Source organism: Antechinus flavipes, chromosome 2 (assembly GCF_016432865.1).
Source record: "Antechinus flavipes isolate AdamAnt ecotype Samford, QLD, Australia chromosome 2, AdamAnt_v2, whole genome shotgun sequence".
Lineage (NCBI taxonomy): Eukaryota > Metazoa > Chordata > Mammalia > Dasyuromorphia > Dasyuridae > Antechinus > Antechinus flavipes.
Window position 1 is genome coordinate 104,535,276 of NC_067399.1, and position 288,358 is coordinate 104,823,633.

Below are 288,358 nucleotides of genomic sequence, written 5' to 3' on the forward strand. Positions count from 1 at the left end.
AAGATTCTATTTCCTGCCTATATGTCCTCTCCAAGTCTCTTTTCTATGCCCAGAATGCTTCCCCCAACCTCTTAGAATATTTCAATTCAACTCAGGGACCATGCAGCATATAATCTTTCTTAATCTTCATAGTTGTTAGTATTATTTCTTTCTTCAATTCATATAGGTTTCCTCTCTTCTGTTTACTTGTGAGAAAGTACATTTCTTTAGGGAAGAGAAAATAAAAATTTTTTATCTTTTGTATACTTGGAATTGTAGAACAATAGTAGGTGCTTAATAAATGCTTGTTGAATAATTAAACTGAATGCTGAAATGTTAAAGAAAAATGATGTTTTCAGTTTTCACTCAAATTCTACAGGGAAGACTAACTTCAGTTTTCCAGGAAGTAGAAGATGCTGCTATCTAGGGGGATAATACATTCAACCCAATCATCTATCAGGGTGATTTTTCGTGGGGGGGGTAACAGGGGAAAGGATAATTTTTCAGATCTGACAATCTAATTTAAACTAGAGGAGACCTATCTGAGATCAGAAACCTATGCATTCTCATAACTTTAAAAAACAGGTCAGGTTGACTCTAAGGGAACAGAGCCCAGAACAAAGAGCAAGGACTTAGTGTTCCCTAGGAGGAAATTAATATTAGACAACTCCCTTCATTACATTTTTTGGCCTGCCTTGAGCCCATAGGGGAAAAAAAAGACCTCATTCCCGCATCTAAGGATGCTTTGGCAGAAACTCTGCTCTCCTGGAGGGGGGTGTGCTGTCCCTAATTAAAGACCTAGGTATTGAAAAGGAAGGAAAAAAATTTCTTTTCCCTCCTTCCATAAGAGCTGGACTTTTTTTCTCCTTCCATCTTTTCCTGTTACCATCTTCTCCTGCAGCAACCTCACTCATATAGGTAGCAAATTTCTTTAGAAAGACAAAAGCCTAAGGGTCTCCCTCAGAGATTTATGCTCCAAAGTCCATCCCTCTGTTCTCAATTTTAGGTTTTATCTAAACATTCTCCCTTCCTTTTTCGCCTTCTTTTCTCCCCCCCTCAAATGCAGGGTAAAGCTACCTCTCAGCTACTGCACCCCTGAATCCCATCAAATAGAACTCTCCCCTGATTTTCTACCCTTGACTTGGCTTCCTTGAAACAAGCTGGCTGAATCAGGGCGTGGAGCGGGCACTCTAGCCACAGGGTGGCGCGCGAGAATTTCCTAGGTCCAGACTGGCCATAGCTGCTTCTGATCTCCTTTGCTCCTCTTCCCTTCCTCCAACGACCCCCCGCAGGGAAGTCCCCCTTCCCCATTCCCTTCCCCCCTTGTCTCCCCATCAAGCCAAGGAGGGATGGTGGACCTAATGACTATCTTACTTTAGAGGCTGCACAGGACAGCAGCCACGCCTGGTCCATGTGTCAAGGGGCTGCTGCTTGCAGTGGGCGGTTCCCTAAACTCTGCTCCACCTCCTCTGGTCTAGCCTCCATCTCCTCCCCCTTCCACCTCCATCACCTCCTCCTCCGCGCTCCAAGTCTAAAGCATCCCCACTGCAGCAGCGGAGCTGAGCAGCAGCGCCGGGGCGGCTGGATGCGGAGCGCGCCGGCGGCGGCAGCGGGGAGGGACGCTAGCAGCCCCAGCAGGGTCTTCAGCAGCCGTCGCCGCCTCCGGTCCCAGTTGGGCTTGACCGGCCCTTTGCAAGCTTAAAAACAGAGAAAAGAAGGGGAAGGGAGGAAGGGGCAGGGGAGCAGTCCGTAAAAAAGGGGGAGGGGGGGCGAAGGAAAGTGCGTAGCGTGTTTGTCTTTAGGAGGCGGAGGGGCATACTTGGATTCAGGGCGTGGAAGAAGAGAAAGGAAAAGGCAGTTGCCTTCGAACCTCCCTGGACGCACTCCTGGACTCCTCCAAACATGTACTTGCGCAGAGTTGGGACTGGTCCCCGCGGGAACACGCGGGCTGTCACCCCGGCTGGGGTGTGTGAAAGCGCGTGTCCAGGGATGGAGATGGAGACATAGAATGGGCGCACAGCTAGACCCCCGCAGCCCAAGCCCAGCAACGCCCACGCGGCCCCGGTGACTTGCAGAAGCCCTGTGGCTGAAGCCGCGGAGCGGGGTGGGCTGGTGGGGGTGGTGGGCACGTTTGCCCAGCAGCCCTCCTGTTTTTCTGCACCTTCTCCTTGTGTCGCTCTTTTTGCACTTTCCATCCGGCCCCACTTCCCACGAGAGGAACGTCATGTCCAAGGCTACCGGGGGCGCGGCGGCGGCGGCGGCGCCAGCAGGGGCGGAAAGTTGCTCTAGTCCGGCCGCCTCTGCCGTGGTGGAGGACCTGTCCAAAGTGTCAGACGAGGAGCTGCTCCAGTGGAGCAAGGAAGAACTGATCCGCAGCCTCCGCCGCGCCGAGGCGGAGAAGGTGAGCGCGATGCTGGACCACAGCAATCTTATCCGAGAGGTGAACCGCCGCCTCCAGCTACACCTCGGCGAGATACGCGGCCTCAAGGTAACCTCTTAGAGCGCACGCAGAGGGTCCGGGGTTGGGAGGCCATTAAAACCTCTCTCTCTCTCTCTCTCTCTCTCTCTCTCTCTCTCTCTCTCTCTCTCTCTCTCTCTCTCTCTCTCTCTCTCTTCCTCCCTTCCTCTCCCTCTCTCTTTATCTCTCTTCCTCCTTCCCTCCCTCCCTTTCTCTCCATCTCTGTCCATGCCTTCAGCTCTCTCCATCTCTTCCTTCTCCTTTTTCCTAGCTCTCTTTGCTCTCTCCCATTCTCTTCCCTCTCCTTTATCCCTCTTCTCTCTCTCTCTCTTTCTCTATTCCCCATCCTCACTTTACTTCTTTTGTTCTCTGTCTCCTCCCTCTTTTTCTTTTTTATTCAATCTCTCCTATTTTGTTTTCTTTCTTAGATAAAATAACGAGAAATTGAGAACAAAACAGGGAGGTACTACCGAAAGTTTTTCGTAATAAAAACAAATGACCTCTTTCCTCACCCCTAACCACTCTGTTTTGGTAACTTTTCCCAAACTTTGCTGGCATTTGATTTTTCCCTCAATTTTTAAACTAGCAGGCTCTTGGAGCCCTGGCCCAGTCTGGCTTTCCTGCTATTAAGGGGGGAAGTGCGGAAACGGAATGAGTTGACTATTCCTGAAGCTGTGGAGAGGCTCTTCCTCCCTCCAAACTTTTAAAACTTGGACAGAGAAGCCAGATGTCAGGGCTCTCTCTTGGAGTAATGAAGATGTGTTACTGCAGAAGAATATTTTCACTTGAGAAAGTAAAACTAGCATCAAGGAAAGAATATGTATGTACTTGTTTGAATAGTGAGGCTGAACTATATGAGAAAAGAAAAACCAGAGTTGTAAAAGGAAGGAAATCAGATTTAATAGCAATCAACTGGAAAAAAAATAGCCTTAAATTACAGGATGAGACTGGGAAGAACTTAATCTAGCTCATCTGAATGCAAACCCCTCTTGCTACCTCCTTATCTTTTCCTCCAGAGATAGTTGAGCAGATTATAAATGGACTTTATAGGAATCATGGCCACTTTCCTTTTCTATTCAAATGTTTTGTCTCTTGGTGAATCTGGAATTAAGTACTTTCAGGAGTAAACATTTCATTTCCCCAATCTTCCTGGTAGTCTGATCTAAGAATCCCCAGGTCCATAGGATAGTAACAATTTGCCCAAGTGTCAATTGTGATGCTATCATTTTGGGTCAAGACTTTTTGCTTTGGAAGAGGAATGCCATTAGGAGTAACTTTTTTTTGTCCTTTTAAAAAAAATGCCAAATGAATATTAAAACCTCCTTATGTGCTTAACTGAATAAGATGGCTGGGAAGGCTCTTGATTTAGTTATCAAACTTTACTTTCTGAGTTTGTGAATGGTAACTCTTTTCCTTTCTCTAATTGTTCTGGCTTTGTTTATAGAAAGTCAAATAACAGATGAAATGACTGCAGGAATAATTTGGAGTAAAATCATACACACATAGTGTTCTCTTGTCCTTCCCAAGCCTTTCACTTTTAATAATACCTTCTGACTCCAAATTGCTCAGTTGAAGAAAAAAATTTAGGTGAAAAAGAGTAGGAAGGACAGAGAAGGCACATCAAACAATCTCTTGACTTGAATGGTGTGTCATGTTAGAATGCTGCAGTAATGTGGCAGTCCTAATGGGGAAGGAGACTTGAGGTATGTCAGGACTGTCATGTGATCTCAAAGAGATCTCAAAGAGATCTGAGAAAATTCTGTTGCATGGTTGTTTGGTTCTTTCATTGAAATAGACATTTATTTATTTGAGTACCTTCTGTATGTAACTGTGTATATATATGTGTGTATGTATATTATATATACATACACACATATATATATATGTATACACACACACACATATTAAACAAAAAGACAAGACAAAGAAGTCTAATTTGTTAGGGAGATTTAGCCAGGAAGAAACTGCATGATGACTATCTCCCCCCACTTCATTATCTTTTATATTTTTAGCTATAATGTAACTGAGAATTTGTCCCTTTAATGATGCTTGCCCCTCTTTCCTTTAAATTACACATTGACCTTGAAGTTCAATAACTTTCAAAAGACCTTTTCATATTCGTTTCAAATTATCAGTATACATTCATTTCGAACATTCTTACTTAGGGAACCAATGATTAAAGTCAGCACTGTTTCTAATTAATTTACATAGGAAGCAGTGGTTAAATTAAACAGCTTGACTGAAAGCGAGATAATACTAGCCCAGTGAAGCCCAAATTCATAGTCTATGAAACTCACTGGAATAGAAATTCCACCTCTCAATGCTGGACCTTCATAGATCAGGTGCAGATAATTGGAGGCAGAATAGTACAATGGAAAGTGCATGATGATGTCTTGAGGTCCTTGGTTTTAATGCCAGTTCTATTATGGAATCATTGAACCTCTCTGCTTTTTAGATCCTTTTCTAAAAATAAGGGGGTTAAACTAGATAGCTTCTTAGTGTTCTATCTCTAAATCTATGTTCTTGTCATATTGGGACAGATTTCTGCCTTTCCCCATCCTCCCTAAGGTAACATTTACTGGAGAATGACTTAGACAGGTGTAAGAGATCTATTATGGAATGGGACTTGGCTCCATGCCCTTGTTTCTCAACAATTTAGTAAAGTCCTTTCTTGAATTCAGAACTAGATTTTCTCCTAAATTTGGTTCCTTTTGTTATTAACATGAACAGGTGTGTACTTTCTTGTTAGAAGTGATACTCTCTAACCTAAACCAAACCCAGAACGGATAATGATTTTTGGAAAATAGTCTGTTTATTATGCGCATTTTAAAAATGGGATGGAATAGTAACATTACAACTACAGTATTTATTAATGCATCTTACTAATGTAAGAAATTGAATAATTTGAGTAATGTCTTTTGTTGTTTGTGGTGATTGTTCTTTTCTAATTCTGAGACTAAAATCATCAGTAATTTCAATGTGAGGGGTAAAGACACAGAGAGAATACATTCTCCCAAATCTGTTCCTTTTCATTTCTATTCCCATCACTTAGATTAATTAAGGGTCTCATTATCTCTCCCAATTGGCCTTTCCATCTCCTTTCTTTGCTTTGCATCACATTATTGGCCTTTCCTACACACTATTGCCAGATTAATCTTTCTAAATCATATTTTCTTGTTTAAGAATTTTTTGTTGGTTAATTAGAGTTCAGACTTCATTCCTGTCGCTTAAGGCTATGTAAAACAATTTTATTTCATCTTTCTGACTTCATCTCACAATACTGACATTAACAACATACTTTATCTTTAAAATTATTATTGTATATACGTAGTTCTTCTCCTGGTTCTGCTCACTTCTCTTTGCATCACTTCATAGAGATTTTCTTAATTTTCTCTGGAATCATCCTCTTCAGTTCCGTGTTCCTTCTTTATTCTTTCTGGAATATATCTTACTTTTCCACATCTTCCTCTTTGCTGATTCTAGTCCCTGCTCCCAGGAAAAAAAATCTCTTCTTCCTCACTTTCTTCTTTTAGGAAACTGTCCAAATCTTACCTTCTTGTTTAGACTTGCCTCAAATGGGGCCTCCTGTAGCAGTCCTTCCTGGTCTCTCTCAAAACAAAACCAGAACAATTTCTCATTCATCACTAAAATCTCTCCAATTCTTGGCAGACACACACAGTAGGTGAAATGCTCATTATTGTGAATGAATGCATGTCTTCTGTTGCTGTAAAATAACCAAAAAAACCCAAAACCTCAGAAAAGGAACCAAATAACTTGGGAATCAAAATTGATCTTTCAAAACATAAATATGTTAAATGGGCTTCTTCTGAAGTAAGTGATGATCTTTGAAGGTAGTTAGTGAATAGAGAACGGAATTGTCAGGAGGAGCTGGGTATGGACACAGTTAATGTCATACTGAGCAAGTCATTCAACCTCTGTTTCCTCACTTGTAAAATGGGGATAATAATGGTATTATACTTATTGCATGCACAGGGTTTTGATGAGCCTAAAGAGAGATAATGTGAAGTGCTTTAAGATCATACAGTTTATAACAAGAGATTTACTTAAATCATTATAAGGAAAAGGATATTCAAGGGGGAAAGGCATTGAGGACCACTTGTGTTGACATTCAGAAGAATTCTTTTGCCTGTGTTCATTGTGATCTAAGAACCAAGCATGCTTAGTTGAGCTTGGCTCAGTAATCTTGTAGTTACTTTGTACTCAGGTGATGAGAAAGTGATGTCAGCAGCCAGAGCCTTTTAGTCTCCTGTATCAATCAAGTTTTGAGTATGATCTTAATACTTTCAAGGAAGAACTAGCCTGTTACATTTGGATGAAAGAGTATGATTGAAATTTATACTAAAATGCTGAGATTAATGAAAAATCTTGAGAGTTTTTTTTTTGCTAACTAAGAATACTTAGTTTTAATCAATTATTTTCCTCAGTATCTCCAGTTTTTCATAAATTGTCTATAACATTAAAGATTCTGATCTCTACATATTGAAAACCAATATAGAAGAGATGACTTTAAATGACTTTAAAAAACTATCTGCTCTGAGGAACTACTTTTTTTAGCTTGTCCATTTCAGTGTTCAGTGTTCACCTATCAATGGCTCAAATTTGCATCAGTTCACAGCTTTGAAAAAAATTAGACTAGTCTTTCTATATCAGTTAAATATTTAGTGAGTGCCTGCTGTACGTTAAGATACTTTGGGGGAATATGTTCTTCATCCTTCCTTCTCAACGAAGACCATGGCATCAGGGAGGAGTACATCTGTCTTCAAAGAAAGGACCTATTTGGATGAATAAGTGATTAAAATTTAAGTAAATGAAAAATGTCAAGAGTAGAGGGGGAGAGTAAATTGGGACAATGGTCAGGAAACAATAGAATGGTCAGTCTGTATGAGGCTAGAAATGGCCAAGACTAGCTGATCAGAAGCCCATCAATTATATCTATGGATCACTGAGATTTACAAAGTACTTTCTTCACAACAACCCTTCAAAGCAGGTGTAAATATTATAATTACCATTTTAATTACCATTATAAAGACCATTTTACAGAAAATTGGTCTTAAAGAAATTAACAATTTGTCTAAGGTCACATACTTAGGAAGTGTCAGAACCAGCATTTAAACTTGGATCTTAACTGATTCCAAGCTTGGCATTCCTTCTAGTAAATAATATTTCTGCTGTTAATTAGAATGAAAATTAAGTCTGATGATTTAGGTCTGAAACTCTGATTTCCTCGGAATAGAAAATCCTTAGAACAGAAATTTTTTCTACCATCTATAACTTACAATTTCAGAAAATTTCACGGTCACTAAAAGATAAAGACACTTGGTTTGCCATTTCCCTCTTCACCTATTTTACTGATGAGGAAACTGAGGCAAACAGGATTAAGTGACTTGCCCAGGGTTACATAATTAAAATCTATTTCAGGTTGGATTTGAACGCAGATTTTCTTTACTTCCTGGATATTACTATGCCATCTAGCTGCCCAGTCATAGATCGAATACGGGTTAAAGGCAGGACTAAGTTCCACATCTTTCTGATTCTAAGACCGTTTTATTCACTATAACGTGTTGTTTCTTATTATTTTTCTTTAGACCTTGAAAATATACCGCTACTAGTGTGCATATCTACACATATTATACATATCCCATGATGAAGTGAAAGTTGTAGTTTCATGGATAGTTTTGAACTAAATTTCTAGGTTATATGAGGGTCTGTATCTAGATCATCCTGGGTTTAGATAAATTACAGTTCATTTCTTTTGGTCTCCAACTGGATTATTAGATGGTATTAGGTCATACACTGAGTCTGTTTCATTTCTGACTCACTTACCCATTGTTTAAGAGGGAAATAAAATTATTGGAGAGTAAGGAGGACCTCAGAGTGATTATGTAAAGAATCAAATTCCTTCTAGAGGAAATGGCATTGGGCCATTTCCTTAGTGAATAGTATGTGAGAAGAGTTGGGGATTCTTGCAACTCTCATTTTTTATGTGTACAAGGAATGAAGGGATTTTGTGGTGGGCTAGCCACTTTCTCTAGGTCAGTCTCACCCAAAGTAACCATATTGCTGTCCTCTGATTGTCTTTACAACTCACTTTTCCCCTTTCTATCTTTTCCTTTGGTATTCCCGGAAAGGATGTCAATTTTTGATCCATGACTTTATTCCTGTGTCTTCTCTTCTGAAAAATGAGGGAGCTGGACTTTATATCCTGTGATCACTCACTCAGTCAGCAAACATTTATTAAAAGCTTACTGCATATAATAGGATGATTCCAGCTAGTTCCAATAGACCTATGATGGAGAGAGCCATCTACACCCACAGAAAGGACTCTGGGAACTGAGAGTGGATCACAACCTAGAATTTTCACTTTTTGTTATGGTTTGCTTGAATTTCATTTTCTTTCTCATTTGTTTAGTTTTGATTTGACTTTTCTTATGCAGCAAGATAATTGTATAAATATGTAAGCCTCTATTGGATTTTTTTTTTTACATGTTTTACATATATTGGATTACATGCCATCTAGGGGAGGGAGTGGGAGGAAGAGGACAAAATGGGAATTTAAAGTTTTTCAAGGGTCAGTGTTGAGAAATTATCCTTGCATATGTTTTGAAAATTAAAAAAAACCTTCAATAAAAATAAAAAAGATTATTTTTTAAAAAAGCCTACTGCATACTAGGGATGTGTGGGAGATAGAAAAACAAAAATTAAATAGTGCCTGCTCACAAAGTGCTAATCTGATTAATTGTTCTAAAGTGTATTCACCTAGTAACACCCATTATCCTGATTAACCTGCCTGTGGGCTCGTACTTCTTGCTTCGCTTTTTAGTTATACACCTTGACTTGGGTGTGTGTGTGTGTGTGTGTGTGTGTGTGTATTCTTTTTAAATTTTTATTTACAAATTTTTTATTTTTTATTTACAAAAATATGTGTGGATAATTTTTCAACATTGACCCTTGCAAAACCTTGTATTCCAAATTTATACTTCCTCCCCTCCCCTAGATGGCAGGTAATCCAGTACATGTTCCATAGGTTAAAATATTACGTTAAATCCAATATGTGTATACACATTTATTCAATTATCTTGCTCAACAAGAAAAATTGGATCAAGAAGAAAAAAAAAACCCGAGAAGGAAAACAAAATACAAGCAAACAACAACAAAGAGAGTGAAAATGCTATGTTGTATTCTTGTTTGTGTGTGTATTTTCACTACTTTTTTTTAATATATATTTTTCAAGTTTCAATTTCCTTTATCCCTAATTGAAGTCTGAGCATCAAAGTCCTTATCCTGGAATAGGATAAGCAACCCCGCCTCCGCCAATTCTTATAACTCCCAATGGCCTGACACCCAATAGATTTGCCGGGAGGGGATAGCCTGACGTTATTAGTGGGAGAATGAGAAAACCTTTGAAACCCGATTTCATGAATGGCTCTCCCTGTCTCTTTGCAGGACATTAACCAGAAGCTTCAAGAGGACAACCAAGAGTTGAGAGATCTTTGTTGTTTCCTGGACGATGACAGGCAGAAGGGGAAAAAGGTGTCCCGTGAGTGGCAGAGACTGGGCAGATACACGGCCGGAGTGATGCACAAGGAAGTGGCCTTATATCTGCAGAAACTGAAGGAGCTCGAAGTGAAGCAGGAGGAGGTGGTCAAAGAGAACATGGAGCTCAAAGAGCTCTGCGTGATGCTGGACGAGGAGAAAGGCGGTTGTGCCGGCAGCCGCAGCTCCATCGACAGCCAGATCAGCTTGTGCCAGCTCGCGGCCTCTACCGCCCCCTACGTGCGGGATGTGGGCGACGGCAGCAGCACCTCCAGCACGGGGAGCACCGACAGCCCCGACCACCACAAGCACCACGCCAGCGGGAGCCCCGAGCATCTCCAGAAGCCCAGGGCGGAGGGCAGCCCGGAGCACTCCAAGCACAGGAGCGGCAGCCCGGAACATCTGCCCAAACCCAGGGTTTCTGGGAGCCCAGACCACCAGAAACAGCTCAAAGGACCCAGTCCGGAGCATCACAAAACCCTCGTCAAGGGCAGCCCCGAGCAGCAGAAGCACCCCGGCGGGAGCCCGGAGACCCTGCCAAAGCACGTGATCAGCGCGAGCCCGGAACATTTCCAGAAGCACAGGCCCGGCGGGAGCCCGGAGCACCAAAAGCACAGCAGCGGGAGCCCCGAGCACCTGCAGAAGCACATCCTGAGCGGGAGCCTGGAGCACCTGCCCAGGGTGAGGGGGACCAGCCCCGAGCACCTCAAACAGCACTACGGAGGCAGCCCGGAGCATCACAAGCACGTGGGCGGAGGAGGCAGCAGGGAAGGCACCCTCCGGAGGCAGACGCCCGACGACCTGTCCCCTCATCACAGGAGTGTGTACAGTGGAATGAATGGTGGGTCAGTACGCGCTATGGGCACCTCTTTGGCTGGAACTACCAACTAGGACCAATAAATAGCATGCCAGCTATCGGAATGAGTAATCGTTCTGGGAGGGGGAAGGTTGAAGGATTTATCTAGGGATGACCCAATGAGGTATTTTTTTCCCCATTCGTACCCCTCTGAGTAGTTAATTAGGCCCAGAGAGGCGAGGTGAGAAATCTCACTGTGGTGTGGGGTCTTCCGCGTGGAATGTGTAGGGATTCCTGGTAGTCTGGAAATTTCAGGTAAAAGCTGTCTTAGAGCTTCCGTGGCTGTGCTCTGATTTACCTGTCTTCTCTTATTGCCGAATGGTTGCCAAAGTTTATTATTTAACTATTAAGCATATTTGTATATTGGAGTTATATAACTACATGAGCATGGAAAAAAAAGGTATAATTTTGTCAAGTTTGGGACTTATTTGCCTAAAAAGTCAGTGTGTTCTCCATTACACCGGAGGTTGTACCATAAATCTGGGCTTTTCAATGGGTTAAATTGCTTCTTGAATATAATTTTAAATCCTTTCCATCTCCCATAACATTCAAGCAATCCATCTTTCTCTATTTAAAGATTTTAATGGAGTGCACTGTACATTTAATAATTAGATGCAAAAGGACTTCCTCAAAGGGGAGGAGTTTAATTTTATCCCCGGAAATGTAGCATGGTGCAGTGAAAAATCAATGGGTTTGGAATTAGAGCACCTGGACTCAAATTTTATCTATTCCACTTCCCATCTCTATGACCTTGCAAAAAAAGTCACTATATTTTATTGGGATTCAGTTTTCTCATCTGTAAAAGGAGATTTGATCAGATACCTTTTAGGTTCTATATCACTGATTCATGATTCTTTAAAGTGAACAGGCACAAATTCTGGTTTCTAAGTCATGATATATCTTGAATTTTCAGACAACAAACCAGAGTTAACTGCCATTTCCCTCAATAAAGGTAGCTTCATTTTCTGCATCTTGGCTTTGGAACTACCTTGAATTTTAGAAACTATACACACACGAATTGTTTTTAAGTCCCTTTATGCTATCTGTGGTCGAGTTACCATGTGATGGAAGTGATCAGTAAGGAGGCTACAAGTTGGCTGAAAGTTCAACCTTTCTACTCCCAATAACCCTCCAAAATATCAATGGTTATTCACTTCATTTAAATGTTGCTTCAGAGATTGCATGAGGGAGGCTCTGATCAGTGTGTAAATATACTGCCAATTTTAGCGGTGACTTCGAAGGAGTAAATTTTCAATATTGTATTTGGGGATTTAGCCGTTGGATTTCATTTTATCTTAATCCTTCTCTCATGGTGCTGAAAATTGACTCCTCAAGCTCATAGCTTCTAATGCATCCAGTGTTCTTTTAAAAGCATTAAAAGGAAAGAGAAATGGTAGCAGAGTCACAGGATTACATTTATTGGGCAGTTTATGTTTGAAGATGGAGGCTGAGACTGAAGCCAAATCTGTCCCAACAACAGATTGATCAAAATGTCAAAGATTTCTTGTTTCTCCTGGTCTTTGTGGGGGAACTTGGGTTCCTTTTTTTCTACAACAGGCCAAATAATTTTAATGTTACCTATGATGAGAAAAGTTGTCTAAGAAGTTTGATTTAAGAAGGAATGGAAGCACTGGTTGAAAAATTAGTATTACTGTATTTTTCCTTGTCTTACTCTGCTGTCTTATATGTGAAATATAAATATGAGTGAGCCTTGCTTGAAGAGCATGCAAAAAAGACATGCTCAAATGGATACATTTACAGCTGTTGGTTCATTTCACAACAGGGTTCTTCTAACTATTGAGCTCTCTTAGTCCAATTAAATGATAATTTTATGATATTCATAAAACCTGTTTTATGGCCATTCCTTCAGGAATACATCTAGTGCATAAAGTGAGGTACATTTGTTTAGGAGAAAATCATCAGAACAAGATTTAAGACTTATGTTTACATTGATTCAGATTTTGCAGTTCACATGAAGCCCCAATATAGCAAGGATCTATTTAGAGCCATTGGTTCATTTTACAACAGAATCACATTTAATACAGCAAAAGTCTGACATAACATAATTAGTCTATGGTGCATGTGAGTTGTACCCTGCAATGCAGCATTTCCATGTCTTGCCCTGTTTGCAAATATTTTAGGTATATTTCAAATTTGTACTTAAGTATTGCTCATCACTGAGTTGCCCTTCCCAGAGAACATTATTTAATTTTGAGACTCTCATCATATTCAGAATATAATAAGTATTGGGGAGAGATGGGGTGGCGTTTAACTTGGTAATCTATGCCTTTTGTGGCAATTCCACAATGTCTTGATTGCACTACACTATGGAGAATGGAAGAAAATTCATTCAGAGATTGGCTCTGGAACCCACTTTCTTAGAACTGTGGTTTGTGACTCTGTATGGGGTCTCATAACTGAATGTGAAGGTCATGAATTTATGGCTGATTAAATCAGTAAATGTTTGATTTGTAGAAATATTTTATATACTTATATTTCCAGGATAATGTAAAAATTTCTTGAGAGAAAAAGGGTTGTGAGTAGAAAAAGTTTAAGAAGCCCTGATATAGGATAGTAATATCCAACTCAAATAGAAACAGGGCCACTAAATCATACATGATAATATCCCTCTGGTCCACATGTTGACTTAGAAAATTACATTAATATTGTCTGTGTTTTATTTTGTTAAATGTTTTCCTAGTATCATTTAATCTGTTTGAGTCAGCCTCAATATTGTGGCCTCTGTTTGACTTCTCTGGGATATCAACATGGCTATTCAAAACATGATGATTTGGGACAGATAGATCTTTCTTATGATACACCTATTAATTGTTAACTCGGAAAAGTGATCTTGTTTTGTGGTAGATAGAGAGAAATGAGACTGAGATGAGAAACTTGTACTATCTAGACAATTCATCAAGTGGGGAATGGACAAGATGTCATTCTTTCTGGAATCTTATACAAGAAAAAAGTGAACATCAATGGGGAGGTGGTGTTGGGATTTTATAAAATTATGTTTAAGTTTGAGCATCTTCAAACCAAGTTAAGCCTTTAGGTGGGAAGTAAGGGGCAAGACAGGTTAAGCATATGCCCTTAAGATTTTCCTTAAGATTGCAAGTAAAAAGCAATGTAGATGCTAGGATTCTTTTCTTCCCTCCTCATCCAAGTCTATCTGGCTGTTGTTCATTTAGTCTTGGTAAAAAACAAACATTCAAAACATATCATGAAAGCATTTTATCTTTTAAATATTTTACTCTGCTATCTTTAGGCAAAACTACAATTTGGGAAAGGGCCATTTTGCAAATAGGAAGTTGATGCATCACTCTTGGTGTTTGTACGTGAAAGCATTTTGGCTTTGGCTTCCTGCATTTTACATTTGAAAACAAAGCTATTAGTCCCACATGGGCTGTGCATTGTTAGCATGAGCTAAGCAGATGTAGCCCCTCAGAATGGAATTTTCATTCACCTGTCTCCATGGGGAGTTGGGATTATGTTTAGCCTTCTTAAGGTTAAAGTACTCACTCTTCCAAAGCCAATGAAGTCAGGAAACCAGCTGGCACATTGAAAGGCCTTTAGCAAGAAACTTTCCTGAACAGGGGTAAAACTCTGAAGTTCTTTTTGCTAGAGGCTGGTCATCTTGCTTAAAGTGTGGATGACTCAGATTTTCTGGCAGCTGATTGGTCTGGGAGATACCAGTCTTGTAGATAGGGATCATTCTGCTGATCAAAATTTTAACTCCCAAAAAGGAGTTATCACTCTGGAGATTTTGAATAACCAGGAACATTTGCCAGGTGGAAAGATGGCAAACTGGCTGATTTTAGGCAAATAAACTGGGATGAATGCAGAAGCCCAGGGCTCTTCCATCATCTGAAAATGATTGTTTAAATTCACTTAGCAATGGAATTAAATATAGTACAAACTCCTTAGGTTAGATTTAAAGCCTTCCACATTCTGCTTCTAGCCTCCCTTCTTAGTCAAAATACCCTCTATGTTTTAGCCAAATTGAATTGCTAGAAATTACCTAAATTCAGTCTGCTATCCTCTGTACCCCACATTCAGATAGGCTGTCCCCTATGCTTGGAACATATTCCTTTCTTAGCTCTTCCTGTTAAAATTCCTCTTCCCCAACCAAGGCTTAGGTTTTTAAGCCTTCCCTAATCCCCACAATAGATGGAAGTATTCTTTACCTCCCTCAGAGTTTCTCAGAATACTCTGGATCTCTCCTTTGTCCCATCACTCCTTAACTTGTATTGTGCTTACCTGTGTACGTGTTATATTCCCTGTAGTAGATTGTAAGCTCTTTGAGGGCAGGGACTATGGAATTTTTGTTTTTCTACTTGTGTATCACCAGCACCTAACACATCACCTTGCACAAAGCAAGTGCTTAATAAACGTTTATTGAATCGAATTCTGTTGGTTTTAATTTACTTCCTTATAATGTATATGATGAAAAATTGCTTCCATTTTTGATTTCATTTGCTAGTCTTTCCTGTTGAATTCAGAATCCATCAGGGGTTTTGCCTTCTTGCAAATGCACTATCAGAGTAATAAGCTCTCTTTTCCTTTATCATTCAGACTGATACTTTGCCACTTAACACATTGTTTGGAAAGGGTAGGAAGAGATGTTTGAGAAATGAGATGGGAAGGCACAAATCTCTCACCTATCATTCTGTCCCCTCCTATTCTTTAATGATCCATCCATTTCACAAAACAGGACATGTGGATGAACAGGTGCTGTACCCATTACTCTAGCAACAGTTCCACTTGTCCTGCTCCTGTTTAAAACTCTTCAGTGCTTCACTATTTTATACCAAGTAAATTTCATATTTGCCAGTCAGAATAAGTTCTTATACAACCTGGTACCATTTTATTGCTCAAGATTTACTGCATATAATTTTTACTGCATGATGCTCCCCAATTAAATCAGACTTTGCTCTGCTGACATGTATTTTTCTGCCTCCATATCTTTGCCTACCATACACTTTGTCTCCCTGTACTTGAAATGTTCTACTCATCCTTTAGAGCCCAATTAAAATGCAGGCTCTTTAATGGAGACTTCCCTAATCACCTTGGTTGGCAATGACCTTTCACCTCTAATTTCACATGGCAGTTTATTTTATACCTTTCTAATCTGCTAAGCTATTATGGTTTATTTTTAGTTGGCTATATACCTGCATTAATTCTGTCTTAGACAGCTAGCTCCATAGGGATGGCAGCCCTATCTCATTTAAGCTTTGTATCTTCCCCTCAGTGCCTATCATAATTCTCTGCATGCAATAAGTTTCAACAAATGTTTGTTGAATGTTTTAATGAACTACACAGTATGCTTCCTTCTAGGAAGGCAACTGTAGGATGAACTTCTTCCTCAACTGCATCATTCAGAGGGGAATCACCTTTAGTTAGGATGGCTGCTTCTGAGATAAGACACACTATTAGAAATTTGGTTAAGGATTTAGACTGTTGAAATTGTTTTAAGTTAAAATTGGAAAACCTTCATGCAGAGTTAAGACTTCTTTACTCTGTGGAAGGAAAACTGCGCTTCTATTTCTGAGTCACAAAGATGTGGCAGGAGGTATGTTAGAGCCAGTACTTGTGGCTAAATAATTGTTAAAATTCCAGTATGAGCATTATATCTGGGAACTCATCAAATGCTGCAAACTGGGACTTGATTTATTGTTTTATTGTTGTCTAGACTTAGAAAAGTGTGGAGGAAAATGTTAAATGTTTTTCTCTGAGAGCTGGTTGTTAAAGATCTCCCAGAGTACCCAGGGAACCTGTTGTGATGGAGAAAACACTAGAGCAAAAGGGTTGAGTCTGAATCTCAGCTCTCAGCCACCTGTGTGACTAGCTGCCAGAGCTAATCACATTGCTTCTCTGGGATTTCATCTCCCTCATCTGAAAACTGAGATGGTTCAAATAGGTCACAGGATTATGGGTGGTCTCTTATTTTATGATGAAGAAACCAATTCCCAGAGAAAGTAAATGACTTGTCCAGTGTTTTATAAGCAATAAACCACATAGATTTTGAACAAAGTTTCTCTAACTTCAAAGTTAGTCCTCTTTCTACTCCATCATGTTGCATACCAAGTATAGTATCTAACCAAATTTCCTTTCAGCTCTAAAACACATAAAATAATTCATATCCATTTATAAATTTTGCATTGGAAACAACAATATACATGTTATGTAGATGAAAGCAGAATGTACAGATTTTCCTGTGAAGATGAATGCCTTCTCATTTCTCCCTTCAAGGGTTTTCTTAAGTGTTATGCTGCATAATACACTGCATTAGTATCCAAATGGTATTAGGAGACCCAGAGGAATGCCCCTATCACATGAGGGTAGATCCCTTATGGAACATTTATAGAAGGATAGACAAGAGACATAGAAGATGAGAAAGTGTTGTGTTATATTTTGTACAACTGGAGGGAAGGGTGCAGATGGAATCACAGATCCGTGTGTATTTAAGAGGCTAGATGGTAAATTCCTCATTTTATGTATATCTTTTTTGGATTACCCTGAGCTATCTGGTCTTTTGTTCCTTCTCTAAGTCTGAGTTATTAATGAGCAAAAAGTAGAATTTCTGACAAAAATGGAAAGACCCAGTTGGCTGGACGTTTGACAACTCATATGCAGAAAAGTGCTCAGTGACGATTTTTTTTTTTTTTTGCTGCAAAGATGCCTGGGAAAAAAACAAAGTGGCAGTGCCTAATGAACAATTACTCTTATAAATCCGTCACTTTTCTAGAAAAATGTGGTGTCAGTATCTCACTGGTGTGTGAATATGAACAGTAGAAATCACTTTTCTCTTGGGGAAATATGCCAACAGTTACATTATAGAATCCCATAGTTGATTTTAAGTGAGGTCTCCTGAGTATGTTTTTTATTTGGTGCACCAGCTTATTTGATGGTTGAAAAACCAGGTAATGGTTTATATTCTCCAAGCTTAGCTGAAGTACATTTATTTATGAACAGCTTGTTCAGTTTTATATAACCTCAGTTTAAGACCTTTGGAAAAATGAAGTCAATTATTGATTTTGTTGGTTGTGGTAATCTCTGATAAATAGTTCATTAGAATATAACTTGATGAATATTAGATAAACAATGGGGATGTAGATCATTGTAAGAACATTGCATGATATCTGTGATGTTAGTTCTAGAAAAACAATTCTAGCGAAACCAGAAGGGTTATTAAACAGTATTAATAAAAATGCCACTGGCTTTAAGCATTTTTATGTCTGGAAGACCACTTCTCTCCATAAGAGTCTTTTTATTTGCTAGAAATATTTTCATGTTTATTTAAAAATGGATGTGTCTACACTGTTAAAATAAGCAATTGGTTGGTGTAGTATAATGAAACAGTTGTTTAATTCAGTTAATCAGGCAAAATGTTTTACATTAAATGAAAGTTTTTGTAAGTTATAAACTCAACCTGGTTGATGACCTCTTTTCTCTTCAATGGATTGTGTTGTTATCATGTTAACTCAGTTTAAATCAGTTTACATGGTTATGTTTTTTGACTCATCTCCACTTTAATTACATTGCATTTTCATAAAATAAAATAGAGAAAATAAGATAATTGAATTACAAAGGCCTTAATCTTTCAAATAGATAGAACAAAGCATATAGAAGTGAAAGTCATTTCATTTAGTCCTTTTATCGGTGTAGTTATAGTAATAATAGCTGGCATTTAGATAACATTTTAAAATTTACAAAACATTTTACAGGTAATTGGTTCAGTGGATAGAGCACAGGGCTTGGAATCTGGGAGACCTGAGTTTAAATCCAACCTCAGATGTTCAATAGCTCTGTGACCCTGGACAAGTCACTTAATCCTTGTTTTTCTGTTGCCTAATCTGCAAAACTGGAATAATAATAGCAATACCTTCCAGGATTATAGTGAGAATCAAATGAAAAAATAATTGTAAAGTACTTAGCACAATGTCTGGCACATAGTAAATACCATATAAATGTTATTATCTGAGTTCTTTATAATGACTGTTACAGGTTGATGCTATTATTAGCACCTTTTACAGGTAAGCTAACTGAGGCCAGAACAGGTTAGATTTACACAGGACCATAGAACTAAGTGTCCTGATACAGGACCAGAATTCAGGTCCCTTAGACTGCAGATCCAGTACTTTATCCATTCTGACACCTAGCTCCTTCAGCATAACCAAATATACATCCAGTTAGGTACTTGCATCTAGCAATATAATAATTTAAAATTGTACATTTTCACATGACAAAAGCATTTTATTCTAAAGTAAAACAGTTGCTACACCAATAGGTATGTATGTAAAAGATAGTTTTGTCCTATTATGATAAAAAACAATGACATCAGGTCTGCATTTATCTGAAATCTTTAGATAATAAGATTTTTATGTGAGTCAATTTCCTACAACAAAACTTAAAAAAAAAATTAAACAATTTTGATGAAATCTTTTTTGGATTATTTTCTTTCTAAACTATATTGGAGCCTTCTATGCTTTCTTAAAGTTAAAAAAGGTGGGAGTAAACTGTTCAGGGAGTCATGTAACTTCAGCTGTTCCTCATCTGTGAAATGGGCTAGAGAAGGAAATGTCAAACCCCTCTAGTATCTTTACTCCAAAATGGGGTCATGGAGAGTCAAGTAACTGGGTAGAGGGACCTAGGAGCTTCAGACTCCCATGCTGACTTTCATTAAGGAAGGCATTTTAACCTTTTCTTGATGATAGGCTCATTATTAGGAAAATCTACATAACAAGATTCTTACAGGAACTATTGAGATGTGTAAGATTATTTTTTTCTTGCTTGAAAATTTCCTGTCCTTTTTGTGTTCTTGTGTTTACTTTTTAATAATTTTTTTTAAGTCTTCTCTCACTCTCAAGCTGTCACCATCATTGTTCCTTGGTCCAAAAGTACTCCCTATTGCACTTGAAATTTGCTGTTTCTATTGTGTTATGGGAAAGGAAGCCAAATAAGCCATTTTGTTAGGAATGTATCTTAAGAATGAATAGGCATTGAGTTGAAAGCATTATTGGCTTTCACATGAATAAGTATATTCCTGATGCTTTTACTAATTAAGTCAATAAGCTATTTAAACAAGCACCCACTGAAGATACAAAGAAAGGCAAAAAAATAGTACTTGCTCTAAAGAAGCTCATAATCTAATATAGGGATTGATATGAAAAAAAGCAAACTATGTACAAATAAAATATGAACAGGGTAAATTGGGAAAAAATGCTAGAGAGAAGGTACTGAAATGAAAGAAGTTAGGGAAAGGCTTCTTGCTGAAGGTGGATCTTTATCTGGGACTTGAAGAGAACCAGGGAAGCCATGGAGCTGAGGTGAGAGTGAGGGAATTCCAAGGACTCAGGACAGTCAGTAAAAATAGCCAGAGTTGGGAAATAGTGTGTCTCGTGTGAGGAAGATCATTCTCTTTTCCTTCTCCTACCCAGCTTTTGCATTCTGGCATTCAGCTCCATCTCTATTAAGACATAATTACTATAAGTAATTTTCCTGGGTCTCATTATTTCTTTAGTATTTGAAACCAGTTTTCTGCATCCAGTTTTCTTACTTTTCTGACCACTGACTACCTCATTTCTTCTTCCTTTTGACATTATTGTCCTTTATAATTTGATTTCTGACTGCTTTTGTTGTGGTTCAGTCATTTTTCAGTTGGGCCCAACTCTTTGTGACCCCACTTGGGGTTTTCTTGGCAAAGGTACTAGAAATGGCTTGCCATTTCCTTCTCCAGTTCATTTTACAGTTGAAACAGGCAAACAAGTTAGGCGACTTGTCCAACGTTGCACAGCTAGTTAGTTTTTGAGGCCAGATTTGAATTCAAGAGAATAAATCTTCCTGCCTTCAGGCCCAGTTCTCTCTCCGTTGTACCACCTAACTGCCCCAATTTCTTTCCTTAATTTAAAATTGTTCTCCATAGTTAACGTGATTTCTTAGTCATCCATTCCCATGGCCTTTTCATAGTCTTCAGCCATCTTGACCTCTCTGCAATATTTATTACTGTTGATTGCTCTCTCCTCATACCTACCTTTTTAGGTCTTGGTTTTTATAGCAAGGTTATCTCCCATTTCTCTTCCCACTTGTCCAGTTGTTCTTTTGCAACCTGTTTTGATGGATCACCATATTTTCCATAGCCCTGTGTGTGTACCTTAAGATTTTGTCTGACTCTGGGCAAGCCACATAACCTTTATGCATTGCCCTAAGACATATTAAAAAAAATCACTGAGGGTTTGCATATTGTTTGGTGGAAGGAGTGTCCATAAATGAAATTCCCTATGATGGCAACACAGAATCATAAATTTAGAACTACAAGGAATTTGAGAGGTCATAAGATCCAATCTCTTATTTATAAATAAGTGAGGAAAATATAACTCAGGAAATTTAAGTGACTTCATGAAAAACACAGTGGTAATAATCATCAAAGAAAGGATTTCTCCATCATCCTTCCCCTCCAAATCCAATTATTTATAGCCTTCCATTGATTCTATCTCCACATTATTCACATCTTTCCTCTTCTCTCAATTTATAACTGCCATCCTAGTTCAGGCGTTCATCTCCTGGACTATTGCAATAGCCTTATAATTGATCTCTTTACTTCAAGTATCTTTTCCTATCTGTTGCCCCAAATAATATTTCTAAAGCATAGGTCTGATCACGTCACTATCTAACTCTATAATCTTCAGTGTTCACTATTGTCTGTAGGCTAAAATATAAATCACCAACCTACTTCCCTTTTCAGTCTTATTTTATATCACGTACTTCATGTACTCTACATTTCTGCCAAATTGTGTTATTAGCTGCTCCCTAAATTCCCAGCTATCACCCCTTGTGCATTTACAAAAGTGAGTCTTGTTTTTGTCTTTGTATTCCCAGTGTTATCATCAGAAATTACACTTGGGAATTTAATAAACATTTGTTCAATCAAATTTAATTCAGATATGTGTGTTTCCAAATATCTGCTAGACATTGGTACTTGCATATATTGGTGCACCTTTTGCTGGTTTTCTAGGACCAAATATTATCTTTCCATGACACTGTCATTCACCCATGTTCAAAAATTGCATACTATTTTTGTTCCTTCTCTTTTCTCCATCCTTTACAAATCTAATCAGTTGACATATTCTGGAAAGCTGACTTTGTAATATCTTTCATATGTACCCCTGCCTTTTTAGAGGCCACTAAGATAATAAAAGTGGAATTGCATTAGATTTATATTGAGAGATTCTGGGTTTGAATTTGTTATTTTTAAAAAATTATTTCATTTTAATACACATTGCTTTATGAATCACATTAAGAGAAAAAAAATCAAAACAGAAGGAAAAAACCATGGGAGAGAAAACCCCCAGAAAAATAGGATGTAATGATTTACATTCAATCTCAATGGTTTTTTTCCTAGATGTAGATGGCATTTTCTATACAAAACTTATTGGGATTGCCTTGGATCACTGAACCAGTGAGAAGAACCAAACCTTTCATAGCTGATCATCACATTCTTGCTGTTACTGTGTACAATGTATTCTTGGTTCTGCTTGTTTTTCTCAGTATCAGTTTAGGTAAATCTTCCCAGGCCTTTCTAAAATCAGCTTGTTCATAATTTTTATAGAAAAAGAATATTGCATTTTCTTCATATACCATAACTTGTTCAGCCATTCCCCAATTGATAGGCATCTACTCATTTTCCAATTCTTTGCCTACCACAAAAAGAGTTGCTACAAAAATTTTTTCACTTGTGGGTCCTTTCTCTCCTTTAAGATACAGACCCAGTAATTGGCACTGCTAGGTCAAAAAGTATGCAGTTTATAGCCCTTTGGACATAGTTCCAGATAACTTTCCAGAATGATTGGATCATTTCACAACTCCACCATCAAAGCGTTAGTGGCCCAGTTTTCCCACATTTCTCCTAACATTTATAATTATCTTTTCTTAGCTAATCTTAGAGGCATGAGGGGGTACCTCAAGAGTTTTTTAATTTGCATTTTTTCTAATCAATAGTGATTTAGAGCATTTTTCGTATGACTATAGATGACTTTAATTTCATCATTTGAAAATTGTTCATAACCTTTGACCATTTATCAATTGGGGATTGACTCATATTCTTATAAATTTGACATAATTCTTTATATATTTTAGAAATGAGATTTTTATCAGAAACACTGACTATAAAAAAAATTTCCCACCTTTGTTCTTCCCTTTTAATCTTGTTTCTGTTGGTTTTGTTTGTGTAAAATCTTTTTAACTTAGTGTAATCAAAGTTGTCCATTTTGCCTTTCATAATGTTCTCTAGTAATTCTTTGGTCATAAATTCCTCCCTTCTTCAAAGATCTGATAGGTAAATTATCTGTTGTTCTCCTAGTTTGTTTGTGTTATCATCCTTTATGCCCAATTATATGTCCATTTTCACTTTATTTTGGTATGGACTATAAGATGTAGGTCTGTGCCGAGACTCTGACATATTATCTTTCCAGTTTTCCCAGCAATTTTTGTCAAATAGTGAGTTCTTATTCTAGAAGCTGGAGTTTGGGGGTTTATCAAATGCTAGATTATTATAGACCTTGATTATTTTGTTGATCTATTCCACTGATCCAGCACTATTTCTTAGCCAGTCCTGAATGGTTTTGATGAGTGCTGCTTTATAATATGGTTTTCATACAGGTTTGAATTTAAGTAGGGCTGCTATTTACTAGCAATGCTAGTCCAGGAAAGTTCACTCTCTCTGAGTCTCAATTCCTTTATTTGTAAAATGAGTTCAACCACATAATCTCTATGGATCCTTTCAACTCTAAATCCTATAGTTTTCTTTCCATTGTCACCACTTTAATACAAATTATCATTGTCTACATCTCTTCAAGAGGCTCCTAGCTGATCTCATTCTCCAATCTTTCCGCCCTTCAAACTGTTTTCTTTCTATTATCAGACTTGTCTTTATTTAGAGATCTAAGTATGTCAGGCTCCCCCATTATGACTCTCCACCATCCTTATGAGGTTTTAAACCAAAATTTAATGGGTTGGCTACTATTCCCTTCTTTGTGGTATTTCTCCCTGCTAGAATGAAAGCTCCTTGAGGGCAATTACTTTCCTACTTTTTGAATTTGTATACTGAGCCCCTGGCATGGTATTTTTGTTGTTTGTTCTTCATTCTTGAAGAGGACCCTCACATCAGGGAGCTGATGCCATGCCATGACAGGGACCTGAATTTAATTGAATTGGAGCCTGTGCAAAGTCACTTGTTTCAGACATTTCCCTCCAGAACCATCTTCATCAAGTAGCCAGATAGAGATCAGGATTACTGGCGATGATGGCCCTGGATAAGTATTTTAAAATACCTGGTGAATACATAACAAATGCTTCCCCTTCCTTTTTTCTTCCTTTCTTTCTTCTTTCCTTCCTTCCTTCTTCCTTCCTTCCTTCCTTCCTTCCTTCCTTCCTTCCTTCCTTCCTTCCTTCCTTCCTCCTTCCCTCCCTCCCTCCCTTTTTTCCTTCATTCTTCCTTCTTCCTTCCTTCCTTCCTTCCTTCTTTGCTTCCTTCTTCCCTTCCTTCTTCCCTCCTTCCCTTCTCTCCCTCCCTCCCTCCTTCCTTCCTTCCTTATATACTTTCAAGCACCTTGATTCAATGCACTATGCCCTTTCAGTGTTCTGTACAAAATTATTGATCTACCAGTTGATCTTTATATATCTGCCCTCTTAAATGTCAATAATTACAGGGGGTTTCAGAATGTGAACTGCCACAGTGGTTTGTGTACACAATACTCAAATGCTTGCTCTTTCCTGTACAGAAATCATACAGCATGTATCATTTCCCTGATTCTCTCCACAGTAGTCCTTCACAGTACCATATTAATCTGAACATCCATATGTAATTAAAAAAAACATATTTTAGAGAAAAAGAAACTGAATCATAAAGTAGTCAGGTGGGTACTGCCTTCCTCAAAAACTAGGATAAAGCTGGGCTCAAGAATTTTCAGGAAACATGCATGATAGAACATGAAAATATTGACTTTTTAATCGTACTTTATTCTTTATAGACAGATTGATTTGAGTATTATTTTCATGGGCAATATTACAAGAAAAGAACCTAGGACATTTATTAAAAATGATTCTGCCTAGCTTAGAGCTTTTCACATAGTAGACTGTAATGATGATGATCATGATGGTGGTGGTGATGATGATGATAGCTAGGATTTATATTGTGCTTTAAGGGCTGCTTGTTTCATATTATCTGTTTTTTTTAAATTATCCAGTTACTCAACAAATATTTGCTAATGTATCAGACATTGTGCTAGACTAATGCAAAGACTACAATGAAAATGCTGTCTTAAATTGATTTGGATGTTACATGGGGAAAAGGGAAGATTTTGTATTAAATGTTGAAGTACCTTTTCCAAATATAAGTTGTTTCTAACTTCATTTCAGATATCTTGTGTAGCTCATATGTATTCACTATCCCAATTTCATCCTAGCTGGATGCCTAAATGATAGCATTCCTCTCTACTCTCAGAAGTCATCCTGAGATGATGGAGGTGGCTAATTCTATTACTTACAAGCATCCATATAATGTTTCCTAATATCCTTTAGTCAATTAATGTCTATTCAATATCAATTAACTAGTGAACAGCAATTAATTTTTACAAAGAAATATTAGGTAGTGAAGGCTGACATACATCAATATTCTTCCAGAAGTTGGGAACATGCTCTCTGATGATAGAGGTGAGCTTAAACTTAGAAAACACATATGGTCAAGGGATAATTTATAGATCCTGGTTGCAAGGAGATATTCTTCTCCTTTCCAGTAGACAGCATGAATTTTTCTTGAAGTGAAGCTCTTTTTAGGGCTTTGAAGGTTGACGTGAGAAAGTTTTAAAACTATCTTTCCTTAGTTGGTCCTTGGCTTTTATTAGTTGCCAATATTCTGTATACACTTTATTTTTTTAAATAATAGCTTTTTATTTTCAAAATATATACAATATAGTTCCCACATTCACCCTTACAAAACCTTGTGTTCCAAATTTTTTCTCCCTCCCTCTCAGCCCCTTACCTAAACAGCAAGTAATCCAATGTATGTTAAACATGTGCAATTCTTCTATACATATTTCCATTTTTATACACTTTTACTATTAACTGTTGTAGATGGGAAATCCAAATATTCACCCTCTCAAAGTTAGCAAGTTTAGTCAAAGAGATAGGGGGAGGAGAGAGAGACTTCTCTCCTCACCACCCTTTTCCTGCTTCCCCAAATGATTTCTTCTCAAGGGGGCTTGGATGAGGTCTCTAAGCTGACCTAATATGGGAATGCTAGATCTATACTGGTTTGTTATTTTAACTAAACCCTGTAGGGCACAACTGATTCTTTTCAACCTCAATCAGTATTTATTTAGGTGCCTACTATGTGCCACCGATTATAGAGAGAAAGAAAAAAATGAAGTCCCTGTTTTCAGGCGGCTTCCTATATAATATTATTTCATTCCATCTAGTGCCTGTTAAGTATTTAACTTCTTCCAAACTGATTAATAACCTTTACTTAACAATTTTATATTTTTGATTAATCGATTCACAGAGGTGTCTGAAAACACACTTATTTTACATTTTTGATGGATTCTGGAATTCAAAGAAGTAATTTCAGCTGATAAAAATATCGACAGAAAATATAATTAATTATATTAATTGTAGGTGGGAGTGAATGACTCCATTAAGAAGCCTTGACCGTCTGTATATATTGGGTGGAACCTCACTCTCATATCTGTAGATTTTAAAATAGGCTGATTTAAAGCATTTTATAGACCTGATTTTTAGTGTTATGAATAGACCATATGACACTTGAAGATGAGGAGAGGACATGAAAACTCTAATATTAAAAAGGGCTTTGGTCAAGTTATTACCTTTTTTTTAAAGACATAAATTGTCTTCTCTTTAGAGTGCCATTCAAGTGCTTCTGGCAGAAATAACAGCCTGCTCTTTCCGGTACATTTGATACTTACCCAGCAAAGAATAATGGAAGAGGAAGAGAAGGGATAATAGCAGAGAAAGAATGTACAGCTTATAATACAGTACTTGCAGAGGCAATGGTTTGTCCTCACTAGGAATGATTGAATATAGACACAGAGAAAATGATCATTTTTAATCATAACTCAACAAATATTTATTGACATTTCTTGGTACCATGGGGGAGACACAATAAATATAAGGTACTTATATTTAAATATTATATAAATATGTTAAAAATAATTATAGTATAACAAACATATATTATAAATAAATTATATACTTAAATATAAAGTATTTCTGTCATTGGTTGAAACAAACTCTAAATTTTAGGATTATAGATTTAAATCTGAAAAGAATGTTAGGGAAGGTCTAACCGAGTCTTGGACAAGTATCTTGTTCACTATCACACAGTGAATAAATAATAGAGCCAGTATTTGAACCTCAGTTCTCTGACTCCAACTCCAGCACTTGCTTTTATATTACAACTTGTTGCCTCTCGAATGAAACATTTAAAAATAAAATATACATCCTGGGCATTGTGTTTTCTCTTAAAACTCTAGTGCTTTTGATTCTTTAGTTTTTTGAGGTAGGAATTTGGTAAGGAGAGCTAAGGTATTTTAGGAATAAAATTAAGTTCAGTTTTTACATCAAAATTAATTTCCCTTTGTTGAATCTGTGTGCATTTTTGATTTTGTTTTTAATTTTAAATAACTTCTACTATGCAATAGAAAAAATTCGGGATGTTTGCTTGGAAGAGAAGGCAGGATAAATTATATTCTCTTCAGATTTATCTGTGCAGTCCAGCAGCAGCTTCTTACTGGCAGTAATATTTCCACATTGATTACTAAAAGGACTTTTTGTCTCAAATTTCAGTCTCTCCCTAGGGGTTGCTCCTCCTTTGACTCCATGTGGACTTTATTAATGATTATTTTCATTTCCTCATCAGAACACTTAGCAGCATCTCACTTTTCTTAGGAGGAGGCAGCTAGGTGACAAACAAAGGTCTGGAGACAGGAAGACCACAGCAAGGCAATTAGCCTTTGTCTACCTCAATTTCCTTAAGTGTAAAATGGCCATCTTAATAGCACCTATTTCCCAGAGATTTTTTGAGGATCCGATCCATTGAGATAGTTATAAAGTCATAATGCTTTATAAATGCTATATAAAGCATAGCTCAGTGGCACATAGTAGGTGCTTAATACATCCTTGGTTGTTTTCCTTCCTTTCACAGCACTTAGTAACAGTATTGAAATTAGGTCAATTAATAACCCTGAAATAGCTTTTTAATATTCAAATGAAAGGAAATTTCATTGTTTTCTTATTTTAAAAAATTGACACAGCCATCCCAATCTTCAGCTGCTCAGTCAGCAGCCATCAACATTGAGACAACACCCTCCACCAGCAAAGGTGATGGTTAGTATTTTTTAAGTGATAAAATTATTTTAAATTAATATATACATGTCTTTTTTGGAAATAGTATCTTTAAAATTTTTTTGTTTTATTTTCTTTGTTTAATATTTTCCCCAGTTACATTCAAAACAAAATAAAATTTACATTTATTTATAAATTTTTTGAGTTCTAGGTTCTCTCCCTTATTCCTACTCACAATTGAGAAACCACTTATGAAGTTATACAAAACATTTCTATAAGTCAAGTTTGCCCATATTATTTTTTAAAGACATAATACTATTGTACACTTAATAGACTATAATATAGTGTAAACATAACTTTTATATGTACTAGGAAACCAAAAAAATCATGTGACTTGTCATGATATTTTCTTTATTGAAATGGTCTGGAACCAAATTTGGACTATTTCTGAAGGACTATGTCTGTAAATTCAACAATTTGGCTTACATTTATCAGAGGCTTATTATTTTCAGAACACTATGCTAGATGCTGGGAGAGCTAAAAAGCATAGATAATACGATTTTGAAGTAAAAGTTGCCTTAAAGATGTCTGAGTTCAATCCTTATATTTTGCAGATTAAAAAAAAAATCATGGATTGTTAAACCTGGTGGGGAATTGTTATATGGCTGGGCTATTCTAATAGGGGACAATACATAAGTAGAGAAGCATAAAGCCTCACTAAATATATGTAGAAGATTTTGTTTTAGTTATAGTGAAATGAATTGAAAATCTCTCCTTAGAAAAAAAGTTGAAATAACATATATAAACTCAGCCTGCAGATGATAAAATTGTTGAATTTTGTAGAGGTGAAGGGAATTTTAGAGAGAGATGAACTAGTCTAAATTACAATGAGGAAGAAACTAGAGACATTTTTAGCTTACATGAACTGCTCCAAGTCATGCAGCTAGTTAGAAGCAATCAAGACAAGAATCCAGGACTCCTGGTTCCTGGAATCTCCAAACTCTCTGTAAGGAGGAACCAGTTTTCATTTCCATGAAATTGTGAGAAGGGGTGTTGACAACAAACAATCCTATTGAAAATTAAGGTCAACTGAGAGATAATGGTCTGATCAATTTATTAGTTAGGCTAGCAGTAACCAATAAATTGGGTCGATGGCCTCTCAATAACCAAATTTCCTGAGGTAGCACTCACCAGCTTTCATATAGTTTTAGAAAGTACAGTGAGGAAGACAATGTGATTAATTATAGGGGAAAATGTGATTGTTCATAGAGTAGATAGCATCACAGGAGTGGGAAGGGGACAGTATGATTGGTTACATCAAGGAAAGAGGGCTAGATCCACATGGGACTGATAATCACCCCCTTAGACAATTAAGGAATTTCATGGGATTTATCTGCATCTTGTAATCTTTATTAAAATATTAAAACTTTCAGACTTCCTTTCTCCTTGAATAAGATAAAATTCACCCAATTGTACAAGGACAGGCAAGGTCAAACAATATGTATTTTGAGGGGTGCTACCAAGTTAACTTATAGGACTTAAAGATAATGAACATGTCTTGGAAGTATCTCAGGGACTACCTGTATGAGATATAACATCTTTTCTTTTAATTACAGCTTTAACTTAGAGGGAAAGTTGAATTCTTGAGCTCAACTCATAAACTTAGAAAGGTGGCTTTAGGAAGACAATTATAAAATTAATAAAACACAAAGTCAGTTACATTGCAGAGTCAAAACAATATTAATTGTATTTTTTTCAGTATACAGGAGAATGGCAATAGCAGTAAATTTGAAGAGTTTTCAGATGAATATTCTATTATAAACCTACCATGGAAGAATGTCATTGTAGCAATGGGGGATTTCAGCTATCTGGGTATGTGCTAGTTCTTGTTTGCCAAAAAAATAAATTCATGACTTGGTTTAATGATAATTTCATCATTCAAAATGTGAAGAAGGCAAAAACAAAGTGAACCATTCAGATTATGAGCAACAAGGAAGAACTAGTTGATGAAAGTAAAAATGACCAGTGCCTTAGTGACAAATGACCACTCCATCGAGGAATTTATGATGGCAAAGGAGAGGTAAAACTATACATGGCCTGATTTACAGTTTAGAATTAAGAATATGTAATTTAAAAGTAGAAAAAGAATATGTAAGATCCAGTGGGCAACTATAGATAGAACACCAGGCTTTAAGTTAGGATGATTAAAGATCTGGAAATACTTCCATATTATTGGTTTAAGAAATAGAGGTTGATTAGCCAGGAAAAGAAAAGGGAAGGAAAGACAAGATAGTTATCTTTCAGTATTTGAAGAACTGCCATTTGGGAACCTTATTCTGTTTGACTCCAGGAATAACACTTCCTGCACCAAAATTCCCATAATTCCATTTAAGTGTTCTTATGCTATGTCCAAGCTTCATATTCCCCACAACCATATAATCCTCTACTGAAATGAAGTGGAGTTTGAGCAGTCTGTGCACTCCATGAAGCAGAAGGGGTAGAGACTAGTAATCAGGGGACCAGGCAGATGGCTCTACCAACTGCTACCAAGGAGTTGTATTTTTTAATAACTCAGCTTATTGGAAGCTTTACTAATTAAGCCTGTTACAGTGATTTATGCCACAATAGGCAGAAGTAGAGAGTGCCTTCATTACAATCATCATGGTGTTTAAAAGGTTGGAATGTCTGATTTAAGAATTTCTCAGCATTAACTGCTATTTGCTTATATTTATAGACTTTCCCCACAAGCATTTTGTTTAGCTTTGTTTTATGTAAGCATTCTGGGCTGTTTGGCTTTCCAGCGCTCATTTCTTCAGGGTCTCTTTGATTTCCTTAGATAGTACTTGCTGATGGATACATCTTACAAAGCAAAAGAATGGCCATATGTCATTAATCCTATCTGCAGGTGCTAAAATATTTGGGCCTAACTGACAAGTAAATGAAGAGAGTCATTTTCTCCTTTTCTTTCAGTTAGAAACTGAAAAAATTAAAAAAAAAAACCCAGAACATTGACTCTTTCTTTTCAAACAAAGGCAATATGCAGATACTTATTTCTGTGGTGTGGTGGTTTAGAGAATTCCAAAGAACACATACATATGGTGGGGGTGTGTTGTACACCTGTGTACGTTTGATTGGTACAGTGAGGTTGTTCATTGCTTCAAGAACCAATGGGCACTGCTTTGGTTACAGAGCCAGTGGGAACCTTGGATCGATTTAATTCCTTATTTTCCATAGGAGGACACTTTGGAAGATAGAGCATTTACCATTATGATCAATTAGTGAGCTAGGAAAAAACATTATCCAGGTGGTACTTTATAAATAGCATTGCAGCATGATGACGACCGTGAGAAACCACTCAGAATTCAGACTTCGAATAGCTGAAGTATGCAGTTTGATTTGTATTGGAATAGCAGATATTTTGGAAAGGGCATATTTTCATAATCTCTATTTTACAACACATTAGATGTAGATTCCTTTTCCATCTCTATGACCTTAAATTTGCTTAAAAAACTTGAAACTCCAATGTTTAGCAGACAGTCTGGCACACTGTAGTTGGTGCTTTATAAATATGTATTAGTTATTGACTATTGACTAAAATTAATTTTTTTGCCTTGAATTTTTTTTTTTTTTGGCTTGTCCTTCTGGAGAGTCTGAGATTTTAAAAAATTTTGAGTTATACACTTACCACATAGTAGAACTGTTCATCCTACTTCTCCCTGTTGACATTACAGAATACCTTTCATCTGATTATATATATTCTGATTATTTTATGTTTTCTCCTCCATTAAAAAATAAGATTTTTGATGGCAGGAATTTATTTTACTTTGTTCTTTGTATTCCCAGTACTTAGTTCAGTGCTTGACACCCTTAATAAATATCTGTTGATTGATTGACATCTGAAGTGTTCTAATTAGCTAGTTTTCACAGTGTCTACAGTCATAAGTGCCAGTCTTTCTCTTTCATTTGCTACTCACTATGTCCTTTTCTGTTTCTCTTTTTTTTTCCTTATCTGTCTCTTTCTTTCTCCAAAAAATGTTCTCAGTAATTTATGGCATTCCTATAAGTCTGTCTCTCTCTCTCCATACGTGTGTGTGTGTGTGTGTATGTATGTATGTATATATATATACACATACATACACACACACACATACATATATATATATATATAAATCTTTTTGCAAGTGAGTGAATCCTACTGATTTGGCTTTTGGGACCTGGGAAAATTCAGAGGAAAGTTTGATTATAGTTTAAAAACAATAATTTAATTTTTTAACAATTTTCTTAGCTAAAATTTTATTAATGTAAAAAAATTCAGAAATGTGTTATGTTGTTATTTAAAAGAACAAACTTCTTAACATTGGGTGGAATTAAAATTGATGAGACTGCTGTAATAAACTCATCTTAAAAAATCTCCTTTAAAATGGCACATGGAGGTCTAGTAGCAGCTCTATTATTAACTAGCTATATGACTTTAAGTAAGTGATTTTACCTCCTGTATTTCACTTTCCTTACTAAATAAATGAGGGGGATTAGGCAAAATTACTTGTAAAATGAAGGGGTTGGTTAAGATGATTTCCAAAATTACTTTCAACTTCAAAAGTCTATGAATCTATTCTATCTGTGAATGTTGCGCATTCTTAAATGCTACTTGGAAGTTGGGATGGTTTATTTGTTTCCACATGTGGCCTTTAATATGAATTTATTAATTAGATTATAAGCTTCATTTTTCCTCCTAAATCTGATTTATATACTATATGATTTTTTCTTATAAATGTGTTTTTAGCATATGTGGAACAAAAACAAAAATGGAAAGATGGAAGAAAGTAGAATTGATAAAAATTGAATAAAGTGCCTTTATTTAAATGGAAATAAATATTAAAAAAATTTTATATTAAAATATTTTAACTTGCAATTTTTAATTTTAGTGTATATCTATTTTTTAATGAAAAAATAATATAATTTCAAAGGTACAGCTTACATTTTAGCATTGTCTATGTTTGGATTAATACAGTATATTTCTATTCTCTTAGCAAATGTTCAATATAGTAAAGTAGTACTTGGAAAAATAGCTGCATTAATCATTTACGTTTCACTCCTGTATTTTTGAATGTATTTATTGCTTTGCTCACTCTAAAGGTTGCCAGAGTACTAATGATTGATTCCTTTTTGATTACTCTCTTTTGCTTTATGACCATTTGGATTTCTGTCATACACTTTCTTGATGTCTTTTACTCATATTCTTTGGAATTCTTTCTTGGTTATATGTTGCATGTTGCTCATGTCCACTGTGTACCTTTGCATTGTCTTCTATGTGATATTCATCTTTGGTTCTTTAAAGATAGTAGTGTTCCATGGCTCACTACTTTATATATATATATAAGAGAATATATAGTCTTCTTGCCCTTTTGGAGAAAATGAACAAGTTACACAAAGGAAGCAAGCATAGACCAGTTACTTTTTGCATTGTTGTAGTCAATTCCTGTATGAATGAGATCACAGATCTATTTGAATGTTTGTTGGCTGTGTATTTAGGGGATTATTAGATTCTTTGGTCTTAGTCATTTTAGTTTCTTTTGGTCTTACCTATGTGGAAAAGCATGGTGGGTGTTCCTCCCCAAAGGGGAGAGTAGAGAATATTTTTAATGGTTATTAATATATATATTTATTTATACTTATAAATATATTTAATAATGGTTATTATTGGTTTTTAAAATATATATTTATATATGTATATATGTATACAATCTTTGTTTTCCCTGTTGACCTAATATTTCAAATTGATAGTTGTATAGATAGGTAGAACTTACAGAATACTGGATTGTGACTCATAAATGAAAATGAAAGAGTATTTACTGTATCAAAGCAGTTTCTTTGGGCATCATTGTTTGGGATAATCAAGCAGACACACTCTCAAAGTAATGTCAAGGATAATAGAGATTTATTACAGTAAATTAAAGGCTAATCAGAGTGAAGCCTGAGATAAAGAACACAGCAAAACAAACACAAATGAGTATAACAAAGATACAGGATCTGGTGATAAATTTCAATGGGTTGGTGATTTTGGGAACTAGAGAGCTACATTTGTTGGATATACTTTATATTTATTAATTGGTCAATCAATAGACATTTATTAAGCATCTTTTGGTTGCCAAGCACTGGGCTATGCTTTGGGAATAAAACAAGTTTAAAATAATCAGAATAACACCACCAAAATATGTCCTATGTTGTTTCCTTCTATATGTTGCTTCTTTGGCAACTGTCTGTCATATGATGCCTTTGTCCTGCTTCTGTTTAGAATGACCTACTTTATGGCTTTCCTTCCCCTTTGTTGCAATTTCAATTTCTCAGCCTTCTGATTTTTATTGGACATTTTCTATTCTTTCCTCTCAAGGGTCCCTGGACTGGGAGGTTTTTCTGCAATCAGTATGTTCAATTTTTGTGAATATAGATTTACATCCCATTTAATCCTCTTCTTTAGTTTTTTTTTTAGCAAAGGTTATGCTGATTTAATAGTTTCCTTTACTGGGAAGTTTTACAGTGAAGGTATCATCATTTGGAAAAATTCATCTTCTGACAAGCACACTTCTCTATCAGTAATGAAGATGTTACAAGGTTTTCAGAGCAGGACCATGTATTGCCTGGGAGGCAGAAAAATATCACTAAGTGAAAATCAATAAAACTAATTCTGTTCAAACAATAATGGCAGAAAAAAATGATCTTGGAACAGGCTGACCCTTCTCTTGGTCCAGTGTAGTTGAGTTAACCTAATTTAGCTGTTAGTTTGATTCATTGAAGTGTTTTTCTTTTAGCACTTTTAAACTTTACTTTTTTTCTGTAATAGAAGTATAGAAGATATATCTCACTGTATTTATGGTTTGTTTTTTTTAAGTGGCAATATTGAATCATGCTTTTAACAATCTCAAGCTGTGCCCTGACATAAAACCTCTCTTTTTGATTCAGTATTTTAGTGATTTTAGATTTTAAAAAGAAATGTGCAGGTCATATAGCAATCAGAGTACTATACTGCTATCTACTGAATTAAGAAATCTAGGAAAAACCAGCATGTTCTATAGATATTCTATGACTAGTCTTTGAGGATGGGCCATGATAAAAAAGCTAACATTTTATATCACTTTAAGATTTGCAAAACATTTTAAATGTCTTAACTTCATAGGCAAGTATCCCCTTGGATGAGAAAGTGTTACTAGTCCAAGATCAGCATCATTTAAGAGAATATCTTCTAATAATATTAAAGATGTAACCAATATAATGAAACATTAAAAAAAAGATTTTACTACTGTTCAATTCCAGGCAAATGGAAATGGTTATTTGTGTTTTGGAAAGGCTGACTAAGTCTCTGTTCACCAAACCCATTATCTGCTGCCCCAGATAAATACTAGAAGATCCTTGAATTATATACTCCCCAATTGTTCTAAGTTAGTTATGACTTGAGCCAATCCCCTTATAATTTAGGTTCAGTTTTGGAGTAAAATGAGACACTCATAGGTCATTCAACAGTTAAAAGGAGGTTTCCTTAGCTAAAATAGGAGAAGGTTAAGTAAATATTGACATTGAGAATCTTTAAGGTAATTCAGTAGGGCAAAACTCCTTTGTTATTGACCAGCTAAACATCTATGAGTTTTTCATCAAAGCTTCACAGCTTTCAATTCAGGTAGTGCTAAATTGGTATCAACAGTCTTGATCCCTTTTTCCTCAATTCTCAAGTAATGCCTTATTACCTTTTAAATAAAAAATAACCCACCTTATTTGGGGGAAGAGAGAAGGTTATTGCATTGTATTTCTCTTTTGAAACTTTAGAGGTGTGAAGAAAAAAAATGGAATTCAAGGATCACTAGAATGTGGTTCCTTCTTTCATCAAGGATATTTTCCTTGATGAACATATCCCAAGCAAAATTTTGGAAATATTACCCTGTAGTCTATTCTCTTTTATGCTCACATTTTGAGACCCCATTTCATGATTGGGTTTGGGGATAAAAGGATTCCAAAGATTAATGATTTAACTAAAATAACTCTGCTTTGCAATATGGTATACAGGAAGGATGCTGGATTTGGAGTCAGGGGCCTGGCTTTGAATTTCAACTCTCACTTGCCACCTCTGCATTCTTAGAGAAGTTGTGTCTGATGTTTTGTAGAAATTCATAACTGAGGTAAATGATGTAGAGAGGCAGTGGAGAGAGCACAGGCTTGGAATGAGAAAGATTTATCTTCATGAATTCAAATCCTACCTCAGACACATATTATATGACTCTGGGCAAGTCACTTAATCCTTTTTGCCTCAGTTCCTCATCTGCAAAATGAGTTGGAGAAGGAAATGGCAAACTACCCCAGTATCTTTTCCAAGAAAACCCCAAAATGGCATCATGAAGCAGGGGAAAATAGGACTGACTTAAAAAAATGTATTCACATTAACACATAGATTGCCTAATTTGGGCTTTTCATATTAGCCATTTTGCAGTTTTTTCCCTTCCTTAATTGGTTTGTCATTACTCTAATTTTTTCCTACTTTATAGTGTTTTATTTTTTCCAATTATATGTAAAGATAGTCTTCAACATTTGCTTTTGTAAGAGTTTGAGTTTCAAATTTTTTTTCTCTCTCTTCCTGTCCTCCCCTCTCCCCAAAACAGCAACCAATATGATATAGATTATACATTTACAATGATTTTAAACATATTTCCATATTCTTACTCTCATTCTTTGGTACTTTTTGATCAGTTTTTAGACACAAAAGAAATGTTTGTAAAGCTAGATAAATCACCAAAGTAGTTGATTTCAGTTTCTCAGACATCTTTCTTTTCACTTTTAGCTTCTCTATTGAATTACTGTTAGTAATTAAGATCGTTTCCTCTCTTTAGATCTTGCTGTGAATTCTTAGGATGGGGAGATGGTGTTATGAAGAAAGTGGATTTGTTAGGAGCTATGAAGACAATAAGCAAAAATCGCCTTTTCATCAAAAATTCAGAATTTTAATACATTGAAGTATTTATGCTCATTGGCAAAGTGGCTGACACAGTGTATCTGATGGAGTTGGCCCAGGATGAAGATGTTTGCATTTCTATATAAAGCAGTTTATATATAGAAGTGCCGTACTTAAATGACCACAATAAATTCCATAAGACTAAACAATTTCATTGCCAAATGTAGACAATAGTTAGGAGAGTTTTCATTAGGTTTATTCAGGCTAAGACACTGGGGATTTGGTAGCAAAAGTTTCCTAAACTTTCTTTCTTATCATTTTTTATTTGGGTCTCCACAGATTAAATTCCTTTTAGTTGGTGATACTTCTGAGAATTTACCGGGATGTAAGTAGAGAGCCAACCCATCAAAATACAATTTTTTTTCTCTTTCAGATATCTACTGGTTCCCCCATCTTTTTATTCACACCTCCAACCCCAAGTTCTTTAATTTCTATCACAGGAAGTGAAATTTTGTATTATAGAAAAAACATTTGACTAGGAATTAAGAAATCTGAGTTCTTGTCCTTATTGCTGAGTGAACGTGGGCAAGTTAATGGACCCTCCTAGATCTTAATTTTCTTTTATCTATAAAGTAGCCTCAGAATAGATAATCATACATTATAATAATAGTAGCCATTCTCACTATCTTTACCCCTGTCAAAAATGGTCCAAGGATAAGAGTTTTGCAAAGCATTTTGCATGCATTATCTCATGTGTTCTATATTGTAACCCTGTTTGAGGGTCTACCAGTATTGTTATCCCCATTTTACAAATAGGGAAACTGAGTCTCACAGAGGTTAAGTGACTTGCCCATTGACACGCAGTAAGTGTGACTGGGTTTTCCTTTTTCTCAGTCCAGTATTCTTTCTGCAAAGGAGAATAACAAAATCTAGAATATAATAATCCATTAAGAATAAAAGTACACAGATATACTTCCTCTCTCACAGAGTTGCTGTCAGGGAGGCACAGTGTAAATTCTAAAGTGCTATTTCTAAAATTATTGCTTTTCAGAGCCACAAAAGTGCCTCAGTGCACTGGCTTCCAATATGGTCCAATGTCAGTGGATGGCATATGGCTGATAGGTCCCACTGGAAGTTGTGGTTGAAATAGTTTAGGAAAGAGGATACAGATACAGTCCAAGTTGTAAGTTTACTGATTCTCCTCTTAGAAGCAGAGTTAATTTGCAGGATATAATTTGCTGTCTGTAAACTATTTATACCATGATTGTATTGCTTCAGTCTCAAGCGACTTATATCCCCTTCTTCCCAAAAAGAAAGTGAAAAAAAATCAGTTGCAGGATATTGATTTAAGACTGAATGGTGTTTGGAAAATCCATAGAGATACACATAAGGAAGTCTGGTTGTTTTTTTCCCTCAAGATCTAAATGTTGGATTGTACAGGGTATTCCCTGCTGAGCAATTCATAGGAGAGAAACCTCTGCCTCATTGGTTTCTTGTTTAGTAGTATAGCTTTGGGGGAAAGGAAAAGTTTAGACTGGGTGAATCACAGGGAAATGGAAGTATTACTCCAGGTTTCATTTGATGGTGAGATTTGGGGATAGATTTGTTATTTTGGGGTTAGAACTTTTAGATGAACATTAAATCCAAAGGGAACTAATTAGTTCATACACTTTGGATTTGTGAAGGAGCAAAAATTCATATCAAAAAAAGGACATACTACAATGGACTATGCTTTGTTGCAAGTGGAATGCAATGATTTGTTGAAACATACTGGCAGGAATATGATCCCAAACAAATATGGCATATGGTTTAAGAGCAGAGATATTGAGAAGCTTTTTGCCATTTATAGGATTTTTCAACTTGGGTTCTTTTTCATGTGGAAAAATTGACAAACGATTAAGGATTGACAGAGATCAGGGACTTGGATTTTGGGGGCTGAGGATTGCCAGAAAAAATGGATTTGGTCCTAGATATAGATAGGCTGGAGGGGGAAAGAACCCTGAAAAGGTTTTTTTTGGTTATATTTGTTTCTGGAAAAGAGAGAGCTTGGTACTTGGAAAAGAAATGTAACTGATACTTAAAAGTCAGGGGCATCAAACTAAAATATAAAGGATTGGGAAGAACATAAACATACAAAAGCATCACTACAGGTTGCATATTGACTTAATTTAAAAATTTAATATGATCTATATTTTATTGTATTTTAATTATATTGTCAAATATTTCTTTTGGTTCCTGCCAGTTTGGAGGGTCGAGGGCCTTGTGACTACTTGTTTGACACCTTTGTTCTTAGGAAGTGGAAATGGGGAGGTTTCCCATTGGTTGTAGGATAAGGTTCTGGTTTTCCTAGAAAGAATCTGATATTTCCCATAGCCAGAGACTAAGCAAAGTGAGGTGTTTGAATCAAGGGGAATTAAGGCCAAACATCAGAGCCAAGATAGATGCAATATAGGGACTATGGCCAAACATTGGAGCCAAGTGGAGGCAATGGTTACCAGTCAAGCTGTGTAGCTACAAGACCAGCTCAGCAGTGATCCCAAGGGGCCTTGGTGGGATATGGAGAGAGAGAGAGAGTTACACATATGTGCTCGGGGGGGAACATTAGACATCAGAAGACATAAAAGGTCCTACTCTGATGGAAGTCTAAATTGTTTCTCTATGTGTATATTTCTATGTATATCTGGGAAGGGGGAGTTCTCATGAAACTCTGTTTTTACTCACTCTCTTCATCGATGATTTAAAATTGCTGGAGAATGTGTTCTAGGTTATGGAGGAGGAGTGCTTTAATATCAATGCTTTTCATCCATTGCCAGTAAATACCTTTGTTCTAAGTGAACTCTGATCTCTGACTACTGAAAAGTAAACACGTCAGTGGAGGCTCATGAAGAATACTTTAAGGAGTTTGTGGATACAAAGAATACCTCAAATTTCAAGTAGGTTGTAATAGAATGGGGGAAGTTACCAGCTAAAAGGAAGCTGAATAGTTATGTGTGTGTGTGGATATAGTAGAGAATTAATATGTTCAAGAGCACAACTTGGTGAGTCGTGGAATGCATGTGACTGACTTAGACACTTTCCCACTTCTAGTTCCTGAGGCAAAATATCGATGGAAAGCTTATCTCTTTTTTTTTCATACACCAAGTTAGAATCTTATACCCATTGTTATCCAGTTGTCCTCCCTAGGGCCAAGCAGAATAAATCTAATCTTTCTCTCATGTGATAGTCTTTCAAACAGTTAAAGAGAGCTATTATATTCTCTTTGATTTTTTTTCTTCTATAAGCTAAAATCCTCAATTCCTTCAACTAAGCTTCCTGTGGCATGGCCTCTTTAGTGGTTATTAGAGAGCAGAAATTTAAGAAAGCACTGGATGTTTTATAGGAAAATTTGTCCCCCATTCTCTCACTGATAATCTATTGGTCTTTCACAAACAGTACATTCCCCCGGCTCTTTGTTATTCTTGATCCTACCATCAATGTCCACATAATGGGGTTGATCAGCTCGTTTTATTTGCAGATCTGACAAAGGAAGTAGGATGACAATCACAAAGTGTATTGATGAATGGAACAGAAGGAAGAGAAAATGGCCAAATTATCCTATTCCTTGGTATCAGTTGTCATGTCAGTTTTCCTGTCATACCCATTTACTCAGGATTGTTTTTTGGATCCGTGTAGGACCATTTCTGACTTGTTTGCTAAAAACTACATTAGTAATAGAGAAAGGAGAAGACAAAAATACATGTACACATAGATAGATAAGGCCTTTATTAAGGCAATAGCATGTGCCAAGTACTGTTGTAAGTACTAAGGATAAAAAAAAAAAATCTCCAGCAAAGAATAAGATGGTGTGTACTCCCAGGGAGTTTACATTCAAATTGGGGCAGATAAAATATAAAGGAGGATTGCTGTAAAGCCAGGGAGAAAGGCCAGGCAGTTCGTAGGGAAGTAGAGCAGCTCAGAGAGAGAGAGTTGTGGGAGGGAAGTAAGAAAAGAGTCAACTTCCCTGTACTGTTTTTATGCTTGAAACTGATGCTTGAATCTTCTCCTTTGTTCTCACCTTGATCCTTAGGAAAGCATTTGTGGGCAATGAGCATATTTCCCCTTCTGTTTGTGTAGCAAAGGGGAAATAAATGTATTTACCCCAAGATAATAGTATTGTTGATAGATGGGGCTAGTAACTGGAAGGAAGTGAAGATAGGGAAGAAGAAGAATCCATAGGGTAAAGTGACAGCAACAAGACTTAAAGAGAACTTTGGCTTTGTTTTTTTATCTTGTCTGGTAGAGATGGGGCAGAAAAATGAAATTTGCTTTGTGTCAGAAAGTGATGGACTGGTTGGCAGGGCTCTGAAACTGGAATTGCCATTGGGAGTGGAGAGGAGCAGGAAGCAGTCTGTCCAAGACAGGATTTGTCATGGAGGGAGCTTTTGCCAGAGAAGCCATCAGACTCCAGGCTGTGACTCGAGGAATTTACATATGCCTTTAGGTGTAATGGTTCAAGGATTTCTGATTTGTTTTCCTCCTTTTAATAAAACTTCCTTCTGTAATAATGTGGGCTACCTGCTTGCAAGTAAAGGATTAGTCTCAGTATACTGAGAGACTCAGGCATGCATTTCCCCAGGTTTTTTGGTTGGCAGTGATGAGCCAAAAAAAAAAAAAAATCCCCTAAAGTGTATTCTGGCCATTGGATCATGAGAATGTTACACAAGGATTACTCTGTAATATCATAGGATTTAGAGTTTAATAAATTTCATTTCAGAATTTATCAGTTGAATAACAGAGGGGTAGATTATTCCTTAATTGGAATTAAACTACGTTATTTCCTCTTCGAAGCATTTTTTAAGTACCTGTGATGTGCCTAACATTGTGCTAGTTACTAGAGGGAATGGTAAAAACCAAACAACTCAAGAAATGGACATAACTTGTATCTGATGACTATAACATAAATACAAAGTAATTGTTATGGAGAGGAAAGAATCACTAATAACTGGGGGAATTGGGAATATACACATTACTTGTAGCTTAGCACTTTCAAATGTGGATTTTTATGAACTGAGTCCCATGTTGGGAACGGCTCCTCAAAACATATTTGTTTGACTCATCCTTTCTCTCTCTCTGCACCTCAGTTTTTTTCTTCTGAGATCCTCAGAATATGTTTTACTTATGTCTCCAGGGGTTGGGAAAAACCTCAAAGTGTTTTTCTAGAACTTTAAATAATTGCTTATGTTTAGGTCTATTTGTTATTCAGTTGTTTCAGTCTTGTCTTACTCCTTGTGATCCCTTTTGGGGTTTTCTTGGCAAAGATACCAAAGGGACTTGTTACTTCCTTCTCCAACTCATTTTACAGATGAAGTAACTGAGGCAAATAGATTTAAGTGACTTGTCCAGGGTCACCCAGTGAATAAGTGTCAGAGGATAGATTTGGAGTCAGGAAGAATTTTCCTAACTCCAGGCATAAGCACTCTATCCACTGTGCTATCTAGATGTTCCTAAAGAAAGTAAAATGTAGAATGTTAAAAGAGAAATAATTATATTGATCCTACAATATAATTTTTCACCATTCAATTTCTTGTACTTTCTTAAATCTATTTACAAACTCTAGGTTAAGAATCCTCTGAGATTATTCAAGCCTTTTATTGTATAGATTAGGATTAGGAAAATGAGTTCCATAAAAGTTAAATGACTTGCTAAAATTCATATATATATATATATATATATGTCACATAAAAGTTAAATGACTTGATAAAACATATATAGTGAGGGGCAGAACCAAGACTAGAATTTAAGCCTCATGATTCCTAATTTAATGCTCTTCCACAAGCACTTGAGGAATTAAAGAAGCTAAACCTACTTTAGGCTAGGCATATTTGGTTTATGTGTTTTGTTTCAAAGGATTTTGGATCTATTATTTCCTAGCTTTATGATTCTGGGCAAGTCACTTGACATTTGTTTTCCTCAGTTTCCTTATTTGTAAAAAGCAGATGATAATAGTAGCTCCTGGGATGGTTATAAAGATCAAATGAGATAATAACTGAAAAGTAATTAGCACAATGACTAACACTTAATAAGTGCTATATAAATGATAGAAGTTGTTGTTTTTAGGTTTTTCCTTATATTGTAGGAGGAAGATAAGGGTAGATGATGTAGTCCGAAGGTTGGGGTTAAAGAATCCAGGTCAAACAGGTCCTAGTACCATCTTTTAAAATATCTACAATTTAACACATTATGGAACTTTCTTAAGAGAAATCTACATACTTTTAATGAAGTAATATTAAAGAATAATTATTTCAAACAGAAAGATGTGCTTTGAAGTGATTCCTTCCTCTCTCACCCTTTTCAAGTTGGTTGTAAAAGGAATTCTCTGAATAAATGGGGAGAAAAAAAAAGTACAGCAACAACAAAAAGGCCAGTTGCCATTAAGGAAATCAAATAGTTGTTCACTATAGCATAAGGACTAAAAGAAATCATTAGCAGTTCAGATGAAATGGTATTCTGGATGAGAAATTCCTTTGGGTAGGAATTAGTGGTCAAGCAAACTGTAGTTCACTCCGCAATTATTCAGTGACTCATTATCCAAATCCCCAGCCTTCATTTCCTTCTTTCTTACTTCTGTTTTCTTAATTCAGTTGTTGTTGCTTTTCTTTTATTCTTGAAAAGGTCCATGACTTCAAGGAGGTGATACCATGACATGCAAGGGAATTGGATTTGAGGGAGGGCTGGGCAAAGTCATAAACTTCACGTTCTCCTCCAGAGCCCTCTGTGTCCAGTGGCCAGACATAGGTCAGGATGATTGCAGATGACCCTGGATGAGTATTTTAAAGTACCAGGTGAATATATAATAAATGCTCCTTACTCCCTCCCTTCCTAACGTCCTTCCTCTTAATTCTATACTTACAAGGGCAAGCAGAAAGATCCAATTGGCTTTATGGCCTTGGTTTATTTTGCAGTTTGTTGGGTGATTTGCCTTGGTTCTTGCCCTCCGTGATGTCAGCATTAGTGATGTTGTTCTTTCACTTTTGAAGGGACCAGTGACAGTACAAGGTGATGTCTCACATGGATTGGAGGTGAGATTGAGTTGCACAAAGTTGTTGGTTGAACTCTTCTCTTCTAGAGTCCTTTAAGTCCAGTAGCAGGACTAAAGTGGTGACGCCCAGTGATGGTCCTGGGGTTTTGTGATAGCCTTGGGGTCTCTGATGTCCTTCCAAGCTCCTAGTGCTCCACAACAGCTGCTGCAGCTGTTTCCTGGCCCTTGGAGCAAATTGTTCTCATCTGCCTATTCCAGTGAGGGAAGTCTTCCCATTTTTCACATAGACATCCCCCTAACTCACCCACAGGGATGAGGACTATCAGGTACCCTCAAACTGGGTACCCAAAATTGCTGTGCATGCTAGGCAGGCCCTCAAACCAGAGATGCCAGTCTGCCCCTTGAACATTTCATATGCTCCTGTTCGGTCACTGTGAAGAAAAAAGGTCACCATAGTTAGATTTCTTTCAGAAAAAATTAAGATCTTGACCTCTATTGTAAGTAAAATTTCAGTTTAATTTATACGAACACCTCCTCCCCCTACTCTTACACTAAAGTCCAAAATGAAAATGGAACCCTGCCAATGAGAGAGAAGACTTGTACTGGTGAGATCTATTTCCTCATCTGTAAAATGGGGATAATATGCAGTTTGCTGAGTGATATGGTGGATCAAAGGCTGGATAGAAAGGCCTGAGTTAAAATCTGGCTTCATATTCACTATGTGACCTTGGACAAGTCACTTAGTCTCTGACTGTCTCAATTTCCTTATCTGCAAAATGGGGATAATGATAGTACCTACCTTTCAGGGTTGTTGTAAGGATCAAAAGGGATAATTTCAGTAAAGCATTTTGGAAATATTAATATAAATATTTAATTAATTTATTTTTAATTTTCATATTAATTTATATTAATTTTAAATTTATTTATAATTTTTATTTATAAATTTATATTAATACTTATAAATTAAATTAATTTAATTAATAATATAAATAAAATAAATATTTATATAAATATAAATGCTAGCTACTAATATTCTTTCCCTCATAGGATTGTTGTATGAATAAAATAATATAATGCAAGTAAATCACTTTTTAAATTTTAAAACATTATTAAAATGTCAAGTATTATTACTGTTCTGAGTTGTGATAGGACCCATCTTTGTAGAGTTATATTCTGTTCTAGATGACATATTGTAGGAAGGACTTTGATAAGAGGGAAAGGCAACAGAGGAAGGGGCAGCCAGTGCAACAAAGGGCCCAGAATATATGCTACATGAAGACAATTGTATGGAAATTAAATTGCTTAGCACCTTTAACATATTTGAAAGACAACTCAAATGCAAGAAGGAGGAGACTTATTCCCAAGAAGGGAAACTAGGAATGAGTGGAAATTATAAAGAGATAAATCACAGGGTTGGCAAGAGCTTTCCAATATGCACTGGGTTGTTTCAGGACATAATGGTTCTCCTCTGGTTATCTCTAATAGTGGAGACTGAGCATGTGTTGTAGAAGGAGTTTTTTTCAGGTATGAATTGGCTTCTGAAGTAGCCTTCAACTTTGAAATTCTATGATCCTCATTTTTATGATGATACTATTTTAGATCTAGAGCTGGTGGGGGTCATAGAGACCATATCATCCAACCTTCCATTTTTAATTATGTGGAAACTTAGGCCTAGGAAGGTTAAGTGATTTGACCAAGTAATAGTAGACAGTGTCAGGGATGTAAATGGAATGTAGGTCTTTTATGTCAGGTAGACACAATCTTTGAAAGATTCTGTGATATGAGGGAAAAATTGGTTGTCAAAATAAATGTTTTAACAGTACTCAAAAATGGACATGTCTCATTTAAAATGAAAATGTACTCAAGTTCAGTTTAATATCACATGTCAAAATTATCTGAGGATTAAAGCTGATATGGTGCTGTTATATTAATCATACGTGAAAATTATAGAGAGCATCAGACTGTGCCTCTTAGAGTGAAATTTGGCAACTCTTTTATTAGTTATAATTATCTTTTTCTTAATTAGGTTTGTCTGATTATTGGTTTTTTAAAATATGTGCATATTTTAAGGATCACAGAAAAGTCAATTTTCAGAAAAGCTTCATTAAATTTGGTTTTATAGACCCTGTGTTGTGCATGCCAAAATGTGGAGACATATGGTATCACTTCTGATATAACATTTGTTTTTATAAAAAACAAACAAAAAAACTTAGAACTGTTCCCCCTAGCAATGATATGAAATTTTCATTGGTAAAAATTAGTTTTTAAAATTTAAGAATGTGATTGCAGATCAACTGCCAAATTTTTGCTACTTTCACTATGAAAAAAGAGAGGTTTAAAAATAATAGCTTGAAAATGAAAATGACAGACAACCCAGTAAAATTAGCATTATTACTGAGCATAAACATACTTGTAAAAGAAGTAACTTAAAATACTTTTGATTAGTAATTCCTCATAGATGTTTTGAATTAATTTTTTTTCTAGGACAGCATGTGCATAATTTGAAAATCACTTACTATGTATTTGGGGCTAGTAAGAACAGAGACTGACAAAAAAGAAATAACTATGCTGATATACCTCAAACTAAGTGTAGAGATTAGGGGAGCTTGGCTGGCTACTGATGGCCATTCTAGATAGCTCAGAAAGGCCTTCACGAAGTGCTAGAAGCTGAGGAATTGAATTGAATTAAATTAAAAATATTTATTAAATGCAAATTGTTTACCGAGTACTGCTAGCACCGGAGAAAAATGAAAGAATTCTTGCTCACAAGAAGCTTATATTTTACTGGGGGGAAAACAACAGTGCATAGATAAGTAAGTATAGTAGTTACAGAATAATGTCATATGACTTAAAGCTGGGGAAGCAGTGGAAAAACAAACAAAACAAACTAGGGACCATCCTGGAAGCCTTGTTTGGAGGAGGCATCTGATCTGAATCTTGAATAACATATAACAATCACAACAAAAGTAATAGATTTAATTTATACAGTGCTTTACAATTTGCAAAGTGCTTTATAGACATTATCTCATTTGATTTCTTTTGAAGGGAGCCAGGAATTCTGAGAAGAGGCAATAGAGAAGGCAAGCATTCCAGTTATGGATATGCAATGGCATAGAGACAGCACGTGTTATGGGGAGCTGCAAGTAAGCAGTCTGGTTGGAGTATAGAGTATATGAGTGGAGTCATGAATAATGACAGATTTTGTAGTTGTACATAAGTTGTAGACAGATTTTGAAGGACTTTATGTGTCAAACAAAAAAGTTTGTATTTTATTCCAGAGGAAAGCTTAGTTGTCAGAATGATCTACACTCATCCCCTCATGTCCAGATCCTAACTCAAAATTGTGTTAACACACAGATAAGTCAAGGCTTGCTGTCATCACTGGACTCCCTGTTGTTGCCATAGGGATAGAGTCCAGACTCGAGACTCTGAAGCATTAGGCTTTGAACTGCCCAGGTGCTCACTGTCAATATCAATAATCAGTCATGGCGACCACCAACTTATGATGAATCCAATACCCATGAACATTATTAGCCCTAAAGAGTCCAGAAACATGGTGTTAATTGAGAATTTTGAGGGAGTAGGGCTTGTATTCTTTTTTTTTTCCCATTTTTTTGCTTGTGCACACAGATTTCTTAAAAACATAGCAGAGAAATAAAATAAAAACCAGGGTACATGGGTGTTAGTGTCACTTTGATGGAATGTACAGTTGAATTGGAAATACTATTATAAATAGGAAAGAATTACTAACTATGCAACTTTTTCTATGTCAGGTAGTCAGTAAATATTTATTAAGCACCTACTGTGTGCCAGACACTATGCTAAGCCTTGGCCATACAAAGCAAAATATATCCATTATTCTTGAGAAACTCACAATCTAATGGGGGAGATAGCATACAAATAACTAAGAATAGAATGTACAAGGTAAATTGGAAATAATCAATAGAAAAAAAGCACCAGAATGAAGAAGGATTGTGAAAGGCTTCTGTAAAAGGAGAAAAAGTGTTGTGTCTTTAAATATTCACTTTTGTGACTTGTTGAATTGTATCTTTAATGATTCGCTTGTGTGACCTAAGTTGTTTTTCAGTTGACTGACTTTTCATGATTTTATTTAGGGTTTTCTTTGTAAGTATACTAGTAGTTTGCCATTTACTTTTGCAGTTCATTTTACAAAGAGAAAAAAAGAGTTAAGTGGGATCACACAAGAAGTAATTGTCTGAAGTCAGTTTGAATTCTGGTCTATCCTGACTTCTAACTGGGCACTTTCTCCACTGTACCATTTGGCTGCCTTATTCTCTCCCTCACTGCCTCACCTGTGTTAAAATTCCTTCCCACCTTGTAAATTCCTTTTTTTTAATTTCTTTATATTTATTCTCTTAATCCTTCTTCCACTGTGCTACTAATTCTACTTGGAGATGGCACAATGCCAGGTGATAATGAACTTTAAGATATAGTCATGTCTTGTGTGCAAATGGTCGAGATGGAGCAGAGCTGGAGGTAATTAGAGTTGAGGAGTTTGAGGAAGTATGAAGTTGGGGGGTTGAGTGAGAGAAGCTGCTGTTGGATAGTGAAATAAATTTTGGACTTGGACTTATTAGAGACTAGGACTTGAAACCTGCTCCTCATACTTAGTAGAAATATGAACTCAGGCAAATCGTTTAAAAAGGAAGAACAGAAATAAGTGTTTCCATGGTAATTTCCAAGGGGGAACCTCAAAAGCTCGGAGTTCATATTTGGGGAATAATGACTACAGAAGGATGTATTCCAGTGATTTGGTAGGTAATGATCAAAATTTCTTTCCTAGGGAAAAATGTTTTTTTTTTGTTTGTTTGTTTCTTTGATTTGTATGAATAAGCATGATGTCTTAGAAGGAGTTACCTGTTTTGGAGTCAGAGAATCTGGGATTGACTTTTGCATTTATACTGACTACCTTTGTGATCTTGGACAAGTCACTATTTTTTATCTGCAAAATATAGGAGGCCTGCCTTTGACATTTGAAGTCCTATCCAGCTCAAAATTTATGAATCTGTTGTAATCTATGACCTAGCACTCTGTGCTTACACACACATTTTGGGGATATACCTTCTAAACCATATCTCTTTCTCTTGGTAAATATGAATGAATACTAACTGTGATAGGATCTAGTTATTTATTTTAAATGCTAGTACTGAGGGAAGTTATTAAATTTAATGCCTATGTGCTAATGTCATCCCATTTTATGAATAGATAAGGTAAGTGATCAAGTTGTAGAATATGGGGAACTTTTTAGAAAAGAGATTTATAACTACAAATTTATGAGATTACTTCTGTGGCTCATTCACTAGTTTTGAGGCCATTTGCAAAAGAGGAGTTACAAAAGATTCTTTTAATCATTGCAATAACGTTGAACATCAATTCCCAGCCTTCCACAGTGAACACTTTGGAGAGCAGCGCTTTTATGGTAGATAAGTGAGATTTGTTGTATTTGTCAAATCTATCTTTTTAACCTGTAATTTTGTATCAGGGAACTGTTTATGTTAAATATGTATTACAAGTAAGCAAAAGTCCTCATATCAACACCATTGAAGATTACATTTTGGGAAATGAGACCTGAAAGTATGGTTAATGTCAAAATATTCAGTTATTAGTTATATGGCCTTAATAGCTGAGTTATCTATTTCCTCATTTAAATATGCTTGGAACTATCTTTTCCAATAGAGATGTATCCTAGACTTAAAGATGCTTGCCGGAGGTCCTTTCCTTGAATGACCAAGTTGAGAAAAGAGCCTTTATGTAGATTGGATTTTTAAAATATATTTTATTTTATTTTATAATAACTTTATATCGACAGAATCCATGCCAGGGTAATTTTTTTTACAACATTATCCCTTGCACTCGCTTCTGTTCCGATTTTTCCCCTCCCTCCCTCCACCCCCTCCCCTAGATGGCAAGCAGTCCTATACATGTTAAATATGTTGCAGTATATCCTAGATAAAATATATGTTTGCAGAACCGAACAGTTTTCTTGTTGCACAGGAGAATTGAATTCAGAAGGTAAAAATAACCTGGGAAGAAAAACAAAAATGCAAATAGTTCACATTCATTTCCCAGTGTTCTTTCTTTGGGTGTAGCTGCTTCTGTCCATCATTTATCATTTGAAACTGAGTTAGGTCTCTTTGTCAAAGAAATCCACTTCCATCAGAATACATCCTCATACAATATCATTGTTGAAGTGTATAATGATCTCCTGGTTCTGCTCATTTCACTTAGCATCAGTTCATGTAAGTCTCGCCAGTCCTCTCTGTATTCATCCTGCTGGTCATTTCTTACAGAACAGTAATATTCCATAACATTCATATAACACAATTTACCCGCCATTCTCCAATTGATGGGCATCCATTCAATTTCCAGTTTCTAGCCACTACAAACAGGGCTGCCCAAACATTTTGGCACATACAGGTCCCTTTTCCTTCTTTAGTATTTCTTTGGGATATAAACCCAGAAGTAACACTGCTGGATCAAAGGGTATGCACAATTTGATAACTTTCTGGGCATAATTCCAGATTGCTCTCCAGAATGGTTGGATTCGTTCACAACTCCACCAACAATGCATCAGTGTCCCCGTTTTCCCACATCCCCTCCAACATTCATCATTTTTTTTTCCTGTCATCTTAGCCAATCTGACAGGTGTGTAGTGGTATCTCAGAGTTGTCTTAATTTGCATTTCTCTGATCAATAGTGATTTGGAACACTTTCATATGAGTGGTAATAGTTTCAATTTCATCATCTGAAAATTGTCTGTTCATATCCTTTGACCATTTATCAATTGGAGAATGGCTTGATTTCTTATAAATTAGAGTTAGTTCTCTATATATTTTAGAAATGAAGTCTTTATCAGAACCTTTAACTGTGAAGATGTTTTCCCAGTTTGTTGCTTCCCTTCTAATCTTGTTTGCATTAGTTTTGTTTGTACAAAGGCTTTTTAATTTGATATAATCAAAATTTTCTATTTTGTGATCAGTAATGGTCTCTAGTTCATCTTTGGTCACAAATTTCTTTCTCCTCCACAAATCTGAGAGATAAACTATCCTATGTTCCTCTAATTTATTTATAATCTCGTTCTTTATGCCTAGGTCATGGACCCATTTTGATCTTATCTTGGTATATGGTGTTAAGTGTGGGTCCATGCCTAATTTCTGCCATTCTGTAGATTGGATTAACAAAAATATTGTCTAATAAGAATGTTTCTGTGTGTGTATGCATGTGTATATATCAGCTTCATGACCAACCAAGGTATTTAGACTCAAGGCCATGGTATTTAGAATCCTACTCTCATTGAATCAGATTTAAAGCCCTCTAATTTTATAGATGAAAAATCTTCAGTCCCAAAGAGATGGAGTGTTTTGCCCAAAGTTACATAGTAATTGGTAGAACCAAGATTTGTGCTTGTCTAGTTATTACAAATGCAGGGACTTTTCCCACTGTAGTATATGGCTTTGATTTAAAAATTTCAAGATGTAGAGACAAATCCTCTAAGAACCATTTCCTCCCTGGGGGATTCTTAAGACTATAGGATCTATAAATCTTAATCTAGAAGGGACTTGAAGGGCTTCTTAATCCAACCCTCTAATTTTACAAGTGAAACAAACAGCATGGTACAATGACCTTGGAATTTGTGGACTTAATGTTCAAAAATTGACTGCTACTTATTCCTGGTGTGACCTTGATTCACTTAATCTTCAAGGCCTTAACTTCTTTCAATATCACTATCCTGTATCCAATATTCTTCTTCTAATATTAATATTCAAGAGATTTGCATTATTAGATATCCATATAGTTCTTTCCATCTCTAGATCTGGAAATGGCTTCTTCAAGAACATACAAACTATAAGTGGCAGAGTCAGGATGAGAAGCCAAACCTTCCAATTTGAAATCCAATGTTGTTTTATTTATACTACATGGCTCACAATGTAAGCATTCAGGATTGCAGTCATAATTTAGCTAAAAGCTGTTGCCTCCCTGGAGGGAAACCTCATTAATAGATGAATTCTGTTTTTTTAGTGGCCAGCAATGAGGGATATCTCATTTAAGATACTGCTGTAAAGTGATCTAAGCCTTAGTTTCTTTTCAGAAACCATTACCTATTATTGCTAAGCAAAGAACCACATAAAATGCTGATCTTATTGATGTTTACTGTAGGAGAATCAGAGCTGCAAATAGAAGTTCATTAGTTGAGGAGGATGGGTGCATGGATTAGCCTTCAGCATACAGATCCTGACAAAAGAGAGTATAAAAGGTACATGGAAGCAAAATTAGGATATTTCTTTCTCTCATTCATAGGCTTATAAGATTTAGAGCTGGAAGAGTCCCTGAAGATTATCTAGTCCAAGAATTCTTAACCATTTTTCTGTCACGGACCTGTCACAGGCTGGTGATGTCTATGGGCCTCTTCCCAGAATGCTTTAAAATTCCTTAAAAAAACAGGTAAAATTACAAAGGAAACTGATTATATTGAAATAGCTCTAAAACTAATTTTAATTTTTAATTTTAAAAACTAATTTTTTTTGGGGGGGGAGGATTTAATTGGGGTTAAGTGACTTGCCCAGAGTCACATAGCTAGTAAGTGTTAAGTGTCTGAGGCCTGATTTCAACTCAGGTTTTCCTGCCTCCAGGCTGGTTCTCTATCCACTTTATCATCCAGCTGCTCCATCTTTTTTTTTTTTTTTTTAAAGTTAATGGATACCAAATGAAGAATACTAGTCCAACTGCTTCCTTTTACAGATGAAGGAACAGGTCCCATGAAAACATGATCACTCAAGTCACAGGTAACAAGGTTAGGATTCAGCCCCTCACCCTCTGACTGCAAATGTAGATTCATAGCATGCTCGGCAGTGTGCTGTTCTCAGGAGCCGTGAGACAGGGGAGAAAAGGCTAATATCAGCGTTGAACAGCACTCCTTCTGAAGAAGGATTAACCTCAGTGGCTATTTTGCGTAGCGAGTTTGGCCTTCCTCGGCTTTTCGCACAATCCATTTGTGGCTCTGGAGCAACATTAGACACACTGACACTTCTGCAGCCTTGTCTTCCGGAATGATGCTTTCTACTAAGAAATGATGGAGTACCACCTGCCTTCCTTGAACTGCCTGACCTGTGAAACTGCCTGCGATGAAAGGAATAATAAGAGGCAAAGTTTCTTGAAAACAGAGTGAGCTGCATATGGTCTATGCTGCTCTAGGCTGGTTTTGTTCTTTGAGAGGGATTTTGCCTTTCTTCATATTCAGCTTCACGATAGTGAATTGTAATTTCAAACATTTGTTGGTGGTTTATTGAATTTCTGTAAATAATTGACAGGCAGCCTTTCTCTGAAGAAGGCTCCAATTGCCTGTTGTTCTTTTTTTTTTTTTTTTTTTTTTGTGGGGAATGAGCCTCATGCATTTTTCTTTATGTACCAAAAATGTTGATTTACTATCGGTATTTTCCACTCTTCTAAATGTTCTTTGACATTTCACTCAATTTGCTTTTTTTTTTTTTTGGCAAGACATTTGGGATTAAGCAACTTGCTTAGGGTCACAGCTAGTAAATATTAAGTGTCTGAGGCTTGATTTGAATTCACATCCTCTTGACGTTAGGATCAGTTTTCTCTTTACTTTGTCATGTAGCTGCCCCAACTGATTGACTTTTTTAAAAAAACACATCAAAAACAGTTCATTTACATAAATAATCTGTTGATGGGAAAAACATGAAAAACAGATAAAAGTCATGAACTACCCCTCATGCAGTATGGAAATATAAGCAATGAAAAGCAATCATCAATACAAGTTGGACAAAAGAGCCTGGGAACAAAATCTGCCTCACTTATTTAATTGCCTTGCGAAAGAATTAGCAACACTAATTGATTTTTAAAAAATCTATTTGTCAGTGACCAATGAGGAACTTAAGAAAAATAAGAATAAATGGTTTGTTCGGGAAAATGTCTGATCTGAAAAGGTGGGATGATCATGCTGTATAAAAAGAGCTAACTTCATAATGATATAAGATAAATATATGGTTAGACATAGATTGATATTAGATAAGCATTTGTTAAGCACGTGCCACGTGGAGGAAGCTAGGTGGCTTAGTGAATAGAATTCTGGAACTGGAATCAAGAAGAAATGAATTCAAATCTGATTTCAGACACTAGTGATGTGACTGGGTAAATCTCATAATCTTGGTTTGCTTTAATCCATTAGAGAAGGAAATGGTTTGCCAAGAAAATCCCATGTAAAGTATCAGCACCCTTTGGTCCATGGGGTCAAGAAGAGTTGGACGTTGACAATGTGTTGAACAACAATTATGAAAAAAGTCCTTGCTTGTATTGTCAGGGGGAAGAGAAGGGAAGGTATTACAGAAAGTAGGGGAAGAGTCTGGAGCTGTGAGTTAGAAGAACACTTGGAGTCATATAGTTTTATCTCTGCCTGTGGTGTATCATCTTCTTCAGATTAATGATAAAATCTTCCTCCATTTGAAGAAATACCTGGACACTGTTATATACTGGAGAGATATATACAATCAAACAATACAAGCCTGCCCCCCAAGCATACATTCTAATGAAGGAAAGATGAAAAGAAGCATTTATCAAATGCTTACATATGCTTGTTATTGTAATAAGAAAAAGAAGGGCTAGAAATTGGGAAGTACACAACCAGAAAAATAGTGAGGAGACCATAGTAAGTAGCAGGATGTCTTGATTGCAAAGAGATAAGGCAAAAAGATCTCATCAAACAGAATCGGGGTGATCAGAGAATGGAAACCTGGTTTTCACTGAGAGTGAGTCTGAGAGTGGGGAATAAGGACATGATTGGGAGACAGAAAGTAATTAAGAGTTCAAGGAAGACCTCTTGTACCTTGGATGGAGAGAATCCCATATTAAATAGACTTGGCCAAGAATTATATAGAATGGACAAGCATGAATGGATTGTGATTTGTGTCATTGACGGGAACATACGAGATGAAGATATCACAAATCCATTTGAATTAAAAGTTCTCAATGGTGACCTGCTATTGTGTTTTTTTTTTTTAATTTTTCAGTATAGCTAAAACATCAGCAAACAAATATATATAGAAATACATTTTGGTGGGGTATGGGGAAAGGGAACATAACTTGCTATCTATTTAAAGGGACAAAAATTTTTATTATAGTGGAATCATGGATAATATATGTGAGATTAATTAGATAATGTTATTTCCTTGGACATAAATATTTAAAAACTTTGTATGAATTCATTTCAATTTCCATTCAGTCGTCCTTTAATAACTGCTATTGCTGTTGCCATCTGACATCCTTGTTAAATGAAAGATTAGCAAGGGTTAGAAAGCTGTTAAAAACAGATTAGCCTCAAATTGAAGCAGGGCTATAAAGAATACTTCTGGCACCTGGGCTGAGTCCCAATGAAATATGCTCAGGGATGAACATCATGAAAGCCAACCTCCATTTCAGTTGTACAGGCTTGGGGGTACAGAGAGTAGATGCAGAAAGCCAGGAAGCTGGGGATTCACATTGAAGATTCAGTCACCACAGCAATCTGAATGTTGGACTCAACGCTGTGAGCAGTTTAATTTTTTCACTCTTTTTGCTGTAACCTGTGGACTGTAAGCTTGATCCTTCCATCATAGTGCCCCTTCCCACTCTGCACACCTGTCCTGGCAGTGAGACCAGGACAGTTTTTAGCACATTGTTCCAATCTATTTTGATAGTTTAAAATCTTAATTTTGTCCTACTATCTATTAGCTATCTATCCTATGTTTGTAGCATGTATAGATTTGAGATACTTTCTCTGCCTTCTTTTTTTTGGGGGTGGGCAGGTGGGGAATTTCTAGAACCTATTGTTCATAAATTGGGATAGAATCTTGTATCTGACTTTCTTACATAGGCTTTAATGGGAAGACTAGCTAGGTACCATGGCATCTTTTAAGTATTATATAGTAATGCATTTATTCTGATATTTTTGCTGAGAAATCACAGATCACAGAGAATCACAGATATAGAGCAGGAAGGGACGTAAGAGGCAATCTAGTCCAATTCTCATTCCATGGCTAAGTAAATTGAGGCATAAGGAGGTGAAATGATTTGTGTAGGATAATACAGGTATCAAGCATTCCAGATGAGATAGGGACCTGTGTCCTTTAATTTAGAATAAATGCTCTATCGTTATTTGTTTTAGCTTTTACTTGAATTTTGAATTTGGAAATACTTAGATCCATGGTCAACTTCAGTAGGAAAATTTTGGGGAGTGCAGATTACTAGAAAACCCACATTTTAGAATCATAAGACCCAAATTTGAAAGTGTTTTTTAATTTCCTCATTAGTAAGACACAGATATTAAATTAGATGATTTTTAAGGTCCTTTAAGCTCCAAATCCTATAATTTATATGGCCTAAAGGAGGGATAGACTAAAAAAGACATTTTAGTCATTTAAAATATGTGGAGTGGATACTATGAGAATCCACATAACATAATATAAATATCTAATGGCATTTTTAGTAGTTCCATAGAAGCCTTCTCTATCATGTACGGTGAATTCTAAGAAATTCTGCATGCACTGCTTGCCATTTTCTGTCTGGGATTCTCAAATGATTGGTTTTAGGTCCTATTTCTAATTTTCTTTCCTTTCCCTTTCCTCCCTTCCCCCTACTTCAACAATTAGGATACCTTGTCTCTATATACTCTCTAGGCTATTCAGGACTGGTAAGCCCACCCAAAGACTGTAGCACAAGCTGAGTGTGTGTTGCCTGGCAACCCAAGGAAAAGCTTTAAGGTTTTTAGATTTTTAATAATTCAGGGTTTTACTATTCATTTGCTTTATTAAAGTGAATTTGGTATTTGTAAAAGAATAGCCCTGGAGGGAGAGAAAACTGGGCAGTGGAATTATAATCCATTCTTTATTTATAACTCAAGGTATGCCAAAGAAAAAAAGTGAAGAGATCCTTGTCTTTAGCTAAGTTTTGATTAGTTCCAATGATGAATCCTTTGATATGGTTGCATATGTTTGAACTAGCACTATTTGAAATTATAATTATGGATAACATGGTATTGCTTCCAGCCTAATGGAAATAGGCAGTGTGAATTCAAATAATGCCATTACTTTAGTGGATTTGTTATTAACGTTAACCTCCACATTGATTGTATTTGAATTATATAGACACTTGTGCTTCCCTCTTATACCCCTCAGATCTTGTTCTAACCATCCAATAAAGTATCCACAGGTGGGACAAGATTAAATGAAATCAAGTATTTTGTAAACTTTGAAAAGTTATTCTTGACTCAGTGATCACTCTTATATGGACCACATCTCATTAATTCTTATCTTCATTTCACAGAGAGGAGACTGAGAGGAGTTAAGTAAATTACCTGTGGTTACACCCTAGTGAGAGTCAGAGGCAGGATTTGAACCTATTTCTTGACTTCAAGTCCTCTTCTCACTTAACATCTGCATTATTAGGAAGTAATGCTCACATAAATGAAATTACATATTGATGAAAAGTACTGAAGATGTGTTTATGCACTGGCTTCCATATTGGGGAGTTAGTTTCTTGAGGTTGGGGATGTGCTAGTTTTGTGTTGTGTGTGTCTATTTAGTATTCTGTAGAAAATTGTTGATCAGGTGGCCCTTATAAGCATATCTTCTTAAATGTCAGTAATTACAGGGAGTTCCACAATGTGGATAGCCACAGTGATTCCTCTATTGTGGGCCTTCACAATAACTTAAAAAACTGACATTCATATTTAATTGAAAATATATTTGGAAAAAAGACTGAGTTATAAAACAAGTAGATATTGTTTCCCCCCAAAACTAAGGGAGAGCCGGACTGAAAACATAGTACTTCTAGGAATCATCATGTTAAATTTGGTAGATTGTTAAATCTCCTTTTCTTCCTTTTCTCCCTTTTCTTATCTCCTCCCTGCCTTTCCTTCCTTCCTTTTTTCCCTTCCCTTCCCTTCTTCATCCTACATGTTAATGGAATTGAAGGAAAGGCAAATATTCTTTTCAGTAAATCTCAGCAGTAGGCCTGATATTTAAGGCTCAATTAGACCACATTGAATCTCAAGAATTTAGCTCAGGTGAAGCATTTCCCCTGCCTTTATAAAAATGTTTGTGTCAGAAAAATTTCAGTCTAAAAGTGATTGTACCTTTTTTGTGGGAGTAAGGTTTCCATCAGTGACTGGTTTAAGAGAGTGTCTGGTGAGGAAAATACTCTACAGATTGGCAACTTTTCTATAACTTCGAATAGGTGCTTAATTGGTACTTGTTTGTTAAATTCTTTTTTGTGATATCCTCTTCACAATATTGAAGTGATACCTGAAACTGCCTTTTTCATCCTCCAATTTTCTTAAAGGACTTCATAAGGGTCTTTTCTTGATGTGGACCTACTCATCCATACTCACACTTCACTTGCCACTAATTGTGTTCACTCCTGAACTTTGCTCCATTGGCTTCCCCTGAGGACTCTCTTTTTTTGTGCAGAAAATATTAGGGACTCAGATTCTCAGATTGAGATGCTCAAAAATTTTCAATCTGCCAAGATTTTGTTCCAAGAGCCCCCCAATACTCATATTTTTCCATGGGAATTCATCCTAATAATTTTGAAACTATTACCCAAGATTATTGTGGGACTTACCATCTGCATTCTGGAATTTTTGTCCTCCTATAGTTTTTTTTCTATAGCTTAATATATTTCCTCATGACAATGTGTTCCCTACCAACTGCCTCACTTTCCCTTTTCTATTTCTAACCGGCATCCCTGGAATAAGGGCTCATTAAGTAGTTTGGGAAAAGACCGTGTATACAGCAGACGAAATTGCATATGCATACCATTTCTCACTTTATTTCCTTTTCCTTTTTGTCTGAGTTCAGTAGGTATGTGAGATATTTTTCACAAGAACTTTTTAGAGAACTTAAAAAAAATTAAAAATATTTTTCAATAAAAATGAGAAAAGAAATGCGAGGTATGCATGAGAAAGTTAACAGCTTGGAAAAGGAAAGAAAAAAATTGTCTGAAGAAAAAATATTTTTCCATAAACAAAAATTCAGGGTCTTTTCCTTCAACTCTATTCTTAAAAGAAAACAAAACAAAACAATATATGCATAGTCAAGCAAAACTAATTCCTGCAATGTCCATATCTAAAAAAAAATCTGTCTTGTTTTGTACCCTGAGATTATTATCTCTGTTTAGAGATGGGAAGCATGTTTCATCATGAGTTCTTTGGAATCATTATTGTCCATTTTGTTAATCAGAGTTTTTAAGTCTTACTGAACTTTAAAGAAGAGAGAATTCCAATAAAATTCACTGAAAACATTGTAGGTCAGGGTCAGCAACCATTTTATGCAAAATAATTCTAGGATGTTCTGAAAGTCACAGGAAAGATTATGTCATGATATCAATATCAGTGACAACAACTGAAATTTATATTGCAATTCAAAGTTTTCAAGCATTGTTCAAATTGTATCTTATTTGATCCTAACAGTAAATGCTTACTTAAGTACTGTAGTAATTGTATATTTTTCCCATTCCCCCTTTTTTGATGAAAAAGAGGAGGGTCAGAGGCTAAGTTGCCATGATTATTCAGGCAACAAATGTCAGATGCAGGTTTTGAGTGTAAAGAAAAAGAAGGGGCTTTTTGAGCTGGTCTAACCATTCCTAAATCAGAATCCTCTCTACAACATAGCTGACAAGCCCTGATTTGAAAACTTCCAACAGCTCTTTGAGATCAGGGATGTCTTCTGCCTTTCTTTGTATCTCTCACACTTAGCACAATTCTGGGCACATAGTAAGTGCTTAATAAATGCTTTTTTAAACTTGACTACAAGCTTTGCCTCCAGAGGCAAATTATTTCAACTTGGGACAGTTTTGATTCTTTGGACTATTTTCTTTTACTTCCAGACTAAATTTTTAAAATCTACCAAATCTTTCCATATTCCATATTTAGTACTTTTCCCAGTATAACACCCTAGAGAGAGTAGAGTATAGGCTAAAATCACCAAATTGGAATGGATATATGGGGATGGAGTAGAATGATTAGAAGAAAGTGTTGGAAGAACAGTAGAAATGTTTGTCAAAGGTATCAAGGGAATCTAAGGCCACCACATTAGCATATATCAAGAAATTAATTTAGGGAACATGCGAGGCCAGAGATATCAGGGACAAATGAACTACTGTGCCAACAGAATTTCAGTCTTAGGTCAGTCAGCTTGTTCCCTGCCAAGTCCATATGAAAGTCCAATGGATAACTTATCCCTCTCAAAGACTAAGAGAGCATATACTCAGTATCACACTATGAAGAAAAGGGAAATTGGATATATAAAATATTCATAGTGACCCCTGACTTTCTTCTCCCTTTCATTAATATTTCTTTTTATTATTTCTTTTGAAATTTTAACCTTTGACTCCCTTATTTTTAATATTTTTGTCATAGCTCAACAATGAGCCCCAATTATCTTCCTTTATGTAAATAACATTTCATAGTTGTATTTATCTTGAGTATGTAGTGATATGCTAACTCCTAGATATTTTATGCATTTTCAGTTATTTTAAATAGTTTCTTTATTGTTTTCTCTTATTTTTCTTGTTTTATTTATATCTATCTATACATATATATACATATATAAACTTATATATGTGTATATATATCTTCATATAGATAAGAATTCACAAAATAAATACTTATACATACATGTATTCACATTTAAATATTGATAATTTTTGTGATTTTTTTAGTGTATTATAGCTCCTTTACTAAGCTATTAATTATTTTGATTAGTTTCTTGGTTAATGTTCTGGGGCTATGTAAATGATCAAGGCATCTGTAAATAGGGATGATTGGACCCCTATTTGAAGATATTTATGTTATTAACTTCTTTTTCTTGTCTGATTGCAATTGTGAGTATTTCTGGAACTATTTAAAAAGCATTTATTGAGCACTATTACATGCTAAGCATTGAGTTAGATGGGTAATACAAAAAAAAGAAGGAAGGAAGGAAGGAAGGAAGAGAAAGAATAATAAAAAGCCTGGTCCCTAAGGAGCTTACATTCTTTCAAGAGAGACAGTATGAATTAATAAATACAAATATATTTAGAATGGTTTTATACACACACACACACACACACACACACACACACACACACATTTGTGCCTAATTGTAGCCATCTCTAGAACAGAGGAGAGAAGGAAGAAAAAAAGAAAAAAAGTTATGATGACTTTATTATATATTTAAAAGGAATAGCTAGTTGTATGTAATAAATTTGGATTTAATGTATAAATATCTTCCCCGCCTCCACCTTACCATTCTGTTACATTACAGAAATGTTTGCTTTATTTTTTAAGTTCATAATAAAATAAATTTTTAAAAAGATTCAACATGTCACATAAAATAAATGTAAAGCAATAGAGACAGGTGGTATACTGAGGAAGTATAGAAGGCTACATGGATCTGTTATTTGAGCTGGGTTTTGAAGCAATTCCAAGAGAAATGGGATTCTAAGCAAATTGGCTAGTTTAGCCAGACTAAAAAGTACATAAAGAGGAGTAATGTTTAACAAATATGGAAACCTCGATTGAAACCAGGTGGTTAATGACATTAAATGCCAATAAAGGAGTCTGTATTTGATCTAAGAAAAAATAAGGGGCCACTGGAATTTACAGAGCAGAATAGTGACAAGGTCAAAGCTACACTTTAGGAATATTGCTTTGTCAGCTATGTAGAGGATGGATTAGAGAGGGAAGAGTTCAGTTGGGAAGCTGTTTCAATATCAGTCAGTAACAGGTGATAAAGAAATAATAGCAAAAAAAAGGGTACTTTTAGTTTCCTTCCTCTGCTTATTAGGAAGTTTTCTAGTGTTTCACCATTACAAATAATACTGCTTTTTGTTTTACATATTAGTGTGTTAAAATACCCCTTTACCCAGCAATAATTTTACTAGGCCTAAACCTTAAAGAGATCAAACAAGGAGAAAAAGAATGCATATGTCCAAAAAATACCAATAATACCTATTTTAAGTGGAGCAAATAGGGTCCCAATAAATTGAAGAATGACCAAACATATTATGGTATATTACCACAAGAAAAGATAAGATAGTTTCAGAGAAAATTGGTAAAACATAGCTGGCCTGATGCAGAGTGAAGTGAGATCCAGGAGAAGAATTTATACAGTACATTTAGACAGTAGCAACAGCATTGTAAAGAAAGACAAGTTGGAAAGATTTAAAGATTCACATCAATGCAATAATCAACCAATCATGACTCCAGAGGCCTGAGAAAAGAGTGATTGGCAAATTACAGAATAACTCATATAGTTTTGGATGTGATAAATATGTGGATCTATTTTGTGTGATTATACTTATTTACTATAAGAATTATGCTTTTTTTTTTTGCACTGGGGGAGGAATATTTGAAGCAATTAGGATCTAATAATAGTTTTCCCAACAAAGCAAAAAAAAATAAAAAAGGAGGGAAAAAAGAATTGTAGAAGGATTTCAAAATGCAGAGAAGAGAATGAAGCTAATAAGGGAAATAAGACAAGCAGGATAGCTTTGAAAGTAACATGTTGGATTTACTATGTAAATCATATATACTATATATAGAATTGTATATGTACTATATACAATTCTATATTTTAAAAGGAAATTGAATATGAGAAGAGATTTGTAGTTTTAAATATTCTGTTTTGCTTTGTATATGGAAATATTTCCTTTTTAAGGAAAACTTTAGTCAATGTTTATTTTCTTAAAAAAATTTAAGCATAAATATATGTTGTAATTTTTTTCAAAAGGCCATTTCTCTGTTCATTTATATAATGATGTGACAATTATTGTTAATTTTTAAAATATGATGAATTATGATATTTTTATAACTGAACCATCCTGGAACAAATTCGACTTGTTCATATTGATGAATTTTTGTTGTATCTTTCTATGGCCTTTTTGTAAGAATTTTATTTAAAATTACATCTTCATTAGTAATAATACTTATCTATAGTTTTCTTTTTTTTCCTTTGATCTTCCCTGGGAGTCTTATAATTCACATTTGTCTCTTAAGAGAAATATTCTCAATTATTAATAATAAGGATAACACGTATCACTTTAAATTGACAGGATTCAGCTATATTAATTACAACAAAAGTAGGAAGGAACAATTTGTGGAAAGAGTGTAAATTCTTAAAAATATTGCAAAACCTTGAAAAAATAAGTTAAACAGCATTTTTCTTTCCATTTAATTCTGGGCTTAAATTATGGGTTATCCTCTGTGAGTGTTTACAGATATATTTATGTCATGTTTCTCTTGTATCCATTGCATGTGTGGTCACATATGCATATAGGTATAATATACATAACACATACACAAGATATATAATATAACATTGTACAAATGTAATAAGTGACATATTATAAAATGTAAATAGATACCATATATTATACAGTATAATAAGTGTCATCACACACTGCATAATAAGTGATATATTATACAGACGTGATATGTAATCTATATGTGTAATGTATTGCATACAATATATTATATACATTTATACAGCATGTATACTATATTCTGATGATTTATAGGGCTTTATGCAATCAGCTGAGTGTCATCTTCTGGTGCCATTGTGAGTAACCCAATGGGCAGATCTGTTTTAAGCAGCGATTATAATTTGCATGTAGTAAGTAGCCTAGAGGAATATTTGAAGGATATGAAATTTTGTTGATGATGTAGTACCTCTTCCAATGCAGCTAATAGCTTTTTCCTAACAATCAGTGGGACCAACAAAACTGAATTCATGCAGCCATGAAACCCTATGAATATTCATTATTCCTTTGGGAGCTTATGCCCTTTGCAGAATTTTTCGATAATGGCCTGCCAGATTTTATTCTACTGACTTCATCAACTTACATATATTTAGTTATAATTTTTATGATGATGACTCCAAGATTCATATGTCTACTTGTGGTCTCTTTCCTGAATTCTAGTCCTGTATTACTATCTACCTCTCATTTCAAAATGTATGCCTGAAAAAGCATTTCAAATTCAAAATGCCGAAAACAGAACTTATCTTTTACCCAAACTTACCCTTTTAAAAAACTTTCTTATTTCTGTTTATTCCAATTTCTAACATTATACAATTACCCAGGTTCTCAATGTTTGTTTCATTCTAATTTCCTTAACCTTACCTACCCTAGATATCATATACCAAATCTTATATATTTTTGACAATATCCCTTTTATTTACTATCTTTGCTCAGGTCTCATTATTTCTTACCTCTTCTATCATAATTAGGGCTTCCTGTTTCAAGTCTCTCTCCTCCAGTTCATTTTCTGTAGCTGTCAAAGGGATTGCGAAAACATGTATCTGTTTTGCCTAAAACATGTATCAATAATCAATTAATCCTAGTGAATCCCTATTAGCACCAGGATAGAATATGATTTCTCAGTTTGATCACCTCATTATTAATTGAAGGCTTATTGGAGAAAGCTTTCAATTTAAAAAGATCACAGGCAGACCAAAGCATGCATAAGGTCTGCCTAACTACCACATACATTGTACTGTCCAATCTGACTGCATTTCAGGTCTTCCTCCCTGGGTTTCTTCTTTCTGCTCTGGATGATTGCTATATTTGTTCTCTTGCTGACAGAGTGAAAAACCCACAAGAAATCTGGATATAAATCCAGAGGAAATCTGGATACAAAATATTTACTTCCTGTGTCCCCCAAACCAAATATATAGTAGAAACAAAGTCTAAGAACTTACCATCATTTTCTTTTTGAAGTGAACACATAGCAGACCTATTAAACTTGGTTTTTCACCAAAGAATCAATCTGATCTTCATTCTGTACTAATTTTACTTGATCAATGGGGAAAAGTTGTGTATGTAAATAGTAGTAGATCTATATTTTTCTTGTGACTCTTCACTATGAAAATTCATAGTCCTTGATCCTTATCTAGTGAGACCTGTATATTTACATAGTTTTTAAAGTTTGTAAAGCATCACCCACACTTTATCTTATTTTATTCTTCCAACAGCCAGATGATTCTTATTAGGTATGTTCTTTTTGAGTACATATTATTTATTTCATTGTTCATATATCTACAGGTACTTGGCACAGTGCCTGGAACATAGGAAGAAATAAATAAATATTTGATTAATAATAAAAAAAAATCATGAAGTAGGAAATAGTGGGTGGTCAAGTCATAAGAATCAGCCAATGAAGTTGAGTGACTTTTGACATTATTAGTCTACTAATTATTTGAGTATTATTAACCTAATTTTTCAGTATTTGGTTTTATGAAACCTCTCTTTACTAGTACTTACATACTTTCAGCTGGATGGATGGTATTTTCCTTAAGAAACAGATGGGATTCATTCTTTTCTGCAAGAAAATGCTTATAAACAATTGTTGATAATTAGGAAATGGGTCCCAGTTCTGAAACAGTGTCATAGTTCACTATTCTATTTATAATACATTTATTAATCTCTGGAAGAAAGGGAATAAGTAGTTATTTCTCCTATAGTCTAATTCTCCTCGTAATTAGATCTTGGAAACAGCATAAAAACAACAAATGATATTCCTTTTTTATAGATGGTCTCAGAAGTTTATATTCATTTTCCTATATTTATTCTATAAGAAATAATACTGTTGGACCCTAGATTGTGTAGTTCCTATGGATTTTTGTGAAATGAGAATTTAATATGGGAAAGGACTTTGTAACATTATAGATTAAATAAGGATACAAAAGATAATGAAGATTTGGTGGAGCTATATGATGCATCCATAGTTTTTTTTTTTTCCCTAATGGGCCACTTATGGTACCTGAAATGTACAGGAAAACATCATCCAACTGTTACATCAAGCTAGTGGCAGTGTGCATCTTTCAAGTCAAAAATAGCTTATAAGATCCATTATTCTCATTTTTAATATATTATGATCACTTAAAAATGCATTAAGCCTACCATGCATGATGTCTGCTATCTTTGCCTTGCATTGAAGAATAAATGCCAACTGAATATTGGATTTAATAGCAAGCTGAAAATATAATTATATCTTACATTTACATAGTTCTTTAAGGTTTGCAAAATGCTCTTCTTACAACACCCCTGAAATTAGGTAGTTCAAGTGTTACTGACCCCATTTTATGGTTGAAGAAACTGAGACTCCGAGTGACTTCTCATGATGGGTCATCAGAGGAAGCATTAGAGCAGAGATGCAAATTCATCTCTCTTATGACCCACCACTCTTTCCAGTCTGCTTCCTTGCTTTTTCTTTTTTTAAAATTCTGGCTCTTTTAACTTTCCTTGTATTGCTTTGTCTGCTGATCTAAACAGTTGGATCATATTGTGTATAGGGGAGTGTATGGTTTTTATAGAAAGACTCAAAAAGTAGGAAGAGGCCAGATTATTTTTATAAAAATAAATGGCTTTATATTTGGTCTTATATGCGAAGGGTACCACTGGAGTTTGTTGAATAGAGAGTGACATGATCACCTTCAGTTTAGGAAGGTCACTTTGACAGCTCAGTGGATCATTGACTGGAAGGGAAGAGAGTTAAGGGAGGAAGATCAACCAGCAGGTTGTGCAATCCATAGGACTGCAATCTATAGGAAAATGACCACACAATCTAGGGTCTAACAATATTATTTCTTATAGCATAAATAAAAGAAAATGAATATAAAATTCTGAGACCATCTATAAAAAAGAAACAAGTCATTTGCTGTTTTAATGCTATTTCTAAGATCTAATTACTAGTGGAATAAGACTATAGGAAAAATAACTCTTTATTTCCTTAATAGTCAGGAGACTATTGCAATATTTCAGCCATCAGATAATGAGGGCCTGGACTAGAATGTTGTCAGTGCCCAGGACAGACAGAGCCATATATGAAAAATATTACAAAGAGAGGAACAATACAGCTTGATGAGGGATTGGATATAGAGGCTGAGAAAGAATGAGGACTGCAGGATAGAACCTTGAGACTGGGATAACTGGGTGGTACTCTTGACAGTAATAATAGGAGATTAATTATATGGGATGGGAATAATGAGTTTAGTTTTGGACATGTTGAACTCAAGATAACTATGAGCCATCCAGTTGAGATGTCTAATAGGAAATTAATAAACTGGTTATTATTGAGGGAACAGGAACTAGAATTTTTGCCTAAAATTTGACTATACGGAGGTATGAGAGTATGGTTAACATGGTATAGAGAAGACTTAAGATAGACCTGATAACTGTACTCAAGTATTTGAGGTACTAGGTTTTGGGATGAAGGATTGAACTTGTTCTTTTGGGCCCCATAGGAAATAACTAAAACAATGGGTAGAGATTACAAAAAGCAAATTTAGTTTTGATAAATGAAAAAATGCCTACTAACAGAGCTATCACAAAGTAGTATAGGTTACTTTATCAACTATTACTCTTGTCTTAACAGTAGTTTTGTGAAATATCTTAAATAATCACAGTCTCAACATTTAAATGAGGTATGATGGTATTAATAACAGAGTAAGTTCCTTGAGGTCTCTCTCTCTGTGTATATTATATATGTGCGCACACATATAATTTATAAATATGTTATATATACATGTGTACAGATACACACATATTCACATATATATGTATATATATTTCAAGCAATTTTAGTTATCCTACATAGACTGTAATATACTACCCCCCCCCTTTTTTTTTTTTTACAGAAATCACCACAACATTTGGACTTTATTTATCCTTACTTGCCATAATAAATTTTCACACTTTGACAGTAACATCAGTTTGGCTTCATTGTATGGGGCTAGCCACATGAAGGAAAGCTTTTCACTTGCAAGGATAGAAGCCTATTACTAAGTGGGATTTCTCTGTTTCCCTTAGACATCAAAAGAAAAAATAAACCAATTAGATGAAAAAAGTTAGCCATGTGGAGAAAAAAATTCGTTATGCTATGTAGAAAAAAGTCTTAGAAAAGTATCTCAGAAAATTTTTATGACAAGTTAAAAAATATCTTTTTCAGTTTCACCATCCATCTATCTCTGAGCAATTTGGGTTTATTTTTGTAGCACATCTACTTCTATGTTCAAACACAGCTTCTTTGTTTTGTCTCTTGAAAAGTAGAGAAATTAGTATATATGGAAGTTTTTTCTTATTTATAGCTCACATTTATATGCTACTTTATGGTTAAAATATATTTCATATGCGTTAGTTTCACTTAATCTTTACTATCATCTGATATCAAAAAATAAGCATTAAGCAACTGTGCTCTGAGGATAGATATACTAAGATGAAACGATTTTCACTTGTAATCAGCTTATACTAGAAGAGACAACATCCTGCAGATAGAAGTCTAAGTACCAGGTAGTTAGGTAAGTTGGGCCCTCAACTTGCCTCCTGAAGGAAGAGAGGAACTCTTTAATGTATGGCTAAAAGGGAGGACATTAGTCATGGGAGTTGTCCCTTTTGCTCCTCTTTAGTTGCTTTGGGTCTCTTGCTGTGAAGGATCAAGAAGGTCATTCTGAAACTACCTTTTTCCTAGAATCAGCTTTCCTCCAAACTTGGCATGGAAGCCAGTGCCCAGACTTCTACCAGCAGCTCTCTGCCATTCAAGGCTCACAAGCCTTCTGTGATACTTCTTCACCTAAGAATGACAAAGAGTAGACACAACAGAGAAAGGAGCTACAGTAGGGGTGCACTCGCAGTTCACAAAACAGCATCCCCAGTGGGAAGATAAAGACTAGAGACTGCTCTCCTTTCTTGGAGGCTCAGAGCATTTCTTGCTTCTAGATGTGAATGCAGCAGCCACATTGTCTGATTAGGCTTGGCATCTGATAAAATGGCCAATAAAATCCAATAAAAAAGACTCCTTGTTTTTACATGCTAAACAGACCATAAGCAAAACCTGGGAATACTGTGAAGTCCCTTAGGCACTGTGTCATGAGAATTGGGCTTTTATTAGCCACATCCAGTTTTCTGTTATAAAAACAAAAGCATGGCACAGTTCTATAACAAGTATCTGGATTCCTAAGGCTCAGGATGAGCTGAGGCTGTCAGAAAAAATCATAGATAATGAAAAATTGGAATTTTTTTTTAAAAGATGAATTTTGAGTCAGAAGAAAGACAAAGAAGGGATAAGATACTGTAAGCAGATAAAACAATAATAATGGAAGACAGAGAAGGTAGAACTGCTCAACTTTTTTTTTTTTTTTTTTTGCTTGTTTTCTTTGCTAAGCAGAAGAGTCTTTGAACAACAAAGGAGAGAACAGAAATGATTATCATTTATGTGTTCTTATCTTGAATTCATTTATTTATTCACTCATTCTATCCACACCCATCTGAGGAATAATAAATTCTTAAATTCTTCACTTTATTCCAAAATGTCCTGAACAACTCATATATTATTTTCATTCATGAGAATTGTATCTGGTTTCTGTATCTCCTATTTTCAGTATTGCTGGATCTGTCCAAGGCCCCTCACTAACCCTGTCATTGGCCCTCGGCTTCCAGCTTCAAGAACCAATCACTTCAGAATGGCACAGCTAGAATAATTGTCCTAGTTTTTCACTCCTTCTGTCAGTTTTCACCAATCCCTCATTACCTGTTTCATTAAATCTAAATTTGTAATTATTTTCAGAGTTATTCTCTTCTCAGACTCACTATTAATTTCCCCAAATTTACTTTCCATTTTCACTTTCCCTTTGATTCTTATATTCCAGGAATGCTCTCTTTTGCCATTCTTCAGATTTCGTCTTGACATAATGTCTTCATTTCCATATTCATTTTTTCTGAGGATTACCAAGTGTAACCTAACCTTCCTAATACTCAAATGATTGTGTATGTACTCTTTATAACAATAGATACAATGATCAGACATGATATTTTGGGGTGGATTGAGTGATATTTTAGGAGAACAAATTAGAGTCAGCAATGGAATCTGGAGGCTATTGACATAATAAGTGCTTAATATAATATAATATAATATAATATAATATAATATAATATAATAAGGGCTTAAGTTAGGGTGGAGTCAGTGGGAATATGAAAACAACAGAAAACTAGACATGAAGGAATAGATTCTGGAGACATTTCTATGGCAGGATAGAAATGATTTGGAAACTAAGTGCATGTAGCAAATGAGGGAAAAGAAGTAATAAAAGATGTTTGGCATTTTAATCTTATGTGACTAAAGGAATAATGTTATATTTTGATGTTGGGAAAAATAAGGAAGTCACGATGAAGAATAGTTTGGGGGAAAAAAAGATGAATTTGTTTTAAAACTGGTGATCTGGAGATTTTGGCTCCTACGTGGTGATTTTCAATAGAAATTTGGAAACATGGGACTAGAACTTGGGAGAAGTCATGGCCAGTGGTATAGATTTGGGAAGAAAGGAGAAAGTGTTAAATATATAATAAAGAAAGAATGATCCACCCTTAATACTTATCATCTAGCACAATACTTGGTAAATAGGAAGCATTTAATAAAAGCCTTTTCATTTGTTCATTTGATTGCTGTTTCAATTTTATCAGTTTCTTCTTCTCTTTACCCCTGTCCTTAGTCCTGTAGTTTTTTTTTGTGCCCACCCTGCCCCTCTACTTTATCTTCTATCATCCCTCCTCTCTTCTCTTAGTAGTTTTTTAAACCCACTGCACCCACTAATCTTATCTTCTATCAATCCTTCCCCCTTTCTCTTACCTTTTTTCCCTTATGTTTCTGCCCTTTCTTCTATCCTGCCCCTCCCTTTTCTCTTCCTCTTTCTCCTTTTATTTCTTTCTAGAATTAGATAAATTTCTATAACCAAATGAATGATTAACTTATTCCCTCTTAGAACCAACAACAATAAGATCAAGCTTCAGACAATGCTCATCCCCCTCCCTTTTTCCCTTGATTGTAATAGGTCTTTTGAGCCTCTTGGTGTGAACTAACTTTACTCTTTGCTCTTTCTCCAATACAGACCATTTTCCACCCTTTAATGTCTTTTCCTTTAATATCACTACAGCAGAGACCATTCACAATCACACTCTTTGTCTGCTCCAGTGACAGGTACAGTTCCCAAGAGTCAATTTTCTTCTCAGACTCACTATTAATTTCCCCAAATTTACCTTCCATTTTCACTTTCCCTTTGATTCTTATATTCCAGGAATGCCATTCTTCAGATTTTGTCTTGACATAATGTCTTCATTTCCATATTCATTTTTCCTGAGGATTTCCCATCGAGGGATAAAAACAGTTTAACTTTTAAATATACATATTTTCCATGTTTACTTTTCTATTCTTCTCCTGAGTCCTGTATTTGTTTATTAAATTTTCCATTCAATAATAGAAATTATTGAAAGTCTCTTCATTGAAGTTCCATCTCCTTTCCTAAAAGATGATGCTGTATCTTGCTAGATAATTAATTCTTGTTGTAACCATAGGTCCTTTGCCTTCTGGAATATGGTATTCCAGGCGCTCCAATTGTTTATTAAAGAAGCTTCCAGATCCTGGGTAATCCTAACTGTTGCTCTTTAATATTTGAATTATTTTTGTCTGGCAGCTTGCAGTACTTTTTCTTTGAGATTATGGTTCTGGAGTTTTGTGACAGTGTTCTTTGCGGGATCTTTTTACAGAGATGACTGATGGATTCTTTCAATGAGCATTTCCCTCTCTGTTTCCAGAATATTGGGGCAGTTTTTCTTAATGACCTGTTGTAGAATGCTATACGGGCTCATTTTTTGATCATGGCCTTCTGGTAGGCCAATCATTTTTAAATTGTCTCTTCTGGATCTATTTTCCAGGTTGGCTATTTTTCTAATGAGGTATTTTACATTTTCTTCCATTTTTTATTCTTTTTAGTTTGTTTGACTAATTGTTGCTGTCTCACATAGTCATTTGTTTCCATTTGCCCTGTTTTAGTTTTTAATATGTTATTTTCTTCAGTTATCTTTTGTATTTCTTTTTCCTTTTGATTAATTCAACTGTTTAAGGAATTTTCTTCAGATATTTTTTCTTCCTTTTCCAAACTGTTGACTCTCTCTTGCATATTTCTCATTTCCTTTCTCATTTTTTCTTCTCTCTCTCTTATTTGCTTTTTGAAGTCTTTTATGAGCATTTCCAAAAAGCTTCTTTGGGCTTGAGATCAATTTTTCTCACTCTGAGATTTCTTCTGTAGATATTGTGTCTTAGTGTTTTAGTCTTCCCTATCACCATATTGGCTTTGTATGGTCAAGATTCTTTTCTGTTTCTTGCTCATTTTCTTTCCTTTTCTGTTGATATTTCCTTTTTATACTTTTTATGGTTGAGCTCCGTTTCTAGGGTAAAGGTGATGCTTTCCCAAGCTTCCTGTGCAACTCTGAGCCTTGGCTTTGAGCATAGGGGTCCCTTGTGTTTTCAGGATATATCTTTGCCTGCTATTTTCAGGAAATAATCTGGTTTTCCAGAGTTTACCTTCTGAGCTGGGACTGGAGGTTGCCCTCTGTTGTGCTCCACTGCTGAGCCAGAACTGAGGGTCTCAGCTCCTGATCTGCTATGATTAAGACCAGAGCTTGTCTGACCTAGGCTAAATAACCTTTTCTCCTCAGTGATGCTGACCTTTCTTGAAGTTTTTCTAGTGTATCTTAAGCTGGAGAGGGGGTTTCATTCTGTCAGACTCTGTTTTCTTGGTTTCATGTGGTTTTCAATGGAAACTGGGAGAACTGGAGTGGCTTCTTGACTTTACTCCACTCTCTTGGTTCCATCCCCCCAAGTCCTTTTGGCTCTACTTCTGAAAGTCCCTTTCAATTTCTTCTTGATCCCATTTAGGGTTTTCTTGGCAAAGAAGTTTGAATGGTTTGCCATTTTATGTTTGAGGAAACTGAGACAAATAGGGATAAGGGTCACAAAACTAGTAAGCTGATCCTCTGAAAATGAAGGACAAAAACCCCCATTCATTTGGTGAGAACTGTGGGAATACATTAGATCACAGAAGAAAACTAAGTTGAAAGAAAAAAAAAGAGTTTTAAGGGTATACTGGTTTTTTGGGAGGCTATTTTAGTCTCTATTTAGGAGGCCTTAAAATAAAAAGAAGATATTGAAGTTTGGAGATATTGTTCACTTTGGATGCTTGGACTTTGATCTTATTGACCCTTTTTGTGAGAAACATTCACATTTTTTTGTAATGTTAATATAATAATTTTAAACTTTCCAATCCTTGTTCTTTATATGCAAGTTATAGGGACAGGCATAATGTTTACTGATTTACTGATAAAAGGTGACCTATACCTCTTTTACTCACTTTTTTATAATGAAAAGATAAAGAAAAAAGATTCAAACCTCTTTCTGAGAAACATTTTATAATGGCAATGCACTTACCCTAGAATTTCAGCTTCATAATGGTACTGAGTATGCTAATTAATACCATCAGAGACCTCCCTCTTTTCCTCACTATAGTGCACATCTTTTTCCTAGCAACATGTTCCATCTATGTGTGCATCCTGAATACCCATAGAGTACAAGTGGCTCTAGAGAGCAGATGAGCTCAACCCTCCCGGAGCTCAATTCTGTGCATTTCTGGGCACTTTTACAAATCTTACTTACATGTCTCATCAAAATGTATTTTAATTTACTCCTCAGCTGTTTAAAATGCTGATTTGAAGCAATGAGGCATTTCCATATGATGCTGACACCCACATTTGTAATATGCTTATATCATCACTAGGGACACAGAAACAGGTTGACTTTAGTAGATCTGCCAAACAGACCACCTAGGTTGGAAAAACCACAATATCTCACCTCTTTTTAGACTCTAAGAAAGTAAGATTTCCTTGCTATTTCCTGCCACTGTTTGGAAAATATATAATTTGTACCTCTATTTTCCTTAAATTTGTTATCTCAATGATGATCAAAAGCCCCAGAAAACTGATAAAGGCAGTCAAATTCATCTAGCTGAAACCAGAGTGACAAACTAATTTAATCTGATGAGGTTCAAGGAGACTGATGTCAGCTGAAGGGAAAAGGAGATGTTTTAGGCACTATTTAGAAACCATTTTAGTATCAGTGAGAGGGGGATTCAAGTAATTTTTCTAGCAAAAAGATTTTTGGATTGGAAGAACTCATTAAAAAAAATTTAGCTGACCAGTTGAATAAAAACTAAAACAGAATACTATTTCAAACTTGCAGGTGATATAATGTGACACCAAATGTTAGAGCTGGAGGAGTTAGAGCTTATCTAGTTTAAATTCCCTAATTTAACAGATTGATCAGCTCAAAGTCAAATGCTAAATATAAACTTCTTGAATATAAGGGCTGCTTTGCTTTTGTCTTTTTTAGCCATAGCTTTTATTTTTTTCCTGGGAATCACATTTTACTTTATTTTTCCCTATTTACATGTAAAAACAATTTTTCCATTATTTAAAAAAAACACCTTTGAATTCCAAATTCTCTTCCTTCTTACCCCTCCCTGAGATGGTCATCAATTTGATATAGGTTATACATATGTAACCTTATAAAACATTTCCATATTAGTCATGTTGTGAAAGAAACACAGACCAAAAAAAAAACATGAAAAATAGTATTCTTTGATCTGTAATTCAGACTCCATCAGTTCTTTCTCTGGAGATGGATAGCATTTTTCATCATGACTCCTTTGAAATTGTCTTGGATCATTATATTGCTGAGAAGACAGTTGATTATTATGCAATATTGCTATTACTAGTACAATGTACTTCTTAACAGTAGCTTTTAATACAGTGTCTTCTATACCATGCATGCTAAATAGTGTTTGTTGAAGGAAGGAAATAAGAATTTAATAAGTACCTACTTTGTAATGGGCAAGTGCTTTACAGATAATATTTCATTAATTCTCAGTGACACTGGGAAGTGAGTCCCATTATAACTCCCATTTCACAGTTGAGAAATATGAAGCAAAAATACAAAGTGACTTGTCCAGGGCCACACAGTTAATAAGCACTGAAGGTTAGTTTTGAACTCAGATCTTCCTAAATCTGGATTTAATATTCTACTTTCCTCCTTCTAGTTACACCCTATGTAAAATTTTGAACTGATAATTTCCCTCGGTGATATTTCTTTTAAGGGAGAACTTTTTCCATAAGTCATATCATAACATTTCCCACAATCTTAAAAACCTGAATTTAAGTCCTGCTTTTAAACACCCAATATCTGTATGCTTCATGGGCAAATTCCTTAAATGTCTCAATATCCCAGGCAAGATTGTTCAGATCCCTGCAAATTGCTAGTCTACATCGAGGAAGAGATTTTTCATATCAGGAAAACTCTATGGTAACAAAATCAGAGAGATAGAACAAAAGACATTTCTCATTATTATCATTGCAGTTAAAATCATTAAACCTCAACTTTGATTATATTGTGTCCTCTACTTGGATTTTCTTTTCTATTCATCTCTCTTTATAAAAATCAGTTCCATTATTTAGAGTGCAGTTCAAATACTACCTCCTACATAAAGTTTTCTAATATTCCCTAATTTCTCTAACTAGATGAAATTTGTCTTTTAAATCTCTATAGCACTGTTAATTCTCTTTCAAGATACTCATTATATTTTGTCCCAAATCAGAATAATTAGTATATTAGTCTTATCTCTCCTGCCCCCAATTTCCCAATCCCAATAGCCTGAATTCCCTGATGTCAGGACCCACATAATTTTTGTCATTAATCATTCGCTTGCATATACGGTATTAAATGTTCATTAAAATTTGTTGAATGAATGTAGAGTTTCACACAACAAAGACCAGTTTCAGTTTGACTCATTCATTATGTTAGATTTATTAGGTGATTAGACATTATATATGGATTAAGCTTTAGTTCCATTGATCTGTAATTGGAGGCTTACTAAAGGTTATTTTAACATGTACCTTAATTTCTTTTCTATTTTTGCATTTTCCCCTTAGAAGGCAACCACATGCTGTTTTGCCTGGTACTTAAAAATATCATCAATCACTCCCTGTAATTAAGGCTTTCCTAGGTAGCTGAAAATAAGTGCAAGGAAAACATTGAAAGAGATTTCCTTTGCACAAGTGCAGTGAAATGAAAATTGTTGAGTTAAGGAGACTGACTCTTTTGGGTTAATGTAGGGTAAATTACAATATGGTCTCAAAATAGCCACATGTGATCTCTATTTATAAAATAAATTTCCTCAAAATTTTTTTTGGATTTAGATTAATGGTTTGTTTGTGGGTGAAATTCACCTAGGAAGGAAAGTTCACATCTATTGGTTATTAAAGAGTTTGGTTTCTGTGACTAGGATAATGAATATGTTTGTATTCAGATTATTAGGAAATCATGATCAGTCACTATTAAGTTAGCCTAGTTTTATAACTTTCAATGACAAATATGGGAAATCTTATGGACTGATAAGTAGGAGGACCACTATCAGAATGATTGTGGAATTATACTTATATCTAACACCCAACAGAGCAATCCTTCTACTTTAAGTTGACTGTATCTATTTCAGTTGGTTTTTGATAATTCTCCATAAAGTGATAGTTTTTTCACTAAATTACATCTGCTATTGATATGTAATTATTAAAAGATAGCCTTTAAGAAAGTATAATTTGTCATTCTGTTGGTCATCTTAAAACTAAATTGTCATGTAGTAGCAATTTTCAAATAGACATACATTTCGAGATTTTGCACAGTGAAACAATCTGTGAATGGAGATTATGGAATTTTGTGATTTTGCTGGTCTATCATTAAAAGAAGTATTAGTCAAATATATCACCAGACATGATTTTATTTCTTTCACAGACTTTTCCAATGCCTTGCTTTCAAGGCCAGTTCTTTTTGTTTATTTTTTGTTTTATTAAGAAGGAAGCAGCTGTAATCCCCATGGTTCCAAGAGCCTACTAAAAGTCCATTTGGTTTTAATTTTTTGTTTATCCATGTGCATCTCTCTTCTTTCCCGGTCCCCCAGTTGACAACCTATAATTCAAGGAACTCAATGGTGACATTTAGCTTGGCTTGGAGATGAAAACGTTAATACTGGCATCCTAAGAGCCTGAAAAAATGGTGCAGTAATATAGAAAGTGGAAATGAAGACTCATAAAAGGAAAAGAACTGAAGGTTAAAAAAATCTCACAACAAAGTAGCCCAGTTTGGGACATATGCAGCTTTGTATCATGTGAAATATTACCAACATTGAAGCAGGTTATTAAGGGACCTGATAAAATCACCTTCCTTAAAAGTTTAAAAAACAGTACCCCTCAAAACAACCAATATCTGTAGTGGCAATCTTATTACTTCAGATGGCTTAAGAGTTCCCCTCTTACTTCTCTCCCAAGAAATGGAAAATATGCTGGTTTGATGAAATAAAGTCCTTTTCTATTACATAATAATATTTCTCATTCATAAAGTGCATATATCTGAGGTTTACTAAGCAATTTCCTCACAATAGACCTGTGAAATAGATAGTAATAATGGTTTATCACTTACTTACTGCTTTAAAATTTATAAATAACTTATAATTATTATCCCCACTTAAAGAGGAGGAAACTGAAGCTAGGAGAAGTGGAGTGAACTGTTCAAGGTGATATCATGAAATAAAAATCAAAGCCTGGATTTGAACTATATTTCCTAGATCAAATTGAGGAAGCATACCATTATACTGCATCTCACCATATATGGGTATTGAAAAGCAATATAGTAAGTATAAAGTAATTGTCTTAAAGTACAATAAATTTGCTTTTAAAAGAAATAATTGAAGATCATTTTTTCAAATTAAAAAAAGTCTAAAAGTACTCACTAACTTTATGAGGTCTGTTTTAAGAAAAGTCATTTATAAAGATTCTTTTCAGCCAAATTCATGAGAACTTCCCTTACTTACAGCACTATTCATTTTTATATGGATTTGTATATGATAGAGGTTAAATTACATACTTCAAAATATAAGAGCTACATATTACTAAAGATAGTTATACCATGGCTGCCTTAGATTCCAGATTCTGCCCAGCAGTCTGGAGAAAGGGAAGGAATCATCTTATAAATAAGTAAAATAGATGATTGCTGATGTGAGGAATTTTGAAATTTGAGTTTTAAAATGCCCATCTGTGTCTTTACTTTTTCATCATCTTTACCATGTTAATTGGCATATCTCCCATCACTCCTTTGGACTCCTATTAACGCAGTGATGTTACCTAAAAGTGGATTAATTTATCAGATTTTACTTGGATATAAGAGATTGTTGGAAATCAGTGGGAAGGGTGAAAGTCCTGAGTATCAGAATGTTGTTTGGAGGAAAAGATTCTAAGGAGGGCTGCGGTGGAGGAGACCACAAAGATGAATTTCACATTCTCAATCTTATTCAGGAATGTCTTTCTCTTGCAAATAAGTGTTACAAACTTACTGTATGCCTTAAAATGCGGGATCACTAGCCTGTTTTTTCCCTTTTATCTCCTACAGAGTAAAATGAGACAAAAGTATTAGAAGCTGGCCAACCACTTTGGCCAGTTATTCCCAGAGAAAGGGAAAGGAAATGATTGACTATTTTCTGACTGGATGATAGCCATGGTTTCTTCAGTGTCTGGATAAAAATAAGAACTATGACAAGATTAGATGAAGAAATTCTTGTAGCAGTCCTTTATTATTTGGCTTTGGGAGAACAGTTCTTTTCTTTTTAATGACAGCAACTTTTTTTGAGAGGAGAATATAGAATAGACAGAAAGACAGGAAGTGTATTCATCCTTCTCTTTCTGCTATCTTAAAAACTATCCTGCTCTATTGGTCCTTTTAAATACCCCTTGGGATAGAGAGAAGAACACTCTATAAACAAGTGGAAAATTAGAAAGTATTGCACACAGGATTGGTATTAAAGCTATTAAGTGTTGTTTTAATTCTAGAATCCACCTATGTCCAGATGAAATTTTTAGGGAGAGCAACTGGAATGTCTCAGTAGAATTTAGGTTATGCATTGGGGAGCAAGGAGGTATCATTGGAATAATAATGCTTTACCTGAAATGCAGAAAGTTACAACAACTATATCTTTTCCTCTCCCTGGATCATTTCAGAAAGTGACAGGGGATATAAGTGATATTACTCAGATGACTGTTTCTAGATGTCTCAATTTCTGGAAGCCAGTATATGTCATTTTGATGAATGTTTCTCTTTTCTAACATACACAAAAATAATAAGTTCTGGAAGGAAAAAAAGAAAGAGAGAGAGTTGTGTTAGATGGTAGAAGAATTGATAGGCTTGGGATTTAGCATTGCATGTGTTCTGGGTCCACAAGGGGCTCTTCTCTCACTTGGGGTGCCAACCATAATGTAAGTCTTATTTTAGGTGGCCATGTTAAGGCAGATCTCCACAATAACAGAAAGAGTGACAAAGATAGATATCAGATACTCAAAACTATTTTTGGGTAGTTTGTTGGGTAAAGCCCAGTGAAATAATATAAGTGAAAGTACTTTAAAAGGATAAAGATATTCTACAAAATGGTGATAGAGCTGATTTCAGAATGTAGTTCTCAGATGCATACTTGTTCTGTTACCACAGTTTAATAATGCAATGAACCTTGCAGTGCCCCATCCCATCTCTTAAAAGACTAACCTGCTTTTACAGGGAAGGAGTTTTCACACTAGAAGTGGCAAGCAGAGATGTATCACTAAGTTTTGACTAAAACAAAACAATCCAGGGATCATTAACATTTTGGAAAGTGTAATACCTTATTTAATTTATAGTACTTTCCCCCTATTTTACATGTTCATATGGATTAAGAATAATTTTAATCTGAGATTTTGAAACTCTCCCTTTATTATAATCTGGTGGCAAAATCAGGCTGGGCATTAAACAAAAAAGCCTTTTTTTGTCTTATCACTTTAAGAAATATATTTTTTTGATAAATTTTTTTCCTCTGGAGGTCAATACATTTTCAGAGAAGCTACTTAAAAAATTCCACAAATATGCCATTAACAGGTAACCAAAGAAGAAAATTCTTATCTCTGTCTTAACTAGTTTCTATGACTTTACATATATAAATCTTAGAGCTTCTTTAGTATCTGTTCTAAGCTCCACTCTTTATTTTCTATTAAGTCTTACCTTATTATCTCAGCTGAAATTAACCTTGCCTTTCTCTCTAGCACTTATAATCTGTAACAGAGATATTGAACAGGTGGCCTAAAACAGGTTCCAAACAGGCCTAAATCAGATTAAAGGATGATTGGGAAATTATACTTTACTGGGATATTATTTATGCTTGAGTGTATTTTTATTTATCTTGTTAAATATTTTAACAAGATAAATAAAAATACACTCAAGCATAAATAATATCAATATGTCATTTTCTAAGTCAATTTGTGACCCACTGAGATCTTTATTTATGGTTTAGTGACTTATTTTTATCTGAGTTTGATACCATTGTTCTATACTATATGTATTATTTTACATTGTTCACAATGATATTCTTGAAGTACAGATCTGTCCATATGAGCTCTTCGAGAAGTTTCAGTGGCTCCATGTGACTCTAGGATAAAATTCGAGTTCCTTTGTAAAGCTCTTTATAATCTGATTTCAGATTATTGTCAAAGCTTATTACATATTACTTCCCCTCACCAACCTAACTCTCTAGTCAAACTGGATGATTTGTTTTGCCTCTTGCCTCTGGGTTTTGGTGAAGAAGCTGTATCTCCTGCTTTTCGGTAGGTTCTGCCAATTCCTTTCTAGTACTGAACTAGATGTTCCTTCCAGTTTATGGGTCCTTCAGATTTCAGCTCAATATTCTGTTCACTTTCAGCTTTTCTGTTCTGATTCTTGTGGCCATGAAACTTTCAGTATAAACGCTTTCCTTTCTGCTCTTAGAAATACTTGTAGCTATCAAGGAGGCAGTCATGACTTTCCTACAATAATGGTCTATTAACTTATAGAATCATAGGACTATAGAGTTAGTGTAGAAGGAATCTTGGGGGCCATTGGATCCAATTCCCTAATTTTATAGATGAAGCAATTGAGGCACAAAGAATTCAAATGACTTGCCGATAGAGTCTAAGGCAGGATTTTTTTTTTTAATTTTATTTTTTTTTAATTTTTTATTTAATAATTACATTATATTGACACTCGTTTCTGTTCCGATTTTTTTTCCCCTCCCTCCCTCCACCCCCTCCCCTAGATGGCAAGCAGTCCTTTATATGTTGGATATGTTGCAGTATATCCTAGATACAATATATGTTTGCAGAACCGAACAGTTCTCTTGTTGCGTAGGGAGAATTGGATTCAGAAGGTATAAATAATCCGGGAAGAAAAACAAAAATGCAGATAGTTTACATTCGTTTCCCAGTGTTCTTTCTTTGGGTGTAGCTGCTTTTGTCCGTCATTTATCAATTGAAACTCAGGTCTCTTTGTCAAAGAAATCCACTTCCATCAAAATATGTCCTCATACAATATCGTTGTCGAAGTGTATAATGATCTCCTGGTTCTGCTCATTTCACTTAGCATCAGTTCATGTAAGTCTTGCCAGTCCTCTCTGTATTCATCCTGCTGGTCATTTCTTACAGAACAATAATATTCCATAACATTCATATACCACAATTTATCCAGCCATTCTCCAATTGATGGGCATCCATTCATTTTCCAGTTTCTAGCCACTACAAACAGGGCTGCTACAAACATTTTGGCACATACAGGTCCCTTTCCCTTCTTTAGTATTTCTTTGGGATATAAGCCCAATAGAAACACTGCTGGATCAAAGGGTATGCACAATTTGATAATTTCTTGGGCATAATTCCAGATTGCTCTCCAGAATGGTTGGATTCGTTCACAACTCCACCAACAATGCATTAGTGTCCCAGTTTTCCCGCATCCCCTCCAACATTCATCATTATTTTTTCCTGTCATCTTAGCCAATCTGACAGGTGTGTAGTGGTATCTCAGAGTTGTCTTAATTTGCATTTCTCTGATCAATAATGATTTGGAACACTCTTTCATATGAGTGGTAATAGTTTCAATCTCATCCTCTGAAAATTGTCTGTTCATATCCTTTGACCATTTATCAATTGGAGAATGGCTTGATTTCTTATAAATTTGAGTCAGTTCTCTATATATTTTGGAAATGAGGCCTTTATTAGAACCTTTAACTGTGAAAATGTTTTCCCAGTTTGTTGCTTCCCTTCTAATCTTGTTTGCATTAGTTTTATTTGTACAAAGGCTTTTTAATTTGATGTAATCGAAATTTTCTATTCTGTGATCAGTAATGGTCTCTAGTTCATCTTTGGTCACAAATTTCTTTCTCCTCCACAAGTCTGAGAGATAAACTATTCTATGTTCCTCTAATTTATTTATAATCTCGTTCTTTATGTAAGGCAGGATTTTTAACCCAGATCTTGGGTTAACCTGGCTCCCGATGTACATACCTATCCACTCTGCCATGTTGACTTGTGACAACTTCCACCCAGGCTAACCTATACATGCCTTCTGTGTGTCAAAAGTCAAAGTTCCCACTACAATTTTTTTTTTAAATTTTCAGCAGAAAGTCTTCCTTCATGTTGTTTTTAGAATCCTAGTCATTTACAGGGATAGGAATAAGCTCACCATAGACATTGCACATGTGATTGATTGCTTCCACTGTCTAAACAAAAGGAAAGAAAGAAAATTGTATTTGAGTATGCTTCATTTGATCAGATACATGTGAGAGTGCTGAATGCAGTACTTTGTGCTATTTAGAAGTATATAGAAAGCTGGGCTTGGAATCATGATGTGGTTTTTCTTCTGATTTTTTTTGCTAGGTCCAGGGAATGCACGCCAAAAAAAAATCTATATCCAGATAAATCCTTTTTTTTGAAAGAAAGCTATAAGGATGAAGAGTCTGGACTTATTCTTCAGCATTGGGAATAATAGGTGGTGAGGGAACACCTTATACCATAGTAGACTGGATATTGTCCTGCAGGTTTTAGTCCAGAGACCTTCTTGGGACCCTAAACATTTGAGGGACTTGCCTGTAGTCACAGGGCCCAGGATTTATCAAAGACTGGATCTGAAATAAAAACTTTTAAATGCAAGATTTCTTATCCATTATCCACATAGTTTCCCTAAATACAAAAGACATGCAACAAGAATACAAAATATATTCAAGGGGGCATGGAGAGAATGCTAACAGCCAGATATTCATAGCCAAGTAATGAAGAAGACCAATTTTTTAGGAGGTAATAGTTGAACTGAGTTTTGATGGGCAGTAGATAGTCTAAGAGTCATATGGCCTTGAACTTTAAAGATAGAATTTTTTGTTTTGAGATTATACAGGGGACTTTGCTTGACCTCTAAGAGAATGCCAGTATCTTTGTAGAGGGCTTGTCTTGCTAACATCTGGCTCTACTCTGCACTTTGTACATTCTTGAGCTGTAATAGTCCTGCCTGACCTGTTGCTGTCCCTTTGGGGTCACACCTGAGTTTGCTTGTTCATTGGCCTTAAGCCAATGGCTCAGCATTTCCAAGTGCTGAGCATTTCTGTGTGTCTCATTACAGTTTAATTTACCATAATATTGTCAGGTGCGGGCTTAACTATGTTTTTACAGTTTAGTTGCCTCATCCTTTATAGCTTCCCTGTTCTTTAGGTTCCTGAAACATTAAAAAGCTTCTATTTGCCAACAGTTATGACATGCATGCTAGGAGGGGGTTTGAATTTCCTATTTTTTCTGCTTCCAAATATGAGTGCAGTTAATTATTGGTTAAATAAAATATATTGATATACATTCATTGCTGGAATTAAAGGAACACTGAAAATCAGGTTATCTTTTCTGTTTTTTATCAGGGTAACATGACATGCAAAGTTTCAAGAGCTGAAAGGGACCTCAAAAACCATTCTGTCTCTCCTTTCAATTTAAAGATGGCTAAATGAAGGGCGAAGAAGATTATGATTGAGCCACTCTCAGTGATTAAAGAGACTTGAACCCATTTCCCTTGATTCTATAACTAATTCTTTTCCCATTTTACTAAGCAGCTTCCTTTTTGACCAAAAGTATATGAGGGCCATTCACTTAATTCCATGAATTCCTAAAAGACATCACTGGTCTAGACTTTAAAAATTGATTTTCAAATTCAACTTTAATCAGTCACAATAATCATTTATTTTCCCATCTTTCCTATTCCCTTCATGATCATCCCTCTAATGGGATTGAAATTTACACAAATCCAACTAGAGATTTAATAGTCATTGTTACACAATCAGAGCTGTTTGCCAGTCTCTCTATACAGAATGCTTCAGTTACTCTCCAAAAACTCTTTAGGTTTGAAATCAGAAATAAACAGCAGCAACAACAAAAATGCTGGCGCTCTAAATGTTTCAGGACTTCAGAGATCCATGATTTTCATAGGAATGGGATGCTGCTTTCTCTCCCTTCTTCCCCACACAAAGAGACTGCAAATGTTCCACCCCTAAGTAGAGGGTTTCATGTACTGCTGTGCTTTTCTGTATGTTGCTAAGAAATCTGAAAGACAACTGATAGATGCAGTAATATCAGGGAAAATTGGAAAAGGTAGTGAGGCACTATGGAAACATTCAGGCTTAGAGACTGGGACCTTATGGTTACTAGTACAAGTGAAAAAACAGCATTGAAGTCAGAAAAGGGAGTAAAGGAAAATGAAAATAAACAGAGGTTTGGGTTAGGAATGGAGAGAACAATCGATGTGCAGAAGTAGTTATCAGTGGAGAGGAGAAACAACCACCACATTTCTTAAATATAAACTTATAGTTATAATCTCCTGCTGATTTTGGATTCTGCAGTGGGATGATGCTGAAGAGATGCGCATAAAAAGTAATGTATGATGCAATTGGTGTTGTCCTTATTTGCTTCCTGCAAAGAAATAAATTGGAAACACTCTGAAGAATTGAGTTGTCCAGTAGACAGACTGTGTTCTTTGGGGTAACCAGCTGTGCCAGAGAAAGAGATGATCTGTTAAATCGAGAATGACAAGGACTTTGGAAACATATTGAAATAATGTGACTGTTAGTATAATCCATAGGTTAGCTAACAGGCTGATGTAGCAAATTGGTGACTAGATGAATCCTGAAAGTGGACACCTGGTAAGAAGAGAACCTTGGAAGAAAATAGTCCTACAAACTCCAAAGCTAGAAACTGTGTGTGGAGCTCAACCATTGTAGTTTAATAATAATCTTGTATTGCCATCCTTTTTTTTTCTGTCAGGTAACTGGCAGATATTAGTGGCCTCTGGATTTAAATATGGTATTTTGGGGATTGTATTCTGAATTTACTACTTTTAGCCTCTCTCATTCTTTCCTGCCTTTCCTTTTCCCCTCAATTTCTCTGGTCTGGGTTTGAGGTTTCCTTTCAGAATTACTGTGTGTGTGTGTGTGTGTGTGTGTGTGTGTGTGTGTGTGTGTCCACCTTTTGGTAAGACCTCTGTCTCTGATTTCTTCTGCTATTTTCCTCCTCATATCCTTTAAAATTTTTGCAACCAAATAGGAAGGTGGGTGGTAGAAGGTTGTTGGGGAGGATGAAAGGTCTCAGTGATGTCAGGTATGACCATTAGCAAGTTTCTCTTCATAAGTGGATGGTTCTACTTACATTGGACTTTTGGTATTCCCTTGTTCTTTTTTTTTCTTCTGGGCAACCTGAAGACTGTTACTGGCCAATTTTGTTTTTTTATTTGAACTCATCCGTTATTTATTATGATAGGTTTTTCTATTTTAACTGTTTTTTTCTTTTCCATCCCTTTTGTGTTTGTCAGTCAATAAGCATTTATTAAGCTCTTAGGAAGGGACAGGCACTGAAAAGTACTGAGCAAAAAGAGTCCTTGCCCTCAAGGAACTCACAACTTAATGAGAGAAACAATGTCCAAACTAATTATGTGCATAAAGGATATATAACAAAGTAAGTTGAGTAAATTAGAGGAAAGGCACTGGACTTATTGGGGACCAAGAAATGATCTATCTTTCTTTCTCTTTTTAACTTCCAATTGTTTCTTTTATTTTTGTTAATATAATTTAATACTTTCCCTTTCATTTCAGCAATTCTTCATTTCTCCTATTTCTTTTGTGGATTCATTCTTTACTCTCTTCAATGTTTTTTCTTTTTCCTTAGAGGCCATGTATTTTAATGTCCTTTTCCTTCTCTTTCTGATTGTAAATCTTCTTCTTAAGGAATTTCTTTTCTATTCCTAGTTTTTTGAAAGTTTCTTTCTTAAGACTGTATTTCATTTTTACCTGCCTGAGAAATTTTTTGTCTTTATTTCTCTTAGAACTTTTCCATCTTATCACCTTAGACCTGTGAGTTAGAGTCAGGAACAATACTTTATGAGGTGACTGAGAAAGGAAATAGGTAAGGAAGGAGTGGTTTTTCTCTTTTGCAAGCAATAGGAGTGATAGTGTTATAGCAGTAACATGAAATATAACATCTTCTCAAGAGTCTGTTCTCTTCTTCTGGGATACTTTCCTAGAAGGGTCTGCCACATCAAGTAGTATTTATCTGAGGAATGTGGATTTTATCTAGGAATGACTTAAGAAGGGCTTTGTATAATTGGTTATGGGCTTATTTGAATGGTATAGGTTATGTTTTTACCCTTATTTAAGTTTTTCATGAAAAGATAGGATGGTCATTTATTTGGAATGTCACAGATAGATTTCTTGATCACATATGGATTGAACTAGATAGCTCTGAGATCTCTTCTAATGCTTAGATTTTGTGAAATGTTAGTCCATTATTGTTTTGTCTTAATTTTGGTCACAGTTACATTTTAGGTAAATAAACTATATTCACACAGGCATCTTCCCTTAGGTATTTTCAATGCCCCAGTTTTAAAGAAGTTCAAGATGAACCATTTCCTCCTTTCTCTTGTCCTGCTCAGTATAATTTCCCTTCTATGTAGATGAATGTAGAGTTTTTTTTAGAGCTATGCTAAAAATTATGCAGATTTACCTTAGCGATTTTAGGACCTAAAGGCATTTGGATAATTTACATAGGGCCCTGGACCATAAGAAAAAGTTCATGACTGGAGATATAGGATTATTAGGCAGTAATTGAAGCTGTGGGAATAGATTTTCTTTATGAGGAAGAGAGCATAGACAGAAAAGGAATGTGGAAAGAAAAAAACCTGAGAAGAATACCCTTCACTTAGGGAACAGAAAGGAAAAAAATGGTTTCAGTAGAGAATAAAATCAGATTAATTCAGTATAATTAATTTTTTTCAAAGAAGGAGAGTGTTTCAAGAACAAACAGGTGGTTTATAGTATCACAGAGTATCAAAGTTGAAGATTAGCAGTGAGAGACAAAAATAATTACGATATTTCGAAGTTAAGAGTTTATTGGTGATCTTCTGAGAGCACAGGAAGAAGTGAAAACCCAGTTGCCTGGGGAGAGAGAGCTTTAGTTATATTAAAAAGAACCTAGGTAAGGGGCACATGGATATAAATTCTGGATTTGGTATTTATTAACTACCTTTGCAGTAATTTCTTCTAAGATCATGGATAGAACCTCAGAAATCATGTATTCAAACTCACCATTTTACAGCCCAGAAATGCTACTTAACTTGTCTAAGGTCACATGGTTAGTAATGATGACTGCTTCAGGTAACTTATATTTTACATACAAAGAAGTTGGAATAGATAAGATCTCATTTAGTTCTGAATTATTTTGTTTAAAAGCAGAGTTAGAATTAGGATTTTTACTTATAGCATGTGGGATGTTCTCTGGGGTTTAGCCAGAGGAGATGCAAATTCACCCCAGGTTTCTATCTAACCTAAATGCTGGAGCACATCTGGACTGGGGAGGATATATCCTGCCCAAAATGCTTTTTGGCATCTTCTAGCAGTCCTGCTATGAAGCAGTGGTCTGATTCTTCTGCCCTAGTGCCAGATGTTAAGAAATTAATGAGAGGTCAATAAGTGTATACTGCTTTTTTTTTCAAATAATTTAGTAAAGAACAAAAGGAGAGTGAGTAATGATAGATAAATTTAGTGGAATGGAAGAAAGGGTTTTTTTTTTGTTTCATTTTTTTTGAATAGGAGAGAGTGAATTGTGTTGAAAATCAGAAAAAGCCAATGAGACAGTGGCAAGCGAGGACTTTAAGATAGGAGAGAAGAATTAATTGGTAGAGTGAATCCCTGAAGGGCTTAGGAGAGAAGGAAATCAAAATTCAGACCAGCCTTTCAAAGGAGACAGCCACTTCCTTGGAGAGAAGAAGAAAGAATTAGAAGATTGATGAAGATACTAAGAAAGATATAGAAATAGGGACAAGCAAATTGTTTTGTAAAGATCAAGACTAAGGAAAGGTTAGTTATTTATTCATTATTTTCAAATCTATCATCTATAGGCATATATTTATATATAAATCTATATACAAATAGATACTCAAGAAGGTGAGTATTTCAATGTAATTTGATTATATATGCTCTTACTTAGAATCCTCCAGATAAGGGCTCTTATTGAAAAACTAAAGAAAGGAGCAAATAGAAAGCTTACTAAATTTTGCATTATTATTAGTTTACTGTCTCCATAGGAATCTTTCTTTAAAGAAGCAACTTGCTGTGCAGAACCAACTACAAACCTTCCCAAAAAGTGATTGAAATTAAAGACTGATAATTGGTCTTTAAGACTATGAAAACTGATAGAGAACTGGCCACAGACTCAGGAAGAACAATGTTCAAGTCCAGTATCAGACAAATAGTGTCTGAGTAACTCTGGTAAAGTCACTTAGATTGCAAGCTCTTCCATTGGAGCTCTTGGAGATCAGGGACTGTCTTTTGCTTCTTTTTATAACTTTAGACTTTAGCACAATGCCTGGTACATAGTGATGCTTAATATATGTTGATTGGTTAATTGATTGACAACTTCTCAGTATCCCAAGACATTATTTAGAAATGAAATTTGAAGAACAGTCCTAATCAGAAGAGGGAATTTCCTAATGTGGAGTTCACTATAAAGATAAAATAAAAAGATTTGGGCCCCAAAATAGTGGTCATAATTCTGTATAGGTTACACTTTATATCATTTGCCTGAGGAAAAACGATTATTAAATAGTTGACTTAAAATTGTGTGGGCAGTGGGGATGAATAACCAATCAGAATTCATTCAGCAATCATCAGTGACAATGTAAATCATGGTTTGGGGGGCATTTTGCAGTCTAACTTTGTTAGTTCATTTTAAAGATCAAAAATCTTTAGGGCAGACTCTCAAAATCCTATTTTAGGGACCTCAAAGATACCAGGTAGCCATATTTAGTTCTTTATTTTAGCTTGACTTAAATATCTTGTCTAGTGAGCATTTTGATAAATACAGGGCTTCAGGCCTTATGCTGAAGCTTTATAAGTGACTGCCACTTACATTTGGTAAGCTTCTTGTAACTTTGGAAGTTGTGAAAGGAGTGAATTGCATTGTAACTTCATCCAAAAGGATTAAAATAAATATCAGGAGCCAATTTTCAAGTACTTCTGCTTGAATACCATTTATTTTGACTTGTGTGCTGGAGTTATAAAAATTGCTGGTAGTAATCTATGAAGAAGGGCCAGCTCATCAAAAATAAATAGAAGAGCATGACATATTGGGTGAATGCATTTGTTCGATAAAGTCCATGAAAAACTATCCTCCAGATAGTCCTATTATAGATTAATTCAAAGTGCTCTTCTCCATGGCTTAGTAAGTAAACATATATTCCAAATAATACTCGAAGAGTAAGTCACCTGACTTAACTTTCAAGGAATGTGGTCGGGTACATCAGGACCCATCAACTATTTGCTTTTCTTTCCTGACCCTTATCTTTGCCAATATTTCTTGAGACAAAAGTATTGGCAACTGGTTCTGTGCAAGCAGAAATGGGAAAGCACTGAGAAAGGACAGGAAGCAAAAAGCAAGGAAGGCAGAAATATATTGGAAACATAGCCCAGTAAGCTCACAGAGAGATACTGCTTCCTAATTGAGACCCCCCCAAATCAGGTATTTATAGAAATATAGGCTCCTATATCTACTAATTCCTAATATATGAACTAATGAGAGGCCCAAATTACATACCACATAATCAGAAATCATTCAGTAGACACATGCGAAGGAATTCAAAAGCAGTTTTAACTATTCTTACAATAAAATGAACACTACAAAGCCCAGGGATGTTTTACAATGAATATACTCTTGGCATCTCAAAGCCAAAAAAGAAAGTCCCTTAGAGGGATCATTGAGGGAGATGAGTTTGGCATTAATCTCATTTAGAAAATAACTGGAGGTGGGAAGTGGGTGGAAAGTATCAGGACCCCTCAGCCTTTCAATTTTTCTGGGAAAAAATAAGTATTTAGAAAAAGATTCTATTCTCTTTTCCAGCTATTGTACCCTTTCCACTCCTATCCCTTATCTCTAATTCTGGGACTGAGAGAAGGCATTCTTCTTTTGGATGTACAAAGAATCTTTGGGGGCACAGTTATGTTCCTAATTCTAGACTATCAGTTTGGAGAATAAATGAGCAATGCACTCTTCCTTCTTCCTACACTTAGGAAAAGAACGAGCCTCCAAAATTGCCCAGGTTTTTGATTAGCCTGTGGATTGGCAGCAAAGCAGAAATAAGGCAGATGAATATGTCAAATTAAATAGAAATATTAGAAATCAGGACATGTCGTGGATACTAAGTTGGCAAGTGGGAAATAGGAGGATTAAGGGTTGATTGGATGGTTTAAAACTCAGAGAAATTTGCAGGATATGAAGAGAATAGCTTAAATATGTATAAAAGAAAAGAACATCAGGATCCAGGAGACTGATTTTGTAATAAATTCTGTTCCTGAGAAAAGGTACACAGAGTGACAGAATCTTAGCGTTGGAATGGATCTTAACCCTGAAAAAGATTCTTCTCTCACACATATCCAATAAGCAATCAATTAACCTTTTCTTGAACTTTTACAATAAGAACTCAGAATTATCAATAACAAGTCATTCTTCTTTGGAACAACACTAATTGTAGAAAGTTTTTTTTTAAATTATGTCACACATAAATCTCATGATATATGCATATATGTGTGATATATATGTATATCCATATATATAGGGATATACATAAATAGCTAGATATACTCATGTTTTCGGCTACCATCTATTACTCCTAATTCTGATCTTTGGCAACAAGCAAACAGATTAAATCCCCTTTCCATTTCAACAATCCTTCAAATATTTGAAAATATCTATCCCGGACTCAACATTCTTAATCTTAATTTTTAAACTGAACATTTTCTCTTCAGACTGAATATTCTTAATCATTCCACTAGGCCTTGTGGAATACAAATCTAAGGCTCTTTTTAGCATCCTTTCTCTGGTTTGATGGACATTCTTCATTTTTTCCTAAAATTATACAACTATATCTGAAATGGTTTGACCAGGGCAAGGGACTGCAAGACTATTCTCCTACTTCTTCATACTTGGAAGATGCACCTCTCTTAACATAGTCCAAGATGACATTAATGTTCTTGGCTGTTATATCTTATTAATGATTTGAATTGAGTTTGCATTTCACCAACAACCTACATTTTTATACTGTTTAATCTGCTTTCTCCTTGTGTTTGTGAAATTCATTTCTTAAGGTTTAGAAAATCATCTTATGTGTTTTCTGGTAAGGTGATTGCCATTTCAAGAGTTTGGTCTTAATAAGATTTCATTAATAATCTTATCCTTGAGCTTTGCTATGTTGTTGCCTTCCTACTTATTCTAATTTTATTGGTATTGATCTAGGGAAGCCTTCCCCCCTTGAATCCAGGGCTTTTTCCTCTTTTAATTTATTTTGTAATCTGGTAAATACTGATCTCTGAATCATGTAGAATTAAAGAATTCTAGAGTTTAAAAACCTTCAAAAAGCATATAATTCAAGTTATTTCCCGACAAGAAATCATGGGGACACTTGGAGATTCTTTAGCGAAGGGGAATCTAAAATTTCCCAAAACAATCTCTCTTTTTTTACCAGTTGAAATTGTTAGGAAATATGAGGATAAAATGTAAGCTTCTTTAGGGCAAGGACTATTTTGTTTTGTTTTGTTTTTTCCCCCAGAGCTTGACATGATGCATAGACACATAGTAGGTACATAATAAATACTTGATCATTAAGGACCGACTGATGTAAATCTAATCCCTTTTCCACATGATAACCCTTCACATATTTGGAAGTCATATCTCCCCTGAATTCCAAGGCTAGAGAAGATACTATCTTAAAATAGAATTCCTATCTGATTTTAATGTGTTGAAGTACTAAAAAAAAGAAAAATATAATTATGTGGTTTTCTAAGTCAATATATAACCTGCACGAATTCTTATGAGAGCTACAGTTAGCAGTTCTCATTTCTGTTTGAGTTTGACATCATAATGGTGAACCTTGAATACATTTTCTGGAGTTTATTTGATTATTGAGTGTTGCAAAGTGAATAAAAAGCTATCAGAAGACTTAGAAAGCTGTGGGTTCAAATTCTGCCAGTGTCATATACTGTCTCTGTGATTCTCAGCAAGTCTTTGGGCATCTCGAAATCCCAGGTTGGAGAATTCTTGACACTCTCCCCTGGTGCATCAGAATTCTTTATACCTGTCCTATTAAAGGTCTGCCAAACTTCCTCCTTTAAAAAAGGGCGAAGGGAAAGCATTTACATGAATTTGGAAATAATAACCAATGTAAGGCAATTAAAAGTATTTATAAAACAAAATGAACCCCAGTGGATAGGACCTGAATTCCCAAACTACATTTTTTCCCCTACTGTTCCCCAGTCCTAGCTTAAGCCATGGTATTCTAGAGAGTTGGAACATATTGCTCCCTGGTGGTCACAATAGAGCATAGCTTCTTATGCCTCCAAATACTACTACATCAATTCTGTTTACTATGGATTGTGGTCTTTGGTCCTTTCTACTCTCTGAAGTCAGTCAGAAAACCTGGGGATGATTGACAGGTTTTTGATATTCTATCCAAATTACCTTGTAATCATTTGGCCGTCTTACATTATTTTTTCTAAAAGAGTGTGTGTGTGTGTGTGTGTGTGTGTGTGTGTGTGTATGTGGACGGAATGGGGATGAAGGATAGAGTGTGTGGAGGACATGTACTGAATTAGCTTATTCAACTTAAGTTTATTCTATTACCTCAAATTTAGTTTAAGTTTATTCTGTCACCTCTATCACCCTTGTATATAGGTTTTTACTAAATGTTTAATTGGATTAAAAGCACATTAAAAACAAATCCATCTGTTACTAGTTTTCAAATGGAAATAGAGACTGATAGAAGAAGACATAAAGAACCTTATGGAAATAGTTGCAAACATTTATGGTTTACAAATTTTAGTGTTTCTTTTTAAAATAACACTTTGATATGGAGAGTACAATAATCATCACTCCCATTTTATGGAGAGGATAAATATTCTGCCCAACTCACTCACTTAGTGAGTAGCAGATCTGAAATTTCATCCCAGATGGTTTTGGCCAAATTTAGTGTTTTTCCCCCTCAGCTACAGTGCCTTGTCATGAACTACAATTTATACAGCCACCATCCCACTAATGGGCACCCACTTCATTTCTAGTATTTTGTTTTATTTAGCTGCTGCTAGAAATATTTTGGTTCATATGGGGCCTTTCTTTGAAATGGTTCATACAACAAATGTATTTATACTCTACTTACATGAAAATGATAAATTTGCCCAAATTAGCTTGAACTTCACCAGCATCAAGGTGGCTTACCTGTCAGCGATAATGATAATTTGATTTGCCTTCATATATCATCCTAATGATCAGGAGCAGGGACTCTGGAGTAATCTCATTATTTGGACGACTGGTTCATTTGTTGCTGATATTAATAAGCATCTTTTTTTTTCCAGGTGGGGGTAGTGGTAATAGTGTAGGGTATTCACTTTCACTTTGCGACTAAGAAGGGGAAAATAATTGCACCTCCCTGATCTACTTTGTTTCAGTAACTGAAAGTTATATTTCAATCAATAAATATTTATTGAGTATCCATTCATGCTTACTTAGGACCAGCATTGTTTTTGTTGGGGAGAATACAAAGAGATTGGTTTCTGCTATAGAAGGACTTGTACTGAAAAAAACAAATAACTAAGGAGTGCTGAAATCTACCTGTTCCCACCGAGTCAAAATATTAATTTGATGCTTAATCTGTGAGCGTTTAGTTTGTTTCATGAACTGGGCTTGGCCAAGTGCCTTTTGATCATTAAATTTCTATTTCTCAGCATTTACCTTTGAATAACTCTCCTTCTGGAGTTTTGAAAATTTCTATTGGTGTTAAAAATCAACTCTTTGGAAGTCTAACTCTAGTAGGTTCCACATGGGCTTCTTTTGAAAATACCCTTTTCTCCCTCAATAGTATTTTATTTTTCCAATTTCATATGAAGATAGTTTTCAACATTAATTTTTGTAAGTTCCAATTTTTTTGAGTTCCAATTTTTCTCCCTCTTTCCTTTATTTCCTTCCTCCCCAAAACAGCAGGCAATCTGATATAGGTTGTACATGTACACTCATTGTAAACATTTCTATATTCATTATAATGTGAAAGAAAAATCAGGACAAAAAGGAAAAACTATGAGAATGAGAAAGCAAGCAAACAAAAAAGGTGAAAATAGTATGTTGCTGTCTGCATTCAGTCTCCATAGTTTTCTCTCTGAATGTGGATGACATTTTTCATCTTGGATCCATGTATTGCTGAGAAGAGCTAAATCCATCATGGTTGATCATCACACAATCTTGCAAGTATTGTGTACAGTATTATCTTGTTCTGCTTATTTCACCCGTCTTTGGTTCATGACTTTCCAGGCTTGAAAAACTCTTTTTAAAAAAATTACAAATTTAAGAAAAATTTTTGTGGACTAGGATTAGAAATCAAAAAAGCTAGATTCTTTGTCTACTTCTGTTTATTCTCTCTGTGATCTTGGGTAAGTCCCTTCTTTTAAAAATATATTAAATTGAAATATCTGTTACATGAGATTGTTTTAAGGCTTTAATTAAGTAACTGATGCTTCAAAAGCACCAGGAACTGCTGTCTTCCTCAGCTTTTTGCTTTCTATTTAATCTATTATAAATCTTGTCTTTTTTTATCTTCATAACATCTCTCGTACATCCCCTTTTCTCCACTCTTACAGCCCCTACCTGACTTTAGACCACTGGCATCTCTTTTTCATATTATGGCAGTGTTTTTCCTGACTGATCTGCCTTTATGATGAGCCTTTATTTCAATCCATTTTTTATCTAGTTGCTAAGATGATTTTTCTTAAGTCTGTTCATATCATTGCTCTACTTCACAAGCTTCAGTGGCTTCTCTATTACCCCCAGGATCAAAAATAGAGTTATCCCATTACTTAAACACTTCATACCCTGGTCTCCCTTGACATTTCTAGTGTTCTTACATTTACTCCCTCTGGCTAGCCCAGCCACATTGGCTTAATGCCCCAGATCTCATCTCTGTCCCTTTGTACTGGCTCTTCGTCATGCTTGGAATGTCCTTCTTCACCTCTGCTTTTTCCTAACTTTTTTCAGTTCTGGTTCCAATTTCACCTTCTGTAAATGGTCTTTTTGAGTTTCTCTCAGATATCTTTTCTCTCTCAGATATCTTTTCATAGTCTCCTTTGTGTGTGTATATAAAAAATATATGTGATCACATATATGTCCACACAGATATCTATATATCATCTTTATATATGTAATTATACTATATATGTTATATATTTATATGTATTTATATTTAAATATTCTTTCATATATAATGTATATATGTGTATTCACCTGTATATATACCATCCCATATGGTCACAGACAGGTATATACATATGTGTATACATATACATATATACAAGTGTATGCATAAACATATATTCATATAAATGTCTCAACCGTTAAAATGTGAACTCCTTGAAAGAAGGTACTGTTTTTGCCTTTGTTTGTATCCTCAGAATTTAACACAGTGCCTGGCAAAAAGCATGTTTCATATATGCTTTTTGACTGATCAACTCAGTCTCTGCCTGTGTTCTGAACTTATTTTTTCTTTCTTTATGAAAACCTACTCGTAGCTAGTTATCATCTGGCTAAGATCTAATAAACAAGTTCAATCAGTTTCTTTTACTGGCCTATTACTAATTGCGATGTTTATTTGAATTTTGTGGAAATAATGTTGTGTTCCAGAGGAATGACTCTCTAATGGAATTTCAAGCACCAGTGATTAAGCAGAGGAGGAAAAAATATGGGGATCTGGAGGCTCTTCCTGTTTTCCCCTCAATTCATGCACCCCTTCCTTCTTGCAGTTCATCAGACCAACAGACCTTTTTCACTGAAAGAAAGGATTGTGGTTGTATTCAAGCAAATAGATAATTAAAAAAACAAAAAACAAAAACAACTTGCTTTTGGCTTTGGAATGTGTTTTTGTGCTTGACCTTTGGATAAGGGTGGATCTGATGATCTGGGAATTCATCTCAAACAAAATAATCAAGGCATAATTTAAACCTAGCAAGATGGCAAAACTTGAGTTTCTCTGTTAACTTGAGGATTAAATATAAAGTCCTTCATTTGGCATTTAAAGTTATCATAATTTGGTCCTTTCATATCTTTGCAGTCTTTATACATTTCATTCCCTTCCACACAATCTATGATCCAGCTGTACTGGTTTTCTGCCATTTAAGGCATTCTACTTCCCACCTTAGATGTTCTTAGTTGTTCCCTCATGCTAAATGTAATTTCCTGATATTCACCTTGAGGAAGATGCTCATCCATAAAATTGTTCAGCTTGGGAAGCTGTTCTGTCTATTGAGGGACCAGAATATCCCAGGGGGAGATTCTATATTAGTAGTGTCCTTGCTGCGTAATTTCTTACAGCTGCTTTTCTCCAATAACCTTTCTGGCCACCATGAATGGAGGTGAGAAAGTGAGATCACTAGTTGCTGGTGGGAACTGTTTCCAAATAGGTGGTGACTAATAAATAGGATCAGCTGGGTCATGAGTAAGATTGTTTCTTGACTGCCTGCTCCTTGTCTTCTTACATGTGTCTCAGTACTTGACATTTGCTAATGGATGATTAGCCAAGGGGATTTCATAGTTTATACTGTGCTCTGGGCTATGTTCTTGAGCCCAAGGCTGACATGTATTTTTAGTTCTTCAGAATTTCTTTCCTTTGTTATTTGCTTTGGTTTCCACTTGCCAACTTGCTTAATTTCCTTCTACTCCACCTCCACCCTCTCAAAACTTATTTTTCTTTATGACTACCTTTATTTAGTCTATATGTACTAGAAATTCTTATGTTGAGAACAGAAGTCTAGAGAATCATTTTCATGAGAAGTTTCCATTTACTTGAATCAGAAAAGGATCTTGAAGCCCAATTGCAACTCTTCATTCAAACAATAGGAATCCCTATCCATCATATACTTTACAGCCTTTTCCTGGAAAAAAAAGATATATAGCAGCTTTTCTCTCCTGGTGTGGATTACCCAGGTGGACGTAATCCTTGCCCAGTATCCCTTTGAGTATGCTGTCTCATAGCTTGTGCAGCTGGATGTTCTGGGTCTGCAAAACATGGGTGGAGTTGTAAGCCTGAGAGGTAGGCAAGGGGGAGCTGATGTGTGTGATATCTTTATTTGGCTTTTAGCTCTGATGTTAGAAGCCACATCTGGATGATTAGCAATCGATTGGAGCCAATTTAATGGTAGACCCTGTAGTTCCTTAATTCATAAGGTCACAGTGTGACAACAGCTTCATTCATTCAGAAAACTGGTGGGAGAAAGAGAAAACAAATTATTCTTGTTAAGAGAATTGTAGCTTTTATTTCAAATGACTCCTGAGAGTGATCATCAGACACTCTAGAGATGCCGATGAGTATGTTTTCTTTGAATGTCTGCTCTTGTGCTGACGGCATGAGCTAGGAGCTATAAATAGGTAAGGAGTGTGACATAATCAGAAAAGAACTGCACTCGTTCCTTGGCAATTTCTGGTGTACTGGTTCTTTTAGCCAGGTGATGATCCAGATTTCAGATAAATAGAAGAATTCCAGAGGCCCAATAAATGAGACTTCTTTGTTTTCTGTACTCATGCCAAGTGAGAATAAAGATTATTGTTTTCATGTTAATATTCCTTAGCAAATTTAGAGAAGGAAGCATGGATCCCTTTGGCAGTCTGCTGAAGTTTATAAATCCCTCCTCACAATAATATTTTTAAATAATTAAAACTTAATACCTTGGATTACAAAGAATACTGATTTTATTGAAATAAAGTTGAAATATACTTAAAAAAATTAACAAACCTCAATTTAAGAACCACTCTTCAAATAACTGGTTTAAGTAACCTAAATGTCACCAATGGGACTAAACAATAACCATGAGTGACAATGAATACAAATAGCAGGCTTAAAAACCTTGATTAGGTATTCACTGCAGGGGAAAAAAAGAGGAAGGGATTGAAAAGGGAATAAGAGAGGGGGAAAAAAGAATGTATAGGTGAATAAAGATTGTAGAGTGCCATCAATAATGAATTTTGGTGCTATTTGTCACCATCAGTGTTATACATTGCTTATTCTGACATTATTATAATATCTTCCATAGAGATTTCAATAGTCCTTTTAAAGGTAACGGGGATTTGTGACAAGTACAGAATACACTTTAGATATGTGGATTTAAGAATTTGGTATAGCTTGAACTTGATGACTTTTCAAATTTTCAACTCTTGTATCTCCATTAATTCCTTCCTCCACTCATCACCTCCCTTCTGATCTAATATTGCCACTGGGTGTCCAGTAGCGAGCCTGGCACATAGGAAGCACTTAAATACTTGATTGATTGATTAGAAAGTTGCTCCTCTTTGTCAAAGAAGTATTAACAAAGATTTAAGTGAGCTGTTAAAGTTGTTAGAACTATAGAAGTTTTTTTCTCAGTCTATCCAAAGAATGGCAAAAGTGTAAAAAGAACTAAAGAGAAAATAGTTAACAACCTGTATTTTCTGTTAGGAACAATTATGCTCATATTTTTCTCTGAGGAAATATGTAGACCTTGTGGGTAAGGGATTCTGTGTATCCTGTACTATAAATTATTGTTAATTCATGTAAATATACTTTATGTTCCATATCTATAGTAATATAATAAATTATAATTATTACAAGATAGCATGATGATATAGAATTATATATTTATGTATATATGTATATACATATATATTCTCATACAAGCACAGGATAAGAAAATTGTGAGTATGTAATGATGGACCCAGTGAATTGAGACACGTCTTCTGTCCTGACTTGTGATTTTTCCAATTTGTATTCAGAGGTCATGCTTTTAAAATTGAGCAATTCTTCCCTTCTGCTAAAAATAACAACAATAACAAAAAATTCTCAAAACTTGCCAATTCTCTTGTTCTAACTGTTCCCGGCCTAGGATAGGAATGGGTTGCAAGCCAGCTCACTGGGCAGAACTCTTAACAACCTGCTCTGCTATTTCTGACTCTTTAAAAAGCAAGAACCCAAATTTGAGACTGCTTTGATTAACTCTGTCAAACTTTGCTGGGTGCCTTTTGCACCTGTCCTATCCCTCCCTGTCATACCTAAACCATGCTTTAGTTACATTGAAATATATGTAATATAGCCTCATATGGCACACACATCTATGTATATTTTTTGTCTCCTTTCCTCAATGAGTAATTGGCTTGTTAAACTTGATCCAAATACCTGCTGCTAGCATCCTGACTGGTACCAGATGGAAGGAGTTTGAGACTCCACTGTGGCTGAAGCATGCTGGTTGCCAGTTTGCACACAGGAAGGCTTTAAAAGCAGAAGATTCTCTTAGCGTTTCATAGCCCTGTGAAATTGCCTATGATTTAGCATATTAACCTCAGAGGGAGAATGAAATATGCCATAACTTCATTCCAGTTTGGAATTTAGTGAGTTGTACCCCATCCAAGAAATTTGCTGAAGTACCATATGAGGTACCTCCTACAGCATGGCCTGGAAAACATGATAGTGAGATCCCAGTGTGGGACAAATAGCAAGGAAATGTATGAAGTTGCCAGACACATTCTAGAGCACCTCATGTTTGACTACAGTGATTCTCAAGGGGTGCGCTGAATTTTACTCCTCTCCCTGTACTCTATGATCCAATGACATTGGCGTTCTTGCTGTTATTTGCACCTGTCTCCCAACTCTGGTCATGTTCTCTGACCGGAATTCTCTCGCTCCTCATCTCTGCCTTTTGACTTTCCTGACTTCCTTCAATTCCCCTCAAAAGTCCTTCCTTCTTTGAGAAGCCTTTCCTAATTCCTTTAATGTTAAGATCTTGCCTCCGAGATAATCTTTTTATGTTGTATATATCTTCTTTGAACTTAATTATTTGCATATTGTCTCCTTATTAGACTGAGCTCCTTGAAAGCAGGAATAGTCTTTTGCCTTTTCTTGTAACCCAGTTCCTGTCACAGAGCACTGCTTGTTGATTTAACCATTAGATGTGTAAAAAATAAATTGGGAAATCTTTCAGAGTAAATAAACAAACCTGTATTAAGAGAAACAAAGATGGTGGTCTGCAGTCCACCCAATTTGGTCCAAGGCCACAAGTTAACAGAATTCAGTTATTTATAGGTCTCTTGATTTTATGTATGTCTTACGTGGTCAACCCATGGTGCAAATGGTCAGCCATTTTCTCAAGAAGATTAGCTTATGAAGAGACTCAATTATAATCCTATGACTTAAGCAGGTCATAACATTTCAATGTCAGGTTTTACATTTGCAGATCTAGCTTTTGCATCATAGGTCAGGGCCACCTTTTATCTAATATATTTTAACATAAAAATGATTAAAGTCACACTCCTTAGATTAATTAATACAGCTATTTACCTGGGACTATATCATAGTTTTAGTTGCACAGATTTTTATCCAGGACAATACTGTTACTATAAATCACTTAGTCATTTTTTATCCTGTCAAAATATTTACAGGCGAAAGATGGTTTTGCAAAGAAATGCAAAGCAAGGTTCTCAAGATGTGAGTTATTGATTTTTTCCATTATGGATATTTGCAAAATTGTAAATAATAGTATTTAATATAAAGTTTACTTATGTAGCTTATGTATGATAAACATAAAACAAGCCAGTCAACAACCATTTATCAAGTGCTTGTTATAGACAAGACCCTTTGCTATGCCCCAGGGATTAAAAAAAAGCAAAAAATATACCTGCTCTTAAAAAACTTACCTCTGCTGGAGTAAAAATATAAACAGTTAATTAATATCAACATAAATAAAACTTGCCAATTACACATTTGTACTAATCTTAATTCATGTCAGATCATGAACTTGAAAAGAATAAGATAGTTCTTATTGAAGGAAAAATTATGTATATATTAAGTTTTAGAGCCATGATTAAAACCTAGTTCTCATGACTCCACATATTAAATGATAGAAAATCCATTTAAACAAACATTGTTACACTCTAGTAAAAGGGAATACATGAACATGGCAATATGGAAGACACCTCCTAATTTCATTCTTTAATTTTTCTACTATTAGTGAAGAGCTGAAAAACTGACTATTCTTTCTCCTGATTTTCAATGTTTTCTGATCTTACTTAGGTCTATGGAAGGAAGGTGACATTTTCCTTCTTCAAACATTTCCTTGGTTCTTGGATAAGAAAGATTTACTTTTTGCAAAACCACAAGAGTAGAGTGCCCTCTCATTTCATCCTGGGCCTAGAAAGTCTAGAAATACATGGAGTACTTGATCTTTTTGCTGTCTGAGACATTGCACCTTGGTGTGGTAATGGATGAAAGCATCTTTTTGTTGGCCATGGACTTAGAATTAAGAGAATTGGGACTGCTCTCTTGTCTCAGATAAAAACTTACTATGTAATCTCACTTAATCCTTCAGAGTTTTACTTTTCTCAACTGTAAAATAGGGTTAATAATCCATGTACTCCCTAGTACATGGAGTTGCTTATGAGAAGGGTATTGTATGAAGCTATAACTCACATTTAATAATAATAGCTAATATTTACATAGTGTTTATTACATACCAGGCATCTTGCTAAGCACTTTGCAATTATTACCTCATTTGGTCCTCAGAACCACTCTGGGAGCTAGCCAATATTTTTATCCCCATTTTACAGAGGAGGAAACTGAAGCAAAAAGACTTGCTCAGTGTCACTCAAATAGTAAGTATCTGAGGCAAGAATTGAATTCAGGCTTTCTTAACTCTGGGTCCAGGTGGAATTTAAACTCTAATCTTCATAACTTTGGGCCTAGAACTCGTCTCTGCCACTTAGCTGCCCCATTTATGTACCTCTCTAAGATCGAGTACACTTTGTAAGAGAAGTTTCACAGAATCTCAGGTATGGAAGGAATGAATGAATGATAGTGATGGCTTATATTTATTTAGCAATTTGAGGTTTACAGAGCCCTTTCTTTACATTATTATCTACTTTTTACAACAACCCAATGAAGTAGGCACTATTATTATTCACAGATGAGAAAACCGAGGCACAGAGAAATTTAAGTGATTTGTCCCGAGTCACACTGCTCTTACTATTTACAGATGAGGAGACTGAGGTACAGTGAGATTAAATGACTTTTCCAGGATCACACAAGAATGTTATATTGCCTTCTCAGAGATCATCTAGTCAAACTAACAACCTGGAAAGAATTCTCTCTGCAACATATATTCCCGCTACACCACACATTCCCTCTATAACATATACTCCCTCCAGTGAGGGAGTACTGATTTGATTTTATCAGCTCATTCTACTGTGGGATAATTCTAGTTGTTAAGAAGATTTTTTTCTTATATCAAAGCTTGCATCTCCTACCCATTGCTCTTAGTTCTGTCCTTTGGGTTCGGATTTTTAAGTAACAGCCCTTTAGGTAGTTGACAATACTACTTTCCCTAAGTCTACTCTTCTCAAGATTAACATCACTAGCTAGTGCTTTCTGTGAATCCTTGCATGGCCAGGACCAGGTATTTGGACTGATTTGGGAAGGAGAGATGGGGAGGGCTGAGAAAAGGTCAGAAACCAAACTATGGATTCTGAGAGTTGTAGTGTTCTCTAGCCTTAGACCATGTGTCCTAAAAACAGCAGGAGTTTCTCTTTCTCTTTCTGCGGCTGCCATTGCCTTTTACCTCCCTGTTGCTGCCCCCAGTCACTTTGCCTTTGGCTTCCATCTGTTCCCTTCTTCTGTCTTGATTTCATTCAAAAATTCCTGACCCAGTGGGAAATCTATCCTTTACTCCTGTAGTGGTCATTCCTGGAGCAACAATAGAGCACTGTCTGTTTTAAGGTTACAATTCCCCGAATTCACAGGTAGGTTTTAGCTTTTTCCCCTGTCTGCAGGGAAAACCAACATAAAAACCTGGTTACGTTCACATGAGTTCCAGGTCTTGCACACTTATTTCTAGCAGTGTGGCTTTCCCAGAACGATCCTTTCCAGAATGATAGCTGGCTGGCTTGTGGCTGAGTTAGAAATAAATTAAATGAACTATTGATGACTTTTCATGTAAGAGTGGATTACAAGAAGAAGTAGTCTAAGAGGGGGAGTCCAATTCATTGTTTCTCCCACTGAGTATCCTGGGCATAGGTGTAAGTAAATTGTGTAGCCCTTTCTATTTGAGCATATTCCTTTTAACCCTTTGTTCATTGAATGAGAGAAAACCTGGAGATCACCCTGAAAGCATTTTTCAAGAAACATGTAAGAAAGTGTGAATATTTAGCTTGCTTGGGTCACTCAATTGACTTAACATGAATGCACTTTTCTATAAAGTTCGCATGGATTGTCTATTAGCAGCAAAAGCATAATTCTCTTTCTACATTAGTATTGTTTGTGCTTTTTACCCACCCAGCATGGGGCACACATGTCTGTCAATTTGGCTGCTTCAAAAAGTCATTTCTGCTAAATACTCCCTCACAGTAGTGACTTTGTCAGTCTAAGTGAATGTTAGATTCATATTGTGCAAAGGCAGCCTGTCAAGTCCACCACCTGTCTTCATTCCACAGAAGGCCTCCACTAAGACTGTGGGTGAATATGTACACATGTTTATGTCAATATGTAATAGACAATTGCCACCTTTCTTTTAGAGTAATTAGCGGGCTACTTACTTGGTTGTGATTTATTTTGGTGACTGGAGAAGGCCCAAAGTTTCAGGAGTTCTGACAGATATAAGCTTGCACTTAGAAAGATATCATTTCCAAGTATTATTTATTTGATTTTTCACTGCCTTAGGAAAAAATAAAGAATACTTAAGAGAGCATATTAAAGTAGCTAGATAGTTCTCTGTTGGTCCCATGAATGATTATAAAAGTTGATTAAAAAATGCCTCATGTAATTGGATATACGATTACCACAATATAACCCATGAGGGAAATGAAGAAATCTCACATTTCTGAAGAATGTGGTGCTGAACAAAGAAATTATTCAATTGTGAAAAGCAAACATAAGTTCCAGATAGAATTACTGTTCTAATACTTTTCCTTTAAAGAATTAGCAATGAAAAATGATGGCAATAGGAGATGATGTCTGATATCTAGTGATAACTTTCCAATTGCTATATATTTTACATGGTAGTTGGCTTGCCCATTTAAGTCAACACCCATTAAAAATAAGAAAAGACTATTAGCTATAGTTATTTATGAAAGTGGAAATTGATTTTGATAGCCTACTTATTTTTTGTCTTTCTAACATTTTATATATTGAAATGTAATGAGCACAAAGAAGTTTGTTTTTTTCATTTAAGTGGTAGGTTATTGTAAGAAACTTCTTCTACCAACGTCCTGGTTGTCAAGGAAGGGAGATTACAGTGGATTCTTGATAAATAAACTAGTTATCAACAGTTGGATTAGAAAAAAATCTTCTAGATCACTAATAATTAGAGACATGCTAATTAAAGTAACTGAGCTTCTACCTTATGTCTATGAGACTGCCTATCAGGACCGTCTCCACTTAGTCTGATCTATATCTGGCTATTGGATCTAGATGCTCTGAAGGAGGAGGCTGGTAACTTTGCACTGCCCCTCATCACTTAAATTCAAGTCACTTGCATATCATGGTGTCACCTCTCTGATGTCCTCCTTGAGAACAAAGGACAAAAAACAACAGACTAGCAAGGATGACAAAAGAGGTGACAGTTGTTCCACAGACTGAGTATTGGTGAAGCTGTGAATTGGTTTAGCCATTATGGAAAGTCATTTGGATCTATGCCCAGAAAATCAAAAAAATTGTGCATATCCTATAGTGTAACTATACCATTACTAGGTCTATACCTTGAAGAAATTAAAGAACGAGGAAGAGGATCTATATGTGCAAAAATTTTTTTGTACCAATTCTTTTCGTGGTAGATAAAAATTGAAAACTAAGGAATTGTACTAGAGAATAGCTAAACAATTTGTGATAAATGAATGTAATAGAATATTATTGCCATAAGAAATGAACAAATGGACAGTTTTAAAAGAAACTGGGAAGTTCTTTACAAAGTGTTGAAGATTTAAGTGAATAAAACTGGAAGAATAACAATTAGGATGGTGAAAGCTATCAAATTCATGGCACAAGAAAACCAATTGTAAGAGAAGAAGATGTGTACCCTAGAGAAAGGAAAGAGTTCTGATAGTTGTCTTCAAGTATTTAAAAGGCTGTTAGAAGAAGGATCAGACTTAATCATCTCAGCTCAAGAGGGCAATACTAGGAACAAAGGATAAAAGCTGCAGAGAGATGGGGTGTGTGTGTGTGTGTGTGTGTGTGTATGTGTGTGTGTGCATTTATGTTTTGTCCCTGTATGTTATGTGTATACCCACATGGATTTGTCTAAGTTTACTCAAAGAGAAGAATAAATACTTTCTATGGAATCTTGCTTATCTCTGTCAAAGGGAGTTTTATTTTTTTTTTTCTTTCCAGAAAGGGAACAGGAGATTAGGGCTTCCTTTGTTCTCCTCAAAAGGGGATATCAGTCTAGAATCATATCATTCTGCTCTAACTTACTTCTAAATATTAGCAATCTAGAGGAAACAATTTTTAGGTTCATGCTGATTTTCCTGACTGCTATCCCTTAATCAGGAAAGAATGCCCCAAGCTTTATCTGTAGGTTTGACTCCCTTTCCACCAAATGCTATTTACACAAAGACCATCCAGGGTAGTGAATAATGAATAAAGCCATTTTCCCAAGCCAAATTACAAACAGAAATAAGAAAATTTACATAGATTAGATTATACCAGACAGTACACCAAGTGAATGAACTTATTCCACTGGGAGTACTTCAAAGAGAGACTATCTATTTATTTTCTCAAGGGGAAGTTTCCCAAAATCATTGTTGCTGTGCTTTATGATATCTAAGTTGATAGATATATACAAACATTTTCTCCTTTTCCTTTCCTATTTAGTTTAAAATCCACTTAATTAAATTTCTAGGAATACAGGCAAATCTATTTTACCAGTCTGTAAAGGACACTGTAACTGACAAGGGCCCATGTTTCTTCTATTTCTCGCTGAGATTCAGCTAATCAAATAACCATCTTCCTGATCAACTATTCAGTTCCCACTCCTGCTTTTCTCTTCTTAAGCTTTTGCCTTTGATGAGCAGTTATAATGAAGACATGACTTATATGCCAACAGTCTTCAGTGTCTGAGTATTCTTTCCAGGTATTTCTCCAGGATTCAGAGTTCTGCTGTATTAACCCTTTGCCTTAGCCATTGTAGCTACATTGTAGACATGCTGGACTTTACTCTTGACTTTTAAGTTTATAGGAAAGTTAATATAATTATGTGAAGTATTCTGAAAACCTTAAAGTGCTATATAACTGTGAGATATTACTATTATTATTATTTTCTCCTTATTCTGATTCCTGGTTTCCCAGTGATCAAACTTTCCCATTTGACCAAACATCAACTTTACATCAGTGTATTTAATCCCTTCTGACTCATACCATTGACCTGCCCCTATTGATAGATGGAATGACACTTAATTTGTGATATATACTGAGTGTGATATGAACAGTCAGTGGTTTTGAGTCCCTGTGGATTCCTCCATGTGGATTCTAAAGTATCCCTTTTGACAGGTATCAATTCATCAATAAGCTTTTATTAACCACCTGTATTCAATATGCCAGGCACTGTAGGCAATGAGGATACAAATAAAGTTAAACAGTTCTTTTCCTCAAATATGTTACATTCTATGAGGGAAACACCACATATGCATATAAGTAAACAGATAAATAAATAAATAAATAAAAAGTTGTGGTGAGCTTTTTCTTCTCAAAACGCAGCCAGGTGATAAAAGTTCAGATCTTTTATTATCTCCAATATAGCCCGGTTAGCTTAGAGGCCTATCTCTCTGCTTGGTTCCAAGAGCTCTCTCCGAATGTTGCCAAATCCAAAGGTCTGGTCCTTCGGCCTCTGCCTCTGCTTTCTTCAGCCTCCAGCCAGCTCCACTCTTCATGTCATTCCGGTGAAATCTCGACTTGTAGCTTCTTCACTCTGAAGAACTTCCTTGACTGGCCCATTGAAGCTCTATTTATGCTCCTTCAAGAGAGGGATTGTAGGTTTTCTCCCATAGTGCTCTCTGGCCCAAAGAGCTTCAAGGGAGGTGTGAACTCATTGAACTCCAATGAGTAAAGGTGTGAACACAAGCTTTGTATTAATTAGTTCTACTTAGTACCTTGTTTCAGGTTCTGCCCAAAACATCTTCTTGTAAGATAGATCAACTCTAATTAGTTAGCAGTTAGTAAGGATTCTAACATCTTCCCCTTTCTTTTGTTAGATGAAAACACCAAAGGAAATAGGAAATCTAATCAGATTAGTGGGTTTCTGAAGGGGTACACATAAATCCATCAATATGGGCCAGAACTTTGTAACCGATACATGGTATACATAAATCCATCAATATGGGAGGCATTATACATAATTTACATAAGCACATAGCAATATAACACAGGCTAGTAGTAATGTAACAACATGAATCAATTGATGACCGAGATCTAGCTGTATCAAAAACTCTGCCATGTAAATGTGTACATACAGCATCTGTATGTATGTGTCTTATTTTTGTTATTCAGTCATTTCAATCAGATCTGACTCTTTGTAACCTCACTTGGGGTTTGGTACGGTTTGCCATTTCCTTCCCTACCTCATTTTCTAGTTTAGGAAATTGAGGCAAACAGGCTTAAGTCACTTTCCCAGAGTCCCATAACTAGTAAGTGTCTGGGATCAGATTTGAACTTGGGAAGATAAGACTTCTATGCACTGCTCCTCCTAGCTGCCTGATGTATCATGTCTGTGGGTATATGTATATAGCCATAGAAACATATTAATACCTATTCATTTGTACATATATGTATGCACACATACACAGTACATTTTAGGAAAGGCTTAATGAATGAAATGTCACATAAATTAAAACTTAAAGGTGTCTAAGACATGGAAGCGAAGAACAAGTGGAATAAATTGTACAAAGTCATGGAGACATGAGATTGAATGGAATATCATAAATAAGCAACAGCACTAGGACATTTTAGCTAAAATTGAAAAAGTAAAAGTCAGGTGGAATCATACTGTGGAAGGTTTCAATAGAAAAGTTTATATTTTATTGTAGAAATAATACAGAATCTTGAGGAAATGACAAGGCAAGGACTTTAATAGCACTTTGCTAGTGGTATGGATGATGGATCGAAGAAAGGAGAAATCTGTGATAGGAAGAACAATTAAAAGACAATTGCAATATTTTAGTAGAGGGTTAATTATACTTGAAATAGGGTAGTAGCTTTGTGAATGAAGCAAAGGGAATGAATGTGGGAAGTAGAATTGATAAGATTTGGCAATTGATTGGATATTGAGGTCGCAAGTTAGAAGAAAGTTAAAGCTCTCTCTGAATTTGGTAATTTGGGTAATGAGTCAATAAACACTTATTAAATGCCTAGCATGTGTCAAGAACTGTGCTCAAAGCTGGAAATAGGAAAAGAAAAAGAAAAAGATGTCTCTGTCCTCAAGGAATTTAAAAGGGCAGACAGACAGACAGACAGACACACACACACACACAAGGGAGAGAGATAACCAGTGATGGGGGTGTGTGTGTGTGTGTGTGTGTGTGTGTGTGTGTGTGTGTGTGTGGTGGAGGGGTGATGGGGAAAGTTTGATGCAAAATCTAGAAAAGGGCAGTCATGTGAGAAATGAGTCTGGTCTGAGTACTCTCCTTAAATGGAGGTTTTGGGAAGAGCTCTTCAACTTTGCTTTTTCCATCACAGGGAGGGTTCAAGGAATAGGGGGGTACAGATGAGGTACGACTTTCAGGGTTGAAATGATCCTGAAGTTTATTGAGTTTCCTGAGCATGATGGTGAAGTCCAGAGGAGTATAGGTGGATGGGAAAAGGATGACTGATTCTCAATCTTCATAAATGGAAATGCTGGGATGATATGTCTGTTTCTTCACCTTTTGGTCAGAGGTGATGGTTACCCTTGACAGAAATAAGAAAGTTAGGAAGAAAAGAGATATTTTTTAGGGGGGGGGAAGAGCAAATATATATTGAGGTTTTAGCAGTATTGAATTTGAGATGTTTATGAGAAATGTAATGAGAAATAGCTAATATATTGTCATTCAAAGAGCATGTAATCTTTTTTTTAATAGCTTTTTTATTTACAAGTTATATGCATGGCTAATTTTACAGCACTGATAATTGCCAAACCTGGTGTTCCAATTTTTCCCCTCTTTTCCTCCACCCCCCCCCCAGATGGCAGGATGAGCAGTACATGTTTAATATGTTAAAGTATAAATTGAATACAAAATAAGTATACATGTCCAAACCGTTATTTTGCTGTACAAAAAGAATAGGACTCTGAAATAGTGTACAATTAGCCTGTGAAGGAAATCGAAAATACAAGTGGGCAAAAATATAGGGATTGGGAATTCTATGTATTGGTTTTTAGTCATCTCCCAGAGTTCTTTCGCTGAGTGTAGCTGGTTCAGTTCATTACTGTTCCATTGGAATTGATTTGTTTCATCTCATTGCTGAAGATGGCCAGGTCCATCAGAATTGATCATCATATAGTATTATTGTTGAAGTATATAATGATCTCCTGGTCCTGCTCATTTCACTCAGCATCAGTTCATGTAAGTCTCTCCAGGCCTTTCTGAAATCATCCTGTTGGTCGTTTTTTATTGAACAATAATATTCCATAATTTCCATATACCATAATTTGTTCAGCCATTCTCCAATTGATGGGCATCTACTCAGTTTCCAGTTTCTGGCCATTACAAAGAGACCTGCCACAAACATTCTTGCACAAACAAGTCCCTTTCCCTTTTTTAGTATCTCTTTGGGATATAAGCCTAGTAGTAACACTGCTGGATCAAAGGGTATGTACCATTTGATAACTTTTTGAGCATAGTTCCAAATGAGCATGTAGATCTTCTGAAAATTCATTAGAATAAGGAAATAATTCAGACTAGTTATTTGTTTTCATGTAGACTAAATGCCTTGCCTGCACAAGAACTCAGGAACCAGCTGTGTGATGTGCTTCATTCTTCCTCCAACCCATCAGTGGTGTTAAATTACCAAGTGTCTCTTTAAATCAAGCCCCTGGGCTGGATATGATTTTAAAAAAAGCTGTGAAAATATTCACTTAATAAATTTAATCAATTTGATAGTAATGAGTGGGATTTACCATATATGAAACAAATTTAGGGCATTTCTCTCCCCTGACTGTTATACTCCTATTTGATAAATTTAGAAACTCATTATTTTTTTCCCTACTGGAACTACTCTGGCTAAGATAACTGTAGTCTTCTTCACAATGTGTCAGAATTTTTTGACAAGGTTATGGACATGGAATTTTTTTTAATACTTTTTAATTTGCTTACTGATGATTTAATGGCTTCTTACTATGGTAGTTTCTAAATGGAGGTGTCACAGTGAGTTATTAAACAAAGAATGTAGGGAATGGGGTGGGATAGTTTCAAACCCCAATGAATATTTTTTTAATTTAGAAGACAAAGTATATTTAGATTATAAATGTCTGTTATCACTCTGAGCCATCAGATGAGTGAATGAATCAATAAAACACTTTTTAGGTGTTAAGTGCCAAACACTGAAGATTAAAAAGACAAAACCAAAGACAATCTTTGTTCTCAAGAGGCTTGTAGTTTAATAGGGGAGACAGCATATATAAAAGAATCATTCTGGCTTTCATAGATTCATAACATCATAGCCATTTCTATTCTTCCTCTAAGAAGTATCAGAGAACAGAAATCCATATTTATAGGCCACATGTTGACTTCAGATGGAACTCGATTGCAGCTCTACAGTCAGTCAATAATTTATCTCTGAACTATATGGTTAGCCAACCAGCTTAACAGAACCAATTATAGAGAATCTACTCATATCCTTCACTTACCTGTCATTCTACCTTTTTGGGGTTCCCATCCTCTTCCACAAGGGTAGACATTGGGTTGAGCAGAGTGAATGTGTTCTAGGAAAAGAGTTCTATCACCTGGATACAACTACATTACCTATCTTCCTCCTTTGTCCACTGAACTTTCTCTTACTTTAATTGATTATCATTTCCTTCACTCTCTTTCAGAGGAAGAAATGTATTCAATGCATCACAGATTTTTATAAGCTAATAGAATTTATCCAACCCACAAGCCTGGCTTTAAATTTGAGGCAGCACAGACCCTGAAAATTTTCAATGATTTGTCTAAGACCATACGGTTCATTTCTGAAATAGGCAGGCCTAGATTCTATACTTCTGGCTCCCAGTGAAGTGACCTCTCTACTGTACCATAATGCCCTCTTCTTGCCAAAGCTCATCTTTCCCCTACTCCTTCAGTGGAGCAGTAAACTCAAAATATTGAATTCAGAGTTAGAGTTTGAATTTTGCACCAGAGTCTTAATAGCTTTGTGATCCTGGACAAGCCAATTAACATTTTTTTTTATCAATTGTAAAAGAACATTATGTCATGGAATTGTTTTGAACATCAAATGAAATAATACAGAAAGAATGTAGCTTTGTTTTGTAAACCTTAAAGCACTATATAAATGTTAGCTATTATTATTCATCCAACTTTCTTAGGGACCTTATTCTATTAGGTTTCTTGCTAAATCCTTTTGCCTCTCTGTGTTTCTATCTCTCTCTCTCCTTTATTCCCTAAGTTCCTCTCTCTCCCTCTCATCACTTTAATTCAATGATCATCTATTAAGTATTTATTATATTCTTAACACTGTGCTAGGTGTTGGACAAAATGAAAAATAGGCTCTGCCTTCAAGGAGCTTATATTTTCCTGAGGAGATAAGGCATTTCCACAGATAAATAAGTGCAAAATAATTTACAGCATGCAAGCATGTAGAAGTAAGAGGGGAAAGTAAGAATTTTAAGAGGAAGAGGTGAGGAAGGAATATGTTCTGGATGTGAGATACAGTGTATAGGAAAAGGCAAGAAGGCAAGAGATAGTGTGCTAAATTTAGGAAAGAGTGAGTAGGACAACTTGTCTAGAAAATAGTTTGTGTGTGAAGGTGTGTGATATGAATGAAATCTAATAGAGTGGAGTGAAGCTTGTAATGGGCTTTAAATGCCAAATTAAGGATTTCGTTTTATCTTAACAATGACAATGGTTAAGGAGGTGAATAAGATGATCAGACCTGTTCTTTAGTACAATTATTTGACAGCTCAGTAGAAATTGGATTTGAAAAGGGAGAATCAGGAAAGGTGTTACACTTTGCTAGGTCTCTTTCACAAGTACATTGGTATTATATAAACTTATTTTTTTCACACTGAACCATCATTAGAATTTCTTACTTATGACCATTTCACTCTGAATTGCATCCTTTCCTTTTGTTATATTTGATTGAAAATAAGGAATAGAGAAGTTATAGAACATTTAAGGCAATAGATGCCTTTATTGTTGATCTTGTCACTTTAGATAAGTTACTCTTCTTTAGTAAAAGAGAGCAAAACTTTCCATTTTTAATGAAGGTTGCCAAGACTGGTAGTGCCTAGGGTACAGGGTTACTCAATTTCTCTGACTTTTGGCCCTAATTTAGAGCGATAACCCTAGAGGGTTAATTATCAGGACTAATTATCAATTCCTGTTCTCTCTCCCTTTTTCCTTCTCTCTCCTTCTGTTTCTCTTTCTCCTTCTCTCCTTGCCTTTTTCCCTTCCTCCTTTCCCCTCTCTCTCCTTCCCTCTCTCTCTCTTTCTTTTTCTCTTTCCCCCATATCTATTTGTCTGTCTATATCATAATGGCTCTACAATTAATGACTTACTCACCCTCTGAGGATCCTTAAAAGGCAACTAAGATAGAGGGCAGGGTCTGAAATCACAAAGACATGAGTTCAAATATGGCCTTAGTCACTTACTATCTATGTAATTTTTAGTAAATCATTTAATCTCTGCTTGTCTCTGAGATTTTCTTTTCCAGTATTATAAAATGCTAATAATAATAGCAGCTATCTCCCAGGGCAAGAATCAAATGAGATAATATTTGTGTGGTACTTAGCACAGTATCTGGAACACAGAAGGTGCTTAATAAATGCTTATTCCCTTGCTATTCCTCATATTTTTTCCTTTGTCTGTTTTCACATATAGTATTTATAGTATATTTCACTGGTAATCCCAAACATACACTTTGCAAATGTGTTCCTTCCTATTAGATTTTTGCTGCTTCCCTTTTTTATCTGGCTAGATATTCCTAAAGGGCAAATCTTATGTCATTTTATTTGGTCCAACCATCCTCGGAAAGTGCATAATGCTTCTGGCTGTGGAATTCCCTTCTTCTTTTGGAACAAGCCCAAAGGCCTTTTAATCTCCTGTACTCCCTCATTTCTTGTTAGGGTGTTTCATTATCACTCTCAACCTGGTGAGCTACTAAAAGGTTGTTTTAGGTCATGGCAGAAACTAGCACTAAGACACTGACTCCCCGTCTCTTTTTTTCGGAAATATTCTGTCCTAATGATAATTTGAAGACATCTGAACACAATGCTTTTAGGAATGATTGACAAGCTACTACCCATCTTTTAGTGAGAACTCTAATGTCATGGAAATTATTCATTACAGGAGGGATAGGATGAACAGCAGGAGACAAGACTTTATACACCTATGATTAGTAGTTTATATATGTGGTCTCCATCCCAGCATTTCATTTTGCAGCAAGCTCATGACTCACTCATTTTTATCTTCACCTGCCACCTAACCTGCCTTCATTTCTTTCTTTTCTTTGAATCCTTTTAGCAGAGATTTAATCAGATGCTTAAATATTTCCAAGGTTTGAATATAGTCATGACTAATCATAATACCATAATCAGGTATTTTTAAAAGCTGTCTTCTATATTTTTGATTTAATTAATTGGTAGGAAATAAATCATTTAATGCAAATTACATTAAACTTAGACATTTTAAGTTTTTTTTTGATTTATATAGCCTTAGTTTGTTGTTAAATATTTGCTAGAACATCATTATATTGCTGTATAAATATTACTTGACCTCTGTATGAATACTATAGAAGTCTTAGGGAATGAAATCCTCATCAGATTGGAATCGTGACTGTATGAAGAAGAAGAAGATGATGATAATCAGTATTTGTATAGCTTTTTAAAGTGTGCAAAGAATTTTACATCCATTTGACACGGATTTGAACCTTATAATACCATTATTATAGGCATCTCAAACTTTATAATTCCTAAACAACTTGTTATTTTTCCTTCCAAACCCATTGCCATGTAAGATAAGACCATCTCACTCTTCAGCCAAGTTTTCAACCTTGGAATCATCCTCAATTCATTCTCCTTCATTCTCCATTCCAAATTTGTTAAATACCACCAATTCAATCTTTTTTTTTGCATATATCCTATTTGACCACTCTTTGTTATTCAGTTATTACCTTAATCCAGGTAGTAACTTTTCACTGCTTGCCTATTACTTTGTTGTTTAGTTTTTTTTTTTTCTATTGGTTCCTGATCCCATATGAGGTGCTATGTTCAGTGCTGAACAAAATGAATAACAGATCCTGCCCCCTAGTAGTTTATATTCTCCCACAGAGTTAAGACATTTCCACAGATAAATAAATGTAAGATAATTTGTAGTGTGAGAACATCAAAATAAGGGGAGAAAGCTAAGAATTTTAAGAGGAAGAAGTGAGAAAGGAGTGTACTCTAGATATGAGAGACTATGTAGGAATAGTCTAGGAAACAAGAGATAGAGTGTTAAATTTGGGGAAGAAACAGGCCAGCTTGGCTAAGATATAGTTTGTGGGTAAACGAGAGTAATATTTTTTTCTCTTTTCTTTTTTAGGTTATATATGTATATTCATTATATATATAATTTCCATATGAGTCATGTTAGGAGAGAAAAATCAGAACAAAAAGGAAAAATCAAGAGAGAAAAAAAACAGAAGGGAAAAAAAAGGTGAAAATAGTATGCTTTGATTTGTATTCAGTCTCCATAGTTATCTCTCTGGATTTGTATAGCATTTTCCATCCACAGTTTATTAGAATTGCCTTAGATCACTGAATTGCTGAAAAAAGCCATGTCTATCATAGTTAATCATCACACAATTTTGCTGTTGTGTGTACAATGCTTTCCTGGTTCCTTGCTTCACTCAGAATCAGCAATTTGAGGTTTTCTTGAGAAAGAGTGGTTTGCCATTTCCTTCTCCAGCTCATTTTATGCATTGAGGCAAATAGAATTAAGGGACTTGCCCAGAGTCATACAGTTTCTAAATGTCTGTGGCCAGATTTGAACTCAGGAAAATGAATCTCCCTGACTTCAGAAACAGCACTTCTTACCTATCCCCTTACCTACTACAACAGCTTCCTAATTGAGGTTCTCTGTGCCATATCTCTACCTACAATAAATCATTCTTTACATCGCAGGCAAAGTTATTTTCCTTTCCTTCCCATCTAATTCCCATACTCATTAAACCCCAATGGTTACCTATTGGTTCTGAAATCAAATAAAAACTCTCCTGTCTGATATTTATAGAGTTTCACAAATTGTCCTCATCTTATCTAACTGGCTTTTTTTTCACATTTCTGCCTTTCATATGTTATACCCCAACTAAACTAGCCTTTTTATTATATAACTTTATATAGATTATATATCTTTATGCATATAAAATCTCATATTCCATTTCCACATATGTTCACTGGCAGTCTTTTGTATTTTTAATGTAATTTTAATATTTTTAAATTCTAAAGTAATCCTTACCTCCATCTCTTAAAACCCCTAGCTTCCTACAAGGCTCACCTCAAGAACTACCTTGTATATGAAGCATTTCTTGAGTAAGTCATTTTAAGTTTCCCAGGCTCACTTTCCTTGTCCAGTAAAATGAGAGGTTTGGACTAGCAGATCTCTTAATTTCAAAGTGCCTGGGGACACAATTACAAAAGTGAAGACAATCTTTGTCCTTGGTATCTGGAAGCAACACATAGAAGGGAGTAGTAGTCAGGGAAGGGCATTTTGTTTTGGAAAAAATGATGAGTGGAGTTAAAGGGGAGTAGTTTCAGTGAAATATCATTTTCAGTAGACAGTATTGATTTGATTATGGAATGGGGAAGTACACAGGGCAAAAGAGATCCAGGATAGCAGGTTGGTTGGCAAGAAGAATGGAACAAAGTGAAATTTGGTGAGAACCAGCTCGTAAAGGTGAGGAAATTACCAATCAAGAAAATAGGGCTTTGGGGATGGAATTTTGGAAATAAAATCTTTTAGACTAGGCATGGATTCTGATAAATGTGAGGCAGTCCTACCAGTGAGGATAGGGAGAAGAGATATTAGCTGCCAAGGTTGTGAAAAGTATTATAAAATTACAAATCATTAGACTTCTCATTAGACTTACATAATCTAGTTTTAATTCCTTGTATTAGTTCATGGACAATTAGGCTCCTGGAATATCAATATTTTTGTCTATGATGTTAATACTAGTAGTGATAATATTGATACTGATTTTAGCAACTCAGTGCCTATGTGCCCTTAAATCACTAAATTATATACATTGTGTCAGATGATAACAAGGTACAGAACTGGGGGCATCAATGATGTTTAAATTGTAGAAGAAAGACACAGTTTCAGCTTTGTACAATATAGGCTGTTTTGACTGAAATAACTGCTCATTTGAGGCATTTTGCATAATCTGACAATAAGCATTTACAGAAACATCTATAGATTGGCAGTCAGCTTTTGCAGGTAAAGGCTTATTCAGGGCTTAGACAGTAAGAAATCAATTTTAAAAGCATTTTCACTAGGCACAAAAATATTTGAGTTCAAAACCAATTATGTTAATAATGTTTAATTATTTCAGAACAGTGAAAATTCTAAAAGAGTTTTACTTAACATTGGGAATGCTAATTCAATAAAGATTATTGTTTTGGTTAAAAACTGTTAATGATCAAGTTGCTTGCAAACTCAACTTAAAAAAAAAGTATGTTTAAATTAACTATGTCATTGTAAAACTTGAAAAAGCTTTTGTCTATATTTGGTCAAGGGTAACCTGGAAATTTACCAATGGGCTGCTTTAGATGAAAGGACTATGAGGCATATGTAGCCTAATAAAATAATATCTCATTTGTTAACTATTGAATACATAAAATGCAAATTTAGCATAATCTCCATTGAAATATGACTAATTCAGATGATCACTTTTATGTAAAAAGTCTTTTTTTTCTGTGACCTTCAAAGGTCATTCAAATGACTGGTAAGGAACACAACTCCCCCCCCCCCCCAAAAAAAAAATGACAAGCTTCTAAAGAGCATAGATTTTCAGTTTCAGTCTCTTTAGAGATGTGAGTTTAGACTCTATCACTAAAGCAATCCTAAATATACACATATTTTTTCTAAATCAGATAGGATTTGCATCAGTGCAGTTTCTTAAAGGCTTTTTTAAAAAAAATATAACTGAAAATATTCAGAAACTGAGCGGGGAAGTAATATAATTGCAACACAGAAATCATGCAGTTGCATCCTGCTTAAGGCAGAGATTGAGAGAATGATCAATCATTCAATAAGCATTGCTTGCTTTACACCACAAGATTTGCTAGACTTGGGAATATAGGATCATAAAAGTAAAATAGTCCTTGCTTACATTCTTGTAGGGGAGACAACATACATACATACATATATATTATATATGTAAGAATATGTAAAATATATTAAAATAAATGAGGTAATTTTTTTGAGGGGGAAACAGGAGAAATCACAAAGTTTCACATTAAAGGTACTGGTTGAATTGAGTCTTGGAGGAAACAGAATTTTGTTGGGGCATGGGGAGTGTATACTAGGCATGAGAGACAGTTGAGATAAGGACAAAAAAATGCATGTGAAAAAGTAAAAAAGTCTGTTTGATTGAACACTTGTTCAATCGTATTTCTTTGTGATCCCATGAAGCATAGCATGTCAATACTGTCCATGGCATTTTCTTGGAAAAGATACTGTGGTGATTTGCCATTTCCTCCTCTAGGGGGTTAAGGCCAATAGAGATTAAGTGATTTGCCCAGCATCACAGGTAGTGTCTTGAGGTCAGATTTGAATTCAGCTTTTCCTGATTCCAAGCCCCATCTATCCACTAAGTACCTAGCTGCCTCCTGATTGAACCACAGTATATCTTAACTCTAGTCATGTGTAATAAGGCTCAACAAACTGTTTGTAAAGAGTCTTAAATGATGGACAAGACTTTATGTTCAATGCTATAGTTACTAGGAAGTCATTGGAGTTCATTGAGTCAGCCATGGTAGGCTAATGATGTTCTATTACAAACCTTTTCATTATTTTTTTGAAGAAATCTCTAAAATTGTCATTTTGCACAATTGAATCAAGAACATTTTTATACTCAACAAATAATATACAGTGTATCTTTCATCCACACATAAAATTATACAATATTACTTCAAAGATGCCACACCAGACACAATCTTATTTGATAACGCTTTGATTATTAGCATCAGACAAACAAAAAAAATAGATGCTTGTTTACTACAGGTGTTTGCTACTTCATGAAAAGATCCAACACAGACTATGCAAAAAGGGAATTCCCTATGGATTCAAGAGGTCTTCCAGATACTCCTGTTGCGGGAAGTGTGCAAATCTTAGAACATTGCATGATCTCTTAGAAAGTGTTCTGACCTAAGCATCCTCACAGGAATGTGTATCTAAGGACCTAAGCATCCTGCATTTATGAAGATAAAGAATACCTACTATCTGAATTATAGGGATGCTATAGAATTTATTCATTAATATATGATCTATCATCATCTAAAATGTCATATCTATCATCATTGTCTCTATCATTTATCATCTATCTAATCATCATCATTATCATCATCTTTATATCATCACCTCTATCATCTCTATCTACCTACATATCTATCATAGCTATATCTTCTGTCATCATCATCATTTCCATCATCTAGCTATCACATATGTCTAATCTATGATATACCATCAGAACTATCACCTATCATCTATTTATTATCTTTATCATTCTCTCTCACCTATCATATCATCTCTATTATCTATCTTTATCATCTATCACATCCACCTGTCATCATCTCTCTATCATTATTATCATCTCTCCCATCTTTCTGTCTAATTTGTCTATCACAGTTAAAGTAAGCATGTGTCTATTTTGTTTGTCTGATGTTAATAATCAAAGGGTTGTCAAACAAAGTTGTCTCTGATGTGACATCTTTCAAGTAATTTATCTATATAGTCTATCTTATCTATTATGATCATAATCATTTCCATCTGTCTATATATTTATCTATCCATCCATCCATTCATCCATCCATCTATCTGTCCATTTATCTATCCATCTATCATCTATCTATCATCTATCTATCTATCTATCTATCTATCTATCTATCTATTTCTATCTTAGGTAGACTAATATAATAGACTACAAGTTAGGCTAATAATCAAACAGGGAAAGTTTCAGCTGCCTTCAAAAGATTATAAAGCTCCTTTCATAAACCCAAATTTCTCCAAGAAACAAAAATATATCTTTTTCAGACTAATTACTAATGTAATTAGTCCCATTATGCAAGCCATGGAACATCACAGCTTCTAGAGAATTGTAGATCAGAAACATTCAAAGTACTTTTGAGTTACATAGGGTGTGAATAAGGTGCAACCCAGTAAAGTAAGGAATAATGAAAAATAATTAGAGTAAAGAATGCCATAAAAAAACTGATAGTGGAAAAAGAAGATGGGCTAACCAGATGGCAAAAAGTATCTGGTCTACAGCCTGTGTGCCCCAGTGGAATTCTAAAAGGAGTAAAATTTTCTTCATTTTAGGTGACCTTTCTATGGTGAACTAATGGAAGGATATGAACAAGAATCATATAGGCATGAATAGGTTGTGAGTTGTACCACTGGAGGTGATATTTATATTCTTGAGACCACAAATTCATTTAAATATTTATGTACCTAACTATTTCTATGTTAAAGTCCTATAAATTGTCATTAAATTTCAGGAAACATGAGGGCTATCTTCAAGGATTTGAAGAATTGTTATCGGGAAAGAGTGATTAAGCTTGTTCTATTTGACTCCATCAGGCAAAGCTAGGAATTGTGGGAGGAAGTAGCCAAAAGGCAGCTTAAGCTTTATATGTAAGTAAAAAGCTGCTTTTAGGATGGAGTGAATTTTATCCTAGTTGAATTAAGTGTTCAAGCAAAAGCTAAATTACTTTTCATTGAATAAGTTTGAGAAGTATTGTATTGTAGTGGGAAAGTATGAAAATCTTGAGAAATATCTGGGTGGTTCAGTGAATAAAATGTAGAAATAGGAAGACTGGAATTAAAATCCTGCCTCTGGGATTTATTATCTGTGTGATTTGGGGCAAATCATTTAGGCTTTCTTAGTCTCAAGTTTTCTCAACAGTAAAATAAGGAAGTTGGATTTGATGGTTTTTAAAAGATCCTTTTAATCTCCAAATCAGTGATTCTAGGATGATATGAGTCAAAAAGGTCTAGATTCAAATCACACTCTCGCACTTGTTACCAGTATGGTAATGAATAGGTCACTTCATCTCTCAGGACCTTTACTTCTTTATTCATATATTTATTTAGGGATGAGAGGAAGTTAGTATCTGTCTCATAAAGCTGTTATAAGATTCAAATAAGATAATGTATTAAGAGCATATAAATTTAGAATCAGAGCTGGAGGAGACCTCAGATCATCTGTTCTATCTCCTTTATTTTACAAGGTGAGGAAACTAAGGTCCAGATAATAAGCCTAATGACAGGATCTGACTTGCGATCCTCCAATTTCAGTTCCTTTTCTTTGTCTTGTTAATGCAGCCTCCAGGATTTTTTATTAAACACTGAGTTCTTATTCTGCTAAAAGTTGAACTAGATTATTTCTGAGGCCTATTTAGTTAACTTCTTTTTACTCAGTTTCCTCATCTGTAAGATGAGAATAATAACACTTACCTCCCTAGGTTGTTGTGAGGATTCACATAGCAAATGCTATATAAATGTTAGGTTGTCATTTCATAAATTTTTCCTTTTCATTTCTAGTTGTTTTATAAGGATTTGTCATCTTTCTTACCTCTACTAAAAGTTTGGGATTTTTATTTTAAAGGTCAAGTTTTTTTTAAGGTAACAAATGCACTGACAAAAGTTTTTCTTTTCTTTATATAGGAATAACTTCAGGAGGCTGTGTGTAAGCAGGCTCTCAGCAGTATAGCTATAGAGTGATTGATTTTCCTCCTGAGTGGTTTCCAACCACAGAAGACTCTTTTAATATGTGCTTAAAGGATTTGTTAGACATTGACTATTGTAATATTAACTATGTTAACTGGGCCAAGTGGGTGACTGGAACAGCATTTTGAGAGCAGGGAAGTGTGTATAAAGTGTGTGTGTGTGTGTGTGTGTGTGTGTGCCTGAGAGAGAGACAGAGAGAGAAATAGAAAGAGACAGAGAGATATATAGTAGATTATTAGCAGATTAAAGAGGTTCAGTGAACATGAAACAGGTTTGGTCCTAGCACACACAAGGATCCCACAGTCAAAAGTCCAAGACTAGAAATTTATAAGAACCTAGATCTGGAGGCCAGTGAATTCCAAAACAATGGAGCCAAATCTAGGGAAAGGGATGTCTTTAGAGAGGAAGGTTAGGAAAAACACACAGAGGATAATGACTTCTTAGGGCCATATGGTCCTATGAGTGCTTCCTTGTAGAGGTTTTACTAAATGGAATGTTAGGAGTACAATTTGTAACTCAAAACATCTAGTTGGAAACTTCCTAACAGGTTAGTTTGCGTCTTTGTCTTGATTTGAATTGGAATTGTAGTTATCTTTAGCTAACTCTTGGCTTCTTAATTATTGAAAGAAAAATTCAAGTTAGCAGAAATATTGATGTAAAGAAATGAATAGAATATACTTACCTTTTCTGTTAATGGGCAGCCACTGGGAGGTCAAGTTGGGAGAAGTGTAGACCATTTGTTGGAATTTCTCATATTTCTTGAAGAGGTGGGTATAATCCATCCCAGTTTAAATCTTAATTTTGTGCTGCAAGATTCCTATAGAAGCCAATGGTCCTTATTATCTTCTTCCATCTCTACCACAGTAGAGCCCTACCTTTCCTCTCCCTCTCCTTTTGTTTATACCCCCAGCTTTTTTTCTGGCTCTTCCTCCTTCCTCTTAGTTTCTCTTACAGATCCCAGTTTCTTAAACTGTGGTTCACAACCCTATATGGAATCTCATAACTGAATATGAAAGTCCTGAAATTATGATTTATTGTCAGTAAATGTTTGCCTTGAATACTTATTTTATATACCTATATACCTGGAGTCACATAAAAATTTCTCAGGCGAAAAAGGGTCATGAGTGGAGAAAGTTTTAAAAAGCCCTATTGTACACTGTATGAGTTTTTTTTAAAGAATTCTGGGACAAGACTCAATTCTCATTTCTAGTTCAAATTACTCTCAGGGCTGAGGGAAATACTTGTCCTTCTGAACTACAAATCTCTAGATGCCAGCCAGATCTCAAACCCCTATTACATACATGATTTGTTTTATGCAAAGAATCAACTTGGGACATATTACCCTGTCTATTCTTTGTCCCCTCTATGAGAAGTTTCATTCAGTTAGTGTACTTAAGAAGGAAAAGGTTTTGCTGATTTTTTAGATTTGAGGCAGAGAACCCTATTGTTTTGAAGTATTTTTTGTGGTAAGAAAGAGCAGTAGAGAGAGACAGACATTCTGGTAAGATCCCAGTGCTTAATGGAAAAATGTGGCTTTGATTGTTTTGTTGACCTAAATTATTTCTACTCCAATTTATACTTTATGTTCTTCAGATGCTCTTGCTGATCCACCCAGATGGATTTTTTGTTGGTATTTTTTCTATTCTTTTGAACACTTTGTGCTCTGTGTCTATGCTTGGGGCATAACTACACCATAGGAACATGACTATAATTCAGTTTCAGCATCAGGCTTTGTATCTTATTAAACATTTTAAGTCACCTCCCTGGGGGGTTTTGGAGACAGCACATAGATTTAGATCATTTCTGCCACTGCTATGTGAGTGACCACTCTAGGTCTAAGTTTCCTCATCTATAAAACAACAGGGTTCAAAAAGATGATTTCTGAAATCCTTTCCAGGTCTCTACAAAAGAACTTCTGCCTTTTCTCCATTTTAAGGACCCATTTATTTTCCATACATGCAAAGTGAAGTGGGAGAGAAGAGACGTTAGGAAGATTCTTATACCTATGAAAGGCGAAATAATAGCATAACTTTACTATAAAGACATGCTCTTTAAATTGGGGGCTACTGTTTTAGGCCAAGACCAGCCAAGGTTTTTTCCAAAAATTGGCGTTCCCTCTCCTTTCAAAATGGGATTTAGAATTAATATGAAAAGAGAGCAAAGGAGCAAAGAAATGTATTGGTATTTTGCTATTAACTGAGTAGTATATAAATCATGCACAAAGTTTTTTTGTATTGGGGGCATGAGACCATTTTTGTTAGAGGACCATGGTCGGAATTGATGACCTGGGAATCTTACCTTCAATGTTAGGAAACAGTAAGTATTTCTCTTGACAGAAAAAATTACATTCTCCCTCAGGCAGGAGCAAAACATATCTAATAATAAAAAAGAGTTTGTAATTTAAGCAATTTCCCAAGAAAATTAGTAACACAATGATAATACAATCTGCTTGTTTAAAGTGGGCCAGGAACTGCTATATTTTCATCGAAGATAATTCCATTGGAGGATAATACCACATAGGAATGCAGTAAATATGAAATAAGGCTATTGAAAACATATTAATATATAAAATATTTATTGTACTGACTTCCCAGCGTTTGCATTTAATCATTTTTATCGTGTATCAGGGGTTAGCCAATTTGGTCTGAATTCTGAAAAATGAACACAGGATGTTTTGCAAGCGTAGCTTTTTTTCTGGAATGGTATCTCAGTGGGAATTGCTGAGGAAATACTTATTTGTTGTGAGGTGGGAGCACATAGTTGTAAAATTGTAATGAATGTGTCTCATAGCGGCACTAAAATGATCAGGGGACATGAGCAGCAATAAATGTAAGACCACTTCAATCAAATGAATTAGTGTTGGAGTGTTAAGTGGAGGAGGGGGTGATTGGAAGAACTTAGAAAGAGAAATTTGTGGATGTCTGCAGCTCATTCAGTTCTGTTAGGGTCATAACACTCCTTATTTTCTTTTGTAATTATCTTAGATGTTCTCCTTTGCTTTCTTCTTACCACCTGCATTTTGATTTCTAAAATATGTCTCTGTCTATTATCTCTAACAGTGGCTCTCAATTTGTTGTTGTTGCTGTTCATAGCAAGGTGCCTTGAGGAATTTGGCATGCCACGGGAGATTTGGAAGAGCTGGAAGATTTGACACATGCTTATGTTTGCAAGCAGAAGTTCCATACCCTCTGCTCTATAATCAAAGATTCAAGAAGAATTAAAGCTTTTGAGATGGAGGGTCCATAAACAGTAAATAAGTACTGGTTGATTTATTGATTATTTAAAGGGCAGTTATAGAGCAGGGAAGTGTGAAGTTTTTTAGTGACATTTCATTTTCCTAGAGTGTGAGAGGTCTGGGGGGAGAGGTAGGAGTTATGTATGTTCTTGTCTTAAGGAAATTTATCACAGGGCTTTCTGGATGATATTTGCTCAGAAAATTAGAGAGTTTTGGGTTTCTGGGGATTTGGCCACCTGACAGAGATGGATAGAGATTGAGAAGGAGCAAGACCACAATGATAAGCAAATAAACAGGAAATCTTCCTTAAGAAGATCATAGAATAAAATTAGACTTGGAAGGAAATTTAGGGGTTATTTAGTCAAGACTTCTCATTATATAGATAAAGAAATTGAGACCCAGAGTGATTAAATGACTTATCCTTGTATATAGGAAATAAAAGGGTCTGAAATTGAAGGTCTGGGTCTTCTGATGCTAGACTCAATGTGCTCTTTTTTGGCAGCAATTTATAAAAATATGTATTAGGTACCTACTATATATCACACTAGCTAGTAGGGATTTTGTCTTGGATAAAAAGAAGACTTCAAGATATCTATCTATATTATATTACTATGTACAGCATATATATGTATATATATATAATCATATATACTATTATGTCTATATCAAGTATTGTAGGGTTCCAATATGATCCATTTATATAGAACTTTAATATTTGCAATCCATTTCTCATAGAGAGTGGGTAGAGAGAAATAAGAACAAATAATAGCATAACTTTACTATGCTCTTTAATGTCTTTTAAAGACATGTTCTTTAAACTGGGAGCTAAACAGTGAGTAAAAGTTGTAGAGAGGCAGATTTAGGTTGATATTAGGAGCAGCTTTCCTATGTGTGTAATTAGAGTTGTCTAAAAGTAACTGGTTGCCATAGGAGATAGTAGAGTTTTCTCTCTCTTTTCCAGCAAAGGCTTGATGTCCATAACAACAGCCAGAATTTATGTAGAGCTTCAGTGTTTGCAAAGCACTTTATAATTATTATCTTATTTTATCCTTACAACAAACTTGAGAGTTAAATACTATTTTTTGTTATTATAATTATTATTATTACTACTACTACCTTCTTTTAGAGATGAAAAATTGAAGCAAACTAAGATTAAATGATATACCTAGGGTCACACAAGCTAGTAAGATTCAATTTGAACTTGGATCTTCCTCACTCCAGGTTCAGCCCTCTACATTCACTATCCCACTTAACTCCTAGTATTATAGAGGGGCTTCTGGTTCAGGCACAGATTGAACTAGACACCCTCCAAGGTTCCTTCCAATTCTGACTTCCCTGATTCTGTGACCTCCCATTTCTTCAGGATTAGTGTTCAACCCAGGCAGCATCTGGTGGACATTTAGATGGGAGTTGGCACCTACGAGCCACATAGCTCAGCTTTAGGAGATTTCTAAGGGACTTTGAAATGGTAGCATTATCTAAGCTCCTCCAAGGTTAGAACACCAGGATCTGCTATCAAGAGTATATTCAGAGCCTGGACATTAGGGGTAATACACTCATATGTCTTTTCTTCAAGCCATTGGCAGGTTCCAGAGGCACCAGGGGAGGCTTTGGAAACTCCTTTTCTCCACATCCCTTCATCCCAATGAACATTGTCTGGACTGATTTTGTGTGGAAAAATGATGCCCCATTGGCTGATTTATATACCCAGGGAAGGGTAATTCTATAGGAAAGTGTTTTCAGTATAGTTTGAGTCATTCAGAGCTAGTAATGCTGAAAAAGTCAGAAGAATATTATGTATTTAACATGTATTGGATTACCTGTCATCTAGGGGAGGGGATGGGGGGGAAGGAGGGGAAAATTTGGAACACAGGCTTTTGCAAAGGTAAGGATTAAAAATTACCCATGCAAATGTTTTGTAAATAAAAAGCTTTAATTAAAAAAGAAGAATATTATAGAGTAAAATCTTTTGAGATTAGTTAACTGTAGTCATAGTAGAACATAGGAAGAACAAAAAAATGAAGAGAAGCATAATGGACATCCATATTATAAAAAAGGAATATATAGAAAAAGCAGTATGGAGAGTGTTATCAAAGAAATTTAAATGCAAAAAAGTAGATATTCTGGTTATATTGTGAATATAGATAACCAATGGATAACTTCTGCATTCAATCAGTAAATGTGACTTATTGAGTGAACCTGAGGAAAGTTCGTGATAAATTGAGTGGACCGTCTCTTTATTTTCATCCCAGCAACTGAAAGGAGTAAATGGGCAGGAACTGCAAGGATAGGCAAACATGCATATGTTGCAATTTGCATTGTTGTAGGGAACATCCACATTGATGAGATCACATAATGGAGTAGGGGGGAGACATGTTTTAGTCCTTTTTCCTCCTCTGGACTTTGAAATACCATGTAATCTTATTAGTTAGTGACATCCTTGTTTAGAGGTACCGGGTAATTTAGAGGATAAAGTCTATAGGGTTGGAGCAATGAAGAGAAGGCAAGGATAAGATGAACTATACTGCTCATGTAATTGGCTGCACTGCTTGTGTAATTACTGTTCTGATACAGAATGAATTGGGGGGGAATCCAAAAAACTTTAACAGTCAGACCTTGGGCACATATTAACATTTGTAAGCATGAGGAAAGCTCCGAGCACCTGTTTTTCTCTGTGGGATCTCAGCTCCTCGTGCTTTTATTAATACCCTTAGTTCTTACAAGAGTAGAGAATGTTTTGGAAATGTTCAAATTTGCTTTCTTGCACTTATTAGAATGTAGTGTACCAATCTGGGGACTGTGATAATTGCAGCAATAATCTTGGGCAGTTTCTGTTTCAGGCATTTTTAATGAGATTGGAGGATATTGGTTTACTAGGAATGCCTGTTCTAAGTTTAGAGCGCTATCAATGATCCTTGGTAGGGGGCCCCCCTACTGATGTCTGCCTTGATTAGTCTTTTTAATGTTTGTGCCTGGCTGCCATCTTCTTACAGAAGAAACTTAGAGATTTGTATACTAGAGGTGGAGTTTTGTTTGGGATCCAGATCTTTTTGCTTGACTTTTTCAGTGGATTTTGCATTTACAGCTCTTGCTTGGGCTGCACATCTGTTGAGCTTTAGAAATAAAATGCTGGAAAGCTGGTCTGGTCTGATGTTCCGAATCTAAATCACCAGAGAGAATCTTTTAGTATTTCTAAAATAATAAGAGCTGGGCTAGGCTATATTCAGTGAGTACTTGTCTGTATTCATGAAGCTAGATAAATCAAAGGTGAGGGGAAAATTAAATAAATTAGATCCTCGGTATAATATTAGCTCAGACTCATATACCATTGACCTGCTAAAAATCAGCTTATCCTCTCCATTCTCAATCAACTTTTATAGCTACATTAAAAATTTGACACAAGACCAAAATTGGAAAAATGTGAGTTCTCTCATAAAACCTCTCCCCAAACACCTGTAATGAATGACTTGGTACAAGTTGGGGGTGTAAGAAGCATGGCTTTTAGGTTAGAACAGGCTAGGAGGTAAGGCAGAACTGATAGTTAAGTTTCAAATGGGATTGCTAACTAACATCCTTTTTTACCTCGTCTCTGGGAAGCTTTTTTTTCTCATTCCATATCCTACTTTGCATGAGTGCTGTTCTCAAGAATGGTTGCAGTCATTAATACCTTTTGTTGAACTGAAGGTAGATAATATTTTGAGTCATATATATTATGTAAATGTGTATATACATCACATCTTCTTGTGATTTCACACTTGAAGGGAGTTCATGTTGATAAACCCTTTCTCTCATTGTGTATTCTTTGAGTACACATGGTGTATTCTCTGCGTTCTGTAGCTTTAGCTGCTGAAAGTTATATGACTTGCTCAATACACAGCTACTATTATCAGTACTGAAATCTCAGTCACTTCAGATTGAACTCCTTAAGACCAGCCCATATTTACTATGTCTCATTGGTTCTCACAGCCTCAATTCCTTCATCTGTAAAAAGATGATGATAATAATAATATAAATCTCCCAGAATTGTTGTGAGAATCAAATGAGGTATTTATAGAGTTCTTTATGAACCTTAAAACATGGAAGCTGTTATTGTTATCACTATCATCATCATAATCTTTAACAAAGCCTGAGACATTTTTAGAAGCCATCCTGAGGCTTTCTTCTAATGTGAGGCTTTAACTAAAACTCTAAAGGTGGATGTATGGTTGTTTTTTGCCCTTCATTCTTGAAGGTCCTATGACATCAGGATGCCATGGATGCCATGGATTTAAGTGTGGGAGGGCTGGGCAAGGAGATGAGGAGGGAGGGAGTCCCAGGGATGGGAATAGGAATCAGGAAAAGGAATGTCTCATGAAGCAATTGGCAATGAGTCCGGTGTCATTTGATGGCAGAGTATGTAGCGGTGAATAAGATATGGGAAGACTGAAAAAGTAGGAAGGGGCATGTTATAAAGGGCTTTAAAAGCCAAACAACAGATTTAATATTGGCTTCTGGAGGTAATAAGGAGTCACTGGAGTTTATTGAATTAGGGGTTGACATGGTCAGACTTGTATTTTAGGAAAGATTGATTTGACAACTCAGTGGAGGATGGCATGGGAGAGACTTGATGCTGTAAGCTAAACCAATAAACTATTTTAATAGTCTAAGCTGAAGATGATAAAGGCCTGTGCTAAGGTAGTTGCAGTGTCAGAGAAGTTGAAAAATAAAAGAGAAATAAAAAGCACTTGATTGAATATGGGGTATGTAAGAAAGCAGTTGAGGATGACATCTAGATTATAAGCTTGGATTGCTGGGAAGGTGGTAACATCTTCATTTGCAATAGGGAAGTTAGGAAGAGAGGAAGGTTTTTGAGAAAAAATGATATTTACTTTTGGATATATTGAGTTTAAGATGTCTGTGAGACATCTAGTTCAAGATCAACAGCCATTTGGAGATGAAAAAAGAAATTAGGAAAAAGATTAGGGCTAGACAAACCTTTGTCAAAAATGAAGTATATTATTTTTTATAAAAATAAAAATATTGGACAAAATATTTTTATGTTCTTATTTACTGCAACTAAACTATTTAGGTGCTGTCTTTCAAATGACCCTTTCAATTTCCCACTCCTTTCAATCTCACCTGGGAAACATGTCTGTCCTGTAGTCCTCTCTTCTGATTGTTGAATCCCTAGCCTGGACAAATATAAATATACATTTAGGAAGTACCCAGGCTATGCTCATTTCAATTCCTGATGTACTTTTATTTTGTGAACTCATCTACCTCTTCACAGTCTTGGACCCTTAAACCCTTAATGAATATCTTTTATCCTCTACCTCCCACCTCCTAAATTTTCTGGCTTCTCTTTAATATAACAATATTTTCAAATTAGAATATAAACCACTTCAGGTTGGGAACTATCTGATATAGGTTAAATATATACAACTAGTTTCAATATATTATATATTCTATATAATAATATTCAAATAACAAATTATTTGTTATTTTGTGCAAAAAAAATCATATCAAAAGGGAAAAAACATGAGTAAAAAAGAAACCAAAAAAAGATAAAAATATGCCTCAATCCATACTCAGTCTCTATATTTCTCTCTCTGGATGCAGATGGCATTTTCCATCCCAAGTCCATTGGAATTGTTTTGAATCACTGCATTATTGAGAAGAGCCAAGTAATAGAGTTTTTTTGAGAGTATGATTTAATAGGTGGCTACTGAATCTCCTTCTGACTTTCAAATATTGTGCTTCTGTAATGAGATGATTAGTAATGTCCTTTCTAGTGCACATGCTCTCTCCCCCTCTCCATATATATACACACACACATACTTGCATATACATATATATATATACCCTTCCCCCCCTCCCTTTTTTCCTCCCACCTTTTCTCTTTCCCTCCTTCCCTGTCTTTCCCTCCCTCCCTCCCCCACTTTTCTCTCTCTCTCTCTCTCTAAATGCACATACACACACATATATGTGTATCTATATGACATATGGGAAACAATAATTCCTAGCAGGATCTAATTAAGTAGAAAAAATGCTTAAATAGTATGGATTCCTGAGTATTTTAATAGTCTAGAAGACACTAGTGAATCAATGAAGGCTGACAGAGAAGGCTTCATTAAGGTGCTAGAACTTGAGTTAAGAGGTCTTGGAGGATGAGTAGGGATTGGATGGATTGAGGAGAAAGGGCAATCTGAAATAGATGGGGGCAAATATGAGTGTAGACAGTGCCAGGAACGAGCACCATGAATGTAATACAATGAGATTGCCCTGGCTATATAAATGATTTTCTCACCAAAATATTGATAAGAAGGAGTGTGTTATGGAGCCGATTAAAAAAAAAAAAAACTTCTTTGATTGAAAGAAAGTACTGCCTCCATATTTCAAAATTGAACAGTCTTTGGGAATGCAAAGAACATTTATTTGATGTCCAAGAAGTAAGGTTAAAAATGTTTTTTTTTTCCGTTTATCTCCAAGAAATGAAGCCTAGAATTTATTACATTTAAAAGTTAGTGGAGTTGTAATATAAGCAAAGCTCAAGAAATATTCCAGGTAAAACCAGAGATTTAACTAAAATATTAAAAAAATTAGCAAAAAAAAAAAAAAACTATTGGGAAGGAAAACTAAAGCACTGGATGTGTGCCATCATGGTTTTTATAAAATAAAATCTATATTCTAAATAATTTTGAGTAGTCACTGACACTCCCTTTTCCCATTGGCAAATTTTTCCTAGAATATTCATTTTAAGGAAAGAGCCAGACTAGCCAGCTTTCATTCTCTGGACTTTCCCATGTTGTACATGTGATGGTACCTTCTGTATTCCCTTCCCACACTTTTCAGCTCCCTTTTGTATGTTGTCTTTTCCCTTTAGAGTGTAACCTCTTTTAAAGTAGTGAGAGTATTTTTATCTGTATTTGTATGTGAGCCTTTAACACAGCACGTGGCACATAGTAAGTGCGTGATAAACAATTGTTGACTGATTGATTTGTGATTGACCTATCTTTGCTGAAATTCAGATTATTCCAACTGAGATTGATTTTTGTTTCTAATCATGACCCACTATTTTCTGTAATCTTATTTTGGCTCATAATTGATACTGCTATATGATAAAATTCATATTTGATTTAGCATTTTTAATTAAATACAGCACCTGTTATTTAGGCCTTCTGGGAATGATGACAATTTCACAGAACTGACATTTCAAACAAATGTTGTTTTTGGGGAAGCCTCCTTATGTCCACATTGATCTATGGCACTGAAAGTATATATAGTCTGGAATTTTAAATCTGGAACATATGATATGCATGAAGTTTTGACTTTTGTGTGATGGCAACAGTAATTTCTTCTAGGACTGATGCATTTCTAGGAAGGTTTACAGAGATAAGTAGACTTAATTAGGAGGTAAAATAATACTTCATGATTCTATTTGCATTCCACCTAGTAGCAGAATACTAAATGCCAATTACAGATGAAACTGTTAAGCAATCTGCAATAACAGTATGAAGAAATTTGAATGTAGACTTGTTGAAGTAGGAAGTATACTAAAAATAAGACTTATCTTGTGATTTCCCTAGAAATTATCATGTAGTGTTTTCTCAGTGTGATATGGGAGATAATAACATCAGTGCCCTATATTTGTATAGTATTTTGCATAATGTCATATGACCTGTATAATAACTTTGTGTGGTGTGAAGGGAATGCATTATTACCATTATATAGATAAGGAAGATAAAGCTCAGTGAAGTTAACTTGTTTCGAGATGTTAAGGACAGCCAGGTAGCACAGATAGAAATTTGGGCCTAGAGTCAGAGTTCAAACCTGGCCTTAGACATTTATTAGCTGTGTGATCTTGAACAAGTCACTTAACCTCTGTCTATCTTAGTTTTCTTATCTGTAAATAGTGATAATTCTATCATCCACCTTCCTGGGTTGTTGTGAGGCTCAAATGATAGATAGTAATTGTAAAGTGCTTAGCATAATGTCTGGTACATAGTAAATGCTCTATAAATGTTAGCTTTTTTTAAAAATAACTTTTTATTGACAGAACCCATGCCGGGGTAATTTTTTACAGCATTATCCCTTGCACTCACTTCTGTTCCAATTTTTCCCCTCCCTCTTTCTACCCCCTCCCCCAGATGGCAAGCAGTCCTTTACATGTTAAATAGGTTACAATATATCCTAGATACAATATATGTGTGCAGAACCGCACAGTTTTCTTGTTGCACAAGGAGAATTGGATTCAGAAGTTATAAATAACCCAGGGAAAAAAACAAAAATGCAAGCAGTTTATATTCATTTCCCACTGTTCTTTCTTTGGGTGTAGCTGCTTCTGTTCATCCTTGATCAATTGAAACTGAATTAGATCTTTTTATCGAAGAGATCCACTTCCATCAGAATACATCCTCATAAAGTATCGTTGTTGAGGTATATAATGATCTCCTGGTTTTTCTCATTTTACTTAGCATCAGTTCATGTAAGTCTCACCAGTCCTCTCTGTATTCATCCTGCAGGTCATTCCTTACAGAACAATAATATTCCATAACATTCATATACCACAATTTACCCAACCATTCTCCAACTGATGGGCATCCATTCATTTTCCAGCTTCTAGCCATTACAAACAGAGCTGCCACAAACATTTTGGCACACACAGGTCCCTTTCCCTTCTTTAGTATCTCTTTGGGGTATAAGCCCAGTAGAAACACTGCTGGATCAAAGGGTATGCACAGTTTGATAACTTTTTGAGCATAGTTCCAAATTGTTCCCCAGAATGGCTGGATGTGTTCACAATTCCACCAACAATGTATCAGTGTCCCTGTTTTCCCACATCCCCTCCAACATTCCGCATTATCTTTCCCTGTCATTCTAGGCAATCTGACAGGTGTGTAGTGGTATCTCAGAGTCTTTTTTTTTTTTTAATGAAAGCTAGTAAGTACAAGAGCTATTAAACCCAGGCATTCTGATTCCTAGTCATAAAGTTATAAAGTTCTTTTTTTGTTACATGGTGTTAACTTCCCAAATATTAATTGGAAATTTTTCTGGAATGGATCTCTTTAAGATAAAGAAAGTGAAGCAAAATACATATCAGATTATCAGGAAAATAAAAAGGAAAATATGAAGTAAGTTGTAATTATTCAATCATGAATGTGCTGGGTACTTTAGAAAATACAAATCTCTGACAAAATGTGTATGTATATACTCACATGGCTGAGCCCTGAGAAGAAGCTATTTACAGAACTTTGACCTCTATTTCAAGATTGATTCCAGAGACAAGGACACAACCCACAGACGAAAATATTTCCAGAGGATTATATAATTCCTGTATCTGCCTCCAGGATAGCAAAACTGCCATAGCAATGAACCCAATCTCACTGCTTCATGTAGTTCAACAAATTGTATTTCAACATTAGCTGATTAAAGTCACGGCCTGGGTTTTAATTGATTGGGTAGTTTAGCTGCTTAAAATTCAATATTGATATTTAGAAGAAGACACATTGGATTTGATTAGCAGAAAATTTAATTCAGCATATGTAGTCTTGGATTTTGTAATCAGAGTTGCTGATTTAATAATGAAGTACTCCTGGTTTCATAGAGGACAATAGGTACCATAAGTAATAACTTGTTACTTTTTCTTCAGTGCAAAAAATATTTTTTCCTAAGAGGAGCAGTCTCTGATAGTGTATCTCTTACATAATGTATTGTATTTTCCAAACCAGCTCTTTGTTTTAAGATAGATAAAAAAGATGTTCACTTACATTTAAAAAAAATTGTGTGATAGTAATTAACATGATGCTGGATATGATTAACTGATTTGAATTTTGTGTGGTGGGTGGGTAGGTTTAAAGTTAGACACCAGTCTCTTCTAAGAGAAATGAATTTTTAAAATATTTTCAGGAACAATAATCAGTAACCTCAAAGGAATCAAGGTCATAGTGGAATTCTACCAGACCTAATTTAGTGACTTAAAAGGAATTGTGGTATAATAGAAAAAATTAATGGACCTGGAGTTATGATATCAAAGTTCTAATCCTATCTTACCTCCTAGTGGTGAATTATTTAAATTCTTATCTCCCTAGTTCCCTTTTTTATAAAACAGGGGTGATGATGATTGCTCCATTTTCTTCACTAATTGTTCTAAGTAAAGATTTGTATATATAAAATCTTCAAGCAAATTGTTCTTCAAGCAAAATGACATCACTATGTCAGGATTGGGGTAAACTGTGTCCTACTATGAGTGATCAGACTACTACAAGCTCAGAATTTTCTACTACCAGTCAGGCATAAATAATTCTCAAGAACACTTGGATTGGAGATATCTCTAAAATTGCACATCTCATGTTTCTTTTGAGCTACTGCAATTCTGTTTTGCTTATAGAGCACAGAGTACCTTTTTTGATTCAGGCCCACCATGTGGAAGTAGTCCTGTGTCAGTGAAATATGAATTAATATTATAAATTTTTTAAAAAGAGCAGTTGACATGAGCACGTGACTTTTGTTGATAGTTTGTTCTGTGTAAAAATTGAACATTTCAGATCCTCACCCTCAAATCACATTTACTTTATTACTTATATAGCAATATCCTTCCCCCTTTTCCTGCAGATTGTGCCAAAATAATAGGTATCAATAGATATCAAAATAATAGCCTCATTCAATTTACAAATTCTGATTTAGTGGAGTTCAAATTATTGAGATTTTACTGTATCTGTGTGCTCTGCGTTTTTTTGATTTCTACACCTTCATCTCCTTGGGCTCTTCAATTTGGTGATACTCTCTACATAGGACACTGAATCTCCTGATTGTATTTTTATTTGTTGTAAAACTTTTATCCCTCCTCTCTTCTGTCTTCTGCTTTTCCAGGTGTTCTTCAAGTCCCAGCTAAAGTCATATCTACTTCAAGAAGCACAATTTTCCTTAATTTTAGTGCCTTTCTTCTAAGATTATCTTTAATTGATTGTATACTACTTGTACACACTTGTTATATGTTGTCTTTTTCATTAGACTGTTTTTTGTTTGTCTAAATGTCCCCAGTGCTTAGAAAGTTCATCCTTCATTTTTAAAGAGAACCAATGATATCATGGGGTGATGTCTTGATTTGCACGTGGACTGGATTTCAATGAGGCAGAGTTGCATGAAATTAATTAACCTCTTCCAGAAGCTTTTTAGCAATTTTCCATCTTTTGCATAATCTAAGCTCCTCCAATCTTTCCAATCTTTATAGACCTTACTCCCCATCAGGTAATTTTTAATCTAGTGACAATGACCTTTTGAGTATTCCACAAACAAGACACTCCCTCTTTTGGGGGTGGAAAAGGGCCATTTTCACTGACTGGTCCTCATTCCTAGACCTCTCTCCTTTGTCACTCTAATTACTTGCTTCCCTGGTTTCTTTTGAGTCCCAACTAAAATTCTTCTGCAGGAAATCTTTCCCAGATCCTATTAATTCTACTGCCTCCCCTCTCTTATTTCCTATTTGTCCTGTATATAAGTTGTTAATATATATTTTCATGTGCTGGTTGTCTTCTCTATTAGATTGTGAGTTATTTGAGGAAAGGGATTATCTTTGGCCTCTTTTTGTATTCCCAATGCTTAGTACATAGTAAATCCTAATAAATGTTTATTGCCTATTGAGTATATTTTTATAACAGTTCTGTGTTTCTTTCTCTAGGTGTCAAGCATAATGATATTTCTGGAAAAGATGAAATCTGACCTATTTTTCTCCTACCTCTCCCACAAACAGATCTGCTATAGTCTTATCTAGTAAAAATAAGTGCTATTTTTCCTAAATATATCTAATAATACAGACTAGTAGCTTAACATTGTGTTTTTTTCCCCGAGATTTGTAAAGTGGAATATGGATGTAGTTTCTTTCCTTAGTTGTTATGGAGCCAACTTGGGGACTTTAAGGGGGAAAGTAGACATTACTGTTTATAGCTAAATGGAGCTGCTTAAACAGTGGACATCACACTTACTCCCTTGTGTATCTACGATGCTCTTTACATTCCTTGGTAACCTTTTCCTTTCTGATTGCTTAGCATGCTTTCAGGGTAGGCTATGTGCAATCTAATTTAAACATATGTTCCCTGGTGGTCAGATTGCTCGGCTGAGCTCTCTGGGTCTACTCCTCTCCAGAATTCAACTCTTGAGTTCTGGAAATAGTTCTGGAGATGGGAGGCTATCTGCCTTGACTCTGTCTGCCTAATTGATACCCTACTTTTGTCTCTGTCTCTTTTCACTAATGGATGCTTTGTTTTTTGTTGGGTGAATACCACTTCTCTAACATGCTTTGACTGATCTGGGGGGTGGGAGGAGAAATCCTGTGCTGCCTCTTCTTTTGTAAATTTAAAAAATTTTAAAGCTTTTTATTTTCAAAATATATGCTTAGTTTTCAGCATTCACTGTTGCCAAATTTTGTGTTCTAATTTTTTTTCTTCTCTTCTCCCTACTCCTTCCCTTAGATGGCAAGTAATCCAATGTATGTTAAACATGTGCAATTCTATACATATTTTCACAATTATCGTGCTTCACAAGAAAAATCAGATAAAAAAATAGAAAGAAAACAAAAAAAACCTCCAAGCAAATAACAACAAAAAAATGAAAATACTATGTTGTGATACACACTCAGCCTCCACAGTCCTCTCTCTGGATGCAGATAGCCTCCTCTTCTGTGGTTAAAGTGCAAGGATCATGTTCTCCATAAAACTATTCTCTTATTGAGATGCCTTGATTCCCTACAGGATTAGAGCTCTGGACATGGGGTCAGGAAGACATGATAATAATATAAATTTTGTTGTTTTTTCTTAGGAGCATGGCCTAGTGTTAGACAATGGCTTTGAATTCTGGCTCTGTTGCATTTGTGGATCTAACTATGTCTTTATGGGCAAATAACGTAACCTATCTCTATATACTTCAATTTCCTGATCTAGAAAATGGAAAAAATACTACTTTTCTTATATATGTCATAAGATTATTGTAAAAACCAAGTGAGATAATATTTGCTACCTGTTCACTTTATGACATCCTAAATATGCTTATAGAATTAGGACAGGTTCCTTTCTGATGCTACACTGACTACTATATTATGATATCCAGCGGTTGCCACCGCTCTGGGAGAAAGTTAGGAAAAGGTCAGGAATCCTTTTCATTACCAGTGTCACAGGATAGAAGGAAGGCCCTTGGTAGCTTCCATTGTGTTGGAATTTCACTGTTTTGAGAGGAAGAAAAAGAAAAAATCCCTTTGCCCAAGGATGGAGAATGAGAAGGAAGAAGAAAGAGAAAAACAACTATTGTAGTAGATAGAGAACTGGGCTTGGAGTCAAGAAGACCTGTGTCCAAATATTGCTTTAGATAACTTAGCTCTGTGACTCTTTGCAAGTCAGTTAACTCATTCCAGCCTCAAGTTCCTCATCTTTTAAAATGGAGACAATAAGAGCACAGATCTTACAAGGTTGTGAGAGTCAAATAAAATATAACACATACAGCTCTATGTAAATCTTAAAAGCTCTACATAATACTTATGACTATTAAAAGAGTAAAAAACATCTTTTGTCCCTCTATAGGGAGGGTAAAGAGGAAGCACTTTCTTGCTCCAGGAAAAATTAGAGGATTAAATAGAGAATTAATTTTAAAGGCTAAGCAACATACCTGTTTTCTAACTTCCTGATTTCCCAGTGATGGGAACAATGGAAAACTTCATGACTATTCATCCTATACCTCAGCTGCACTATAAATAAGCTTCTGCCAACTGGCCTGGGAACCTGTCCAGTGCTTATGACACAGTTTCTGTGTAGATATGTGTTCCAATTTCCAAACACATGAACTCTTTTAACTTGAACCTGTTTATAACTTGGAGACTGGGCTGCCTGTTGAGATACATCTCCAATTACTGTGTTCTTGTAATTGGAATTCTCAAAGATGAGAAAAACTATAGGATTATTTTAAAAGGTGAGAAGCCTGGGCAGTAGTTAGAATATCAAGATTGCTTGACATCAGATCACAGCATTTAAACTTAATGGGAAGCTTCTCCAATCACAAGTGAGTTTGTAAATGCATTTTATGTACTTCAGCTTGCAACCCATTAAGTGACTCTGCCAGCTTAATAGCCATAAAAGCTTTCCAGACCAATGTTGGTATTATTGACTTGGTTGCTAAAATGCTTTATTGTCTGATAACAGCATTTGTAATGTGACTGGTGAAATATTGTTTAGAGAATTACATGGTATGGTAGTTAATGAGAAGCGACAAGCCATTTCTTTTCCATGGTTAACTATTAAGAATATCCCTGACAAATAATTTGGACAGTAACTTGAGTCACACCATTATCCTGTACACTCCTTGAGGGAAATGGTTTTTTTTTTAAGTCTTATTTTTATATCTCTAAGGCTTAGCACAGTACTTGATTCATAGTAAATGCTCAGCTAATGCTTGTTGATTGACTGACTGACTGTGTCCTGAGGGAAGTGTCCAGTTTCCCCTCAGCAGAATCTTTTAACTAGCAAAAGATTTGGAAAATAACTAAAAAAGCTTCTGCAAGAACTTCGGTGAATTAAGAAGGGACAAGTCTTCACTGTGTAAGTAATTTGCACTTCTAGCCTGTTCAGGTGGGGAGCTCTGTGCCAAGCAGAGTGTACTATATACCAGACATTTAACTAGTGTTTGATGATTTGAATTGAGTTCAAAGACCTGATTCTCCAAGAATGGCATGAAATTGAGCAACTGATCCTGGGGTTCAAATACTGCATCTGTTTGGGGAGTAATCAGTTCTGTATCCAGAGTTTATAGCTTATTCATAACTGATCATAACATAAGAAGAGAGATTTGTTAAGTAAAACAAAAGAAATGATAAAGTCAAGTAAAATGGTACTTTTTTCTCCTTTTCCCTTATAAAATTTGTCATAAACATTCATCAGCCTTCCACAGCAAAACGTTTCTTTCATTTGTTTTCCAGGCATGTCCATACCCTATCTATTCACTCATTTTATAGAGCAGTGGTTCTCAAAGTTTGGTCCAGAGCATCCTGAGGAATCTCTGAAATCCTTTCAGAGAATCTACAAATTCATAATTGGTTTTTATTTTTAATCTGATCAATATCTATAACTATAACCCACATAAACAAAAATTCTTTGGACAGATCCTCAATCATTTTTAGTAGCATAAAGATATTGAAAACAAAAGATTGAGGACTGCTGCATAGAGTCCATATGTCTATTGACTGTGCTTCTTAGTTGAAGTGTGTGTGTGTGTGTGTGTGTGTGTGTGTGTAAATCAAAGTGAAAATTATATTATGATTAGTATGGTTATGTTATAAGCAAAGCTTCCACTCCTTGATACATAGTAGACACTAAATAAATGCTTATTGATTTATTAACAAAACAAATCACCTGGGAAGAGAGGAGGAAAAGGGCTGGAGGTGAAAGTAGAAGAGAGGAGTAATAGTTCTCTCAATGTGACATGCACAAGAAAGTACTGTTTTTAAGAACCAACTGAGTTCTATATCCTTAGTTAGTTAATTGTTAGGTAATTCTCCAAAACCCAAGACCTGGGGATCAAACATCCTGGATTCGTTTAATCCTAAGGTTGCTTTTGTCTATGGGTTTTAGAGAGGAATTCTGAAGTTTTTGATTATTAAAAATAAGATTTTAAGGAACACCTTTAAGTGTTCCTAAGACTTTGGAGACATTTTGTATATGTCATTTTATATAGTTTAATAAATCTATGAATGGCAGTAAATATATACACATACATAACTTCTTATTGCAATATATATTTGTCACATCAAATATGTATATGTATGCACAGTTATATATAGATATAAATTTAAATATAAAGATAAATATTTCCTTTCTTTGCATCCCAATACAGACTGAGCACTTAACAAATACTTATTGACTTATAGACACTTTTAACAATTACAAAAAACTTCATGTACATCACCTAATTTGATCATTTCCATAAGATCAATGAGAAATTTACAGATCAATGAGGCTAAATAATTTGCTTAGGAATGATATATTTATGTAAGTGACAGGGCTAAGGCTTAAGGCTGGATCTTATGACTCAGGTTCCATGCCCTTTCTATATTGAATCACATTACTGCTTCCTATATTGATATGAATAAAATATGAAGTTGAATATAAGAATGAGTAGTTTGTTACTCTTATAAAATATGAATTTATACACATAATGTATTTTTATCCTGCTAGGTCATACATTATTCATAGGTAGGTGATATTTTACTTCCTCCACTAAAGCCCTTCCTACTCTACTGCTTCATCATGATGTAAAAGTGACCCTGTGTCTGTGATGGCTGTGGAAGTGACATGCTAACTCTTGATGGCCTTAGGTCCTGAGGAAGGCTTTGGATATTATCTTCACAAAAGATTGTGTGCTTTTGGTCTGGGGATTAGCCCCAGATACCTTTGGAGAGAATGATTACCAGGTTGACTTTAGAGAGATGAATTTTTTGGCCACAGCAAATCTTGAATACAATTTATCAAGTCATAGTAAGATTGCAATCCATATCAGTAAAAAGGAATACTCAACAGTAACAAAAATCATGAATCCTTGATATAGTGATATAAGTCATCCATTTCTTTTCCTGGTCAATGTCTGTAAATGATACAACACATTTTTAGCTAGTGGCAGCAGTAGAATTGAGAAAGGCTGTTGGCAACATGTTCTCAGTTACAGTCAGTTAATCACATTGCCTGAATATTTGTTGATTTTTGAGCACAAACTGCTACACTGAATGCTGACGAGAGATATGAAAAAGAGTATATTACCCTTACTTTTAAGCACCCTAATAAAAGGAAAAAGAACATAAACATGGAACAACTGGAGAACATACTTTCTTTTAATTTTTTTTCTTATTGTTCTTTATCAAAACTTGATTTTTGCATTGCCACTTTTAAATATACTCTTCCCTGCCTCCTTATGCAGAGAACTGTCCCATATTAAACCTTAAAAAAATAAGAAAAAGAAAGAAAAAAGTAAAAAAAAATAGTTTCATAAAATCAAACAGCATGTAAATTCAGTATAACTGCATATGTATTATAACATATCTGTAGTCTTCCACCTTTCCAGTGCAATGAAAGTGGTCCATTATCTCATCCTTTTTTCCAGCCTCTAACTTGATACTTAAAAGTAAGCTGTGTTGAGTTTCAATTTTTACCTCATTTGCATTGATGTAGTCACTGCACATTTTCTTGATCTTATTTCATTTCATTCCTATGCTTCTTCCCATGCTTTTCTGGATTCTTCATATTTTGTTGTTTCTCATGGAACACTGAATTCCATTCCATTTATGCCCCACATAGATCCAGGTAACCTTTGAGGCTTAAGGTTTATAAGGAGGTTTATAAAATCAGAACTGTTTTCACAAAAATAATAAAAATTGACATTTTAATCTTAAAAGTAGTTATTGATAGTTATTATATAGATAAACAAAGATTCATTGGAGGGTTCTCAATACTTTTTAAAAGTATAAGGGAGTCTTGAGACCCAAAAGGTTTGAGAATTCCTAATATTACACAATTTGTTTTGAAACACATTTTTTAAAAAAATGATAATTTTTTAATGTAACAACCACTTTTCAATGAATTCTTTTCACCTTATCATTAAAAAATACATAAAACTAATATTGGAATTGTAACTAATAATACATATAGTTTTCTACTCTTATAATTAACTATCTGTTAGTAGAAAGGAAAGTTGTGTGTTTTAATGTGTTCTCTAAAACTGACATTTTTAATTGAAAATTACCCACATTGTATGTACTTTTAGTGTTTTCTTCATTTAAAATATTTTAGCAGTTTTTTTTGCTTTCTTTACTCTGCATCAGTTTATACCAAATGAAAAACATTTAAAAAATAGATTAACAACTTCACCACAGTTTAGCACAGAATAATAGAATGATAACTCTAGGATTGAGGAGCCGTTTAGTGAGAGTGGAAAGAGGCAGATCAGGTAATCAAATATAGTTTATCACAATAAATATTATAAACACAATTATAGTTCATATTTTATTTCTAAATAAATAAGTTTGCAGTATTTGCCTTTCAGAGGGCTTCCAAACCTATTTCATATGATACTAACTTGCTTTTCTCTATCTCTTTACATTGTATAGAACATATTCCTTACCATCATATTGTGTGGTGGGGAGTGAAATTGTTATCATATCCATTTAATAGATGAAGAAATTGGTATCTCCATTATAGATAAGTTTCCCCCTGTTTAGATTAATATTATCAATTCAGCTTCCCCCTATCCCATTTTCCCAAATAATAGTAACCATTAATCCTTCGTCATCTAGGCATTTCAGACTGATTTCATAATATTCCCTTTCAAATAGCCTACACTCCAGCCAAATTGGACTAATTGTATTTTACTATATAGGACATCTCTCAATTTTGTAGAATGTCCTACTGTCTTACCTCTAAGGCTCAGCTCAGATGTCATTTCTTGCCTGGAGGCCTTTTCTAATGTTCCCTCTATACCCACTGCCCCTCTCCCCCCGCATTAGCATTCTCCCTCTCAGTACAATTTTGCATTCTTTTATATGTGACAGTATCTGTTTCTCCATGTACATACTTAATCTTCTAGCAGAATTCATTCATTTTTAAGCATATGAGGTGTTGGAGAAACAAGGACGAAGACAGTAATTAAATAGTCCATTCCCTCATAGAATTTATATTTTGTAAAGGAAAAAAACAGCAACATGAATACCTAATGCATTATTATAAAATATATAGAAAGTCAGTACTAAGTAAATGCAGGGTGGAAAGCCCCATAATTCCATAGGATATCTGGAAAGACCTCAGGCAGGTGGTAGCAGTTGAACTGAACCTTGAAAGAAATTTAAGGAAAAAAAAAACCTAAATGAGGCAAGCATCAGGAGAATATTTGCAAAAAATGGGAGATAACTCTGCTCTGAAGTGATAATTAGAGCCAAAGCACCGAAAGAGAGGAGATAAGGTCCCAGGATTAAATCTTGGGGTAGATCTGTGGTCGAAGATCAGGACGGATGAAGATTCAGCAAATAGAGCTTGGAGAAGAGCAAAGCAAACCAGGTAGGCAGGAATAGAATGAGAATAGAGAAATTTCACAAAAAATGAGAGGAACGAGTAAAAAGGAGGTATAATCAGTAGAGATGTCAAGAAAAGTGAGAAAAGATCACTGGTTTTGACAATGGATCATTAGTAACTTTGGAAACTCGAATGTTACATGTCTCTAACTAGTTCAGTGTCAAAGTATATTTGATTGAATGGGGAGATTAGAAGCCAAATTTGAATGAGCAAAGAAATTAGAGGAGAGAAAGTGAAGACTGGTAGTTTAGATGTCATTTACTTGAAATTTTCTTTGAAAGAACTTGGTGAAGTAGCAATTGTCTATTTTTTTTAACTTTTTTTTTATTCCTTATAGTTAGCAGAGAGCTCCTGCACATTGTTAAAGCTTAATAAATGCTTCTTGAGCAAATGATTTATTTATGAATTGAACCTGTGAATTTACTAGGGTGGGAATTCCCTTAAGAAAACTCCTACCAGTGTAGATCAGAACCTGCAATCTGTACCTTAAGCTGAGGAGAGTTGTTTGGGTTAGAGGTGTCAAAAGTCCAAAAGGTTAAATGAGATGCTCAGGATCATGTAGTATGTGTTAGAAATAGGGCATGAGTTCCATTCTTCCTGGTTTTGGGACCACCTCTCTATTTACTCTCCCATAGCAGAGTATCTTTATTAGTGTATAGTAGCAACAATAATAATATATTATAGTTGATATTTCCATAGTGCTTTATAGATTACAAAGCATTTGAATGCCTGAGAACCTAGGCACCCATCATGAATGATTCCTTTCATTGGCATGTAAAATAGATAAAATGCTATTGCTCCTAAGATGACACAATTAGTGAGATGGAGTTTATTTATTTTTAATGTGTTATTTTTTTCCAGCTTCCCTTTCTCTTTTTTTTTTAGGCAGATTTTGCTTCATTTTCCTCAGGTTGTATAACTGGGTTAGCAATTCGGAATATCAGAGAATATATATAATATGTTACATATAATATAGTAATATATGTGTGTGTGTGTGTATATATATATATATATACATATATATATATATATATATATATATATATAAATGATATATGTGTGTGTGTATAAATTTTTCCCATGGGGAGAGCTTTTGAGAGCTATGATATATGAAAGTGGGTTTGCAGCACAGTTAGAAAACCTGTACAGGACATTATGGGAGAAAATCTTATGTTTGATTTTCATAGATACCTTTATTGGACTTTCATCTCCAGCTTTATGGTATTTGTAAACTATGAAGACTTGTTAAAAACAAAACCAAAAAAAGTATCAAGAATCCTTGCCCTTTGCTTCCTTTTCTCCCTTATGGAGTTATTAGTAGAATATAGGGGAAAGAACCCAAGACTCTGGGATTGATTTCTAGCTCTTCATTTCCTAGTTAGATGGTCTTGGGTCTTAGTTTTTCTGTATGTATCTTGGTCTCTCGATCTATAAATTTAGACACTCAGAGTAGAGGATTTCTTTGGCACCTTCTGGATTTAAATGTATGATTCCTATCCTGACATGGCCTCACTATCATGCTAAGCAATCATCTTTACATGTTGGCTACAATTTAAAATTCTTTTTGGAGAGGTTGACAGGAAAAATAAAATGCATCCCTGACTTTGTTACCAAGGGGGCCTAGTGCCCACTTTAGTTCTTTCACATTTCACTGCATTATTCATTCATGCTACATGACTGGCGCCAAGGCCTTGGCTCTCCCTGCTTTCTGTGGCCAGTGGATATTTGCTTTGTTTTGTGTCAAATTACAAACCTTCCATTTGGGGGTTCTTTCAATGTTCACCCATAAGACATTGCCTGTCTTTAATAATCTATCTGTGATATTTTAATATATTCTTTGGAAATAAATCCATTCTAATGACTTTGTATTTGCTTTTATGGCTATTCTATTGAAAGGTGAATTCCAGTGATAGCTTGTCAGCAAAGTGTCAGAAAGGCCTTGTGGTAGCAATAAATGACAAAAATATACTTTTTGTTTATAGGTGACATTACTTTCATCCTATAATGAATATCTGTTCTGGTTATTTAGAATAAAATATAGTGGTATGCAGAAAAAGAACAAGGCATTTGTGTACCCCAGGCACTGTCTAAATAGTACAGCTCTTCTGTGTTACTGATTCTCAGAAGCAGTTTTGGGATTGAGGGAATAATTTCTGAGACTGGAGGTCAGAGGCTGTCCTGCTTAGTTCCTAAAATTTAGCAGTAAATACCTAATATCATAATGAAAAAATATTATATTCAAAACTCATTAAGCTATTCCTCAATTGATGGCTAGCTCCCTCATTTTCATTTTTTTAATTCTATCACAAAATGAGCTGCTAAAATATTTTTGTATATAAATGTTTTTGCATATTTTTGTATATTTTGTATTTTCCTCTTTTTTGTACTCTTGAAGAACTATTGTGCTATAAGAAATGAGGAAATAGATAATTTCAAACCACATAGAAGGGCATGTAGAGTGAAGTAACTAGGACAATTTATACCAAAATTTAATATTGTAACATAAAAAATGTTTAAAAATTTAGGAATTGATAAAGAAAGAACAATTTATGTAATAAGAAAACACTATAAAAATAAATAACTTTGAAAACTGTAGGGACATGATTGATAGAATGATCATTTATGAATCCAAAAAACTGATGATAATCCATATAATAATAAAACCTATCTGCTCCTAGAGTTGCTGAGAAGATAAAGAGAGATAATGTAGCATTCTTTGAAAACCTTAAAATGCTGTATAATAGTAGCTATTGTTATGAGGCAGCTAAAAGGTATGGTGAATGAAAGGCAGGATGCGGAATCAGGAAGATCCTAGTTCAAATTCTGTGTCTGACACTAACCAGCTTTGTGATTCTGGACAAATCATTTAACATTTCTTAATCTCATGTTTCTCATCTTGAAAATGGGAATAATAATAAAACCTATCTCTCAGGGTTGTTGTGATGGTAAAATAAAGTAATATTAATAAAGTGCTTTGCAAATCTTAAAAGTATTAAATAAATGGTGACTATTATTACGAAGGGAATCTTGACAATGGAGATTGTACTGCTGGATAGAATGTATAATAAATAACAATTAGAGTGAATCCCATGTGGCACTTGTCTCCCCTTGTTATCTCCCATCTTTGAAATAGGGTGAGATTTTTGCTCCTGTATAATCTATTTAACAGTTTGGGAGATAAGAAAATATAAATGTTTTTTCAGATGTTTTAGAAATGATACAAGGAGTACTTATCATTAGCATGTCAAGTATGTCCACATTTGATGACTTTAAGAGAGGGAGTTTGCCTTAGTGGGAAGAGCACTGAACTGTTAGATACCGATGTTCAAATCACCTCAGGTTTACTAACTGTGTGACTTTGGTCAAATCACTTAAGATTTTTTTTCAATAATTTTTTTCCCAATTACATGTAAAGATAGTTTTCAACATTCACCTCTGCAAGACCTTGAGTTCCAATTTTTTTTCTCTTTCTTCCACCTCCTTCCCAAGATAGCAAGCTTTTTATATATGTACAATAACTTCAAACATATCTCCATATTAGTCATGTTGTGAAAGAAAAATAGGAAAAGCAAAGAAAAAAGATGAAAATAGTATGCTTTAATCCACAGTTTCCATAGTTCTCTTTCTGGCTACAGATAGAATTTTCTATCCAAAGACTATTTGAATTGTCTTAGATCACAGCATTGCTGATAATCTTATCAAGTCATTTTTCTTAGCCTCACTTTTCCTATCTGTAAAGTGGAAATGATAATAGAGATGGTACTTATCTCAAGGGGTTGTCATAAAATGAAATGACATAAATGAAATGATTTGTAGATTGTAAGGAGCTCTGTGAATGTCAGCTGTTTATAGCTTGGTTCAGTAAGTATCTGGAATGGTCTCTATTAGCTAGCTGGGTAACTCTAAGTAGGTAAGTCACTTAAGCTCATCAGCACCCATGGATTAATTATCATCTCGATACAGATGGCTCAGATTTCTAAATGGAGCTCCAGGTATCTCACCAGATCTGTAGTCCCACTTTACCCAGATACATATTAAACTTAGAATGTCCAAATGAAAATCATCTTTCCCTGCAAAGTTTACCTTCTTCCATATTTCCCTATTTTTGTAGGGAATTCTGTGAATCTCCTGCCCTACATATGCGGTCACGTGCCCAATCTTCCCATTTCATTTCTACCTCCACACCACCTTTCACCCTCAAACTTTTCTCTGTCTACTCTAGCTACTATCTTAGTTCAGATCCTCTTCATCCTATGCTTACATGATTGCAATAATCTCTTAATTCTGGCCTCAAATCCTACACACTCATTCCAAAGCGATTTTTCTTAAGTATTCGTGACCATAACTCCCCAACTCCATAACTTCAGTGGCTCCCTATTGTATCCCTGGAATAAAGTGATTTATTAGCATTTAAAATCTTTTATAAGCCCGAATCTTTCTTTCGTCATTATAGATGATTGCCTGTCCTGTACTCTGTGATCTAGTCAGAGTGGGGCCTTTCATCTTTTTCTCACACAGAACACTATATTTCTTGTCTCTGTTCTTTTGCTGGACATTTCTCATGACTGGAATGTCCTCTTTACTTACTTTCACTTTCCAGAATTCCTTCCAGATGCAGCTTAAGTATTACCTTCCATATGAAATCTTTGCTGATACCATCACTGCTAATGCCTTCTTTCCTAAACAACATTTTATTTCTTTATTTTGCATTTGGTTATATTTATTTTTAATTTTTATATATATATATACACATACATATATATGCCTATTTTCTCTCTTGTTAAAAATATAAACTCCTTGAGAGTAGGGATTGTTTCATTTACTATATTTGTATGCCTAGTACCATGCTTTATGAATTCTTATTAACTGATCGGATAGTCAGTCAATAAACAGGTTTGTTTGTTTGTTTTTGCTGAGGCAGTTGGGGTTAAATGACTTACCCAGGGTCACACACAGCTCAGAAGTGTTAAGTGTCTGATGGCAAATTTGAACTCAGGTCCTCCTGACTTCAAGGCTGGTGCTCTATCCACTGTGCCATCTAGTTGCCCCGATGAACATGTTTTAAACCAGATAACTATGCCAAAAATTTAAATAATGAATCTTTCTGAGTTTCAGTTGCCTTATCTGTAAAATAATACATGCCATAGCACATGTCTATGTAAATGTCATCTATTATTAATAGACATTTATTGAATTCCTATTAGGTACCGATCCCTGTGCTAGGCAATGTATTGTACAAGAATATAGTCTAGTTTTTAACTATCACTTAGATGGATAGAGAGAATAAAACCTTTATTAAATGCTTACTATTTACCAGACATTAAGATTCTATTTTAAATGGAGAAATGTGTCTAAAAGAATCATAAAAAATTAGGGCTAGAAGAAGGAGCCACAAGGTTTTCTTGTTCAATCTCTCCTCTTAAAAGTCTAATAGATTAGGAGACTGAGATTGAGAGGGTTAAATAATACTAAAACCTGAGTCTCTGGACCTTAAGTTCAGTGATTTTTCTGCTACATACTGTTGCTTTTTATGAAATAAGAAGAGAAGGACTGCACTAAAAAATATGGTATTATCTCTAAGTACAAAAGAAATTGAGAGAATGCAGATACTGTAGAGGAAGTGGGGCTTGAATACTGCATTGAAGGATGGTTGATTAATTAATTAATATTAATTAATATGGAAATTGAGGCACAGAGTAGTTAAGTGACTTGCTCAGGGTCATACAGCAAGGAGGGCTCTTCTGAGCATGGGACATAGCATGATCAAATCTTTTCAAATCAAAATGGCAGCTATTTTTGAGACTCTGCTATGTGCATGTCAACATTTCCCAAAGTGTGTTGCAAGGAAGCTTGGAGGTGTATGTAATGTGTAAAGGGGAAATCTCTGACAAATTTTTAATGTTACCAATGTTCTCTCCCCGAAAGTACTAAATTATGTATGTAGAGTACATGATGGTATTTTTCTTTTTTTTCCTTCCTGTATCTTACCTAGTGGAATTATGTCAGCCTGAGAGCATTGGAGGAGTAACAAAAGAGGGCTGGGTACCAGGGTCATGGGGGAATGTGGGGAGGCTGGTAACTTCTTTCTTCATATCCTGGTAAATATCTGAGTAAGACTGAGAATGTACAAAAATGTCAAGGCCTTCCCTCATCTTGACTGAGAAACTGAATGAAAGGGACCGAAGTGTAATAGAAGAATAGTGGGAAATAGTTAGGAAGCACTACCTGGCTCCCCTACCTCCATCACATCACCCACTGACAGCTAGCAGAAAGTAAGTAAAAGAAATTTGGTTTATGTATAAGTGGGGAGTAAGGGAGGAACAGTTACAGTCATAGGAGTTTTCAGATATTTAGAAAGGGACAGTATTTTTTTTTAATTTTTATTTAATAATTACTTTATATTGACAGAATCCATGCCAGGGTAATTTTTTTTTTTTACAACATTATCCTTTGCACTCATTTCTGTTCCAATTTTTTTCCCCTCCCTCCCTCCACCCCCTCCCCTAGATGGCAAGCAGTCCTTTATATGTTGGATATGTTGCAGTATATCCTAGATACAATATATGTTTGCAGAACCGAACAGTTCTCTTGTTGCATAGGGAGAATTGGATTCAGAAGGTATAAATAACCCGGGAAGAAAAACTAAAATGCAGATAGTTCCCATTCGTTTCCCAGTGTTCTTTCTTTGGGTGTAGCTGCTTTTGTCCGTCATTTATCAATTGAAACTCAGTTAGATCTCTTTGTCAAAGAAATCCACTTCCATCAAAATATGTCCTCATACAATATCGTTGTCGAAGTGTATAATGATCTCCTGGTTCTGCTCATTTCACTTAGCATCAGTTCATGTAAGTCTCGCCAGTCCTCTCTGTATTCATCCTGCTGGTCATTTCTTACAGAACAATAATATTCCATAACATTCATATACCACAATTTACCCAGCCATTCTCCAATTGATGGGCATCCATTCATTTTCCAGTTTCTAGCCACTACAAATAGGGCTGCTACAAACATTTTGGCACATACAGGTCCCTTTCCCTTCTTTAGTATCTCTTTGGGATATAAGCCCAATAGAAACACTGCTGGATCAAAGGGTATGCACAATTTGATAATTTTTGGGGCATAATTCCAGATTGCTCTCCAGAATGGTTGGATTCGTTCACAACTCCACCAACAATGCATTAGTGTCCCAGTTTTCCCGCATCCCCTCCAACATTCATCATTATTTTTTCCTGTCATCTTAGCCAATCTGACAGGTGTGTAGTGGTATCTCAGAGTTGTCTTAATTTGCATTTCTCTGATCAATAATGATTTGGAACACTCTTTCATATGAGTGGTAATAGTTTCAGTTTCATCCTCTGAAAATTGTCTGTTCATATCATTTGATTTCCTCCCTTCTTTCCCCTTTCCCCCCCTTCCAAGTAATAAGCTTGTGAGCACCCCTTGCTTCTCACAGCCCTCCCTTTTTAGTGTCCCTCCCCCCGCCTTAGAGTTCCTCCCCCTATCTTACCCCTTTCCCTCCCAGTTCCTGTATTCCCTTCCGCTTAGCTTATTCCTTCCCTTTCCACTTTTCCCTTCTCACTTTTCAATGAGATGGGAGAAGTTTCACCATAGATTGAATATGTCTTAAGATTTTTCACTTAAAGCCAATTCTGAAGGCAGTAAGATACCCACTATATTCATCCCCCTCCATTCTTTCTCTCAGATATAATAGGTTTCCTATGCCTCTTCATGAGATGTACTACCCCCACTTTACCCTTTTTCTGGTACAATGTCCTTTCCACATCAATTTCTAGAACAAGGTATACATGTATTCTTTATACATCTATATAGTCAAAATATAGTTCCCAAGATTAATCTTTACCTTTTTAGATTTCTCTTGAGTTCTATATTTGTAGATCAAACTTTTTGTTAAGTTCTGGTTTTTTCATCAGAAATAGATGAAATTCGCTTACTTCGTTGAATGTCCATCTTCTTCCCTGGAAAAAGATGCTCATTCTTGCTGGGTAAGTTATTTTTGGTTGCATACCAAGTTCCTTAGCCTTTCGGAATATCATATTCCAGGCCCTTCGATCTTTTAATGTGGATGCTGCCAGATCCTGGGTGATCCTTATTGTGGCTCCTTGATACTTGAATTGGGTTTTTCTAGCCGCTTGCAATATTTTTTCTTTCACCTGAGGTTCTGGCATTTGGCCACTATATTCCTTGGTGTTTTGATTTTAGGATCCCTTTCAGTGGGTGATCGATGAATCCTTTCAATGTTTATTTTTTCCTCTGTTCCTATGACTTCTGGGCAGTTCTCTTTGATGATTTCCTGGAAGACAGTGTCCAGGCTCTTTTTTTCATCATGTTTTTCTGGGAGTCCAATGATTCTCAGATTGTCTCTCCTGGATCTGTTTTCCAGGTCTGTTGTCTTCCCCAGAAGGTATTTCACATTTTTCTCCATTGTTTGATTTTTTTGGATTTGCTTGACTGATTCTTCTTGTCTCCTCGAGTCATTTAATTCCACTTGTTCAATTCTGATTTTCAGTGAAGTATTCTCTTCACTCACTTTTTTAAAATCTTTCTCTAATTGTCCAATTGAGTTCTTTTGTTCTGTGGAATTTTTTTCCATTTCGCCAATTTTGTTTTTTAGAGAGCTGTTTTCTGTTTCCAGTTCACTAATCCTATTTTTCAAGGATTTTACTTCTTTATCCACTCTCTCTTTAACTGACTTCTCCAGGCTCTTTTCCCATTTTTCTTCTAGCTCCCTTGTGAGAGCCTTTTTAATCACTTCTATGAGGTTCATCTGTGCTGAGGAACAGATGATTTCCTCCTTTGGGGAATCACCTGGGGACTGCCTGTTTTTAGTCTCCTCAGGATTTAGAGTCTGCTCTCTATCTGTATAGAAGCTGTCAAGGGTTAAAGTCCTCTTCAGCTTCTTGCTCATTCTGTCTATTAATCAGAGATAAACTACCAAAGAAAAACAGAAAAAACTGGAGTCTTTCTTTGGGGGAGGGGCTGGGTGTGTTATCGAGCTTCCTCTACAGACTGCAGGGGGCAGCAGTGAGGCACTAGCAGGACTGTGCTGCGCCTGCGCTCTGAGATCCCAAAGCGTGCTGAGTCACTGAGGGGGGGGAAGGGGGGGGGCCAGGTCCTGAGAGAGTCCAGCTGTTTGCGGTTGTGTTCTTCAGCCCCGGTGTTTTTAGCTTCTCTGCTGGGCTGCTGACTTGCTGCAGGTTCCAAACCTGTAGCGAAGCTCTCCCCGCAGAGACGGCTACGATCACTCCCCACCCCCTCTCAGCTCTGCTCCCGTGCTCTCACTGCCGCTGCCCTCAGCCTGCGCCCGATCTAAAACCGCCCCAGCCCTCCAGTAAAGACAGACCTTTCTTGGCGGATCTCAAGGATGGCTTCTCTTGGTAACTATTTGTGGGTTTTTTTCAGTCAAGCATTGATTCAGAGGCTTGTAATGAAGTGGATAGTGAGAGAAAGCGCGGAGCTTATGCAACTGTGAGCCTCCTCTCCGCCATCTTAACCGGAAGTCCCCTGTTCATATCATTTGACCATTTATCAATTGGAGAATGGCTTGATTTCTTGTAAATTTGAGTCAGTTCTCTATATATTTTGGAAATGAGGCCTTTATCAGAACCTTTAACTGTGAAGATGTTTTCCCAGTTTGTTGCTTCCCTTCTAATCTTGTTTGCATTAGTTTTGTTTGTACAAAGGCTTTTTAATTTGATGTAATCAAAATTTTCATGATCAGTAATGGTCTCTAGTTCATCTTTGGTCACAAATTTCTTTCTCCTCCACAAATCTGAGAGATAAACTATTCTATGTTCCTTTAATTTATTTATAATCTCGTTCTTTATGCCTAGGTCATGGACCCATTTTGATCTTATCTTGGTATATGGTGTTAAGTGTGGGTCCATGCCTAATTTCTGCCATACTAATTTCCAATTATCCCAGCAGTTTTTATCAAATAATGAATTCTTTTCCCAGAAGTTAGGGGCTTTGGGTTTGTCAAACACTAGATTGCTATAGTTGACTATTCTGTCTTGTGAACCTTACCTTTTCCACCGATCCACTAATCTATTTCTTAGCCAATACCAAATGGTTTTGGTGACTGCTGCTTTATAATATAGTTTTAGATCAGGTACAGCTAGGCCACCTTCATTTGATTTTTTTTTCATTAATTCCCTTGAAATTCTCGACTTTTTATTGTTCCATATGCATTTTGTTGTTATTTTTTCTAGGTCATTAAAATATTTTCTTGGAAGTCTGATTGGTATAGCACTAAATAAGTAGGTTAGTTTAGGGAGTATTGTCATCTTTATTATGTTCGCTCGGCCGATCCAAGAGCACTTAATATTTTTCCAATTATTTAAGTCTGACTTTATTTGTGTGGAGACTTTTTTTATAATTTTGCTCATATAATTCCTGACTTTCCTTTGGTAGATAGATTCCCAAATATTTTATGGTATCAACAGTTATTCTGAATGGAGTTTCTCTTTGTATCTCTTGCTGTTGGGTTTTGTTGGTGATGTATAAAAATGCTGAGGATTTATGGGGATTTATTTTGTAGCCAGCTACTTTGCTAAAATTATGAATTATTTCTAATAGCTTTTTAGTAGAATCTCTGGGGTTCTCTAGGTATACCATCATATCATCTGCAAAGAGTGATAGTTTGGTTTCCTCATTGCCTACTCTAATTCCTTTAATATCTTTCTCGACTCTTATTGCCGAGGCTAGTGTTTCTAATACGATATTAAATAATAATGGTAATAGTGGGCAATCTTGCTTCACTCCAGATCTTACTGGGAAAGGTTCCAGTTTTTCCCCATTGCATATGATGCTTACTGATGGTTTTAAATATATGCTCCTGACTATTTTAAGGAAAAGTCCATTTATTCCTATGCTCTCAAGTGTTTTTATTAGGAATGGATGTTGGATTTTATCAAATGCTTTTTCTGCATCTATTGAGATGATCATATGGTTTTTGTTTGTTTGGTTATTGATATAGTCAATTATGCTAATAGTTTTCCTAATATTGAACCAGCCCTGCATTCCTGGTATAAATCCTACTTGGTCATAGTGTATTATCCTGGTGACGATTTTCTGTAATCCTTTTGCTAATATTTTATTTAAGATTTTAGCATCAATATTCATTAGGGAGATTGGTCTATAATTTTCTTTCTCTGTTTTCAGCCTCCCTGGTTTAGGTATCAGTACCATGTCTGTGTCATAAAAGGAGTTTGGTAGAACTCCTTCAATCCCTACTTTTTCAAATAGTTTATTTAGCATTGGAGTTAATTGTTCTTTAAATGTTTGGTAGAATTCACATGTAAATCCATCTGGTCCTGGGGATTTTTTCTTAGGGAGTTGATTGATAGTTTGTTCTGTTTCTTTTTCTGAGATGGGACTGTTTAGGATATTTACTTCTTCCTCTGTTAGTTTGGGCAAGCTATATTTTTGGAGGTATTTTTCTATTTCATTTAAGTTGTCAAATTTATTGGCATAAAGTTGGGCAAAGTAACTCCTAATTATTGCTCTAATTTCCTCTTCGTTAGTGGCGAGTTCTCCCTTTTCATTTTTAAGACTAACAATTTGATTTTCCTCTTTCCTTTTTTTAATCAGATTTACTAAGGGTTTGTCTATTTTGTTGGTTTTTTCATAGAACCAACTCTTAGTTTTATTAATTAATTCAATAGTTTTTTTACTTTCAATTTTATTGATCTCTCCTTTTATTTTTAGAATTTCTAGTTTAGTGTTTGACTGGGGGTTTTTAATTTGTTCCTTTTCTAGCATTTTTAGTTGCAAACCCAATTCATTGACCTTCTCTTTATTTTATACAAATAGGCCTCTAGAGATATGAAATTTCCCCTTATTACCACTTTGGCTGCATCCCATACATTTTGGTATGATGTCTCATTATTATCGTTTTCTTGGGTGAAGTTATTAATTATGTCTATGATTTGCTGTTTCACCCAATCATTCTTTAATATGAGATTATTTAGTTTCCAATTATTTTTTGGTCTACTTCCCCCTGGTTTTTTGTTGAATGTAATTTTCATTGCATCGTGGTCTGAAAAGGATGCATTTACTATTCTGCCTTACTGCATTTGAGTTTGAGGTTTTTATGTCCTAATATATGGTCAATTTTTGTATAGGTTCCATGAACTGCTGAAAAGAAAGTGTATTCCTTTTTGTCTCCATTACATTTTCTCCAGAGATCTATCATATCTAACTTTTCTAGTATTCTATTTACCTCTTTGACTTCTTTCTTATTTATTTTGTGGTTTGATTTATCTAATTTTGAGAGTGTAAGGTTAAGATCTCCCACTATTATAGTTTTACTGTCTATTTCTTCTTGCAGCTCTCTTAATTTCTCTTTTAAGAATTTAGATGCTACCCCACTTGGTGCATATATGTTTAATATAGATAGTGCTTCATTATCCATGCTACCCTTTAGCAAGATATAGTGCCCTTCCTTATCTCTTTTAATTAGATCAATTTTTGCTTTAGCTTGATCTGAGATCAGGATGGCTACCCCTGCTTTTTTGACTTCACCTGAAGCATAGTAGATTTTGCTCCAACCTTTTACCTTTAACCTGCATGTATCTCCCCGCTTCAGGTGTGTTTCCTGTAAACAACATATTGTAGGATTCTGGCTTTTAATCCATTCTGCTAACCGCTTCCTCTTTATGGGGGAGTTTACCCCATTCACATTTATGGTTAGAATGACCAATTCTGTATTACTTGCCATCTTGTTAACCCCGGTTTATGCTTTTCTCCCTTCTTTTCCCTTTCCCCCCTTCCCAGTATTAAGCTTGTGAGCACCACTTGCTTCTCACAGCTCTCCCTTTTTAGTATCTCCCCCCACCCCCCCCGCCTTAGAGTTCCTCCCCCTATCTTACCCCAGAAAGGGACAATATTTACATTGATCTTGGATACTAAAGGATAATTCATTTCAGAAATTTTATTTTCCTATGTCTTGCAATAAAGCTTTCACCCATGTATTGTGAATAACATGGTTGTAAGTGGAGAGTTGGCTCAGTATGATAGTGGATCCATGTTGTCCAGAGATTTCTCCAGCTGTCTGTGGTAGTAGATAATCCAAAAGAAACAAACAAAATTTTTCTGAGATATATTTTGTCATGAAAGCAAGCCTCTGTTAAAGATGTTACATATCTATCAAAACTTATTGCTTAGGAGTAGCAATTTGTAATAGTAGCAGCAGTACTAATAGTGGAAGGGGGAATAGGAATAGGGGTATTATTAATAGTAAGATTGTTGTTTTAATTAGCATTTATATAGCATTTAAAAATTTGTGAAGTGCTTTACAAATATTTTTTCATTTGATCCTCACAACAACCATTTGTTGTGAATTAGATCTATTATTATCTTTATTTTGTGATATGGAAATTGAGGCACACAGTAGTTGTGACTTGCTCAGGATCATACAGCAAGTAATTATGTGAAGCTAGATTTAAACATAGGTCTTCCAGCACTTGTATATTGAGCCACCTATCAGCCTTTCCTTAAATGAAAAATATGCTTCCTTTACTTTGTTTACTTCCTCATTTTTCTGGATTCCTGCCTTGACCTCAGGGTATTTCATAAACCTAAGCTCCCTGCAAAGCTTTTATGAATTTTTTCCAATATATTTTAAGGTCCAAAAGATTCTGTGCCCAAAAACTGGGAAAAGCCAGAATAAGACATTGTCTTTTCTGCAGGGAATAGTGAAGGCTAGGAAGATCAGCAGTTAGATGACATGTCCTAAGTCAACACAAATCATATAAATTTTTTTCTGAAATGGTTAGTATATCGACTTTATTTACCTTCCAGAAATATTTTTGAGGTTGAAAACTTTTTTTTTGTTAATGATGTCTCTACTTAAATCATTCATATTTTTTATTTGGATAATGAAATAAAGCTTACTATAAAAAAATCCTTTTTTAGCAGTTTTTCATTAGACAGTAAGATGTCATTTTATATTTTTAGTGGCAACTAAACAGAACTTACAAAACAGAAAGGCTTACATTTATTTCATTTGCATTTACTCAAATATCTTAATTTTTTATGAAATGTTATATGTAAAACATCTACTGCAGTGCTCTGCACATAGTACTCATTTAATAAAAGCTATTTTCTTTACCTTTCCTTTCCTATTTTTGTTAAAATTTTCATCTTTTTTTTTTTTTTACTTATAATGAATTCTGTTTCAGAGACCAAAATTTAGCTGAATAAGTAGTTCAGAGGACATAAACTCAAATGCATATAGTATGGTAGAAGAATTTTTTTCTTGTTTAAAAAATAAATCCCCATTTCTAGTAACAAAGGCATATCAGTTAAGACTTTTGGTTACTAATTATTCTTTTTCTTTCAAGCCACTACATTTTAAGCAAAATTTAGAATACCAGAGAAAACATTTATCTATAAAGATATTTTTAAAAAATAAATTCCAGATTAATTGGGGCTTCATTTGTATATTAAAGAATACAAAGAGTAGTATGGAGCACCTGAAATCATCTATGGAGCTGGCATTATTTGGATTTAACCTTATTCCAATATTATTCTCTCTAAATTAAACATTGTTTTTCCTTCATAAATATTAATGCACAAACTAAAGCTGTCCATTTTCGTAGGGAAGATAAGTGAAAAATTGAGCAATTAGAGAGCCAATAGATATTATTTGAGCCTCTGGCCCCTTTCTTTTCTTAGTAAGAGAGTTTATTTTAATCTGAATTACAGTTTATAGGTGCTTCATGAGTATTTGCTACATTAAATTAAATTTTTGGATTATTTTTTCACTATTGTATGATGGAATAATTAATTTTATTGGTAAGTGAATTTTTAAAAATAATCAAGTAAAGGTCATCTTTGCTTTTTTTGCACACTTTATTTTGCCAGGCTGACAATTTAGTCCTTTTCTATCCCATGTGGCAGGTGAAATCTGAAATAACTAAAGAAACAGAGATTTGAGCTTTTAAAAATATCAACTTATTAAGCAATGCATGCCTATTGCATAACAAATTGGTACCAGGCCTCCTCAGGTTGGCACTGGATCCTGAAATCAGAAGAAGACAGATTTTTATGTATTAAAAGATAACAATGGGATATAAACCAGGATCTGAGATTAAGGAATCTGATTTCTAATTGGAAGAAAGAATAGGGGCTTTCTGAATTTGGAGGAAGAGAGCAAATGGGTATAATAACTCAAAATGAAGAAAACAGGTGTCCCATTCTCCTCTCCCCTTTCCCATGTGTTTGCATTCAATTAAAGGAACAAGGAAATAGTAACTGATAAACCAGTATGGGGCCGGTATGGGTTTTCAGATATGGGTTACTTGAAATGTATAATTGTAGGAATACTTTGCACCAACTTTTGGATCTGACTGGTTTTCTGGTCAGCATAACCTGAATCCTTAATTAAGGGTCTCTAAGAAACAGGTAGAGATACTTTTACTATCCAGCCATACAGGGCTGTATTCAAACAATGCAATGACATTTTTCATAATTCCTATATTGAATAAAGTTTTTTCATAAGACAGAAACTGGACTAGATCCATTGAATTAGACAGAATTTTGAATAATAAGGGAACTGAGCTAGTTCTAGAATTGTCACTAGATGAAGTTAGTGTTGGCAACTAATTTCCCATAATTTCTTCATCCTTATAGTCCTGTGGGGCAGTTCCTAATGTAAATGTAAATGTAAAAAAATACTTTTAAGACAGTATTTAAACACAGATATAGCAGGGAAGAGGGTAGAGAGTATAGCTGAGGAAATAAAATATAAGCCAAATTTGAGTCTATAGGTAAAATAGCAGGTCAGGTACCAGGCTGGTTTATGGAGGTGTGTCAGAAGTTTTGCCTAGAGACTAGCCTAGAGACACTAAGAAGTAGCAAAAGCATTGAGTAATGGAATAACTGCTGCCGCTGAAATCAAATCACATGAGTTGGAATCCTGGTTCCACTTCTCCTTTGCTAGGTACCTTTGTGACGTTTCTTCTCCAGTTTCATTTTTCTCTTCTGTAAAATAGAATTAATGTTGATTCTATCTGCCTTGGAGAAAAGTCTCTTTAAAGCTTAAAATGCTATAGAAATAAGTTATTTTTTTTAATTCAACCTATTTAATTCCCCATCCTCCTTTTTCCTTTCCTCTATTAGAACTTTCAATTCCATATTCACATATCTTCAAATTCTTCTCATTAGACATCTAGATTCCAAGATCATTTTTACCCACTTTATTTTCTACTTTGAACATCTGCACCCATTGTATTTTCTACTACCAGTGTTCCAAAATCTCCTCCACATTCTTACTTCTTAGAAAGATGTGATGAAATTGTAAAGCATATTGCATAGTGCATGGCACAGAATAAATGGAATATAAATGTTAGTTATTATTAGTAGTATTTATTGGTCTGTTTTAGTTTTCTCTAATTTTGACTACTATAGAATGTATTGATTGTGCTCACTGCAGATATAAACTAGTTGATCTTTACTAGACTCTCACCACAGCAAAATAATTCCAGCACTCTAATTGCGTAGTCAACAAACTTTTATTAAGTACTTTTAATGTTCCAGACAACATGTTAAACATTAGAGAAACAAATTGCTCCCTATTACCCGCAGGCCAAATATTTCATATTCTATCCTTCCTCTAGAGTTCTCTAGTATCTTAAGGAGATAGGAGTATGTCTAGTTTCTGTCATTATCTCAAGCACCTATCACTTGTGTTTCCCCAATTTTAAGGCTTCCTCAGTAACTAGTTTCATTTAATTACTTGTCAGATTACTTTTATAAAGTAATATTTCCATTGAATGTATAACAGCAACAAATATCCAAACATTCCTACTACCCCAAAATATAGGGGTGCAGTCCTTCTAATTTCTTTTCAATATGACAATAGATTATAGCACATGGCTTAACTCAGTTTCTATATAGCATTAATTCCATCAGGTTCCAAGTACCCTCCTTTGCTTGCATCCCAACATCCTGGCTTCCGAGCCTTCCCTTTTGGTCTGGCAGCAACATCCAACCTGGAATCCAGCTAGTTCCTAGAGCCACTTTGTCAATTGCAGTTTCATGGATTTAGAGAGTTTATAGAGGATTTGAAAATCTACAATATTATATATATATACATACATAGTATTATATAAATAATAACTACTGTTATTATTACTATCATTTTAATTTTTATCTTCACTTTTTTGTGTATGTTTGGAAAATTATTATAACTAATAACATATATATGCCTTCTAGAAATTAGTGTGCATATTTATAATATGGCCTCTTAAAAAGTATTATGACTCCCTTGGTGGATATGGAGTTTTCAGGGAGGACTAGCACCTTTGGCTTGAGGGTTTCATCCACCTCTCACCAAGAAACTGTGGCGGAAATAGCAGTTCCACTCTGATAAAACTGTCTTCCCAGACTAGTTAAACCAGGTTGAGGGTAACCAGCAGGTTAAATAGGCAGAAAATTAAATCATCTGCAAAAAAAGAGAGTGGTACATTTATAGGATATCCTGCTAGCAGATACTTTTCTTTTCTGTCTTGTTATAAAAACTTATGAAAGTTTGTTTACATTATGGGGGAATTGGTCTTTTAATTGTTCTTTAGAAATAGACAACATTCCACATAGCATTATACCTCTAGGCAGTTAGAATTGAATAATTGCAATTATTAATTAAAGGAGTAAGGGATTAAAAAAAGTTGACTTTTTGACTTGTTTCTACTTCTAGGCATATTCCTTTATAAAATGTAATCTTTCTTAGAATTTCTAAAAATTAATTCATTTAAGCCATTTGGAACCTTGTATATATATACTTATTTTCTTTTTAAAATAACTCAAAGAGAAATAAGTGTTGCTTTATTTGCTATTCCACTTATTTTATTGCCAGTTTGTTCATTTCTTAAGGAAACAATGACTTTTTATTTTTCTTTATATATTAATTACAGTTTTTTGAACCTTGGAAATGATAATAAAAAGTCTCTATTATAAAGAAGATTAGAGAGTATCTTAAGTTATATTTCTCTTTCTTTTATTTTTGGAATTATAGATTTTTTCACTAAGCAGTTATATAAAAATGGACACATCCTAAAAAGAGGTACTCAAGTGACAACTTATATAGATTTTCATTTAATAGTGTTTTGAAAGTTAATAAATATTGGTATCTCTTATGAGTTAAATAAAAATCACTAAATTGCTCTTTAAATGTTTAATATAATTCATTTGTAAGTCTATCTGGTATTTTTTTTTTAATTGGGAAATCATGACTACCAAATTGAAGGTCTACAGAGCTGTTGTGCTGACCTCATCGTTGCTTTGTGTACCAGTGCCAAGCCAGAAAACTGAATTGCTTTTATTTGAATTATTTTAGGAAGATTCTGAAGATCACTTGGCAGGATAAGATACCAAGCATTGAGGTCCTTTCTTGAATTAATCTACTAAGCATTTCAACTCTATTGTAGAGAGTACAATTCAGTTGTGCTGGCTACATTGTTTCAGTAACAAATGTACACTTGCCAAAAAAAATTTTATTGAGAACTCATACAGGACAAGAGCTCATAAGGTGGTCAGAAAAAAATGATACAAGAACACTCTCAAGGTCTCTCTTAAGAATTTTAAAATTGATTGTATGACATGGGAGACACTGGTACAGGACTGGCAGCATGGTGTGCCCTCATCAGAAAAGGAATTGTGCTCTATGAGCAAAACTGAATTGAAATAGATCAAAGGAAACACGAAATACACAAAGTTAGAGAAGTCACCCCAAATGTTCACATGTTCTATTTGTCTCCGACCTGTGGCAGAGCATTCTGAGCTCATATTGGTCTGCTCAGCCACATTTGGACACACTGTAACTCAATTCTAACATAGTGATGTCTTTTTGGTTCTCTTTGAAACAAAGGACAATAATCACAAATGCATTCTCATTTCCTCTTTTTTGAGATTCATTTATTTAAGATCTCTATTTCCTATTTTATTAATTTATTTATTTTGTATTTTAGCAAACATTCATTTACCTTTAAATTTTTAGTTTTGCTGATTTATAATGTGGTAAAATATTTTTAGTGATTATTGTCTTGAAGTTTAAGAATTTGGCAATTGGTTCCATCACTTCCTGGCAAATAGAGCCTGAAGAAATAAAAGCAGTGTTACATTTTATATTCTTGGGCTCAAAAATCATGTAGACAGTGATGGTAGCCATGAAATTTAAAAAGCTTGCTCCTTGGAAGGAAAGCTATGGCAATTCTGCATAGGATACAAAACTCAAAGATCTCACTTTTAAAATAAAAGTCCATAAAGCCAAAGCTAGGGTTTTTCCAGTAGCAATGTATGGCTGTGAGAGTTGATTTACACAAAAAACTGAGGGCCATAGAACTGAATATTTTAGAATTGTGGTGCTGGAGAATCAGTTAATATTTAAAGAAATTAATTCAGGCCAGTCACTAAAAAGTCAGATACCTGAAGGTGAAGCTTGAATACTTTGGCCACACAATGAGATTAGAAAAGACTGATGTTATTAAAGATTGAAGACAAAAGGAAAAGGGGATGGCAGAGGATTAGATGGATGGATGGCATCATGGAAACAATGAACATGAACTTAGACTTCAAGAAATAGTGCAAGATAGAAGGACCTGGTATGCTATGGTCCATGAGGTCATGAAGAGTCAATCACAAATGAATAACAGCAAAACTTTATTTCAGTCAGTCAATCAGCAGATATTTATTGTCTATTATGACTGCCTTGGGGCAGTTAAATGACACAGTGGCTAAAACTGGAGTCAGGACAATCTAAATTCAAATCTGGCCTCAGATACTAACTAGCTCTATGACCCTGGACAAGTCACTTAACCTGTTTGCCTCAGTTTCCTTATAAGTGAAATGAGCTGGAGAAAAATAGCAAAGTACTCCAGTATTTTTGTCAAGAAAATGCCAAATGACATGAAGAGTCAGACATGACTGAAAAATGATTGAGCAAGTATATACCATGTAGTGTGAGTTTGGGAATACAAATACATCAGTGAAACATTATTTTCTCTCAAGGATCTTATATTCTAATGCTGAAAACTGCACAGACATATACATACACACACACGGTGTGGATGTGGGTGTCTGGTGTATAGAGGGAAGGGGGAAGAAAGGAGAAAAAAGAAGGAATGGAAAAAGGGGAAGATGAAAAAAAGAGAAGGAAGGAGAAACAAAGAGATGAGAAAGAGTTAAATACAAAATAGTTTAGGAGGGTTGGAAATAGAAATTGGGGAAGTACTGGGAAGGGTGTCATATCAAAGATGAAATTCGAGTTGCATCTTGAAGAAAAAGAAAGAATGATCTATCAATTAACAAAAATTGGCTACTTTGGATGGGCCATAAAATGTGGCATAGAAAGTAATATTTTATGAGATTGGAAATATATATATATCTGCATATATATATTATTAATTGGTATTTTCATTTTTTCCTAAGAAAAAAAGGAAAACAGAAAGGAAATACAAAACAAGATAAAGCAAAACAACAGAGAATATTGTCATGTGCCTGCAGAACATCAGGGAAGATGCAAAATAATAACACATTACCAGAACAAGAAAATATATGTATCAGTAGAAGAGATTATATTCATGAATGACCATTTTTTTCTGCACTTCCTTATAAATAGTTCTTTGGTTCTCTGCTGCTCCCCTTATTTACTTTATTCTTTTTTCTCCCCTTCGTTCTCCCCCCCCTCGACTCCCAAGCAAGCTACATTTAAGAAAAGATATATTTATGTATTTACATATATAGATACATATTGCTTTTTTCAGAGAATGTTTCCCATGTATTTCAGCTTTTTTAAAATTATCCAACTCTTGAATATAATTCCTTGTTTCCTATGGTTTGTTGTTTGACCCAGTCATTATTTAATAATGCTAATAACTAGCATTTATATACATCCTTAAGTTTTGTGAAGTGCTTTACAAGTACCATTTGATCTGACTTTAAAAACAACCCTTAGAGGTAGGTGCTATTATTATCCCTATTTTATAGATGAAGAAACTAAGGCAAATAGAGACCAGATTTGAAATCAGATTTTCCTCTCTACTGTGTCAGTTAGCCACTTCATGATTTAGAATATGTTATCTTAGTCTCTGGTTACATCTCTGTCTTGTAATTATGTTTCCTGCATTGATTACTCTTTTCAATGTATTATGAATTTACCTTTTTCATCTTTTAGTTTTTTCTTTCAAATCAGGAATCTATTTGTTTTTGATAAGTTCTTTTCCTAGTGTCATCCATCCTGTTGGTTCTTCCCTTCTCCCTATCCATGCCTATTTCTCCATTGAGTTTGAAGTATTTTTCCTATACTTAATGTGTATGTACATTTTTTTTAGCGGGGGAGTTACAGATATGAATCCTTTTGCCTTTTGGAACATTATATTCCAAAATCTTCTCTTATTCAAGATAGAAGCTGTCAAGGCTTGTGTGATCCTATCTCTAGTTCCTTTGTGCTTGAAATCTTTGTTTCTGCTTGCTGATAATTTCTTTGATGTGAAAGCTCTCATTTTTACTTATGGCATTTTTACTTATGGATTCTTTTTAAGTGTTTCTTTCAGGAAGTGATTATTTTGTTGTTTCTGTTTCAATTTTTTTTTTTTTTTGGTTCTAATTGATTTGGAAATTTTCAATTAAAAATTTTTAAAAAAATAATTATCTTAGTTCTTCTTTGTGGGGTTGACCACTTACACGCCAAAATATTTTAAGATCATTTTTATGTCTCTCAAATGATGCTAGGCCATTCATGGATACTACTATTTACTACTCATTTTTTCCTTCTCATCCTCCTTTACCTATGCCTTTTTCTCCTTTTCTTTCTCTCCTTCTTCCAACTACACCTAAAAGAAGATTAAAAAAGGGTCAAAATTGGATTTGTGGCATGAGTTTGAGAGATGTCTTTTTTATAGTAAATTTATTAATTTTTAATATACATTGCTTTATGAATCATGTTGGGAGAGAAAAATCAGAGCAAAAGGGAAAAACCATGGGAGAGATTAAAAAAAAACAGAAAAAAAGAAGTGAATACAGCATGTGTTGATTTACATGCAATCTCCATACTTGTTTTTCTGGATGCAGATGGCATTTTCTGTCCAAAGTTTATTGGGATTGCTTTGGCTCACTGAACCAATGAGAAGAATCAAGCCTTTCATCACACATTCTTATAGTTATTATGTACAATGTATTCCTGGTTCTGCTTGTTTTGCTCAGCATCAGTTCATGTAAATCTTTCCAGGTCATGTAAATCTTTCCAGATCTTTCTAAAATCAGCTTGTTCATCATTTCTTATAGAACAATAATATTCCGTTACCTTCATATACCTACATATACCATAGCTTATTCAGCCATTTCTCAATTTTGGAGCATCTACTGATTTTTCAATTCTTTGTTATCACAAAAAGAGCAGCTACAAACGTTTTTGCACATGTGGGTCCTTTTCGCTACTTTTTGATTTCCTTAGGAAACATTCCCAGTAATGGCACTGCTAGATCAAAGAATAGGCTGGTGTATAGCTATTTGGGCATAGTTGGAGATACAGAATGCTTGGATCATTTTGCAACTCCACCAGTTTTCCCACATCCCCTTCAATATTTATCATTATCTTTTTCTGTCATCTTAGCAATCTGAGAGGTATGAAGTGGTACCACAGAGTTGTTTTAATTTGCATTCTCTAATCAATAGTGATTTAGAACTTTTTTTTCATGTAATTATAGATGGCTTTAATTTCGTCATCTGAAAATTATCTATTCATATCTTTTGCATATCATATCATATCAATTGAGGAGAGAGAGGTCATTGATGACACTGTGATTATGAACTTGGGTGACTTGGGGGATGGAAGAGCCACAAATAATAATTGACTCATTTCACCTCCCTTAGGGAAGTTTAATGATTTACTTGAGGTCATGCAAGAGATCAATTGTCAGCATTAGGACGGCATCCCAGTCCTCTGACTCTATAGCTGGTGCATTTTAGTTTCCATTTTACTGACACCTCTATGGATGAATTTTGCTTAATAATTTTTAAGATTCAGTCTACTTAACCTAAATAGACTAAAAACTATTTAAATGGCCAATTTTCATTGTTTGTATTAAGACTGATACCACAAGATCAGTTTTTTCTTACCTAGGTCAACTCTGCCTGATTATTTACACTATTTGCTTAATAACCCTTTTGTACTTTCTAAGCTCTATAGAGCCTCAGTTTCTATATCCATAAAGCTTCTCTATCTCAAAGATTGTTATTATTTTTGTGTCATCTTGAGTGCTATGCAAATAAAAGGTATTTTCTCATCTAGCACTTAATTTGTACTCTCACTTATTTATCATGTTTTTATTTTCCATTATTTTTATTTGTGTAAATATCTTACTAGATTGTGAGGGCAGAAATTATATCTTATTTTTCTTTATGAATCTTTTAGCATCTCTTGGTTTGTTTAATAGTAAATGTCAATTAAAGTAGTAACAAGGAAAATGTTAGCTCACAGTAAGGTGAATTTTATTTTAGTTGAGGGCAAATTAGTAACATTTATCTGATGTGATTTAAAAAATGATTTTATCACTGAAATAATATGATTGTAGCAAGAAAAAGAGAAATAACCATCAAACATGAACATCCAAAATATGTAGGAAGAGACACCATTTATCCAACTGGAAAATCAAATTGTTGTAGTTTTACCTTCTTAAAAATAAATAAATAAATCCACCCACAACATACTTATCACTGATTTCCTTCATTGTGCATTCATAGATAAAATGACAAATGGCACTCACAAGTGCAACCCCAAGAAGGAAATTGTTAAATTTGCTTAAATGACATCCATTTTATCCTTTGACTTTGGAAAAGAATGTGTATTCCTTTGAAAAATAACAACAAGAAAGCCAATAAAAAGGCAACTAATTTAACCCCAAAATAGGTTTAAAATACACACTTATGCTTAATAATTCTTTAGAGTTTTCTTTATGTTTTCATGTATTCACTGATTTTTTTTTCCTGCTCAGTTCAGAGCTGCTTACAGATTAAGATAAAATTTTTAAAAGAATAGGGAGAGGCTAGGTTTCTTCAAAAGAAAATGTTCTGGATATTCATGTTAGCTCTTTTGCCCTAGTGGCTCAGATTTGGTGATTTGCCTTCATTTTCTGTTCACTATTTCAAAGTATTCCCTTAGCACAAGGCTATTATGCTTATATTTGTGGTGGTAAGGTAAGGAGGTCAGGAACTGGAGAACAAGTAGCATTTTGAATCTCAGCATTCATTCATTCATTCAAAAAAACTGCTATTGGAATTGGACTTAAGCTTTTTCCATTAGTGATTCTTTTTCACCTGAGAAATTTTTACATGATCCCAGATATATAGGCTTATAAAAAAGATATACAAATCAAACATTTACAGATAATAAATTATAATTTTATGACCCCTACATTCAGCTATGACACCCCATATAAGTTTGTGACCCACAGTTTAAGAAGCTGGGATTTAAAGCACAGGCCTTTTAAGGAGTGACAGAAAAGGTTTTGCCTTGAAGGAGTTTAAAAAAGGCAGCCAACAGCTCAAGAATAATTTTAGTTACCTATAAGCAAATACACATACAAAAGCATCATCTTAGATATTCTTAAGTCCATTAGTGAGAAATACAGTTTGCTTCTCCTTGAAGCTTGTGTCTTATGAAGTAAAGAGAGTGATTGAAAAACCCAAGTTGAAAAATCCTCTAAGAAAAGACATCTGAATTATTCAGGCTATCTCTATTGAATATGTTCATTGGGTAATATCTAGACTAAAGCTATGAGTTTATTATACAATGATTGTCAATAATTTCCTTTGCTGTGCTTGTAAGATAATGACTCTTCATATAGGCTTATGTGCTCTTCTTGTAATCCAATTAAAGTAATGGAATTTCCTGGCAAATATATTAGAAAGTAATGTGGACCTCAGTTTTCAAAATTTACCTGATGGAGATGAAGAAGCAGATTTCATTATGCCAAGAGGATGGCACTTTTTATAGCAAATCTAAAGGTGAGATAATCAATTTTTGTAAACCATCTTTTGGAGAATTATTCAGTTCTTCTAATTTCATTGATATAAGGAAAGAAGCTAGCTCATTACAGTACTTTTGTTGAATCATTTTTGTTTTTTAAAAACAAATGCTATATCCCAAAGAGATCTTAAAGGAGGGAAAGGGACCCAAATGCAAAAATGTTTATGGCAGCCCTTCTTATAGTGGCAAGAAACTGGAAACTGAGTGGATGCCCATCAGTTGGAGAATGGCTGAATAATGTTATAGAATATTATTGTTCTATAAGAAACGATCAGCAGGATGATTTCAGGGGCAGCTAGATGGTACAATGGATAAAATACCAGCCCTGAAGTCAGGAGGATGATTTCAAAGAGTCCTGGAGAGACTTACAGGAACTGATGCTAAATGAAATGAACAGAACCAGATCATTATACATGGCAACAACAAGACTATATGATGATCAATTCTGATGGACATGGTTCTCTTCAACAATGAGATGATTTAGACCAGTTCTAAGGATCTTGTGATGAAGAGAGCCATCTACACCCAGAGAGAGGAAGGTGGGAACTGAGAGTGGATCACAAGAGATCATTTTCACTTTTTTTGTTGTTTGCTTGCATTTTGTTTTCTTTCTCATTTTTTCCTTTTTGATTTGATTTTTCTTGTTCAATAAGATAATTGTATAAATATGTAAGCATATATTGGATTTAATATATATTTTACCATGTTTAACATAAATCGGATTATTTGGTATCTAAGGACAGGGATGTGGGGAAGGGGGAAAAGTTGGAACACAAGGTTTTGCAAGGGTTGAAAAATTATCTACGCATATCTTTTAAAAATTAAAAAGTTTTAATGAAAAAAAAAACACACAAAAAGTGTCTTTGCTAATTTTACCTATATGGTCATAATCCACTGTATAGTGCCTTGATTGCTCCAACACATCCATTGTGGCACTTCACTCTAGGTCTGCTGAATTGAGAAGCACCTTATGATTTAAAATTTATTCTTCCCCTTCCTGTTAAATACCATTTTTAGTTCAGTGAAGCAAAATAATCTAAATATATATGTCACTCTGGGTTCTGATCTAGAGTATTTGCATGAAACTCTCCAGGAGAGTAGGAAAAAATAATTCAGTTAAATCACTGATCAATGTGGTATGAGATCTTTGGATCTTTCCCATGTGGAAGGACAAGGTAGGCAATCTCTGCTACATGTCTGCTGCTTTCCCAATTTTTTCTTTATCTCTCCACTAACTGGTCCCAAAGAAACCCTGGATCCCATGTCCTCTCTTGAAGAAACCATAAAAAGGAGCGCCTTTTCTCTCCAAAGCTTTCCTGCCAATCCGCACCCCCCCATGATCCTCCTCATTCAGTTCACCAATAAAGAGCATCCTGTGCAAAAGTTCCCATTTTAAACCTCACATTCCATTCCATAAAATTAACTTACACTTGCATGAATGGAATGAATTAACTATCTTAGGGAATATTTTTTTTTGTGAAGCTTTTTGTTGACACACATTGAGCTCTAAAGTATAACGTGAGTATTTGAAACTAATTTTGAGAGTGTATATCTTTTTACTTTCTTTGTTTACATTAGAATTGAGTTCAGCAACTTGCATTGCACTTATGAAAATTTGTTTCACCAAGTGTGGTAAGGAAATAATGACACATTTTGTTCTACTGCCCTTTCCTTTGAAAACACTTTCCAGCACTACTACTGGACTTCTATCCCAAAGAAATACTAAAGAAGGGAAAGGGACCTGTATGTGCCAAAATGTTTGTAGCAGCTCTGTTTGTCGTGGCTAGAAGCTGGAAAATGAATGGATGCCCATCAGTTGGAGAATGGTTGGTGTTATGGAATATTTTTGTTCTGTAAGAAATGACCAGCAGGATGAATACAGAGAGGCCTGGAGAGACTAACGTGAACTGATGCTAAGTGAAATGAGCAAAACTAGGAGATCATTATATACCTCAACAATGACACTGTATGAGGATGTATTCTGATGGAAGTGGATCTCTTTGACAAAGAGACCTAACTCAGTTTCAATTGATCAATGATGGACAGAAGCAGCTACACCCAAAGAAAGAACATTGGGAAATGAATGTAAACTGTTTGCATTTTTGTTTTTTCTTTCCGGGTTATTTATACCTTCTGAATCCAATTCTCCCAGTGCAACAAGAGAACTGTTCGGTTTTGTACATATATATTGTATCTAGGATATACTGCAACATATTTAACATGTATAGAACTGCTTGCCAATTGGGGGAGGGGGTGGAGGGAAGGAGGGGGGAAATTGGAACAGAAGTGAGTGCAAGGGATAATGTTGTAAAAAATTACCCTAGCATGGGTTCTGTCAATAAAAAGTTATTATAATTAAAAAAAACAATAAAATAAAAAAAAGAAACACTTTATCATCAAATAAATTTACAAAGAGGAAGGACATAGAAGATTCTGCTTTGGATTGTGGACAATAGAATCCTTCTATGTTTTCCTTCTTTGATTTCCTCTGATCTTTATCCCTGTTCCTAGGCTTCTTTTTTTTTTCTTTAGACTTAACTTTGCCAGCCTCCCTGATCTGAGATATCAAGCGCAGGCAAAACATTCTGAAGCCTTGAGTATGCTTATTTGTCTAGGTTTAGTGAAGTCTTTAAATATCTTTTCATCTATCATTTGATAATATGTTTTCCTTTTCCCCCATCTGGTTCATGGTTTGTTGTGAATAAAACCATTGAGAGACAGATTTTTCCAGGTAATCAATAATGAATGTATTCATTAGGCTAGCTAATAATCAGTAAATTGATGGGCAGTGGTTTCTCTTGGTAACCACAGCTGAAGAGACCAAGGAAAGCTCTGAAATGCTTTGGATCAGATATATATCTTTTGACTTGGAACTGCCCTGACAAGTGAAACTCAACCCTCAATAGTGAACATTTAATGAGGAAAAGTCTTTAGCTCTTCTTGCTGAGAACTTGGCTTGATTATGAAGCTCAGCAGTCTCAAAGCATGTAGGTAAGAGGAAGACATTTCCATTTGGACCTTTCTGGTTAGTTTTCTCCTTCCATCCAAAATTTTGATTAAGAGGATCAAGGATAGGGGATCCTTCCTTCAAGGTAAGGGCTTGCCCAGAATGGATTCAGTTGGTTTCCCAATTGAATGGGGTCCTCCTAAACTTATATATCTGCCTTGTTTATGTACTTGTATATGTCTTAAAGACTAGAAGTAGATTACTTACGCTTATACCCTTCTAAAATTACCTGACATTTTCAAGAGTTGGGTCTTAACAGAAATAGGAAGAAAAAGATATATCACAAATGAATGATTATTAATAAAATAGGATAATATTAATTTGTCTGAACTTCAAACTATAAATTGTGTCTACTCAAATTAATTCACAAAGGAGAGAAAGAATATGTAAATTAATAAATAATATACAAGAATAAAGAAATAATAAATGTATGCTAAAATTGTAATAATAATAATAATAATAATAATAAACTAGGGCTTGTTACCTCAATTGATCTTCACAACAATCTTGTGAAGTTGATATTATTTTATAGCTGAGGAAACTGAGGCACAGAAAGATTAAATGACTTGCCCAGGTTCTGGAACAGGATTTAAATTCAGGTCTTCTTGATTCCCAGTCTGGCCTTCTTGTTCACTCTGCTTAAGTTTGTAAACATATATTTTGCTATCTCAATTTTCTGAGTAAGTTTTTCTCTCCATTTTTATGTCTAGGATGTTCTTTCTCTAATATCTAGATAATCTTTTTGGACAAAATAAAGTTGTTACTCTTGTTTTCTGAAAACTTCCATTGATTTAGAATTTGGCTATCTGAATACTGTAGATCAGCTATTTCCAAAGTGGGGACTTGAAAACATATCCCAAAGAGGGTTGTGATTATCCATTTGAAGGATGAGAAGATAAACTGCATCCATGTTTTCCATGAAAAACAACCTAAGGCATACCTACTTTTTTTTACCCCACTAATTCCTTCATTGAGCTCACTCCCTTCTTTGTTCATATTCTCATCCAGTCTCTGTGTGTATCAGTCCTCAGGGAAGTTCTAAATGAACTATTCCCCATCACCAAAAGCCTGGATGCATGGCTGTCACTGGGAGCATTTCAAACTATGTGTCCTAGAGGCATCTCAAACTCAACATGTCTAAAACAGAACTCATTATCTTTCCTCCCACACTCACCCTTCTTCCAAACTTCCCTTTTTCTGTGAATGCTATCACCATCCTTCTAGTCTCTCATGTTTACACTTTGGAAGTTTATATAACTCCCTCAGTTATATCCCAGACTCCTAACTCCCACTCACCCCATATTCAGTCAGTTGTCAAAATTTCTTGTTTTTAATCTGTAACATCTTTAGCATATTCCTTCTCCTCTCCACACAGCCACCTATCTAGTCAAAGCCTTATCAGCTCTTGCATTGACTATTGATATGATCTTCTAATTGGTCTTCCAGCCTCAAGTCTCTCAAAAAAAGATTTTCCTCAAACTCCAGACTAATTATTTAATTCTCTAACTCAAAAAAATCCCTTAATTCTCTATTGGTTTTAGGATCAAATATTATCTTATTTAAAATGTTTTTATACTTGTAATATGCATAGTTATTAGTACGTTAGGACACATGTAATTTATAAAAAAGTACACATTCACATATTGAAGATGTGCTCCAAAATGTTTTACTGATAGGTATGTAATATTAGAAAGTTGTGTAAATAGAACTTCTTTGCCAATTTTATAATTATAAATTTACATTAACCAATCAGAAAGTCCTTAATTGTTAATTGGGATCTCTTGTTTAATTTCTGGTCTTTCAAGGGATGATGAATTGTGAAGAGGGGTTTCCTATCTGACAATCTGACCTCGGGCTCCCAACTTAAGAGTCATTCTAGATTCCTCATTATCTCTCACCTCCAGAATGTTTCCAAGGCCTGTAAACTTCACCTATGTAACATATCTGAATATACCCCATTTTCTTCTCTGGCACTGAACTCTCATCATCTCATGTCTAGGTTATTGTCATAGCTTGGTGCTAGATCTACTTGTCTCAGTTTTTTCCCTATGCTTCCATTTAAGTTGCTAAAGTGATTTTCCAAAAGTATAATTTTACTACAGAGCCCCTTTACCTCCTAATAAACTCTGATAACTTCCTAATGCCTCCAGAATCAAATTAAATAAAATTCTCAGTTTGGAATTCAAAGCCCTTCTTAACCTATTCCCCTTCCTACCTTTTCAGTCTCCTTACATCTACTTGTCTTTGATCCAGTTACACAGACCTCCTGACTATTCCATGCAAAAGATAATCCATTTCTTATCTCTGGGGAATTTTTTGTGCTGTCCCCCATCCTTAGAATATTCTTTCTCCACTCTGTCTACTCACCTTTCTGGCTTCCTTTTAAGCCCCAACTAAAATAGCACCTTCTACAGTAAATCTTCCTCAATCCCTCCTAATTCTAATGTCTTTCCTCTGTTAATTATTTCTTTTTTATCCTGTATATAACTTGGTTTGTATATATATATATATTTTTTTTTTCACCCATTGTTTCCCCCATTAGATTGTTAGCTTCTTGAGGGTAGGACTGTCATTTTTCTCTTTTTGTATCTCCAGAAGTTCTTAGCATAGTGCCTGGCACACGGAAGTCTCAATAAATGTTTATTGATTGACTGATTGATTGCCCATATGGATATGATACCCATATATGGAATTTGGTATCCCTCAACCTAGGGAATGGTATGGCATAAGGGAGACAACATAACAGCTATGACAGTTTTGTCTATTATTTAGAAAAAGAAAATTTTACTTAGCACCCAATTCACCCTCAAGATTCACACTTTATTCTTTACAGCGACCTTAGTTATTATGATCTGGTCTTTCCTTTTATAGGCACCAGTGGCTCTAATAATTTTCCTTCCTCTCTTACTTTGAAGCATTATAGGAGAGTAAAGTCTTTCTTTAAGAGTGAGGATTAGGGGTCAGGAATGATTTGGCTCATCCTTTCATCTTGAGAGATAGAAGGGGCAGTGGTTATTCTCATTTTTCAGGGCTGGAAACATAAAAAAGTCATAAATGAGTTGTTTAACATCTTCCAGAAAATCAGTGAAGGTTCTGGGGTTATAAACAGGATCCAGAGTTAAAATTACATCATTTCCTAGAAATGCCAAAATTAAAGGTGATTGTATCGTTTTTGTAATAGCGTTAAGAAATACCATCATTTTTATAGGGAACTTTAAGGACCTTAAATGAATCTTCCCAGGAAAGTAGATAGGGTTAATTTTCTAGTCATTATGTATTATCACAAAGTCAAGTTTCTAGGAACTTAAAGAGGCTTGTGCTGGAAAATTAATTTTATAGCTAATAACTATTTATTGAGTGCCCAGTGCGCATAACAATGAACTAGGGGAATATGAAAGAGTATTTTTATTTTAATAGTACAGTTTTAATGGTAAAAACAATCTAATTTTCCCTTTGCCCTTAACTCACATAAATACAGCACTTCATATTTCTATTTGCTTTTTTTACCCTATGCAATTATTTTTGGAGTCCTGGCCTTGAAAATCATTTGAGAACAAACACCAGTGGAAAAACTGATTGTATCAAAAATTTTGTGTGTATTTTCACATGCAATAACATAACCGATTAGGAGCTCTACTGGAATATCAATCTAGCCTTGCTCAATGTAATTTTTTTTCATTGCAATCCAATGAAGGAGGTAATGCATTGTCAGTTTTAAGTTGTTTCACTCATGTCCACTTCTTTATAACCCATTTGGAGTTTTCTTGGCAAAAATAATGGAGTGGTTTGCCATTTCCCTCTCCAGTTCATTTTATAAATGAGAAAACTGAAGCAAACAAGATTAAGCAATTTTCTCAGGGCCACAGAGCTAGTAAATATCTAAGGCTGAATTTGAATTCAGGTCTTCTTCACTTCATACTTGGATTCTATCCATTGTGCCACTTAGCTGCCCATATTATATGGATTACTAGTCTCATTTAATAAATGAGAAAATGGGCATCCTGGGGTAGTTGATGGAGTATTGAACTTGAAGCCAGGAAGTTCTAAATTCAAAGTTTACCTTAGAGGTTCAACTTAATCTTATGACTCTTTGCAGTCTTTCAATTAATCAAGTGTTTCTCCAACACCTTTAAGTACCCATAAAAAAATAAGCTGGCATGTTTATCATCTCTCTCTCTCTCTCTCTCTCTCTCTCTCTCTCTCTCTCTCTCTCTTTCTCTCTCTCTCTCTCTCTCTCTCTCCCCTCTCTGTCTGCTTTTCTCTTTGTCTCTATCATCTATCTATCCATCCATCCATCAATCCATCTATCCATCTATCTATTTATCTATCTAATAGCTCATTAAGTCCTGGGTTAGAGAAACTCATGGTCATAGACTGATAGCTAATCTAAGAATCAGGAAAACTTGATTCTTGTTTCTAATACCCCTGGCATGACCAAGGTTAAGTCAGTAATTTTTGTGACCTAGGTCATTCACTGATTATGTTACAGATTGCTAATTAATGTAGGAGAACTGGAATATTTTTCTACCTTGATGAGATCACAAGTTTACTACTCTCTCCTTTAAAATAACTCTAACAAATTAAAAAACCCCAAAAGCCCAGTTAAAAATTCAATCTCTATAAATGTAGCAGTTTGTAATTAAAGGCCAAAACAAATAGGAAATTCTGATTCTAAAGGGATATTTTCATAAGAAAAATGTCAAATTACATTGAGAGGTATAATGGCAAATGTGTCCAAAGCTAATGTGTGTTCTGAGTAGAAGGCTGACCTCTGCTTGCTTGAGAAAGGGAAGAAAAACAATTTTGGTCCAAAGAGAAATAATCTCAGTAATATTTTTCTGAAGTAATTTCCTCTGGAATGTATAAAAGCCTATGCATGGTAGAATCTAATTTTGAAATAACCAGAACAATGTCCTCAGAGACTGAATTTATAGGGAGAATTACTAGGAATTGATAATTCCAAGACTATGGGATGATTCCTGGTAGATGTAGGTATTGTGGTGTCTGTGGTAACAACATTCCTATAAAGCCTTGAAAAAGAAAGCTTTTAAACAAATTAGTTGTCTAATGTTTTTAACTAACGATTTCCCTTCTTCCCTGCTCTCCCTCACCCTTTATTTATCTGAATGCCCTGATGGTGAGGATATATTATTTGTAGCTTTAACTTGTTCCCAAGGCTTTTCACTGACCAGATTACATTTTCCCAAAGAGTTGCCATTTATAAATTCGACAGATTGGGCAGCTTCAATTGTGCATAGGGAAACAATCAAAGTAATTCATAGATGATTTCAGGAATGAGAGCCAAAAGAAAAATGACCCATTGCCTTAGAAAGCCATGGAAAACAAGATAAAATGGCATTTCAAAATGGAGACGACATAAATTAGCCTACCTGATGGCCTAAGAAACAATTAGGAATAAATGAATATATGGGTTAACCAAGTAAATCTCTTAGGGAAGGTGCCTGTTTCTGACACAATTTAAAATTCATGAAGAATTTATGCTGACATTTTGAAGAAAGATGGGAGATAAATAGTCAAATGATTTCAAAATAATTTAGAATGGCTACAATTTTAAAAAAAAATAGTTTAAAATGGCTACTTTTTTTTTTGCAATGGAAGATAGAGCAACTAGGTGACATAATGAATAGGACACTGGACTGGAATCATGAAGGCATAAAAGATTAGGAGGCTCTTGTAATAATAAGTCATATGTTCTTGTGCTAGAACGGGAGCTGTTTAAAAGGAAAGAAGGCTATTGATGCAAAAAATTTTATAAAGGTAGTATTGCTAAAGTTTAGCAATTAATTAGATAATGGAAGAATGATGAAGAAGAATGAGGAATTGAATGACTCCAAGGTTGCTAACTTTGTTGACTCGAAGGATGGAGGAGCCTTGGAAAGAAAGGGAAGTTTAGGAAAAAGGGTGGATATGGTGGTAAAGACAGTGAGTTCTATTTTGGACATGTTGAATTTGTTTCTTTTTTTTAAAGATAAGGGTAGGAAATAAGCATTAATTAGATATCTATTATGTACCAGGTAAATCATTACATAACGTTTTATAATCTAAAAAGAAAAAGAAAATTAGGATATTTAACATGTATAGTTAACATGTCAATAGTAGGAAAAAACCTTTAAAAATCACCTAAATATAATGGGTGAATTGCTTCATCTTTCTAGATCTCTGTTTTGTCCTCTGTAAAATGAAGGAATTAGGCTAAAATGGTTGAAGTACAAACAATAACTGGCACTTAAGAAGAGTTTGGGGCAAGGAAAGTATACTTCATATTCAACCTAAAATGCTTTATAAAAAATAATCCCAAATGTGTAAACTACATCCAGTTGTAAAAGACCAATAAACATGTAGAAAGAGCTCAACAGAACAACTGAGACTGGAGTCTTATGTATGAACCCATGGAAAATGATGAAATCACTGATGCTATATCCCCAAAAGTTAAGGTATCTGAAAAAGGAACCCAAGAAAGAAAAATCGGACAGGTAGTTGGAAAATCATGGTCAGTGTCATAAAAATCTTATAGAGAAGCCAAAAAGGATGAAGACTGAGAAAAGACTGTCAGATTATTTTTTAAATCATTGGTCACTTTGAATATTGCAATTAAATAGATCTTATCTCAATATTTCATTTTGACTCACTTAATTCTACCCCTAATGTTCTTTCTTCTTTTAAATTATGGAATGGGTCATTTTTTCCCACAATCACTTCAGCTGCTTCTCAGGGCAAGAGGTGAGGAGTTAAAATTAACTAATGAGAAAGAACTTCCTCAGTACTAGCTGTTTTATCTTAGGCAAATTACTTAAACCTGATTGCCACAGAAAAAGCACAAAAACAAAAGAACTGATGGTTGCTGATGAGGAAAGATCCTTTCATTGCCATGTTTGATCAGCAAGGATATATTCTCTTCATATGACATCATATTAAATTGTAAATAGTTTCCCCTTCTTTTTTTCTTAACGAGAATACTGTTATATTAAAATCTTTGTTCATTTGTCCCTGTGGTTGTGATGGAAAGGCATTTGAATCATTGATTATGTAAACTGTAGATAAAAGTGATAATTTTATTTATGTAGTGCATTTTATGACTTGATATTAAATCATTTAAATATTCTAACCTTACATAACTTTAAGGGGTTCAAGCATATGTCTTCCAAATATTCTGCCATCTTACAACAAAACTATATCTTTCTTTTTCTCCTCCTTAAGTTGAAGAACAATTAATGAATCAACCTCATCAGCTTTTCTGATAGCTAAAAATGATTGTATGAAAAATATATGGAAATTTGCTCTTGAGAAATTGTGTTATCCTTTACTTTCACCATATTTTAGATTCATTTGTTCATAGATAGCACTCTACAGTGATGGGTCATATTATGCTTATGTTGAGCCCTGAAAATGGTTTCATCATAGTTTAGAATGGCTACAATTTTTTTTTTTGCAATAGAAGATAGGGCAGCTAGATGACATAATGAATAGAACACTGGACTTGGAATCAGGAAGAGTCACCTTCATGAGCTCAAATCTGTCCTCTAGATACTTGCTAGCTGTGTGACCCTGAGCTAGTTACCTAACTCCATTTATCTCAGTTTCCTCTTCTGTAAAATAATCTGGAAAAGAATACTGCAAATTACTAAAATATCTTTTGCCAAGAACATACTAAATGGGGTCACAAAGAATAAGACACAAGTATTTCTGAATAAATCAAGTCAAAAATACCCTGACTATACAAAACAAGACCTCTTTGTATAATGTGAGTTTTCTTTTTAATTTTACAATCAGCCTTGAACCCTGAACAATAACAATGAAATGGAAGCACTGGCATTTTCAAATGATTGCTACTTCCTTCTTTCTAAATTCATGCTCTTAAGAGAGTGGGGGTTGACTTTTCTTTAAAAAAAGTATTGGGAAAAAATTAAACATCAGAATAAAAAATATACACACTTAATATTATTTATATTTAATTAGTTTCAACACATAAATGATTGTAGTGCTTTTTAAGTTTTTTGCTCCAAGTCTTTATCAGGATTTCATTCATTCTCATTTTACTTTTTTTCTTATATGGTCATGGTACATACTCAGGTCTCCTATATTTTTGGTTTTGTTTTGTTTTGTAGGGTTTCACAAAGGTATTTTTTATATTTCTTTATAATTTCTTCATATGCTTTATATAAGTTCTTTATATTTTTGAAAATTCTCAGTCTCAATTGTTTTGGAAAGCATTTCCATTCTTTTGTTGCATCACTTTAAAATTTAATCATTCCCCTGATTTTGGACATTTAGGCGGGGTGTAGTGGGCTGAGGCTTGAGTTGATAAACTGAGGTCCCACCAGAGTTGCCATTTCCTATACAACACATCAGGACTTGCACAAAGAGTGGGTGGGGGCCATTCTTTCTCCAAGCTTATATATTAATAGAGTATGGTCCAATTACTATTTAGCCTCATGTGCTTGAGACCTCAGTGCATCAACTCAAGCCTCATCCCATTACAGCGGGGGTCTCAATTTATGATCCAAAAAGTGAGTTTTATCCATCTTCTGGGGCTTTGACAACATACTTTGGACTTAACTTGAAACTTGGATGAGGGTAACTCAAGTATTACCAAATGAGGGTCAACATTTGAGGGTTAATTTACAGAATCATTGGTTGAATTTATTTCTATCCTGTAAAATGAAAAAAAAAAGTGTCAAACTGTTCTGATTATTTTGATGTCATAGTCCTGGGATCACGTATTTGTGCAGATATGTTTTTCTTCTATCTTTCTATTTGTCTCTCCTTTCCTTTTTCTTCTTTCTCTGTTTCTCTCTGTCTTTGTTTCTGTCAGTCTGCCTTTCTTTCTCCTTTTCCCTCTTTCCTATCCTTTATCCTCCATTAGAATATAAGTTCCTTGTCAGTAAGAGTTTTCTCACTTATAATTCTATACGTAACACCTCGTGCCTGCCACTGGGGTGTGGCTTGATAATATTTGCTGATTGTGTTCTGTGGCAGGATGAGAGCTAGTAAGGATTGAAGATGGAAGATTTTAATATTTCTTTCAAAATCAGTGTATAAATGTATCACATTACAAAGAGGTCTCTCTTTCCTTTAGCCATTTTGCATAAGTGGTTATGCAACTTGTGTTTTTGGAGACTGTTTTAAAATAGTCTGCTACAATTTATTGTAAATTCAGAAAGCATAGGGTTAGGAGATGAGTAGGAGCTAATAAGCACTGTCTACAAGATGTTTACATGTAAAAAGCCTGGCTGGAGTCCAGGAATCTGGAATCTAACCACTTCCAAATTGGATTAATTCTTCAAAACATTACGCAATGACCTAAATTCACTTGTACAATCAGCAGTTTCTGTTTTTTCCCCCCTAGGGAGAATCAGACCCTTTGGGGGATTTGTTTATTTGTTTTTAGGAAGATTGGATAGTCATTACCTCTTCTGAATAAATCGAGTCAAAAATACCCTGACAGTGCACAAAACAAGACCTGTATGTATAATGTGAGTTCTTTCTTTTTAATTTTAGAATCAACCTTGTCCTATGTTAGGCAGCTGGAGGCAAGAGTAAGACAGCTGGAGGAGGAGAATCGCATGCTGCCCCAGGTGGGTGACTTATAGAAGCTCATAGTTAGACAGTATCTTTTGAGTTATAGCATTTTATTTTGAATTTTAAAACCTCAAATACACCATCCCCCTTTAAAACTAGAAGTCATTTTGCAAATTGTTTCTCAATACAGAATATATTAGGTTGTGGATATTCCCATTCATAGTGGTCATCCCATTTATTAGCCAACTTCTTTTGTGTCTTATGGAACATATGAAAATTGATTTTCTTAAATTAAGAGAGTAAAATAACCTAAATATGAAAGAAAGAAAGGAGAAATTAAAATAAATAGAAAATAGGGATGTTTTCAACATAATTGCACTTAACTCATATCTAAACCCACAGTATTCAATTTATATAGGAGTGAGGTTATTCATATGAAAAATCTGCTGAATCGTATTTTAAGCAAAATTGCAGATAGTTCAGAGGTTTAGTAGATTAATTATATTAGTTTTTAATGAAATGTGTTAGTGATACCATTGAACCTTTATTGCATCAGAAGAGTATAATTACTTTGGGTCTTCAAATTTCATCCCAAGGAAAGTAAAGCATAGTTTATTTTAGTATATTCAAATTCATGCTGAATTTCTGTCAATTTTATCTTTTAAGAGTTAGTTACTTGAAAGAAATGTTTTTTGTTTCTGTTGGAGGTGGTATGTGAAAATGTTGAGTTGGTGTTTGAAGACCAAAAATAGGCAAAATCATTCATTTTAGGTGGACTTGTCATTGCATTTTTGCAGCAAAAAATTTATACTAATTTAAAAAATAAAAGTTTTCCTAGGCAAATAGCAGCAAATTATTCTTGTAGTCTGGTGATAAATAATAGCCCAAGTAAAGATTGTTATAGCATATAATTGGTTATAATAAAAAAGAGAGATTTTTTTTATTGATGCAAAAGCTCTCTTGAAAACATAGTTTTAGATCTTTTTTATGCTAGTCAGTTTTTAACTATTTTTATTCCCTTCTCATTATGTACACATAAGTATTTCTCCTTATTTTCTGTTGATCAGCCATCTGGATGCTGATAATGAAACAAAATGAAATGATTCCTTTCTTTTCTCTACTTCTATGCCAAAAGTCATTTGTATCAAGAAATTTTTAAAAATGCATTTCTTTGCTTTCTACTATCCCTTTCTGTGCTCCTTTTTCCTTTACATTTCTCCTTTCATCCAGACTTCACCATGTGACAATGTTGTAGCTCTCCACAGAATTATATATGTATATGTGTATGATTATATGTGTGTGTATGTGTATGTGTGTACACTACTATATATACACACATATATGTATATGTGTTTATTATATATATGTTTCCTCAAACATTTTTCCTTTGTGTAAAAGGAGTCTCAGCTATGGTTTAGTATATGTATTCATGGTTCTATTTTTATATCTTTTCTCTAGTAAATGAAGAAGTGAAAAAAGAGACATCTAAATTTCTATAATGTGGCTCATATTAACAATTAAAATGTATCTCTTTTCATTCAGGAGTAGTGGAGGATTTAAAACACTTCCATATTTATTCTAAGAAATAATTAAATAAAAGTGAGCAAAATGTGTGCTAAGTGTCCTAAATAAAAATCAGTTGACTTCATCTGTACCCAAAGTGTTAATGTTTTCATGAGGGTATAGTGTGATATGATTATGTATGTGTGGTAGTGGTAGTGTGTGTGTGTGTGTGTGTGTGTGTGTGTGTGTATGCAGCAAGACTTCATCTTTTCAGAGCATTTTTAACATTAGGAAAGGAATTATAATATGATTACCTCAGAGAGTTAAATGGCTCCAATCACTTTTGAAATGTATTTCCATATTATGAGTGAAAGATATAAAGGACTAATTTTTTTTCTGAAAATATTATGACAGAGGATCTGCTCTTAACAGATGTCACTGTAAAGGAAATTACCAAAATTTGAACATATGGTGACAGATGTGTGTTCTTTCCAGGAAATCTGTAGTTCTGGTACAATCCAAATTAATAGAGCTCAGTTGGGTCATTCTTAATTGAGGATACAATATTTATTTACAGTTAGATTAGTTTAGATAAAGCATTTATTAAGCTCTTACTCTGTTTTAGTAACACTGCAAACTCAGAGAATATAAATAAAGTAAAGAGTTCCTATCTTGGAGGAGCTTACATTCCAATAGGAGAAAACAATACATAAGTCATAAGCCAAGAAGAAGGGTGGTGATGATGGGGAATAAGGTGCCATTTTAGGGGCATTTGATAAAATCAATTAGTGCCAATTCTTCTCATAGTACAAAGCTCTTACTTTTTCAGACTGAATGAGAACCGTTTAAGTTTAATAATATAGGAAGGCTAAAGTTGTTATCCTATATATTTCATAAAATTCTCACATACTTTATATCCAGCAATGTCTTTTCATATTTTTTTTGACTTATATCTATTTAGTCTTTGGAATCAGAAAAAAGGAACTGAAAAGATAAATATGCTAGGTCATGATACATTATCTTAGAGTAGGTGTTATATAAAGGGAATCATGTAATTGGGAAAATAAAACTTAGATTATGATTACACAAAGATGCATGCTATTTTCTAAATTGTCTTCCAAGAGGAAAGGAAAAAAGTATTGTTTTAAATACACATTAAATATTATAAGATGCATAGAGTAATGATTGTAAATAACAATGAAGGTAACAGTGTTCTGAATTTTCTTCAAGGAAGATATTTTTTTCTATATCTTTAGCCTATTTTCAAGGTCACTTCCATGTGTCAAGTAGCATTTTGGCATAACTCAATCTCAACACTTGGTTTTTCAATTACCAAAACTTAGTATCTTGATTAAAATGGCTTTATCCTTCTGCTATTCTTCTGTAGAAGGTATGAACTTTCTACTCAGGTTCATAAGCTTTCATTTAACTTGAAACTACAACAAAAAGCATGAAAAGATAATTGAAAATTGGAAACCTGAGCATTTTTCTTGACTATTCTGAGTCTTTATCAGTTTTGTAGTTCGATTAAGAAAGACTATTTCATAGAGAAGCAAATATATCACTAGAATTTGTAATAGTTCATTATTTGTATTGTTTATTGTTTTCAGTGATTCATAGCTATGAGATAAAAAATTATTACACATAATATAGGAAAGCAGATTTTTTCCAATAAGTTTACATCCTTAAATAGGCATCAGAGAAAGGGTAGATTACTTTTACATGTATACATTCATATATATATATCACATTAAATGTTAAGTGATACAAAAATGCCTTTTATACTCCTGTGAATTCTTCCATATTACAGAATGAAGGAAATCTTTCTTAGTGGCTCTAAGGAGACATTGGGGGAAAGGATTTGAACTTTGAGTTGGTTGTACCTGGGAGTTAGAAAAGTAAGTCAGTAAACATTTATGAAGCGTCTGCTATGTGCCAAATACTGTGATAAGTGTGGAGGATACAAAGAAAGGTAAAGGACGGTCCCTGTTCTTGAGGAACTTATAATCTAATGGGAGAAATAACATATAAACGATGTATAAACAAGATTTTATTTTTATGTAAAAACTGGATAAATTGAAAATTATCAACAGAGGGAAAGAATTGGAATTAAGAGGGATTAAGAAAGACCTGTGGAAGGTAAGATTTTAGCTGGAATTTGAAGGAAGTTAGGAAAGTCAGGGAGTGGAGATGAGAAGGGAGAACATTCCAGGCATAAAAGATAGCCAGTGAAAATATTTGTGTCTTGTCTGAAGAATAGTAAGGAGGCCAGTGTTACTAGATAATATACAGAAAAATAGAAGGTATAGGAAGCCTGGGAAAAATGTGTGTGTGTGTGTGTGTGTGTGTGTGTGTGTGTGTGTACATGGGTTTTGTTTGTGGGGGTAAGAAGTGAGGAATGGGGCAATTTATGAAGGGCTGTTAAACTGCTTACAGAGGCAATTTTTATATTTGATTTTAAAGGTGATAGGAAACTACTAGAAGTTATTGGGTAGGGGCTAAACCTTCACTTCAGGAAGATTACTTTGATAGCTGAATGGAGGATAGATTGAAATGAGTAGGGACTTATGGCAGGTGTATCACCCAGCACACTATTCTAGTTCCAGGCATGGTGGATATGTGATTTGGTTAATTGTCAAATGCTGGCTAATCTTTGGTTCTTTTTTTCAAAACTTAAACTTTTGGCCCTAAAACATAATTGTATTGACCACTTAGTTATAATTTAAACATGGGTTTTAGTATTTAGCATTACAAGTACACTCTAATATTTTTGGTTTAGGCAAAGAAAAGTATTTGGGGGAGATGGCAAAGAATTCACCTAGTTAAGGGTCAGGGGGCTTCAGCCCTGTACCTGCTTCAACAGCTAACCACACGTATGTTAACTTTAGGACAGTCCTTTATTTCCTTAGGTCTCAATTTCTTTATCTACTTCAAAAAAGAATTTGAATAAGTGATTACTAAGGTCACTTTCAGTTCTGAACTTTTTAATTATGCAAGTTTTATTATTTTAGAAGTATTTGGTTATAGGTGCACATACAAACTAGTATGGGGAATGTTTATTTTTAAACAGTCCGTTGTTAAAGATGCTTTCTAGGAATCAGCCTGAAGACATGAATACTCTTTTTTTTTTAATTAAAGTTTTTTATTCTTCAAAATATATGCATGGATAATTCTTTGACATTAACCCTTGCAAAACCTTGTGTTCCAATTCCCCCCACCCTTCTCCCATCCCCTCTCCTAGATGGCAAGTAGTACATCTAGGTACGTGTTAAACATGGTAGAAATCTATTTTAAATCCAATATTTGTTTACATATTTATACAATTATCTTATTGCACAAGAAAAATCAAATCAAACCAGAAAATAAATTGAGAAAGAAAAGAAAATGCAAGCAAACAAAAAAAAGTGAAAATGCTATGTTGTGAAACACCCAGTTCCTACAGTCCTCTCTCTGGGTGTAGGTGACTCTCTTCATAACAAACTCATTGGAACTGGCCTGAATTGGACATGAATATTCCTAAAGCATATGTAGTTACAAAAATGAATAAGCTTATTCATTTTAAAAAGTGTTCTCTCATATATATTCTTTGCTATACATTAAATAGGCACTCATATATCTGACTTATGGACCCCCCTCTGATTAAGCAAAACATAAAAGCCTTATTTTCAAAAGTAATTTTTGAATCCACAAATGAATATCCAGTTAGTTAAGAAAAAACATATAGCCCTAAAGAGAATAATATAGCACCCACTTAAAATTGTTAGGAAATTTCTTAGTGTTTTGATCTTAATTTTATTTATACACCTTAAATATTCATTTATTTATTGTGACCAGAGATTTATGTTCATAGTTAACCTTAACAATATATTTTTTATTATTATTTTTATTTTTCCTAGTTACTTGTAAAACAAATTTTTTTGATTGCGCCTATGCGTGCACACACACACACACACACAAACACATATTCATTTTTCTGATATTTCCATATGAATTATGTTGGGAGAGAAAAATTAGAACAAAAAGGAAAAAACACAAGAAAAAAAGAAAAACAGAAGAAAAAAAATGAACATAGTATGTGTTGATCTACATTCAGTCTCCATAGTTTTCCCTGTTGATTTGAATAGCATTTTTCATCCAAAGTTTATTGGGATTGCCTTAGATCACTGAACCACTAAGAACAAATCTATCATAGTTTTAGCAAAGCCTCAGTTTATATAAAATGTTCCAGGCTTTTCTGAAATCACCCTGTTTATCATTTTAAATAATATTTTATTACTATAATATACCATAACTTGTTCAGTCATTTCCCAATTGATGGGCATCTTTTCATTTCCCAATTCTTTGCCATCACCAAAAGAGCTGCTACAGAAATTTTTGCATATGTAGGTCCTTTTCTCCTCTTTTATGATGTCTTTCAGATACATATCTAATAGTGGTATGGCTAGATGAAAGGGTATACACATTTTATACCCTCCAGAATGGTAGGATTTGTTCACAACTTCACCAACAATACATTAGTGTTCCAATTTTCCCACATTCCCTCCAATATTTATCATTACCTTTCCTGTCATTTTAGCTGATCTGATGGGTATGAGATGGTATCTTAGAACTGTTTTAGTGTGCATTTCTCTAATCAATAGTGATTTAGAACATTCAGATTTAGGCTATAATTTCTTCATCTGAAAATTGTCTATTCATGTCCTTTGACCATTGATCAGTTGGGGAATGACTTGTTTCCTTATAAATACGACTCAGTTCTATATATTTTAGAAATGAGGCCTTTATCAGAAACACTGGCTGAAAAAAACTTTGCAACTTTCTGTTTCCTTTCTAATCTTGGCTGTATTAGTTTTGTTTGTGAGAAAAAATTTAATTTAATGTAATAAAAATTATCCATTTTTCATTTTACCATAAATTCCATAATTGCCACAAATTCCTCCCTTCTCCAAAGATCTGAAGGATGATAAGAAAAGTATTAAATGAAGATACTGTATCTAGGTTAGGACTAAGGATAGTCAAGACAGCAGCCTAAGAAACAACAGATAAAGGATCACACAAAGAGAAACCTTTTTAAGTTAATAATATATTTTTGATTATAGAAAACTGTTCTGTCTGTAGTTTGTATACTTTTATTTATGGTAAGTCAAACTAGTACTGTATAATGAAAAATATCATGGGATTTATGTTCAAAAGGCTTGGTTTGGAATGTAGATTCTACTGCTTACCATCTGCAGCAGTCTTTTAACTTTTATAAATCTGTTTGCTCCTCTGTAAAAAGGGAGTGGGGTGGACTGGATGGGGCTCAAAAACCTCTATGACCATCATGTGACCTATGTTGCCTAACCTTTCTGGATCTTCATTTCCTCATCTGTGAAAAGAGAGCATTAAAGTCACTAATTTCCAACCATTTCACTATTTCTAAATCTGCATCCTGAAACTTGACCCCTAAATTTCATGCAGTTCTGTGGGTATACTTTTCAAACACTGAAAAACACAGTTTCAAACTTTGTCAAATGCTAACAGATATGACCAATTCTGAAAATGTGTTTATTGGTCTGTTTAAAACTGATTTTGTTCATGAACAAATGAAAAAAATGTTTGAATGTATATTCATGTGTTTGAATTTTCATTGGGATCCAGGTTTAATGAACACTTTCAACTGTAATTATACTATATTGTTTAAAATAATAAATTAGTATTTATGCATTGAAAGTATAATTCATGTTTGACTTTGTAAAAAATAGTTACTTCTTACCTGCAGATTGAGATTCACTCTTTATGTTAAAAAAAATCTCCCATCTATTCTCATTTCTGCTTCTGGTGGATATTAAAGTTAGTAGCACCCCCAAAGGTATTCTTGAGACATGAAGTATACAATTGTCTGCTGTTCCAAAGTCAATTACACTCATTTGTTAAAATTTTATTGGGATATATGGTCTTTTTCATCAAATGTGCTGCTTTTCTAGCAACCTTGACAACTGCATGGATAGCAAAATCTTCTGGCATTCCCTCTCTGAGGTCCTCCCCACAAACAAATTTTCTATCTCTAGAGACTTTCTCAAGAACAAGCATTCTGAAGCCAGCTTTCAGGACTGTTTAAGGATATCCTGACTTTTTTCCCACCCTGCATACATTCTGTGTATGTTCAATTGATATATATGGAAGTCTTAGCCTTTAGAACACCACTGGGTGCCCTCTCTCAGAAAGTGGTTCTATTTTTATAATGCTTTTGCATATATATAAAAGTCTAATTTTATACATGAAAGTGAATGTCTCCTCATATAATTTGATTACAATGGAGCTTTACAATGTTGCCTTTCAGTGCAATGGGAAACTGATGGGAACCACTACTAGAACAGCTAAACAAAGGAAAAGGACCTGTCACTGTTGCCAGAAGTGTGGACGAGAGCACACAAGAGCTAAGGGAATTGAGCTTTCTACTTCCATGGCAACGCAGCTGAAGTCCAGCATCATGGCTCTGATGTGCCTAACCTAATTATGCAGAGGTTATTTAATGTGCTGGACAGAGACATAAGAGAGGGTATTACCTGGAAATTAGATGTTACTCATGTCTTTCCAATTCATTCCTTTGAATTGCCTAAGATTTTGCATATTTTTCTATAAGCTCCATTATGCCTTTAATCTCCCCCCTTCCCTTTTTGTTCAAAAAATATTTTCATCTCCTAGAGGAACATATTTAGTTGTCTTCTTGAGGTTGATGTTACTCAGAAAAATTAGTAACTAGTGCCCAGATAACAGCCACAAAATGGCTTTTGTGGAACCTAATAGCAAAATGGTGTTGTTCTGATACCATTTGCATGGAAATTACTATTCATCTACTACTCTGCAAAATTAGTTTTCCATGAATAGGAACCCTAATTATGTTGAAGAAACTGGGTCTGATATGGAGTCTTCCAACTGGCAAAAAATACTCTCAACTTATTAGGCCATAGCTATTGCTGAAGTTGTATTGGGAGTAATAATCTCATCCAATTTAATGTTGCTTGTTGATTTCCATTTTCTCTTAATTTATCTGCTTGAGAAGCATTTGAAATAAGATAGGATCATGTATTTAGATCTAAAAGAGACCTTTGAATTCATCTAATCCTCATTTTAAAAGTAATGAAGCTGAATGTCTTAAGGGTTAAGTCTTGCCCAAGGTCACACAGACCACTTTATAAATTCATATCTTAATAGGACTTTATGAGAGTCTGTGTGAACTGCACAAGTAGCTGTAGAAGTATGATTTGATGTCAGTAGAAGTTTGATTTTATTCATCTGAATATATTTCTTCACCAATGAAGACTGAAAATCCTTTATGCTTTAGCAGATGGTTTCAAGAGATATTGTGGCCAAAAATAATTTGTCATCTGGTAAACCATTTTTTTTTTTGCAGATGAACTTCTCTGAGCTTACAGAGATTGATCTTTATTTGACATATCCATGATTATATTGAGACATTTAAGATTCCCCAGCCTGATAGGAGTGTTGGAGATTGTATTCTATTGGCACAGGTTAATGCTTAGCAGAGGGCCCGGTATACAATAGGCGCTTAATAGATGCTTGTTAAATTACTATCTTACTCCAATAGACTATGAGAATCCAGGCTCATCCAACATTATAATGACCATGTGGTTTATTCTTAATTGGTGTATTGGTTTGGTGCTTTGTTGGAGCTGTGACTTCTACCAGAAGAGAGAGAATTCATACCAATCAAATCACAAATTCATCAAAGTGCCATAAGAAATCCTCCATCAAAGTGTTTCCATATGGTATTGTGATCCTGGATTCTTGGTTATGGCAGGAAAATAAAATCTGTGGAAATTCCTTTGAAGCTAGAAGTTCTTAAAAATTTAAAGTCTTAAGCATACTTTATAAAGGATCAAACTAACTTACTAAAGACTTCTGAGTTTAAAAACATACATCAAGGATATTTTAAAAGTTGAAGCATAAAGTTTCAAACTGTGCTAAGATTTTTGGAATACTCTGTATATCACAGAACAAGTGACTTGTTCATTTTTTGTTTCTCACTCTTGCCATGTAGTTTGCCCACTTCCTTACCCAGTCAAACATATTCTGGGTGATATTTATATTACTTCCTAAATGCAATATAGCTTAAGAGGTATAATATTGGCCTTGGAAACAAGAAAATCTGGATTTAAATTTGTGCGACTGGTCGTGTGACCTTTGCCAAAACACTTGATTTCTCAGAATTCTAGGAAGCTCATTAAAATAAGTTGCAGAGGTGCTGACCTGCACTGGCAGGGTGCATCCCTTCCTGGGAACTCTTCCTAGCCTAATGAAATCATAAGTCCAGCCCTTATCCTGTTCCTTCTTACATAATCTTCGATAATATTCCATTGTCTACTCATTTCCATCATGTGTCTTTTCATTGTGTCCCTCTCTGGCTACTGTTTTCCTACATGGGTTCTTTTTCCCTTTTGGTATATAAGTTCTTGAAGGCAGTGAATGTCTTTGCTCTTCCATTTGTATCTATAATACTTAGCATAATACTAGACATATAGTAAACACAATAAATACTTTAAAAACCATTCCTATATCCATTGTAAATTCTGTGACTTATAATTTTGTTTTTTCTGAGATTTCACATTCCATGATACATAGTCATAGGATATTACTATGATAATATTTGTGAAATGGACTTTAATGACAGTAGGTAATTTGGGGTAATTGAAATTACTGTGTAATTTTCCAAATATATTCTGTCCCTTATGGTTAATTCAGATTAATTTGTTGATTGTCCATGTGCAGTGTCTAGGCTAAATTAGAGGCTATTCATCTAGTTCTAATGCTGGAGAAACTGAGTCAAGACAGAGATTGATTTTTAATATTTTAATTGTGTATAAATTAATTTAATTTAATATTTTAATTAATTTAAATATTAATAAATTAATAAAAATTAATTTAATTTTAAAAATGTTAATATTTTAATTAATAATTATTTTAATAATAATTTAATTTAAGAGTTTTAGATTAGCTGAGGCTAGCCAGCTGCATGGGATTCTTGTCTCAAAGCATTCAGCAGTGAACAACTAAGTCAGGAGACTTATATAGCTAGGGGAAACAAAGGCAGATAAGGGGATGAGGATATTGGGTGACTGGACAAGCCATAATTCCTGGAAAGGATCATAACTTATCCTGATAGGATAGGGTTAAGATAAGAAGGTCAGAGAGCAAAGAAGGGGAAATTATCTCAGCGGGCATTTGAGATAAGGCATCTGAAATTTTATGACTCAATGGTATTTCAGGGCCTCTTTTCTAACTTAATTTCCCCATTCCTAAGGAACAAAGGAGTGGGGCTATAATAATTTTATTCAGGGCACAACATAATAATTTTAGTAATTCAGTGCATAACACAGTTACATATCATGTTCTGGGCAATATACTTTTAATATAATATATGTAATATACTTAATTTTGCATTGTGGATATTTAGGCTAATCTCTTTGGCATTGTAATAGATTTTACTGAGAAGGGAGACATAATTAATCCAATGCTATGTAGAAATATACTACTACTGCTACTATATGCACACATATTAATAACAGTAATATTACCTATTACATATGTAGTGCATTAAGTTTTTCCAAGCAGTTTACAAATATTATCTCATTTTATCCTTTTAATACTCATTGGAGGGAGGTACTATTATTATTTCCATTTTAAAAATGAGGAAACTGAGGCAGACAAAGATTAAATGACTTGCTGAGGATCATATATCTAGTTAGTGCCTGAAGCAGCTGTTCAACTCAGGTTTTCCTAACTCCTGCTCTTGTGCTCTTTCCATATCACTGTATGGTTTCCTAGCTTAGTAAGTATGTAAAAGATAGTATGATGTCATGGGGGAGACGATAGAGTTTAATAGAAATTTTTCTCCTCTTAAGAGGAAGATACTTGCTATGTTTGAAAGAAGTAGAGATGAAGCTGATAGATTGGGAGAAATTGAAATTTAGAGAGAAAAAGAGGGTAATTGAGGGGTAAATCTGCTGGAAGTGTTGGGAGGAGACAGAATCAAGGAGTTTGGTTTGGCTATGAGATGAAGAGATAGGGATGAGAGACAATTGATGGAAGATTTTATCAGTAAAGAAATGATTAGAAATGAAACATAGATTAATAGGAGTGATAATTTTTAAAGGATGTGCAATAAGAATCCTGAAATGATAATAAAAAATTCTCTAAGTCATTGGTCATTTTGGGAGAGAGAGATAGATAGAGAAAGAGAGAAACAGAGACAGAGAGATAGACAGAGACAGATGGACAGAGAGAAAAAGGGAGGGAGAGAAGGAGAGAGGGAGGGAGGGAGATAGGGAGAGAGAAAGATATCAGAACTATTATTGCAATTTGATGGGATAATTTTCTTTCTAAATAAAGCCACATAATCATATTGATAAAATATCTTTCCCTTTGTTTCCAGAGTAATGGGTATCTACAATGGTGGAGAAATTATTTAACTTTGGAATATGTCTTTGTGTCTGTATCCTAAATATGGGTTTGTACAATTTTGGAATTCATTTTTATGCAAACACATAAGCCTTTTTATGAACATTTTAATTAGAAGGGTATGGAAAATCTTCCCAGCTTCCTTATACTTAATCTCATCCTGATTATCATGTTATGAAAGAATGGATTTCATCACCTCTCAGATGTGTGTATACCAAGTACTAGAATGAACAATCTTACTTTTTTCTCTATTTCAAAGATTATTATTTTTGTATCTCAGGCTTTTCTTGGAATTAGGACTTTTGGTTTATTTTAGATTTAAAGCTTTTTTGATTAAAAGGTTATCTATTCTAGTCTTTTTTAAAATGCAGTTTGTGACTATTGCAGTGCATTTGTGATGTTGCTGATAGGAGTATTCTTCCAGTTGTGAAGTTCCCAGCTCATCCATGCTCACTCCTTTCATGTAGTTCTTTATTATGGCCTCCCAAAAATTGACCATAGATGGTCTACCAAACCAAGATAACATGTCAGAATAAACATTGGCAATTATGATTTCAAAGATATCACTTTGAAAACTGTACAAAAAGCTAAAAATATGAGTTATAATTAATAAATATATCTAATAAGCAAAGCTTTAATCCCAGTTTTTCCATTTTATTATTATATGTATAAAATTGGGTAAATCACTTAACTTATTGGTTTCCATATCTTTCAAATGAGTTAGTTGTATTAGATGATTTCTGAGATCCCTTCAGTTGAAAGTTCATGATTGTATTAATCTTGGTAGAAATGTTAACGAATTGTTGAAATGGTAAATTGCTACTATGGCTCTGAGTAATTGAAAATGGCTTTATCTACAAAATCTAAAATAGGAAAAACATACTACCTAGTGGCAATGGCATTTATAACTACATCTTCTTATGAATTAATATGGGCTAAATACAAGAGGCAATTTAACCCAATTTATGTATGCCTATGAGATTTGAAACTTTCTCATATGTAAAAGGAAAGAGCTAAAATTGTTAACTGAATCATACAATAGAGTTGATTAAAAATCTGAAGTAATACCAAGAGTGACCTTTGGGCTTGAATGATTCAGGCTGTATTAATAATCAAATGATCAAGTGAAGCAGAAATGAAGCCTAATGAAGATGTCGAATTTCCATAAAGGAACTTTTTTGAAGATCCTATGAAATGTAAAGTAGGAGTGAGATGAGACAATGAAGAGAAAAATCTAGATATGGAAATGTTAGTTAATTAACCTTTAAATACTTCTGACTTATATTCAAAGGTCATGATTTTGTCTTGCAATAAATATGTGCACTTTTATGGGTTTCATTCATAAGATCATAGGTTCATATCATCACAAAATTTAGCATTAGATAACTTTTCCTTCCCTTCTCCCTTATTCCCCCAAAGAGAAAGTAATACATTAAAAAAGAAAGACTTAAGGCAGACCAGAAATCATTCTTTTGAGAAAATATTGTGGGACATAGGATTACCATATATACAATTATATCTGTATCTTTTGTTTTATATATATATATATATATGTATATTTTAATATATGTATATATGTGTACATATAAATACACATGCTTATATATATAATATAGTTATAAGATGTAAAAGCAATGTTTACAGGAGAAAAGCAATCCATTTATAAAACATAGTTGATTTAGTCAGTTCACCACAAATGGTTGCTGCTTCGTATATGTATGTGTTATAGATTATTTAATCATTCTTTTTCATCCATCAATCTGAATAGTTTATATTTTTTGTAAATATTCATCCATTTTACTTAGATTATCAGTTATGTTGGCAGGTAATTAGGGCAAATAACTCCTAATAATTTCTTTGATTTCATCTTCACTGATGGTGCATTTACCTCATTCATTTTTGATAGTAATAATTTCATTTTCTTCTTTCATATTATCCAATGCTTTATCTGTTTTATTGATTTGTAACAACTTTTAAATTTGACTTTCTGCTCCAAGTCTATCCCTTACTTCACTCTATTCCATCAATAGCCAACGTGATTTTCCAAAAGTGTTGACCTGACCATTATAGCCTCCAAAATTTTTAGCTTTTAATGACTTACAACTTCATTGACTCTTTTGGGATATTTAAAATTCTCTACTATCTGCCCCATTCCTATATTCCCAACCACCTCAATTCTTCCGTGTACATATTAGCTTACTCTCTATTCTTCAAACAACAGGTACTTGTTTCATAAGGGATGACTATTAGAAAGTCAACTCTAAGCAGCTAAATGATTATCAAGTTTTTTGTGCATTTACACCTCAGAAATTAGCAATTGTTATAAAATAATACTTGATTTAATGTTTTGTTGATTGTTAGCTTAGGAAAGTTTTAATAAAGCAAATTAACCTTAAAAGTGCATGTGCATACCTTTTCAATTTTCTTAGAGGGCTAGGTTGTTAGCCATTTTTATTCTATAAACATTACTTGACCTTAGGGAATGAAGTCATCACTAGACTTTAGGTCTGATGATTATAGAATATAATAACTGGCATTTTTAACAGCATTTTAAGACTTGCAAAGTGCTTTATATTCATTACCTCATTGAGCCTTATAAAATACCAAAACCCAAGTCAAGGTGTTCTCCCTCCTTATCTCTACATTTTAGAATCCCTGGCTTCTTTCAGGAGTCTGATGAAATCTCACCTTCAGAAGAAGAGTCTTTCCTAATTACTTCATCAGCTAATATCTATTTCCTTAAAAATACTCTATATATGCTTTGTATGCAATTATGGAGGTATTTATTTTCACCTCCATTAGAATGTAAGGATCTTGAAGGCATAAACTATTTTGCTTTTTCCAAGTGTCCTTAGCAATTAGTCCAGGGTGTAGCAAATGTTAAGCACTTAATATATGTTGATTTATTGGTAGAAAATCCCATCCTCAATGGAATTTTTTTAGCAAACATGTTGATAGTATAGAAATATCTTTGGCATCTTAATGATAGGAATTACACATTTGAATATGAAGTAATTATTATTTTCAATGTGTTCCCTGCTTCTGCAAATACTTTATAGTAAAAGTATTAGTAAGGAGAAATAAAGGAAAAATAAAGAAATAATAAAAGAAAGGCAAATATAATAATTGCCATATGATAACTAATTATGGGGTTGAAACTTTTGAAAACTGATAGATAACTAGGGCCCATCCTAATAACCTATAAAACTGCCAGAGAAAAGTGGAGTTGTTTTAATAACCAGATATATAGCATTTACCCTCAAGATGCAAAGCAGGTGTCCTGTTAGATTAAAGGAGGGAATGTGTGTGTGTGTGTGTGTGTGTGTGTGTGTGTGTGTGTGTGTGTGTATTTAAACATTTTGTGGGCTAGAAATTTGTGTCTCTAATAGCAGAATTCTCACAAAAGGAAAATATAAAATACATAATAAATACTATAAATTTTGATAGCAAAGAAATCATTTAGGGATGATTGGTCTTTATAATTTTTAGTAGTTTATATTTATTTATTGAATTCTAAACACTAAACAGAAACTGCAGAAGTCCTTATGAAAAAAGGCTTTAGACAAAGATGATGTAAAAACCTTGAATTTGATCTTTCTTCTTTGATTTGGGGCATATTCTTCATTAGTCTTCATCATATCCCTAGTCTGAGTTGAGGTTAAATATTAATCATCATCATTCTTCTTTCAAGGATATATTTCTTGTCACAGTTGCTACAAATAACTTGGAGATAAGTGCCAGGGTAAAATATGTTTCTTTTAAAAGGCAATCATTGACTTATTTTAACACATGTTCTGCCTTTTAAATCAATATAATAAACAGTGACAGAGCTATTTTTAAGGCCTTTCTTTAGATACTAGGTTTAAAAAAGGATGGGAAACTCAGTGAGAAAGGCTAGATTTGAGGAGAATATAATATCTTTAGGAGAATTTGAGTATCTAAAAGTAAAATGGCCTGCCATTGGAAATCTTTAAACAAAGGCTAGATGTCACTTGTATTCATTCATTCATCTATTATGTAATATATTAGTAATGGGGATATAGAAACAAAAATAATACCATTCCGGTGTTTAAGAAGTTGACATTCTACTGGAAGGAAGGTTTATCATGTTTTCTCCATCATCATTATCAACATCATCACTAGCATTTAAATAGCAAGTTAAGATTTGCAAAGCATTATACACAAGTTATCTCATTTAATCCTCACAAAATCTGTGCTATTGTTATTCCCATTTTATAGATGATGAAATGGAAACTGGGAAACTTTTAAGAGATTTGCTCAGCATCCTAGCTAGCAAATGTCTGAGGCAGGATTTAAACTGAGATTTTCCTGATTCCAAATCCAGTATTCTCACCCACTGTACTAACTAGCTGCTGTTCTGTGTACAAATAAGTCAATAAAAATGTTTGTATAAAACAAATAAAAAGCAAGGCACTTTAAGGAAGAAGGCACTTATGATTTTGGGGAATTAGGAAAGGCCTAAAGTAAGAATTGGGGAGTACCAGTATAGAGATTTTAATGGAACTAAGATTCCAGGAGGTAAAGGTGAGGAAAGAGTATATATTCTTGGCTTGGAGTATATTCTTTGCTAAGACAAAGAGATGGGATATTGAATATCATGGGGAATAGTAATGTTGCCAACACACTGACTAAATTGTACAGTGTTAGAGGGGGAGTAATAGGATCTCAGTTTGGAAATACAGATCGGAGTCTGACTGTTAAAAGTTTTAAGGGCCAGAAAGTAGAGTTTGTATTTTACCTTAGGTGCAATCATGAACCACTGAAACATCTTAAATAAAAGGGTGTCATAGTCATATTAGTTTGACATATAGGCATATTAGCTTGACAATGATATAGAGCAAAGAGAAATTCTGACAATGTTCAGATAAGAGATGATGAAAGCTTAAGTGGAGTGATGATCTTGGTAGTAGAGAGTTTGGGACAGATAAGAGATGTGGAAAGTAAAGTCTGCAAGATTTATCAATTGATTAGATAGAAGAATAAAGATGCCATTATGACCATGAGGTTATAAACCTGAATAACTAGTAGGGTGGTGATAGCAATGAGAGAAACAGCAATGTTAAGAAGAAGAGAGACAGGTTTATAGAATAGAATATGAAGAAGATGAAGTAATCTAAGCCACTTGAAAAGACAGACCTGAAATAGCAAATCATGTAGTTAAGGTTGAGAAGGAATCCCAACATTAACCAGAGGGTGCTAGTAGCCTAAGAAGTGCTGGATTTTGTACATTGTTAACTAAACTTATGAAATGTATTATATCGATTAGTAATAAGAAATAGAATTTTGTGCCATTGCCTTTTGGACTAAAAAATTATTATTTATTTATTTGCTCTACCAAAAGAAATACTAAGCAGTAGTTATTTTATTCCTTAGGTAAAGGAATTTTCAAAACCTTTGTTTCCTATTTTTCCTCTCCTATAATACATTCATGAATGGCACACTATATGTTGTACCAGGAATTCCTGTTGACATATGGGTTGGATGACATGGTTTCTGAAACACTTTCCAATTTATAGGGGATATGAAACAAACAAATATGATACAAAAGGTAGAATGAGAAGGGATGAAGTATTCTGTATAGAAAGGTCACTTTCTTTGGGGAATAGTGAAGGAAGAAGTCATGAATGAACTAGCAACTGTGCTATATTTGATGGAAGAAAAAGAATTAAATGTATAAATAAGGAATGAGTGTGGTCTATTCCTTATGAGGAGTTCACCTGTGAGAATGAATGGAGATGGGAGAGAACAAGGGAAGATCACAGAGTATCTGGTAGGGCAATTTCATTGGAATAAAGAAAACATAAAAGACAGTAGTAGAAAGGTAAACCTGGAAGCAGGATGGAGTCAGACTGCAGAGAGAGATAAATGCCATTTAAGGATTTGCATTTCATTAATAAAGAAAACCATTGAAAGTTCTTTAGTAGAGGAGTACTTTGTTAGGGACCAATAGTTATTAGGAACATTATTTTGGCAGATATGTGAAAGATGGATTGGAGAAGGAAGAAACAGTGTCAGGAAGACTAGTAAGGAGGTTAACATAATAGTATAGCTAAAAGGTAACAAAAATCTATGCTAGAATATTCAAATTAAGAAAAAGGTAGAAGTAGAAGATGTTATGGAGGTAGGATTAGTAGGACTTGATGTCTAATTTGATGATGGAAGCTTGTAAAGGAGATAGAACACATTAACCATTAATGTTTCAAATCTGAATAGCTGAGGGAACAACTGATGGGAATATCTTTAGAAATGGAAGGAAAGACAGACTTAAGGATGAAGATGATGATTTCTGTTTGAGTTAACTGAGGGTAAATGGAGAGAAGGATGAGGTGAGGGTTGAAACAGAATGCTATAGGATATTCACACTTAGAAAAAGGAAGAAGTGGCAGAGAAGTTAAGAGATATAGCAGATAGAAGGAGAATCAGGTAAGAGTAGCTTCACAGAAATAAGTTTGTGAGGCAGTTTCCAGAAGGAAATGGTGTGTCATGTTCTGCAAAAGCTACAGAAAAATAAAGAGGATAAGGTCTGAGAAATGGTCACTGTATTTATCAGTTGAGAGATCACTGGCTTACTTTATTTTTCGTTAAATATTGTAACTCATGGAACAGTTATTGTCACTGATTCCTCTTATTATAAAAACCGAGAAATTTTACTGTTCTTTTGACACGAAGGAAGTGGTTAAAGCCCATCTTCTTAAACTGTGGTTTGAAAGCCTATAATAGAATTGGAAATATTTCCTCTATTAAGAGTTTAGGCATTTTTTTTCATTTATTGTTTCTCATAGTTAAGAGAGGCAAGCTGTAGAAAGCATTAATTTGCATCTTATTGGGTCATAGATTTAAAACTTGAAGTAACCTTAGAATCAACTCCCTCATTTTACGAATAGAAAAAAAAAAACTGAAGCTTAGAGAAATTAAATAACTTTTCAGGCTTACATACTAATGAATTTCTAAAGTAGGATTTGAACTCAGCTCATCCTTACTCTAAGCTCAGCATTGTATCCACTATGTATCTTTTAGAGGATAACTGCATGGATTTAAATCCCGGTCCTATCATTTGCTACATTTATGATCTTGAACAATGTCCTTAATTTCTCTAGTTTTCAGTTTCCATGTGTATAAAATTTAGAGGCTGAATTAAAGTTGAATCTTTAGGATCCTTTTTAGCCCCAAGTATGTGATTCACAGTCCTATAATATTCTATAAGGTGCTACAGTGCTTTTCTAACCATCTGATATCAGGTTATTTCTTCATTTTTCTATTTGCTGTCTTCTGAGGCTTTGATTTGTATTTAAGACACATGGTTCATGCTCTTTATTTCTTCAAGAGGCAACTAGCTTACCCTTGTTTGATACTCTCCTTGCTGTCACTGTTCATTGCCTCATTTCACTGTAGATTAGTCCTTGAATCCCCAAGAGAGATATTGTAGGTTGTGGGGTAAAAAAGCTAGTTCTTGTTTATTTTCAGATGAACTCTCTTGTGAACGTCACTAAGATGTGATGAGACTGCAGAAAGAAATAGCTTTTTATTCTCTCTCCAAACTAGGCGTTGGCAGAATAGACTAAACAAGAAAATCTGTCATTAGAATCTTCACATGCTTTTATGGAAAGTAATATAAGGAAGGATTGGAGACATCAAAGAGTACAATAGTGAGTACAATAGTGACTTTTTGGTGATGCAGGCAAGCTTTATGTGATGAGTATGCAAAAGAAGAGGGGTCTACAGAAATAGCTGTGACTGCATAGGAAACATATCCAAGAATTCACAGAAATAAAAAAGATACAGACAAGAGATTAAAACCAGGGGAGTTAATTAAGGATGAGTAGAAAAGAGGCAAGGTTATATAACAGCATCAGAAAAATGAGTGTCTAATGTGATTCGAAGCTTGAATTAAATGTTAGAGATATTGAAAAGTTATTGTTTTTGAAGCTGATGTTGGGCACAAGAAGATCAAGAAAAAGACAGAAATCTTATTGAGGGACAAACCAGTGTCCAATTGTTTAATGACTAATGTCTTTTTTTTTCTGGAAAAGATATGTTCATTGAGCATTCTTACTATCTTTCTAACTTTGGAGAATAAAATTCTCTGTTGTCTTTTCCTATTAGAATGTATGCTCCTTAAGATCAAAGACATTTTTGTTACATATTTTTATCCTCGACATTTAATACAATGCCTGGCACATATTAAGTACTTAATAATTATATTCTTCTCTTCTCTCTTCCCCATGCCTCCTTTCCTTCCTTCCTTCCTTCCTTTTTTCTTCCTTTCTTTCTTCTTTCCTTCCTTCCTTCCTTCCTTCCTTCCTTCCTTCCTTCCTTCCTTCCTTCCTTCCTTCCTTCCTTCCTTCCTTCCTTCCTTCCTTCCTTCCTTCCTTCCTTCCTTCCTTCCTTCTTTTCTTCCTTTTTTCCTTTGCAGATGTTTAGAAGAGCAGATAAATGAATTCACTGTGTTCAGAATATCTTATTTGAAGGAGTTGCATACAAAGGCAGCCCCAAATTTGTAAATGGGATAGCTAAGACAGTCATTTAAGCAACAAACATTTATTAAACATCTGCTATGTGCCAGACACTGTGTCGGGTGCTGACATGCAAATAAAAAGTGAGAAATTCCTGGCTCCAGGAGCCTAATTATACCTAGGAGCTAAAACCTGGTCACAGATAACTAAATATTAGGCATATGTGAAATATGTAGTGATTTAGAGAGTAATACTAGTTATTGGGAGAATCTACAAGCCCTTATGGAAGTTGTGGCACTTGAGCTCAGTCCTAAAGGAAGCCAAGGATTCCAGAGGGTGGAAGTTGAGAAATGAAGGCATCCTAGCAAAAGCAGGAGATGAAATGTGGTATATAGGAACAACAAACAGTCCATTAAGACAACATCAGATTCATATGGGAGTATAATCTGTCATCATTCTGGAAGGACATGGTGAAGCCAAATTATTAAGACCTTAAAAATTGTCAAAAAGAAGTTTATACTTTATCCTGAAAGTAATATAGAACTGTATAAGTTTAAGCAGAGTTAGACCTGGGTTTTAGGATTACAGATTAGGTAGTATGGAGTTTAGATTGTGGAGTGTAAAAATGGAGGCAAGGAGACCATTTGAAAGACTAGTGTAAAAATACACCATCATTAATCAAGAAGATGGTGATGAGAAATGTCAAAGGTCTGGATGTAAAGAAACATTCAGATTTTTCTTTTAAAAGTGAAAATGATGATTTAGGTTGATTTCAGTAAAAAAATTTAGACTAGATTACTAGAATAGTTTGTGAATACTTAGAAAGGAGAGACATGATCACTATGAGTGATCACGTTATAAATTAAGAACAAATTGTGCCAGAATAAATTTGTTAAATAAACTAGGAGATCAGAGGAACAGTATGAGCATATTAAGGCATTTGGCAGTCTCTCTGATTTATGAAATCCCCTTGGCTTAGGGAAAAGGTGAAGAGCTATGGATCAGGAAATAGTATTAATAGGTCATTCAAAATTACCACTTTCAAAACACAAAGATACAAGGAATGTTTGATTAAAGGAGAAATGTCAGCTTGGAGTCTAGTCTTAAGTGGAGAGCCAGAGGACTCTGGTATTTAGCATTTTTATTAATTATTATATAAAGGCACAAATAACGTATCAAATTTATAGATGATGTGAATTTGGGAAAGGTGAAAGCCTTACTGTATCTTGCCCTTGTCAGACCATATCTAGAATATTTTGTTCAACAATGGGCATCACATTTTAGAAGAGACATTGATAACTAGAAAGTACCCAGAAGAGGGCAGCCAATATTATAGTGGGTCTTGAGTTTATACAATATGGGGTTAGGTTGAGGCAATTTAGAACACCTATTATGTCCATTAACAAGAGAAGAATCACGATATATATATATATAAAATCATTTTAAGTATTTGAAAGTTTGAGATGCCAATGAGTTTATCATCCAGGAAAGCATGTCCATGTAGGCAGACATTTGGAAATGTAGGTCTTTAAAATTGGTAGAGGGAGCATGACTGAGACAAAGGGTCAGTATTCACATGCATAGAAGTGATAATTGAAGCAGCAGGAATATGAGAACAGTCTATATAAGAGCAAAAGTCTTACATTGTGGGAAAGGTAAGAACTTCATCTGTCAGGCATACAATTTCTGGAGTACCCAGTGGGGAGGAAAATTGTATTTTCTCTGAAGCATGCCTTTGTGCTGAGTGCTCATTTCCCTCAGGGAGTGATTGACTGTATAACTTTTGTGTTTGGGCTATTCTTGCATGTCATGGAGAGAATGCCAGGGAGATAGCAAACAGCAAGCTTTACTTCAAACTCTTTGATACAATGTGGTTGCCTTGAAAAGAACATGAAGTCCTGAAATGTTATAAACCCTCCGATCCACACTGGAAATTTCTCCTCAGGAGGATTTATAAATAAAATAAGTAACAAAAGCATTTCTGGTGCTTGGTGAAAATTAAAAAAAAAATAAAATGCCTTCTTTTCCCTTTATTAAGACCAAATATTTCTGAAAAGGATGAGAATATATTTTGGAATGAAGTAAATTACATGTAAAATGTCAGTTTTGCCCACCAATATTTGATTTTCATCTGGACCTTGGCAAATGGGTTACTTTAGGTCCATAAGTCCAAATTTTGTGAGGGGCTGTTTGCAGAAGAGAAAATGTTTCCATTAGTCTCTGGCTGCTTCATAATCCATTCTGTCTGTGAGGTACTTTGAAAAAAACAGGTGCTTTTCACTCTCGGCTAGTACATTTCCTCCAAATGCAGGAGCAGCTTGAAAATAATGTATAACTGGGGCTAAATGACAACACAGGAGCCAAGAGAGGAGGAGGAGAACAGCAGGATTTAGTGTGAGCCAAATGTGGTTTTAATGTTTTGGATGTTGACTGATAGAAACCTTATCATTATCAAACATTTTATATAGCACTTAATGCTTCCAAAGTGCTTATTTATATTTTTTATTAGTCATCTTCCTTCACTAACACCATATAAGAAAGTTGATTTGCTCACTATTTTGGAGCTGAAGACGAGTAATTTTCTGAGGGCTGGGTGGCAAAATATGGACACAGCTGTTCAATTTCTGATTTTTTATCTAGAGCTAGGGAACTATCTTTAGAGATAATAATAACTGGCATTTAGATTATACCTTAAGGTTTGCAAAGCATTTTTCAAATATTACCTCATTTTTATCTTTACAACAATCCTGAGAAGTAGGTGCTTTATTTTATAATCAAAGAAACTGAGATAGATAGGTTAAGTGACTTGTTTAGGATCATACAGCTGGTTAATATCTAGAGCCAAATTTGACTTCTTGTCTCTGGGTTCAGTGCTCAGTCCACTGTACCACCCAGTAGAAGTAATGACTATAGCAAATTCCAATGGGTTTTTAGTTAACTTATTTTATTTCATATGTCCTTGTTGGCTTAGAGAACAGACTTTTTAATTTAAAAAATGTTGAGTATCTGATATTTAAGCTGTTTAGATGTTATCATAACAGTGCTTAATATGTAGTAGGTACTTAATAAATACTTTGTTGATCAAATCAAATTTCAGGTTAACAGAAGGCTGATTGCTTGTTGAGGATCTATTTTTCCCCCAGCCCCTTTTGCTGAAACTTCATAGAATGCTGAACATGGAGTTGGGAAATTTGAGACTGACTTTTGTTTTGGTTATTTCCTAACTCCTCAAAAACCTTAGTTCCTCAAAGATAGGGTGGAGATGATAGTTTTATTATCTATCTTTATAAGTGAAGAAATTGTTTGTGTACTTACAATGCTATACAAATGTGTTTTTATTATTATATTACTATATCACTATTTATATGTGCATCTTGCTTCTACAGTTTGAACATTTTAATCTTCCAAATGGTCCTTTTGACCAGTCCTTTGGCAGGATAAACAAAAGAAATTGTTTCCCAATCAGATCAGTTCATTGCTATTACTTTTATTATAAAATTGATGGAGGAATAGGGTAAAACTATTGGTTTTTTGTCATAATCAATGCTACCTCTAATCCCCAGAGACTCATGCTCCAGGGATCTGGTTAACCTAGATGATTTGTAAGGTCTCTTCCAACATCAAGATTCTATTATCTAATATTAGAAGTTCATCTTTCTCTTTGGAATGAGAAAGGCTGACATTGAGACTTATATTCATTGTAACACTGAGGCATCAAGTGACTATCACTGCTTGGTCAAGAAGAACCTAATCAGTTTACATCATATAGAGGACTGCTTTTATTTCCTTTCAACGTTCTCCTCTTAACAAGTTTGGTTTTGTTTTGGCAAATGTGAGTTTACTTCTAAAGGAGTATGACTTCTGAACTTGCTTTGCAAGCACAGTACCTTTTGAAGCCTCTCTTATAGTTTCTAGGAGTAATTAAATTCTCATTGAATAATCACTTTACCTGAGCATCTATATTCTTTGAATTCAAACTAGAATATTTTGTCTTTTAATTTCAGGGTTCTTCTGAAAGTCTTGTAGAAGTCATGTGCATAACTTCCATCAAATCCTTTTCCATTCATTTGTCTTTTAAGCTACTTATAGAATAGACTTAATAATAGTAATATGGTTACTATTATTGCAATAATAGTAGGTAGCATTTATTATAATGTTTTGCAACACACTTGCTCTATGTTATCTTATTTGGTCCTTATAACAACTCCATAGGATGGATACTGTTATTATTTCCATTTTACAGATGAGGAAATTGGCATTCAGATAGGTTAAGTAACTTTCCCGAAGGCACATAGCCAGTAAGTACTCGAGGTCAGATTCAAACTCGAGGTTTTTCTTGATTCCAAATCCAGTGCTTTATCTATTACACCACCTAGATGCCTAAAACTTGATGGTATAAGTCTTGACTTTCAAGTCAAGTCTTGACTCTGTTTAGAATTCTAACTTTGGCAATAAAGATAGTCATTGTTTCTACTTTCATTATTGTTATCATTGTTAACAATCCAAGTTCCCCAGAATTAGTTCTATATTTGTTTTTTCTTTGTTTTATTTTTGCAAGGCAATTGAGGTTGACTAACTTAGGGTCACAAAAATAGTAAGTGTGAAGTGTCTGGGTTTGGATTTGAAATCAGGTCCTCCTGACTCTAGAGTCAATGCTTTATCCAGTGAACCATCTAGCTGTCCCAGATCTATAATTATTCATCATTTCCTTTTTTTGTTTTGTACTTTAAGAATGTCCCTTAGGTGTGATGTTAATATTAATGAAAGAAGAGAAGTTTCTGTCAGAGTGATGATAGTTTCTCATTTAGCAAAGCTTGTTTATGAGATGGAACTCAACTCACTGGGGAAGATGAGCTTATGCCAAATCAATTTTTTCTGCTATATCACATGAGTCAATAAATGTTGTTACTTGACTGTTTTGTTCAATATTCACAGGAATAACTTAAACTGCTTAACGAGGTACTTTGATGAGGTGCACCAAAAATTTCCTTTAGAATAGAATATAGTTGTCTTAGAAATTAGTTGCTTAGTTTGTGGAAATGTCTTGGAATTATCATATGAGATAGTCTAGGGATCAAATGGTATCAAATATCCTTCTGAGGTAGAAAATTGGTGAGACCAGTGCTGTGCCCACTGCAGATATTAACATATTTGCTGAATAAATGAATGAATGAATGAAATGGAAACTAAGTATTTGGCCAGCGGTTATGAAATGATTTAAAAGTTTTACTCTTATGGGAAGAGCAGGGAGGAGAAGTTGGGTGAACAGCAGCCATGGCTTGTCATCTATAGAAAAATTCCAGGGTATTAACCTTTTATCCAGCCTTTTAGGGACAGACCTTCCCCTCTTGTCTTTTCCATCTCTAAGGTCTTATGAAAGATAGTATTCTGGGGACTCTACACTATTCTACTTTGTGCATATGGACTATTCAAATGTCTATATATGTGTTAGTTAAATCCCTGAGGAAGCTGCTATTCTATTAGCAGCTAAAGATGTCAATGTCAGTACTGCAATATGTTTGCCAAATTAATTGAGTTTGCATTGTGTTTCCATAACATTGGATCTACTTACATCTAATATTCTTCAGAGTAATTTGAGTTATGTGAGAGGTATGAAATAGAAATACTTTCATGTAGTTTCTTAATAAGATTGGCATGAGCCTTTTATTTTTTTCTTGTTGCTGTATTATTCTGGCATTTAATTTCCCTGTAGTTAGGTGCCTTTTGACACAAACACTTTACAGACTTAACATTTAGATTTTTCTCTTGGTAAGCAACTTTGTAAATATTTAGTGTTTGTATCAGGCTTGCGAAAGGATATATTCTTTTTCTCCAGAGGCCAGTGTCATGAAATATTTTTTATTTTTTGGCTTCCAGTGTTTCCATTTGGATAACAAATTCCCTCAAAACAGGATAAACATAAACACCTTATCAAATTTTCCCATTTTGTTATTCAATATGTGATTTCACAAGGTATTTGTTATTATTATCATTATTAATTTTTGTTATTCTTGCTATAAAGAGACAAACTATATTTCATATCTTAGTCATTGTCATGAATGTTATTCATTGACCTTTTCTGTGATTTGGCTCTTATTCTAATTTTTATAAAATGCTTTTTTAAAAAAAGATCCATCTTTTTTTTTCTGTCTTTCTCAAGCTCTTCTAAGTTTCAACTTTGTATATAGTTCCCTTACCCACATCTTCTTTTCCAGGCAGTTAGAATAAAATTATTTCACTTTATTATAAATGTTCATTATGGAAATACAGATATTTACACATAGTTCAAAGGTATTAAAACTCCAAGGTGGCTCTCTTATTCCTTACCAAACCAAAGCAAAATGACCATATTTAGAAGGTTTGTCAGAAAAATAAAAATTTTAGCATTATAAAATCCTAGTCATCTCTTAACTGCTAGTGTGAAAATAAAATTCTCATGAAACAAATCAGTGTCCTATTAATTTGAATTCCACATAGTGGGTTAATTTTGTAGAAGGTCACAATTCATAATGGTAAATTCTTGACCTCTAGAAAGCTTCATTATTCTTAGCAGTTTTTAATATTGTGTATTTATTAGAAGTCACTATATACTTGATTTGTAAATCCCTAAATGTGTTGATCTATTTTCTGCATTCATTCCTGTACTTGGACTGCCTTCCTTTTCTTAAATGTATTCCATTTTCATCTCTGCCTCCCAAGACAGGAAGGAAACAAGAATTTATTAAGAGCAAGGTTAACAAATTTATTAACATACTATTTCTTTATCTCTATTTATATTGCCACTAAGTGAATTGTTTCTTGAATTGTATCTCATTTGATTCTCTTAACAACTTAAGGGGATAGGTGCTATTATTATCCCCAACAATTCAGGAAACTGAGGCAAACAAAGGTTAATTTGTGTCTCACACAACTAGTATTTGAGGCTAGATTTGAACTTGGGTCCACCTGTCTGTAATAGAGGTCCAGTTCTGTTCATAGCACCTCCCTAACTGCCTTCAAGGCTCATCTTGTATCACATCTGCTACTGGAAACTATTCCTGATCCCTTTTGTTCTTAATGTTTTCTCTGTTCTTAAATGATAGTATGAATTGTTTATTCCTTAGTAGAATATAAGTTTCTGGAAGATGAGGGCTATTTTTCTTTCATGTTCCTATATTTACTACCTAAAGAAGTACCTTGAATATAAGTGGGTACTTTATAAATACTAGATTGGCTTGGGTTGGCTTGATAATAATCCATTAACATATCTATGGGAAGGAAATCTGTTTTGTTTTTTTTTTGAAATATTGCATTCCTTATTGAGAGATAGTCTTTTGCTGCTGGGATTCTATATTGGCTGGGGAGTGAGTCCTCAATATAGCAAGAATATCCAAGTATTTTAAGGTTTTTAGAGTAAAGGTGGAAGAGTTTTTTTATGTTTTTAAACTAAAGATTAACTGATGGGGTGATTGAATCTCATTCAAACCATAGAAAAGAAACAAAAATCAAGCTTGACACATAGTAGGTGCTATGTAAATGCTATTCTTCGTGGGGCTTTATCAATTCCAGACAAGTGTTATATATAACTTTAATATATGCAAAGTACATTGAACCACCCAATTTTATCTGTTCAGTTTTATTGTGGTTTAAAGAATTGACCACAGTTTCTGAGTTTTCCTGGTCAAATACTTAATCTTCATAAAAAACATCCTTTATATGATCATAGATATTATTCAGGGAAATATAAGTATTTGAATATCTCTATTCATGAAAAGGGTTGGAGAAGCAGTAAGAAGCAAGGAGTCTTATCATTTATTGTTCTTCTTGTCCTGAGTATCATTTCTTCTGTTCTAATGAACAGTTAAATCTAAAAAACAGTTAGAAGGTTAAAATATCTTTTCTTGGAAGTCCAAATACAGTGTACATTCTGGGTCTTGTGATAGCAAATAAATTGGTAGAACAATTTATTTTTTTATTACACACTTATTGGAATACATATTTGTAAAACTAGTAAAATGTTCAAATTCTCTGTCAGAATTTAAGTAGATTTATTTTAATTTGGTAAACATTGATTTTCTTACTACAAATCAAGAATATATTAAATTTCTTTAAACTTATATTCATTAATCTTTTGATCAAGATCTTATGCAAGTGGGGTTTTATAACTTAAAAAATAAAAACAAAGATGAAAATAATAAAATGTTTTTTGAAAAAAAAAGTGGCTAAAATATTTTTTACCAATAATCTAAAAGATAATACTTATTCTTTGTCTTCAGTAGAGAAAAATTGCTAATTCCCTATACTGCCTCATCCTAGACATATAATGCATCATGAATAAAATGGATCGTACCTCACTTTTGACCAAGTTTCAGGACTTATAAAAAATTAAACATCCTTAAGTAACAGGAAACTACTTCAATCAATCAATGTTCTGGTTTCCAAAGTTGGCCTCATGTAATTGTAGTTGAGCTTGGGTTTTTGAACTTTTGTTCCAAGTGCATTAATGTTTTGCTTTTGTTTCTAAGTGGAGAATCTGGATATTATTAGATCCTTTTTATGCTATTTTAGCCAATTAAAATGCTCTTTTTCTGCATAGCAAGCAGAAGCTCAATATAGTGATTTTTCCTTTTAGGAAAATTTATGAATAGTTTGAAAATAATTTGAAAGAAAATTTTATTTAAAGAAGTAACCATCTTAAATGCTGGTTAATTCTGCTTCTGCAGTACTGGTGGCACAATAGCAGAAAAGGGACAAAGAGTATAAAGAATCCTTTCATTTCCTTATAGGAAAATTTATGAATAGTTTGAAAGAAAATTTTATTTGAAGAAGTAACCTGGATGTATACTTTGGCCATCAAAATTTAAGAAATAAAGAAAATTATATAATGATTTACAGTCTTGTATGCAGGTTAATTCTGCTTTTGCATACTGGTGGCAAAATAACATAGAATGGACAAAGTATAAATAATCCTTTCATTTTTACAATGTATATAAACATTAACTTAATTGTTGATACTGTACCTTTGAGGTCCTTTTTCAGTAACAAACTAATGGGCATTCTATTAACATGAGGTTCAATAGTTTGTCTTAAAAATGGGTAACTCTTTTAATATAATTATTTTATGCATTAAAAAACATTATATGGAAAAGGTCAATAGACTTTATATAATGTCCAAGAGGTCCCCGTCCATAACGCAAAACAGTTAAAATGCTTATATTGTTATTGTTGTTGTTGTTGAGTTGTGCAGTCATATTTCAACCCTTCATGATTCCCTTGAGTTTCCATTCTCTACTATCTCTCAAAGTTTGTCCAAGTCATGTTTATTGCTTCCATGTCTCTTTCTTCCATGATAACATCTCTTCATCTCATCCTTTGCCATTACTTTTTCCTTTTGCCTTCAAATTTTCCCACCATTAGTCTTTTTCAGTGATTGCCATTTTTTCTTTATATGGCTAAAGTATTTAAAATTCCTCTGCTAGGGAAACTAAATTATTGATACCATATATGTAAGATACTTATATGTATCATTGCTCAATGATAACCATGTGGGGATGTTACTAGATGAGCTAGATAAAACCAGTTTTGACATTTGTCTCTATATGTGAAACCAGAAGAGAAAAGAAGTTTCAAATAAATGGAAGAATGCTTCATGGGTTCTCCATAGAGAGAGACTTGTAAAAATGCCTTTGTCAAAGGCTAGTTTAGGAGAGGAGACACTTGAGGATGATGTAGTTGTGTACTGAGATATAGAGGAGAAGAAGGAGCTCATTATGGATGGTTCTATTTTCTCAGTAAAAGAGGTGAGGTCCTCTGCTGAATGGGAGAGCAGAAGGGAACAAGCATTTTTATAGCACCTACTGGGTGCCAGAGACAATGTGCTGAGAGCTTTTAAAAATATCTCTAAATAAACCCTGTGAAATGGCTGCTATTATTATCCCCATTGGACTAGTTGAGGCAATTGAAGCAGTGGAGGTTTGCCAGGATTACAGTTAGTGAGCATCTAAGTCCAGCTTTAAATTCAGGTCTTACTAACTCCAGGGCCAGTGTTTGAACTACTGTGCTACCAGTAAGGAGGCAGTATGCTGCTTAGTGGATAGGATGGGTTGTTGTGATCTTTCTGAACATTTATTAACTGTGTGAAATCAAGGGCTCCATTCTTGAAAGAGCTACCTTATGGTCATAGACCTTACCCTTAATTCTGTCCTGAAAATCTTACATTGAATGTTCTTAATTCTAAGGGAAATTGTAGCCTAGATTAGCAAAAATCAATATTCCTTACTGGGATTCCTTACCATATACTCAAAGTTGACAGTGTAATTTTTATGGAGAATATATGAAATCCATCATAGGGCTCAGATACATAGGTGAAAGGAACCTTGTACTATCTAGTATTATTTTTTTCTTAGATAACATAATATTGACATCCAGAGAGATTATGGAGCTTTATTCAAGACCACAGAGATAGAAGTAAATGCAGGGATTAAAATTCAAGTTCATGGCCTTTGATTAAAATTCAATCTTCTTCCCTCATTACTACTTTAGTCTTTGAAATAGTAACAAAACTTTTCTTTTTTAGCAGTATTAAACAGTCAATTTGTGATAGTAAGAAAATCTGTGCTTTTTAAATGATACTAGATATTATTTTCACTTAAAATTGCCATTTTGAAAATCTGTTCATTGTAAACAAAATCGGATTCTTTTGAAGCTTCATATCATTTGTAGAATGATTTGTAGAAAAGTGATGGCAAAAATTTATAATGATTTTAATTTCTAGGGTTGTAAAAAATCCTTTAGGTTAGGATACAAGTTAATATACACAATTAAAATACTTCAAATGACCAGGAAAAACAATGAATGAAAACAGATCAAAAACAACTTAATGTTGCCACTCTTCAAAGATTTATGTTTCCATTCTTCTCTAACAAATATTTAAATGTCTTCTGTATGTAAACCATTGTCTTCTCACTTTTCTTATTATATTGCAGTAATTTTGTAGGATCATAAATTTAAAAGTGGAAAGAATTGCAATAATCATATTAAGTTCAATCTTATTACTTGACAGATCCTAGAAACAAATAGAGCCATTATATGCTGCCTGCAGGCAGCAGTTAATAGAGTCAGGATTTGAACTGGGGGCCTTTGACTCCAAATTTATACATTTTACTTGCTGAATAAATAATTCTTTCTTATTTTAAAATTTATTTGCTTAATTGTTTTAATACTATAGGAGAAATCATAAGAGATAGCGATTAGATACCTACCAAGTTATGATTTTCACAGCTGGAAATCTTTCACAACTAATGTGAAAGACTTAATAGATTCTTTTCCTTCTGATGATGGTGATGTAAAGTGATATATTTTAATAATGGAAATAATAATTTGTCATCTGATAACTTGATGACTCTTTATAACAATGGCTGAAATGGCCACACTAGCCAGAACTGAGAGTAGTTCAAATCAATTTTGTCATATTAACATGGCATATTAGCTAGAATGAAAACATACAATTCTGTCTTCATGTATCAATATATATCTTCCTTTTCAATAGGTAGTTAGTGCTAATTTCATATGTTTATATAATATCAGTTCTGTTAATATATTATACAATATGTAAAAGATCTTGTTTGTCACTACTGCTTAGTATGAACACCTCAGAATGATTACACTTTGTACTCCATTGTTGATCTTTATTCATTTACTCATAAAGGTTACAGAATGATGGCTCCTCTTCATGGAAAAAACTTTTAAGGAAATAAAAACACTGAGAAGCAGGATAATGTTCTCAGTTTTTCAAAATGCTTTTTTTAATCATTTTTTTTTTTGAGACAATTGGAATTAAGTGACTTGCCCAGATCACATAGTAAGTGTCTGAGGCCAGATTTGAACTAAGGTCTTCAGCTCTATCCACTGTGTCACCTGCTGCCCCTAAAAGAGTTTTTGAAAAACATTGCTAAGTATTATGTATAAACTCGTAGTCTAGATGGTCTTGACTGTTTACAACTTGTTTGTATGTTTTGTCCCCATGACTTCCATAATTCAAGGATTTGTGTGTCTCCTGTTCTTTAGTCTTTTAGACATAGTACCTCCACAGGAGAGCAAGATACGGAAATTGTATGTAAATTAATTTATTATAGATACTGGGCTCTAGATCATAGTAAAGAAGAATCCTAGAACTCTAGGCCAGGAGTTATATTTTTGGATTTTCTTTGCATTTCAATTAAATATGATCACTCCAACACCAAGTCCATCCAGAAAAATACACACTAAAAATATCACTGACAACTTTATATAGTCATTATAAAATTATTCTTTTATTTAAAGCCTTGCTAATTATTAAAACTTCTGAAATTAAGTTTTGATTATTTTAAGGTATTTATGGTTATTCACCACCTATAACATGCACACCTGATAATATATAAATTTTATAAATTGGCCTCAAATTATTATGTGTTTTATAATCTATACTTTTAAATCTTCAAATATTTCAATAGTATTTTTTACTAAAAGTATGTAACATATAGACTTCAGTGCTTTTAATTTTTTTTTCTGGCTAAAGGTGTGTGTTATAGGCTTACCTTTATATGGTAACTTTGGTACTCATTATTAGTATACTTGTTCTATATGATCTGTTAAAACTTGGGACACAGTATATTTCTGAGTGATTGTACCATATTGTTCCAAATATAAGGAAACCCAGAATAGAAGGCAACCTCCAACTAGAAACAGCTCAAATATGGACAAAAGCTGGGGGTCCAGAGCCCGGCAGGTCTGGCTGTGGTGGCAGGGGTGCCGAGGAATAGGAAGATGCCTGCCCACTTTCCCGGTGAGTGAAGAGGGTTTATTGGCTGCAGTTGTTTTTGCCTATCGCCGCTGCTGCCATTGCTGGAGGCAGACTTATGTTGGGGGGAATGGAGAGAAATTCAACATGAGTAGAAGGGGTGGTGTTGGATCTAATTCAGGGATGGGGTGGGAGGCATAGGAGATACAGAGATTTTTATCTTCTTGAGAAATGCTATTCTTTATGGATTTTTTAGAGTTTGAGGATGAAAGATTGATAATTTCAGTTGCTCAAGAAAATCACCATTCTGAAATTTACTCTAAAAGTATTAAATGTACATGAATATGGATTTCCAAAGCTTTATAGACAGCTTCTAATGATTTCCATATTTTCACCAGACCTTCCTATATTAATAGCTATATGGAGATAATAAATTTTTTAGTGCTTACATATATCATGAACATCCACAGAGCTAGGGTTATGAACAGGCTATTCAATTTTGATTGAGATCTTTGCTTAATTATAGAAAAGTTGCTTTTTCTTCTTTATGTGCACCTGTTAGTTTGCATATACACATTTATGTTGGATCTTTTTTTTTTTTTACGAGTTTTAAAGCACTATCAAATGCTTTCTTTTTAGGAGTGATATTTCTCTATATTAAAATATTATTAATCAAGGCTCAGAAATGTAATAATGAAATTCTTTTTGTAATAGTATTGGAGTTGGACATTTCTACAAATGTCAATCTGCATCTATCAAGCATGTAAATTGATATCTTAATTGCAAATAAGAGCTGAAATAAAATCCCCTTGTCATAAACGATAACTAGAAAATTAATTACTCTTATCAGGCAGGTAGGTGTCTCAGTGGATAGAGCCTAGAGTCAGGAGGCCCTGTGTTCAAATTTGGTCTCATATACTCATTAGCTGTGTGATTCTGGGCAAATCACTTAACCCATGATTACCTTAATCCCCTGGAAAAGTAAATGGCAAGTCATTTTGGTGTCTTTGCCAAAAAAACCTAGATGAGGTCCTAAAAAGTCCAGATATAACCAAACAACCACAAAAAGATTTAAACTTTTATAATCATTTACTTAATTTGGATATCTCCTGGAAAGTCATAAAAATATGAAAATTGATCCTTAAATTTGATAATTGTTGATTGGAAAAAAGATCAGGTATCTTGAGATAAATTTGGTATTTCTAATCACTCTTGAATTATTTTTTCCCTACAATAAAATTTAAAAACATGACTTTTCTTTTAACCTTTATTTTAAAAAGAAAGAGAAGAGGAAAAAACAAGATAAAAAGCTATAACCAGACCTGGAACTTTTATTTTTCAAACTGCTCAAGGTTTTAGAGAGTGTTGAATATAGTCTGGGTCATCCAGGAGAAGAAGCACTGAACTTAGTGGAATTCCTATGTTTGCTTTGATATTTCTAACATATATGACATTGAGCAAGTCGATTTTTCTGGTCTTAGTTTCCTCATGCATTACATTTGAGGATTGGACTAGATGATTTCTGGAAGGTATCTTCAGATGAAATATTTGTAAAGAACTTAGCATAATGCTGGCACAATAGATACTATATAAATTCTTATTTCTTTCCCCTTCCAGCTCTAAAGTCTATTAATTCCTTATTGAATTTTCAAATCTCCTTAACTTCCATTCATTTAGACACCAAGGAGCCACGTTCCTTTAGAATGCCTACCAAAGCTAACATGCCCTATGGTTATCATTATTAATATTTTTTAAAAATTTGAGACTGGGTCTTCCTATCTCACTCAACTTGGAAGAGTAGTGGCCCCTTAAGGACCTGTTGATTTATGGAAGCTTTGATTTGTTCTGTTTCTGATATAGGCTGATTCATCCCTCCTTCAGCATCCTGGTGACCTTTGTCTAAGGAGCTTTCTATATTGGTGCCAGATTTAGGGCAAATATCCAATCAGTTTTAACTCTATTATAGCTCCAGAAATTTAGGAGGCTCAGTCCCCTCAACTGCAATTTCCCGGTGGTAGGAATTATAAGAATGCACCAGCACCTTTTGGTCTGTAATTTGGGATGAGATAGAATAAAGAAAAGGAGTATAATTCAAAAATTACTGGGTAAGTATTAGAGGTATAGTGTTATATAGTATAAAATTTTTGGATGTCACTACTTATCAATAAGAAGATAAACAGATTGTAGCCGCCTTGGAAAACAGATCAGGAATGAATTCTTTGTTGTATCTGAAATGGGTCAAGTTCTAGGGAGCTGGATCTGCGGGGTTTCCTGGATTTTGGGAAAGGAAACAGAAGATTCTGTCAAGGATACGATTTTTGTTTTGACTTTTTGATACAAACCAACATTCATTTCATGCCCTCTATGGCTAAGTTCTTGGGCATTTCAGTCAGCAACATACCCAATAGATCAGATTCCTTGGGAGAATATTCAACACAGGGATGTTCGTGCATAATAAAAATAACTGAATGGATACCCAAAGCTGGCTGACCATCATGGCACTGCCACTGAGCTGGGTTGTGCCCAGGTTATATTACTCCTTCTTCCAGGCACTACAGGGTTTTGTATACCATATGATTAAAGTTTGTTTTCAGACATGTGGTAAAAGTTCAATTTATCCCTGTCTAAGATAGGTTAAGAATCTTAAATAGCTCCCAAGTGGAAGAAGGGTGTACTTTTTGAGACAATTGCCAATAGTTACTACCTGTTCTTTCCTATAGCTCAGCTATACAGCCTTCCTTTTTCTGTTAACAAATACAAACAAACAATTCATAAGGTTGTTATAGGTCTTTTGGGAAGGAGAGTATCCAGTTCTTAATTTTTTTTTTGTATAAATGACTGCCTAGTGAAGCCCATGGACTTCTTAAAATAATGTTTAAAATATAAGATATTTTAAAACACATAAAGGGAAAGCAATTATATTGAAATATAATTATAAAAACAGTAAAAACATCAACAAGTTCATAGAATGAAAATTAAAAATCCCCTACTTTAGAAGGGGTACTATCATGGAACTCGGTCAGAATTCTGCTATGAGAATAGGACAACATACTTAGATATCTTTACAGTTTTAGAATCTCAGTTTTCCTTTTCAGGAAATGATGGCATACAAAAAGAAAGGCAGAAGAATCAATCTTAGATTCTTTGAAAAAAAAATGGATAGCTAAGTCTAAATTTGTGATTAAATTTTAACAGTAATTTGAAATTATTACAATTTGTGTGTATGTGTTTGTGTGTGTACCCTGGCGTGAATTACACATATACAACATAACATAATATCATTTAATTTTGGGAGGGCAAATTTAAAAAAAAACATATCTATCCTAAATCTCAAATACTGATTATCTAATGCTAATGAGACATACAAAGGAATTAGAAATGAAAACATTTTGCTTTCATAGCACCCTCTGTTATATAATTGTGAGAAGCTACAGCAAGGGTTCTTAACTTAGATTCAATGAACTTATATGGGGAAAATACATCTTTAATTTTCAGAATAATTGGTTTCCCTTTCAATCATAAATATTTTATTTTATGCAATTACAAACTTTATTCTGAGAAAAAGGGGTTTTACTGAACTGCCAAGGGTAAATTTCTCTCTCTCTCTCTCTCTCTCTCTCTCTCTCTCTCTCTCTCTCTCTCTCAGAATACATGGATAAGAGAGACTCTTAGGTTAATATGGCTCCAAAATTGGGGATGGAGCATAGGAGCAGGAAATGGTAATGCCCTTGATTGATTTGTTAGATGCTAAATGAAACCTCCCAGAATATAGGAAGAGATAAGTAAATGATGTGGAGGGTAATAACAGACAAAATATAGTATGTAGACAAAACATAGCATAAATTGTGTATTTATATATTTACATAAATGTAAATAGATTGAAATTGTTAGCATGTGTCCCAAGATCATATATATATATATATGTATATACATATACATATAAATATATATGCTTATCTCTCTGCATAAGTTGTCTTTTTATACAACTATTCCTTTTTTTCATCCCAGAATGTATTTGTGTGTAAAATTCATGCTGGTGAACCCATCAGGTTATCAGCATTTTATTGCCCTTACCAAAACACCTATCTGCTGTGTGATTTGGGGAGAAGAATATTGGATGTGATATCAGAGAACAGACACTCACATCACTTAATTTCTCTGGAACTCAGTTTCTTCAGTTTTAAAATGAGGTGGGGGGAGGGGATTGGACTACTTACTTGATAATCTCTATGATGTCTTCCACCCTTAAATCTTTAAGGTAGGGATTTTTAACTTTTTTGTGTGGGTATCATGGGCTCCTTTGCAGAATAATGTTCTTAAATGCATAGAATAAAATGTAGAGAATTACAAAGGAAACTAATTATATTGAAATATGGCTATAACAACATAAAAAACTCAAGACGTTCACAAACTCCAGGCTCTAGTTGGTACTCACAGAATCAATTTTAGAGGAAGAGTTGTTTCTTAGTCTTATCCTAGGACTTGGAAGAATCATTTACTCATTGATCGACTGAAATAAAAATGAGCCTGAGCCTTTCCCTGGAGAGTGATGGCTTCTATAAAAGAGAATGGGAAAAATTTCCACTAGACACTAATTTCAGAAGTGGCAGACCATTGCTTCTCTTATTCCCCTCCTTATCTTGTTAGTTCTTTGTAAAATGAGGGGAATGGAATTCAAAAGTGTCAAACTTGTGGCCCATGGGCAGCTAGCTGTGGCAAAACTCCCAGGTGCACCTGAATCTGATTAAAATATAATTGGGAAATGTTTAACAAAATAAACATACATATATGAATCTGATTAAAATATAATTGGGAAATGTCCAACAAAATAAATACATATATACCATAGACAATGTTATTTGGGGATTTTTTTAAGTTAATACGTGGCTGGCAGGGACCTTTTTCTGTTTGAGTTTGACACCACTGGACTAAACGTCTTTTATGGCCTTTTCTATCTCTAAATACAATGATCCCATGAGGCTTTCTTCCAGTCCTCCCTAGAAAAAGTACAAGTCTCTAGAAAAATGCTTCCTTGCTATCTGGCAGAGTCAGATCCTAGCCATCATGGGGAAAACAAATAGAATCCCTCCCTCCAATTATTCAGCTGCAAGATAAAGAATCACACACCCAAACAACACATGTTCAGGAGCTCCTTTGTCTTTTATTTCTTTTTAAGGCAGGAAGAGGAGACAAGAGTGTTTTTCTGAAATAAAATAGTATGATGCTTAGTTAAATCTGAGAAGGGGAAAAATGTACCATTAAAGTTTTTTTTTTTTTCCCCTCCTAAGTAATGCTTTGTAACAGACCTAGTTCCCTCAATACAAAAATATGGTGTGTGTGCATTTTCCTGAAATGTGTATAATATGGCATTTGACTTGCTGACTTAGCAGTTTTAGCTGAGCTGTGTGGAGCAACTTATGAATTCCCTGTTTTAGAGTCACTTCAGTTTAAAAAAAAATTCTCCTTGAAATGTTCTTAATGGTCATTCCTTGGGGTTGTGGGGGTTGGAACTGTGTTCTTTGATAAATCAGAGATGGCGTTCAAAAGTGTACAGAGATGAGTTGTCAACTTACTATTCTTGTTGGCTCTGCAAGAAATAAGTATATTTTAATGAGAAGAACTGATATAATTAAGAAACAAATCAGACCCATGGGTTTTCCTTTTTTCAAATAAAAACCTTCTCATTTGCCAACAAAACTGAATATGACAATGACATCTGCTTGATTAGTTATAACGACTTTTGTTTAATAACAAAGTTGTTGATTTTTTACTAAGGGTCCTTTTAGGTTGCCATCAGGGACTGATGGGAATAACAGTTCACCCACCTCTCCAGCTAGCTTCAGCGGACATACCATACCTTCTCAGCAGCCTGAACCAGTGGTACATACTCTTAAGGTAAACAATAGCACACAACTATGCATCTAGAATTTTAGTTGTGTTTTGAATTCTTCACCACAATGTGATTTCTTCTCAGTCTTGCTGTATCCATAGATGTTTCTCCCTGATATTTTAATTTCTTTCAATTTAAGTATTTTAATTTTTGAAATTATTTTTCCAAAGATGAGTGTTTTTCTGAATAATAAATTTTGACTTTGGAGATTTAATGTGGAATGAATCCCTCTTGTTATCTCTCTGTTAAAAATAATGCTATCCATATCTACATGCATCTGATGTGCATATACATATGTTTGTTTAAATATTTTTAATTATATGTGCGATGTATGTAGCATGAATGTCTTCAAATATCAAACTTTAAAGGTTATCAAATGTGACAAGACATATTTTCCTTCCCTCATGCCCTTTAATCACTTGTTTTCTAATCCTGTCCCATATGACAAAGAATTTTTTAAAAATTATAACGAAAATAAAGAAAACAAAGCAAAAGCTCCCTCCAAGTGGGGATACCAAATCCAGAAATGCTAGTTGAAACAATGTTTATCTGGAAATTCTTATAACAATAAATTGCATTTAACAGTATACAATAAAATGTCACAAATCTGCAGTTAAGATTGTTAACCTGGGGGCTAACTTGGGGCTGTAATTACCAGGTAAATTAATAGTATAACTATCACTTTTGATATCATATTTGTACAAACGAACTAAGAGACTAGTAGTATTCAATTTAATAAATATTTTTAAATACTTGCTTTGTGCAAGGTACTTTGCCAGAGACTAGGAATACAGAGACCAAGAATTCTCTGAAAATGCATCTTGCACTCACAGAATAACATCTATTTATGGTACAATCAATGAAAATGTAGGTGTAGAAAATATTCTAATACAACATTTTCAGTCATTCTTATCTATTAATTGGAAAATATGCACTAGACAACACTGTTTCTTTTATTATACTTAAGCGTTTCATGAATCTCATGAATTTCATGAATGGTACAGTATTCTCTCCAGTGACATTGATTGGAAGACTTCTATAACACAGAGACCTTAAAAGGCTCAAAAATTTAGATGCTGACACTATTTTGGAAATGAAATTGTGAATTTGGCAAAGTTCCTTATTTAGACACACTTCTTTGAACCCAAATTTGAAGGCTTTCAAACTGGAGAAAGGCCTTTCAGACTTGACTTTTGGCTGCTAGGATCACTCTATGCTCAAATGAGGCAACAGGGAAGAATTTTATTGGGGGTTCATTTGTGGTATACATTTGAAAGTAATAAAACATCATCAGAACTATATAAGTAGTCAGAATTAGTGAATCTGTCCTCTATTGTTTCTTTTATAAGTATACAAAAGCCCTAAGATTTCCTAATACTTTGCTTGGAATCTGAGCAACCTTAACAAGTGAACCTTCCAAGTGAACAGGATTAAATTATTTCTATCCCCCAATCACTTCATGGTTTCTTACTCTGACTTTTCTATTGACTCCCAGTGTATCCTAGAGCAAATCAATCTTTTTTCTGTGTTTTACTTTTCTGAACCATGGAAAAAGAAGAACCAATCTTTCATTTGCTTTAAGGATTTTGCAAAGGATAACAGATTTATTATTTTTTGAACAGATGAAGATTTTCCTAAAATCTTCCACATCATGATAGTTGTTCTCTTCAGAATTATAATCTCTCATGGAATAAAGAAGCATCATATATGGCATGGTTACTGCAGAACAGTGAATGATTCCCTCAGAATTTATATTTGGTTTTGGACTGCATTGTATAATTTATATTTGGCAAAGATTTGCTTCCTAATTAAGTTTTCCTTAAAATAACATTACATTCCTAAAGTGCATACCTGTTAATATCAGAATTATACCGGGTTCTTCATACCATATATAATTCCCCAAGTGGATAGAAGTACATATGGGCAATTAAGAGGATTCTGATATTCTTTGAGATAGAGCAAGAGAGTTTTCTGAAGGTAGAGAATTATAATATGTTATTGGGAAGTAGAGCCTTGACATCAAAGACTATCCTAAGAAATAAGATTTTAGATTACAGAGAAGGTTGCTGATCAATCTTATTAGGGGGAACATGATTTTACATTTTACAACAGGATTTCACCCTGGTGCTAATGAAATTCACATACAGAATCATTCCTTTCCTACCCCCAATCCCCACCAAAAATTCACTCATCTCTGTACTCTCTATATATTTGTTTACTGACTGCCTAATTGACATCATGCTAAGCGCATTACCATTTGAATGCAAATATGAAGGTTGTATTTTGCTAGTAGTTCATTTAAATAAAATAAGTTATTTGAAATACATTTTTGAAATACAAAATATATCATAGAGTTTAAATTTTGGAAGGTTGAGGGCATACCCTTAAAAAAGCGATGGGTTTTTTCTTCTTCCTTTTAAGGTATTTGAGAATCATTTTAGTCTGTTGTATTTTCAAATGTCCAAGATCACAATTTTTTAATGAGCGGCATTATTACGATTACAATTATAATACAGTATTGTAACTTTTAACAAATTTCCTAATTCTTCTATTATGATAGAAATTCTTATTGTCTAATAATTTCAGGGTAAGGAAAAGGGGGGAAAAGGGTCTTGTGAATTCTCTATAATTAGCCTACTATTTATCTTATAAAATTTTATCTCAAGAGAATAATTTAGGGACACACATTTAAGTATGTTATAAAATTTATAATTTATATTATATATTATATAATTAATTTATGTTATAATTAACTAGAACTATTGTCCCTAAGTTATTGGTTGGTATCTACATAGAACAATGAATTGTTTTTTATTTAATATTTTAGGGTCTTGAATATAGAGTTTATTTTCTTCTGTAAGAAGTGTATTGGGAAACAGAAATGTGTGTCATATTATCATGATTATTCTAAAGAAAATGTTTTTGATTAAGCATTTCGCTGATTAGAAGTATATTAATGTATAGATACACAAATATGAAAAACAGGTTTCCATTTGACAATTTTGTTTTCAAAAGTCATTACACTGGAGTTGATTTGTTGAGTTTTTTTTTTCCTTGCTCAACAAAAATAACTAGAATTAGAGTCTAGTTTCTCATCTTCCTCCATTTTTAAGGCAATTTTTTCTGATTGACCTCAAAGGGATCTCTATGCCTGAATGAACATGGTGGTGGGGTATGGAGCTGAATGAGAAATTAGCCCCCTCATAATGATGCTATAGTCATTTCTTGCTTATTAAATGCATGATAGCTATTAATCAGAGCTTCAATTCATTTAGGAGAAATTAACTGATTTGAAGTACACTTCTCTGGGGTGTATTACAAATCAAATAGGTAGGAGAAGAGTCTTATACACTGTGCCCTTCAAGCTTTCTATGAATATTCATTGAACAAAGATAATCATTTTTTATAAAAGTAAAAAGAATATGAACAACTCTTATCTGATATAAGCATAGGCGTCAGATTTTCATTTACTTCTTTGATTTTTTTTCTGCATTAAAAAACATACATATAGAGAAAGAAAGTTGAGATTTTTGAATTCCCATGATATAGTGTTATAGCTGGTTTGCTCATAATAGGGTTAAAGTTGTATAAATATCAATGCAATATCAGATTTTGTAGAAATGGACTACTTCATGCCTGGTCCATTTATTTCAGCTCTTCTGTTAGTTTAGATTATATGGTTTAAGTTTGGCTGTGGGAATTAGGATCAGGTTTGGAGATAACAAAACTGAATGCATTAAAAGTAGCACTGGCATTAGATTGGCTTTTAGGAAAATATTTTCACTTTTGTTTTATAAATTCCATAAGGTGTGAGCTAATGTTCTAGAAGAAAAAACACATACACATAAACACAAAATGGTAATAATCTAGTGTAGTTATTTTGAATATTAATGGAATAGAGTCTCTGACTACATGCTATCCTCCCAAAATGTGGGGATCAATATATGAAAAATTGATTTAGAAAATTGTATATATGTGTACTCAAAGTATATGGGATTCAGAGCATTTGATTTAGTCTACTTTACTGTGAACATTATTTACATAATGAAGAACAAAAATTTTACAAGGTGGATTTCCATAATGGTTTTATTTATACTTAACAAACTAATTCTTTTTTCAGATGAAATTTATTTTTCTTTCTCAACAAATCCAGGTCTTGGATGTTCAGGAAAATATAGATCGTCAACAGGGTAAAGAGTATGACCATGACCTTAGTGAGACAGAAAAAGCTATAGTCAGAGAAATGTGCAATGTAAGTTTTATGTGCTTAATTGTGTATTCTGTATTGAAATCTCTTCATAACTAAGTTATTGCTCCATGAATATCTACTTTTTAAAAAAATGCTGACAGAATGCCTTTTAAAATTTTATATGAAAATAAAACCAGTTATCCTCTGTTTCATTTGCCATTTGATTCTGGAGCACTTATGAAAATAGTAATTCTATTATAAAACATTTAGGTCAAAAATGATTTGCAAGGTCTGTATGCTAAAGCATTTATGAAATTTTCTCAGTATCTCTTCAACTGATTATTCAAAATAGTAATATGCTATGGAGTAGTAATCATTTTATTTCTCTTGAGCAAAATTTTTAATAGTATTTCTGTTTTGTAATTTTGGGCAATTCTTTATTTAGTTATGAACATAAATTTTTTTTAAGTTTGTATTTTTCTGATACACTCCTATTTGATATTATACTAGAGAAATGACCATCATCTTTATAAATATTATTTTCTAAATCCCTTACATAAAAGATACTGTGCTTCTATTCAAAGTCTTTGCATTCACTCTACATCAGTGCTTCATTCCTTATACTCGTTCCAAGGCTTCTAACATAATGATACTGTTTCCTCGGATTACCACCATTCCAATATTGTTCTGTTGTCCACCTGGTGCCATTTCTACACATTCATCAATCACAAGATTCATAAATGTATAAAAGCCCCGTAATATTCCTTGAATGTGCCTTCCACCATTTAATTTCAATGATAGCTTCTTGTCCATAAATTTTTTTAGCTCAGGCAGGTGTGCTTTGCTCAGATTTTTGTAGCACTCAACAGTGCTATAAATCTATATGTAGATGTAAAGGTAATTAAATATATGTAAGTAATTATATAAATTAAACAAAAAGGGAAAACACAGTAAGGACCTGTGTTACTTTCAAGATGCATTTTATATGTAGTCATTGATGTGGATAAGTTTTTTTTTTTTAATTTTAAGTAACAGCTTAATGCTGCCATTTTAGGTAAGAAATGCACTATAATTCTAAGCAAAAATAAGGGGATAAGATAAGGGAAAATGGTATAGGGAATTTTGTAGATTATTTGTGTTATAGAGAGGAAAACATGGCAGCATTTTAATGAAGTACTGGTTTAAAATTTCTAGAGAATGTTTTTCCCTTCACATATTTTCATTTTTTTTGACTTCAAAATTGTTTAGAAGTACAATGTAAATATTAACTTTGTTGTGGCCAGATTTTGCCAGTCCACCTATAATCCAAGAGTCCTTGAACTTTGATATGTAATAAATAATGTGTCAATTCTACTGAATTCAGTGGACATTTTACATTTTCTTTCTTACTATCTAAAATTCCTGAGATTTGTAGTCTTTGGTTTGCTATTGTTTGCTCTTTTTCTATGCTGGTGCTTTCCAAACCATTTGCTTGCATTTCCTGACTTTGTTTTTCTGTTATGTTAAAGAAATATGGCCTTTCTTCCTCTCCTATATCCTCCTTTCCTCTTCCCTTTCCTTCCCTTTTTTCTCCTTTTCATTTCTTTGAGAGTGGATCTCTCTATCTTCCCCAGACTGGAAGTAGAACAGTCTGATCCCACTACTGATCAGCACAGAAACTTTGATTTGTTCTATTTCTAACATTTTCTTATGTATCCTGATTACTTGACAATATTGGTGCCAGATTTAGAGTAGATACCTGATCAGCTACTGTAGCTCAGAACTCTTGTCTTCGAGTAATATACTAGTTGTAACCTCTTGGTAATAGATCACAAGCATATACCACCAATCTTAGCCATATATATATATATATATATATATATATATATATATTTAAATTCTCTACTCTTGCCTTTTCTAAATCTTTTTAAGTGACCCTTCTCTTTTTTCAATTTAGTAAAGGTTCTTACCTAGAAATGATCATGCTTTACTTCAGCAAACAAATTAATCAGAAAATTATTATTATAAAATAATCTATAATAAATTGTGATATGTAATGATGATGATGATAGAATATTAAAGCTGAAAGGAACTTGAGAGATATAGTTTATATGGGAACTGAGTGTGGATCATAACATAACATTCTCACTTTTTTTTGTTGTTGTTCACTTGCATTTTGTTTTCTTACTCAATTTCTTTCCTTTTTGATCTGATTGTTTTTATGCAGCAAGATAATTGTATAAATGTTTACATATATTGGGGAAAAAACTTTATAGAAAAAAAAATAAAATAAAATCCCATCTTCTTCAAAAATAAAATAAAAAGAGAGAAGTAGTCCAGCTTTCTTTTAAAAAGTGAAGAATTGGATATCTACTGAGCCATATTGACTTGCTTAAGTGACTTGCCATTCAAGGTGGTGGCAGAATCAGGATTGACACATGGTCTCTTTCCTAGGGCTGCATTCTTTTCGTCATCTCAATGCTACAAGTTTTGAGACTATGACTTCTCTTCCTAAAGAATGCAAAGCAGAATCTTTCATAGAGGGCAGCTTTCCATTATAACTACTGCTACTATTTTTATCTAGAAGAATACATCATGATAAAAAATTTTACCTTAAATTTAAAGGCTTGAGTTATTTTTCAAATTTACTGAAAATCAATTAAATTCTGAGATCATTAAATCAAGTAGTTTGTAGTTTTTAGGATAATTTTTAAATGTGTTCAAACCGAGTTTATTAGTTTATACCATAATATGAAAGACATCTGCAAAATGAGAGTTTCTTCTTCTTATTTATGATATATGCTTTTCTATACTAATCCTACACTTATTACTTTTTTTTCCTTTTGACTTTTTTGTTTATTTTTTATATCCTGATTTTGTTGAAGGAGGTCCAGAATTCACCCTGACAGTTTTTGAAACTGGATCACATTTAGGGGTCAGATTGACAAAGAACTGATTAAAACCAAACTAAAATAGACATCATTGGATTTAATTGTGTGAATGTTTAACAAATTCATTTAGGCTCAGTAAACAGAATGAGAATTCAACATTCAATATGGTGACGTGATTCCCTGGTTTCTTTATGATGTTCAGATTTTTTTTTTATTTGGGTCTAGGTAATACCATCAGTTTTAGTGTCCTTCTGTGAGCAAGTCACCTAGTCTTTGTATACTGTCATTTTTCCTGTCTGTTAAATGGCAAAAATATTATTCATAATTGACTAGCGACTATATGATGATATTAAACTTTTTCTAGAGATCACTACATGAATAAAAGTATCATTATTATTTAAGAACAAAAAAATCAACTTTTAATGATAACCCTAGAGCTTCAAAAATGTCAAATAGGCTTTATCAGGTTGCTAAATCCATGTCAATAAGATATGCCCAATGGATACCCTATGTGACAAATCTAAAAGAACTGAATATCTACAGTTACATTGTTTGGTGAATTCAAAGACTATAGACTTATCTCTGCTCTCTTGGAATTTGTCCTTTTTTAATCATCTTACCTTATTTTTTGGACCCTTGATTCTAATGTAAAAGACATATTCCACTCAGTCCTAGCATTTAAGAATCTCCTTAAACTATACAATGCTATCCATGTTGGGACCATCAATTTGTAACTTTAGAATATGTGATATCACTAGAAAATATAAGAAAGACCTTATACGTGGCACTTTAGGTTGTAAGGCCTCAAGTAACTACCCTCATGACTCTCATAGGATCACGTAGGATTTATCCAGAAAGATAAGAATCTTTCCTTTAATTAAAAATCTAGAGAAAAAAATTATAGTCTCTTGGGGTTATTTGTTATTGTACCTTTCTATTTTTGTTTTTAAATTAGTTATCAAGCAGAATACCTAACCCTTTGAGGTAGCAGATTGAATTGATCATTTATCTGTATAGTTTCTTTTAAATATTTGAAAACAAAGTTTAAATACTCTTCTGTCAAATGTTCCAATATGTCTAAAGAACCGTCATGTCTTCTGAAAAATAGAAGTTAATATTTGCCTTGGTTTTATCAGCATTATTGAAATACTTATAGCGGTTTGAAAGCAAAATAAACAGACAAATAAATAACTTGTTTTATGCTTCATTGTAGAATGTTTTTTGCTTTAATTTTATTAAACTATTAGACTATTATCCTTATACTGAAACTCTTCTGGAAAACAAAAGGGTTCTTGATGTTTCTATCTATCTATCTATCATCTATCGTCTATCTGTCCTTTCTTTCAGTGATGATAAATTGTTCATATTGAGGACTCAATTTAGTAGTGTTACCAACCTGTATTTCTGCTTTTCAAAATCCCAGCTTTTGCAGTTTTATCATCTCATTAAAATATCTCTGTCTCTCTGATTTTCTCTCTTGTCTCTCTCTTTCTCTGTGTCTCTTTGTCTATCTGTCTGTCTCTGTCTCTATATATTTCAGTCTCTCTCTATATTTCTGTCTCTATCTGTCTCTCTGTGTCTCTCTCTTTATATATCTCTGTCTGTTTCTCTCTGTGTGTCTCTCTCTGTCTCTGGCTCCCCTGTCTCTCTGTCTCCCTCTCTCACTTTCTCTCTTTCCTCTTTCTCTTGTCCACCATTGTATTTTCCTTTCAAAGCTATTATGAGTTTGTTCTTACCTTTGCCTTTTGAGTATTTTTTTTATTTTGGCAATCTGAGTGATCTTTGAGTTTAAGTACTAGGATTTACAAAAACAGGAGTTATTAATTCTGGGTTGCAGTGAGAGAGAGGCAGTGTGATGGAAGGAGGGAGTTAAGCCAACATTATTAACAATATTTAAGCTACATTATGTTATGAAGTAAAGATTTAGATGAGTCTTGAAAAAAATCCATTCATTTTATTTATTTTAACAAATTGAATTTGATTTCCTTTATTACAGATAACACATTTCACTGATAAAGTAATATGGTATTTTTGAAAAAAGTTGTCACATCAGCCTTTAATTTTGACTCATTTGCTAGTAAAGTGTATGGTCTCATGTGAAAAGAATCTTTGGTTATTTAAATGCTTCTCAAAACATTTTATTTTATATCCACTCAAAAACATTTTTATTTTTTAAGTATATTTTATCCTTAGTCCTTCAATATGAATGTTTAGTTTTTTACCTGGAAGAACCCAGGATATTGGACTCTTGTGAACAATTAGCAATGACGTCTTTGTTCTTTTACTTCTTTTAGGTTGTGTGGCGGAAACTTGGAGATGCTGCAGGTTCTTGTCCTGGAATTAGACAACATCTGTCTGGGAACCAGTACAAAGGACCCATGTGAGAAGCGCTTCTCAATACAAGATTAGCCCTGATGGTGGGAAAGAAAAAAGACATGATTTCTACTCATCTGGACTCAGGGGGTTGATGATAGAGTAGTTGAATACCACATCTACGCCCCCCATTCTACTGTTTTTTGTGTTTCTTGCTTCACTATATTCAAGTACAGTCTCTGAATCATGACATTACTAATTTGTTATCCTACACATTCTTCGAGATCTTAAGACAATTTGGAGTTTTTTTACGAATTGGAGATGTTTTGGTAGAGCTCTAGTGATTTTTGACTGAGATGACATAGTGGAAACTTCCTACCATGTTATGTAAAAGCTAAGAAATGGTGCTTTCCAGCTTCCAAAGTTTGGGAAGTAACCTATCAATTGTATTTGAGTGTATACAGTGCTAGTGGCTGGTGCTTAATTTGAAAGAAATTTGAAAGATTTTTTCCCCAAAAAATTCAGTATTTGTATTGAGGTATTAAAATTATCTCATAAATTCATTTTTCCTGTGTAGCAAAATCCCTGGCAGAACTTGTCACAAAATAATTTCTGGCCAATGGGGCAAGTAATACATTGTTGCTCCTTCATTTTGATAACACAACTTGGAGGTCACCTGTCTCTTGGCCCACTCTCCCATCAGCATTAATATCGACAATTTGCAAGTTAAACTTTCATGACCTTACTTGAAGGGTTTTCAATTGTGAGAAATGTTAATTTTGACAATTTTGTTTCTAGAGAAGCAGTTATATTTAAGATTCTAAGTAGACTTTAAAAGATTGCACTGCATTTTTGAAAAAAAGCTTTCCTTGCCTACTGCAGCTTTCTTTAAAAGAATTGTTTGATGATACTCAACGCATGTCTTTTATTATTTTGAAGCTAAAACTCTTGTTCAGATTGCTTGAAGGTTGACCAAGAGACATGCTCGCTATGCTTAGTTTATTTCATTTATTATTTGGGGGGAGGGGAAATATGTATAACATTAGACTGTGTGTAATGGAAATGCTATGATAGGTATTTTGTGTTTATCCAAATGCAATGAGTTTCTTGTATGAATATGCAAGAAGCCTGTGACAGAATGTTATTACTTAAGTTTTTAACTGTAGCTTAGAATAAAAGAGATAGGAATGCAACAATTGTCAGTTTTCAATTTGTTCTCAATTACTAAGGATTTGCTTTACAGCAAATATTTTCTCTTTTTTGTGAGCTTGTTACATGTTGTATTTAATTGACCATTTGGTAGTAGAATGTAAGAAATTGATGTACACTTTAAAAAAAATTATGGTACTGTGATGTAGAACCAGCTTACTGTTGTCTGAAAATCCTTGTGTATTATTTTACCAGACTTTTCTCTGTAATTATCTTTATTTGGTTAAATTTTAAACCTATATTCCTTTTGAGATGTTACATTTTAAAATTGTTATTCTCTGTTAAGAAAAAACCTGCTTGCTATATTTGCATTTTCACAAAATTTTCATCTATAAACTTAAATTGTTGTATTCCTATACAATATAAAACATTTAAAACAAGTTTTTGTGCCTGCAGTAGGTCCTGCAGTAGCTATTCAAGGGACATTAGTCTTTTGACAAAATACTTGTGTAAATTTTATACTGTATTAAAACTATTTTTTTAAAGTCCTGCATAAAATTGAGTATCAAGTATATGTGTTCATCTTAGCAATGGTAATAAATTATTTAATCTCATAGTGTTTTTTTTCTTTTTAAAATGTTTTCCCATAACTAGTAAATATCTATTAAAAGTCATTAAATGTTATGCAGCTTTCTATGACACATAGGTGGACACTCAATAAATATTTGATGATGAGGGCATCTATGATACTACATAAGAATAGTCACTTTTATATAATTCTTTAAGGAGTTTACTATTTACTTGTTCCTGAATTCACAACATTACTCACTGTAATACTGGATATTCAATTGATTTCACTAAACATATTTTCTATTATGGGTAAGACTCTGTGCAAGGTATTAGAGATAAAAAAAAGACAAGATCAAAATGGTTCCTGCCCTCAAAGAACTTATGTTAGATTTTCAAGAACATTTTTGAAACAATATATTTCTATATTAGAATTTGTACTTGTCCCTGAAGCCTTCTAAAAAGCAATAATAATAGCTCCCATTTACATTGTGATACTTTATTTGCAAATCCCTTTAAAAATGTCTTATTTCATTTGATCTAATCTTTATAGTCATTCTTCTGCTAAACCATTGTGGTGTCTAGTCAATACCATGTTTATACATGTAGACAAATCCATACCCATGTAGATAAAAAAAATGTAACATAAATGGAAAAGATTATCCTCCTTCAAATTTACAAATTAATGAGAATTGTAGGACATAGGATCCAAGAAATTATAAAAATGAGTACAATATTTAGAATTCTGTATGGTTTCTTCAGTGTGGGTATTCCTTCCATTTGTGAAGATAATAATATACATATAACATTTTATTTTATTTTTTTATTATAGCTTTTTATTTGCAAAACATATGATGGGTAATTTTTCATCATTGATCCTTGCAAAACCTTCTGTTCCAACTTTTTTCCCTCCTTCCCCCACCCCCTCCCCTAGATAGCAGGTAATCCAATACATGTTAAATATGTTATAGTATATGTTAAATATAATACAATATATTTTAGACTACCATGTTTATTGAACATATTTATCCAGTCTGCATGGAACTTCATTTTTTTTTCTTTAAGTTACCAAGATATGATCCAGTTGTCCATCCATTGAGACACATTTTCATCATCCATTCTCCAGTTCTGAGCCAAATTCTTTTTCTACAATGATGGTGGTGAGTGTCAGAAAAAGAAGCCACAGGGAACAAAGCAGCACATAGAGTATAACTTTAATTTAACTGTCAGTATTGTCAACATACTAGCATCTCTCTCAAGTAAATTACCAATTAATGTATTGTTGGAGGAAATAAGCACTAGCCACATTGACATACTTAATATAAGAAAAACTAGAACATTCATGAAAGTTTTAGCCAAAAGGAAAACTTGAAGACTTTCCTTAGAAAAACAAGTGGAGAAATGGAGGGACTTGTTTCTTATTAATTTTGGCTACATAATTGAACCATGATTTCATGAGACACATGGTCGTTTTATCTCTCATTGCTGACAATTTAAGCAAAAACTGAAGATAATTTAGCTTACTTGCTAAAATCTATCATGATACACAAACTAGAAAAGAATCTTACAAAGAAATAAAAAGCATTCATATAAGGCCACAGTTGTATAACATTGGATAGTAATATGACCCTCTCCTTTTTTTTCTTTTCTTTTCTTCCTTTATTTGCCCCCCTTTTTTTTAGCTAAATGCCTTTCCATTTCCCCAAATTTTCTTGTTTTTATTTGTGTAGTATCAGTATTGTGCCTCTTCTGATCCAATTAAATTTCCATGATGTAATGAGCTGAAGCTTGAGTTGATGCACTGAGGTCCCAAGCATGTGAGGCTAAATAGTAATTGGACCATACTCTATTAATATATATGCTTGGAGAAAGAATGGCCCCTGCCCACTCTGTGCAAGTCCTGATGTGTTGTATAAGAAATGATGATTTTGGTGGTGGAGGCAGAAGAGCAGAGAGAGCGATGGAAGAGACTGCTGGCTGGTTCCTGTCTAGCTGCTCACATTGCTAATCCCCCTTCACCTCAAAAAGAATAAAGATTGAAGATTTTTCCCTTAACCTGAATTCCTGACTCTGGCTGATTTTAAAATACACAGTCATCACATTTGGCGCCCAACGTGGGGCTGTTTTTCATTCCCTGTGGCAAAACTGTCCATTCATATCTTTTATAAGGCTCAGCTAAGTTAATGCTGGGCATTGAAAAGGCAAATCTTTTCATATCCTCCTTATCCAGAGGGATAGAATAGAACCAATCCTTAATATCTATGACCCAAAGAGGCCATTCTCTAGGCAATTGAGTAGGAGATGGAAGCCCAGGCTGAAGAGTTCCCATAGTTTCCATCTGTTCATTCACCTTTCTTAAATCAGTGAGCATCCTCCATTTTCCAGATTTCTTTTTTACAACGAACACTGGGGAATTCCAAGGACTTAGAGAAGGTTGTAAGTTCCCTTGTTCAAGCTGCTCCTGTACTATATCTAATAAGGCCTGAATTTTATTGCTACTTTAGGGCCACTGTTCTAGTCACACTGGTGTATCAGTTTTCCATTGGATAGGAACAGGTGAAAGTGTTGGCAGGCCTTCAATAGCAGCCCTGCTTAAAAAACCAAAGTACTCATTTTTAACCCTAATTGCTGTAAAACGTCTCTTCCCCACAGATTGATGGGGATTTTTTCAACTATAAAAAGAGTAAAAACTCCTGTTTTGCCTTCAAAAGTCCATCTCATAGGGGCAGCACTAACTTCAACTGCTATTGATCCTCCTACTCCAGACATATAGGTGTCTGCTTTAATCTTTGGAACTCTAGCAGCTGGGGATAAAGTCAAAAATGAAAATCAGCATTCTACCCCCCCTCGACTTTTTTTAACATTAGGTCTTACATTCCATTGTAATGGGCTGAGGCTCGCATTGATGCACTGAGGTCCCAAGCACGTGAGGCTAAATAGTAATTGGACCATACTTCATTAATATATATGCTTGGAGAAAGAATGGCCCCCACCCACTCTTTGTCCAAGTCCTGATGTGTTGTATAGGAAATGAGTTTTTGGTGGGTGGAGGCAGGGGAGTGGAAAGGGAAGCAGAAGGAGAGACTGCTGGCTGGTGTCTTGTCACAGCTGCTCGCATTGCCACTGCAATGGCCCTTCAGCTCAGATCTCCCTCTGCTAGGTGGCTTCCTGTAGCAGCTGCCCATATTGCTATCGCAATCCTTCTTGCCCATATTGCTATCGCAATCCTTATTCACTTCTTCACTTCAATAAAGATTGAAGATTTTTCCCTTAACCTGAATTCCTGACTCCGGCTGATTTTAAATACGTGGTCATCACATTCCATTGGGGAAATAAGAATGAGTTCACCAAGTAAACTAATAATTATATTCATGCTCATTTAAAGAGATGAGAAAGTATTATTACCTGTGGAAGGAATACATTAATGCACTCTTGATGGGACTGTGAATTGCTCCAGCTATTCTGAAAATAATTTGGAACTATGTCTCCAAAGTCACTTAATTGTGCATCTCCTTTTGATCCAGAAAAACCACTACTAAGTATATGCCCCAAAAAAATCAAAAAGGAAAATGACTCATATCCACAAAAATATTGACAGTCTCACTTTGAGCTAAAATATGTAGACAGATAGTATGATGTCACACTATTGCATTTCACTTATAGAGTCAGTCATTCAATAGACAATTATTAAGTGCTTACTATATACTCTAGTTTTCTCAGTAAATACAGCGCCAGGACTGAAGTCAGAAAGACCTGAGTTCAAAGGCAAGTCCTGGACAAGTCACTTAATCCTGTTTACTTCAGTTTCCTCATCTGTAAAAATTAGCTGGAGGAGAAAATGGCAAACCTCTCTAATATCTTTGCTAAGAAAATCCCATATGAGGTCATGAAGAGTTGGATACAAATGAAAAATGATTCAACAAGAACAAGCATGATGGCTTGTTATGTCTACGAAAAGTGCTGTATTTTATATCAGTTATTCTTGACCACATACTTCCCTGATTTATAATCTCAAACTTATCCTTTATTCCTCTCTGCTACATTTCTGTATCCAGTTAATTGATTTCTTGTCAATTCTCCTTCCACAATGTCTTTTATATCTGGACATTTCACTTCTCCCCTGAACTATTACAACAATTGAAGGAACCAAAGATAAACTTGAAAGGAAGGGGTATCTAAAAGGAAGTTTGTTCTTTACCTTGTTTCATTCACTCATTCATTTATCATATCTTGCTCATCATGAACTTTAAAAAGAGTTCTGATTCCCCATGATAATAATACTATTTATTCAATTCTTCCATTTTAATGAAATTCATGTATTTCCCTTTTATTCACATTTCCTAGAATTTTGAAAGCCTAGATGCAATTATACCTATACTTAAACTTTGAAAAAACTACTTCTCAATGCAATATTTTTTGCTTCCTTGATCCTGTATTGAAATTATAATACTGAATATGACACCATATTGCTTACTATGAAAATAAATTCATATACCAAGCAAGAAAATAGTTTTCCAGCTACAGAGTAAAAGTGATGAAGAAGCTGACCTTTCCAGCAAAGTGGCTGGCCTTGTCTAAGTAAAAGACACATTTCAGAGATATTGAGGGGGTGAGATGGATGAAGAACACAACATCCAAACAATTAATTATGTCATATACTATCCAAGAGTTAGGATTTCCTCACCTTTTACATTTGTGCTTATGAATAAATGCCTCATGTAAAGTTGGAATGAATGAAAAAATTTAGTTCATTTATTAGAACTTAGCTCATTCAGAATTAGTATGAGCCTCTGGATGGGAAACCTGTTAATTTATGAAATTCACAGTTTGCACTGGTTTTAGGGTTATTTATTTTATTGGTCAAATGTCTCTCACAAGAACCTCATGTTAAGGTCAATTCTAACATTAGATTCACCACAATACCCATTCCCACTTCCCCACAAAAATCTTTGTGGGTTATCTTCCCATGCTGTCTCCTTTTTTTCTTCCAAGCCCAAGCTTACTATTTCATCAGTATAGAAAATTCCCATTGAGGGAACTGTTGACCAGTACAGATCTGCAACTGTTGTACAACATAAAATCTAAGCTAACTGTCTGGATCACTGAAAGATTAAGTGACTTTGACAGAGTCACACAACCAATACATGTCAGGGGGATTATTGGAACCTAGGTCTTTCCAAGTGTGATATACTATGACATATAAACGATGTGAACTTGCTGGGCTTATTCCCTGTCTTCTTCCCTACTTCCACAGTACTCCTTTGAAATATACAGCAGAAGCTTAATTTCTTTTTTCTCAAGCAAGATTCATTTAGCTCCCAGATGAGAAGATGGTGCAATCAGAACCATACTTTCCTATGCCTGATATACAGCTTTCCCCCCACTCCCTCCAAATTATAATCCCAAACTAGAATATAAATTGAGGAGCATGTATTCAGATCACAGAAGTAAATGAAAGTGATTTTAATTTGGTAGTTGAAATTCTAAACAGGCTAATTCTAAGCAAGAGAACTAGCCTACACTTTTCCTTTTTCTTTCTTCCTTTCTTCCTTCCTTCCTTCCTTTTTCTTTCTTCCTTCCTTCCTTCCTTCCTTCTTCCTTCTTTCTTTCTTCTTTCTTCTTTTTTTCTTTCTTTTCTTTTCTTTCTTTTCTTCTTTCTTTCTTTCTTTCTTTCTTTCTTTCTTTCTTTTCTTTCTTTCTTTCTTTCTTTCTTTCTTTCTTTCCTCCCGCTTTCCCTCCCTCCTTCCCTCCCTCCCTTTCTTTTTCTCTCTTTTCTCTTTCTTTCTTTTTCTTCCTTCCTTCCTTCTTTCTTCTTTCTTTCTTTCTTTTCTTTTTCCTTCCTTCCCTCCTTCCTTCTTTCCTTCCTTCCTCCCTTCCTCCCTCCCTCCCTTCCTTCCTTGCTTCTTTACTTCCTTTTTTCCTATCTTCCTTCACTTCCTTCCTTCTTTCTTTTCCTTTTCTTCCTCCTCCTCCTTTTTATTCTCCTCTTTTTTCTATAAGATCATCAGGAAAACCTGACTGTTATAGTATTTGCCATGAATTCTGGAGTATTTTTTTCACCCACATCATATATTAGGAGTTGGAAAGTTCCTTTTAGGTCATTAATCCAATCCATACTGAGAACAAGAAACCAATTCTATATTTATGATAAGTGATCATTCACTTCATGAAAAAGTGAAAAGAATTCACTACCTTTTTAATCTATATCACTTTTGAATAGCTTAGACCATTAGCTATTTTTTTCTGTTTTGAGTTTTTTTTTAAAGCTTAGGTTAAATTATTGTGTATACTTAGACAATTTTAAAATACTTTTCTTTGAAAAGAGTTGACTACTCTTACTTATTTTGGCAATCTGGACTGATCTTTCCAGTTAGGCTAAATTAGTGAGGTTTTAGTTTAGCAGATGGGAAAGAAATTCTGTGTTCATTTTCCACATCCAATCCTTTAGATTATTCCTAAATACTAATAGATAATATAAGGAAGTTGAGATAAATCTGAACCTGAGGATCTCAGGGCCTGTTCTTTAGTTAAAGCTGCCTGTTCACATCATGGAAAATAGACAGAAAGCACTTAAGCTCTCTCAGATTTTTCTTTTTCTGACCTTAAGTATAGATATTAATACTTTGCTGCTTTCCTGCCTCTCTAAAATCCTGTGAGGTTTGGGAAGATCATGTCTAAAGAATGTTTTGGGGCTTCTGAGAAAAAAAGTATTCATCAGTTTTTAGTGTGTTTTTTTTAAATGAAGTTTTAGATATCTGAATTTTGTTGAGTGTGACAATTTCTCTGGTTCTTAAAAATAAATGAAACTAAAGGACAGAAAAATTAGAAGTGTAATCTATTGTTATTTTCTCTCTCACACACAAAGATCCCATTTTATTAATTTCAGGTCAGAAAAAAATCATCTTTCCTATGTTAATATTGCCAATTACCAGGCACGTAGGAGCATTTTAAGACATTTCTGTTCCAATAGCTCAAACATCTTTTTGGTGCACTTATGGGGTTAGTTAAAAGATAAAGTTAAGAAGCTCCAGAGGCATAGAATTAGATAAAGCCCTTCAAAATGTCTAAATCAGAAAAAAAGAAATCATTGGCAGTGCTGGCCTAGGATAATTTATCACAGCAGTCATCAATTCCAAAATAAAAATTGTACTAAACAACGAAAAAAGTATTTCCATTGTTAACATTTCCCTAATTCCATCCGAAATAGACCAGAGGAAAGGAATGTGAGAGAGAGAGAGAGAGAGAGAGAGAGAGAGAGAGAGAGAGAGAGAAACCATTCAAATCTAGTACACAAGAACTGTGTGTGTGTGTGTGTGTGTGTGTGTGTGTGTGTGTGTGTGTGTGTAAAGAAAGAGAACAAGAAGGAATTCAATAATAATTGCTAATAATTGTTAGCATTAGTATAGTGCTTTAAGATTTACAAACTGCTTTTTATATTTGATTCTTATAACAACCCTGTAAGACTGGTGCTATTATTCTCTCTCCATTTTACAGAAAAGGAAATGAGCTGAAAAAGGTAGAGTTGGAAATCAGATCTTCCTAACTTGAAATAATCCAGGATTATCCAATATCCAATGATGTTGATTATAATATCAATAAACTTGAATTTATATCTACTATATAAAACTGTCTTATGGAATATTCCTTATATTAAAAGTAGGCAATTAATAAAAAATATAGTGTTCTTCCTTAATATTCTTCTTCAGTAGCTCAGTATAGTATGGAGGTGAGCCTGACATCCCAAAGGCTACGCACAAGCCCTATGACACTGAAAGCCTTCCAGTATGGTTCCAGAAATGTTTTGAATGAATGTCTTTTATCTGAGGAAGTGCCCAGGGAAGCTGATAAGGGTTTACTACCAAGTTGGCATAGGATCTTGAATTTTTTTGGCTACAGTAGTTCCCAAAGAGAGTTATAGCAGAGTAGAGAGAGTGCTGGTCAGGAAGTCATAGGTTCAAAGACTCATCTCTGTCACATTTTGCTCTGTGTTCCTAAAGAATTGTTTTAAGCTTTTAATAGCTTTAGGACACTGTATAAATTTTGGAGAAAGTGTTGACTTTTTTGGGTAGAGGGAGTTTTCTCGTCCATGAAAACAAAGCAACTGTTCCTTATCTTATCCCAATCTCCTCTGGAGACATGCTCAAACCAAGCCCAAGGATCTCGGGGAGCTGGGACCCCATGCAGAAATCTCAACAGTAGTTAAAAGATCAATGGTTCTCCCAAATCCCCCTAGTCTGCTTCCCAATTTGTATTTCCCATATTGATGAAATGACATATTCTTGAAATATGGAAATGTAGTCACCTACTTCTGCTTCCACAAACACCAGTGGAAATTAAATAGAGCCTGCAAACATATTTCTTATATGCAATTGGTAACACATGTCTACTTCGATTTCTTACAGAAAGACTGCAATACAGAGTGAAAGATCAATGGCCATCTGCTGGGATTCCTGTTAATTACCTCTTCGTACAGTCTCAAGGGACTGTTCAGACTGAAGGAACAATTAACAGTTTATTCTGGCAGTTATTTGAAACAAAGTAAATAGTAATTGGCCTTCCAAGTATCCCACAGCGCCTTTTGTGAAATGGGATTGTGAGGTGGATTTTGTAGAACAGCAATAGTAATGTGATATACTTTGAAGAAAGGAAATGGAAATAAATAGAAGATATGTTTCTTAAAAAAAAAAAAACAAAAAAAACCAAACCCCCCCCCCCCCAAAAAAAAAAAAACCTTTTTTATTTCTTAGAATGATATCCTTTATATCAGGGAGAACACATTATTCATTTCAAATGTCAATCCTACTACCCACATTGTATTTCCTCTCACCCTTGTCTTGTCCCTTCCCTTCTTCAAAACCTTCAATAAAACTCATCTCTTCCAGAAAGGTTTCCTTGATGAGTACTTACCAAGTGATCATTCATTTATCCTAAGTCCCTTTGTATTTAATGCATCAAGCCTTCATGGAGTTAGTATGAGCAATAACAGTTAGCAATTATGCAGTGTTTTAAGGTTTGCCAAGTATATGACATGTTATCTCATTTGATTCTCATGATAATCCTGGGAGGGACATGTAATTATTATCATTCTTATTTTATAGATGAGAAGACTGTGGTTGATAGAAATTAAATGGCTTGCTCAGAGATTGTGACTTGTCACTGCTAATTAGAAAAATGCAAAATAAAGCCATTCTGGGACTCCAGTACCCACCAGATTGGCAAAGATGACAAATAAGGAAAATAATAAATATTTGAGAGATTATCGGAAAACAGTCCCATTGCTGAATTGTTGGGAGGCTGATGAATGAGTACTACCACAGTGGAAAACAATTTGGTAATATATGCAAAAAGTTACTAAATAATGACCCAGTTTTTTCCATGGCTAGGTCTAAATCCAAAAGAAATCAAAGAAAGAGGAAAAAAGTTCTTTATGTGCAAAAATATTTATAGCAGCTCATTTTTGTGATAGGAAAAAAAATCTGGAATCTAAAAGAATGCCAATTTGAGACATAGATGCACAAATTGTATATGAATTTCATTGAATACTTTTATATTGTAAGACATGAGGAAATGGATGAATTCAAAGAGCCATAGAAAAATTGATATGAATTGATGCAGGAAAAGCATAATTTGTACTACAAAACCAATATTTCAAAAATGACAATTTGAGGACATTTATAATTTGATAAAGAATTGAATAAGAACTAGAACAACTGACACTATAACAACAATATTATAAAAACAAACTTTGAAAACTATAGGGACTATGATCAGTACGATGTTGTTTAATTGTTTCAATTCCATGCCCCCCCTGAAGTCTTGTAACTGAAAATCATAAATTATGATTTATTATCAGATAGTAAATGTTTGATTTTCACATCTATAGTGTATAGTGTGCCTGGAGTTGCATGAAAATTTCTCAGGTGAAAAGGTGTCACAAGTGGAAAAAGTTCAAGAAGCTCTGATCTAGAGGACCAATGATGAAATATGCTATGCATTACAATGCAGTCATAGATTTAGGAGACAGAATGAGAAAAATAATGGGATTTTTCTATAAATGGTTGTAGTGTAAAAACAAAACATAATAATAAAACTTAGCTCCCTCCCCCAATTTTTAAATTGGTTTCTTTCTTCCTTAATTTTCTTCCCACTCCAGGCCATTTCTACTCAGCTGCAAGTCTCTTTCTCCACTATTTAATAAACTCCAGTGATTTCTTATTACTTCAAGGAGCATACATAAAATTGCTTTGGCATTTAAATTTCTTCACAAGCTAGTCCCTTCCTACCTGTCCAGGATTCTGACACTAAGCTCCCCTTACTTTATCATTCAGGAACACTGGTATTCTTGGGGTTCCCTGTAGTCTGTATTCCAAACTCTGTGACTTTCCACTGATTGCTCCCTAACCCTGGAGTGTGCTTCCTTTTCACTTCCTTTTTCTGGCTTCCTTCAAGACAGTTCAAATTCTCCCTTCTGCAAGAAACTTTTTGTCTTCCTCAACTACTAATGCCTTCCCTCTAAAGTTATTTCCCATTTACTTTGTATATCTGTTGTACATTCTTCATTGTTCATCCATGGTCTTGTCTTCCCACTTGAAAAGTACATGCCTTAAGGGTCAGGACCTTATTTCTGCTTTTCTTTGCATCCTGTACTTAGCTCAATTCTTTCCATGTTCTTATGTACTTAATGATTTCTGGGTGTTTGATTGACTGTTGATGGTTAAGTAATATTAATTAATGCATTGATTTATTGATTAATCTTTTATTGCTTCATAATTTCCATTCTTGTTTTCTTCATGATCCAAAATCTTGGAAGAGAAGAAATAAAGGAAATAATCATACCATTGGCCTTAAGGCACAATCCTGATTAAAAAATGGCTTATTTATTACTTTACCTTGGCCATTTGTCTGTTCAACAGCTGATTCCACTAGAGGAAAATATAAAATGCTCTTCAAGTCTTGTGACCTAATTCTTCTTTGGATATAGTGGCAGAGCAATTTAGTTTTTTATCCTGTCTCTCCTAAAATGTTTGCTGCTTCTTGATTGAGGGAGAGGAAATGGTCCCTGAATTTTTTCAAATTTTTCCTTCAGAACATTATGGAAGATTATTAATTGCTAAATTTTAATATGATGATAAAATTGTTAATCATAGATTGCAAATTTCTTAACAGCAAGAATTGTTGCTCGTTTTTTGTATCCCTTGTAGCACTGAAAATAATGCCTAATGTGTAGTAGATGTTCAATAAATATTAATTAAAACTGGACATGTGATTTCAATGATACAGAAAACTACTAAATGAGGAAACTCCCATCTATCAATTCAGGTTAGCAAAATCTCTGTAATTTAAAGTCTTAGAGAGTTGCATGGAACACCCAGGTCTTCCTGCCTTCAAAACCAATTTTCTGTATAATATATCATAGGTCTTCTCTAAGTATGAAATGAATGATTTATAAGTAATGTTGCTAAAAATCCCAACTTTTAAGGCAATTTTCTTTATGTGTGGGTATTTCTTGGTGCCTTAACATCTGCAGAAAAAAATTTTTGAAGGTGATGAGGCATTGGGTATAGGGGCATTCCAGAAACCATATTAAGCTATGTAATTGCCATCTCTCCATTCCACGTATTAAATATTCTCCATGCTGCTGACAGCATCCCAGTCCAATTGTTGAATTTTAGTAGAACTCTTAGAAGACTAGATTAGTATGCAATGAGCCTTTTTCAAGGAAAAAACTTCTGAGAGACCTTGCCAGAGTGATACTCCCAAATGCAGCCTCTCCAGTAACTCATTCTTTTGTATATTTGTTAAACCTACCCTTCTTCCTCTAGAGATCTAAGACCCCTGTCCTCATATGTTCTTTGCCTCTGATAAAATGAGCCAATGGCAAGGATGTGAAAGCAACCCAGATGAGCAGATTTTGCTTTATTTGCTTGTCAGTGGCCAGTTCTATATTTCACAGATAACACAGACTTAATGACCAATTTCCCCTGCTTACATTTACTATCTTAGAATGAGGGACCCAAGCAAATAAAACTGTGATTTAGATTGGAGAAAAATAATGTTCCAGTTTTGTACTAGTTCAGAGGGTTTCAAAATTTTGAGCTCAGATTCTTGTTCACAAAGATTTTTTCTTCCCCCTAAAGCTTTTTTTTTTTGGTGGTTATTCATGGTTCAGTAAAATTATTAGTATTTGAATTGGCTTCAGTTCTTGGTTCATGGTTCAATTTAGCTGAAATCCCTGAGTTGTATAACAAATAGTCTCTGTAATGCTGACCAAAGGCAGCATCTGTGTCAAGCTTTCCCCTCTCTCTGGCCTGCACCTGGGTCCTGCAGCTTCACATGGACAGATTTGGGAACTGATACCCTTTTAAGCTGGGCTGGAGCCAAGTGGCTAGGCAGTCCACTCACAGATGGCCTCCCTTCTCCCATCCCAGAGGTCATCGGATTCTCACTCAGCAAAAAAGATCAATCACTCTGTGATTGTGAGTGAGTGTGTAGGAGTGTGTGTGAATAAATACCTGAGCCACCTCTTACCCAAGGACAAAGACCTTCCATTCTTAACGAATCCAGTCCTCTCTGTGGTTACATGATGCAAATAGAGGTGAGATGGTTTTATTATTTTTTCTTTGGAGTTTTGACCGCAGCTGCCATTGTTTCTAGAACTGGAAGGTTGAATCCCCTTGAGAAGCAATAAAGGGCATCTCTATGGCAAATGGCTGCAGGAGTTTTCAGAATGTCACTCTCCAAGTAAGGTAGGAGAGAAGAAACTCAGTTTGTTGGTGTGGAACTGGACCCTGGTGTTTGTTCTTTAAACCCTGTCAGGTGCTTTGGTTGGCAGGGGATATGGGCACCAAGCAGTGAAATGAGAGGCCACTGGGAAGCTAAGTTAATGAAGTTCATATGCACAAAGAGCCAGAACTCAATATCAATGGACAAGAGGAGTCAAGCTTCCCTGATAATTCTTCTGACCTCTTTGCATATGATTTGCATAAGGAACAACCATTTTTTCCCCCTATGGAATACTATAATCTAAAGTTTGAGGTCAGAGTCAGAACATAGAAAACAAAAGCAGAGAGAGCCAGGTTTCTTTTTCTTTTTCTTTTTTCTTTATATATTATTATTTTATATATATTAATTTTTTGGGGGGGATACTATGCCTCCCTAATTCCTCTAAGGCTAGAAGTGCAGTGGTACCCATGGACCCAATTCATTCTTATCAGTAAAAGGGTTTTAACTTGCTCTATTTTTTGCCCCTCTTAAGTTGTGTGGCTCTGGGTCCTTGGGGGTACAGTAACATACTTAGTGTAGATATCTGATTGGTTTAGCCAAATATAACTTCAAACTTCTGAGCTTAAGCAATTCTAGCCTTAGCCTCCCCTGGAGCATGATTATAGGTATTCACCATCATTTATTAAGCATTTATTAAAGGCTTGTATTATGTGCTAAACACAAAGCACTGGGGCTACAAATAAAAAAAATACATTCCTACTCTCAAAATGCTTACATTCTATTAGGTAGAAGACATAGAGGGAAAAGTAATAGATCTCTGTGATACTAGATTGATGAAGCTTATTACCTTCATTTCTAAATAACCAAATCTTCCTTTGTACCTGTACTTATGACAATATTAGGAATTATGGTTAGGTAAAATTCTCTGACAATAATGAGTGTTTCTGATATAACAGGTAGCATTTTTCATAAATAGTCCTCTAGTTTTTGATGCTGAGAAAGGGTCTTCCAATGTTAGCCATCTGGAACTGTTACTAATTGTTGGAGTTGATCAGAGTTCCATTACCATTGAGTCTTAATTTGTATCATTTTAAGTATTGTGTATTTTGTCATTTTGGTACTACTTTCTTCCCTCTGTGTCATTTCATACATGTTTTCTAAGTTTATGTGAAAAAGATGATTTTATTTTTGTTTGCTTTTGGGGGTTGGGGAGTTAGGAGGGTGAAGTGGAATTGCTTATTTGAGTGCGTTACTCCTGGAAACTGAGTAGCAATTTTATGTGCAGCAGGTTAAAGGCTTATTGGAGAAACCAGAAATTTAATCATTTAATTTATAAATTTAATATAATAAGAAAATTCCCTAACCACTAAGGGGAAATATTAGCTCAATGCCCTCATATTCAAGAATTTCAGTGAAATCTCTAGTAAAGCATCTCTTTACACTGATAATGTAGATTTTAGAGTATACCATGACTATCAGTGATTATATGAATTATTTTTAGAGTACCTGGATAATTATATAACCTTGGCCCAGGCCAAAGATTTGACATAAAGCATTATCTCCTGAAAGATTTTTTCTAAGCCCTTTTTGCCTGAAAGGCCTTATGGGAAAAATCCTCAATCAATGATCTATGTATTGAGAATTTATTCTGTGAGAGTATTGTGTTGGTCCCTGAGGGGAGATTTTTAAAATATATACTTACACAATACATATATGTCATAAGTGACATATATATATATATATATATATATATATATATATATATATATATATATATACTACAAGTTCTCACAGTCTCATTAAGTAGTCTAGGCAAATACATTGAAAGTCAAAGTCTTATGAGACAATGGTGCACAAGAAGTCTTGGTCTGGCAATGAATGAGTAATTGGAATATGAATAGGGATGTGAGTAGGGCAGCTAAAAAGTGGGTTCAGAAGAGGGTGTTCTGAAATTCCATGCCATGATATTATAAAATGTTCTCTCTCCTTAATAAGAATATTACAATCTTATCTGTAAATTAAAATCACTTTCTCCAATTTTATTTTTCTTTTGCACATGGAAAAATCTAGTTTTGAAACAGTTAAAAGAGAGGCAGACAGAAAGACATACACACACATACAAAGAGACAGAGAAAAAGAAAGATACAGAGAAAGTCAGAAGGACACACAGAGATAGAAAGAGAGTGAGAGCAAAAGCGAGCGAGAGAGACAGATAGACAGACAGAGACAGACAGACAGAGACAGAGACAGAGAGAGACAGACAGACAGAGACAGACAGACAGAGACAGAGAGAGACAGACAGATAGAGAGACTGAGACAGAGATTGAGAGAGAGAGAGAGACAGAGAGAGAGAAAGAGAGAGACAGAGAGAGACAGAGACAAACAGAGAGAGAGAGAGAGGGACAAAGACAGAGAGAGAGAGAGAGAGAGAGAAAGAAAAAGAGAGAGACAGACAAAGGGAGAGGGAGAGTGAGTGAGCAAGAGACAGAGAGAGAGGAGGGGTGAAAGGAAGAGGAAGAGGGAGAGAAGAGAGAAAAGAGAGGGAGAGGGAGGAAGGGAGAGAGACAGAGAAAGAGAGAGAGAGACCTTGACAGAGAGAAACACATAGAAACAGAGATGGAGAAACAGAAAAAAAGACAGATGGAGAAGAGGAGAGGAAAGAAAGAAAAAGAGAGACACACAGAGAGAGAAAGAGACAGAGAGACACACACAGACAGTGACAGAGAGACAGAGACAGAGACAGAGAGAGACAAAGAGACAGAGAGAGAGAAGGAGACACAGGAGAGGGAGAGAGAGAGAGCGAGAATGAGCAAGAGACAGAGAGAAACAGAGAGAGAGACAGAGAGATAGAGACAGAGACAGAGAGAGACAGTGACAAAGACAGAGAGAGACAGAGAGACAGAGACAAAGACAGAGAGAGACAGACAGAGACAGAGACAAAGATTGAGAGCAGCCTTATGCAAGGAAAACAGACCCTTGTTTCTCCTTTCTCATTTCTCTTCAACATGTTGGCTGATTGTCACTCAGAAAGTGAAAAGGGGCTATGGAGGAAAATGGAAAATGTTTTTGAGTTAGGAAATCTGATTTGGAATCCCATTTGAGGTACTAACAAGTCATAGTGCCCTTGGCAGGCCAATTAATGTTCCTGGGCCTTAGGTTTCTTATCTGCGAAATGAAGTTTTTGGATTAGGGGACCTCTTAGCTATCTTCTCTATGAGTCTCAGTTTTCTTACTGATTAAATGAAGTTGGATTGGATGATTTCTAATATCTTTTTTTCAATTCTAAATTATACTGATGTTGAAATCTGTATAATTAGCCTCCCTACATCAAGAAGTGTGAGATAGTCTTCTGGAAATGAAACAGGATTTCAAGTCACAGTTCTGGATTTAAACCTCAGATATATTGATCACTACCTGTCTGATCCTGGACAATTCACTTAAACACAATAGGTCTCTGTTTCCTCATCTGTAAAATGAAGAGGTGTGACTAGATTGTTTCCAATGTCTTTTTCAGACATAGACTTATGGATCTATGTCTGACTAAAGAGTAAATCGTTTATCCTCCCTGAGCCTCTCTCTCTCATCTGTGGAGGAAAGGAGTTGGACTGATTGGCTATTGGAAACTCTTTCACCTTTCTATAATCCCAAAATAAATGATAAGTGAAAGATAGAAGGTGATAGTGGAGAGAATGCTCATTTTTGGAGTAAGGAGAAAACTGAGTTTGAAATTCAGATATGATATTTACTTGCTATATGAACCAAAACAAGTCTCTTACCCAAGACACAGTGAATTGAATAAGAAACTTAGAGTTAGTAAGATCGGGGAATATGCATTTGCTAGCTGTATTTCTCCAAGAAAGTCACTGAATCTCCTTGAGTTGCAATTTATTTTCTCTGCCAAAAAGTAATAATAATGCTCACTTCATAGGATAATTATAAGAAAATATGCAAAATATGCAAAAGAAGTGTTTTGTAAACTTAAATAAAAATGTCAGCTACTAAAAAAAAAAAAGAAGAGATTGGTTTGGAAAGACTTCATGAAGGAAGAGAGACTTGAACTGAGTCTTAAAGAATAAATGGAGAGGTGAGAAGAAAGCAATAGAAGTGAGGGAAATAGGAAAGTTTGACTTTTCTGATTACTGATAACCACTCCAAGAAAGAATTAGAACAATGATGTATTCTTTTGTTGACAACATATATTCAAGCTCTTCCAGAATGATTTAAATGAAAAGAATATTGGAAAGGAGAACCAGAGCTCAAATCCTGGCTATGACATTGCCCCAGTATTAAATAGCTTTACTTCTATGGACCTCAGAGTTTTCTCATGGAAAAACTGGACTAAATGGTTTGGCTCTAGCTCTAAGCTACTGTGACAATGGAACCTCAGTAAATGAAAAAGACTTTAGAATTTGTCTTTTGCTAGCTTCATAAACATCACTAAGCATGTAAAATTTGATAGAAATACCATCAGGAATAACAGAAGGTTTCCAGGAAGGAAATTATTAGTGGATGAGGAAAAAACCTTATTTTTATTTCAAGTCAGCAAATTGACTTCACCTATTGGATCCCTTTCCTTTTCTCCATTTTCCCAGTTGTTAGTATTTATATATTTCTGATTAGAATTCATCAATCAAATCTTTATTCCTTAAATTTGTTCTCATGGAAAAAGGGGGGAATTTAGGAACCTGAAAGAAAAGGATTCAAGTCCTGACTCTGGCAGATATTAGTTATGACTGAATAATCACCTAATCTCTCAGTACCTAAAACTGCAAATCAATCAAATTGCTGATTCCCATTCATAGGGGGAGTTTCCTGACTGGGATTTCCATCTACTGATAAAATCATAAGTCTAGACAAAAATAGTGAAATAAAAGGAGAAAAAAAAGGAAGGAAGGAAGGAAGGAAGGAAAGAAGGAAAGAAGCAATGAAGGAAGAAGGGAAAGAAGGAAGGAAGGAATGAAAGAGGGAAGGAAAGAAGGAGAGAAGAAAGGAAGATGGGCAAAAGGAAGGAGGGAAAGAGAGAAAAAAGGAGAGGAAAATCCAATCTCTTCAAATTGTTGATCACAAGGTTGTAGTCCTGCTATTACTTTGACCTGAAAGAATATGGCATATGGCTTGGATACATTTCTCAGAAACTGTCAGTGTGTTGGCTGGAAGTCTTAGTCATGGCAACACTACTTTTTGCTATCCCTTCGACCTTTGATTTTTTCTCTCTGTAGGAAAGCTTTGGAAGTTAACCACTCAATATTCAGAGTGCCCTGAGATGTAGGGAAAAAAGTGATGGTAATGTATGACCTAGAGTTTCTTGTCCCTCTACATGGCCGCTTCAGTCAAATCAGAGTAGGATAGTAATTATGAATTTTACAATTTGGGGGAATCTTTGCCTGTATTACATTAGTAATGGCTAAATTCTACAAACTGGAACTTTATTCTGCTGATACTGCTGCTGATGTTTCATTAACCTAATCCATGAAGAGATTGAATCTGGAAGGGTCATGAGTTTGGGTTGGGGAGGGAAGTGTAACACTAAAGGGATTTCATATGACTCCATTAGTTTTTGGTTGCCTAGTCTAATTCAGAGCAAAAAGCAATTGCAATAGCAGGATCAGGTCTTGGAGGATCTTGGCTGTGAATAACAGCAGAAGAATGGTTTTGGAAGCCCCTAGCCTTGAGGGAAGCTCTGTTCCCAGCAGTTGGCCTCTGCAGGTTATAATTCTGAACAACTTTCCAGCTGTACTTTATTCTGAATAAACAAGACACACAGCCACAAGCTTGCGGTGGTAGAGAGGGTTGGGGAGACATTTCTGAGAAAGCCTGTTTGCAAATATTCACCTGCAAGCTGAACAGCTCAGCTCTTCAGTGCCTCAAGAGAATCAATGAAAAAATTACAGATATTCAAATTACAGAGAGCATAGTCGGGGGCTGGTATGCTCAAGACACACCTTGAAATCACAGAGAGGGAAACAATCTTGTACACAGGGAGAAGAAGCAGCCACTTACCCTGTGCTTAAAGATGCTCTAACCTTCAAATAATTTCCTTCATTATTCCCAGAGTCCCTTGATGCTCATCCATTTTTGATTACATGTCACAATGGATAAAGTGCTGGACATGGATTCAGGAAACTGGAGTCTAAATACTTTGCCACTTTGTGGCTTATTAGTCACATGACCTTGGACAGGTCTTTTTTTGCTCTCCCAGCCTCAATTTCTTAATTCACAAAGTAGAGATAATAATAGCACCTATATCAAGGGGTTATTATAACAATCAAATGAAATAATATCTGCAAAGTATTCTGCAAACTTTCAAGCACTATATAAATGCTAGTTATTTATAGTTATTGTTACTGTTATTATCATATCAGTGAAGACCTCTGTTCAAATGCATATGTTGATGGGGGGATTAATAACAAATTAATTAACAGTTAACAAATAATAATATATTTAAAATCTACAATAAATAAAATAAAATATAAAAATAAAATCTATAGTAAAATCTACATATTGCTTTAAAGTGTATAAGGCAGTTCACACATATCTAATTTGATTATAACATTAACTCTGTGAATGGGAGATATTATCCATATTTTTCAAATAAGGAAATGTAAAATAGTTTGCTCAGGACTATATATTTTATAAGTGTCTAAGGCAGATTTTGATCCACATCTTCCTGATAGCAAGTCAAGTGTTTTATCTACTTACACCAAATATCTAATATAAATATTCTAATAGTCATCATGGAGTAATGGATAAGAAATTGGCTTTGGAATGAGGGACATTGGTTCAAATCTTGCTTTTTATACATTCTAGTGGTGTAATTATGAACAAATCACTCAACCCCTCAGTATTTGCAGGCAATTTTCTAAGATTATCAGTTACAGATAAACTGCCCATCTTTATTGGTGTAGAGAATTTCCCTTCTGGGAATTCACCACACTGATAAAATTATAGGTCTAGTTTAATAAACAAATACCATCAATGAGTCATTACTATAATAATTTACATAGAGACTGATGAAATCAGAGATTTAAATTCAGTAACCATATGCTATTATTGGACCATCATTATACTAATTCATATAGGGTGAGAAAGTGTATGAAACAGTTTCCTTATAACCATTTTATGAGGTTGGCAGGAAAAAATATTTATTATCCCAATTTTACAGAAAAGGAAACTGAAGCTTAAAAAGGCTAACATACCTAGTAAGTGTTGAAGTCAAGATCCATATATTAATCCTTCTGCCTCCAAATTTAACATTTAAAGTACTAAACCCCCCTGATTCTCTAATCTGGATTAATTTATTAGGTTAGTTGAATATGATACAACAGATAGATACATTTTGATAGGTTGAGGGAGGAGATCTAGCCAATGGGATATACATCTTGAAGAATAAACTTGATTAGCATCCCTAAAATGAAAAACTTACCTGTTTATGGGGTGGTATGGGAGGCAGAGAATGCAGAAGTTAAACAGAGAACTACATCGAGACTTGTTATTTATTGTTTTTTTAAATATATAAAAGATATATCAGCATAGCTTCCTGAAGAGTGGCCAAATTGCCACATAACTGCTTGATTTGATTATTTTTTTAATCATCTTTGGCTTGGTCCTAATTTATATTAAAGCCAAAAGGAGGATCTGTGGATTTTACTTGTCTTCTTCCCTCCCTTCCTTAGCTAGACAGTCCACAATCAGAAAATTAAGTGTCCTATGAGAGTAACAACATGGCAAATCTACTGGATGGTAGATTAAATAGAAAGGAATAATGTATAAAAAGATTGTAAAGGTAGGAAGGGGTCAGATTTTGAAATGCTTTAAAAGCTAAATAGAAGATTTTATATTCAATCCACATACTGTTGGAGATAATAGGGAGCTACTGGAGTTCACTGGCTAGGTGGATGATGTGGTCAGACTTGTACTTTAGGAAGGTCACTTTGATAGCTGAATGGAAGATATAAATGAGGAGAACCCTAAATTCTTTCCATTTCTTAAAACTTATGATTATAGGTTGATGTTTTGGCTCTTTTAGCTTAGGTAGGTGGAGGAAAGTGAATGTATTGTAGGCAGAGATAATGCTAATTATATGGTTCCCTTAGTTCTACTGGGGATTAACCCAAAAGAAAACAAACTGTCTGTCATTTTGACTTAAAATTTGTCAGCCATGGACTAACTGTATTTGGGAGGTTAATCCTAGAGAAGGTAGCACTAACTCCACGATGAGAGCAGTAAATAGACTGTTTCAGGAAATTATCAAAGATATCAGAAAAAGATTACAGTGTCTCACCTCTACCCCCTAGAAGAACCCCTCCTCCCCTTTTCCTCAGTTATTAGTAGCATGGATTAACTGGCAAGAAGATGAATGAGCACGCCTTCTGTGGAGGCTGTTGCCAAGCACATAATAGCCTGATACAGCAGCTTTGGGATAAGCAAATACTTACTGCCGGGTAAATATTTCACAACACGTGAAGACACTGATGGGAATGACAATGTATTTTGCAATAGCAATTATTGCAGAAAAACACTGGATTGGAAAGCATCATGTTTCAAACATCTCCAGTGTCCTTAGTTAACTGTCTTTCTAGCAGCCACCAGCGATATTACTGAGAAGAAATTGGATACCTGCCCCACCCTCAAACTGCCTTAGGATGTTAAAATCTCAGCTTGGGAGAGGAAATAGATGATTTTTTGTTTCAAAAGTGTGAGTGAGAAAGACAATGATTCTAGCTTGGAAATTTTCTTCTCTGATTATGCTACTTGGCATCTATTTCAACATTCCATGAAGTTTTATCATGTGACTGAGACTGGGTTGAAGACTGATTGCTAGTCAGTGGGTTGGATCTTTCTGCTGTGAGTAATGGGTAGGGTATAGAGCACCTTGTATTCAGGAAGTCATGATCTGGCATGTGGGACTGAACCCACAGGACTTTGAGATACAGCACTGAATTTTTTCCTGAATTTTGGAAGCTAAGCTTTTCCTTTGTGTTAAAATCATTACTCTTTAAATCAGTCCAAATATTTGAGCCTTTGTCTTAGCATAAAGCAAAAATTCTGCCTGGCTATGAATCCTGACATATATTTTTGGAAGAGTCAACAGGACAAACAATTAAAAAGCAAAAGAAAAGTGTATAGAAGCAGAAGACACAGATGAATTCTCCCAATACTATCCTCCAAACAATCTTAAAATAACAGCTCAAATAAAACTTGGGGGCAGCAAAACCAACAAAAGGTCAGAGGAGACATTTATAAGATAGGAGTTTCATAGGAGAGATCTGGAGGCACAGCAAAACATGATGCTTGGACGTGGCTGTGACCAGCAGTAGTAGCTTTAAGAGCTCTCAGACCAAAAATGGTTAGGGAGTCAGACAAGTAGTCAGAAAGAAATTACAGGTGATTCTTTGCTGGCACTCTGTGTAGCTGGTGCTGATTGAAAATTCTTGCACATAAGCAATTCTAGATCATAGTTCCAGGACCAAGAGGAACTCTAGTAATTGTGGCTTGAGAATCAGGTGTTTTTCCTGGGTAAAGACTAGATCACAGACTAGGAGAGCAGTGATCATACCTCATCCAGGCTCATACCACTTTTTGGAAGCACTGAAAAATTTGGAGACACTTAGAACTAGCTCTAAATATAGCAATGAAGAACCTCCCAACCTCTAAATGAGCAGAATCCAACTTTAACATAAAATACAAAGGTTGAAAAATGAACAACAATATCAAAAGATCTTTACTATAAAAAAGTTACTCTGGGGTCAAGGAAGTCTGATACATAATCTTATTAGACAAAAATGTGAAAACAACTACAACTAAAGTCTCAAAGGAAAAAAAAAAGCTAAGTGGGCCCAAGAATGATAAGAATTTCTTGAAGAGTTAAAGAAAGAGATAGAAGTAGTAGAGGAAAAATTGGGGGAAGAAATGAGAGTGAAACAAAAAAGTTATAAAAAGAGAATTTTTAAAAAGAAAGAGAATTAACAGCTTGGTAAAAGAAGCACAAAAAATCCTGAAGAAAGTTACACCTTAAGAAACAGAATTGACTTAATGATAAAAAAGGCACAAAATTTCACTGAAGAATAGAACTACTTAAAAAGCAGAATTAGCAAAATGTAAAAAAAAAAATAAAAAAGTACAAAATATCACTGAAGAAAATAATTTCTTAAAAATTAAAATTGGGCATGTTGAAGCTAATGGTTGCATAAGATTTCAAGAAACTTTTCTAAAGTTTAGAAAAGATGAAAAAATAATGTGAAATAATGGAACTGGAAAATAAATTGAAGAGAGATAATTTAAAATTTATTGTAGCATCTAAAATTCTGATAAAAAAGGAACCTAAACATAATATTTCAATGATTCATAATGAAAACTGCCCCAATTTCTTAGATCAAGAGGATAAAATAAAATGGAAAGAATCCACTTATCAGCTTCTGAAAGAGATACCAAAATGAAAATGCCCAGATATATAATAGCTAAATTTTGGAGAGCACAAGTCAAGTAAAAAATATTGGAAGCAGCTGGCAAAGGACAATCTAAATATCTTGGAGCCATAATCAGGATCACACAAGATTTTACAGCTTCCACTTAATAGGAATGGAGGGCTTGGAATATGATATACCAGAAGGCAAAATAACTTGAATAACAAGCAGGCATTGCTTACCCAGCAAACTTGAGTATAATCCTTCAGGGAGAAATAGTTATTTACTAAAATATAGGACTTTCAAGCATTCCTGATGAATAGACCAGAGTGGAAAAGAAAATATAACTTTTAAACACAAGACTTAAGAGAAGCATAAAATGGTAAATATGAAGTATCCATAAGGGGTTCAATAATGTTAAATTATTTACACTTCAATATGGAAAAGTGTTATATGTAAATCCTAAGAACTATACTTATTAGGGCAGTTTATATGGATTATACATAGAAGGCACAGGTGAGAGTCAATTATATTGAGATGATGATATTAAAAAAGGTAGAGTTGAGAAAGAAAAATACACTTAAAGAAGTGGGAAGGGAATGGTCAAATGGAGAAATTTTTCACATAAAAATGTATAAGGAAGAACTTTTATAATAAAGGGGAAAGTGGAGGGTGACAAGCAACTCTTAAGACTTACTCTCATTGGAATTGGTTCAAAGAGTGAAGAATTCAAATACAGAGTTGTATATAGAAATCTATCTTATTTAATTATTGTTCTGTAAGAAATGACCAAAAGGATGATTTCAGAGAGGCCTGGAACTGATGCTAAGTGAAATGAGCAGAACCAGGAGATTGTTGTACATGGCAACAAGAAGACTATATGATGATCAATTCTAATGGACGTGGCTCTTTTCAACAATGAGTTGATTCAAGCCAGTTCCAATTGTCCAGTAATGAAGAAAACCATCTACAGTCAGGGACTGTGGGAATTGAGTGTGGACCACAATATATCACTTTTACTCTTTCTGTTATTGTTTGCTTGCATTTTTGTTTTCCTTCTCAGGACCCGATTTTTCTTGTGCAGCAAGATAACTATAAATATGTATACATGTATTGGATTGAACATATCATTTAACATATTTAACATATATTGCACTACCTGCCACCTAGGGGAGGGGAAGGGGGGAAGAAGGGGAAAATTTGGAACAGAAGGTTTTGCAAGGATCATTGTTGAAAAAATTACCCATGCATATGTTTTGTAAATAAAAAACTATATTAAAAAAACAAATCTGTCTTACTCAATAGACAAATAGGAGGGGAAAGAGATAAAAATATGGGGTAGATGATAAAAAGGAATTTGGATTAAAGAAGCCATTGATCAGAAGAAGAATAGACTTTTGAGGAGGGTTAAAAAAAAGAAAAAGATGAACAGAAGAAAATAGTATGGAGGAAAATACACAATTAATAGTCATAACTATGGGATGAGCTAACCCATAAAACAAGTGAGTGGCAAAATGGATTAGAAACAAAAATCCAATTATATTGGGTACAAGAGACAAATTCGAAACAGAAAGACATACATAGAGTTAAAGTAAAGGGCTAGAACAAAATCTATTATGCTTCAGGAGAAGTGAAAAAAACAGACTGGAGTAGCAATCATCACCTCAAATAAAGTAAAAGGAAAAATAAACCTAATTTAAAATTATAACCCAGGAAACTACATTTTACTAAAAGTTATGATAGACAATGAAGTGATATTTTAAAAATTACAATCAGTTTTTTTGAAAAGAGCCTCACTTTGAATTAGAGTTGTATGATTCTGAGAAGGGAAGGTTGAGGTTCCCCACTAGAACAGTTTTGCTTTTTATTTCTTCCTATACTGGCTTAAAATGTTCTCTAGGAATATGCCTGCTCTATCATACACAATTAGTATGATCATTACTTCATTATTTATTGTACCCTTTATCAACATGTACTTTCCTTCCTTATCTCTTTTAATCAAATCCTTTTTTTACTTTACTTTATTTGAGATCAGAATTGCTACCCCTGATTTTTTTTTTTTTACTTCAGCTGAAGCATAATAAATTCTGTTCCAGCCTATCTTTACTCTGTAAATGTCTCTCTGTGTCAAATGTGTTTTTTGTAAACAACATATTGTAGGATTCAGATTTTTAATGCACTCTGCTAGTCCCTTCTGTTTTGTGGGAGAGTTCATCCTATTCATATTTATGATTAAGAGCTGTATTTCCCTCCATCCTATTTTCTCTGGTCTATATACTTTTGTTCTTTTTTTTATATCCTGTCCTTAATTCTGTGTTTTTTTTTTACCCACCCCACCCACTACTTTATCTCCTATCACCCCTCCCCCCTTCTCTTAGAAGTGGTTTTTCCTCATTTTACCCACTGCCTTATCTTTTATCATCCCTTCCCTCCTCTTATCTTTTCTCCTAGTGTTTCTGCCTTCACTTCTTTACTGTCCCTCCCTTTTCTTTTTCTCTTTCTTTTCTACTTCTTTATAAGGTTAAATAAATTTCTATACCCACCTGAATAATTATGTCATTCCTTCTTAGAGCCAAAATTGATAAGATCAAGTTTCAGGCAAAGTTCATGCCTCTCCCTTTTTTCCCTTGATTGTAATAGGTCTTTTGAGCCTCTTCATGTGAACTGATTTTCCTATTATACCTTCCCTTTCTTGTTTTCCAGTACAGACCTTTTCCCACTCATTAATGTCTTTTTCTTTTATATCATGACATCAGAGACCATTTACAACCACATCCTCAGTCCATGTAATTCTCCCCTCTGTTGACTCAAGAGTTGATTCAAGAGTTATAGATATAATTTTCCCATGTATGGATGTAAACAGTTTAACCTTTAAATAATATGTATTTTCTCCCTGTTTATCTTTTTATGCTTCTCTTGAGTCCTGTGTTTGTAGATTAAATTTTCTGTTTAAATTTAAATTTTCTCTCTTTTTTTTTTTTTTTGAAAGAAATGATTGAAAGTCTCTCACTTCAGTAAAGCTCCATCTCCTCCCATGAAAGATGATACTGACTCTGGCTGGGTAGTTAATGCTTGATTGTAACCCTAGGTCCTTTGCCTTCCAGAATATGGTATTTCTGGTCCTCTAATTCCTTATTGTACAAGTTGCCAAAACCTGAGTAATCCTAACTGTTGCTCCTTGATATGTGAATTGTTTTTGTTTGGCAACTTGCAGTATTTTTTACTTGAGATTGTAATTTTGAAGTTTTGCAGCAATATTCCTTGGAGTTTTCCTTGTGGGATCTGTTTTTAAAGGTTATTGATGGATTCTTTCAATTAGTATTTTCCCCTCAGTTTCCAGAATATTGGGGCAATTTTCCTTAGGCATCTCTTGGAGAATGCTATTCAAGCTCTTTTTTTTTTTGGTCATGGCCTTAAGATAGGCCAGTAATGTTTAAATTGTATCTTCTGGATCTATTTTCCAGAATATTTTCCGGACATGCTGTTTTTCCAGTGAGGTAATTAACATTTTCTTCTATTTTTTCATTCTTTTTAGTTTGTTTGACTGATTCTTGCTGTCTCACAAAGTCCTTAGCTTCCATTTGCCTTGTTCTGGTTTTTAATGTGTGATTTTCTTCAGTTATTTTTATATCTCTTTTCCCATTAAGTTAATTCTACTGTTTAAGCAGTTGTTTTCTTCGGACAGTTTTTTTCTTTCCTTCTCTAAGCTGTTGACTCTCTCATGCATATCTCTCATTTCTTTTCTGATTTTTCTTCTACCTCTCTCATTTGCCCTTTAAAGTCTCTTATTAGCACTTTAAAGAAGCCTGTTTGGACTTGAAACCAATTCATATCATTCTTTGAGATTTCTTCTGTGGACATTTTGTCCTTGTCTGAATTGTTGTATTGGTCTGCCCTGTCACCAAGGTAGCTTTCTGTGCTCAAGGTTCTTTTCTGTTTCTTGCTCATTTTCCTTCCTTTTTAAAAGATATATTCTGTTTGTTATTGTTTTTTCACTTTTATAGTTGAGTTCTGCTCCTGGGGTAAAAGTGGCACTCTCCCAAGCTTCTTTGCCACTCTGAGCCTTGGCTTTGAGCACAGGAGTCCTTTGTGTTTGAAGAAAGTAGCTTTGCCTTCTCTGTTCAGAAAACAGCCTGGTTTCCCAGAATTTGCCTTTGAGCTGGGACTGGAAGCTGTCCCCCTGCTGTTCTCCTGTACTGAGCAGGACTCAGGGTTATTACTCAGACCTCAGGACTGAAGATTTTAGTTGCTGATTTGCTGTGATTAACACCCTCTCACTGGCATTCCCCGAATCTGAGTTAGGCTGATCATCCTTTTTACCCCAGTAGGACTGATCTTTATTGAAGTTTTTCCTGTCTATCTTGAACTGGTGAGTGCTTTCATTCCATCAGGCTCTGGTCAGAGGCTCACTTTCATGTAAGTCTCAAGGGAAATTGGGAGAGCTTGAGCAGCTTTCTGATTTTTTCAAAATCTTTCTTTCTACCTCAGTTTCTGTCCTCATAGCAGGAGACTTCAACATAATGATGTTCCATCAAATACCATAACTTCCAATTTTTCAGTTCTCATGACCTAATTTTTTTCCCACATTTTTACCACTACACATAGATATTGATTTTCATCTTGCCATCATCCACAAATGTTTCACTTGCATGTTCATAAACTTAGGAACTTCTTTGATCTGATCATAATTTTTTATCACTATATCTTTCCCTGTCCTATATATCTCCTAGTCCTAGTCTTCATCTTAATTCTGATCTGAAGATCACATATGCCTCTCAGACCACCCATCACACATATCCTGGATACATTTTCCTCCCTCCACCATCTCTAATCTGGTTGAAGCAATTCAGTGCTATACTATCCTGCTCACTCAAATTCCTTGCTCCTCTTTTTGTAATATCAGTTGAACCTCGCCAAATAGTATCACTTGATAATCTTTACCATCTGTCTTACTTGCTCCTATTCCTGTGGGCCTGAAGAAAGCTTGAGAAAATCATAATGCCATACTAATTTGGTCTACTACAAATTTGTGTTATTAATCTTCTATGGACCATCACTACAGCAAAGTAATAATTCTATCCTTTACCTAATCAAAATTCAATCCTATTCTCCATAATGGCTATTTCAAACTTTCTCTCTTTTAGTCTCCCACAGTACAACCCTTTCATCCCACCTACTCCACGAGGACCTTACATCATACTTGACTGAAATTTTTTTTAAGAATTAATTTTATTTATCTTGTTAGATATTTTCCAATCACATATAAATAACCATTTGAAAAATTGAGTTCATATCCTCAAAAAGTGATCAAACTGTGCATACCCTTTGATCCAGCAATGTTACTACTGGGCTTATACCCCCAAAGAGATACTAAAGAAGGGAAAGGGATCTGTATGTGCATGAATGTTTGTGGCAGCCCTCTTTGTAATGGCCAGAAACTGGAAATTGAGTGGATGCCCATCAACTGGAGAATGGTTGGGTAAATTGTGGTATATGAATGTCATGGAATATTATTGTTCTGTAAGAAATGACCAGCAGGATGATTTCAGAAAGGCCTGGAGAGATTTACATGAACTGATGCTGAATGAAATGAGCAGGACCAGGAGATCATTATATACTTCAACAACAATACTATATGATGATCAATTCTGATGGACGTGGCCCTCTTCAACAATGAGATGAACCAAATCAGTTCCAATAGAGCAGTAATGAACTGAACGAGCTACACCTAGCGAAAGAACTCTGGGAGATGACTATAAACCACTACATAGAATTCCCAATCCCTCTATTTTTGTCCGCCTGCATTTTTTGTTTTCTTCACAGGTTAATTGTACACTATTTCAAAGTCCGACAGCAAAATAACTATTTGGATATGTATACATATATTTTATTTAACTTATATTTTAACATATTTAACATGTATTGGTCAACCTGCCTTCTGGGGGAAGGGGTGGGGGGAAGGAAGGAAAAAGTTGGAACAAAAGGATTTGTAACTGTCAATGGTAAAAAAATACCTATGCATATATTTGTAAATAAAAAGCTATAAAAAATTGAGTTCAAAATTTTCTATCTCCTTTAATTGCTCCTCCCTCCAAGCAAATTAATTTCAATTATTCATGTATATCCATAATAATCCACACTAGCCATATGACAAAAAATCCAACATAACAAAATAAAATAATAAGAATAAAAATAGTAAAAAGAAGCAAGCTTTAGTCTGTATTCAGTTAAAAGTTCTGTCTCTGGAGATGGATAGTGTTTTTCATCATTGGTCTTTGGAATTGTCTTGGATCATTGTCTTGATCAGAATAGCTGTTTTACTATTGATCATCTTTACAACATTGCTATTACTGTGTTAATGTTCTCCTAGTTCTGCTCACTTCACTTTGCATGATTTTATATGTCTTCCCAGGTTTTTCTGAAACCATCATGCTCTTCATTTTTTTTTTTTTAGTCTCCTATCCCAGTACAATAGTATTCTATCAAGATCAGAAACTATAACTTGTTCAGCCTTTCCCCAGTTGATGGGCAACTCTCCAATTTCCAATTCTTTGCCACCATAAAAAGTACTATTAGAAATATTTTATGTAAATAGGTCCTTTTTATTTTCTTTTATCTTTCTGGGATGCACACCTAGTACTGGTATTGCTGAGTTAAAGGGCATATATAGATTTATAACTCTTTGAGTATAGTTCCAAATTGTTCTCCAGAATAGTTGTATTAGTTCATAACTCCACAAGATTATTATTAGTGTACCAATGCAACAGTAAATTAGTATGCCAATTTTTCTACATTCTTTCCATTGTTTGTCATTTTCCTCTTTTTTGAATGAAAAAACTGAGGCCATTTTCAGAGACTCTCCCAATCTACTCATTTCACATTACTTAAACATTTTTCCTTACAATCTCTTCCTTTATTTCACTCTCATATGACTCCATATTTGATCTAGGGAGTAATAGGGAAAAATTAGAGCCAACTGAACAGTAGAATAATACAGTCAAATCGATCTTTCAAAAATTTCAAAAATCAAGCCCTCTACATGCACATTTGATCTATCCTTTCTTGTCTTTTTCAGCAGATTGTTTCTACTGTCACCCCACCCTCTCTTATCTCCAGAATCTGACAATCTACAGGTTTTTCTCTATTGCTGATGGTTATAATAATTCCCATGTCTTCCCCATCCTTAAAGAATTCCCATTCAATATAACCCTTTCTACTAGCTTATCATCCTGTATCCCTCTTCTCTTTTTAAATATGCTCCTTGAGGAAGGTATTTATGCTATGTAGCTTTACTTTCATTCATTCTCTTCTAAACATTCTGCCATCTGGCTTGCTATTCCTAAAATTAACAGTTATATTTTATTTGCCAAATCTTAATAACCAAATTTAATGTTAATCCATCTTGATTTCTCTGCTGCTTTTGACCCCATTGACAAGATTCATTCTCCTCTCTAGGTTTGCTTGACATTGCCATCAGCAGATTCTTTTATTTGTCTTTTGCTGGTGCTTTATCCATGTCACAAACTCTAATTGTGAGCTTCCCTGAAAACTCTTTCCTAAGTTCTCTTGCATTTTCTCTTTACTATCTCAGTGATCTCACCAGTTCCCATGGGTATAATTATTATCTTTATGCAGATGATGACCAGATCTCTATATCAAATCTCAGTCTAGTTCCCAGGCAACACTCTCACATTACCAGCTGTCTTTTAGATATCTCAAATCATCTCAAGCTCAACATGTCCAAAACAGAACTCACTACCATCCCCCCATCCCCAAATCTTTCCTTCTTTTGAAATATTCTGTTACTGTTAAGTATGAGTCTTTTGGTAACTCAGGCTTACAACTTTATCATATTTGACCTTTTACTCTCAATCAGACCAATACCCAAATATTGACAAATCTTATCATTTCTACTCTTATGATTTATTATACATAAATCCACTTCTCCCCACTCACACAGCCTTCTCCTCTTCTTTTCTATTCCAGTTCAGGGTCTTATTAAATCTGATCTGGACTGTTGCAATAGCTTTCCAAATGGTTTTCCTGAACTAAGTCTCTCCACTTCAAATCATCTTCCACTAAGCTGCCACTGCATTTTTTAAAAGGTATATTTTACTGTAACCTATTTAACATGTAAAGGACTGCTTGCCATCTGGGGGAGGGGATGGAGGGAGGGTGGAGAAAAATCAGAACAGAAGTGAGTGCAAGGGATAATGTTGTAAAAAATTACCCTGGCATGGGTTCTGTCAATAAAAAGTTTTTTTTTTTAAATAAGGGTATATTTGACCATATTATCCCACTGTTCAGTGGGCTCCAGTTGTTCCCTATCTAGATCAAATAGAAGTCCTTTGTTTGACATTTTGGCTCAACTTTCAGCCTACTAATCACAGCCATTATTCAGGAAGACAAACCCACGTAAAGAAGGGGTTAACCATTTCCACCTGTCAACCCTGAACTATTGCTATAAGCACAGGCAATCCAACTTAGTTGAAATAACAAGATATCCTTAGGGTGAGGCAGGAGGAGACATGTGCCAGGAAAATTAACCAATTGCTTTCACCTCAACCATAACTCCCATTAGATCTATTGAAGAAATCCTGAATCCAACATCTTCAGAAAGAGAAACATTTTTTAGATTACTGGCTCCCCTTCCAACCCATTCCTAATCATCTTGGAAATCAAACTTTGTGGAACTGTGACCTGGCAAATAGTTTTAATAGCCACAGCTACTAAAAATAAAAAAAAAAAATAAAGTTCTCAACAGGGAAGTCCAAATCATAAGAAATAGATATAATTTGTAATAATATAAAATCATGAAAGAGTGCCAGCTATCTCACTATTGTACTCTAAAGACCACTGGTGCTTTCCTTTTGACTTTGTTAGATCATCTTATACATATTGTCTCCTTCATTAGAATGTGAGGTCTTGAGAGAAAGAACTATCTTTCTTTTCTATTTCTATCTCTAATATTTGGCCCACTGCTTTGTACATAGTAAGCACTTAGTTAATATTTCTTCCTCTTTCTTCCTTCCTCCTTTCCTCCCTCCCTTCCTTCTTTGTTTTTCTTTCTTTTTACTTCTCTCCTCCCTCATTCTTACTCTTCTCTCTTCTTCCTTCCCTTTTTTCCTTCCTACTTTTCTTCCTCCCTCCCTCTCTCCTCCCTCCCTACTTCCTTCCTTCCTTCCTTCCTTCCTTCCTTCCTTCCTTCCTTCCTTCCTTCCTTCCTTCCTTCCTTCCTTCCTTCCTTCCTCCCTTTTTTCTTCCTCCTTCCTTCCCCCCCTTCATTAATTAATGCCCTTAATATCCTGGTCCTTTTCTGCTTTCTAATTTTCTTATATTTTGTTGTCCTCCATGTTCTCTATGCCCCAGCTACACTAGCCAACTTGTTATCATGTCCACAACACTGTATCTCCCATGAATTTGTATTGGCCATTCCTAGTAACCAGAATGTTCTTCCTTCTCCCACTTCCTTCAAGACTCAGGTCAAATCTTATCACTATCAAGTGCCTTTCCTACTGCTACCAGCTCCTAATGCCTTCCAGCCTGAGATTATCTTTCATCTATTCTGTATATATTTAATTATCTATATTTTGTCTGCCCTATTATAATGTAAGCTCCTTGAGAGCAGAGACAATAATTTTTCTTTTTTTCTATTCTTGGCACCTAACACAATGCCTGGAATATACCAAATGCTAATTAAATTCTGGTGACTGATTGACCAATTGACATTATTTACTATAATGAAAATATAGGAAATAATTGAGAGATTGCAAGCAATCACAGACACAAAAGCTTAATTTTTCATGTTTATAAAATCTCTATGTAATCAGTTTATGCATATGTTTGAGGGCATTTTTGATGAAAATTTGCTAAAGGAAAAGATAAGCTTTCACAAAGAATATTCTTCAATAGGCCACATATATTAAGATAAAATTATATAAAATTTTTGATAAATATTAAAAGGGATAGTTTTATTTAATAATCCTTTTATTATTAATATAAAAAAATCTAAATCAAAGAAATACTTAATCACTAAGGTGCTGTTGCAATGGAAAGTGTCCTGTTCAGAACCCATATTGGGTGATAGATTCCCTATAAATGGTCTTTCTGGACACCACTTTTCCCAAAATATATTACATTGATAATAATCAGCCCTATAAAATGGTAAAGCCCTAAATGATAAACTGTAATTTTTCAAAATAAGTCGACTTCAGTATCCATGCAGGAAAAATGGGATGGATAAAGAGTATTTGTCTATCTTGTGATATAAAGCAGGAGATATAGCCTATTAAGCTGATCTATCATTACAGATAGCACTTCCTGGATATTGCAAGAGTTACTGGAACACTCTTGATAAATGTCCACTGGTTGAATTAAAGAACCCCAGTATTTCTCTCCTAAGTTTCCAGGAAATTTGTTCTGATCTTGTAATGGATGGGGACAGATTTTGACAGGTTAGTTCCTCCTATCCTAAAAGATTGGGGAATAAAGAGGAAAAGTAGAGAAGTCACAAGAATTGGAGATTTCAAGAGCATACATGATCCAGAGTGCAAAAGATCTGGAGAGGGGAAAGCACCATAAAGTCATCTGCACCAGGACTCCTGAAGATCTCAGAATAGCAATTCTTCATTTTCTTTTTCCAGCGAGTCTCTTTGCACTGGCCTTTTCAGAATGTAGCCCAGAGAGAATGAGTTTCTTACAAGTTTGTTGATCATTTTTTGTTTCTCTTTTAAACTGGAAATTGTGATAATGCTTTTAACCATACTAATCTGGGTATTTATTGGGAATAAATTCTCCTGGGAGGAGGAGATTAAAAAGCTATGTCCCAGTAGGCAAAGAATGATATAGATTTTGAAGCTGTGGTATTTTTACAAGTAATCTGCTGGCTAGGGGCTCAGTGCTAAAAAAGAGATTTACTGATTCATTTTTATAACTTACTAGGGAAGAAGAGAATATTTCTATTGGGATCCTTCGAGGCCAGGGATTCTTAATCTTTTGTTTTGGTCATGGATCCCTCAGGTAGTCAGAAGACGCCCATGGAGGCCTCTAATTTTTTTAAAATGATAAAACATTTAGGATTACAGAGGAAACAAATTACATGGAAATTCAGTTATCTCTATACCTATCTATTTAACCTATCTATCTATTTAAAAGGTTCACAGGTCCCAGGTTAAAAACTCTTTCCTAGGTAGGCAATGAAGGAGTAAGCAGTGGCTAAGGAACTATAACTGTCTGAGATGATATTGAAAAGGAGCCTCTGCTATTTTTTCCTGGTTTAGTTAAAGAACAAAATTCTTTCAGGGGGTAGAATTTGAAAGATAGTCCACTAAGTTAGTCAAATCCAAGGGGATCTTCCCCAAAATGTAAGAAAACATATAACAGTGACTGTCAATCCTACTAACCATCATAGTGTCACACCATTGTTACAAATATTTCTTCTATAGACAGTGCTAATGGATCAGGAATTGGACCCAAAATTGAACAGGAGGAAGAGAATAATAAGCTAGGGTACACTGGGCGAATTGCATAGTGTTTTATATGGCCCCAAAACTTCCTCCTAAAATAAACCCCCCTTTTAAACAATGGTTTTTAGTGATGCTCTGTGGTTGTCATTCATGAAATATCACACACTCTGAGGAATCCAAATTGCCCAGAGGGCTGCACAGAAACATATGTTGGACATAAATAGGCTGCAGCATGATGAGTTGTGAACTAGAAATAGCATAAAAGATATCTTCAAAGACTTGCAGCTGAAACCTTGTATATGCTTTTTTTCCCTATTAAAATATGATCTCCTTAAGAATAGGTACCATACTGCTATTCTATTTGTATCCCCAGAAGAGTGCTTTGTACATAGTAAGCACTTAATGAATGTATAGTTTAATCATGCATTTATATATGACCTAGAAAGGAGGTGGGACAGTCAAATAATGATACTAAGTAACAGCAACAAATAGATGCATGTGTACTTGCTTGCACTAGTATTCAAATAATATCATGTTCTCAAGATAAAGTCCCAAAGGATGTTGGATGGACCTCTTATGTAATGTTTACTGAAGATTATGTACTGGAGTTACATAGGATGAGGAGGAATAGAAAGATTAAAATACAAAATATTTTGGAATGGACTTTATGGCACTTTCCTCTCTCCTGATCTTTGGACTGTGATGGAATATATATGTTCCACCACATGAAATCAACAGATTACCAAAACGTTGAAGAGTTGAAGAAATGTATACTACTGTTCTAGGTATTTGATTCTAAAGGAGAGCAATATTTCCTTGGATATATAGGGAATTTAATGGAGACTGTTAGCAAATGTTTAAATGTAGAAAAGCTCACAGTATTTAAGAAGTGTAGTAACTAAACAAGCTTGGAGTAGAAGATTTTCATACAAGACTCAACTGAGATCATGGAAGTGGCGGGGTATTGAATGAGAAAGTATAATAATAATTGTAGAGAATTTGAAGAACATTTGTATTTAAAGGCAGGAGGAAAAGGAATATAAGATACAGAAAAGGAACAGCTAGGTAATAAGATCACCAAGAAAGTGTATAGCAGTTGCCAAGGAGATATAAAGCGAGAGTAACATGTCAGTAATATAGAATGTAAAAATAATGAGGAAAAAGAAGGTCACTGAATGTAAAGATTAAGAGGTTATTGGTGACCTTTGAGAGTAAAGATTTTGTATAATTGTAGAGCAAAAGGTATATTATCCACATTCAGGGAAAATGTGGGAAAGTAGATAGTGAATAATTGAGGGTAATGATCAAAACCCACTAGTATAAGATGCTGAGAAGTAGAAAAGAAGGATATAAAATTAGATTTAGAGAGGACTGCAATACAAGCTTGAATGAATAATTTGCTTGCTTTTTTGGTAGAAAAGGGAATCCCAATCCATGTTTGAAGACAGAATGGAAACAGCTAGTAAAGAGGAAGAGATTTATTTTTGAGATTGGATACATTGAATGAAGGGTTGGAAAAGGAAGAAAATGAAATGATAAGTTTAATCATGAATGTCAGAGAAAAAGAAAGATTGAGTGGAGATACATGTTCATAGATAAAGAAAAGGAAAGTCAGTCAGTCAACTATCATTTATTAAATTCCAAAAAGTGTCAGACACATTGATAATTACTGGCATGAGAAATTTCAAAAACCAAGAAGGTGATGTCATTTGCTAGAGCAGTTCTGTCTCTATAATAGGGGCCATACATTTGAGGGGGAGAAAATAAAAATGACATGGTCCCAAAGGTGGATATATCATAACACGTTGTATGTGTGTGTATATGTATGTGTGTATGAATGTGTGTGTGTGAAAGACAGAAGAGTGAGAGAGAGATAGAGACAAAAAGAGATTGATCAATCCCACTCAGCCCATGATAGCCAACTATTTGGTTTGCCTGATGCAGGGACATCTAATTTTTGCTGTTTATGTCATAATATTTCTCTACTCTGATCCTTGTCTCCATTGTGCAAACTCCTGACTTCCCTGCTTCTAATAACATTTAATTGCTAGTTTCTGTTCTAACTTAACTGCTACTTGGCATCTACAGCAGCAATTCCTCATTGGCCTTAGGGAAAATTTTTCTACTGATGAGTATTGTGCTATCAAAAAATCTGGAGTATCAGAGTGTGGAGAGACAGGAGAACTGCTCTTTTCAAAAACGTTGGAAGATCCCCTGGTCTACTGAACACAATATATTAACTTGCCCATCTTAATATTCACCATAATATTCCAACCCCCATTTCTAGTCTTACTCACATAATTCCTTTATTATAGTCAAACTAGATTGCTCTTTCCCTTTTCCTTATGGTGACCTCTTGTCTCTGAATTTTGCTCTCATTGTCCACAATACCAAACAGATTTCTGTAAAGGATTTTTCTCTATGTCTGCCTATTGAAATACATTCCTTTTTATAAAGTCCAATTCAGAAATGACTTGACTGATAAGCCCAGTTGCAAAGAGCTCTCTTTGCTAACTTCTCTTAGTTTTTACCTGGATTTTTCTTTGCATTTATCACATCCATTATGATAGCATAATAATTTCAATAAGGTGTTTTTCCCAATGTGATTGTTTCCATTTTTGTTACCATTAAAAATAATAACAACAATGACAAAACAATTTTCAGCCTATAAGATGAAATGTCAGGGTTGTTTTATTTTATTTTTATCTTATAAGTTAGTAGTGATTTGGATTATGTCATCTTGAAATTTATATCTTGAGATTCTTTTCTAAAGTATTGATTGTATCCTTTAACTGCTTACATATATTAGGGGAATGACTATTGCCGTTAGATATTTTTAGTAAATGTATATGGATTACATATGTATATTATATAATATACTATTATATGTTTTATATTTATATATTATATTATTGGGGAAATAGTTATTGGTGTTATATATTTTTAGCAAATGAATATTTATAATTTTATAAATATACATAATGATATTAGACTTGTATTTGTGATATTTAAGAAAATATTTTTAATTATTAATATTTCATTTTATTATTTTTTAATATTGAGATTTCAAATTTATGTAATTCAGATTGGCTATTTTATCTTTTATTATCTCTTATATCCCTGTTTGGTTAAGAACTCTACTCCTAAAATTAGATATTTATTTAAAACTAAATTAGTGCAACAAATTTTGAGTATAATTGATACGACAAATCCCTTGGAATGGGATATAGTCTTGGCAGGATATTTGGGATTGTCAGTGTCACACAGATTGGCTGGGTTTAATAGAGAGAATTATTCATATTAGGAAGAATTTCATATATATATGTGTGTGTATATATATATATATATATATGTATATCAAAAAAGAAGCTTAAAATTCACACACTTCAGAATCCACATCTGGGCTCCTTATCCAAATCCAACTGTCTACTGGGCTTATAATCCCCTCATTTACTGCTAGTAAGATAACAAAGTCTGTCAACTCCTTTTTCTCCTTTGCAAAGGAGAAGCAAAGCTATGCTACCTTCTCTTGCTTCCTGATTATTATTAGTCTCTCTTTACTGAAGTAAAGTGAGCAGAGCATTTTAACATTTTTTATGATTTACCATTTCATGTTTTACCACTTCATGTGACTTAGAGATCTAGTAATAGCTTCCAAAACTCCTGACCAATCTTTGTAAATGTCTGATATTGAACACTCCAGGATCAGAAAGAAAACTGATGCAGCCATAGGACATAAAAGTAAGAAGACTTTCTTGAGCCACAAGAAATTTTTCCTTCTTCATTAGGATCACAGATCTAATATGTCTTAGCAGTGATCTCCTTGTCATTTCATAAGTTCAACCCTGTCATTTAATTGAAAAAAGGAAACTAAGGATATGCAAGGTTATAGAGACAATAAATAACAGATCTTGAACTTAGACTCAAGTTAGGGTAAATTATAAGTGTAATTTGCTTAGATAGACCATATCTGGAATACTGGGTTCTGTTTCAAGTGCTACATTTTTTTTTGGAAAGGATATTGATAAACATCCCAAACAGTGATCAACCTTGAGATCATGCCATATGAATACTATCTAAAGGAACTTGGTATGTTTTACCTGGAGAAGAAAGAACTTGAGAAGAGGCTGTGAGAAACATAAAAGCTTATCTTCTAATATTTGAATGCCTTTCAATTAGAAGAGAGAATTGGTTTTTTTTTCTAGATTCTTAAAGGCAGAATTAGTTATAATGGACAAAAATGACAGAAATATATATATATATGTATATTAGTTTGATGCAAAGAAAAACTTCCTAATAATTAGAGCTATTACAAAGCAGAATGGGATGCCCTGGGAGTGTCCATTTAGTTTTCTGTCAGTAGATGTTTTCAAGTAAAAGTGACCATACTAGAGTTTGTTGTAATAGGGATTTTTTGTCAGATACAGGTTGGAACATTAAAATAAACTTCTTGAAATCAGAGAATATGTTTTTACCTTTATTTGTATCCTTGGCGCTTAGCATGGTGCCTGCCACATGCCAAATACTTCATAAATTCTTCTTGACTGATTGACTGACTGGCTGATCTCTGAGTTAATTTCTATCTAATACTGAAATTTGGGATTAACTCACAGGGTTGTAGTAACAACTGGGCTTTTTAAATGTTACAACACTATATTCATGTAAACTCATTATTTTCATAACAATAAATAGTTCAGATCTTTTGTTGTTATTATTCAGTCTTTTAGTCAGGGTTAACTCTTTGTGAATTTATAGATCATACTTCTCAAAAAAAATCTCAAGATTTTCTTCTCAAAAATACTGGAGAACTTTCCCATTTCCTTTTTCAGTGAATTAATTCAAACAGAGATTAATTGATTTGTGCAGAGTCATACAACTATAAATATATGAGGCTAGATTTACAGATCTCCCTAACTCTAGGTCTAGGCTCTATCCATTGAGCTATTTAGGTGTTTGCCTCCTTCACCAAATCTCTATTTGCCCTGATCTTAGAAACCTCCTCAAAGATTTTCAGTTTGTTGTTGTTTAGTCAATTTTCATTTACGTCCTATTCTTTGTGACCTTACTTGGGGTTTTATTGGAAAAACTAGTGAGAGTGGTTTTTTTTTTTCTCTACCTGATTTTACAGATGAGGAAACTTAGGTAAATGACTTGCTTCGGATCACATAGTAAGTCTCTGAAGTCATATTTGACTCCAGGTCCAGCATTCTATCCACTATACCACTTAGTTGCCCCCTTGTAATTTTAGACTGTGTTTATTTTTCTGGATATCCAGATGCTTAAGACTATTCTCTCCTTGTTTTCCACAAAAAAACATTTGGATACCACATCTAAACATATGCAAAACTGAACTTTCACTGTCACTTTACCAAGTCCTCTACTCTTTCTAAATTTCCTGTTGTTGTCTAGGGTACCACCATCCTCCTAGGTACCAGCTTGAAAATTTAGTGTCATTCTCAACTCCTCACTTTCACTCTCCACATCAATTTGGCTGCTAAATCCTGTCATTTCTACATTTATGACATCTCTAGTTTATACTCCTTTATTTTCTCTGACAATATCATAATTTTATTGCATATTCACCTGTAATATTGCAGTAACTTGCTGTGACCACACCTCAAGTCTCTCCTCAACTCAGATAGTCAATAAACATTTATTAAGCACCTACTATGTTCCAGATGACCCCTTAACTACCAGAGTAATTATTCTAATTGTAGTCCTGACCATGGTACTCCCAGACTCAACAAATTTTACTATTTCCCTACTTCCGTTATGATCAAATATGAAATGTTCTATTTGGATTTTTAAACCCTTTCATAATCTTATTTCTTTCTACATATCAAGGCATCTTATAATTTACTCCTCTCCATACATTTTATGACTTAGTTACCCTAGCCCTTTATTTTTCCTCACACTATAATTTTTGACCTAATGCATTTTTGCTGGCTCCCCCCATCCCTTGAATATTGTCCTTTTTGCCTCCACCTTCTGGACTTCCTTGTTTTTTTTCAAGTCTCAGTATAATTTTACTTTCTACAAGACTTTTTCAGTCTTCCTTAATCTTATTCCCTTTTCACAGAGATTGTCTCCAATGTTTGTACATTGTTCTCCCATTAGACTATGAAATCTTCAAAACGGCCTTGTTTGTTTACTTTTACTTTTCTTTGTATCCCCAGAATTTAAAGATACTTGACTTGCAGTCAGTAATTAATAAATGATTGTTGATGTGACTTGACAAAGCAAGATCTGGAATAAACTAGGAATGTTTTAATGCAGTATGTGAGGTAACCTGTCTTTTATTCCCATTTGGCAACTGATGCTTTTCTCCTAAGCAATTTCACAGCTTCATCTTTCATTCAACAAATACCTTGGCCAGAGACTCTTTCAAGGGATGGGTACATTTGAAAGAATTCTTGCTTTCAAAGCTGGGAGCTGGGAGATCTTAGAACATCTTTCTTCTCTCTAGCTCTCATTAAGTTCAACTTCATAGCTACAGAGCACTGATTTATCATTCTCCACCAAGGAGAGTCTCGCACTAATGGACTTTGAGACTGGGCTTATATTAATCTATGCATATGGCTCTCAGTTATTTAAAGTATAGTGCACCTTGAAGGTCTCCACATTACCTACTAAATATCATTACAGCTCCATGAAAATTGTTGGCTTCGATATAATTTCTGCAGTTCTTAGCAACAATCAATAGGGATACTTTAGAAAAAAGCTCTTTGTTCCAGTCCTTGTGCTCTGTATTTTATGGGGCTGGGTGGGAAACAAGGGAAGGACAGAACTTCTCTATTTTTAAAAGTAATGTAATACCAGGATAGAGTGTCTCCCTTATCCATTTTGAAATGTTTCTTTGTGTTCTCACTGCTCTATCCTCATACCAAAGTTCATCTAGAAGTCAGAAATATATACCCTCATTCTTCTCATCTCTGAGCTAATTTTTGTTATTGGCACTGGGTGGAATTATTAGTCTAATAATGCTATTTCCCCTTTCCCCACCCTACCCCCCCCCGAACTCCTGGGATGTTTGTTTCCTCTTGTGCTAGAATTTCCTGTAGGTTCAGAGTCTTTAAAAATATCATAATTTCTTTCCATTCTCTCAAGAAATTTCTGAGAGCAACTGGGAGTGTTCATTCAAATTATCCAGATCTATTTCCTGCCTGAGGTAGAAGAGCTAAGGACTCCTTGACATTTCAATGTACTAAGTATATGGAAAAAGGGGAAAAATAAATCCCAGTTATATTAAAATATGCACTTACATCTTATTATGATAACCTTTCAGAGGTTACCTATGTCCAAATTCTTTAACTAGATTCAATTTCATTAAGTAATGTAAGATTAATAAGTGGGCCATTGCATGAGGCAAAGGAAAGTTTGCATTATCTTGGGATTTTCCTTTGTTATGGTATTTGTTATGACAAATTTGACATATATATATATATTTCAGATGTCAGCAACCTCTTTTGCCAAATGTGAAAGAAATTAGAATCAGGTTTTTCTATTTATCAAGTGTGGAAAATGACATCTGATTTATCTACTTCACATGATTTATGAGGGTCAAATGAGAGAATAGATATAAAATGCTTGAAAAGTTAATAATGTTATTCAGATGCAAAGTATTAGTATTTAAAAAATGAAAGGACTATAGATATAATTGAGAAAGGTAGAAAAGAAAGATATGTATTATGAAGTAAGAAAACAACCTGTCCGAGTCTATTAGTTGCCAACACTTAGTCTATTTTTTTTCATTTACTGTATTTCCTTGGTCTTTTTTTCACTCCAAAGATTCTTTAGATTGTGAGATAATAAAAGACAGCTCTTGGGTGGTTGCTGAATATTCTTGGGAGTGGAAAGAACAAGAGTGCATATCAACACATTGTGATTAATGATCACAGATTTCTTGCCAATGACAGCTTTAGATTCTGATGTTTCAAATAGGAACTTCTGCCAAAAGATTTCTTTTTAGAAATTAGTATGTATGTTGTATTTAATTATATGAATGGCTTAACTCTAAAGAGGAAACTAATTCTTAGAGAGTAGGAATTTCCCTGTTCCTGGAATCAGAAGATTCAAGTTCAAATTTAGGTTGTATGTGCTGATTATACAACCACTGATTAATTAATGTGGGCTAGTCATAACCTCTCCAAACTTTAGTTTGCTCATCTGTAAAATGGAACTCTACTCATCTCACAAGATTGGGATTATAGAGTAGACATCTAGTGATTTGAATTATTAATTTTAGCAAGTGGTCACATGGCTATTAAATGTACAACTTGCTCACAAAAGTTAACTTGAATATTACAGAATGAAGAAAGAAGGGCTGCACAGTAGTCATTAAACATTTATTAAGCACCATTGTGCCAAAGGGTAGGCATTGTACTAACTGCCGGATTTTTATTTTAGTGGACCACAAATTCAGTATGAGCTACCAGTGTAACATGACATCCAAAAAAGCTAATCTTAAAATTTGAGTCAAGAATGAAGATAACAGTTTTCTTATACTTTCCACTAATCAGATCTCCTTTAAAACACTGGATTTAGTCCTGAAGTCACATGTTAAAAAGGACACTGATAAACTTGAAAATATTTAGAGTGAAGTGAGGATGCTAAGAGGAGTGGAGAATATGACCTAAGAAGATCAATTGATGTATTGGTGATATTTCTAATCAAGAGAACAGATTTGGAGAATATATGATAGCTATCTTCCAGTATTTGAAGGAACTAACATGTGGAAGAGAGATGAAGAATTTTACTTTTTGGACTAAGAACATAGAATTAGGTACAATAGATATGAATAGAGCAACATTTTGATCAAATTAAATTAAATTTTAACAATCAGAACAATTATTGAAATGGATATTTGCATTCAGTTTGAGTAGTCACTGACGAGTATATTATGGAGAGGATTTTTTTTTTAAAAAAGATTTTTATTGCTATCTTCTGTTCCTACATCATCTAATACCCCTGTCCTTCTCCCTCTCCCTTTCCAGAGGGCAATCTTTTATAACAAAGAATTTAAAAAAAACCAGGAAGGAGAGAAAAATAATTGAAACTGACAAATATGTAAAAATACTAACCTTTTGTGTAGTGTTCTAAACCCATGGACTTTTACTACCATCTTTTTAGAGTAGAGGAGAGTGCCTTCTCATATCCCTTTTTTGATATTAAACCTCTTCCTTATATTTTCATACCATTTTCTTTTCATTATTTTTTCTGTTTGCCATGCCACTTTCCATATACTTTTCATATGTATCTTCCCGTGTTCCTCTGTCTTCATCATAATCATTTCTTCTTACAGAACAGCAATATTCTATTACATTCATTTACCACAATTTGTTTAGCCATTTCCCCCAAAATAGGGGATTTTGTTTTCAGTTCTTTGCTACCCCAAAAAAGCATTGCTATAAATATTTTGGAACATATAGCACTTTTCTTTTTGTCCGTGATCAACTTGGACTATATACCTGCCAGTGAAAGTCAACTAGCAGTCAAAGTCCAATGGCTTTGATGAAACTCCTTCTTGCCTGGGAATTCCCCTCTTAGAATACTTATTCTTAAGATTAGGGAGGAATAATTAAAACATTAGAGAGGCACCATGACCATGTACTCATGAACACATGGTATCCAGGTGGAAAATAAAGTAACTGTTTTTCTTCTCACCTCCAAGCAGCTTACAGAAGTTATATCTACCTTGTTTTCAGAAAGAAAATTCTTTGGAAGTCAGAAGAAGGGAAGAGACAAAAGGACTAAAATAAAGTTGAATCATTCCTTTGGTATACCCAGTCCATTCCAAGTCAACAATTCCTGCGTTACTTGTCTTTCGGGCCTCTCAAATAACCAAAAGACTGTCAACCTCATGGTACTAGCTATGAACTAACTACATAGGTTTATTTAGCTTCCATACATGGTTGAATCTGAAGCAAGCAGTGACTGATTGGATTTGCTTTAAGAGCTGAAACTAGACATGAAATATCATTGCCTGCTTCTACGATGTCCCTGTCTCTATTGGCCATACTCTCATTACATTTGATGTTGTCTGTACTTTTCCTTTCTTTTGATTAAAAAATTGCCAAATCTAACAACTTTTTCCTCAGTTCTCATCCTTCCTTATATCTCTGCAGTATTTGATGCTATTGCCCACCTTTTCCTGCGGCATACTTTACTGGGTTTTCATGATATTGCTCTTTCTAGCTTATTCTTCCTTATTTGACTATTCCTTCTCAGTCTTTTTAATGAATTATCATCAGTGTCATTCCTCCTAACTGGAGGTATCATCAAAGCTCAGAACAGGGCATTCTTCTCTCTATGCACTCTGTTAGGGATCTGATCACCTCAGATGGGCTCAATTATCATCTCTATGCAGATGACTCCCAGATCTATACAACTAGATCATGTTTCTCTCATGGACCTCAGTCCCATATCAGCTGTTAGACATTTTTAATTGAATGCTTATTGAGCATTTCAATATCATATTCAAAACAAAAACTAGTTGTAATATTTTTTGATCCTCTCTTAGGACCACAGAAAAGGTATGAATTATTAGGGTATTAAAAGATTTAAAAAGTTGATATATTATATTATAAAATATTTTATGCATTTCTGAGTTTCTAAACTTTTTATATCATCTGTTGACCTTTGTATATTGTCTATAGTTTGCACAAAATTCTCCTAAAATTCCCATTTAATTTATTATAATGATTTACAATATATAGAAACAATGGGAAAAATTGCAATGTGGAAAGTTTAACTGTATTGTCTTTTTCAAAAAGGTCCCCATATCAGATTGCTTGTTGTCTTGGGGAGCAGGGAAGAAAAGGAGGGAGAAAGAGAAATTTGGAACACAAAGTCTAGCAAAAATGATTGTTGAAAACTATTTTTACATATATTTGGAAAAATAAAATACTATTGAAAAAAAGTTTTTGTTCTCCTTTATTCTTCTGTAGCATCTGGAATTGATGGCTTTCCTCACCATCTGAATTCTGAGCATTTTTATTTTCTAGATTAATTTCCTATCTCCCTAAGTTTCCTCAATCAAGATCATTGTCCCCTCCCTGATCCTTGATAATTTTAGTAGTGGCCAAGGAGCTGCCATTGGCCTTCTTTTCATTTCTTTTTATACTCTTTCTTTTGTTGACATTATACATAACCATGGTTTTAACAAACATATCTATGCAAATGACTTAAATTTATTTAAGTAGACTTAATATCTCTCATGAATTTCATCCCAACATCATCAATTTCCTGCTCATCATCTCTACCTTAATGTTTTGCTGACATCTCAAACTTAAGACATCTGAAATTGGATTCATCACATTTGACACTCAATCTGCCTTTCCTCAAAATCTGACAGCAATCCTCGTATTAGCCCAGGCTCTCAACCTTAATCATAAAAGATGCTATCTTCTCTCCCTAATCCAAACAGTTGCCAAGTTCTATTGATTCTGCTGTAGCAATATCTCTCATAAACAGTTTCTTTTATTCCTTATACTGTAGCACGATGTCTAGGATGTGGTTGGTACTTAGATTGACTGAACCATTCCCAACTTCCCAATCACAATTGCTACCATCTTAGTTTAGGCCCTTATCACCTCAATCAACCAATCAGTCAATCAACCATGATTTATTAATCACTTACTATTTTGATTATTTCATATAATTTGCTTACATACAATTATTTGCATTGGATTCAGATTTGTTAATAGCAGGGACAATATTACCTTTCTTTGTATGCTCAGTCTTTAACACAGTTTCTGACACAGATCAGACACTCAATAAATGTTTACTGATTGTCCATGTTCCAGATGCTGTGCTAACCATCAGAAATACACAAAACATCAGGGAGAAAAAAAACCTGTTCCTGACCTCACAATTAACATTGCAGTGAGAAAGGAAACCATGCCAAAAAAGAACATACCGTGTTTCCCCGATAATAAGACACTGTCTTATTAATTTTTTGGACAGAAAAATACAAGAGGGATTATTTTCAGGGGAGGGCTTATTTTAATGAACATTGACAGCAATTTTAATAAACAGGTAAATGTGAACAAAAAAAAGTACCTTTATTCAATAATGATCATGTCATCTTCTTCAACAACATCGTCCTAAGTGTCCTTACCCTGAATTCCATCCTGGATGTCTTGCGCCTCTATTTCCTTCAGAAGAAGTGGACCCAATCTGTCATGTCCAGCAATATAGCTCTCTTTAAATGAACATGTCTTGTCCAGGTAAACTGCTTGTAGTGCCTTGTTGACACAGCTGTCCGTAATTTTATCCCATGACTTCTTCACCCAAGTCACGACTTCTTGCAGATAGGGCTTCACAAAGTTTCCACGCTGATTTCTTTCCATTCTATTTTCAATATAGTCATTGACTTCCATGCGCAAATGGTCCTTGAATGGCTTGTTTATTGCAATATCAAGGATCTGGAGATAGGCAGTCATTCCTGCAGGAATCATTACTTGATCTATTCTTCTCTCTGCAAGGAAGTTCTTCATTTCTTTAGCACGGTGAGTGCTGGCTAAGTTCTTCTTTTATCCTCCATCATGCTCCCTGAGTGCTCCTTCTATCCTCCATGATGCCCCCTGAGTTCTTCTTTTATCCTCCATCATGCCCCCTGAGTTCTTTTTTTATCCTCCATCATGCCCCCTCACTCCCGCTTACATACTGGGTTTTTATGTTGTCCTGCCTCAGCTCTCCTCTGTGGCACTGCTGTCAATGGCGCCAGCAAGCAAATCACTGGGGAAGAACAGGATGACGCGCTCACTGCTGCAGCTCTGATTGGATGCAGCTCGGAGCATGGCGTGCATTTCACCGTGGGGGGGGGGGGGCGGAGGGGGAGCACGGACGGTGCATACAGAGAGTACCGTTATATAGCGTGTAGTGCAGGGGATCACCTTCACTACAGGAGCAATCTCAATAGGGCTTATTTTGGGGGGAGGGCTTATTTTAGAGGAAACTTACACAGTAAGGGGAGGGCTTATTTTCAGGATAGGTCTTATTATCGGGGAAACACAGTACAAGATATATGGATAATAAACAGAAGGCAACTTAGCAGAGTAATAAACTTCTTACCTGTTCTATTTGTAAGACATAACTAATATCCCTGCCTCCATTTTTTTCCCTTTAAAACCTAAACTTCATTAAAATGTCAAAATAATCTTTCTCATGAACATGTCAGGCCATGTCATTTCCTGAAACTTTTGCTATTGGCTTTGGGATAAAGTACTTTTGTTGTTGTTCAGTCTTTCAGTTATATCTGATCCCATTGGTCTATAGTACACCAGGTCTTTGTATTGAACACCATTGATTCTAGAAGTTTGTCCAAGTTCATGTTTATTCTTCCCATGACTTTTTCTATCCATCTCATCTTTTGCCATTTCCTTTTCCTTTTGTCTTCAATCTTTCCCAACATCAGGGTTTTTTCCCCCAATAAGTTCCATCTTCTCATTATGGTGACCAAAATATTTTATCTTCAGCTTCAGTATTTGACCTTTCAGTGAATAGCATGAATTAATTTTTGAACATATTGACTAATTTGATCTCCTAGCTATCCAAAAGACTCCTAAAGTCTTCTCAAGCATCGTAATTTGAAAGTCTCAATTCTGTAACACTAAATTTTCTTTATAGTCCAACTTTGACAGTCATATGTTGCTGCTGGAAAAATGATAGCTTTAACTGTATGAACTTTTGTCTCTTTTTTAGTACATTGTCTAGATTTTCCATAACTTTCCTTCCAAGGAGCAAATTTTTTTTTAAATGAAATCTGATACTGCTTTCATTTCATCTCTCTGTATTTGCTAAGAAGTGATGGGACTAGTTGACAAGATTTTAGGTTTTTTATGTTAAGATTTAAGCCACCTTTCACTCTTACCAAGAGGTTTTTTTTTTAATTAATTAATTTTATATTATTATAATTATAATAAAAATAAAATAAAATTTTATTTTTCCCAATTACATGTAAAACAATTTTAACATTCTTTTCCCATCAAATATTGAATTCCAAATTCTCTCTCTCCTCTCCCTCTCTTATTGAGAAGGCAAGTAATTTGACATATGCTATATATGAGTAGTTATCTAAAACACATTTCCATATAAGTCATTCTATGAAAGAAAACACAGACCAAAAATGACAAAAAATGAAGATAGTAAAAAATAATTTTTGATTTGCAATTAGACTCTACCAGTTCTTTCTGTGGAGATGAACATAACTTTCATCATAAGTCCTAAAAAAATTATCTTGAATCATTATATTATTGAGGATAACTAAGTTATTAATAGTAGATCATTATATAGTTTTGCTTTTACTGTGTACAATATTATCCTGGTTCTGCTAATTTCATTTTGCATCAGTTCATATAAGTCTTTCCATATTTTTCTGACAGCATCCTGTTCATCATTTCTTCAAGCATTGTATTCCATCACAATCATATGCCACAATTTATTCAGCCATTGATGGACACTCTTTCAATTTTCAATTCTTTGCTGCCACAAAAAGAGCTGCTAAAATTTTTTTTATGCATATGTCCTTTTCCCATTTGTTTTTTATCTCTTTGGGGTAGGGACTAGTACATCAAGAGGCTTCTTAATTCCTCTTCACTTTCTAATGTCAGAGTGGTATCATCTGCATTACTGAAACTGTTGATATTTCTCCCAGCCTGTTCCTTAATAACTTTAAATGCCCCCTACAATCAGACTTCCAGTTACAGCCCCAGTCTCATTACTTACTACTTTCTTCAATAGGATTTGTATTCTAGACAAACTAAAGAAAGAATCATAGAATCAAAAAACTTAAGGATCTAATATAGTTTTAGTGGTTGATATTGTGGTGAAGTCTATAAAACTCTTCTCAGAATTATATTTTTAAATGAATAAAATAAAATTTCAGCCATTAAAATAGCCAATTAAATTAAAATGAGGTTATGAAAATCAAATACCCTCTCCACGAATTCCAAGTTGAAAACCTCTATTTGTTTAATTGTCCCATTTTATAGGGGATGAAGTTGAAGCCAAATATTGTGTGGTTAGAGGAGGAAGAGCTAAGATGAAAACAATAGGTCTCTCCTGTCTTAGCCTAGTGTTTGTTGAATAATGTTCTATGATTATTCACCCATACTCAGAGCTGCAACTCAGATATGGTTTCAGAAAGAGCTCAGACAAATGAAACATAGACTAGCAGCTAGCGTCTGGTGTCACTTTTCATGCAATTATTTCAGTTTTGTCACTTGGATAGCAATAAAACCATATGCTGATTTACTCCTGTCCCTGGCTCCTTTCTCATATAGGCAGGTTCGTAATTCTTACCAGCGGTTTATCTATGTGACGAATGCCATCGATCATTAAAAATGACAACCATAATTTTGCTGCTGAAGATGATCTTTTAAACCTGTCAGCAAAACAAAGGGATTTAGAAAGATGCTGATGAGATCTCGTTAAATCATTAGAAATTTGAGTGCATGAAAAGTATCCTTTTAAAAAAGCTCAGGCTAAATTTTGTTGTAATTCATTGTTGAACAGCCAAGTATAATCAGAATGTAGGTGGAAGTGGGAAGTCCTAGGCTTCATCATTAGCTCAATAAATGACCTGGGGACAAACCAATTAATGGGGGCTAAGTGCATGAGAAATGAAGGACAGGAGACAAGGGAGATCATGCACAGTGTCAAGAGTGAAAAGATAGGAGGAAAGGCATTAGAAGAAGCAAAGAAAAAACTGAACCCAGGAGAAGAAAGAAATTGGTCTTGGTGATCGTTTCTGAAAGGAGACCCATCCATCTGTCTCAGATACTCGGAATTGTCAGTGTTAGTAGGGGCTAAAGTCATCCTAATGAAGGTTCATTTTTTTGTCTTTTCCTTTCCTCCGATTAAATCCTCCAAGAGAGTACAGTTGCTGACACGACAGGATGTCAATCTCCACAGCTCTGCAGTAAAAAAAAAAAAAAAAAAAAAAAAAAAGGATCTTGTCCATTAAAAAAAAATTGAAATGAACTTCAGTCTTGTGTCCTCTTCTCACTAGAGACAGAAAACTAATTAAATGAAATAGGCAAATGCTCAGGGTACCACGACTAATGAATAGGCCTGCTCTCTCCAAGAGGAAGGCAGTGATCCTGCAAACAGTTGTTATTAAAGAAGAGCTGATACTGAGAGAGTAGAGGGTGGAAGAGGATCTGTCCAAGGTCAGCTGTATTTGAGGCAGAGGTCTCTGCTAAAATTCATGCTTTAAAGTATCTGAGTGATATGTTTTAGATCAACTGAAGCAAGAGCCCATTATATAACATATAAAATCAAAGCATAAAAAACCTCTAGTTTTGGCTATTTGTGCCAAGTCCAAATTTTGTGACTTTTTTTTTTTAAGAAAAAACTCCTCTCAAATAATTTGTTGCAAATGTTATCATGAAAATAGATGACCTACGTTATTTATCCAGCTGAACTCTGTCTTTGTTTAAACCTTTCATGATTTTATTTCCTGCTTTGCTCTTTTTAAAATTTTTTCTTGATTTGGAGTATTTCTAAAGCATACTGTGGTAGAAGATTGAAACATACTTAGAGTCAGAAGCCTGACTTAATTTTGTGACTTGCTAAGAGGAAAAATTGTGGACAAATCTATTAAATTTTCTGAGAATCAGTTTCTTCATCTGGCATATAGGGATATAACATTTGCATTTCTCATCTCTAAAGATAGCTTCAAGGAAAATGCAATGGACAGTGCTAGACTTGGAATCAGTATGGTTTAAATTTGAAGCCTGCTTCAAATGCTTACTAGCTCTGTGACATTGGGTAGTTCATGTAGCCTCAATTTGCTTATCTGTAAAATGTAGATAATAATGGTACTTAATCCACAGAACTGCCATAAAGATCAAGTGAGATTATGTAACTTTACAAACCTTAAAAAGTTATATAAATATGAGCAACTGAAGGTTCATCTATCCTCTAAGTCCTTATCTGAACTGGATGCCTTTTTATGATGTCAGAATTTGGGATTATAGGCGGCAGAAGGTGAAAACTTGGTTTCCTGTTTGGACTTGACCTTTAGCACAAATATCTCCCACTATGCCCATCAATTGGAGAATGGATGAATAAATTATGGTCTATGAATGTTATGGAATATTATTGTGCTGTAAGAAATGATCAGCAGGATGATTTCAGAGAGGCCTGGAGAGACTTACATGAATTGATGCTGAGTGAAATGAGCAGGACCAGGAGATCACACCAGCAAGATTATATCATGATCAATCCTGATGGACATGGTTATTTTCAGCAATGAGGTGATTCAGGCCAATTCCAATAGATTTGTGATGGAGAGAGCCATCTGCATCCAAAAAGCTTTGTTGTTGATTGTTTGCTTTTTTTCTTTCTCATTTTTTTTCTTTTTGATCTGATTTTTCTTGTGCAGTATGATAAATATGGAAATATGTATAGAAGAATTGCATATGTTTAATATATATTGGATTACTTGCTGTTTAGGAAAGTAGGGAGGTGAGGAGAGAAAAAAATTAGAACACAAGATTTTGCAAGGGTGGATATTGAAAACTATCTTTGCTTGTATTTTGAAAATAAAAAGGCCATTATTAAAAAAAAGAAAAATTAAAATATGTGTAAACAGTGGTTGGAGTTAAGGGAGAGGTGAAATATTTTCCTTATAAATATATGTAATTGATTATTATTAATTAGTGAAGCACATTTGTAAAACATGAAAAAAATAAATCTTTCTTACTTTGAAAAATTAAACACTTATTTATTGTTGCCTTTTAAACTATCGCCTACAATTTCTAATGTATTCCCTCCCCCAGAGTTACTTTTTATAATAAAATAGAAAGAAATCAGCAAAACTGACCAATATATTGAAACATTTTGATGTTATACATACTTTCTATATCCATGTTTTCTTCCCCATCTTTGCAAAGGAGCAAAATAAGTCCCACTTTTATGACCTATATTCCTTTATTGCCAAATATTATGCTACCTTTAGAATGATTACCAGAAACACATTACTAGGAACTATATAGTAAGATTTCTTTTCTAATTATAGGGGACCATGTAAAGGCATCAAATATTCTCTCTGTGCCAGTTATTTCTGACACTTTAATAAGTAAAAGTGGCAGAGATGAGACCTTTCCTGCTCTAAATAAACCCTGTGATGTCAGAACAACTTGATGGAATGTCCCAGTATCTAAGGAGACAGCATTTTCTGCAGGTACAGTGTAATAAAGCATTCCTTTATTGTGAGCAGAATGCTGATAATTGTTGTTATCCTATTTCCATAATTTTTCCCTTGGAGATGAGTTTGGGAGGATCTATTTTCCACTGTACTTTGTGTTTGTATTTAAAACAAGGCTCTTCAACACATAAATGTAACTGAAGGAAAAAAAATAACAACTGATGAATACTGGACAGTCCCTTGTACTTTTTTCAAATTCAGTTTATTTAAATTTAACAAACATTTATTATGTAAATGTCAAAAATGTCATTTGATTTGCAGTATTTATGAGATGGGTGACTAGATTTCTAACATTGGTAGACAACTCAGAGCCCAGATTCTGAAAAGAACTTTCCCAAAGTCATCATTTCTGATCCTCCTGTAAAGTTTCCTGCTCTCACAATGCCCCAATTGCCCACAATTATAATTGGAATAAATTTTAGAGTTTCTTTGCTGTGTATACTCTGACTACTTTGAGTTCGCATTTTGTAGACTTCTCCCATGTCAACTGCTGTTTTAGTCAGCCCCCAATCACCTAAGGGAAAGAATACTGGGCTTAGAGTCAGGTGACTTAATTCATATCCAAACTCTGCCACCTGTTTGGCCCTGGACAAATCACAAAACCTCTCTGTAACTCAATTTCTTCATCTGTAAATTGTAGACATTATATTTAATGACCTCTAAGATGATATATGAATATTTTATGAGAATATTATCCACTCCATGGAACTGAGTAGAGGAAAAGAAAATACTTTGAATGAATAAAAATGAAAGCTTGAGGAGGGAATAATGAATTCTTTGCTAGGAATAGACCTCAGCAAGATTAAAGAGTTGGAAAAGTTGTTAAATATTTTCATCTTCCTGTGCACAATCTTTCTTTACTGTTGCTTCCCATTCCTCTAGATTCTTAGATTCTTAGTATTTGAACTGTACCTCTAATTGTCTAATATTCTCTGGTATGTCCAGGGATTCTTGGCTGGAAGTCCATTTAAGATATTTTTCATGACTATTTTAAATGTAATTGATTTTCTTTATGATTTGTGTTTTATTTTACACATTATATTCTGTGAAATGGAATATGGGGTACATAAGACAGTCTGTGTAGGAGTTTATGACACCCAAAATGTTAGGATGTCATAGATGACATTATCTTCCTCAGGCCTTCTCTCTCTCTCTCTCTCTCTCTCTCTCTCTCTCTCTCTCTCTCTCTCAGCTTTTTATTTTCAAAACATATGCATGGATTGTTTTTCAACATTGATCCTTGCATAGCCTTATGCTTCAGATTTTCCCTTTTTTCTCCTACCTCCTCCTTTAAGATGGCAAGCAATCCCATACATGTAATACATATTAAAATATATGTTAAATCCAATATGTGTAAACATATTTAGACAATTCTTTTGCTTGACAAAAAAGTCTGATCAAAAAGGAAAGTAAATTAGTAAAAAACAAAACAAAATGCAAATGAACAACAACAAAAAGAGTAAGAATGTTATATTGTAATCCACATTCAGTTCCCATAATTCCCTCTCTGGGTGTAGATGACTCTTTTCATCCCAAGATCATTGGAACTGGCATCAGTCACATCATTGTTGGAAAAAGCCACGTACATCAGAATTGATCATTGTATAATATTGCTGTTGCCATGTACAATGATATCCTGGTTCTGCTCATTTCACTTATTATCAGTTCATGTAAGTCTCTCCAAGTCTCTCTGAAATTATCCTCCTGCTCGTTTTTTACAGAACAATAATATTCCATAACATTCATATACCATAATTTATTCAGCCATTTTCCAGCTGATGGGCAGCCACCAAGTTTCCAGTTTCTTGCCACTACAAAAGGGCTTCCACAAACATTTTTGTCATGTAGATCCCTTTCCCTCCTTTAAGTTCTCTTTGGGATACAGACCCAGTAGAAACACTGCTGGATCAAAGGGTATGGACAGTTTGATATGGCCTTCACTCTCACTTAAATGTTCTGCACTATATACCTGTTCTTTTGATTATCTGCAGAATGTTCCACATGAAGTCAGAAAGACTTGAGTTCCAATATTGCCTCAGATACTTACTAGCTATGTGTTCATGAACAAATCACTTAGCCACTTTCTACCTCAGTTTCATCATTTGTAAAATGAGGAATATAATAGCATTTATGTCATTAAGTTGTAAGGATTAAATGAAGTAATATTTGTAAATTGTTCTATAAATTTTTAAATGTGCATGATATCCTCAATATCTTTTTCAATTTTCCTATCATACAATTTTATTCTATGGTAGCTATCAAGTTGAAAAAATACTCAAAAACTGATTTTTCCTAAAGTAATTATTTACATTCCAACAAATGAATTCCCATCCTTCATTCCTCCCAAAGAAAGAAGCCTGAATAGTAGAATTTCAGTAACTGAAACAAGCTAATTGTTTTTAAGGGATGGAAGATCATGATAGAGTTTAGGAATAAGATACTTCTCATCACATCTCATTCATCTTAGCACACCTTAAATAACACTCAAAAACTGTTGCCTCTTCGGTCTATTCACAAAACAATATGAATTATTTCATGAAGGTTTGAAAGACATTCTCACCTCATTTCCTTTTGTTTCATATATTACTTATCATATAGCTTTCTGGTCAAGGATGAGGAAAAAAAAGACCCAGAAGTTTGAGCTTACTCCCTCAAAGGCCTGATGTAGATGATCTTGAATTTATCACCTCTAGCCTTGACTTCTATTTCTTTGCTCTTACTTTTTTGACCTCTCCAAGACTTCTCCATACAAGGGTTCACAGTGTATATTTGTTACAAGACCCGTTCTTTTTCTTTTTTTATTCTTTTTTTTTCATTTAAAAAAATTTTTCAGGGCTGGAGATGGTTAGGAGAAAAGATATATTATATGTATAAATATAAAAAAATTAAAAATGAAATTAATTTAAAAAAAACAAAAGAAATGAATATGATACAAATGCAAGGTTAAAATTGTAAGACTTGGAGCTTCTATATTTGCTTTAACCTTCGAATACTTCACTGGATGCACTATCTCAATAATCTGAGTACTTTTTCCATAGCTTCAGACTGCAACTCATCTATGTTTTCTCAGATTGTGAAATATTTGTCCAGAATTTCTTGTAAATCTTCCAGAGACTCATGTATGAACGCTCATAATGTTAGTTACTGCTTCTGGGGAGGCTGATTTCTTGAGTTCTGAGCTACAGTAATTATAACACCATTAAGGTTTCTATATTAAGTCTGGAACTAAGATAGTGAACCACCAAGAATAGAGACTCACTGGGGCTGTGTAGAGGGATAAATCATCCCAGGTTGGAAATGGAAGAGTTCAAACTTCTGTGCTGATCACTAGTGGGATTGGGCCAGTGAATCGAGTGATTGTTGTACTTCTAGTCTAGGTGAGATGATGATTATGATGATGATGATGATGATGACAGCAAAAGCAATTTATTTTTTTAAGGTTTATAAAATGCTGTACAAACATTATCTCATTTTGTCCTCACAACTGAATGAATGGATCTGCCAAAGGCATCTGTCAGTACAACAGATATTTTCTTCTAATATGTGTCTTTCACATTTCATGGGTTAGTTGTTCATCTGATAACTGTCTAACTGTATGATTAGTTTATCTCCTTTTCTGCCCATAATTTTCCTATAAAGGATATTTATACTACCACTCATAAGTCATTGTTTGTAATATTCTGCAGTCTATTTATGTCCCCAGTATGTCTCACAATTGACCTTTGGATCAAGCACAATTGTGATTTTTCAGCAGATTCTTTTAGTGTTCCATGATCTTCAGCTACAAAGCACTAGCAGAGGCCACTAAAACTCA

The 288,358-nt window shown here is 34.6% G+C and overlaps 2 protein-coding genes across 5 annotated transcripts; one reads left to right on the forward strand and one right to left on the reverse strand.

Annotated features, from left to right (window-relative positions):
- The first annotated feature begins 2,196 nt into the window (after window positions 1–2,196).
- CCDC85A (coiled-coil domain containing 85A) lies at window positions 2,197–231,786 on the forward strand. 4 transcript variants are annotated; one of them, XM_051975314.1, is made up of 6 exons: window positions 2,197–2,467; window positions 9,902–10,832; window positions 181,546–181,622; window positions 214,672–214,806; window positions 220,537–220,656; window positions 230,005–231,786. In XM_051975314.1, exons 1-6 carry the CDS (start codon window positions 2,204–2,206, stop codon window positions 230,092–230,094), a joined length of 1,617 nt encoding a protein of 538 aa, XP_051831274.1. In that variant the 5' UTR covers window positions 2,197–2,203; the 3' UTR covers window positions 230,095–231,786. The 4 variants fall into 4 exon arrangements, with proteins under 4 accessions (XP_051831274.1, XP_051831275.1, XP_051831276.1 ...); XM_051975315.1 differs by lacking the exon at window positions 214,672–214,806; XM_051975316.1 differs by lacking the exons at window positions 214,672–214,806; window positions 220,537–220,656.
- On the reverse strand, window positions 225,417–225,686 carry LOC127548102 (small nuclear ribonucleoprotein G-like). The gene has a single exon (XM_051975318.1). The coding sequence runs from the start codon at window positions 225,651–225,653 to the stop codon at window positions 225,459–225,461; it is 195 nt and encodes a 64-aa protein (XP_051831278.1). The 5' UTR covers window positions 225,654–225,686; the 3' UTR covers window positions 225,417–225,458.
- Window positions 231,787–288,358: the final 56,572 nt, after the last annotated feature.

What these genes read in the sequence shown, in the direction of transcription:
- CCDC85A (XM_051975314.1), top strand. Translation starts at nt 2,204, where the DNA reads ATGTCCAAGGCTACCGGGGGCGCGGCGGCGGCGGCGGCGCCAGCAGGG. An exon ending in AGAATCGCATGCTGCCCCAG is followed by an intron (nt 181,623 to 214,671) that starts GTGGGTGACTTA and finishes TCCAAATATAAG; the next exon opens with GAAACCCAGAATAGAAGGCA. An exon ending in CAGTGGTACATACTCTTAAG is followed by an intron (nt 220,657 to 230,004) that starts GTAAACAATAGC and finishes TACTTCTTTTAG; the next exon opens with GTTGTGTGGCGGAAACTTGG.
- LOC127548102 (XM_051975318.1), bottom strand. Translation starts at nt 225,653, where the DNA reads ATGGACAAGAAGCTATCATTGAAATTAAATGGTGGAAGGCACATTCAA.